The sequence below is a fragment of the Pistacia vera genome, unplaced genomic scaffold, assembly GCF_008641045.1.
Source record: "Pistacia vera cultivar Batoury unplaced genomic scaffold, PisVer_v2 Contig31, whole genome shotgun sequence".
Taxonomy (NCBI): domain Eukaryota; kingdom Viridiplantae; phylum Streptophyta; class Magnoliopsida; order Sapindales; family Anacardiaceae; genus Pistacia; species Pistacia vera.
This window is the reverse complement of record NW_022196124.1, coordinates 1515684-1741638: the sequence shown is the minus strand read 5'-3', so window position 1 is coordinate 1741638 and position 225955 is coordinate 1515684. Positions and strand designations below refer to the sequence as shown.

General features: G+C 36.7%; 11 protein-coding genes, 1 long non-coding RNA gene and 8 pseudogenes across 16 annotated transcripts in view; 13 read left to right on the top strand and 7 right to left on the bottom strand.

Moving 5' to 3' along the window:
* Positions 1-6211: 6211 nt before the first annotated feature.
* On the top strand, positions 6212-26469 carry LOC116136160 (annotated as a pseudogene).
* Positions 26470-27413: 944 nt separating this feature from the next.
* On the top strand, positions 27414-31179 carry LOC116136153 (annotated as a pseudogene).
* A 7444-nt stretch (positions 31180-38623) lies between these two features.
* Positions 38624-40517, top strand: LOC116136152 (annotated as a pseudogene).
* A 10197-nt stretch (positions 40518-50714) lies between these two features.
* On the bottom strand, positions 50715-51859 carry LOC116136174 (germin-like protein subfamily 1 member 16). Its single transcript, XM_031421873.1, has 2 exons — positions 51672-51859; positions 50715-51493 (listed from the first exon to the last, which is right to left on the bottom strand). Exons 1-2 carry the CDS (start codon positions 51787-51789, stop codon positions 50949-50951), a joined length of 663 nt encoding a protein of 220 aa, XP_031277733.1. The 5' UTR covers positions 51790-51859; the 3' UTR covers positions 50715-50948.
* A 3924-nt stretch (positions 51860-55783) lies between these two features.
* Positions 55784-56565, bottom strand: LOC116136149 (annotated as a pseudogene).
* An 8308-nt stretch (positions 56566-64873) lies between these two features.
* LOC116136148 lies at positions 64874-65556 on the bottom strand (annotated as a pseudogene).
* Positions 65557-75020: 9464 nt separating this feature from the next.
* Positions 75021-80018, top strand: LOC116136147. Its single transcript, XM_031421849.1, has 6 exons — positions 75021-76371; positions 76477-77609; positions 77723-78442; positions 78519-78740; positions 78957-79310; positions 79599-80018. Exons 1-6 carry the CDS (start codon positions 75021-75023, stop codon positions 80016-80018), a joined length of 4200 nt encoding a protein of 1399 aa, XP_031277709.1.
* Positions 80019-80792: 774 nt separating this feature from the next.
* On the top strand, positions 80793-81817 carry LOC116136146 (annotated as a pseudogene).
* Positions 81818-81952: 135 nt separating this feature from the next.
* On the top strand, positions 81953-82920 carry LOC116136216 (lysosomal beta glucosidase-like). Its single transcript, XM_031421932.1, has 2 exons — positions 81953-82225; positions 82526-82920. Exons 1-2 carry the CDS (start codon positions 82075-82077, stop codon positions 82771-82773), a joined length of 399 nt encoding a protein of 132 aa, XP_031277792.1. The 5' UTR covers positions 81953-82074; the 3' UTR covers positions 82774-82920.
* LOC116136145 (beta-glucosidase BoGH3B-like) lies at positions 82787-86086 on the top strand. Its single transcript, XM_031421848.1, has 8 exons — positions 82787-82797; positions 82929-83019; positions 83711-83856; positions 84155-84398; positions 84570-84674; positions 84757-84939; positions 85330-85519; positions 85608-86086. Exons 1-8 carry the CDS (start codon positions 82787-82789, stop codon positions 86084-86086), a joined length of 1449 nt encoding a protein of 482 aa, XP_031277708.1.
* Positions 86087-88860: 2774 nt separating this feature from the next.
* On the top strand, positions 88861-93140 carry LOC116136213 (beta-glucosidase BoGH3B-like). 5 transcript variants are annotated; one of them, XM_031421928.1, is made up of 10 exons: positions 88861-89132; positions 89259-89463; positions 89685-89775; positions 90467-90612; positions 90911-90966; positions 91051-91154; positions 91326-91430; positions 91513-91695; positions 92086-92287; positions 92365-93140. In XM_031421928.1, the coding sequence occupies exons 1-10, from the start codon at positions 88982-88984 to the stop codon at positions 92826-92828; spliced, it is 1707 nt and encodes a 568-aa protein (XP_031277788.1). In that variant the 5' UTR covers positions 88861-88981; the 3' UTR covers positions 92829-93140. The 5 variants fall into 5 exon arrangements, 4 of the variants coding, with proteins under 4 accessions (XP_031277788.1, XP_031277787.1, XP_031277786.1 ...); XR_004128997.1 differs by lacking the exon at positions 92365-93140 and adding an exon at positions 91869-91941 and having other exon boundaries at positions 90911-91154; positions 92086-92185; XM_031421927.1 differs by having other exon boundaries at positions 90911-91154; positions 92086-92275.
* A 7218-nt stretch (positions 93141-100358) lies between these two features.
* LOC116136144 lies at positions 100359-129282 on the top strand (annotated as a pseudogene).
* On the bottom strand, positions 110209-112210 carry LOC116136214 (transcription factor DIVARICATA-like). The gene is made up of 2 exons (XM_031421930.1): positions 111140-112210; positions 110209-110853 (listed from the first exon to the last, which is right to left on the bottom strand). Exons 1-2 carry the CDS (start codon positions 111574-111576, stop codon positions 110367-110369), a joined length of 924 nt encoding a protein of 307 aa, XP_031277790.1. The 5' UTR covers positions 111577-112210; the 3' UTR covers positions 110209-110366.
* Positions 129283-130807: 1525 nt separating the features above from the next.
* LOC116136215 lies at positions 130808-133294 on the top strand (annotated as a pseudogene).
* A 2604-nt stretch (positions 133295-135898) lies between these two features.
* Positions 135899-155124, top strand: LOC116136217 (beta-glucosidase BoGH3B-like). Its single transcript, XM_031421933.1, has 11 exons — positions 135899-136062; positions 136141-136348; positions 136489-136780; positions 137002-137092; positions 137771-137916; positions 138228-138471; positions 138727-138831; positions 138915-139097; positions 145423-145536; positions 149945-150038; positions 154349-155124. The coding sequence occupies exons 1-11, from the start codon at positions 135976-135978 to the stop codon at positions 154810-154812; spliced, it is 2028 nt and encodes a 675-aa protein (XP_031277793.1). The 5' UTR covers positions 135899-135975; the 3' UTR covers positions 154813-155124.
* A 19332-nt stretch (positions 155125-174456) lies between these two features.
* Positions 174457-176532, top strand: LOC116136219 (transcription termination factor MTEF18, mitochondrial-like). The gene has a single exon (XM_031421937.1). The coding sequence runs from the start codon at positions 174636-174638 to the stop codon at positions 176412-176414; it is 1779 nt and encodes a 592-aa protein (XP_031277797.1). The 5' UTR covers positions 174457-174635; the 3' UTR covers positions 176415-176532.
* A 1560-nt stretch (positions 176533-178092) lies between these two features.
* On the top strand, positions 178093-180510 carry LOC116136143 (transcription termination factor MTEF18, mitochondrial-like). Its single transcript, XM_031421846.1, has 3 exons — positions 178093-179122; positions 179210-179605; positions 180365-180510. The coding sequence occupies exons 1-3, from the start codon at positions 178093-178095 to the stop codon at positions 180508-180510; spliced, it is 1572 nt and encodes a 523-aa protein (XP_031277706.1).
* Positions 180511-187012: 6502 nt separating this feature from the next.
* On the bottom strand, positions 187013-188110 carry LOC116136142 (secreted RxLR effector protein 161-like). Its single transcript, XM_031421845.1, has 2 exons — positions 187997-188110; positions 187013-187624 (listed from the first exon to the last, which is right to left on the bottom strand). Exons 1-2 carry the CDS (start codon positions 188108-188110, stop codon positions 187013-187015), a joined length of 726 nt encoding a protein of 241 aa, XP_031277705.1.
* Positions 188111-200969: 12859 nt separating this feature from the next.
* Positions 200970-201798, bottom strand: LOC116136238. Its single transcript, XR_004129000.1, has 2 exons — positions 201666-201798; positions 200970-201003 (listed from the first exon to the last, which is right to left on the bottom strand). It is a non-coding gene; the product is annotated as an uncharacterized LOC116136238 (long non-coding RNA).
* Positions 201799-224199: 22401 nt separating this feature from the next.
* The window catches only part of LOC116136234, a 2219-nt gene continuing 463 nt past the window's right edge, over positions 224200-225955 (bottom strand). The window contains exons 2-7 of the mRNA XM_031421956.1: positions 225766-225955; positions 225471-225605; positions 225285-225362; positions 225102-225179; positions 224910-224987; positions 224200-224819 (exon numbers count right to left, since the gene is read on the bottom strand). The exon at positions 225766-225955 is cut by the window's right edge and continues 94 nt beyond it. Of these exons, the coding sequence (XP_031277816.1) occupies positions 224595-224819; positions 224910-224987; positions 225102-225179; positions 225285-225362; positions 225471-225605; positions 225766-225810 (639 nt within the window). The 5' untranslated portion in view covers positions 225811-225955 and the 3' untranslated portion in view covers positions 224200-224594. The remainder of the gene's footprint in view (positions 224820-224909; positions 224988-225101; positions 225180-225284; positions 225363-225470; positions 225606-225765) is intronic.

The window sequence follows — 225955 nt, the reverse complement described above, 5'->3', positions numbered from 1 at the left end:
TTGTTATGCCTGGGAAATCAAGGGCTGACGTGGGGGAGTCACGTGATGAAGTGTGACCTGCTCCGTTCAGAACGGTAAGCGCACGTCAGGTCTGCCAAACGCTATGGAGCTCCCACGTGTCCATTTCCCTGCAATAAATCGCGTGAAATCAGCTTAGGAAGTGGGCAATGGGACGTAAAGCCGGATTATGTCTTGACACTCACACCAACCCATGGATTTAATGATGATTACACGCCCTCATCTGGTTATAAAAAGGAGAAGACCTCTTCATTAAGGGGATTCGGCCATTTTTACACCTGAACTCTCTCTCTCTCTCTCTTGAAAATTTTGTATTTACTTTTCCTAATCATTTGTAAGTCAGTCCGCTGTTGCGACCTGACCCACCATACTAATACAAATCAGTGGACGTAGGACTTGCTACCTTAGCATTCGAACCACTTTAAAAAGTTCTCATTGCATTTATTTCACATTTTTCTATCCATAATCACGTGTGTCTCTTGACCAATCAACGTTACGCACGTGTCGATTACTTGGTGTTAGAATCACGCATCAACAATTCTCCTGAATCACATTCTTGCATTATGATTTCTGACTTAAAATGTTTCTAAAATCTTGAAGGGTAAGAGCTCATCAATTGGAGTTGCTAGGGTCAAGGCTGTGGCAATGCGGGCTAAAGTAAGTAGCTTTTTAATTTGTTATTATACATTTGTATATTTCCATGACATACATATATACATTCTCAAATCAATTATTATAAGGATGCAAAATTTGATAGAAGCTCAACATTCCAAATGCATTGATATCGATGAATGAGAAAATTGGGTACTTTGGGGATACTTGTTGCTACAATTTATACTAGTGATAAAGTTCCACTTTTTGTTTCCAGTACGGAGTCAGGCTATGAAATTAATGAACCTAGAGAGATCTTTACTATTTCCTGAAATAAATCAAAGTTTACTTAGTGTAGGACAAATGTTAGAGAGAAAATATGTCCTCCATTTTTAGAATCAATCTTGTAAAATACTAGATGGTGAAGGCTGTGAACTTATGAGGGTTAGAATGATGGGAAAAAGCTTTCCCATTGACTGGAAAAAATTGGAATTCAAAGCTCATAGTGCTAAGCTAGATGAATCTGAAATTTGGCATAAACGTTTTGGCCATTATCACTACCACGACCTCAAATAAATTCAGACCAAACAACTAGTCTAGAACATGCTTGAAATTGATGAAGTTAAATCCATATGCCATGCATGTCAACTTGGCAAGCTGAGCAGACCACCCTTTCCTGTAAACCAAGCTTGGAAAGCTGTAGAAAAACTCCAACTCATCCACACGGATGTATGTGGACCTATGCAAACATCTTCTTTGAATGGGAGTAAGTATTTTGTCTTGTTCATTGATGATAAGTCTAGAATGTGTTGGGTGTATTTCTTGAAGCAAAAAAATGAAGTGGCTGGAGTTTTTGGGAGGTTTAGGCTGCTGGTTGAAAACCAAACTAGTTTGAGTATCAAAATGGTGAGGAGTGACAATGGGAGTGAGTATACATCAAAAGAGTTAGAAACAATCTGTATAGAGGCAGGGATTAAGCACCAATATAGCAGTCCTTATACTCCACGGCAGAATGGAGTAAGAGAGAGGAAGAATAGGATCGTTGTAGAGTTGGCGAGATGCATGTTGGCTGAGAAGAAACTGCCGAAATGTTTTTGGGCAGAAGCTGTAAACACTTCAGTCTATTTGCTTAATAGACTTCCCACAAAAGCCTTGATCAACCAAACCCCTTCTAAAGCTTGGTATGGAATCAAACCAGTTGTGGACCATTTAAGGGTTTTTGGCAGCATTTGTTATGTCCTTGTTCCAGCAGTCAAGAGGAGGAAGCTGGATGACAAAGCAACTATAGGAATTCTTATTGGATATAGTAATCAATCTAAGGCATATAGAGTGCATAGTCTAGAAACCAAGAAGATCCATGTCACTAGAGATATTAAGGTTGATGAGAAAGGTGTTTGGAATTGGGAAGAGAACAAAGTTGATGAAGGAGAAAGTCCACGACTGATTGAAGCTATTGGTGATAAAGTTGTTGAAGAAGATGGAAGTGAAACTGAAGAAGAGCTCTTGGTTAGAGGTACCCGATCGTTGGCTGAGGTATATGAGAGGTGTAATATGGCTGCACTTGAACTAACAAGCTTCACTGAAGCAGCAAAATCTGAAGCTTGGAGAGTTGCTATGCAGGAGGATTTAGCAATGATAGAGAAAAATCAGACTTGGAAGCTTGTGGACAGACCAAATGATAGAAAAGTGATTCAAGTCAAGTGGATTTTCAAGAAGAAATTTAATCCTGATGGTTCAGTTCATAAGCACAAAGCAAGGTTGGTTGTCAAGGGATTTGCTCAACAATATGGAATTGATTTTCAAGATACATTTGCACCCATGGCTAGGCATGATACAATCAGGTTGTTACTTGTTTTGGCTGCACAATTAGAGTGGAAAATCTTCCAACTGGATGTCAAGTCTATGTTTTTGAATGGATCGCTCAATGAAAAGATTTATATTGAGCAACCGGAAGGGTACCAGGTTGAAGGCCAAGAGAATAAAGTATACCTTTTGAGGAAGACTTTGTGTGGCCTAAAACAGGCCCCTAGAGCCTAGTATAGCAGAATCAATGATTATTTGAGCAGCTTGGGTTATTTGAGCAGCTTGGGTTATTTGAGAAGTCCCAATGAGTACACATTATATGTGACAGAGGTGGAAGGTGAATTGATTATTGTTTCACTATATGTAGATGATCTTCTTATTACCAGAAGCAGTCCAAATTATCGAAAGCAGTCCAAGTAAGTTGAATGAGTTTAAGGAAGCCATGCATTATGAATTTGAAATGACAGACCTTGGGAAAATGTCTTACTTCCTCGGTATGGAAATTAATCAAGCTTCATGTGGGATATTTGTTAATCAAAGGAACTATGCTGTAGAGGTTCTTAAATGGTTTGGCATGGATAAATGCAAGTCAGTCAGTACACCGCTGGTTGCAACTCAAAAACTGAACAAAGAGGATAGGGTTGTGAAGGTAGATGAGAGTCTATACATAAGCTTAATAGGCTATTTGCTATATCTAACAGCAACCAGGCCTGATTTAATGTTTGCAACAAGTCTTCTCTCCAGGTTTATGAGTAATCTAAGTGAAAACCATTTCAGGGCAGCCAAGAGGGTGCTCAGGTATATTAAAGGTAATCCTAGACTTGATATGTGGTTCAAGAAGTCTGAAAATTTCTAGCTTGTGGGATATTCAGATAGTGACTGGGTTGGATCAATTGCTGATATGAAGAGTACTTCTGGCTATGTGTTTTTCTTGAATTCAGGTGTTGTGTGTTGGCTATCCAAAAAGCAGGAAACGATAGCTCAGTCTACAGTAGAAGCACAATACATTTATGTTGCTGCTGCCGTGAACCAAGCCATTTGGCTTAGGAAAATTTTGAATGATCTAAAGCAAACTCGGAGACAGCCTATTGTGATTTTTTGTGACAATCTGTCTACAATTGCTATGGCCAAAAACCCAGTTCATCATGGTCGTACCAAACATATAAAGATAAAATTCCATGCAGTAAGGGAAGCTGAACAAGATGGTGAAGTTGAGTTGATACACTGCCAGGGAGAAGAACAGGTCCCAGACATCATGACTAAGCCATTATCCAAAGGCAAGTTTGAATATCTTCAGTTTAGACTTGGTGTTTCAAGCAATGATATCAAGGAGGAGTGTTGAATGGTGATATCATGCTGGAAATGAAGAAGTTGGCAGAAAAATTTGAACTGCATGTTTTGCCGCCGTTTGGTCTCCCACTGTTCATGCAGAAGCAGTTTTTGGGTCACTGTTATGGATTGGTTCAGTGATGTGTTTAGGTGTATTAGATTTGGTTAAATGTAATTTTACTTATGCCTGTACGTGTATTAGTTGGTGTTTTGTTTTAAATTTGAAATTTTTAATTCCATTAGGTGAAACAGTGGCGGGTATTTTGTATAAGTTTATCCCTGTTTTTCAATAAAAAAACAGAGCATCATTTTCTAGTCTCGGTTCTCTTTCTTTCATCTGTTTCTCTTCTTTGTTTTCATGCAAAACCAACAGGTTACACAGGGACCGTGTGGACTGCAAGTGCACATATAATTACAGCCATAGTGGGATCTGGAGTGCTGTCACTGGCCTGGGGATAGTACAGCTGGGATGGATCACCGGCATTGCAACTGTTTTAATTTTCTCAGCCATATCATTATATACAGCGGGTCTCTTAGCAGATTGTTACAGGGCTCCACACTCTAGAAAGAGAAATTGCTCATATGGGGAGGCTGTCAAATGTTACTTAGGTAAGTTTACTGTTCATATATATCATACAATACAAAGTAAGCATTACATCCAATCACATCAAGGTAAAGTTATGTTGAATCTGATTTTGATTTTTCTGGATGGTTTATATTTATTAGGTGGAAACAAGTACAAGGTTTGTGAGTTGGTCCAGTTTATACCCCTTACTGGGATGCTAGTAGGCTATACCATCACAACATCAATAAGCATGGAGTAAGCGAATTATATTAAGCTACATTAATTAACTTTTTAATTAAGCTGGAGCTAATTATGTTCGGTTTGGTTGTTTTTCAACAAACTTTCAGGGCCATACGCAGATCGAATTGTTTCCACAAAGAAGGCCATGGAGCGCAATGCAAGTTTTCCAATAATCAATACATGATTGCAATTGGAATTGTTGAAATTCTTTTGTATCAAATCCCAAACTTTCATAAGCTATCATGGCTCTCCACCGTCGCTGCAATCATGTCTTTTTCGTATTCAGACATTGGAATGGGGCTGGCATTTGCAAAGATTGTCTCAGGTAAATGAGTTAATTGGTTGGGTGTTTTTCTTTCTACAAATTAACCATTAATTCCATGTTATTGGGTGGAGTATTCTATGGTTATGGATGAACATGAGCCCCAATGAGGGGCTCAAACGATTGTTATATATCAACAAATAGCAGTAGCATAATATTCCTTACCGTAAAAGGCTTGAGATTTGAGCAGGGCAAGCAGAAAAGACGACTCTCACAGGAGTGGAAATTGGGCTGGATTTAACTGCTGCAGAGAAAATTTGGAGGATGTGTAGAGCACTGGGGGACATGACATTTGCTTGCGCATATTCTCCTATTTTGATTGAAATCTAAGTAAGCGAACCTATGACCACCCATTATTTGATAATTTGAACTTAAGCACGTATGGTCTGAGTCTAAATTTAACTGCAAGTCTTACTTTTGTACTAAATCATTCTAATGTATGTCTTATGTTTTTCCCATAAATGTTTAGAACACATTGAGGTCATTACCTCCAGAAAACAAAGTTATAAAGAAGGCTAACGTAATAGCTACGTTTACAGCCACAACTTTGAACATGTTACGCGGCTGCCTTGGTTATGCCGCATTTGGGAACCATCAGCCGGGCAACATGTTGACTGGCTTATGAGCCTTTTTGTTTGATTGATTTAGTCAATTTCTTCATTGTGGTGCACCTAATGGGAGTATATCAGGTTTTCTCTTAATCCTGTGTCTCATAAAACGTAATACAACAGGAATTGCTCACATTTCTCCCAATTAAATATCCTTAATTTTTAGTTAATCTTTGGATAAATTGGTAGTGGCTCAACCAGTATTCAGCTCGGTCGAGTCAAGGGCTAGCATGATGCGGCCTAATTCAAAGTTCATCAGCCATGAATATCCTCTAAACATCAGCAAGAATAAGTTAATGTTTATTGTCAATTTCTTCAGGCTAAGTTGGAGAACGATATTTGTGGAAATGGTAACGATAATTTCCACGGCATTGCCGTTCTTCAATGACATAAATATAAAAAGACAGTCGGAAATTAATGGTTTCAGAAGAAAAAAGATGAAATCTTTTTAAAGTTCGACCAAGAGTGGGATCACATTGACTGTTCTCATTCTCATATATATAGTCAACATTCAACAACAAATAATGCCCTTCATTCCAAGTATAATATATGAAGTTTCGTGTTACTTGCTCTTCATTTGTCTTTGTCTTACACCTTACATCACCGTCCCGAATCCATTGACTTCCATTGACTAATCTTATAATCCCACTTTTATCAGTGGCAAAACTGCAATTATATTATTTTCTGGCGTCATTTTGATTTCCCAAACCTTACTTATAAGCCAGCACACTCTCCTCGCCTAATTAAATTCCAAATCGCAGCTGCGGTTAGTCCCGGCAAAAACTCAACCGGAGTAGCTAACCGAAATCATTTAAATGCCTAAATTACCCTCCCCATTTCTAGTACTGCTACATACTCACTTCACTCTCCTTCTAATCTCCATACCCTTCCAAGTAAATTCAATCCCAAACACAGAAGAACTAACCATCCTCCTCAACATTAAGCAAGAACTGGGAAATCCACCATTTCTCAGTTCCTGGAACGCCACGTCATCACCGTGTGACTGGCCCGAAATCACCTGCATAGAAAATTCGGTCACCGAAATTTCGCTCCAGAACAAAACCATCACCCAAAAAATCCCACCAACAATATGCAACCTGAAAAACTTAACCTTCCTTGACCTTTCCTTGAACGACATCCCCGGAGGGTTTCCAGATATCTTGAATTGCACCAGACTTGAAATCCTGGACCTCTCTCAGAATCTTTTCGTGGGTCCGTTACCCAACGATATCGACCGCCTTTCTGCTCTCCAATACATCAATTTTGGGGCTAACAACTTTTCTGGCGATATACCTCCTAGTATAGGCCGATTGTCGGAGTTGCAGAAGTTGTATCTTTATCAAAATGAGTTCGACGGCACGTTTCCGAAAGAAATCGGTAACTTATCTAATCTTGAAGTTCTGGGTTTGGCCTTTAATGAGAAGATGAAACCTGCAAGTATTCCAGTCGAATTTGGAAAGTTGAAGAAGCTGCAGACTCTGTGGATTAATGATGCAAACTTGATGGGCGAAATCCCGGATTCTCTCACCAATCTTACGAGTCTTGAAATTCTGTCTTTGGCAATAAACAATTTGATAGGTCCTATTCCTAGTGGATTGTTTTCGTTAAAGAACTTAAAAAACTTGTATCTCTTCCACAATAATCTATCTGGTGAGTTGCCAAACTCGTTTGAAGGTCGGAATTTGGTTGAGCTTGATCTTTCGGCGAATAATTTGACCGGTTCCATACCAGAACACTTAGGGAAGTTGCAGAATCTGCGACTGTTTAATCTCTTTACAAATCAATTTTCTGGAGAGTTGCCTTCAAGCATAGGCCTGATGCCTTCACTGACAGGTTTTCGTGTGTTTGAAAACAAGTTGAGTGGAGTCTTGCCAGCAGAAATAGGCCTCCATTCAAAGCTTGAAGCATTTGAGGTGTCATCTAATCAATTTAGTGGTCAACTACCTCAACATTTATGTGCTGCAGGTGTTTTGAGAGGAGTTGTTGCTTTCTCTAATAATCTCAGTGGAGAGGTGCCAAAATCGCTTGGAAATTGTAGCACTTTGCGCACCGTCCAACTTCACCACAACAAGTTCTCCGGTGAGATTCCTTCGGGCATTTGGACAGCTTTCAATCTGTCAAGCTTGGTACTGAGCAACAATTCTTTTTCGGGTGAGTTACCTAGAGAAGTGTCATGCAATTTGAAAAATTTGACAATCGGTCACAACAGATTTTCAGGTCAAATTCCTGCTGTAGTTGCTTTTTAGAAAAAATTGAATGTTTTTAAGGCAAGCAACAACCTCTTCTCAGGTGAAATTCCTGAATTGTAGAAAAGAGGAATATATGCGCTGTATAAGTTTATGTTCTAGTTAATTAGTTGTAAACATCTTGATTATTACTTATAATAATACTGCAACTTCTGCTTTTCCGAAGTTTAATTTCATCTCGTGTGAATTCCACATCTGTGTTGTTGTAGTTGTGGTTGTGATTGGGCATGAGGTGGTGTTTTCTTCTAATCTGCTCTCTAGTAATAGTACAAATTAGTAACACGGCCGAAACCCACCAACCATGTAATGTAATAATGTTTCACTATAACTTGATGAATTAATCCTTCCGTGCCCTTGTTGATATATATATATATAATGCTATATTTATAAAGAAATTTTAAAAAGATTTCCATACAAAGTGAGGTAACAAAAAATTAATAGAAGAGTGAAACAAAAAGTCAAATTTATTATAATTACTTTTCCATTCATTTTTTGCCACAACACTTTGTATGAGAATCTTTATAAGATTTCTTTACACTTTGTATGAGAATCTTTATAAGATTTCTTTATATATATAACATTGAAGATCAAGAATAAACGAATGCTATTTCTGAATCCAAAATTGCTTTTATGCCCAACATCCTTACAACAGCTGTACTGGAAGTCGTTTTATTTTATTCATTCAGAGAAGGCAGGAATCTAGCAAATTGTTCCTGCAGTAAGTAAAGTTTATCAAACTTTATGCAAGCTTAAAATCCAATTTGAAATCAACTAGAGGTCTTTTAGGAATATGCATATTAATTCAAAATAATGTATTGAAACAATCCCAAATACCATTTTTTATTTTTTTATTTTTTTTAATGGGCAACCAATCAGGAATCATACATACAACGCCAGTAATGGGGGCCAACTTCTGAATAAATAAAAAATAAAAAAAAAGACCAAATATTAGCCTACTTAAGGAAGAAGCACACGAATTTGATAGAACAAGTTTGGGAGCAACAAATAATGATAAGAGAGCGTTTGGTTGGGAGTTATCTACCATTACTAAGTTAATGTCATCTTATATTACTTAAATTATCACGTTTGGTTGTCAAGTAATATAAGATTTTGATAATCTTCCAAAACTAATAGTAATTATTGTTGGTTTTATAAGTGGTAATCTAATTATCTCTAGTTTCATAGGTATTTTAAGATTACTTTGTAATCTTAATTTGGTTACAATTTTTTCCTTTATTAATTAAATTTTTGGACAATAATGCCCTTATTTTGAAATTAATTTACATGAACTATCATTACAATTTTACACCTAATTAATTAAGTTTTTGAATAGTAATGCCCTTGTATTTAAAACAAATTACAGGCCACCCAAGACCACCACCACCCACCAACAATCACTGCCAGCCGATATGGAAGTATGTGTTTAACTGTTAAAGCAAGTGATATCATGCTAGAAGTATGTTAATACGATCTGCATGCCTACGCGATCTGAAGCTTGCGATCATGTGTGCAAGCTATGATGGATGCAAGTTGTAGATAAATAGGATCAGTAATGATCTGGAGAGCATGTGACCTAAAGTGCATGCAAATTGAAAGAAGCAACTACGAAGTAATGCAACCTGGAAGCAATGCAAGCTGGAATCCATGCGATCAAATGTGCATGCGATCTTATGCATTATATGACCTAAAAAAGGTCAATGTTCAGAGCCGATCTAAAAGGTGTCAGAGTTTGGTTAACTACCCGAAGTAGTTTAGCTGATTTTTAGGAATGTAAATTTGACATATTTTGTGTTAGTTAAGAATGTATGACTCTGCTATAATGGTTTTAGAAATATCTCTACAGATTAGGTTAGCATTTAACTCTTTACAAGAGTAAATGTAATGATGTATATGATCATGTAATCAACTTGTATATAAGCTTTGCTCAAGTTATGAAAAAGTAGAGACAAACAATTTCCAACAAAAACATTATCTGAAAAACTTGTCTCTGAGAAAAACTTGTGTTCTTTCCTTTGTATTCTCCAGCTTGTAAACCAACATTTGGTATTAGAGCCTTAGTCCTATTTACCGAGATTCATCTCTCTCATATATCCATCAACTCCTTTCCATGTGAAACGTCACAGTTAGTATAACACAAAACTGTTTTCATGGCTTCAAGTTCAGCTTCAATTTTACCTCTTGTTTTCAATGGAGAGCAATACCATATGTGGGCTGTTAAAATGAAAACATTCTTGCGAGGCCAAGGTCTTTGGCAATATGTGGAGGAAGAGAAGCAACCACCACAACTGAGACCAAATCCCACGTTAAACCAGATCAGACTCCATGAAGAAGAAGAAGCGAAAGCTCCAACAGGAAGGGGCGAACAAGTACAAAACACATCACTAATGTTTTGTATGTGCCCGAAATTAGTCAAAGTCTACTTAGTGTTGGACAAATGTTAGAGAGAAATTACTCTTTACATTTCAAAATAAGTCGTGTACAATAGTAGTCAGTGAGGGTTATGAGTTCATGAAAGTAAGAATGATGGGAAAAGGCTTCCTCGTTAAGTGGAGAAAACCTAAAGTTTAGGCTTGTTAGATTAGACGAGTCTGAACTATGGCACAAGAGATTTGACCATTTTCACTACAATGGCTTTAGGGAAATGAAGCACAAAAATCTGGTCCAATATATACCAAAGATCGAAGAAAGGAGGAGTCTATGTCATGCTTGCCAGCTCAGTAAGTCGAACAGACAACCTTTCCCAACAAACGCGACATGAAAAGCTATGAAAAAGCTCCAGCTCATTCACACCGATGTGTGTGATCCAATGCAGACTCCATCTATGAGTGAAAGCAAATATTTTTTGCTGTTCATAGATGATTTCTCAAGAATGTTTGGGTTTACTTCCTAAAACAAAAGAATGAAGTGGTTGATCTGTTTAAGAAGTTTAAGCTGTTAGTGGAGAACTAAACTGGTTTGAGTATCAAATTAGTTCATAATGACAATGGCATTGAATACACCTTAAATGAGTTCGAAGGCATATGCAAAGAAGCTGGAATCAAGCACCAGCTGAGTAGTCTTTACACTCCACAAAAAAAATAGAGTGAGTGAAAGAAAAAATAGGACGGTCATGGAGATGGCCAAATGCATGATTGCTGAGAAGAAGCTGTCGCAATCCTTTTGGGTAGACGCAGTCAATACAGGAGTCTATTTGCTCAATAGACTACCAACAAAGGCTTTAAGCGATCAAACTCCATTTGAAGTTTTGTATGAAGTTAAACCAAGTGTGGACGACCTCAAAGTCTTCGGAAGCATCTATTACTCTCATGTTCCAACGAGCAAAAAGATCAAGCTTGATGAAAAAGCTTAAGCTGGAATCTTTATTGGCTACACCAGCCAATCCAAGGCCTATAGAGTCTTCAATCCAAACACAAACAAGATTCTAATCATAATAGATGTCAAAGTCGATGAGATGTCTATTTGGAATTGGGAAGAAAAAATGATCGAAGAAGAAGCAAGGCCTCAACAAAGAGAGGTTGCTAACGACCAAAATGATGAAGAAGATTCAGATGCCGATGATGAATTTTTAGTTAGAGGGACCAAGCCTTTAGCTAAAGTATATAAGAGCTGCAATGTAGCAATAATGGAGCCTACAAGCTACTCTGAAGCTATAAAGTTAAAAGAATGGAGAGTTGCAATGAAGGGAGAGTTAAGCATGATCAAGAAGAATGAAACTTGGAAGTTAGTTAACAGACCATCAGATCGGAAGGTTATTCAAGTTAAATGGATCTTTAAGACTAAGCTAAATCATGATGGATCAGTCAACAAACATAAAGCACATGTAGCCAAGGGCTATGCTTAGCAATATGGAGTCGATTTCTCAGATACATTTGCTCCAGTTGCGAGACATGACACAATCAGACTTCTCCTCGCACTAGCAAATCAATTCAAGTGAAAGATATTTCAACTTGAAGTTAAATCAACTTTTCTAAATGGCTGGTTAGATGAAGAAATTTATGTAGAGCGACCAAAGGGCTTTACAGTTGAAGGGAGCGAGGATAAAGTGTTGCTCTTGAAGAAGTCTTTGTATGGTCTGAAACAATCTCCTAGAGCCTGGTATAGCCGAATTAGTGAATACTTATACAACCTCGGTTATACAAGAAACCCTAATGAACATACTCTCTATGTGAAGAAGTCAGATGACAATATGATTATAGTTTCCTTATATGTTGATGACTTGCTTGTAACTAGAAATAATCCTGATTGGATGGAGCAGTCTAAGGAAGCAATGCATAAGGAGTTCGAGATGACATTCTTCCTCGGGATGGAGATATACCAATCTCCAAATGGCACATTTGCTTGTCAAAAGAAATATGCAAATGAGATCCTGAAGAAATTCAACATGGAGAGTTGTAATCCAGTGAGCACTCCACTAGTACAAAATCAAAAGTTGTGTAAAGAAGATAGAGGTCACAAGATCGATGAAAGCAAATATAGAAGCTTGATAGGTTGCTTTCTGTATTTGACAGCAATGCAACCAAATATCATGTTTACGGCCAATCTACTCTCAAGAGTTATGACCGCGCCTAGTGAAGTTCATTTCAAGGTGGCAAAGAGAGTACTGAGATATATCAAAGGAAGTGCAAACCTCGGGATATAGTTTAGAAGGTTTGAAGAATTTGATCTAGTTGGATATACAGATAGCGACTGAGGCTAGATCAGTCGAAGATATGAAAAACACTATTGGTTATGTGTTTTTCTTAAACTCAAGAGCATCCAGTTGGTTGTCCAAGAAACAAGAAACAGTGGCGCAATCAACAACAAAAGCATAATATTGTTGTAGCTGCTGCAGTGAATCAAACGATCTGGCTAAGAATGATCTTAAAAGATATGAAGCTAGAATGATGTGAGCCTACTACAATCTTTTGTGACAATCAATCAACTGCTATAATAGCCAAGAATCATGTGTTTCACAGTTGAACAAAGCACATAAAAATCAAGTATCATGCTGTTCGAAAGCTGAACAGAACAAAGAGATTAAAATTGTTCATTGTTGATCTGAAGAGTAAGTCACTGATGTCCTGACAAAAACTCTAAGCAAATCCAAGTTTGAAGAATTAAGAATTAAATTTGGTGTTTCTAGCAAAGATATTAGGGAGGAGTGTTAAAATAAGTAATATCCTGCTGGAAGTATGTTCAATGTTCCAAAAATCAGACCGAGGCTTGACCCATTCAAGGGTCCGGTTTCTGGTTTGATCAGTTGGACCGTATCCTATAAAATTACATTTTAGACCCTAAATGTTTGAAATTCATCAAAAGCACCCCTAAATAGTTACGCATGACTCCCTTAAGGTTTGAAATCTATCCAAAATAGCCCTGTCACGCGAAGAGACTGGTGAGTGTTGGCAGCAGAAACGATTGACGGCCAATTAAAGTTTGGAATCATGCGGCTTTTGATGTATAGGTGCCGAAAAATCTTATGGTGGTGTTAGGGAGTTATACCCGTGCCAGAATTTTTCAGAATCAAGAAGGAAGGTTGACAGTGGCATGAATAGCTGACGACAATCGACAGCCAATCAAAGTTGGAATCATAGGGCTTTGATGTAGAGGTGCCGACGAATCTTATGGTGGTGTCAAGGAGTTCTAACGACATCAGAATTTGTTGGAATAAAAAAGGAAGGCTGACGGTTGTGTGAACCATAGGTGGCGAGCGACGAAAGGCTAGATGGTAGCCACTAAAAATGGATGGGTTTTGTTGTGGAGATGTCATTAAGTCTTATGGTGGTGTTATCTCCCTCGAACAATACTGGAATCCGGCAGGATTGACTCGCGATTGGACTGCGATTCGGCACTATTCCAACAGTCCAACCACAGCTCAATCCGGTTTGATTAATAATATCGGTTTTCAGGGAAAACCGAAAGGGAGATGACATCGATTCTCGGTCAGACCGAACAGTCTAGTCCAGTCCGATTTTTAGAACACTAAGTATGTTAATACTAAACGATCCTATGCTATTAAAGGTAAACATAATGGAAATAAGGTGAAAATTGGTGTAACATGAAGTAAGGTTCATATGGCATATAATTTAAACTTAGCTGGGTGAAAATTGTTACCTTTTATGCTTTACAACTTTTGTAACTTGAAAATGAGTTCAAGATCTTCAACAAATTTGATGAAAATCCTCAAAGTAAAGTCCACCCCAAGATGAGGAGAAGAGAATCGACCATGAGAGCTCAAGAGAGAGAATTTCAATTAAAATGAAAATTAGGTTAAATTTGGGAAATATCACTTATTTATATACAAGGACCATTTTGCAATAATTTGAAATTATTCTCAAGTCCTTGAATTAATATGAATCATATATTAACCCTTAATACAAATTCAATATTATTTTTAAGTCCTTGAAATAATTTCAATTTAATATTAACTTTTAATATTAATTCATTATTGATTCTAAGTCGTCCTTGAAACAATTTCAATTTAATATTAACTCCTTAATATTAAATCATTGATTTAAACAAATTTATAATCAAGGCATATAAAATAATCCCATTTAATATCTAACTCATTGTTGAATCCAACTCAATAATATATTTTACTCCATTATTGAATCTAATCCAATAATGACCAAATTATCTTATTACCTTTGGTAAGTGCTAGTTTTCCAGTAGTAATCATTTCTTACCAATACATAAATTTGGATACACACATTTACATCCGAACATCGTTAACCTTTAATGATATGTATTACTCTCTCTTCTCATACTTGTTTTAGGTCTGACCACTTAGGTTCACTATAACCTAGCCGTGGGTCCAATATTGCAATCCGATAGATTTCGTCACAACTCTTTATGATTGAAACTCCACTAATCATGATAGGCATTTAGCAATGCTCCATAAGCCCTAAGCGACAATGAAGTTAAACTCCAATGAACCTTTCTCCCGATCGTATGTTTAGTGTAGTAAAATCCCTGTCGTCTAATACTGATTAAGTATAGGTTCATGGTAAGTCAAAACTCTTAACTTAGTCTTTATTTGAATCGTCAATTAATACAATGGAACGTGTTATCATGAAATTCCTTTTCATATGACTGTTTAGTACTCTGGCTAGAGATTTCATTTTTCTAATGTTTATTCACATTCGTCTGGGAACTCGAGACCAAACTATTTCGAGTCAACGGATCCCATCTAGACCATCATTTTTTCTTGCAAATGAACAACATATGACCAAACTGGCTTCTCACACAAGACATGACTAGTCTCGTGCTTATACACCATATGAACCATATGCATCATATGTCGAATCTAACTGTGATGTCTCAGGTCTAAGGATTAGTAGTATACTAATATAACCCTATGATGTATCATTGACCACATTCTAAATGTCCATGTGATTCATTGTAATTGGTCATATTTGATAAACAATTCACCAACCATTTCTCCATGCTAATGCCCTAGTGATATAACTCTTATAATCACCCACACTAATATCATCACATGATATTCAATAGAGACATTTAGCATACTTACTATGCAATGTTATTGCCCAATTAACATTACCTACGTAGGGAATGCTTTGACGATTTGATCTTCTAAAGATTTGTATCATCTAGACATTTCACATGCATTACAAATAATATAAATAAAACAGTAAACAACATGTGGAATCAAAACTTTTTCTTCCATTCTTAAAAGAATATTTACAAGATTTATTGCCCTGAAACCGATAACATGACTGGTTTCAAGGGCATACGCTAACAAATACGAAATGCATGCCTACGCGATTTGAAGCTTGCGATCATGTGTGCAAGCTCAAATGGATGCTGAGTTGTAGATAGATGTGATCAACAATGATCTGGAGAGCATGCGACCTAAAGTGCATGCCAACTGAAAGAAGCGACCAAGAAGTAAGCGACTTAAGCAATGCTAGCTAAAATCCATGCGATTGAATGTGAATGCGATCTAATGCATTATACGACCTGAAAGAGGTCAGTGGTTTAGGAGGTGGTGTCAGATTGAATTTTTGACTCTGAATCAGACAGAATTTGGCTGGAAGAATCAACACCCTAACTATTATAGGGGTGTGTTTGATAGAATTCAAACTTATAGGGACTGATAGATTTATTAGAGGTATATTTATTAGATTTTAAACTTATTTATGTTTTAACCATTTTAATTGGTCAACCCAGGACCCGACCCCTTGGCAGGGTGACACCTCGGGTTGGGTTCCTAATCACTATTTTTAACATCTTAATTTATGTAAAGCCCAATATTTTGAGAGAAAAAGAAATTTGCTCTTTCAACTCTGATTAGGTTTCTCCCAATTTGGCTTAGTAAACGGATTTGGAAGGGGAGAACAGCATTTTCCCACCCAATGTTTGGCAAAACAGCCTTTTCCACTCATTAAGTTTCAAAATAACACTTTCTCACCCTTTATCAGATTCAATTAGTGTTTTATGTTAATATTTTACTAAAAAAATGAAAAATACCCTTAAATAGTTTATTATAAATTAAAATTTAATTAAGTTAAAGTGATTATTCATTAGTTCAAATATAAAAATACTTTCTTTCTTTTTCTCTTTGTTTATTTAATTAATTAGGAATATTGATTTTCTATGTTAATTAGTAAAAATGAAAAACATTGTATTATGAAAAATATTATAAATTTAGTAGATTATTGACTAATAATGATGAGATATTAATGACATTATAAATAAATATTAAGATTATTTAACTTTAAACAATTCTATAATATTACTCCTAAGTTTTTAGTTGGAGTTAACTATTTTTTCTTTTTTAACTTTTTAATATTTGACTTTTTGATTAGTTAATAAATAACAAAAAAATTATAAAGACAAATAAGTAAGGGTATTTTCATCTTTTTAGTCAAATATTAATAGAAAATATAACAAAACTTAACGAATGGTAGGAAAGTGTCATTTTGAAACTTGAAGGATGGAAAAGTCTCGTTTCACCAAACCTTAGGTGGGAAAATGTTGTTCTCCCGATTTGGAAGAGATAAGACCTTAATAAATGCTCACCGCTAAACATGCAAAAGTTATTCAATACATTCAGGAAATGATTGAAATGTGGCAAATGAGTGTCCTATTTTCCAATTGTATTAACGTACGTGTTGTAATGAACCGTAGGGCCTGCAATTCACACCTCAGCTTATGTAACCCGCAGGCAACATCTTTACATACATAATAAAAAGTCTGCCTGCACTGCATTCTCAATGGAGTACAAATATTAGTCCTAGAACGCACGGATAGTGCACATGCTCAGACTATACTCTCAACAAAACAATTTTTTCAAGAACTACTTTTGTTTCTCCTCCCTTTAGTAAAGCAAGCCAATTTTTTGTTTGTTATTCATCAACTTTGTGATTATTTCATATAACGACCACTGAATAGTACAATCTTTCCAAGTACACATTGCTTGTTCAAGTAAACATAGTTAATTATGATATGGGCAAGATAGTTCAACATATTGAAGAAGAGATATCTTGTGAATCTAGTATGGATATTAGCAAAGTGGCAGATAGGGAGATTGATGATGATGGAACGTATAAAAGAACTGGTATTCATCCTGTCTTAACTCCTATATACATATGCCTTCAACTTATGATTTTGTTTTTTCTTTTTGATGGATCAAGCGTCCGTGTATAATTTTATACTTTTCATGCATGTAACTTTTGTGTTTGACATAATCTGATTTCATATCTAAACAAAGCATTCATGTTCTTCAATGAGGATCCGATAATAACTATGTTAAACCCAAACCGGATCCGATAATAACTATGTTAAACCCAAACCAACTTGTGGCCAAGCGTTTCCTTGCATGGTAAAAGGAAGTCAAATATACGTAATAGGGTCCTATCATCTATTGGCAACGAGGCTTCTTGGCAGAGATTTGACCAGCAAAACCAGATGCATGCATTCTTATTGCTTAGGCTCCACATTTTCTTATTTATCCTCGCTGAAGTAATGGCTAAAGGACAATGATAATTAATCAAATCTGAATACTTTATAGTCCTTGAAAATGCAAGTCTGTAATTGCATTTAAGATCACTAATACAGCGGGGTAAATTTTATTCCCAGTCAAAGTAACTTTTACTTTTGAAGTTATATATAATTCTAATTTGGTGAGGTTACCCAGGGACCGTGTGGACTGCAAGTTCACATATAATTACAGCCATAGTAGGATCTGGAGTGCTGTCACTGGCCTGGGGGATAGCACAGCTGGGATGGATCACCGGCGTTGCAACTCTTTTAATTTTCTCAGCCATATCATTATACACAGCCGGTCTCTTAGCAGATTGTTACAGGGCTCCAGACTCTGGAAAGAGAAATTACTCATATGGGGAGGCTGTAAAATGTTACTTAGGTAAGTTTAGATATATCGTACAATACAAAGTAAGAATTACATCCAATCACATCAAGGTAAAGTTATATTGAATCTGATTTTGATTTTTCTGGATGGTTTATATTTATTAGGTGGAAACAAGTACAAGGTCTGTGAGTTGGTCCAGTTTATACTCCTGACTGGGATGCTAGTAGGCTATACCATCACAACATCAATAAGCATGGAGTAAGATAATCATATTAAGCTACATTAATTAACTTTTTAATTAAGCTGGAGCTAATTACTATGTTCAATTTAATTTTTTTCAACAAACTTTCAGGGCCATACGCAGATCGAATTGTTTCCACAAAGAAGGCCATGGAGCGCCATGCAAGTTATCCAATAATCAATACATGATTGCAATTGGAATTGTTGAAATTCTTTTGTCTCAAATCCCAAACTTTCATAAGCTATCATGGCTCTCCACCGTCGCTGCAATCATGTCTTTTTCGTATTCAGGCATTGGAATGGGGCTGGCATTTGTAAAGATTGTTTCAGGTAAATGAGTTAATTTGTTGGGTGTTTTTCTTTCTACCAATTAACTATTAATTTCTTGTTATTCGGTGGAGTGTTACTATGGTTATAGATGAACATAGGCCCCAATGATGGGCTCTAACGATTGTTATATATCAACAAACAGCAGTAGCATATATTCCTTACCATAAAAGTCTCTGAGATTTGAACAGGGCAAGCAGAAAAGACCACTCTCACAGGAGTGGAAATTGGGCTGGACTTAACTGCTGCAGAGAAAATTTGGAGGATGGTTAGAGCACTGGGGGACATGACATTTGCTTGCGCATATTCTCCTATCCTGATTGAAATCCAAGTAAGCGAACCTATGACCACCCACTATTTGATAAATTGTCAAGACTTAATTCCCATTAATCGGCTCTGCATCACTGGGGAAATAATTTGAACTTAAGCATGTATGGTGTGAGTCTAAATTTAACTGCAAGTCTTACTTTTGTAGTGAATCATTCTAATGTATGTCTTTATGTTTTTCCCATAAATGTTTAGAACACATTGAGGTCATCACCGCCAGAAAACAAAGTTATGAAGAAGGCTAACGTAATAGCTACGTTTACAGCCACAACTTTGAACATGGTATGCGGCTGCCTTGGCTACGCCGCATTAGGGAACCATGAGCCGGGGAACATGTTGACTGGCTTTGGATTTTACGAGCCTTTTTGGTTGATTGATTTAGCCAATTTCTTCATTGTCGTGCACCTCATGGGAGCATATCAGGTTTTCTCTTAATCCTCTTATGTCTCATAAAACGTAATACAACCGGAATTGCTCACATTTCTCCCAATTAAATGTCCTTAATTTTTAGTGAATCTTTGGATAAATAGGTAGTGGCTCAACCAGTATTCAGCTCGGTCGAGTCAAGGGCTAGCATGATGTGGCCTAATTCAAAGTTCATCGGCCACGAATACCCTCTAAACATCAGCAAGAATAAGTCAATGTTCAGCGTCAATCTCTTCAGGCTAAGTTGGAGAACGATATTTGTGGTAATGGCAACGGTAATTTCCATGGCATTGCCGTTCTTCAATGAAGTACTTGCACTTCTTGGAGCCATTGGTTACTGGCCCTTGACAGTTTATTTCCCTCTGGAGATGTACATTGTGAGAAAAAATGTTAAAAGAGGAAGTATCAAATGGTTGAGTCTCCAGCTTCTGAATTTGGTGTGCTTGCTGGCTGCCATGGCCGCAGCATGTGGCTCCATTCAAGGTTTGAACCAGGCTGTCCATACCTACAAGCCCTTCAAGTTCCATTAATTAAGATGTTCGTAACAGTGTAACTTAAGAGTTAAGACCTTATCTGTTAATTTGTGTTTTGATTTCAGATAAAAAAAAAAAAGAAGTGCCTGCATCTAGATTAAAAGACTTTTTTTTTTTTCCTGGACGTTAGGTGTGAAACCCAGTTTTCTTCTGATTGGTTCACCTGATGCTTAGCTTTATTGACTTGTATAATCATTAAATCATTGAAAACCATTCCATTCCACACACGTGAATTTGGAAAAATAAGCCTCCTCGTGAAACAACTTGTATACTTTTTCTTATAAATTTAGTTTAGTCATTTTCTATCTAGAAATTCTCATTTATTTATTTCAGTTAATAGGATTTTTCTTTATAAAAAAACTTAAAAATAGTACATATAATATGCAAGAACGCCAAATAAATAATTAAATATTAGTAAAAAACAAGGAAAAATAAACCTATTTCTAACATTTTATTCTTTAATTAATGTTACATTACATCATCTGGCCACCTACCATTTACATAGTCCACTAATTGCAAAATTAATTACCTTAGTTGGGTTAGCACTTAGCACACCATCCACAATTAGGATTTCATCTTCCACTGAGTTATGATGATGATTTAGTTGAACCAAGATTCAACCTATGTATAGATGGATAAGCTTCAAACATTTATTTTAATAATATTTTCTAAGTTTTTACAAACAATACGATTTTTTTTTTTTTTTAAGCGAGAATATAAAAATATTCCCACCTCTTTGATTGTTAGTATGAATAACCACTGATTTTTTTATTTGATTAATAATTCTAAGATCTCGTAGGTTTAGGTGATGTATATATAAGTTAACCCAGACATTCTGATAATTAAAAAAAAAAAAAAAACTCTCACATGTTTGAAAAACTAAATATTATATTGTGTATATATATCGGTATCAACTATCATATTGGAATCCTCGAACTTGGTGTGAGGTTGTAGCTTGACGAAATGGCAACAGCTAGAGTAAGCAATAATGAATAGAATATTAAGAATTAGTTGTCCTGTCTTACACTTGAAACAAAACACAGTCTCATTTCTTCTAGATTTTACATAGCATGATGCATTGCTAGATGTTGTCTACTTAAAAAAGTAATAATTTGAGTAACAACGGATACGTTTCATCCCCTTATTATTATTCCGAGGCTACGCTGTTTGTTTTATTCTATAGACTAATTTACTAGTCAATATGAGTCAAGTCTGTTAAAGTAGAAACAGACATGTTTGGGCTCCACGTTGATCCTCTCTAATTCTAAAGTGTAATGAAGAACAATATCTATAACGTTCAAACCCCTCTTCAAATACTGCAGTGGATCCTCCACCAACAATGGATTCATTCTTTTTGTATACACAGTATCTGGAAAAAAAGTTGAGTTTTTTGCGTTAGGCAGCATCTTTACATTCATTAAGGAAAAAGAATAATATACCAATTATGCTTATAATTAGTCTTTTTTATTAACCCCTGTTGAATAGTTTGTCTAATGATAAAAAAATAAAATAAGGTTTCATACGTTATTGAATTTGAATCACTCCAGATACTAATAAGTAATAATGGTAGTCATTAGAGTTCTTATCCTACTGACAATTTTAGGTTTCCAAAAAATTAGTTGAGGTAGAGATCTTATCCTGCCAACAATTCTAAGTTTCCAATAGATTAGTTAAGGTGTATGTAAACTAGTTCAGACACTCTCGATGATAAAAAAAAAGAAAAGAAAAATCTTCTTTATTAATTTTGTATAAAAAAAAAAAACCGAGTTAATCTTGTGCAAGGATATTGTCATTGGGAAAAAAATATCAAGAAAATTATAATCAAGCCCGGTGAAATAGGATAAGTGGGATTAGAGAAATGTAAGATAGGGTTAGCAGTGGTGTGATAGAGAAATGAATGGTTTCAAAAGAAAAGTCTTGACCAAGATTGGGATAACATACTATTCTCATATCTATAGTCAACATTCAACGACAAATATATGAAGGTTCGTGCTACTTGCCACCTTTTCATTTCATTTGTCTTTGTCTTAATCGTACACCATCCCAATTCCATTGACTTAACTAAATCCATTGACTTCCACTTATAAATGTTAATTGTTACAATTGAATGTTACCAAATTACCCCTCTCTCACTACTATGTTAATCCGTGTCCAACGGTTGCCAATCGTCAAGCCACCGCACTGAAGTCCTATCAATCCATCGTCAATCATCTATCACCTTAATGTATTGAGAGTGCGTTTAGGTTGTTGTAGTTTAGGAAATAAATTATCCTTTTTAATCATTTTAAAAATCTAATTTATCAAACATATCATTATAGATTTTAAAAATCACAGCAATTAAAAGATTTTATTTTCAGAATTGATTATTTCAAAATTGGAAAAAATTAACATCTCGTACGCAAGGATGTCAACCAAATTTAATCTTTTTTGGACGTATTTAATTGAGTGAACGACATATTCCCACCGAAATTTAACGAAATCTTAAGTTGATATCATTGATTGTATTTATTTTCACTCTAAAAATAACACTATAAGTTACTGTTGATTGTAGTCGGAAATGGTGAGTGAAGTCAACAAGTGAAGATATAAATTTTGCAGAGGAGATTGTGGGGAGTCCAACGGTGGTCTCAAAAGTGATTTTGGGCTTTGGAATTGACTGAAAAAAGCCAAAAACCGCTAGCTTAAATGCGATTAATGTGAACCACGTTTTGCTAAAATTATCCCATTTTCTACCAAAGAAAGCGTCAATGCACTTTAGCGTGCTAACGTACATCGCGCTACAGTGAACGGTTAAGAATTTGTTGAAATAAAAGAAACGATGGTATTTCAAGGTTGGAAATCTGGAATAAATACAATCATAGGTATTAACTTGAGATTTCACTAAAGATCGGGTGGGAACATGCCGTTTAACCTATTTAATCAACAACCATAAAGTTATAAGAAACAAAGGAAAAATTATTTTAATAGATTGTCAATATTTTGTTATTTTATCAGAGAGTAAGATAATAAAATAAACAAAAAGTTGTTTCTAACATTAGATTAGATCTATAAAATATGTAGAGAACCCTTTCATTACAAAAAGCAAAACACCTTGTAACTAGACAGTAAGAAACCGCGGCTTGATTTTGGATTTATTCTTAATTTCTCTCCAATATCGAGTGGGCAAGACCCCACCTGTCATGATACAGCTGATCTGTAATGGAACAATAACACCAAATTTGACTAATCTTACAATCGGAATTTCATCAGTGGCAAAACTGCAATTATATTCTTTTCTAGGGTCTTTTTGATTCCCAAAACCTTACTTATTAGCCCGCCCGCACACTCTCCTCGGCTAACTAAATTCAAATCGCAACAAAACTCCATCGGAGCAACTAACTGAAATCATTGAAATGCCTAAATTACCCTCCCCATTCTAGTACTGTTGCATACTCACTTCACTCTCCTTCTAATCTCCATACCCTTCCAAGTAAATTCTCAAATCCCAAACACAGAAGAACTAACCATCCTCCTCAACATTAAGCAAGAACTGGGAAATCCACCATCTCTCAGTTCCTGGAATGCCACGTCATCACCGTGTGACTGGCATGAAATCACCTGCAAGAAAAATTCGGTCACCGAAATTTCGCTCCAGAACAAATCCATCACCCAAAAAATCCCACCAACAATATGCAACCTGAAAACTTAACCTCCTTGACCTTTCCTTGAACAACATCCCCGGAGAGTTTCCAGATATCTTGAGCTGCACCAGACTTGAAACCTGGACCTCTCTCAGAATCTTTTCGTGGGTCTGTTACCAAACGATATCGACCGCCTTTCGCTCTCCAATACATCAATTTTGGGGCTAACAACTTTTCTGCGATATACCTCCGAGTATAGGCCGATTGTCGGAGTTGCAGAAGTTATATCTTTATCAAAATGAGTTCGACGGCACGTTTCCGAAAGAAATCGGTAACTTATCCAATCCGAAGTGCTGGGTTTGGCCCTTAATGAGAAGATGAAACCTGCAAGTATTCCAGTCGAATTTGGAAAGTAAAAGAAGTTGCAGACTCTGTGGATTGAGGAAGCAAACTTGATGGGCGAAATCCCGGATTCTCTCATCATTCTCACGAGTCTTGAAATTCTGTCTTTGGCTAAAAACAATTTGACAGGTCCTATTCCTAGTGGATTGTTTTCGTTAAAGAACTGACAAACTTCTATCTCTTCAACATAAACTATCTGGTAGTTGCCAAACTCGTTTGAAGTTCGGAATTTGGTTGAGCTTGATCTTTCGGCGCAATAATTTGACCGGTTCCATACCAGAAGACTTAGGGAAGTTACAGAGTTTGCAACTGTTTAATCTCTTTTCAAATCAATTTTCTGAAAGTTGCCTTCAAGCATAGGCCTGATGCCTTCACTGACAGGTTTTTCGTGTGTTTGAAAACAAGTTGAGTGGAGTCTTGCCACCAGAAATAGGCCTCCATTCAAAGCTTGAAGCATTTGAGGTGTCATCTAATCAATTCAGTGGTCAACTACCTCAACATTTATGTGTTGCAGGTGTTTTGACAGGATTTGTTGCTTTCTCTAATAATCTCAGTGGAGAGGTGCCAAAATCGCTCGGAAATTGTAGCTCTTTGCGCACCGTCCAACTTTACGACAACAAGTTCCGGTGAGATTCCTTCGGGCATTTGGACACTTTCAATCTGTCAAGCTTGATACTGAACAACAATGCTTTTTTGGGTGAGTTACCTAGCAAATTGGCATGGAATTTGACAAGGTTGGAAATCAGTGACAACAGATTTTCAGGTCAAATTCCTGCTGGAGTTGCTTCTTGGAAAAAATTAGACGTTTTTAAGGCAAGCACAACCTCTTCTCAGGTGAAATTCCGGTTGAGTTGACTAGTCTTTCTCGTCTCACACTCTACTACTTGATCGCAATCAACTTTCAAGTACACCTCCTTCCCGTATAATCTCGTGGCAGACCCTTACCACTTTGAATCTTTCCAGAAATGAATTTTCTGGTAAAATTCCTGCAGCATTTGGGTCTTTACCTGACCTCCTTTATTAGATCTATCAGGGAACCAATTCTCAGGTGAAATCCCACCTGAATTCGGTAGGTTGAGGCTTACCATTCCAACCTGTCCTCCAACAAACTTTCAGGAAAGATCCCACATGAGCTCAATAACCTTGCATATGAAACAGTTTCTTTAACAACTCCAATCTTTGCGTCGATACTCCATTCTAAATCTTCCAAGTTGTACACCAAACTCCGTGACTCCGGCAAATTTCGCCCAAACACCTAGCCTTGGTTTTACTCTTGCATTCCTTGTTCTCTTGGTTGCTATTCTATTGGGCTTGTTTGTCATTAGAGACTACCAAATAGAAGGCAAAAGCAAGATCTTGCAACATGGAAACTCACCTCATTCCATAGACTGGACTTCACAGAATCAAACATTTTGTCAAATTTGACAGAAAGTAATCTGACGGGTGGGGCTCAGGACAGGGTGTACCGATTGCCGTTAACCGTTCAGTGAATTTGTTGCTTGAAGAGATCTGGAACAACAGAAAACTGGATAAAAAGTTGGAAAAAGAATTTATTGCAGAAATTCAAATATTGGGCCCAATTCGGCATTCAAATAGTTAAGTTGTGGTGCTGTATTTCAAGTGAAACTCAAAGCTTCTTGTATATGAGTACATGGAAAACCAAAGCCTGGATAGATGGCTTCACGCAAGGAAGAGAAGACCGCGTCAACAGGACCAATTCGGTCCATCAGTTTGTTCTGGATTGGCCAACAAGACTTCAGATTGCCAATGGAGCTGCAAGGTCTATGCTATATGCACCACGACTGCTCTCCGCAGATCATTCACCAGATGTTAAGTCTAGCAATATCTTGTTAGACTCTGAATTCAAAGCAAAAATTGCAGATTTGGGACTGGCTAGATGTTGGCTAAGCAGGAGAGCCTCACCAATGTCTGCAGTTGCAGGCTCTTTCGGTTATTTTGCTCCAGGTAAGAAACATTTACAAACTGATAACTTTTGTTTTTTCAATAACACCAATGTAACACACCGCTTTAACCCAATTCTGTTATTTCATTGCAGAGTATGCTTACACAAAAAAAGTGAACGAAAAGATTGATATTTATAGCTTTGGAGTGGTACTGCTGGAGTTGGTGACAGGAAAAGAACCTAACATCGGGATGAGCATTCAAACCTTGCAGAATGGGCGGAGACACATGCAGAAGAGAACCTATCATGGATGTTTTTGACCCGGAGATAAAGGATCAGATTACCTGGAACAAATGACCACCGTATTTAAACTGGGACTTATTTGTACAAGCACCTTGCCAAACGATAGGCCTTCCATGAAGATGTTTCGGAGATTCTTCGACGGTGTAATCCTACCGAAGCTTATGGAGGGAGAATGACAGAAAGGGAGTTTGATGCTGCTTCCCTTCTTGGCACTGCTAACGATCTTCATAGTTATAGTAGTAAGAAGGTAACTGATGGGAAGAAAATGATAGTCTCGTATAAAATTGCATTAAGATTTTGAGTGTTGCTTTAGAATGAGTCCTTATACCACTTCAAGTTTGTACTCTGTAAATGGAATCCCTGTCCACTGGTTTAGTTCTGGTGTATATTTCTAGTTATGCATCTATAGATCTCAATTTTGGACTTCAGTCCTTCAGCACTTCTATATTTTTCGAATAGTTGAGTCGTGAAACTATTGACATAACAAGCTCACAACCCAAATAGCACAGATTTAAGCATGCAGAACCCTAAGAAATCACTTCCAACATCTTGACAACTCAAAATCTCAGCCAACGCTTCCTGATTCTGCAAACCACAATGTAAATACTACAAAATTTGAAACATACCCAAATAAGAATCAGCCAAAATAAATGAAAAAACAAATCTGGATCGCTCTTCCAGTGCAAATTCAACCACTTAACAAAACATATCACCCCAAAAAACCTTCACAAATCTTATAAAATAATCCCCTTATTCTCACCTAAACTTCAAAAGCTCCACATTTCACTCGAATGCGGAACTAAATCCACTGTAGGCTGTAGCACCGTGAAGCTCAAGCTTTACAGCGCTTATTACCTCTAAACTGAGTAAAGTTTATGTTTTATTAAGAATTGAGCTTGCTTGTTGACCAAGTGGCTTTAAATTTGCACGAATCTCGTGAAAAAAGAAAAAAAAAAAATTTGGAGAAGATCAATTTGTAAATTTAATTATAAAACCAACAAAATATTTACAACGACCATAATAAAGATGCATTTCTATTTTATTTTTTTATTGTTTGGGGGGAGGAGATATTGTCAAACATAAAAGTGTATTACAAGGAAGCAAGTGTACATTACATACACTACAAACAGTTAAAAGTGATTGTTGTAAATCTAAAACATACGACACAATCCGACCATATCCAACAGGCTCTTGTTTTATTCTAGATTCTCCTCTTAAAATAAGACCGTAAGTTATTATTGGATATAATCGAAAACGGTGTAGGTAAACAGAAAGATATAGGTTTTGTAGAAGAGTTTATGGGGATTCCAAGTAAATGGGGACTTGGAATCATCGAAAAAAACCAAAAACTGTGACTTAGATGTTGTTAATGTAAGCCACCTTCTGGTAAATGAGTCTATCTTCTATTAAAAATTTCGGTGTACATTGAAAAGTTAGGAATCTTTGAAATAAAAAGAAACGATGATACTTTAAGAGTGAAAATTTGGAATAAATGCAATCATAGGTATTAACTTGAGATTTCACTAAACATCGGGTAAAATATGTCGTTTAATCTATTAATCAACAATCATAGAGTTATAGAAAGAATGGAAAAATTATTTAATAGATTGTCATATTTTTTCTTTTATCAGAGAGTAAGATAATTAAAATAAACAAAAAGTTGTTTCTAACATTAGATTAGATCTGATAAAATATGTGAAGAACCCTTTTCATTACAAAAAGCAAAACACCTTTGTAACTAACAGTAGAAACCGGCGGCTTGATTTTGGATTTATTCTTAATTTCTCTCAAATATCGGTGGGCAAGACCCCCCTGTCATGATACAGCTGATCTGTAATGGAACATAACACCAAATTTGACTAATCTTACAATCGGAATTTCATCAGTGGCAAAACTGCAATTATTTCTTTTCTAGTCATTTTGATTCCCAAACCTTACTTATTAGCCCGCCCGCACACTCTCCTCGGCTAACTAAATTTCAAATCGCAACAAAACTCACTCGGAGCAACTAACTGAAATCATTGAAATGCCTAAATACCCTCCCCATTTCTAGTACTGTTGCATACTCACTTCACTCTCCTTCTAATCTCCATACCCTTCCAAGTAAATTCTCAAATCCCAAACACAGAAGAACTACCACCTCCTCAACATTAAGCAAGAACTGGAAATCCACCATCTCTCAGTTCCTGGAATGCCACGTCATCACCGTGTGACTGGCATGAAATCACCTGCAAAGAAAATTCGGTCACCGAATTTTCGCCCAGAACAAATCCATCACCCAAAAAATCCACCAACAATATGCAACCTGAAAAACTTAACCTCCCTTGACCTTCCTTGAACAACATCCCCGAGAGTTTCCAGATATCTTGAGCTGCACCAGACTTGAAATCCGGACCTCTCTCAGAATCTTTTCGTGGTCTGTTACAAACGATATCGACCGCCTTTCGGCTCTCCAATACATCAATTTTGGGCTAACACTTTTCTGGCGATATACCTCCGAGTATAGGCCGATTGTCGGAGTTGCAGAAGTTATACTTTATCAAAATGATTCGAGCACGTTTCCGAAAGAAATCGGTAACTTATCCATCTCGAAGGGCTGGGTTTGGCCCTTAATGAGAAGATGAAACCTGCAAGTATTCCAGTCGAATTTGGAAAGTTAAAGAATTTGAGACTCTGTGGATTGAAGCAAACTTGATGGGCGAAATCCCGATTCTCTCATCAGTCTCACGATTCTTGAAATTCTGTCTTTGGCTAAAAACAATTGACAGGTCCTTTCCTATGTGTTTTTTCGTTAACTGACAAACTTCTATCTCTTCACATAAAACTATCTGTGAGTTGCCAAACTCGTTTGAAGGTCGGAATTTGGTTGAGCTTGATCTTTCGGCGATAATTTGACCGGTTCCATACCAGAAGACTTAGGGAAGTTACAGAGTTTCAACTGTTTAATCTCTTTTCAAATCAATTTTCTGAAAGTTGCCTTCAAGCATAGGCCTGTGCCTCACTGACAGGTTTTCGGTGTTTGAAACAAGTTGAGTGGATTCTTGCCACCAGAAATACCTCCATTCAAAGCTTGAAGCATTTGAGGTGTCTCTAATCAATTCAGTGGTCAACTACCTCAACATTTATGTGTTGCAGGTGTTTTGACAGGAGTTGTTGCTTTCTCTAATAATCCAGTGGAGAGGTGCCAAAATCGCTCGGAAATTGTAGCTCTTTGCGCACCGTCCAACTTACGACAACAAGTTCTCCGGTGATTCCTTCGGGCTTGGACAACTTTCAATCTGTCAAGCTTGATACTGAACAACAATGCTTTTTTGGTGAGTTCCTAGCAAATTGGCATGGAATTTGACGGTTGGAAATCAGTGACAACAGATTTTCAGGTCAAATTCCTGCTGAGTTGCTTCTTGGAAAAAATTAGACGTTTTTAAGGCAAGCAACAACCTCTCTCAGGTGAATTCCGGTTGAGTTGACTAGTCTTTCTCGTCTCACTACTCTACTACTTGATCGCAATCAACTTTCAAGTACACCCCTTCCCGTATATCTCGTGGCAGACACTTACCACTTTGAATCTTTCCAGAAATGAATTTTCTGGTAAAATTCCTGCAGCATTTGGGTCTTTACCTGACCTCCTTTTTTTAGATCTATCAGGGACCAATTCTCAGGTGAAATCCCACCTGAATTCGGTAGGTTGAGGCTTACCATTCTCAACCTGTCCTCCAACAAACTTTCAGGAAAGATCCCACATGAGCTCAATAACCTTGCATATGAAGACAGTTTCTTTAACAACTCCAATCTTTGCGCGTCGATACTCCTATTCTAAATCTTCCAAGTGTACACCAAACTCCGTGACTCCGGCAAAATTTCGCCCAAACCCTAGCCTTGGTTTAACCTTGCATTCCTTGTTCCTTGGTTGCTATTCTATTGGGCTTGTTTGTCATTAGAGACTACCAAAATAGAAGGCAAAAGCAAGATCTTGCAACATGGAAACTCACCTCATTCCATAGACTGGACTTCACAGAATCACATTTTGTCAAATTTGACAGAAAGTAATCTGATCGGAAGTGGGGGCTCAGGACAGTGTACCGATTGCCGTTAACCGTTCAGGTGAATTTGTTGCTGTGAAGAGGATCTGGAACAACAGAAAACTGGATGAAAAGTTGGAAAAAATTTTTGCAGAAATTCAAATATTGGGCACAATTCGGCATTCAAATATAGTTGTTGTGGTGCTGTATTTCAAGTGAGAACTCAAAGCTTCTTGTATATGAGTACATGGAAACCAAGCCTGGATAGATGGCTTCACGCAAGGAAGAGAAGATCCGCGTCAACAGGGACCAATTCGGTCCATCATGTTGTTCTGGATTGCCAACAAACTTCAGATTGCCAATGGAGCTGCACAGTCTATGCTATATGCACCCGACTGCTCTCCGCAGATCATTCACCGATGATTAAGTCTAGCAATATCTTGTTAGACTCTGAATTCAAAGCAAAAATTGCAGATTTTGGCTGGCTAGAGTTGGCTAAGCAGGGAGAGCCTCACACAAGGTCTGCGTTGCAGGCTCTTTCGGTTTTTTTGCTCCAGGTAAGAAACATTACAAACTGATAACTTTTTGTTTTTCAATAACACCATAGTAACACCCGCTTTAACCCAATTCTGTTATTTCATTGCAGAGTATGCTTACACAAAAAAAGTGAACGAAAAGATTGATTTTATAGCTTTGGAGTGGTACTGCTGGAGTTGGTGACAGGAAAAGAACCTAACATCGGAGATGAGCATTCAAACCTTGCAGAATGGGCATGGAGACACTATGCAGAAGAGAAACCTATCATGGATGTTTTTTGACCCGGAGATAAAGGAATCTTTCCTGAACAAATGACCACCGTATTTAACTGGGACTTATTTGTACAAGCACCTTGCCAAACGATAGGCCTTCCATGAAAGATGTTTCGGAGATTCTTCGACGGTGTAATCCTACCGAAGCTTATGGAGGAGAAGGACAGAAAGAGGTTGATGCTGCTTCCTTCTTGGCACTGCTAACGATCTTCATAGTTATAAGCGTAGTAGAGTAACTGTGGGGAGAAAATGATAGTCTCGTATAAATTGCATTAAGATTTTGAGTGTTGCTTTAGAATGAGTCCTTATACCACTTCAAGTTTGTACTCTGTAAAATGGAATCCCTGTCCACTAGGTTTAGTTTCGGTGTATATTTTCTAGTTAATGCATCTATAGATCTCAATTTTGGACTTCAGTCCTTCGCACTTCTATATTTTTCGAATAGTTGAGTCGTGAAACTATTGACATAACAAGCTCACAACCCAAATAGCACAGATTTAAGCATGCAGAACCCTAGAAAATACTTCCACATCTTGACAACTCAAAATCTCAGCCAACGCTTCCTGATTCTGCAAACCAGCAATGTAAATACTCATAATCAAAATTTGAAACATACCCAAATAAGAATCAGCCAAAATAAATGAAAAAACAAATCTGGATCGCTCTTCCAGTGCAAATCAACCACTTTAACAAAACTATATCACCCAAAAAACCTTCACAAATCTTATAATAATCCCCCTTAGTCTCACCTAACTTCAAAAGACTCCACATTTCACTCGATGCGGAACTATCCAGCTGTAGGCTGTAGCACCGTGAAGCTCAAGCTTTACAGCGCTTATTACCTCTAAACTGAGTAAAGTTTATTTTATTAAGAATTGAGCTTGCTTGTTACCAAGTGGCTTAAATTTGCACGAATCTCGTGAAAAAGAAAAAAAAAAATTTGAGAAGATCAATTTTGTAAATTTAATTATTAAAACCAACAAAAATATTTAACAACGGACCATAATAAAAAGATGCATTTCTTATTTTATTTTTTTTATTGTTTGGGGGAGAGGAGATAATTGTCACAATAAAAAGTGTATTACAAGGAAGCAAGTGTACATTACATAACTACAAACAGTTAAAAGTGATTGTTGTAAAATCTAAAACATACAGGACACAAATCCAGACCATATCCAACAGGCTCTTGTTTTATTCTAGATTCTCACTCTTAAAATAAGACCGTAAGTTATTATTGGATATAATCGAAAACGGTGAGTGAGGTAAACAAGTAAAGATATAGGTTTTGTAGAAGAGTTTATGGGGAGTCCGAAGTAAATGGGGACTTTGGAATCAATCGAAAAAAACCAAAAACTGTTGACTTAGATGTTGTTAATGTAAGCCACCTTCTGGTAAAATGAGTCTATCTTCTATTAAAAAAAGTGTCGGTGTACAGTGAAAAGTTAGGAATCTGTTGAAATAAAAGAAACGATGATACTTTAAGAGTGAAAATTTGGAATAAATGCAATCATAGGTATTAACTTGAGATTTCACTAAACATCGGGTGAAAATATGTCGTTTAATCTATTTAATCAACAATCATAGAGTTATAAGAAAGAATGGAAAAATTATTTTAATAGATTGTCAATATTTTTTCTTTTATCAGAGAGTAAGATAATTAAAATAAACAAAAAGTTGTTTCTAACATTAGATTAGATCTGATAAAATATGTAAAGAATTAATGTACAATATAATTTTTAAATAAAAGAGAACCCTTTGTAACTAGATAGTAAGAAACCAGCTGCTTGATTTTGGATTTATTCCTAATTTCTCTCCAATATCGAGTGGGCAAGACCCACCTGTCATGGTGCTGGGATACAGCTGATCTGTAATGGAACATAACACCAATTTTGACTAATCTTACAATAGCACTTTCATCAGTGCCAAAACAGCAATTATATTCTTTTCTAGGGTCGTTTTGATTCCCAAAACGTTACTTATAAGCCCGCCCGCACACTCCCCTCGGCTAAGTAAATTTCAGATCGCAATTGCAGTTGGTCCTGGCAAAAACTCTATCGGAGTAACTAACTGAAATCATTTAAAATGCCTAAATTACCCTCCCCATTTCTAGTACTGCTACATACTTACTTCACTGTCCTTCTAATCTCCATACCCTTCCAAGTAAATTCTCAATTCCCAAACACAGAAGAACTAACCATCCTCCTCAACGTTAAGCAAGAACTGTGAAATCCACCATCTCTCAGTTCCTGGAACGCCACGTCATCACCGTGTGACTTGCCTGAAATCGAATAAAAAATTCGGTCACCGAAATTTCGCTCCAGAACAAATCCATCACCCAAAAAATCCCACCAACAATATGTGTTGATACGTGATTCTAACACCAATTAATCGATACGTACGTACGTTGATTAGTCAAGAGACACACGTGATTATGGATGGAAAAATATGAAATAAATGCAATGAGAGTTTTTTAAAGTGGTTCGGATACTAAGGTAGCAAGTCCTACGTCCACTGATTTGTATTGGTATAGTGGGTCAGGTCGCAACAGCGGACTGACTTATAAATGATTAGGAAAAGTAAATACAAAGTTTGCAAGAGAGAGAGAGTTCAAGTGTAAAATGGCCAAATCCCCTTAATGAAGGGATCTTCCTCTTTTTATAACAAGATGAATGCGTGTAATCATCATTAAATCCTTGGGTTGGTGTAAATGTCAAGACATAATCCGGTTTTACGTCCCATTGTCCACTTCCCAAGCTGATTTCACGCGATTTGGAGCAGAGAAATGGACACGTGGGAGCTCCATAGCGTTTGGCAGGCCTGACGTGCACTTACCGTTCTGACGAGAGCATGTCACACTTCATCACGTGACTTCCCACGTCAGCCCCTTGATTTCTCAGGCATAACAATATGCAACCTGAAAAACTTAACCTCCCTTGACCTTTCCTTGAACAACATCCCCGGAGAGTTTCCAGATATCTTGAACTGCACCAGACTTGAAATCCTGGACCTCTCTCAGAATCTTTTCGTGGGTCCATTACCAAACGATATCGACCACCTTTCGGCTCTCCAATACATCAATTTTTGGGCTAACAACTTTTCTGGCGATATACCTCCGAGTATAGGCCGACTGTCGGAGTTGCAGAGGTTGTATCTTTATCAAAATGAGTTTGACGGCACGTTTTCAAAAGAAATCAGTAACTTATCTAATCTCGAAGTGCTGGGTTTGGCCTTTAATGAGAAGATGAAACCTGCAAGTATTCCGGTCGAATTTGGAAAGTTAAAGAAGTTGCAGACTCTGTGGATTAATGAAGCAACCTTGATGGGCGAAATCCCGGATTCTCTTACCAATCTTACGAGTCTTCAAATTCTTTCTTTGTCAATAAACAATTTGACAGGTCCTATTCCTATTGGATTGTTTTCGTTAAAGAGCTTAACATACCTGTATCTCCGCCACAATAAACTATCTGGTGAGTTGCTAAACTCGTTTGAAGGTCGGAATTTGGTTGAGCTTGATCTTTCGGCGAATAATTTGATCGGTTCCATACCAGAAGAATTTTGGAAGTTACAGTATCTGCAACTGATTAATCTCCATTTAAATCAGTTTTCTGGAGAGTTGCCTTCAAGTATAGGGCTGATGCCTTCACTGAGATTTTCGTGCGTCCAAAAACAAGTTGAGTGGAGTCTTGCCACCAGAAATAGGCCTCCATTCAAAGCTTCAAGCATTTGACGTGTCATCTAATCAATTCAGTGGTCAACTACCTAAACATTTATGTGCTGCAGGTGTTTTAAAAGAGTTGTTGCTTGTTGCTTTCTCTAATAATCTCAGTGGAGAGCTGCCAAAATCGCTTGCAAATTGTAGCACTTTGCACACCCTCAAACTTCACGACAACAAGTTCTCCGGTGAGATTCCTTCGGGCATTTAGACCACTTTCATTCTGTCAAGATTGATACTGAACAACAATGCTTTTTCGGGTGAGTTACCTAGCAAATTGTCATGGAATTCGAGAAGATTGGATGTCATTGACAACAGATTTTCTGTTTAATTTCTTTTTTTTTTTTTTTTTTGTAAAATTTTTATTTTTTTTATGTTATTTATTTTCTTTTTTTTTGTGAAATTCCTGAATTGTAAGAAAGAGAAATATATGTGCTGTATAAGCTTAAGTTTATGTTCTAGTTAATTAGTTGTATAAATCTTGATTATTACTTGTAATAATAATGCAACTTCAGCTTTTCCGAAGTTTAATTTTATCTCGTGTGAATTCGACATCTATGTGTTGTCGTAGTTGTGGTTGTGATTGGGCATGAGGCTGTTTTTTCTTTAGTAACACTGCCGAAACACAAGTCCATGTAACAGTGGCGGATCCAAGATTTTTACCCGTGGGAGCTTTTACGGTTCCGCCATTATTTGCCAAACAATTAGTGAAAACTTTAAAAAATCATTAAACTTTAAGCAAAGAAAATAATACAATATCAAGAACCTGGGAGAAATAAATACAATAACACAATATTTTCCTACTTGAATAAATTTATAAGAAGCAAAATTTTGAGTAAATCTTGAACAAAATCTTCTTTTAATTTTTGGCTTTCAAATATTATAATATAAATTTTCATAACTTTGATTAGACCCAACCTAAGCTAAAGTCAATGAAAACTTAAATTAAGTTAACATTGCGTTGACTTTTAATATGAATTAATTAAAAAAAAAGATTTTTCTTGGTACAAACATAGATAGTAACTCAAATTTTTTTAATAATTTTGAACAGCTAAATAGTAACGTTTGAAATGTAGAAAAGTGATGGGTGAAGAGTGAAGAATAACGTTCTTTAAAATATAATTAAGGTTTTAATTTGGGAAAGTAGGTTCATTCTTAGACACAAAATACAAAGTAAACTCACAAGATCCATGTCTTTTTCCCTCAAATTAGAATAAAAAACCTCAAAAAAAAAAAAAAAATGATTCAACCCTAAAAAAAATTAAATTGAAATAAGCAATATATATACCTAAAACTAATAAAATAGAAAACTGAGTTAATTGTGGTACCTTAAATAGTGAAAGCTTTAATAATTTCAGATTTCAAAAGTTTTAAGAGCAAATATCATGAGAAAGAGAATGAGAGAATGAAAAAATAAAGAATTTTTGGGATAGAATCATAAAAAGCAGGTAGAGTCTTGGAGAAAAAGATTAGAGAGAGTTTTAAATTTTTAATATGATGTGGGTTTGAAATATATATATAAATAGCAAGTTTTTTTGTAAGCTTAAATATATGTATAATAGTTTTTATTTTTTAAAAATATGATGGTGGACTTAGTATATATATTAATAACAATTTATTGTGGGTTTATATATTATTAATTTTTTTTTTTTAAATCCAGGCCTACCCTCAAAGGAGTTGGATCCGCCCCGGATGTAATAATGTTTTTCTTTTTGTACACTTCAACTAATTCTTTAGAACCTTAAAACTATCGACTGGATAAGGGTTTTAATAACTATCCTTATTTGCACTTGAGAAGAGAGTCAAATTAAGTACCCCTTGAGTAATGTTTCACTATAACTTCATATATATGACAACATTGAGATCAAGAATAAACGAATGCTACTTCTGAATCCAGAATTGCTTTTGGGCCCAACATCCTCACAACAGCTGTACTGGAAGTCTTTCTATTTTATTTATTCAGAGAAGGCAGGAATCTAGCAATAAATTGTTCCTGCAGTAAGTAAGGTTTATTAAACTTTGTATAAGCTTACAATAAAATTTGAAACAAATTGAGATCTTTTAGGAATATGCCTATTAATTTAAAATAATATATTCAAACAATCCCAAATAGCAAATTTATTTTTTCTTATAGGCAACTGTTGCGTGTGATTTTACCAGAAAGCTCACAGATCTCACAAGTTCGCAGATGTTTTGGAGGTTTTTTTGGTCGTAAATAGGAGGAATCAGGGACAAGTAGTGGAAGTAAGACAGAGGTCTTGGAGAGCTTTGATGCTCCTCCGGTGCCATCGTTCGAGTACAAGTGAAATGAACAGCTAAGTTTTCTTGTTTCTATAACAATGCTTTTTAATCAGCATTTCATGGGCGTATTGTCATCATCCATGAACACAATGCGATTATTATTAATATTTAATTTTCTTTATTTGTATTGATTTTATGTTTGGAGCAGTCTTATGAGATGCATTTCACAAACGGATTTTAAGCTGAGCCACGGCTTGACCATTATGGCTGCTCTCGGTGTAACTCGATTCTTTTCATGTTATTTGCATACTGAAAGTAGCAGATGTAATGATCAGTGCTTAACAAACTATAATACTATACTCGACTTAATCTGATTATCAATCATACATATTAGGAAAATAAAAACAATAATACTAGCCTGACAAACATCTCTCACTAATTTCTCTTACAAACCGCACACGTTGTATTGCGAGTTGGTAGCTCCCACTAGAACAGTAGCAAAATGATTTCGACTACACCAAAAAAAGGTCATTCCTCCATAGGGAATGGTCGTTATAAAATAAAAACAAATGCTCTTTAGATGAGGAACGACCGTTCCTTGGATGAGGAATGGTCGTTCTTGATTGAGGAACGGCCATTATTCCAAATGGGCTCATGAAACCCCCATTCCATCTAATGGAACCCCCATTCCTTCTTATGGAATGGGAGTTCCATGTGGAACACCTGTTCCATAAGATGGAATACTCTTTTCATCTTATGGAATAGCCATTCCTTATGAGAACGGTCATTCTTGATGAATAGAACGACTATTCCTTATAAATGAATGACCGTTCCTCCTTAAGTAACGGCCGTTCATGTTTAGTCAAATTTCGTGATTTGACGTGTAAAACCAACTCAATACCAATTTGAGTGTTTGTGAGAGAAAGTAGTGAGAGACGTTTGTCAACGTAGTATCACTCAAATAAAAAATATAAAAAAAAAAACCGGTCTATTTGAATTTGTAACAAGTTTTAGAAGTTAAAAATGGGTAAAAGTTAACTCAGAAACATTGTTGTTCAAGGAATTCTGAATTTTCTCTTACATAACCTGAATTTTGGATTTGACAGTATTATCTTGTAACTGTATCAAAACGTTGATGGAACAAGTATGAGGGCAACCAATACCTATAAAAAATATCAAGTTCATAGTTTTTAACATCTTAATTTATGTAAAGCCCAATATTACGAGAGAAAAAGAAATTTACTTTTTCAACTTTGATTAGGTTTCTCCCAAATGGGCATAGCGAACGGATTTGGAGGAGAAGATAAGACCTTAATAAATGCTCACCACTAAACATGCAAAAGTGATTTAATACGTTCAGGAAATGATTGAAATGTGGCAAATGAGTGTCCTATTTTCGAATTGTAATGAATCATAGGGCCGGCAATTCACACCTCAGCTTATGTAACCTGCGGGCAACATCTTTACATGCGTGATAAAAAGTCTGCCTGGAGTGCACTGCATTCTCAATAGAGTATAAATATTGGTCCTAGGAAGCCAGGATAGTGCACATTCTCAGACTATTATGCTCTCAACAACACAATTTTTCAAGAGTTACTTTTGTTTCTCCTCCCTTCAGTAAAGCAAGCCAATTTTTTGTTTGTTGTTCATGAACTTTGTGATTATTTCATATAACGACCACTGAATAGTTCAATCTTTCCAAGTACACATTGCTTGTTCAAGTATACATGGTTAATTATGATATGGGCAAGATAGTTCAACAAATTCAAGAAGAGATATCTTGTGAATCTAGTATGGATATTAGCAAAGTGGCAGATAGGGAGATTGATGATGATGGAAGGTCTAAAAGAACTGGTATTCATCCTGTCTTAACTCCTGTACACATATGCCTTCAACTTATGATTTTGTTTTTCCTTTTTGATGGATCAAGCGTCCGTGTATAATTTTATACTTTCCATGCATGTAACTTCTGTGTTTGACATAATGTGATTTCATATCTAAACAAAGCATGTATGTTCTTCAATGAGGATCCGATAATAACTATGTTAAACCCAAACCAATTTGTGGCCAAGCGTTTCCTTGCATGGTAAAAGGAAGTCAAATATACGTAATAGGGTCCTATCATCTATTGGCAACGAGGCTTCTTGACAGAGATTTGACCAGCAAAACCAGATGCATGCATTCTTCATTGCTTAGGCTCCACATTTTCTAATTTATACCCTCGCTGAATTAATGTCTAAAGGACAATGATAATTAATCAAACTTGAATACTTTATAGTCCTTTTAAATGCAGGTCTGTAATTGCAATTAAGATCACTAATACAGTGGCGTAAACTTCATTCCCAGTTAAAATAACTTTTACTTTTGAAGCTATATATAATTCTAATTTGGTGAGGTTACACAGGGACTGTGTGGACTGCAAGTGCACATATAATTACAGCCATAGTTGGATCTGGAGTGCTGTCACTGGCCTGGGGGAGAGCACAGCTGGGATGGATCACCGGCGTTGCAACTCTTTTAATTTTCTCAGCCATATCATTATACACAGCCGGTCTCTTAGCGGATTGTTACAGGGCTCCACACTCTGGAATGAGAAAATTTGGAGGATGTTTAGAGCACTGGGGGACATGATATTTGCTTGCGCATATTCTCCTATCTTGATTGAAAGCCAAGTGAACCTATGACCACCCATTATTTGATAAATTGTCAAGACTTAATTCCCATTAATCGGCTCTGCATCACTGGGGAAATAATTTAAACTTAAGCATGTATGGTCTGAGTCTAAATTTGACCGCAAGTCTTACTTTTGTAGTGAATCATTCTAATAAATGTCTTTATGTTTTTCCCATAAATGTTTAGAACACATTGAGGTCATCACCGCCTGAAAACAAAGTTATGAAGAGGGCTAACGTAATAGCTACGTTTACAGCCACAACTTTGAACGTGGTATGCGGCTGCCTTGGCTACGCCGCATTAGGGAACCATGAGCCGGGTAACATGTTGACTGGCTTTGGATTTTACAAGCCTTTTTGGTTGACTGATTTAGCCAATTTCTTCATTGTCATGCACCTCATGGAAGCATATCAGGCTTTCTCTTAATCCTCTTATGTCTCATAAAACGTAATACAAACCGGAATTGCTCACATTTCTCCCAATTAAATATCCTTAATTTTTAGTGAATCTTTGGATAAATAGGTAGTGGCTCAACCAGTATTCAGCTCGGTCGAGTCAAGGGCTAGCATGATGTGGCCTAATTCAAAGTTCATCGGCCACGAATACCCTCTAAACATCAGCAAGACTAAGTCAATGTTTAGCGTCAATCTCTTCAGGGTAAGTTGGAGAACGATATTTGTGGTAATGGCAACGGTAATTTCCATGGCATTGCCGTTCTTCAATGAAGTACTTGCACTTCTTGGAGCCATTGGTTACTGGGCCTTGACAGTTTACTTCCCTGTGGAGATGTACATTGTGGGAAAAAATGTTAAACGAGGAAGTATCTAATGGTTTAGTCTCCAGCTTCTGAATTTGGTGTGCTTGCTGGCTGCCATGGCCGCAGCATGTGGCTCCATTCAAGGCTTGAACCAGGCTGTCAATACCTACAAGCCCTTTAAGTTCCATTAATTAAGTTGTTTGTAACAGTGTAACTTAAGACCTTATCTGTTAATTTGAGTTTTGATTTCAGATTACAAAAAAACAAAAAAGTGCATGCATCTAGATTAAAAGACTTTTGTTTTTTTTTTTCCCTTAACGTTAGGTGTGAAAGCCAGTTTTCTTCTGATTGGTTCACCTGATGCTTAGCTTTATTGCCTTGTATAATCATTTAATCGTTGAAAACCATTCCATTCCACAGACGTGAATTTGGAAAAATAAGCCTCCTCGTGAAACAACTTGTATATTTTTTCTTATAAATTTAATTTAGTCATTTTCTATCTAGAAGATTCTCATTTATTTATTTCAGTTAATAGGATTTTTTCTTTATAAAAAAACTTTAAAATAGTACATATAATATGCAAGAACGCCAAATAAATAATTAAAAAAAAAAAGGAAAAATAAACATTTTTCTAACATTTTATTCTTTAATTAATGTTATATTACGTCATCTGGCCACCTACCATTTACATAGTCTACTAATTGCAAAATTAATTACCTTAGTTGGGTTAGCACTTAGCACACCATCCACAATTAGGATTTCACCTTCCACTGAGTTATGATGATGATTTAGTTGAACCAAGATTCAATCTATGTATAGATGGATAAGCTTCAAACATTTATTTTAATAATATTTTCTAAGTTTTTCCAAACATTACGATTTTTTTTTTTTTAAAGTCTTACAAAGAGAGTATAAAAATATTCCCACGTCTTTTTTTGTTATTATGTTTAAAAAACTAAATATTATATTGTGTATATGTATTGGTATCAACTATCATATTGGAATCCTCAAACTTTGTGTGAGGTTGTAGCTTGACGAAATGGGAACAGATAGAGTAAGCAACAATGAATAGAATATTAAGAATTAGTTGTCCTGTCTTATACTTGAAAACAAAACAGAGCCTCATTCCTTCTAGATTTTACATAGCATGATGCATTGCTAGATGTTGTCTACTTAAAAAAGTAATAATTTGAGTAACTACATATAAGTTTCATCCCCCTGCCAAAATATTATTCCGAGGCTGCGCTGTTTGTTTTTTATTCTATAGACTAATTTACTAATCAATATGAGTCAAGTCTGTTAAAGTAGAAACAGACATGTTTGGGCTCCACGTTGATCCTCTCTAATTCTAGAGTGTAATGAAGAACAATATCTATAACGTTCAAACCCCTCTTCAAATATTGCAGTGGATCCTCCACTAACAATGGATTCATTCTTTTTCTATACACGGTATCTGGAAAAAAGTTGAGTTTGTTGCGTTAGGCAGCATCGATTAACGTTTGAAAATCGTTACATTCATTGAGGAAAAAGAATCATATACCAGTTATGCCTATAATTAATCTTTTTTATTGGTCACCTTGAATGGACCATTTATCTAATAATAAAAGTGCAAAACGAGATTTTATGTGTTCTTAGGTTTGAGTCCCTCTAGATATTAATAAGTAATAAAAGTAGTTATTTAAACTCTTTTTCTATTGATAATTTTGGATTTTCAAAAGATTAGTTGAGGTATGACTCTTATTTTGCTAGCAATTCTAAATTTTCAAAGGATTAATTAAGATGTATATAAACTAGTTCAGACATCTTCGATCATAAAAAAATAAAAAAAATAAAAAAAATCTTCGTCATTAATTTTGTATCGGAAAATACCCAATTGATCATGTGCAAGGATTTTGTCATTGAGAGAAAAATATCAAGAAAATTATAATCAAGCCCGGTGAAATAGTACAAGTGGGATTACAGAAATGTAAGGTGGGGTTAGCAGTCGTGTGATGGAGGGAATAACATGAATATAAAACGACAGTACAGGGAAATGAATGGTTTAAAAGAAAAGTTTGACCAAGATTGGGATCACATATCTATAGTCAACATTCAACAACAAATAATGAAATGCTGTTTTCATTCCAAGTAAAGTATAATATCTGAACGTTCGTGTTACTTGCCACCTCTCCAATTCATTTGTGTTTGTCTTAATCGTATACCATCCCAATTCCATTGACTTAACTAAATCCATTGACTTCCACTTATAAATGTGACAATTAAATCAAGGTGTTACAAAAACCCCCATATGTAGTCCAAGAACTACCAAATTACTAGGGGTGTTCAGTTTCGGGTACCCTATATTTTTTTGAAGGAATCGAAACTAGAACTGGAACCGACAGTTACTTAAAATTTAGAACCGAAACCAGAACGGACAGTTCTGGTTCTTAGGTACCCCGAACTAGAACCTGTAACAAAGGTTCCGGTTCCAGTTCTGTGTACCATATAAAATTCATGACCCCCAAAAGTTTTTAAAATGGAAAAAAGAAAAAAAACCCTTAAAAACTTACAAATACCCCCCACCTGGCACTTGTTAACAAAAATAAAATTACAAATTATAAATTCAAAATTCAAAATTACAAACTTCATTACTTTGTAAAGGTAGATTCTCAAAAGTCAAACCAACTTACTTTAAATGTTATGAAATATAAATATAAATGTATTAACATTACTTTTTCTATAAAAGTTTTTATTAACTCCCCTAATCTTTAATTTTATTTTATATTAGTCTCGGTTCCTGGTTTATGGTTCTGGTTCTGGTTCTGGTTCCTAACTATAGGAACTGGAATTGGAATTGCACAGTAACGGTTCCAAAAATTTGGAACCGAAACCTACTCGTTAACAGTCAGTTCTGGATAGGAACCGAAATCAAACTCTAAGTGCCTGCCGATTCCGGTTCCAACATATTCTTTTGAACACCCCAACAAATTACCCCTCTCTCACTACTATGTTAATCCGTGTCCGACGGTTGCCAATCGTCAAGCCACCGCACTGAAGTCCTATCAATCCATCTATCACCTTAATAAATTGGGAGTGCGTTTGGGTTGTTGTAGTTTAGGAAATAAATTATCCTTTTTAATCATTTTAAAAATCTAATTTATCAAACATATCATTATAGATTTTAAAATCACAGCAATTAAAAGATTTTATTTTCAGAAATGATTATTTCAAAATTGGAAAAAATTAACATCTCGTACGCAAGGACATCAACCAAATTTAATCTTTTTTGGACATATTTAATTGAGTGAATGGCATATTCCCACCCGAAGTTTAACGAAATCTTAAATTGATACCCTTGATTACATTTATTATTGATTCTCACTCTTAAAGTAACACCATAAGTTACTGTTAGATGTGGTCAGAAACGGTGAGTGAGGTCGACAAGTAAAGATATAGATTTTGTAGAGAAGGTTATAGAGAATCCAATGGTGGTCTCGAAAGTAATTTTGGACTTTGGAATTGACTGAAAAAAGCTAAAAACCAGCTTAGATGCTATTAATATAAACTACGTTTTGCTAAAATTAGCCCATCTTCTGCCAAAGAAAACGTCGATGCATTTTAACGTGCTAACGTACGTCGCGTTACAGTAAAAAATTAAGAATCTGTTGAAATAAAAGAAACGACGGTATTTTAAGGATGAAAATATGGAATAAATGCAATCATAAGTATTAATTTGAGAAATTATTTTAATAGATTGTCAAAAAAATTTCTTTTATCAGAGAATAAGATAATTAAAATAAACAAAAAGTTGTTTCTAACATTAGATTAGATCTGATAAAATATGTAGAGAACCCTTTTCATTACAAAAAGCAAAACACCTTTGTAACTAGACAGTAAGAAACCGGCGGCTTGATTTTGGATTTATTCTTAATTTCTCTCCAATATCGAGTGGGCAAGACCCACCTGTCATGATACAGCTGATCTGTAATGGAACATAACACCAAATTTGACTAATCTTACAATCGCAATTTCATCAGTGGCAAAACTGAAATTATATTATTTTCTAGGGTCATTTTGATTCCCAAAACCTTACTTATTAGCCCACCCGCACACTCTTCTCGGCTAACTAAATTTCAAATCGCAATTGCAGTTGGTCCAGGCAAAAACTCCATCGGAGCAACTAACTGAAATCATTTGAAATGCCTAAATTACCCTCCCCATTTCTAGTACTGCTGCACATTCACTTCACTCTCCTTCTAATCTCCATACCCTTCCAAGTAAATTCTCAAATCCCAAACACAAAAGAACTAACCATCCTCCTCAACATTAAGCAAGAACTGGGAAATCCACCATCTCTCAGTTCCTGGAACGCCACGTCATCACCGTGTGACTGNTACATCATTTTTCAAGAATCATGCAAATATCACTAGAAACTAAAAAATAAAAAATCAAGCAACCAACTTCAATTCATGGAGCGAAATTTCTCTCATTGCCATCCATCCAAAACTTTTCCTGAAGAGATTTCACCACATTTGCATCCAACTGGAAGGCCTTAGCCAGAAAATTAGGATTAATTGCAGGATCTGATCCAAACACTGCATTTGCAATGGTAATGACACCAGGGTTCTGGCTACTCAAAGTAGCAATGGCAACTGCATTTGTATTTCCGATATTGAATTGGAAGTGAATAAGACGAATAAGGAATACGAACACATCACCCTTTTTAAGAACTGATACGAATATAGAAGAGGTCACGGCATCACGTAGAAGAAGCACAAGAACCAGCAAACCAAATATTAAGTTGGCTGATTACGTTGCTTGATTCACGAGATTTGATCTCATTATCATTTATTATTTTACTGGCTATTATCAGACTTTTGTCTGCTACTTTTATTTGCTTGGTTGTTTGTCTTTTGTGATTAATGTTTTTCATTATTATGAGACATGCATGTTTCCGAGGTTGTACGTGGTTGCCTCTATGTAACCATGAGTTGTTTTGGAAGAAAAAGGAAAGAGTTTTGCAAACAGTTGTTTGGTCTTCTCAATACCGTGAATTGAGAGTGGGTTGGTTCTGCACCGTGAGCAGAGCACACAGGTGCTGATACATATCAATTGGTATCAGAACATCTACGATTCATTTCTTCCGCTGTCAATGGCTGATCCAGCAAAGACCAACAGGGTTCGTTTGGAGCAACTTGAAGAAGTTGTTTCTGACTTACGTCTCACTATGCAAGAGATGAGTGTAATGAATCAGTCCATTCTCCGGGAGTTGAATAAATCCAACACCCGTTCGTTGAGTTGCAACAATCATCGTCGTAAGGGGCTTCATCGTAAGTCTTCCAAAAGGTCACAATCGTCTTCTTCGAACTCTGAGGATTCCGAGCAAGATGATTCTGTTGGGGGTGAGAGTGAAATGTCTTTTTCCTCTCAAGCATCTGATATAGGTTCAGAGGAGGGTAACGCCAAGGAGAAAGAGAAGAACCAGACACTACGTGGCAGTTTTGTACAGATTATCGAGCTCTGAATGAGGCGACTATTAAAGATCGTTTTCCAATCCCAACCATTGAGGATATGTTGGATGAGTTGTTTGGTGCGGCTTATTTCTCCAAACTTGATTTACGAGCGGGTTATCACCAAATTCGTGTTCATCCTAACGATGTTCACAAAACGGCGTTCCCATTTCGAATATTTGGTAATGCCCTTCGGATTGTGCAATGCGCCTTTGACATTTCAAGCCATAATGAATTCCATTTTTAAGGTGCACTTACGTCACTTTATCTTAGTTTTTTCGATGATATCTTAATTTATAGTAAATCCTGGGCGGATCATCTTGCACATCTTCGGATTACATTGGATATATTGGTTGCACACTCTTTTTATATAAAGCCATCAAAGTGTATTTTTGGCCAAACTGAAGTCAAGTATCTCGGTCATATTATTACCACGAAGGGTGTGAAAGTCGATCAACGAAAAATTGAAGCTATGATTCATTGGCCACGACCCAAGACAGTGACTGCGTTGCGGGGCTTTCTTGGCCTTACCGGATACTATTGTAAGTTTGTGCGACATTATGGTCTTATTGCTCGGCCATTAACTCAGTTGTTAAAGAAGGGGTAGTTCACATGGAATGATGAAGCCAAAGATGCTTTTAATAATTTAAAAAATGCTATGACTTCTACGCCAGTTTTGGCACTTCCTAATTTTTTGGAAGACTTTATAATTGAAACAGATGCTTCTGGATTAGGTGTGGGCACGGTACTTTCTCAGAATGACAAACCGATTGCTTTCCTTAGCAAGGCAATAGGTCCTACAAAATTAGCGTGGTCTACGTATGAAAAAGAGATGTTGGCTATTTTGGAGGCAATTAAGTTGTGGAGGCCATATTTGTTAGGAAGAAAGTTTAAAATTTGCACTGATCAACGAAGTTTGCGTTATTGCTTGAGCAGCACTCCTGAGTAACAAAAATGGATTGCTAAACTTTTGGGATTTGATTACGAGATTATTTATAAACCAGGGAGAGAAAATAATGTGGCAGATGCACTATCTCGTAGTGGGTGGGATCCTGAACTACATGCCATCTCTGGTCCTATTTAGGAAGTTTGGCTTGAATTAAGGGCTGCTACCCAACGTGATTCAGTTTTGGGTCTTATTATGCAGCAACTGAAAGATGATCCATTATCTGTGGAGGGCCACAGATTGAAGGATGGTTGTACCATGCGTGCAGGGTGAATTATGGTGCCTGATTCTCTAGCTCTTAAGCAATCTCTTTTACATGAGTTTCATGACAGCCCAGTGGGTGGGCATGCTGGCCTTCTTCGTACCTATAAACGTTTGTCTCTTATTTTTAATTGGAGGGGTATGAAACGAGATGTCACATTACATGTCCAACAGCGCAATTCTTGTAAACGCAACAAATATGATACCCATTCCCCTGCTGGCCTACTTGAGCCATTGAGTCTTCCTTCGGGTGTATGGACTGACGTGTCTATGGATTTTATCGTTGGTCTCCCTAAGTCAGCCGGCAAAGATGCTATTTTTGTAGTTGTTGATCGCCTCACAAAGTATGCCCATTTCATTGCTCTTGCCCATCCTTACAACGTTAGGGATGTAGCCGATGCTTTTGTTAGAAATATCATCAAGCTTCACGGCATTTCTACATCCGTCGTTTGCGATTGTGATCGAATTTTCATGAGTCACTTTTGGCGAGAACTTTTCCGATTGCAAGGTACAACATTGTGCACCAGTTCGGCTTATCACCCTAAGACGGACGGCCAGACCGAAGTTGTCAATCGATGTTTAGAACAATATCTCTGTTGCTTTGTTCATGCAATGCCGAAACGTTGGGAAGCTTACCTTACGTGGGCTGAATTTTCATATAATACTTCTTTCCATAGCTCCATTCACATGACACCCTTTGAAGCGTTATATGGTCATCCACCACCCATTTTGAATTCATATGTTCCAGGTTCTACCGTTGTAGCTGAGGTTGACAGCACTTTACTTTCTAGAGATGGCATTCTTCGCCAACTCAAAGTTAACTTGGTCATTACTCGCAATCGGATGAAGCAACAGGCTGATAAAGGGCGACGTGAAAAAGTCTTTTCGGTGGGAGATTGGGTTTATTTAAAATTACAACCGTATCGCCAACACTCTGTTCTTAAACATCCGTATCAAAAGTTGGCCAGCAAGTTTTTCGGTCCTTATCAAATTATTGAACATGTTGGTAATGTTGCTTATCGACTTCAATTACCTAATGAGGCCAAAATCCATCCTGTCTTTCACGTTGCTCTCTTGAAGCGTCGACTAGGGGACCATGGGGTTGTGCAACCAACTTTACCTCCATATGCTGATGATGGTTTACCATTGTTACAACCAGCTGCTGTTTTGGGTGAATGATGGGTTCAAAGTGCGAGTGGCAGAGTAAGGGAGGTGTTAATTCGTTGGAGTACATTACCTGAAGAGGATGCTACGTGGGAGCCCATTTCTACTATTAAAGAGCAGTTTCCAAACTTCAACCTTGAGGACAAGGTTATTCTCACAGGGGGGGCAAATGATACGAATATAGAAGAGGTCACGGCATCACGTAGAAGAAGCACAAGAACCAGCAAACCGAATATTAAGTTGGCCGATTACGTTGCTTGATTCATGGGATTTGATTTCATTATCATTTATTGTTTTACTGGCTATTATCAGACTTTTGTCTGCTACTTTTATTTGCTTGGTTGTTTGTCCTTTGTGATTAATGTTTTTCATTATTATGGGACATGCATGTTTCCAATGTTGTACATGGTTGCCTATATGTAACCATGAGTTGTTTTGGAAGAAAAAGGAAAGAGTTTTGCAAACAGTTGTTTGGTCTTCTCAATACCGTGAATTGAGAGTGGGTTGGTTCTGCACCGTGAGCAGAGCACACAGGTGCTGATACATATCAAGAACTTTGCTAATAAGTGTGTTATTAGGATTGGAAGTGACGAAACCAACAAGAAGAGTACCCTCCAGGACGACAAGAATCTCAGTGAAACGAGGGTGATTATTGTGGGGTGCGTTTTGGCCATATGGGGCATAGTCAATTCGGACTGCTGATATGCCAAGAGTATTGGGTCCTGGAATTTGTTGTACGTTTACAGCAGTGACGTTTGAACCGACAGGATTATTTGTGTTTCCAGGCTTTCTAACTGAAAAAAGAAATCTTCTGCTTTGACAAGTTTTGGGTCCTTGCAGAACTTCCCATTCACAAACACTGCACCAAAGAATCAAATTATTAACGTGGCTTTTACAATGTAGACTAAAAAAATATAGCATAGTTTTAAAGAATCAACAGAAAATTCACTGTTCTTTGGGTCGTCGATGGCTACACAGAAGTCTTCAAGAGGACTAGGGTCAGAAGCGGAGGTAAATGAGGAAACAATAGCTACTAGGACAAAAGGAAATAGGAAACTTTTCATTGTGATTAATTAGGCTCTCTCTATTAATCTTCAAGTATTATTTTCTTGGTGAGGGATGAAAAATGCTGCAACACAAGGTACTGATTTATAGATGTAACTCATGGAAGCAGTCTTTAATCTCCCTGCCCTAAGCGGATGAAGATTTGCTTAAGTCGGTCAAAATTAATCTTTAAAAAATAAGGCCGGGCAAACTAATATTTGCTGTTCATATGTTTACATGGGCACGTCTTTGACATGGAAGAGGTCTTCTTTCATTTATCTAGCTTGGCCTGATAGTGTATTCTAATTCATTTAGAAATTTCGTTGACTTAAAGAAGAACATTAATTATCGGGGATATTAGTGAAAGGAATTTCACCCTGATTTTTGTTGGTGAAAAACTCTTAACCCTTCTTGTGTCTCATTACTAGATCTATAAAACAAAGTGTGCAATCGTTATACACAGCACTATAATTTTATCACTCTTTCCTTCAAAAATCTCTTCTTATTGAAGATTATTGACACAAATGAGATTAATGCCGAGATAATGGATAACGTTTAATTAATCAATAAATTATTGCACAAAAAGCTATGTATATACACATGTTGATTCGGAACTTAATACATGTGGATCAGGTATATGTTAGGTTTATAAAATAATATTAGCAGAGATATTGGGTCTTAGAGCAGCCTCTAATATTGTTTAATTAATTAAGTATATATGTAAATTGGTGATCATCTTTTGATTCTTTTATAGAAAACTAAACGGCACTCAGCGGCGTCGTACTATTCCCGAAAGACCCTACAAAATTTCTTCTGTCTTTTTATAAGACGTCGGTTAAGAGCAAAATTCTTGGGGTATATGTTACGAGATTAAATAGTTGACTAGTTAATTATTTGATTTTTAAATGGGGAAGAGTAGGATTACTATAGCTGGATATAATTTTATTCTAAATATACAATTAATAAGAATTTTGTGTATAACTGGTTCGACGCCGAAGACTAGGTGAAGCCAGTTGCTTGGATTATTATAAAAGAATAATATTAGACTTCAAAAATCTTTTTATAAAGATATATATACAAAATGATATGATATATTATGATCAGAAGAGTAAATTTATATACAAACTTTATAAGAGTAATAGTATTCATTATAAAACTCTATTACTTATTTAAAGAAAGGATTTCAATAAAATAAGGAAATTGAGCATATCTTCCCAAAATTCTCCACTATGAGCTTAAAATTTAAAAAAAAAAAAAAAAAAAAAACCTTTATAATTATGGTTATAAACTTTGCAAGCCTACTAAAATATTTAATTTAATTAAAGAAAATAATTTTTATTGCTACCGTGTTTAATTATTGTATACATCATTTTTAGGAAAGGTAATTGACAATTATATTGGCGTTATCATCTTAATAGATTCTAGAAATAACATTTAAATTTTTTTTATTATATTTGCACCACTAAGTCACTAGCAATGCACCTTGAGGATATTTAAGTTAGTACATATAGCAGATATTTGACAGAACCAGTACTTTTGCATTCGGAACAGAGAGAGGCAACAAAAACTAACTCCAAGTTTGCAACGTTATATCATTAACCAAAAACCAAATGCAGACCTAGGGACATATATATATATATATAAACTGTCTATTACATCCTTTGTCAGGGACTCAGGATTATGACAATTCAGATAGCCAAACATATTATTGAATTTATCTAATAATGGCCAAACTTCGACTGAAGATATTTCACCACATTCACGTCCAACTGGAAGGCCCTGGCAAGAAAATCTGGAATAATGGGAGGATCCGAACCAAATACTGCGTTTGCTATGGTGATAACACCAGGATTTTGGCTGCTTAAACCAGCAAAGGCAACGGCATTTATTCTCCCGATATTGAATTGGAAGTGGATGAGACCAATGGGGAAGACGAACACATCACCCATGTTTAGAACTTTGGTGAAAAGTTTATTGTCAGGATTAGATGTGACGAAACCAACAAGAAGAGTTCCTTCTAAGACTATTAGAATCTCAGTGGCACGAGGGTGAGTGTGAGGTGGATTTTGGCCAAATGGCGCATAGTCAATACGGACTGCTGATATGCCAAGAGTGTTGAGTCCCGGAATTTGTTCTACGTTGACAGTAGTGACATTTGAGCCAACTGGATTATTTGTGTTTCCGGGTATGTTAAGGCCTGTGAAGAAGAAATCCTCCGCTCTGGCCAGCTTGGGGTCCTTGCAAAACTTTCCATTCACAAACACTGCATAAAAGAATGAAATGTCGATCGCTAATTAGTCATAGAATCAACGCCATGCAAAAGTAAGAATACATGCATATACAGCTACATTAGTCTCTAATATTCTGAAATATGTGTCACCAATGTACATTCATTAAAATAAATAAATAAAAATGTTGACATAGACTAAGTATGTACATACCACCGTTTCTGTAGTCATCGATGGCTACACAGAAGTCCTGAAGAGGACTGGGGTCAAAGGCAGAGGCAAATGAAGAAGCCAATGCCAAGAGGACAAAAGCTGAAAGGAAAATTTTCATTGTGAATATAGCCAGGCTCTCTAATAGGCTTCAAACTTTATTGTTTGGTGACGAGGGATGAGAAATGCTGCAAGGCAAGCCACTCTATTTATAGTTGAAATCAGTTGATATTTATTTTCTACTCCAAGTAGATGATGAAGAGTGAAGACTAATTTTCAAATTCTAAGTCTTCATGTTAATGGTTACCTATGTATTTTTAATCAATTTCCACCATGATTGAGTCCTTAGCAACCAAATGCAATTGTCAATTAAGTAGAAATTCTTTTCCAATCAGCTTGCTTACATTAACAAATTTTTAATATATGGAAGTGGTTCTCCTTAATATCTCACTTAGGCTGCTAGCTACTTAGTGTATACCACGTATGAGTTTCTCTATATTATCTTAAGTTTAATTAAAAGTATCACCAACATGATCCTTCAGTGGAGATATATACATAATTAACAAGACACATGTACTAGCTCAGATAAATCTCTTTCCTGCTTAACTGCAAATCCTTGGCGGCTACAGCTCAAGTAGGATTTTTATATCCAATTTGTTGGATCCTACGTAATCCCTCTTAGATACGAACTTCAAACTATCCCATATGTTTTGTCAAGGAAATTTTTATCCTTAAAAGAGATTGTTAGTCGTCTTCATCATATATAATGCTGTGGGATATTTTTTTTTTCTATAGATCATTCTCTTCAATCATTTTATAAATATGTAACTAATTTTACTTTTTTAACTGCATTGTCATGTATATTTTCAATGTGATAATATATATTAGATTGCGTTTAAGAGGTGAAACTCTTTATAATTATGTCCCTATCTATTTAGATGTCATTTTTATTTTTTTTTTAATAAATTTTCTTATACCTTTAAGGTTCATAGAAAATGTCAAAAATAAATGAAAAAAAAGTACTCTTTTATTAATTTTTAAACATTTATTAGAAAGCATTGCTGAGTTAAAAAACACTTTTAAGTGATTTTATAAAAACATATTTAATTAAGAAAATAGGTGTTTTTGTTTTAAAGAAAAAGGGGTTTGATTGTTTCTTTAAAAAAGGAAAAGAAAAATTATTATAAAACTAGTTAAAAAAAAAAAACTCAAATCAACTTTGTAAGGAAATAGGATATGACAATATGTGATATTTATTACAGAGTAAACGACTTTTTTCCACCCAAGGTTTACCTTAATGATACTTTTCCAACCAAAATGTTTCAAAATATCACTTTTCCACCCAAAGTTTATATTTTGTTAATACTCAAGATATACTTTATTTTCTCAACTGACATTCGATGAATTACCAAAAGTCAAGGTAAGAGGAGTTTTGTAGAATAGATGCCGATGGATTGAATGGTGGTGACCAATTAAATATATGCCGTTGAAATCAGCCAGAAATTAACTAAGAACAAGAAACCCTAGTTTTGTGGTGGCTGACAATCAGTGAGAAATAAGGTACCAGAGTGAAAGAGTTTTGTAGAGAAGAGACCAGAGATTCAAATGCTGGTAACGGAGAGAATTTTTGCCGTCGAAATAGGCTTTGAGTAGTAACAGAATATAAACTTTGAGTGGGAAAATTATATTTTAAAACTTTTTAGGTGGGAAAGTGTCATTGAGGCAAAACTTGGGTGGGAAAAAGTCGTTTACTCTTCATTTTATTGACATCCTTCCACAATGAGCGCGCAATGTGTATTGCACATATTAATATGAAAGTGATTGCTTTCATTCTATCGCATAGTGCTTCTTATCCTGTAGTTTAATGCATGTTATATAACAATATACAACAATACAATAGTATTAATATTTGATTAAATCGAAAAATGGCCTGTTTTTCAAAGAAAAAATCCCTTGAAACTATTTGAGAAGCACACACAATACTAATATTTCTTCGAAATTTAACAATAAAAGCATTTTAATAGCGAACTAATGTTTTACACTATTCTAAGAAGACCAATAATATACACTCTTAATCTTGAATATGTTTGTATCTCTTCACATGAAATACTGAAATTATAGTATAGATCATGATCAATTTATAGATTGACTGTAATGAAAAACTAGTATGCATGTTATGACATTATTTTCAGGCAATGTTTTGTTTCCCCATATGTATCATAGCCTTGTTAGAAATTAGAGTGGGATTAAATTCTTCAATGAAGACTAATCTTTAATTGATGGTATTCAAATGATTTTAACATCAAACACATAAGGGGATTATCATGTTAGACATATAAGTCTTCTTAGAAAGAATCATCTCCTTTTAAGTTTTTTGCATAAATAAGAGATGTCAATAATTCCAATGTTTCAATTGTATTGTACGTTTAAGTCGTTATATACGCAAACTATTTTCATTGCAGTCCAGTTTCAAAATAGGTTCCAAAACAAGTTTCAAACAGATTCCAAAAATACGGTCTTTCCCAGGTTCAATTTCGGTTCCGATTCTCCACACATGAAAACCAAAATCGGAACCGTACAGTATTAGTTCCAACAAAATAGAATAGAAACCTATCCACACAATACTAGTTCTGTATAAATTTGGTTCTAATTCTGATTTACCCCTAAATTTCGGCTTTATCTGCTATCCGTGCTGACCCCAAAGGAGGTAGTCGAAACTCGAAAGAATAAAGAGTTGTTAAAGAATACTGACTGGTGAAAATAGCATCAAAATATTAGTGTTATCATTTGGTACAATATCTAAGCCGCCAATTTGGTCAAAAAGTTGACAATGGCCCAGACCAAGATAGTCATAAATTAATTATCATTTAAGAGTAAAAGACTTTTTCCCACCCAAGGCAAGGTTTGCCTTAATTATATTTCTCATTTAAAAAGTTTTAAAATCCACTTTCCCATCTAGAGTTATATTCCATTAATATCCAAAATACACTTTACTTTTTAGCCAATATTGACGAGTTACCAAGAGTTAGAATAAGAGGGGGTTTGTAGAGTGGAGGCTAGGGATCGAATGCTGGTGACCGATTGAACATTTGTCATCAGAATCAGTGAAAATCAGCTAGAACATGAAGCTCTAGTTTTGCGATAGTCGACAGTCGATGAAAAGTCAGTATCGAAGTGAGAAAGTTTTGTATAGCGAAGACCAGAGGTTAAATGGTGGTAGCATAGAGAATTTTAGCTACTAGAATCGGTTTTGGTAGTAATAAAATATTAATTTTGGGTGTGAAAAGTGGTATTTTGAAACTTTTTGAGTGGAAAAGTGCCATTAAGGTAAACCCTGGTGGGAAAGGTCGTTTACTCTATCATTCAATGTTGCTTGTTAAGTAATTAGTTATTGACATATGGAAATTCAATAAAGGGGTCCAAAAAGTCAACTTTTAAAACACTTATTGCTAAAATATTGAAACTGAATTTTCTGGCGTTAGGCTTTGTTAAAGATCAGAGAAAACAAAACCAAAACAAAGCAGAGAATGACAGAATTTGCAATACTTTCATAACCAACTCGTTGAATCCAGTAGCGCTTGTGTTCTGTTTTGAACGGACCTTGACGACTTTGCAATTCTTTCAACAAAACATGGCCTTCCGAATTAATGGACCAGTTAGTTAATCTAACTAACTTTTGAACATCAGTTTTCAAACTGGAAAATCGCATTCTTCTTTTTATAAGCTTCTCCAAACTGTAGATTTTCTGTCTTTCATCAACATTGTTAAAAGTGAACAACTTAATAAGTAATGATTCCAATTTCCTTAAACGATGTATAAAGTTATTTATGCATTAGTATTTAGACGTGAGCAAAAACGGGTGCAGTCACACTTGGGGGATTCATTATCAATCAAATTTATTTTCATGTCATAGAAAATGTAACTAATAGAGAAGAGAGAAGTGAAAAAATAGACACAAACTGCAATCAATATTAATTATATCAGTACAGAAGCATAGAAAGCAACTGGAGGTACAATAAATAATAAATGTAACCCCTTAATTACATCATTGTCACAACCACAACTCAATCAAATTCAAAGGCAAGCATATTACCATGCATTTGAAAAAATTTTCTCTAATTGTTTCTATCTAGAACTTTTTCGGAGATTTTCACCACATTTACGTCCAACTGGAATGCCTGGCTAGAAAATCTGGATTAATGGGAGGATTTGATCCAAATACTGCGTTGGCAATTGTAATGACACCAGGGTTCTGGCTGCTCAAACCAGCAAAGGCAACCGCATTTGTTTTTCCGATATGATTGGAAGTGAATGAGACCAATGGGGAACACGAATACATCTCCTTGTGAAGAACTTTGCTGATAAGTGTGTTGTTAGGATTGGAAGTGCGAAACCAACAAGAAGAGTTCCCTCAGAACAACAAGAATCTCAGTGCCGCGTGGGTGAGTGTGAGGTGGTTTTGGCCCTCAGGTGCATAGTCAATACGGACTGCTGAAATGCCAAGAGTGTTAAGTCTGGAATTTGATCTACATTCACAGTTGTGACATTTGAACCAACTGGATTGTTTGTGTCTCCAGGCTTTATAACTGAAAAGGAGAAATCCTCTGCTTTGCGAGCTTGGTCCTTGCAAAAATTCCCATTCACAAACACTGCATCAAACAATCAAATCAGTAAGAATATACTAATGCGTAGCTACACATAGCAGAAGAGTTAGCTAGATATATTGAATATACAGAAAGAGAAGTGAGAAATCCAGCGTTCTTTGGCTCATCAATGGCTACACAGAAGTCCTGAAGAGGACTGGGGTCAAAAGCGGAGGCAAATGAGGAAGCCAAGGCCAAGAGGACAAAAGCCTGAACGAAACTTTTCATTTTGATTATGCTCTCGCTCTATTCTTCAAGTACTAAATTGCTTAGCGAGGGATGAGAAATACTGCAAGGCTAGCTAAGTATTTATAGGTGAAATTTGTTGAACCAGTCTCGATTGTTTTCCCCTGCTTGAAGTGATGACAAAGAGTGGTTCCATTTCCAAGTCTTCATTGGCTATCGCTTTCTTTTTCTCTTTTTCTTAGTTTGACAGTTAGTTAAGTATAATTTTAATTTCTTGTTGATTACATCAACACTTGTTTACATAGAAATGGTCCTCTTTCATATTTTGGCAGCTATTATCTCATCTTAAATTTTCATTTGTGTTCAGGGTACCAATTTCTTTCATCAAAAACTGACGCTTCATTTTGTCTCTTAATTAGAGGATTATAATAAGCTCTTGTTAGATATAACAGTAGCTGGTTTCAGAAATTAATCCACTGAAATTGTCAAAAATAATTAATTAAAAAAAAAAAAAACTATTTCCAAAACCAAAAGTCTCTGTGAATGAGTTTTCAGAAAAGATATCATTTAATTACTTGACCTGTTACAGTTGATTTAACACGACGTACGTATTATTCTCTTGCTCAGATGCTTTAGCTCCAAGTTGCTTATATAAGAGTCTATAAATCTACTTTTTAAAGAACAAACAGAGGTTAACAATTGATGGATGAAAAAAACATGTTTGTTTGGTGATCAGATAATGATAATGAATTAGCAATGTTTGCGGAGTCAGAATAAAAATGTTCAAATGTGAATTCAGTAGATTTTGACTTGGTATGATTAAGAAGTGTAGAAATGGTAAAAGTCATTTGATGAAATGAGTTTATTAGGTAGGCTATTACTTGGTGGACAAAATTTGCTAATGAGAACACGCAATGAGACTTTTGATTTTGTTCTGGACTTGGTAAAGCCAGACGTTGCTTTGAAGAAACACTTTAGCCCCAAGGCATACAAATGCACACAAATTTCTACCGCAATTAAGTAGTAATTCAAAGCTATTGAAAACCAAATGCATAGATATTGATGAAAAGGTATATAGAAAGTCGTATTTTGTAGTATATAAGCCTCTATTTTTTATTTTCTTTAGGGATAATTACCGTATTGAGGGGTTGTAATGCAAATAATCACATCTTTAATCTTATTTATATAGACCAGTAAATTAACTAGTTAAAGACTAACATAGTAGGATGAGTGTTGTTAAGAAGAAGAGATATGAGGGTAGTACGGTCCATCGGTCATTCTGTAGTGTCATTTCATGCAATAGGCCTATCTTTATATCTTAAAAGTGTTAGTTAATTAGTTGTTTCTCTTAGGAACAGCTTTACCAGTGCTTGAGAATAGAAACAATGCCTCCCTTCTGTACTTGGGCTTTTCAGTAGGATTAAATAACTCGGGGTGGGCTGGGCTTGCCCACGTCAGGCCCAGAGTGCGTTTGAAAATGCGAGCCTAAACCAGGAAAAAGCCTGGGTTTTTACTTTTTAATACCCGGATCGGCGGCCCCCTACTTGGATTTGGTCAAAAATAGTTGAGATGGTTAGATAAAATTTAAGGGGTTATTAGTAATTTACTACATCACGCAGCTTTATCTTTTTAGATTCTTCTTTAATTTACTCTATATAAGGGTACACAAGTCACTGAAATAAACACAAAATAACTTTAGTTTATTGTTTACTTAATATCAAAAGTTAAATTTTCAAATTGCATAAGAAAGTATTTATTCCAATTTTCCCAACAAAATTATTTTCTTAAAATTGCACTTACACCTTTAATTTGCAAAAAATAAATAAATAAACAACATTAGGAATCTATATATGAATGCAAATCAAATTAACAAAGCCCTGAGCTATCCCGCAATAAAATATGTTGTTGCTGATACCTTTTCTCCTTCTTCCTATCCTAAGCTTGAAGAAGGGAGAGATAAGAAGGCACTATGAAGAATGTGGTCAGAAATTTATAAGAGATTCTGATCATAACATGGAAATGTTATCATCAGCAAGGGTATTGGATTACTTAGTATAAAGATTAAAAATCATCACAAATATCTCTTTTTTCTTTTCTATTTCAATTTCTAGATATATATAAAAGGAGATATATATAAAAAAAAAAAATAAAACATATTAACTAATACTGAACCACTGTTTTACCAATAAAATCATTGACTAAGAGAAAACAATTAATTTACATCCAACAACAAATATGGGCAATGAATTTCTTTGAAAACGATAACCACATTATACCCAGTAAATGATATCATTTACTGCAACATTATCATTAACTATAATCAAACACACAAATGGCACAGGGACATTTATGCAACCTTTTTATTACATCATTTTTCAAGAATCATGCAAATATCACTAGAAACTAAAAATAAAAATCAAGCAACCAACTTCAATTCAGGAGCGAAATTTCTCTCATTGCCACATCCAAAACTTTCCTGAGAGATTTCACCACATTGCATCCAACTGGAAGGCCTTGCCAGAAAATAGGATAATTGCAGGATCTGATCCAAACACTGCATTTGCAATGGTAAGACCCAGGGTTCTGGCTACTCAAAGTAGCAATGGCAACTGCATTTGTATTTCCGATATTGAATTGGAAGTGAATAAGACGCTAAGGATACGAACACATCACCCTTTTTAAGAACTGATAAGAATATAGAAGAGGTCACGGCATCACGTAGAAGAAGCACAAGAAACAGCAAACCAATATTAAGTTGGCGATTACGTTGCTTGATTCACGAGATTTGATCTCATTATCATTTATTATTTTACTGGCTATTATCAGACTTTTGTCTGCTACTTTTATTTGCTTGGTGTTTGTCTTTTGTGATTAATGTTTTTATTATGAGACATGCATGTTTCCGAGGTTGTAGTGTTGCCTCTATGTAACCATGTTGTTTTGGAAGAAAAAGGAAAGAGTTTTGCAAAAAGTGTTGGTCTTCTCAATACCGTGAATTGAGAGTGGGTTGGTTCTGACGTGAGCAGAGCACACAGGTGCTGATACATATCAATTGGTTCAGAACATCTACGATTCATTTCTTCCGTGTCAATGGCTGATCCAGCAAAGACAACAGGGTTCGTTTGGAGCAACTTGAAGAAGTTGTTTCTGACTAGTCTCACTATGCAAGAGATGAGTGTAATGAATCAGTCCATTTCCGGGAGTTGAATAAATCCAACACCCGTTCGTTGAGTTGCAACAATCATCGTCGTAAGGGGCTTCATCGTAAGTTTCCAAAAGGTCACAATCGTCTTCTTCGAACTCTGAGGATCGAGCAAGATGATTCTGTGGGGGTGGAGAGTGAAATGTCTTTTTCCTCTCAAGCATCTGATATAGGTTCAGAGGAGGGTAACGCCAAGGAGAAAGAGAAGAACCAGCACTACGTGGCAGTTTTGTACAGATTATCGAGCTCTGAATGAGGCGACTATTAAAGATCGTTTTCCAATCACAACATTGAGGATATGTTGGATGAGTGTGTTGGTGCGGCTTATTTCTCCAAACTTGATTTACGAGCGGGTTATCACCAATTCGTGTTCATCCTAACGATGTTCACAAAACGGGTTCCCATTTCGAATATTGGTAATGCCCTTCGGATTGTGCAATGCGCCTTTGACATTTCAAGCCATAAGAATTCCATTTTTAAGGTGCACTTACGTCACTTTATCTTAGTTTTTTCGATGATATCTAATTTATAGTAAATCCTGGGCGGATCATCTTGCACATCTTCGGATACATTGGATATATGGTGCACACTCTTTTTATATAAGCCATCAAAGTGTATTTTTGGCCAACTGAAGTCAAGTATCTCGGTCATATTATTACCACGAAGGGTGTGAAAGTCGATCAACGAAAATTGAAGCTATGTTCATTGGCCACGACCCAAGACAGTGACTGCGTTGCGGGGCTTTCTTGGCCTTACCGGATACTATTGTAAGTTTGTGCGACATTATGGTCTTATGCTCGGCCATTAACTCAGTTGTTAAAGAAGGGGTAGTTCACATGGAAGATGAAGCCAAAGATGCTTTTAATAATTTAAAAAATGCTATGACTTCTACGCCAGTTTGGCACTTCCTAATTTTTTGGAAAGCTTTATAATTGAAACAGATGCTTCTGGATATGTGTGGGCACGGTACTTTCTCAGAATGACAAACCGATTGCTTCCTTAGCAAGGCAATAGGTCCTACAAAATTAGGTGGTCTACGTATGAAAAAGAGATGTTGGCTATTTTGGAGGCAATTAAGTTTGGAGGCCATATTTGTTAGGAAGAAATTTAAAATTTGCACTGATCAACGAAGTTTGCGTTATGCTTGAGAGCACTCCTGAGTAACAAAAATGGATTGCAAACTTTTGGGATTTGATTAGAGATTATTTATAAACCAGGAGAGAAATAATGTGGCAGATGCACTATCTCGTAGTGGGTGGGATCCTGAACTACTGCCATCTGGTCCTATTTAGGAAGTTGGCTTGAATTAAGGGCTGCATACCAACGTGATTCAGTTTTGGGTCTTATTATGCAGCAACTGAAAGATGATCCATTATCTGTGGAGGGCCACAGATTGAAGGATGGTTGTACCATGCGTGCAGGGTGAATTATGGTGCTGATTCTCTAGCTCTTAAGCAATCTCTTTTACATGAGTTTCATGCAGCCCAGTGGTGGGCATGCTGGCCTTCTTCGTACCTATAAACGTTTGTCTCTTATTTTAATTGGAGGGGTATGAAACGAGATGTCACATTACATGTCCAACAGCGCAATTCTTGTAAACGCAACAAATATGATACCCATTCCCTGCGTGCCTACTTGAGCCATTGAGTCTTCCTTCGGGTGTATGGACTGACGTGTCTATGGATTTTATCGGTGGTCTCCCTAAGTCAGCCGGCAAAGATGCTATTTTTGTAGTTGTTGATCGCCTCACAAAGTAGCCCATTCATTGCTCTTGCCCATCCTTACAACGTTAGGGATGTAGCCGATGCTTTTGTTAGAAATATCATCAAGCTTCACGGCATTTCTACACCGCGTTTGCGTGTGATCGAATTTTCATGAGTCACTTTTGGCGAGAACTTTTCCGATTGCAAGGTACAACATTGTGCACCAGTTCGGCTTATCACCCTAAGACGGAGGCCAGACCGAAGTTGTCAATCGATGTTTAGAAACATATCTCTGTTGCTTTGTTCATGCAATGCCGAAACGTTGGGAAGCTTACCTTACTGGGCTGAATTTTCATATAATACTTCTTTCCATAGCTCCATTCACATGACACCCTTTGAAGCGTTATATGGTCATCCACCACCCATTTTGAATTCATAGTTCCAGGTTCTACCGTTGTAGCTGAGGTTGACAGCACTTTACTTTCTAGAGATGGCATCTTCGCCAACTCAAAGTTAACTTGGTCATTACTCGCAATCGGATGAAGCAACAGGCTGATAAAGGGCGACGTGGAAAAGTCTTTTCGGTGGGAGATTGGGTTTATTTAAAATTACAACCGTATCGCCAACACTCTGTTCTTAAACATCCGTATCAAAAGTTGGCAGCAAGTTTTTCGGTCCTTATCAAATTATTGAACATGTTGGTAATGTTGCTTATCGACTTCAATTACCTAATGAGGCCAAAATCCATCCTGTCTTTCACGTTGCTCTCTTGAAGCGTCGACTAGGGGACCATGGGGTTGTGCAACCAACTTTACCTCCATATGTGATGATGGTTTACCATTGTTACAACCAGCTGCTGTTTTGGGTGAATGATGGGTTCAAAGTGCGAGTGGCAGAGTAAGGGAGGTGTTAATTCGTGGAGTACATTACCTGAAGAGGATGCTAGTGGGAGCCCATTTCTACTATTAAAGAGCAGTTTCCAAACTTCAACCTTGGGACAAGGTTATTCTCACAGGGGGGGCAAATGATACGAATATAGAAGAGGTCACGGCATCACGTAGAAGAAGCACAAGAACCAGCAAACCGAATTAAGTGGCCGATTTCGTTGCTTGATTCAGGGATTTGATTTCATTATCATTTATTGTTTTACTGGCTATTATCAGACTTTTGTCTGCTACTTTTATTTGCTTGGTTTTTTGTCCTTTGTGATTAATGTTTTTCATTATTATGGGACATGCATGTTTCCAATGTTGTACATGGTTGCCTATATGTAACCATGAGTTGTTTTGGAAGAAAAAGGAAAGAGTTTTGCAAACAGTTGTTTGGTTTCTCAATACCGTGAATTGAGAGTGGGTTGGTTCTGCACCGTGAGCAGAGCACACAGGTGCTGATACATATCAAGAACTTTGCTAATAAGTGTGTATTAGGATTGGAGAGTGACGAAACCAACAAGAAGAGTACCTCCAGGACGACAAGAATCTCAGTGAAACGAGGGTGATTATTTGGGGTGCGTTTTGGCCATATGGGGCATAGTCAATTCGGACTGCTGATATGCCAAGAGTATTGGGTCCTGGAATTTGTGTACGTTTACAGCAGTGACGTTGAACCGACAGGATTATTGTGTTTCCAGGCTTCTAACTGAAAAAAGAAATCTTCTGCTTTGACAAGTTTTGGGTCCTTGCAGAACTTCCCATTCACAACACTGCACCAAAGAATCAAATTATAACGTGGCTTTTACAATGTAGACTAAAAAAATATAGCATAGTTTTAAGAATCAACAGAAAATTCACTGTTCTGGGTCGTCGATGGCTACACAGAAGTTTCAAGAGGACTAGGGTCAGAAGCGGAGGTAAATGAGAAACAATAGTACTAGGACAAAAGGAAATAGGAAACTTTCATTGTGATTAATTAGGTCTCTTCTATAATCTTCAAGTATTATTTCTTGGTGAGGGATGAAAATGCTGCAACACAAGGTACTGATTTATAGATGTAACTCATGGAAGCAGTCTTTAATCTCCCTGCCCTAAGCGGATGAAGATTTGCTTAAGTCGGTCAAAATTAATCTTTAAAAAATAAGGCCGGGCAAACAATATTTGCTGTTCATATGTTTACATGGGCACGTCTTGACATGGAAGAGGTCTTCTTTCATTTATCTAGCTTGGCCTGATAGTGTATTCTAATTCATTTAGAATCTTTGACTTAAAGAAGGACATTAATTATCGAGAATATTAGTGAAAGGAATTTCACCCTGATTTGTTGGTGAGAAACTCTTAACCCTTCTTGGTGTTCATTACTAGATCTATAAAAAAAGTGTGCAATCGTTATACACAGCACTATAATTTATCACTCTTCCTTCAAAAATCTCTCTTATTGAGATTATTGACAAAATGAGAATAATGCCGAGATAATGGATAAACGTTTAATTAATCAATAAATTATTGACAAAAAGCTAGTATATACACATGTTGATTCGGAACTAATACATGTGGATCAGGATATGTTAGGTTTATAAAAAATTAGCAGAGATATTGGGTCGAGCAGCCTCTAATATTGTTTATTAATTAAGTATATATGTAAATTGGTGATCATCTTTTGATTCTTTTATAGAAAACTAAACGGCCATCAGCGGCGTCGTACTATTCCCGAAAGACCCTAAAAATTCTTCTGTCGTTTTATAAGAACGTGGTTAAGAGCAAAATTCTTGGGGTATATGTTACGAGATTAATAGTGATAGTTAATTATTGATTTTAAATGGGGAAGAGTAGGATTACTATAGGGATATAATTTTATTCTAAATATACGATGAATAAGAATTTTTGAATAACTGGTATGTCGAAGACTTGGTGAAGCCAGTTGCTTGGATTATTATAAAAGAATATTATTAGACTTCAAAAATTTGTATAAAAGTATATATACAAAATGATATGATATATTTGATCAGAAGAGTAAATTGTATACAAATTTATAAGAGTAGTAGTATTCATTATAAAACGATGTTACTATTAAAGAAAGGATTTCAATAAAATAAGGAAACTGAGCAATCTTACCAAAATTCTCCACATGAGCTTAAAATTAAAAAAAAAAAAAAAAATTATAATTATGGTTATAAACTTTGCAAGCCTACAAAATATTTAATTTAATTAAAGAATATAATTTTTATTCCTACGTGTTTAATTATTGTATACATATTTTAGGAAGGTAATTGACAATATATGGCGTTATCATCTTAATGAGTTCAGAAATAACATTTAAATTTTTTTATTATATTTGCACCACTAAGTCACTAGCAATGCACCTTGAGGATATTTAAGTTAGTACATATAGCAGATATTTGACGGAACCTGTACTTTTGCATTCGGAACAGAGAGAGGATAGAAAGAGAGGAACAAAAACTAACTCCAAGTTTGCAACGTATATCATTAACCAAAAACCAAATGCAGACTAGGGACATATATATAGATAACCTGTTTATTACATCCTTGTACATATTATTGAATTTATATAAATGGCCAAACTTCGACTGAGATATTTCACCACATTCACGTCCAACGGAAGGCCCGGCAGAAAAATCTGGAATAGGGAGGATCCGAACCAAATACTGCGTTTGCTATGGTGATAACACCAGGATTTTGGCTGCTTAAACCAGCAAAGGCAACGGCATTTATTCTCCCGATATTGAATTGGAAGTGGATGAGACCAATGGGGAAGACGAACACATCACCCATGTTAGAACTTTGGTGAAAGTTTATTGTCAGGATTAGATGTGACGAAACCAACAAGAGAGTTCCTTCTAAGACTATTAGAATCTCAGTGGCACGAGGGTGAGTGTGAGGTGGATTTTGGCCAAATGGCGCAAGTCAATAACGGACTGCTGATATGCCAGAGTGTTGAGTCCCGGAATTGTTTCTACGTTGACAGTAGTGACATTGAGCCAACTGGATATTTGTGTTTCGGGCATGTTAAGGCCGTGAAGAAGAAATCCTCCGCTCTGGCCAGCTTGGGGTCCTTGCAAAACTTTCCATTCACAAACACTGCATAAAAGAATGAAATGTCGACGCTAATTAGTCATAGAAACAACGCCATGCAAAGTAAGAATACATGCATATACAGCTACATTAGTCTCTAATATTCTGAAATGTGTCACCAATGTACATTCATTAAAGTAATCATACTATAAATCTTTAATATAATATTATAATTAATTTGTTTATAATAAAATGTTATAATTAATTAAGTAATCATTTAATTATAATGTAATGTTACAATTAATCACGTAATCATACTATAAATTTATTATGTAATGTTGTAATTAATTAAATTTCTAATCATTTAATTAAGTATTATGCTAATGTAGTAATGTTTATGTAGTAAATTAGTAATTACTAATTTTTATAATATAATATCATAATAAATTAAGTAATCATTTAATTATGTAATGTTATAATTAATTATGTAATCATACTATAATGTAATGTTATAGACTTATAGTGAATTAAGTAATAATACTATAAATTTTTAATGTAATATTATAAGAGCAATGCTAGTTTTACAAAAACACATACAAATGGGGCATACAAAGACAATTCTCACCCTTGATTTTCATGATTTCTCTCTTTCTCTTTTTCCGTTTTTTCTTTGTTTTTTTCTTCTGGATGATGTCACTTTATAGCCCTCTTTGTATAGGTTTTTGTAAAGATAGCATTTTTTATATTATAATTAATTAAATTTTTAATTAATCAATTAAGTTTGTACTAATGTTTATAATGAAATGTTATAATTGATTAAGTAATTATATTATAAATCTATAATTTAATGCTATAATTAATTAAATTTTTAATTATTTAATTAAGTAATATCCTAAATGTTATAACTTATAACTCAATTAATTAAGGTAACGTTTGGTTCAGTGAATGTTATATTATTAAGGAATGTTGTATTACTGGAAAGATAGATTACTAGGGAATCTTTAGAGAAATGTGTTTGGTCGGTTTGAATAAATTAATGGATATGTTATAATAATATGTTTGGTTGGGAGGATAAATGAGTGGGTATGTTTTGTGGATTACTAAATTGCACTCATTTTAAAATAATAATATAATATTATTTTTATTTTTATTTTATTCTATTATTTTTTAAATTATTTCTTTTAACCCCCCTATATTTGAAATTTTACCAAAACACTCCAACCATACACAACTTTAATTTGTAGCAAAGTCACCCTCACTCACCCCAAACCACCGCCGGCAGCCGCCACCACCACTGGAAGCTGCTGTAATGGCACACGACCAGCCAGATCTAGCTGGTCGTACGCCGATTAGGCCTAATCCGGCCAGATCTGGCCGTGAATATGGTCGTTTCACGGCTAGATCTGGCTGTTGATATGACCATTTCACGGCCAAAGATGTGGCCGTGAAACGGCCATAGATCTGGCTGTGAAAATGCCAGATCTTTGGCCTTGAAACGGTCTTTTCACGGCCAGATCTATGGCATTTCACAGCCACATCTTTGGCCGTGAAACGGCTAGATCTGGTCATTTCCGACCATGGATCACAAATCCATGGTTGGAAATGTCCTTATCGGCACGCGACCAGCAAGATCCTACCGTCTTGTGCCGATATGGTGACTTTCGCCGATGGCCAACGGTGGTGGCTAGCGGCCGGCGGTGGTCTTGGATGATTGGGGGTATTTTGTTAACTTTTAAACTTTTTTGTGACGGGGGTGTTTTAGCTAAGTTCTCAAATGTAGGGGGTCTGGCTTAATTGTTATTTGGTAGACATGTGAAGGCAAATGTGTCCAGAATGATAAAATATTAAGGGCAAAATAGGGTAAAAATTATGATTACCCTGGTAATCTAACATTAACACCCCCTGGGAAGGTAATCTAATTACCCCCAATATTACTAATAGTAACCACTATTTGTAATAAAATATTACTGTAATATTATATTATTTGACAACCAAACGAGGGAAACTTGAAAATTAAACAAAGATTACAGGATTTATCCTATTTCACCCCAAACCAAACGCACCCTAAGTATTAATCAATTAATGTAATACTATAATTAATTATACTATAAATCAATTAAGTAATGTTATAAAATTATAATTAATTAAGTAATCATTTAACTATAATGTAATGTTATAATTGATTAAGTATGATATTTAACTAGTAATTAAATTTATTAATGTTTATCTATTTATCATATATAATTAATTAATTGCTAATTTACTATAGATATACTTAAAACTTGATAATTGAAGTAAATAAATAAAATTATTATTATTCAATCAAATATATTATTTTATTCAAAAATAATTCTTTTAATAACATTAAAACACTTTTAATTGGATCATAATTCCAATTATTCACTTAATTGATCAAAACTTTAATATTAATGTATTATAATATATTAAAGCTTTTAATATGGTGTAATTTATATGTAATAAGTATAATTGTATTCGTATATTTATTTAATTAGGTTATTCTAAAAATTTAAATTTAACTTTTTCTATTTTAAATTTTTTTATATGTAAAATAATAGAAACTCCACCATTATTTACATTTCACAAATATTTCATTATAGTCCAGGTTCCAAAATAGATTCTAAACAGGTTTCAAAACAGGTTCCAAAACAGGATCTAAAGCAGGTTCCAAATAGGTTCCAAAACAGGTTCCAAAACATGTTTCAAACAGATTCCAAAACAGGTTCTAAACCGAATACCCCCTACAGGTTCCAAACAGGGTACCCTTTTTACAGGTTTCGGCTCCGGTTCCGATTCCTCCACATGCAAGAACCGGAACCGGAACCAGAACCGCACAGTAGCGGTTCCAAAAAATTGGAACCGGAACCTACCCGCACAGTGCAGGTTCTGGTTCTGGTTTCGGTTCTTATCCCCGGTTCCGGTTCTACCCGCTACCCGTGCTCACCCCTACCTTTTTAGACCTTTTTCCCCAGGTTCACAAGAAGAGTCGTGCTGAGGAGTGATTCCTGTTGAGGTTAGGTCCACACGTCATTGACTCATCATGTGTGTAAAAATGTCATGTTTGTTCCCGCTACAGAATTATGTTTTATCCCTATGTTTATCTTCTGTGTTGATTATAAAAGATATGAAGATTTGATACCATCCATTTTTGGATTTTTTGAACGTACGCGTTAGCTTTCAGATTTTCAAATGTATGTATGTGTTTATGCTTTCAAATATATATATATATATATATCTTATGTGTTTATGCTTTCAAAACGAATCTAAGCGAACGTTTTTATGAAAAGCGTATTTAGAGTATAGGTTTTTAGATTCCCACACGACACGTCTCGGCCGTCCGAGTCTCATAGATGCGCTCGGAGCTTATGGGGTAGGGAGGGTCGAGGCGGCTCGAGCACCCACCCATACTCGCAAGCCCGAGCTTGAGCCCAAGTATTCAAGCTCGAACAAGCTCAGCTCAAAATCGACATTGTTCATCACGAACCGAGCTCGAGTGTCCAGATACTCAGCTCAGCTCGGCTCGTATACACCCTTATTCTCAATAAAATTTTTAAAATTAACAAAAACAACCCCACCCACCCAAGCCACTATCACCTGCCCGTAGCCACCGCTGCTACCACTATTGGCCATCAACACCATAACAACGCAGAACCGACTAGATATGACCGGTCGTGGCTCGATCTATCCGTTTCTAGCCAAATCCACCATGGATCGGGTCGAAAACGGCTAGATCTATGGCCAAATTTGGCCGTTGATGATAGTCAAACGAGATATGGCCATCAACAACAACTAGATCTGGCCATATCTGTGGCCATCAATCTAGTCGTTTCTAGCCAGAACGGCATACGATCGGCCAGATCCGGCTAGTTGTGCGCCATTCTAGTAGATTCTGGCCACCTTTGACGATGGTGGCCGACTATCAGCAATATGTGGGTGGGTGGGGATGTTTTTTTTAATTTATAAACATTTATTGTAGGGGGTGTTTATTAAATTAACAAATCTAGGGGGTTAAAATGATTTAAATATTCTCAGAAAATGCTATTAAGAAGTGTTCCAAAAACTTCTCAGAATCTCATCATATTTTCCTAAAACGCTAAATAACATAGAATGCTATTTTAAATAACTAACCAAAAAATTGACTATTTTTAAATTAAAAAATTGTAACATTATCAAAATGATCACTTATTTAATCAAAACTTCAAGAAGAAAGAACCATAAGAAAGCCCATCTTCATGCATATAAGAACATTAAGAATATTAAAGAAGAAAGAAAAGAAAGGATTAAAGAAAAGAAAAGAACATGAACTTTAAGTTCTAAAAGCATATAAGAGAAGAGGAGGTTGTTACGATGGGGAACCCGCGAGTGACAAGAAAAATTTTCCCCATGCACGCGTCTTAAGTGAGCAGCCTAAGAATAAAAAAGAAGAATTGGTAGAGTCTGTAAAAGTGTATGTGGATGAGGGTTGACCCAAGAAAGAAGATACATCACACGGTCAGGTTCTGAATCCATGCCTCAACCGAGTCCGATTGGCAAAAGAATAAGAAAGAAAGAAAGAATAAGAAAAGAAAAGAATAGAAAGATAGAAGAAAGAAGAGAAATAGAGAAATAAAGAAAAAAAGAAAATAAAGAAAAACATAATAAGAATAGAAAAACAGAAAAGAAAATGTACCTTCTTGCATTTGTGCAATTGCATCATACTTTGATGACACTATGACTACTATTTGAGTAGAAGAAATTAGAAAGAAAGAAAGAACGGAGAGTTTAGAATAGAGAAAGAATGATAAAAGAACATAAAAGTGTAATGTAAGGAAAGAAACTCAGAAATTGAGCAACGGAGAGAGAAGAATACATAGTGGGTTTACTTACTGAGAAATTAGTGCTTACTCTATTAATTTCTTTGTTTTTGCAGGGAATAGGTGAGAAGCGGTGGATGGACGTCGAGAAGCGATGGGAAATGGCACCACGTCCACTATTTTTGAGTTATGTATATGATACTTTGTATTGTAAAGAATTTAATATAAAAGTAAAGAAAATTTTCCCTTTTATCTTTCACTTATATGTTTATGTGTTTTTATACATATTTAGTGAACTTATACATATTTCCTAAAGTATACTAGTTAGAAGAGTTACTACAATTAAATAACATAGAATAGTATTCTAAATAAAAACAAAACGAGGCCTAGTCAACTAACACGTGAAAAAGGACTGCAAAAAAAACATGTTAAGTAGCTTGAAAGAAGAAAACAGAACGCGTGAAAAAGGAAGGCTGCAAAAAAAAATTTCAAATGTGTCATAAGCTGTCAAAAGAGAAGCGTGAAAAAGGGGAAGGCTGCAAAAAATAAATTCAAACGGTCAAACTGTCAGAAAGTTAGGAATAGAATTGTGAAGATCGTATTATCTAAATATTGAACCAAACACTATTCGGAAAGTCTAACTCAAAATATGGATGAAAATACTCATCCAAACGCAGCCAATAATTACCTTTATCAATTAGGAATGAGAAGCGAGTTGAGCAGTTCGCGAGCTACTATAGCTCAGTTCGTGAAAAGCTCAAACTCGACTCGAAGTCAATCGAGCTCGAGCTCGAGTGACTCGTTTAAAGGGTTGAGCTGAGTCCAATCAAGGCGAAACTCGACTCGATAGGCTTGCGAGCCTCATTGCGCTCGAAGGGCCAAATTGTAAGTTTTATAACTTTTTTAATTTTCAAGTTTTAAAAATGACAATGGCCCCCTTCTCACAATAAACTCGAAGCTCAAGTACCACCCATACTTGCAAGCTCGAGCTCGAGCTCAAGTATTCAAGCTAGAATGAGCTTGGCTTGAACTCAACATTGTTCATCATGAACTGAGCTCAACTGTTCAGATACTTAAATCGGCTTGACTCGTATATACCCCCATTCTTAATAAAAGTTCTAAAATTAACAAAAACACTCCCACCCACCCAAACCACTATCACCCGCCAGGAGCCACCGCCATTACCACTGTCGGCCATCGACACTATAACGACCCACTTCCTACTGGATATGAATGGTTGTGGCCCGATCTGTCCGTTTCTAGCCAAATCCACCATGGCTTAGGCCGAAAATGACTAGATCCATGGCCAAATTTGACCGTTGACAATAGCCAAATGAGATATGACCATCAACGATAACCAGATTTAGCCATATCTATGGCCGTCGATCTAGTCGTTTCCAGCCAGAACGGCACACGACCGACCAGATCCAACCAGTCATGCATCATTCTAGTAGATTCCGGCAACCTTTGACGATGGTGGCCGACTACCGGCAATATGTGGGTGGGTGAGGATGTTTTTGTTAATTTATAAACTTTTATTGTAGGGGGTGTTTAGTTAAATTAACAAACCTAAGGGGTTAAAATGATCTAAATATTTTTAGAAAATGCTATTAAAAAGTGTATCAAAAACTTCTCAGAATCCTATCATATTTTCCTAAAATGCTAATGTAACACCCACATTGAGGTAAGTTATTTATGCTTTTATGCCTTTAATTCCTTGAGTTTTGCTTGTTTTAAGGTGAAAGACTGAAAATTGGAAAACTGCAGACTTCGCCACGGCAACAAACTCTCTGCCCAAATCATGTTCTAGAATTTGCAGACTTCGCCGCAACAAAAAAGAAATTTCGCCGCGGCGACGTATGCTCTGGAATGCTTCGCCGAGGCAAAGAAAAAGTTTTGCCAGGGCAAAGAGCTGGCTGAAATCTTTGAGAAAATTCTAGAGAAAACTTCCCTAAAGGCAAAATGGCCATTCTAGCCCTAATTAGTTGTAAATGTGGGGAGTGAAAAGTAAGAAAATTTTATGGAGAATGCAATGAAGGTGAGGGCATTTTTGTAATTGATTAAAGGGCAAAGATGAAATTTTCTAGAAAGTGTAAGTGCAAAATGGGAAAGTATGCATATTAATATGAGATATTAAGGGTTCAAGAATACAAACCCTATCATTCTCTACACCTCACACGCCACCTTCACTCTCAAATCCTCTCAATTCCTTCATCAAATTTCCAAGGTAATTTAGAGGACTTTTGGTTGGATTTTGGTAGAGATTCAATCTTAAGCATCCAAAGGTAAGAATTCTTGCAAATAGATGTGAGATTAATTTTTAAAGTGTTAAATTCTTACTGTTTATATGCTTAAGGTTTTAGAGAAAGAGGAAGTCTACCAAAGAGAGAGAGATTCTAGTGGAATTACTCAAGTTCAAGGTAAGTAAATCCAACCCTAGCCCTTGATTGAGCAATAAAAGTGTACAGATTTTCTTATATGAATTTATATGCTTGAGATTGGTTGATGGAATTGTTAATGGAATTGATGATGATTCATGATTAGAATTCCACCATGAGGAGTGATGGTTGTGTTTATGGTGATTGATGGAAGTTGGATGAGTTTAAGAAAGAATTTGAGAAGAATTATGAAGTGTGTTTTCTTGACTAGGTTTGGAGTTGTTTCTAGGGAGCTTTGCTCCAAAATCTTGGTGGTTAGAGATTGTTATGGTAGTATAATCACCCTAGTGCCTTATTTGTGTAGATAAAGTGTTTGATGAAATTTCATAGAGAAGTACATGTATGAGTTTATTGATTTATTATCTTGATATGAGTTGGTAGATAGTAGAGAAAGTAGAGAATGACATGTTTATATGCCATATTGCATCATTGCATTTAAACATTTGAATTAAGAAAGAACCATAAGAAAAGCCCATCTTCATGCATATAAGAACATTAAGAATATTAAAGAAGAAAGAAAAGAAAGTTATTAAAGAAAAGAAAAGAACATGAACTTTAAGTTCTAAAAGCATATAAGAGAAGAGGAGGTTGTTACGATGGGGAACCCGCGAGTGACAAGAAAAATTTTCCCGCATGCACGCCGTCTTAAGTGAGCAGCCTAAGAATAAAAAAGAAGAATTGGTAGAGTCTGTAAAAGTGTATGTGGATGAGGGCTGTACCCAAGAAAGAAGAATACATTCACACGGTCAAGGTTCTGAATCCATGCCTCAACCGAGTCCGATTGGCAAAAGAATAAGAAAGAAAGAAAGAATAAGAAAAGAAAAGAATAGAAAGATAGAAAGAAAGAAGAGAAATAGAGAAAATAAAGAAAAACAGAAAAATAAAGAAAAACATAATAAGAATAGAAAAACAGAAAAGAAAATGTACACTTCTTGCATTTGTGCACTTGCATCATACTTATGCATGACACTATGACTACTATCTTGAGTAGAAAGAAATTAGAAAGAAAGAAAGAACGGAGAGTTTAGAATAGAGAAAGAATGATAAAAGAACATAAAAGTGTAATGTAAGGAAAGAAACTCAGAAATTGAGCAACGGAGAGAGAAGAATACATAGTGGGTTTACTTACTGAGAAATTAGTGCTTACTCTATTAATTTCTTTGTTTTTGCAGGGAATAGGTGAGAAGCGGTCGGATGGACGTCGAGAAGCGATGGGAAATGGCACCACTGTCCACTATTTTTGAGTTTATGTATATGATACTTTTGTATTGTAAAGAATTTAATATATAAAGTAAAGAAAATTTTCCCTTTTATCTTTCACTTATATGTTTATGTGTTTTTATAACATATTTAGTGAACTTATATCATATTTCCTAAAGTATACTAGTTAGAAAGAGTTACTACAATTAAATAACATAGAATAGTATTCTAAATAAATAACCAAACAGAGCCTAGTCAACTAATTGACTATTTTTAAATTAAAAAATTGTAACATTATCAAAATAATCACTTATTTAGTCAAAACTTCAAACGGAACTTTCAACTCTTTAACCAAAAAAATGAAAGCCATTCATTCAAAATATTACCTTTGAACTATTACATTTAATTAACAGAAACATCATTGGGGTGGTAGCTTTTTTGTTTTTTGTTTTTTTTTTTTTTGTTTTTTTTTTTCTTTTGTGATTGAGTGTCTGAACTAGCTTGTGCGCAGCTTAACTAATCCTAAAGTTAACGATCAAGTAAACCCTCTAATAGCCACCCCTATTAGTAAGCGAAGGGAATCAAACTCAAGATCTTTTCAGTAATACACTCAAGAGTCTGTATCGTCCCACCCGGCCACTTAGGGGTTATAGCTTTAATTTTCAAAATTGAAGGGGAAAAAGTTTTTTGTGCCAAACCTCAAGGGTAGCACGTAAAAAACACTAATAATAATAATAATTAATAAAATAAAGACGAAATAAATTTGTTTAATTACTCAGATTAATTCATCAAAATTATAATTATTGAGAACAACAAGGCCAAAGGGACACAAATACATCATGCTCTTTTAAATGCAATGACAACCGCCATTTCCTCACATAACTGTTTTCTATTTTATCCTTTCAATCCCAAGAATCAGGGAAGATAACAGGATACTAAGAACTCCTGAATTAGAGGATCTAACATGAGCTATCAGCCAAACAAATTAAAATTTTCTAAAAAAGAAAACTCATTCTCACAAGCTAAGAATTTTTTAGTTTGTTTTGTTTTTCTGTTTCTTAGCAAATCACTCACCTCTCCCATCACCCCCATTCTCTGGTTTTTCACATTTGATTTCATTTTACAGATAGTTTACAGCTTATAATCCCATATTAGTTAATGTTTATGTGTTGTTCATGGTAGATTTTTCCAAGAAATAAAGAAGATGGGTATTGATGCAAAGACTGTCCAAGATTTTGTAAGGGGGGTTGTTAAATTTTCCATGGATGCTTGCTGTAAATGTGTAGAAAAACACCCTTTTGTTTTTGGTGTTGTGTTAGGTTTCTTCCTTCTGTATTTTTTAATTCCTTCTGTTTTCTACTTTCTGTTATTCACTTCTCCAGTTGTTTTCTGCATTGTTGTTTCCATCAAAATTTATTCCGCAACCCAAAATTGCAAACTCCAACAGATTAGTGTCAAAAGGGTTGATGAGAAATCATTTGTTGAATCCAAGTCTCCTCTGGCTGATCATCACGTTGTCCGTAGAAGTGGCGACAAGACGGTTATACAAAGTCGAAGAAGAAATTTCAAAGACAAGAACAATGAATGGGATGCAGAAGGTGGTAAGAAGGAGCAAAAGAGCCGGAGAACTCCTATTGATGCTTCAGTTGCTGAAAACCAGAAACTAGTCATGGAGGAGAGGGAAATTTCCAACCAAAATGCAGCTACTGCTGAAAATATTCAAGCACCAGAAGACTTGTTCAATGAAACTAGCTTGAATGAGGAGAAATTAAAAGAGACAAATGAGGAGAAAGAAAGTAGTAGTTTGGATCGCGGAGAAAGTCCATCCGGAAATGCAATTGCCGGTGGAGATGCTCAAGCACTTGAACAACACCAACCAACCTTGTATTCTCAACCTTCAATGGTTGATCTAATACACGATGAACTGGTTGACCAGTCTGAAAATATTGGTGGTGGCGAGTTGGAGGTGGAAAGTTCGTCTGATGATGCAGAAGATGAAGAAGAAGCACAACAGGAGAGGAATAAGGCTGTGGAATGGACGGAAGATGATCAACAGAACCTTATGGATCTTGGAGATTCAGAGCTGGAAAGAAACAAAAGGCTAGAAAGTCTTATTGCTAGAAGAAGAGCAAGGAAATTATTCAGGATGGCAGTTGAGAAAAGAGTTATAGACCCAGGCTGTGGTTCTCAAGGACAAATTGCTCCGATTTCTATATTGAGAAGTACCCTTCTGAATTGTCCTAGTAATGAATCTCTTGAAGGCCCTCATACACCAGGTTCGGCGCCTTCTGTTATGCTGCCATCAAGAAATCCGTTTGACATTCCCTATGATCCATTAGAAGAGAAACCAAATCTTATGTCAGACAGTTTCCAGCAAGAATTCTCAGCAGCTCACCGGAAGGATATGTTCTTTCCCAAACACGAGGGCTTGTGTTGGGGACCTTCTTTCTCATTAGAATCCCAGCAGGATCAAAACAATTCCAAGTCCTGTTCATATGCTGATGGGAAGAAGCATGAAGAGAGACTGAGATTCTCTAGATTCAGAACCTTTTCAGGTAAGACAAATTCCTTTTAATCTTCATCATTTACATTTGTACTAATAATAAAATGAAATGGATTATGACTTGTACTGAATCTTATATTTTGTTTTTCTTTTGCAGATATGAGTGCTCATGACCAGCTAATTGATAACTATTTGTGCCAAGGTCAAGCCTTGTTCCGGATGTTAAGTGCAACTGATCTTGTGGAAGTAGGAAGCCAGGCTTCCAAACAATCAAAAAAGGCAGAGGAACTCAAAGCTGGAGACAAAGAACCTGGCACTGGCATGGCAGGAATCCAAGAAGAGACAGATTTTCAGGACGTGGAGTCGAGATCAACTTATAGAAGTGAAGTTCATGGGGACACAAATTCAGCAAGAGATCACAGTAGTGAACTAGTTCATGAGGACACAGATTCAGCAAGAGATCACAGTAGTGAACAATGTTCACCGGCATCTGATGACGCCAGTGAATTGAGTTTCCATGGAAACCTTCCTACACATACAGAAATTTTAGAGGCAAGACCAGGTAAATTTCCTCAAAAGCTCAGTGACCGTGTCCAAAACTCTCTCACCTTTTCAGTTCCTGAAAACATAGCTTATAATGGAACTGCATATGATTCTAGTCCATCACCAGTTTACAAGCCAAAACTGGAGAACCGTTTCTTTTTTCGCGATAAGATGCCTTGTCCTAGCCCTGTCTATTCCATAGCTTCTGACTTGCAGGTGGAGGTCTCAGAACTTGGTTCCCCTCCACTGCCACCTGATGGAGCCATGTCACCTGCTGATATAGAATCCTTATATGATGGGGACGTCGAAAGGGAGATGATATTTGGCAGCGAAGAAATGTTTGGAGCCTCATCTCATCTATCAGGAATAGATGAATATGAATCAAGATCAAGAGAAGTTAATGAGGTCAGAGAGGATGATATCGTACAAGTAGGATTTTCTGCTATCAAGCAAAATCTCCAGGATCAGACTTCATCATTCACAAGTCCAGAACATGTTACTGATCAAGATATGAGTAGCACAAGTACATTGTCATCTTCAAGAAATATAATGCCCGAAAAAGATGAAGCTCATTCAAAGAACCCAAATAATAAAATCTCCGAAAATGCCAAACAAATAGGGGAAGAAGTACATAGGGTCCCTAAACTTTCAGATGCATTGCCACCTAAAATTCCACAAAAACCTCTGCACCCAATGAAAGAGTCAGTGCTTCACCAACCTTGTGGAGTTTATTCTGAGAAGCCACAGGTCAGTAAAAAAATATACTTAAATTGCTATTTTCTGTTATTTTCTCTTTTAAGATGAAGAATAGTAAGAAATTATGGCTTGGACTCACATTTCAAATTTTGGATAACAAATAGGAATTATCTAATCCCCCTCAAAAGTCAGCAACAGAAGGGAATGCTGTCTTTAATGCTGGTGATCAAGTAGTCCATCCAAAGAATGACGACATAGTAACCAAGAACATGGCTTTGACAGACCTGTCACAACCAGCTGAGAAAATTACTTCGGAATCTAGCAAGCACATTGAGAACAATTCTACTGACAAGCCCGCTGAGCAAAAAACTGTCTCAGAGCCTCAAGAAGAGACGAAAGAAAATAAAAGCACAACGTTTATCGGAAGAGATCCTGGAGAGCCAAATGAACCTGAAGACGTAGGGGAAATGTCGAAGATAACTGAGGCGAGAGACACTTTGCTATCAGTTCAAGACAGTAAAGATGAGCAAAGCATCACTGAAGGAGTTTCTGGGGTAAATCAGAGTTATGATAACCCCATTGTGCATCCCCGGCAGCCAATGGCATTTATTTCTGAGCAAATTTCTGCTCGCTCAAGTTCATGCTCATCTCCAAGGTCTGTATTACCAGGAAATATCCCAAAAGATCAAATACCCTCGTCACATGTGGATCGTCAGGTAAACGCCAATGTCCAGCAAACCATTGTGGATGGCATAGTCAGAAATAATTCAGGGGACGAAGTAGAACCTGAAAGCTTACCACTGACTGCTCCTCAGGATTCACAGCATTGGGTAGTGAATCCATTAAAATACCCATCAACTAGTAGCAGTTCCGGATTATCTGAGGTCAGTATACTGTAGTAACTGTTTTTCCTGATTACATAAGATAGTTGGATTTAGAGATGCACCTCGTATTGTACAGGAACCATCTGTTGAAGTTGTTGAAGGTAAATCAGAACCAGTGATCAATCCTGTGGCTGCTACTGTAAAATTAGAAGATGCTCATGAAACCGATCCAGGACCTGTCGATCATATTGAAGGAAAATCCCAAACTGTGCCTGACTGTAAAGCAGGCATTAGCTCACTAGAACCAGAAGAGAAAATTGAAAATTCAGATTTCCCTGGAACTATAGTGAAAGAAGAGGTGGGAACCATTCAGTATATTGTGAATTAGTTCTACTTGATTAGTTTTCAAATTTCAAGTACCATCGTCCTGTCTTCTTTTGATTGTTCATTCTTTGAGTTATTTCCTATTTAGATTCCATGTTATTTGGCATATCTTCGAGCATGCAAAAATCAATTTATCACAAAGATATAAAGAAATTAAACTAATGCATGCACCTCTTGTGACATTGAATAGGAAACCCCAAATTGTTCAGAAAAATCCACCAAAGAAGCCAACAACATCAGTGATCCAGCAGTCAATAAGAAAGAAGATAAGGAGGAGTTAAAATCTGTGGAAGGCAGTAAAAATGAACCCCAACTTCCTAGGGGGAAGCTGACAGAAAATGAAGTTACTGTTGGTCCATCAAACTCAATTGAAGGAAATGAGAATTATAGCGCCAGCAAGGCCAGAGAGGATATTATGCGCTTTACAGAACAAGTTACTTCTGAAGACAACTTAGAAGCAGTTAACCCAATTGAATCCAAAAATATCATGGAATATGAAGTTTCCAAACCCACAATAACAGCTGCTGAAACTGCATCGCAAGAGGTAATATGAAGTTATCATTATATTTTATATAATCTTTGTTCGCTAAGAAGACAATCTAAGCGAAGAAAACTTTAAATGTGAAAACTGTCACTGAGAGCACATAAGTGCAAGTCTTGGATTTCCTTGCTTCTCCTTTTCTCCAAGGAAATGAAAGGAAACATTTTCTTATAAGTACATGCTTTTGCTTCTTCTCTCTTGCTTTAAAAACGAATCTGTTATTGCATTTTTTTAATTTCATTTTCTGAAACTGAAAGATTACTAATGTTGGGATTCTGTGTCACTGGATAGGCACCATCTCACCCTGTTCAGCAGAATATCATGCACACATTGATTGAAATGAGCGACAAGATAACCTTGATTGATCCAGTGAATTTTGCGGACCAACCAGAGCCAATTAAGGCTATAGCTGAAGGTGATACAATGTACAATATGAAAGAAACAGAAACAGGTGCCAATGACAACATGAGCAACAATAATGAGGAGAATTTTGCAGACCAACCAAAGACAAGCAATGCTACAACTCAATTTGATATCTTGCAGAATGCCAATGAAACTTTAGGCAACGAGACTGGCAGCATGAATAGCTTGATTGATCAAGAACAAATTGCAGAACAACCAAGTCCAGTTAAGTCTCCAACAGAAGTTGATGTGATGCACAATATGAGCGAAACACTTCACACTGAAATGAGTAACAAGGAAAAAGCTTGATTGATCAAGAGCATGTTTTAGACCAACCAACCCCCGCTAAGGCTACAGCTGAGGTTGGCATCATAGAAAATGTGAGTGAAACAGTAGTCACCGAAATTATCAACAATAAAAGCTTGATTAATCAAGGGAATGTAGCAGACCAACCAATGTCAATGCCAATAGAATCTGATGTCAAGGCTCCAAACAAAGAAACAGATACAGCAAAATGAGGGGGAACATTGGATTGGCAGTTGAAGAGAAGGTCATATTTAGTTTACAGCATCCAGAATTGAAAGTTCTGTTAGGCATTGTACTGTAGAAGAGGTTTTTTCTTGTTTCCTTTCCTTTCAATTCAATTAACAGTATAGCAAAACTGGGGATTCCTCAGTTTTAGTTTCTTAATTGTTACCATTAGTTCTGTTAGGCATCAATGTGACCTACTTTTGAGTCACCCGTCTTTACAACTTGTGACTACTAAGTAATTTATTTCTCGTTAGAATGTAATGTTTCAAAGTGGAAACAGTTTTTGTTTTTTCTGCTCCCTATTTTAGGTGTTAATGAACTATAGTATGAGTCCTAAAACAAGTGGGGTTTGGCTTCAAATCAGAGGGATATTGAATTATTGCAGCCTTTGGTGGTCTTCTGTTTGGCTATGATATTGGCATTTTAGCTAGTTTCATATCCACATTTTTAACATTCAAAATGTTTTTTTTTTTTTCTTTTAACGTGTACCTTTAGAATACATACTCATGGCTTTATTTTGTTGATACTGATGTTGTAGAAGGAGTAACATTAATGGACCCTGATGTTTACATTAAGAAGCACCGAGCAAAAGAGAACAACTACTGCAAATATAAAAACCAATATCTCCAGCTCTCATCTTCACTCTACCTTGCGGCCATTGTGGCTAGCTTTGTTGCCTCCTTTGTTTGCAGGAAACTTGGCCGAAGGCCAACCGTTCAATTGGCTTCTGTGTTCTTTGGTTTGGGAACCATTTTGAATCCACGTTTTACGTGATATCAAATTTAAAAGTCTCATATTTGAATCCACGTTTTACGTGATATCAAATTTAAAAGTCTCATATTTGAATCCACGTTTTACGTGATAGCATCTATTAGACTCAAATATGAACCCGTATCGAGAACTTTGTTCAGTAATCAGTCGTTTTGTTTAGCAGTACTAACTTGATTTTGATCCTTGTTTCTTGTAGTATGCAATGGGGGTAATTCTTGCAATATATTCTAGATGCCGTCGAATTATGCTAAAATTATGGTGATCTTGGTGTGTGTATTTGTGGCTGGTTTTGCATGGTCATGGGTCCTTTTGGGTGGTTAATTGCATGTGAAATCTACCCACTATAGACTCGAAATGCGGGTTACTTTTTTGGTGCTAGCACAAACATGTTTTGCACCTTCATTATAGCTCAAGCTTTTGTCACAGTGCTGTGCCATATGCGATAGGGCATTTTCTTTTTCTTTGTTGTATGGCTTGTCACATCGGGAACTTTTGCTACCATCATGTTGCCTGAAACAAAGGGTACCCCCGTTGATGAAATAGTTGAGAAAGCATTGAAGAAGCACTGGTTTTGGAAGAGATATTTTAAAGATGACAGGAGGTGCAAGCAAGAGCAAGAAGAAGTTCAAGATAAAGCTGAAGATAAACCAGAGGAAAAGAGAGTTGAATAGGCTTACATTTATAGTTTGTTTTTCTGTTTTTGGTAGCTGTTTTTATCATTTGAACATCAATAAAAAGTTTCTATTTGTCAGGATAATTTAGGCAACAATTTAGATTCTGTAGAAGGAGAATGATATGTCAGGAAGTGTTCATGTTAATTCATTAGTTAACTGACTGTGACTCCCATTGCTTCACTTTTTTTTTTATATATTATTGTTAAAAATAATATATTATAAAAAGAGATGAAGATAGATGGTTATCAGATAAAGCACATTCTCGATTCTTTCAACCGAGAAGACTATTTTTAGTCAAAGATATGGCTCTCTCCGGCTTTCTATACAGCTGAAACTTGTTTTGTGATTTAGTTGGTTCATTTGATCAGATCAGCTACTAACTGGAGGCCATGGACTGCATATACAAGAACCCAGATGCCCACATAGAGGATCGTATCAAAGACCTTCTCTCTCGCATGACCTTGAAAGAGAAAATTGGTCAAATGACTCAGATTGAGCGTGAAGTTTCCACTCCCTCAGCCCTAAGAGACTTCTTCATCGGTACGCTTCTGTCTCTTTCGCTTATCAATTTATAGCAACACGCTTTAAAGATACTGATATCTTAGTTTTAAAATCCGGACATAAATTGTGGTTAGTAATTTGTTAAAGACAAAATTTCTCTTTATCAAACTCCTTGAAACATAAGTTTAAAGAAGCAAACAGAAGGGGTTTTTGCTGAACTGGTCCTGTTAGAAGTTATATAAGAATTCGTACTATTTTCTCTTTTAACAAAGTCTTTCATTTAAGTTCGGATTTACAAAAATACACATGTTTTGAGGCATTGTATGGAATATTTTGCAGGGAGTATACAGAGTGCACCAGGAAGTGGACCATTTGAGAATGCATTGTCGTCTGATTGGGCGGATATGGTTGATGGATTCCAGAAGTCAGCACTTGAATCCAGGCTTGGGATTCCGCTCATTTATGGGATTGATGCAGTTCATGGTAACAATAGCATCCATGGTGCTACCAAATTTCCTCACAATATTGGCCTTGGAGCTACAAGGTTAGTTTCAATCACTGGACCCAAATATTTGAATTGCGGATAAGACTCCACCTATAATGGTTCAAGTGTTAGCAAAAGGTTAAAGCAGCAAGTGCACTAAGACTTGATGAAATATATCCCTATTTTGTTTCTTCGAGTTTTTGGTAAGGTTGTCACTGTTGCTGCTCCTTGATTCGGATGAATTGCAATCTGTGACAGAGATGGAGACTTGGCGCGAAGGATTGGAGCTGCAACAGCTCTTGAAGTTAGGGCAACTGGCATTCATTATACTTTTGCTCCCTGTATAGCGGTAAGTCCAAATGTTACTGGTCGCACTTCTTTATACATAATTATGTTGTCTTCAACTTGTTAGTTGAATTGATTTTTCATCACTAGTAATGAGCTTTACATGTTATATAGCGAGCTAGACTGGGAGAACATCCTTCATATATATGTTAGACAAACATTGACTACCTTAATTTCCAACCTTTTTGTTCTTGGACTTATTCTTGTTCCACCTTTCACCAAAACTATTAGACATTTGATTGATGAAGTCATTTATCTTCATTGCACAAGATCAAATTCTTTTTTTATTCTCTTTTCTCTCGTATGTTCCAGATTATCTGCTGGATAAATTTGTAGTTTGAGGTGCACATGCAATGTAATATGAAATGTTACCTATCAAAACTACAATGAAAATTTATTAAATAATAACTTGAGAGAAATGTAACTGATGGTTTCATTTATATGTGTGGACATGTTATCAACTATCATGTAGAATCTGGTCAGAACTGATATTCCTTTCAGATGTGAGATTTATAATTGTAATTATAGATGTCCTTAAAGAGATCTGAATCATGAATTCCAGCAATTGAAAAACTATCATAACTTGAGATAATCCATTTGCTTGTAGTATATCTTATTCTCTTTATTCTTTCTTAAGAATCATTCTTTTGGCATGATTCGATTTTTTCCTGAGCAAGCTTATTTGGCTCTGTCAGGTATGCAAAGATCCCAGATGGGGAAGATGTTATGAGAGTTATGGTGAAGACACAGACATCGTTAGAAAGATGACTCCCATTGTCTCAGGATTACAGGGAGAGCCACCAAAAGGACACCCCAATGGCTACCCTTTCATGGCTGGAAGGTAGAGAGAAATCGCCATCTAATAACTTTCTTTTCCACATCTTCTGTAATCATACAAATATGTTTTAAGTGAGCCTCGTGATCAATGAATTCTATCTTTTTCATCATTATTCAATTTCGGATTTAATATACACTGATCAGGAAAAGGATTTAGAAGTTCCTTTTACATTTCTGTTTCTTGAATAAACATACTACATCTCTTAGCTTCTGCAGTCACTCTTAATTCTGTTCTACCCCATAATTTAATGTGCCTTGTCCATTTGAAAATGTGCTCATTAATTTACTTGATGTGATTCCAGAAACAATATTATTGCATGTGCTAAGCATTTTGTTGGAGATGGAGGTACTGTGAGAGGTAAAAATGAAGGAGATACAATTTTGCCTTATGATGATTTGGAGAAAGTTCATATGGCACCTTATCTGGACTGTATTTCACAAGGAGTTTGCACTGTCATGGCATCATATTCTAGTTGGAATGGAAGCAAACTTCACGGTGACCATTTTCTCCTGACACAAGTTTTGAAAAATAAGCTAGGATTTAAGGTAGACAAGTCAACCCTGATTGTATTTATTTATTAATCTATCTTGGAAATTCCACAGATCTTCTGTCAGAGTGTGATGCTACATCCAATTATATTAGAATATGATGCAGCAGATCATTATTCATTCAAATTCTTGGAGTGTTAATATCTTGATCTGGTCTTCTGCTTGCAGGGTTTTCTGATTTCAGATTGGGAAGGTATTGATGAACTTACCATACCTTATGGATCAAACTATCGCCAATGTATTTCCACTGCTGTTAATGCTGGAATTGACATGGTAGAGTCTAACTCCAAAAAGTCTAATTGTAGGTAGTTCTTTTTTTTCATGCCACCATTTTCCTGACTCAGAAAATATGCAGGTCATGGTTCCTCATAGATTCAAACAATTTGTGGACGATTTGACATTTCTGGTGGAATCAGGAGAGGTACCAATGTCCAGGATTGATGATGCTGTTGAGCGAATACTGAGAGTGAAGTTTCTTGCTGGTGTATTTGAGTATCCCTTTTGTGATAGATCTTTGCTCGATATTGTTGGTTGCAAGGTAACTTTAAAGAATTCAGCACATATTTTAGTTACCCGATTGCATGTTGCTGGTTTTTTTTGTTACTAGAAGAAACAATTTCTCTCAGATCTCAGTCTCACCAGGCTAAATTATTTCAACCTTGTTAATACTCCTGTTGTTTCCTCAAAAAGTCCAATTACTTATGCTTTCACCAAATTGTGAATCCGTGATTCCCCAGCAAATGTTTCTGCTGAATCATGGCAACCTTCCAGATGAAATAAGCAGGTTTTAGAGAATAAAGAAACAGAAGAGTTGCCTTCTTCTTTTTCTTTTTCATTGTTTCTGTTCCAATGTTATGATATCATGAAGTGTATATATTAACAAAAACTGAGTCTGAGAATTGATATCAAGTCCAATGTTTTTCTGCAGCTGCATAGAGAACTAGCTCGCGAAGCAGTTCGCAAGTCTTTGGTTCTTTTAAAGAATGGAAAGAATCCGAAGAAACCTTTTCTTCCATTAGACAGAAATGCTAAAAGAATTCTTGTCACTGGAACACATGCTAAAGATCTTGGCTATCAATGTGGAGGATGGACAAAAACTAAGTATGGACTTAGCGGTGGTATTACAATTGGTAGGCAGTTTTATGGCTAATTTCCTCCCGTAAATTACATGATACAAGCTTTACTTACAAGTTATTTCATTTTCAGGCACAAGCATTTTGGAAGCAATCAAAGAAGCAGTCAGAGACAAAACAGAAGTGATTTACGAGCAATATCCTTCTCCCCATACCTTAGAAAGACAAGATTTTTCTTTCGCCATTGTAGCTTTTGGTGAAGAACCATACGCAGAAAATGGTGGTGATAATGCTGAACTTGTAATCCCCGTCAAAGGAAGTGAAGTAATAAACTCAGTCGCGGAAAGAATCCCGGCGTTGGCAATTCTGATATCTGGAAGACCCTTGACTGTGGAGCCACAGTTGTTGGAAAAATTAGATGCTTTTGTTGCTGCTTGGCTTCCTGGAAGTGAAGGAAGCGGAATTGCAGATGTTATCTTCGGAGATTATGATTTCACGGGCCAACTCCCAGTTACATGGTTTAGAGGAGTTGAACAGCTACCAATGAATGCTTCAGATAATGCTTATGATCCATTGTTTCCTCTCGATTTTGGGTTGACATACAAATACTAGGTTTATAATCCAATCTCACAACTCCTGACGTGATAGTTTTTCATTAGTCAGTTCGTAAAATGGGTTCCGTCTGCTTGTATGGGTTTCGTCTACCCATTTGAGTGTTAATCCATAACGAGTTGTTATGTCGGGGGTTGTGAAAGGTGATAATTTGTCATTAATCAGCTAGCGAAATAGATCCTGTTTACTTGTATAGGTCTTGTCTACTTATTTGTGAGTTAATCAATGACGAGTTGCCATATTAGGAATTGTGAGAGAAAGTTGTGAATCTAGTCAATAATACGTAGATTGACTGTTAACCGTTTGTTCAAACATGATTTCCACGAATTACATTGACCCCCCTGGGGTTTGGGTCTATTTCAAGATCCTATCATTTCAAATACTGGTATTTACCCCCACTAAGAAAACTGATGTTAATGAAAATCAAACACTAGAGGGGCAAAATAGACTTTTCAGGATTGGTCAATAGTTTAATAATTAATATTACATTTTGTATTTACAATATCTTACTATTCAATTAAAGAATTAAGGTCATGTTTGCTTGGGTTGGTTCATAGTAGTGGCATAAAAAATAGGAATCTTATTTCTACTTTTCCTTCCAAATTTGAGGGGAATGGCATCCATTACCCGTAATGGGCGTAAAAAATGTCCAATTTACCCTTTTTTTTTAATTTGTAATTTCTCATTTACCATTAAATCAATATATTTTAAATTTAAATTATTTTATTAAAATAATTATTATTATATCAGTAATACTACACTACAAACACTTCTCATTAATTTTCTCTCACAAACGTAATATGTCAACTCATAATGGATTCCGTCTGCTCAACAATGGGTCTCATCTAGCCAAATACGAGTTGTCACGTCAACGTTTGTGAGAGAAAGTTGTAAAATTTGTTTGTCAACCTATCTTTATTCTTATTATATTTCATTGATTATCCCTTATTATCAGAACCGATACTATTGTCGTTACCAGTGCAATTGTCGATAGTGTTGTTGTCCTCGATTGACAAATTTACGCCACGTTATCGACGTCACCTATGACACTTGATGAATCAAAGATCGCTAATATGTCCAACTAGGCATATCCCAACCTCCAATAATCGTCATAATGACGTCACGTGCAGTGATCGTCGATCACAACCTTCGTGTGACATCTTTGTGACAATTATCGGAGGGTGGGATCTGCCCAATTGGTGACACCAACAATGTGGCAGAAATTAGTTGGTCGGCGAGTTTCACCGATGTTGACCAGTTGATATATTTTTTTGGAAAGATTTTGAAATTTTATATTATAACCTAATTACAAGCAAATAATGTAATAATATTCTATTCATTCCATTAAGCCTCCCGTGGCACCCTCTTTATTGGCCTCTGTTTTTATTGACCACCTCTGTTAATAATCAAGTAAATCGAACTTAAAACTTCTTAAATTATACATCTAAAAGTCCTAATTGATAATTCAGTCATCCCGTGATGGTTCATTCATAATATTTTCATTCCATTGATTCTTAATCCATAAACCTAACATGGCCCGTTGTTAATAAATTATATTAAGAGTGGGGTTTGAAAATTGCAACAACAGAACTTGAGTTTTACTCATAACACAGAAAAATCAAAGTTGTCGCAGCCGCGTCAACCATAACATACAATCTAAAACCTGTATAAACGTATAAAGAATCAGGATTCAATCTTTTACCTGTTGTCTGTGTTGGAGTTGTCGACTACTTCATTATTAATGGGTAACGGAGACGAACTTGGGGGTTCCGTTGGCGTTTTTGGGCTTTTCCATGTATAACTGCTATAGGATTTCTTTTAAGTTACTAATTCTTCTTTGGGTTGGGCTTAGGAATAAGAATCCTTGTAAAACTAGGTTTAATCTCTTAAACCTAGTATATAAACATACTTTTCTCTTGTTATGGGTATGAGAGCAATTCATTCATTGTAAACGAGAGAGGTGAGACATATTGCAATAATATTGACTCAGCTGGATATAACCTATATTGGATGAACCAGGATAAATCACACGTATTATTTTCTTTGTTGACTGTTTGTTTTATTTTACTATTATATTTTGTTTGTGTTGTTGTCTCTATTTCATTCTGTCTGCATATTTAAATCCAGACCAGAGATTGGGTTTATAGAAAAGCAAAAACATTAGCAGAACAGAGCTCATTTCATGACAACTGAAACTAGAAGTTTGAAATTATCAACTGTACATGGCAATAAAGAGAAAAAATATATATTTGAGAAAAGAGAATTCAAGCATTAGAATAGAAGCAGAATGTAAATGAAGAGACAAAACAGAGCTCTAGGAAATTATGCAGAGTTAACTTCCATGAAAATGCAAGGCCGGGCTGACGGCTAGTTTTTTGAAGCCAACAGTAACATTTATATGGCGGTCCTTCAACGGTAAAGAAACTGAGTTCCTTACGAGGGTTCGTGGAAGTTCATGAGGAATGATGTGGTGCTTCATTGCCATGGCATCACTAATTATTTGGAAAATTATTCAAGAGAGAAACAGTCAAATGACTCGAGTCAAATATGGACTTAGCATTTGAAAGTTAGTCTTTTTCTGCTTGGAATATTCATTTTTTTTAGTTATAAAAATATCGACGATTTGTCAACTTATCTTCTCTGAATGTTGGTTCTGACTTCCAAGTCTGATGGCCATGACTCATGACCACCAAAGCTTTTACAACCCTCGGTTTGACTTAACAGAATTACTGATGTCCATCTGCGCCGTTATTACCATTTTAACTACCAAACTCTTCCGCTATTTATCTTCTGTTCCCACAATCCATAGAATTAGTGATATCTTCATTTCTTCATCAGCCATCTGGTCTTTACTATTGTAGTGAAGAAGAAGCGAAGATCACCAAGAGGCCAGCCATGGACTGTATTTACAAGAACCCAAATGCCCAAATAGAGGATCGTATCAAAGACCTTCTCTCTCGCATGACCTTGAAAGAAAAAATTGGTCAAATGACTCAGATTGAGCGTGGAGTCGCCACTCCCGAGGCCCTTAAAGACCTCTCCATCGGTAAGGACACTTCTCTTATACATTTATGTATATGTTCTAGTGTTGGTTTGTTCTTTGAGGCATTTATTCATGCATTTGGTTCACTTCTTTTTTTTTTTTTTTTTTGGGGGGGGGGGGGTTTTGTAGGGAGTATACTCAGCGCCGGAGGGAGTGGACCCTTTGAGAATGCGTTGTCGTCTGATTGGGCGGATATGGTTGACAGGTACCAAAAGTCAGCACTTGAGTCCAGGCTTGGGATTCCGCTCATTTATGGGATTGATGCTGTTCATGGTAACAATAGCATCTACGGTGCCACTATATTTCCTCACAATATTGGCCTTGGAGCCACAAGGTTAGTTTCATTTTTATAAGGGAAAATCAAGTAACCATTGGACCCAAGTATTTGAATTGATGGATAAGACTCCACCTATAATGGTTCAACTGTTAGCAAAGGTTAAAGCAGCAAGTGCATTAAGACTTGATGAAATATATCCCTCTTTTGTTTCTTCAAGTTTTTGGTAAGGTTGTCACAGTTGCTGCTCCTTGATTCTGATGAATTGCAATCTGTGACAGAGATGGAGATTTGGCGCGAAGGATTGGAGCTGCAACAGCTCTTGAAGTTAGGGCAAGTGGCATTCATTATACTTTTGCTCCCTGTATAGCTGTAAGTGGAAATGTTACTGGTCGCTCTTCTTCATACATTAATTATGTTGTCTTCAACTTGTTAGTTGAATTGATTTTTCATCACGAGTAATGAGCTTTACATGTTATATAGTGAGCTAGACTGGAAGAAGATCCTTCATATTTGTTAAGACAAACATTGAGTACCTTAATTTCCAACCTTTTTGTTCTCGGACTTATTCTTGTTCCACCTTTTACCAAAACTATTAGACATTTGATTGATGAAGTTATTTATCTTCATTGCACAAGGTCAAATTCTTTTTTTATTCTCTTTTCTCTCGCATGTTCCAGATTATTTGCTGGATTAATTTGTTGGTTGATGTGCACGTGCAATGTAATATGAGATCTTACCTATCAAAACTACAAGGAAAAATTATCAAATAATAACTTGAGAGAAATGTAACTGATGCTTTCATTTATATGTATGGACATGTTATCAACTATCTTGTAGAATCTGGTACGAACTGGTATTCCTTTCAGATGTGAGATTTATAATTGTAATTATAGATGTCCTTAAAGAGATCTGAATCATGAATTCCAGCAATTGAAAAACTATCATAACTTGAGATAATCCATTTGCTTGTAGTATATCTTATTCTCTTTATTCTTTCTTAAGAATCATTCTTTTGGCGTGATTCGATTTTTTCCTGAGCAAGCTTATTTGGCTCTGTCAGGTATGCAAAGATCCCAGATGGGGAAGATGTTATGAGAGTTATGGTGAAGACACAGACATCGTTAGAAAGATGACTCCCATTGTCTCAGGATTACAGGGAGAGCCACCAAAAGGACACCCCAATGGCTACCCTTTCATGGCTGGAAGGTAGAGAGAAATCGCCATCTAATAACTTTCTTTTCCACATCTTTTGTAATCATACAAATATGTTTTAAGTGAGCCTCGTGATCAATGAATTCTATCTTTTTCATCATTATTCAATTTCGGATTTAATATACACTGATCAGGAAAAGGATTTAGAAGTTCCTTTTACATTTCTGTTTCTTGAATAAACATACTACATCTCTTAGCTTCTGCAGTCACTCTTAATTCTGTTCTACCCCATAATTTAATGTGCCTTGTCCATTTGAAAATGTGCTCATTAATTTACTTGATGTGATTCCAGAAACAATATTATTGCATGTGCTAAGCATTTTGTTGGAGATGGAGGTACTGTGAGAGGTAAAAATGAAGGAGATACAATTTTGCCTTATGATGATTTGGAGAAAGTTCATATGGCACCTTATCTGGACTGTATTTCACTAGGAGTTTGCACTGTCATGGCATCATATTCTAGTTGGAATGGAAGCAAACTTCACGGTGACCATTTTCTCCTGACACAAGTTTTGAAAAATAAGCTAGGATTTAAGGTAGACAAGTCAACCCTGATTGTATTTATTTATTAATCTATCTTGGAAATTCCACAGATCTTCTGTCAGAGTGTGATGCTACATCCAATTATATTAGAATATGATGCAGCAGATCATTATTCATTCAAATTCTTGGAGTGTTAATATCTTGATCTGGTCTTCTGCTTGCAGGGTTTTCTGATTTCAGATTGGGAAGGTATTGATGAACTTACCATACCTTATGGACCAAACTATCGCCAATGTATTTCCACTGCTGTTAATGCTGGAATTGACATGGTAGAGTCTAACTCCAAAAAGTCTAATTGTAGGTAGTTCTTTTTTTTCATGCCACCATTTTCCTGACTCAGAAAATATGCAGGTCATGGTTCCTCATAGATTCAAACAATTTGTGGACGATTTGACATTTCTGGTGGAATCAGGAGAGGTACCAATGTCCAGGATTGATGATGCTGTTGAGCGAATACTGAGAGTGAAGTTTCTTGCTGGTGTATTTGAGTATCCCTTTTGTGATAGATCTTTGCTCGATATTGTTGGTTGCAAGGTAACTTTAAAGAATTCAGCACATATTTTAGTTACCCCATTGCATGTTGCTGGTTTTTTTTGTTACTAGAAGAAACAATTTCTCTCAGATCTCAGTCTCACCAGGCTAAATTATTTCAACCTTGTTAATACTCCTGTTGTTTCCTCAAAAAGTCCAATTACTTATGCTTTCACCAAATTGTGAATCCGTGAATCCCCAGCAAATGTTTCTGCTGAATCATGGCAACCTTCCAGATGAAATAAGCAGGTTTTAGAGAATAAAGAAACAGAAGAGTTGCCTTCTTCTTTTTCTTTTTCATTGTTTCTGTTCCAATGTTATGATATCATGAAGTGTATATATTAACAAAAACTGAGTCTGAGAATTGATATCAAGTCCAATGTTTTTCTGCAGCTGCATAGAGAACTAGCTCGCGAAGCAGTTCGCAAGTCTTTGGTTCTTCTAAAGAATGGAAAGAATCCGAAGAAACCTTTTCTTCCATTAGACAGAAATTCTAGAAGAATTCTTGTCACTGGAACACATGCTAATGATCTTGGCTGTCAATGTGGAGGATGGACAAAAACTAAGTATGGACTTAGCGGCGGTATTACAGTTGGTAGGCAGTTTTATGGCTATTTTCCTTCCCATAAATTACATGATACAACCATTACTTACAAGTTATTTCATTTTCAGGCACAAGCATTTTGGAAGCAATCAAAGAAGCAGTCGGAGACAAAACAGAAGTGATTTACGAGCAATATCCTTCTCCCCATACCTTAGAAAGACAAGATTTTTCTTTCGCCATTGTAGCTTTTGGTGAAGAACCATATGCAGAAAATGGTGGTGATAACGCGGAACTTGTAATCCCCGTCAAAGGAAGTGAAGTAATAAACTCAGTCGCGGAAAGAATCCCGACGTTGGCAATTCTGATATCTGGAAGACCCTTAACTGTGGAGCCACAGTTGTTGGAAAAATTAGAAGTTTTTGTTGCTGCTTGGCTTCCTGGAAGTGAAGGAAGGGGAATTGCAGATGTTATCTTCGGAGATTATGATTTCACGGGCCAACTCCCAGTTACATGGTTTAGAGGAGTTGAACAGCTACCAATGAATGCTTATGATCCATTGTTTCCTCTCGATTTTGGGTTGACATACAAATAAGTAGATGAGTAATGTTAGGTCCATAGTTTAATCTCACAACTTTCGACGTGACAGTTTGTCATTAGTTAGCTTATAAAACGGGTTTTGTTTGCTTGTATGGGTTTCGTCTACCCATTTGCGAGCTAACCAATAACGAGTTATCATATCAGGGGTTGTAAGAGGTGACAGTTTGTCATTTGTCAGCTAGCGAAATGGGTCCCGTTTACCCATTTGCGAGTTAACCAATGACGAGTTGTTATGTCAGGAGTTGTGATAATACGTAGATTGATTGTTATCTGTTTGTTCAAACACGATTTCCATGAATTACATTGAACCCCCTGGGGTTTGGGTCTATTACAAGATCCTATCATTTCAAATACTGGTATCTGACCCCAATAAGAAAACTGATGTTAATGAAAATCAAACACTAGAGGGGCAAAATAGACTTTTCAGGATGGGTCAATAGTTTAATAATTAATATTACATTTTATATTTACAATATCTTACTATTCAATTAAAGAATTAAGGTCATGTTTGCTTGGGTTGGTTCATAGTAGTGGCATAAAAAATAGGAATCTTATTTCCACTTTGGCAGATCGACTTACACTGTTACACATACCTAAGGTTTGCCTAAAAGATAAGTTGGTACCTAAAAGGTTTTGAAACAACAAATAGGTACCTTCCGTCATGTTCTGTTAGTGATTTTCGTTTGATAATAGTAAAAAGACTAAAATGCCTTTCAAAGTTTAATATTTTAGCTTTTTATAAATTTAAAAATTTCTAAAAAGCCTCCTAGGTTTGCTAATTTGACTAAATACTCCAATATATAAAATTTTTATAAAATAACAAAAACACTCCTGTCACCCGCAGTGTCAGATTCTTGCCACCACCGTCGGAATCTGGCCAGAAAATTTTGTTACGACACAAACCCACGTAACACAAACCCATCGGATCTGTGTCGTAACGCGTCGATCTGGCCTTTTTCGGCCTCGACGGTCAGATCTGGCCGGAAAATGCCAGATCGTCGTGTTACAACACAGATCCGACTGGTCTGTGTTGTAACACAATTTTTCGGCCAGATTCTTGCCTCGACGCCAGATCTGGCTGTAGATCTGACTTTTTCTGGCCAGATCAGCCACGGATCTTGCCGGAAAATGCCAGATCTACGCATTATGACACAGATCCGATGGGTCTGTGTCGTAATGCAATTTTCCGGCCAGATTCCGACGATGGTGGCCGGAATCTGGCACTGTGGGTGGCGGGGGTGTTTTTGTTATTTTATAAAATTTTTATATATTGGGGTATTTAGCAAATTAGCAAACCTAGGGGGTTTTTTAGAAATTTTTAAATTTATAAAAAACTAAAATATTAAATTTTCAAGGGCATTTTAGTCTTTTCAGTATTATCAAACGAAAATCACTAACAGAACATGACAGAAGGTACCTATTTGTCGTTTCAAAACCTTTTGGGTATCAACCTGTCATTTCGTCAAACCTTGGGTATGCGTAAGTTGTTCGGCCTTCCACTTTTCCTTCCAAATTTGAGGGGAATGACATCCATTACCGGTAATGGGCGTTAAAAAAATGTCCAATTTACCCTTTTTTTTAATTTGTAATTTCTCATTTACCCTTAAATCAATATATTTTAAATTTAAATTATTTTATTAAAATAATTATTATTATATCTGTAATACTACACTCACAAACCTTTCTCATTAACCTTCTCTCACAAACGTAATAGGTTAACTCACAATGGGTTCCACCTGCCTAACAATGAGTTTCGTCTGATCAATGCAAGTTTGTCCATGTCAGCGTTTATGAGAGAAAATTATGAATTTGTTTGTCAACCTATCTTTATTCTTATTATATTTCATTGTTTATCCTTTATTATCAAACCGATACTATTGTCGCTACCGATGCCATTCGACAGCGTGTTGTCCTCGTCGACAATTTATCCACGCTATCGACGTCACCTATGCCACGTGATGAATCAATATCGTTATATGTCCACTAGGCATATCCCAACCTCCTATAATCGTCATAATGATGTTCACATGCGGTGGTCGTCGATCACAACCTTTCGTGTGACTCTTTGTGACAATTACAGAGGGTGGGATCTGCCCATTGGTGACACCAACAACGTGGCAGAAATTAGTTGGTCGTCCAACATTGACCAGTTGTATATTTTTTTAAATTTTTTCAAATTTTTTTGGAAAGATTTTGAAATTTTGTAATTTTAGAATTTGAAATTTTACATTTAAATAAAAAATACCTAATCACAAGCAAATAATGCAATAATATCTATTCATTCCATAAGCTCCCATAGCCCCCCTCTTTATTTGTCTCTGTCTTTATTGGCCATCTCTGTTAATAAAAGTAATCGAACTCAAGAATTCTTGATTTATACATTTAAAGTCTAATTGATAATCCGTCTTCCGTGGTGTTCATTCTAATATTTTCATTCCATTTGATTCTAATCCATAAACCTAAGCCCGTTGTTAGTAATTATATTAAGATGGGGTTTGCAAATGCAACAACAGACTTGAGTTTCACTCAAACACAGAAAAATCAAGTTGCAGCAGCACCGTCCATCTTTTACCGTCCTTCATATTAAATCCGACCAGAGAATGGGTTTATAGAAAAGCAAACATTAGCCGAACAGAGCTCATTTCATGACAACTGAACTAAAGTTTGAAATTATCACTGTTCATGGCAATAAAAGAGAAAATATATATATATATATATTATATATATATCTGAGAAAAGAGATTCAAGCATAGAATAGAAGGAGATCTAAATGAAGAACAAAACAGAGCTCTAGGAAATTATGCAGAGTTAACTTCCATGAAAATGCAAGCCGGCTGACGGCTAGTTTTTGAAGCCAACGTAAACATTATATGGCGCTCCTTCAACGGTAAGAAACTGAGTTCCTTACGAGGGTTCGGAAGCGCATGAAGATGATGTGGTGCTCCATTGCCATGGCATCACTAATTATTTGGAAATTATTCAAAGAGAAACAGTCAAATGACTCAGTCACTTAGGGACTTTGCATTTGAAATTAGTTTTTTAATGCTTGGAATATTCATTTTTTTAGTATAGAATATCGACGATTTGTCAACTTATCTTCTCTGAAAGTTGGTTCTGACTTCCAAGTCTGATGTGTTAGACCTTTTTACAATAGGTCCTACACTTCTCATATAATTACATTTTGGTCCCTATTGATGTGGGCATACGGTTGTGTCTCTTGAGCAGTTGTCTTTGATGGAAAGACAACTACATATAAGAAAGAGACTTTACAGGTCCCATTGATGCAGTTTTAAATTTTTTTTTGATTCCCAAAACCATCACCCAAAATTGCAGTCGTGGAAGATCCTGTAATTCATAAAGGAGCAATAAGATCAAAAACCATTGCTATGGCTGGAGGTTTGTCTTTACTTCCGCATATATTCCATGGAGATTTTAAACTGAAATGGATTGTGTTCAATGAATATTGGAATTGTATGTGTTTTACATTTGGTATCAGAGCTTTATATGAATCTCTACCTAGCATGAAGTTGTTTGTTGCAAATCTGAAAAATTGCATAAATTAGGCTTTTTCCATTAAAACCCGTACTGTAAATCAGCTAACTTTATTATAAATAGAATTTGTTTTCGATTTTGATGTCATTGGAATCCTTGTGAAAAAGCTTTCAACGGTAATTATTTGTCAAAACAGAGTTCTGGATGCAAAGTTAGTCAGTTTAAAGTTTTTGTTGGTAGTTATGTTTGGGGTGTTTTCAGAAGCCATTATGGCATCGATTTAGGACGAATTGTCATTTGGGATGTCACTGATATATGTTATAAGTCCACATTTGAGTTTCCCTCGAAAACGCCGGAAAAATGGCCGGAAACGGGCTGTTGAAAATCTGGGTAAAAGTTGCAGAAAACCGGTCAAGAAGAACCGACCCAATAGGAAAACGGTCAAACTGACCCGTTCACATTCAAAAGTCAAACCGGGTCAAACAACCCAGTCAACTCAGCCCCAACCCGTCAGTCAACCCCACCGGTCAACAGTCCAGACGGTCATGAACCGTTCAACGAGTCAACCGGTCAACGGACCGGTCCAATGGGGCGAACCGGTCAACCGCCCTGGTCAAACGGGTCAACCCACCCTGTCAAGACCCTCGGCTTGCAGGCCTTGCACTTGCGTCAGGCGCTGAGGGTTTAGGTTGGGCACGTGTATGCCGTGAAGGGGCCGTGGAGGCGCGTGAGGCTCGTGAGAGATGTGCTGCCTTCTGGCGGCGCGTGGGCGCTCCTCTGGTCACGGTGGCGCGTGGAAGTCGTGACAGCTTTATGATGGTTTTTATGTTATATATTACTTGTTATGCATAAATATGTATTTCTTGTATGATTTGTGTTACATTATACAATTCATGTTATAAGTTATTTGATGTTTTCTGAATCTATCTATTTTTTGATTATTTAGATAGCCGCAGCATCTAATTATGATAATGTATGCATGTAAGAATAAGTTGTGATCATATTAAGTTAAAAACATCGTTTGTAGTTAATCATATTAGTATAATCATTTACCCACAGGGAATGTTATATTTTATGATTAATTAGGGATGAAATAGAACTTATTCTATTTCTTAATTAGCCCACAGGTATTATGAAATATTAATAATTCTAGTTTCATCATTAAAGGATAATGAATCATAATATGTAATGTCTTTACCCACAGGGAGATTTTATGATATGTCGATTCATTTAGATTTATTATTTGTTTTACTTTGTAACTTATAATTTTTTATTGATGGTTTGTGTCCTCATAATTTATTTATTAAGCATGTCTATTGAATTACCTACAGTTGATCAAACTTTGATGTGGTTGAGGATAAGGTTCCTATTTAATGGTGATAACTACAAATCCTGAGAGAGGCTGTCCTTCTTCATATAAGGTGCATAGATCTTGACTTAGCTCTTCGTAAGGAAGAACCACCAACACCTACAAACTAGCTCTAAGCGGAGATTGCTTGTAGAACGTGGGAGCATCCAACCGTTTAAGCATGATGTTTATCAAATCTCACATTACGAGTAGTATCCGTGGGTCGATACCGGAGTGTGAAATGTCAAGGATCTTATGGAGGCAATTCATGCACCTTTTGAAACATCAGACAAGGCATTAGGAAGCATCCTAAGAGTAGATTGACATCCATGAAGTTGACTGTATTAAAGGAGTCCGTGAGCATCTTATGAAAATGAGGGACATAGCTGCTCAGTTGAATCCCTTCAGATGGTGATTAATGATGAACTTCCTGGTGCATTATGTCCCGAACTCTCTCTGTCTCATTTATTCCTTTCAAGATATCTATAACACGAAGGATAAATGGTCAATCAATGAGCTTTGCATGTGTGTTCAGGAGGAGGAGAGACTGAGCTTCAGGAAGTGAATGAAACTGCACATCTGTGTACAGGAAATGTCAAGTACGCTTCAATAAGAATAAGAAGTGGAAGGAAAAGGCAAGCTGCATGAGTTATGAGCAAAGGTATAAGGACAATATCAAGTGTTTCTTTTGTAAAAAGCGGACACATGAGAAGGATTGCCTAAGGAAGGCCTGGCTTGATAAGAAAGGTACCTCTCTCTTCTTGGGTGTTATGAATCTAATTGATTTGTGTTTTCACATATGATGTGGATTGATTCTGGTTCACAATCCATGTTCTATACCATACAGGGTTTTCTGGATCAAAGGAAGCCATTAGGAAGAATGCAGCATCTATTCAGGAAACGGATGCCTTCACGTGTTGAAGCTGTTGGAACTTATAGACTTATTTTAAGTACTAATTATGTTTTGGATTTGGAACGAACCTTTTATATTCCTAGTTTTTCTAGGAATTTAATTCAGTTTCTAAACTTGTACCATGTGGATACTCTTTCAACTTTTATGTTAGTTCTTTTAATTTAATTAAAATTCATCTATTGTTGGAAATGGTACTTTGGTTATGGTTTTTTAAAATTCATTTAAGTGATACTGTTCTTCAGTCTATGACTTCACATGCTAACACTGGTATGAAAATACTATTATGTATAAAAACTCTTCCTTTTGTGGCATAGGAGTTAGGACACTCTTCATGATAGGATTAAAAGGTTGGTAATGCTGGAGTTCTTGAAACTCTGACTTTACGATTTGAATACTTTGTAGACTGCATTAGGAAAGCAGACTAACAAATCCAAGAAGGGTGCCAAGAAGAGTTCTGAACTTTTAGAAACTCAACACACAGATATTTGTTGCCCTGACATGAGCTCTAGTGGTCAGAAATTTTTCATCACTTTATTATGATTACTCACGATATATGTTCTCTATATGCTTTATACCAAGGAAAGCGTTGGATGCTTCAAAATATAAAGCAGAAGTAGAGAAACAATGTTGGAAACAAATTAAGATCGTGAATCTGATAGAGGTGGTGAATATTATGGTAGATACACTGGTATAGGACAAGCACTTGGTCCATTTGCTAAATTTCTTCAAGAGCAGGTATTATGGCTCAGTACACCTTGCCTGGCACACATCTCATAATGGTGTAGCAGAACGGAGAAATAGACATTAATGGATATGGTACGGAGTATGCTAAGTAACTCCAAACTTCCTATTCTTTGTGGTTGAGCTCTAAAAACTGCAGCGTATATATTAAACCGAGTTCCACAAGGCGGTTCCCAAAAACGCCATCGAATTATGGAAAGGTTGGAAACCAAGTTTAAGTCATTTACGCATCTTGGGGCTGCCCAGTTGGGGTTAGAGTTTATAATCCACAAGAACGGAAGTTAGTCCTAGGACTATTAGTGCATATTTTATTAGATATGCAGAAAATCCAAAGGATATAGTTTATTGTCTAACCATTCCAGTAGAATTGTGAATCAAGAATGCCAAATTTCTTGAATGATTGGGGTCAGTGGGAGTGATCAAATCAGAGACTCAGTCTCTAAGAAAATTGATGTTTCAGACAATGCTCCTCATCAAGTAAAAATTGGTTGTTCATCCCAAACTTGAATAATGAGGAACACTCAATCAAAATCCACATTCTTGTGATTGTTTTAGAAGATCATTTGAATAACCTCCAATAAAATGGAACAACCAGTTGTGCAACAGTCTCAAGAGACTGCTGATACAACTTGGGATCTACTAGAACAAGAAATCAGCAATTCCTACTGATTATGAAGTGTATATGCAAGAGTCTGACTGTGACATGTATTGAGGATGATCCAACACGTTTCACAAGCTATAACAGCAGTAAATCTGAATTGTGGTATAATGCCCTGATTGACGAGATGAATTCTATGGCGGATAATCAGTTTGGGACCTTGTTGACTGCTACTGGAAAGAACCATTGGTTGTAATGGTTATTTAAAACCAAAAGGATTCATTAGGCAACATTGAGAGTACAAGCTAGACTTGTTGCCAAGGGTTCACAGCAAAGGAAGGAATAGATTACAAGAAACATTTTTCCAGTTTCTAAAAAGGATTCCTTTCGATCATATGGCATTAGTTGCCCATTTCAATTTAGATGTACATCAATGAATGTTAAACAGCTTTTTCAATGGAGTTTGGAGGAAGGGTTATATGAACAGCCTGATGGGTTCATTCAAGTGATGGTGAGGCATTGTTTGCAAGCTTAAGAAGTCCATTTTGGACTTAAACAAGCCTCTCGACAATGGTATGTAAGATTTCACACTGTTATCTCTCATTTGGTTTTGTAGAGAGATGTCATGGATCAGTGTATAACCACAAGGTCAGTGGGAGTAAAATCATCTTCTTGTGTTAATATATAATGTATTCTCCTTGCAACCAATGATTTGGGTTTTGCTACATGAGGTGAAACAATTTCTCTCTCAACATTTTAGTATGAGGATATGGGTGAGGCATCTATGTCATTGGCATTAAGATTCTAGGGATATTCGTCGACATGTTTTGGACTATCCAGGAAGCCTATATTATAAATTCTTGAGAATTTAGGATGAAAGATTGTTCCCCCAGTGTTGCACCCCTTGTGAGGGTGAAGGTTCATCTGAACCACTTTCCTACACTTGAGATTGAAAGAACAAAGAAAACTATTCCTTAGCTTCAGTCTGTTGGAAGCTAATGTATGCTCAAGTCTGTACTAGACCTGACATCGCTTTTGCAGTTGGCTTTAGGAAGATTATCAAAGTAATCCGGTTGGATCATTGGAGAGCTGCAAAGAAGGTCATGAGGTACCTTCAAGGAACCTAAGGTTTCATGCTTACTTAAACGTTCCGACATTTTAAGACGTCGTCGATTTCAGACTCAGACTTCGCTGGATGCGTGATTCTCGAAAATCAACATCCGGATAGTTTTATGCTCGCCGGAGGTGCTATATCTTGGAGAAGTGCCAAACAATCTTTAGTTGCCACTTCTACCATGGACGCTGGTTGTTTCCTGTTTTGAGGCAACTACACCAGGGTATTTGGTTGAGAAGTTTCATTTCTGGGCTGGAGTTGTTGAGTCTATCTCTAGCCAATAAAGTTATATTGTGACAATTCAGCTGCTGTATTCTTTGCTAAGAATAATAAGAGTGGAAGTCGAAGTACACCTGGACATTAAGTACTTAGCAAAAGGGAGCACTTAAAGCCAAGAAGTGCTCATTGACACAGTACATACTGAGCAGATGATTGCTGACTCCTCTACGAAAGGCATGCCACCAAAGACTTCAAGGATCTGTTGTTCATGGGACTATGTCCCGCTTTGTCACTTATGAGAGGTATACTTTCATTGTCTGAAACTTTGTAATTTAGTTGTTTTCTCTTTTCAGTTTGTAACATTTGGTTGGACAAACAAACATTCTAGAGGACTAGAATAAACATTTGAGGTTTGTTCATAGAGTGATATTCCACATTTAAGCGTTTATTTAGAAAGAGTAAAATGCATTGTAATACATATCAGTATACTTGTTTAAAAGGACTTACCGCTATGATTCATGTAATTTCCTCCTTCTAATGTGAACATACCGTATATACATCTCTTGTGTTTTGGATTATATTATACAAGTTTGGACCAAGTGGGAGAAGGTTAGACTTTTTACAATATGGTCATACACTTCTCATATAATTACATTTTGGTCCCTGTTGATGTGGTCATACGGTTGTGTCTCTTGAGCAGTTTGTCTTGATGGAAAGACAACTGCATATAGAAAGAGAACTTTACAGGTCCCCATTGATACAGTTTTAATTTTTATTTGATTCCCAAAACCATCACCCAAAATTGCAGTCAGTGGAAGATCCTGTAATTCATAAAGGAGCAAGAAGATCAAAGAACAATTGCTATGTTTAGGTTGTTCATTTACTTCTGCATATTCCATGGAGATTTAAACTGAAATTGATTGTGTTATCAATTAATTATTGGAATATGTATGTGTTTTCACATGATGGCCATGACTCATACCACCAAAGCTTCTAAACCCTCGGTTTTGACTTAACATGTACCCACAACTGCGCCACTATTACCATTTTACTACCAAACTCTTCCGCTATTTATCTTCTGTTCCCACAATCCATAGAATTATGATATCTTCATTTTTCATCAGCCATTGTCTTTACTATTGTAGTGAAGAAGAAGCGAAGATCACAAGAGGCCAGCCATGACTGTATTTACAAGAACCAAATGCCCATAGAGGATCGTATCAAAGACCTTCTCTCTCGCATGACTGAAAGAAAAAATTGGTCAAATGACTCAGATTAGCGTGGGTCGCCACTCCCGAGGCCCTTAAAGACCTCTCCATCGGTAAGGACACTTCTCTCTAATTACAATTTATGTTAGTTCTAGTGTTGTTTGTTCTTTGAGGCATTTATTCATGCATTTGGTTCACTTTTTTTTTTTTTTTTTTTTTTTTGGGTTTTGAGGGAGTATACTCAGCGCGGAGGGAGTGGACCCTTGAGAATGCGTTGTCGTCTGATTGGGCGATATGGTTGACGGGTACCAAAAGTCAGCACTTGAGTCCAGGCTTGGGATTCCGCTCATTTAGGGATTGATGCTGTTCATGGTAATAGCATCTACGGTGCCACTATTTTCCTCACAATATTGCCTTGGCCACAAGGTTAGTTTTCATTTTATAAGGGAAAATCAAGTAACACTGGACCAAGTATTTGAATTGATGGTAAGACTCCACCTATAATGGTTCAATGTTAGCAAGGTTAAAGCAGCAAGTGCATTAAGACTTGATGAAATTATCCCTCTTTTGTTTCTTCAAGTTTTTGGTAAGGTTGTCACAGTTGCTGCTCCTTGATTCTGATGAATTGCAATCTGTACAGAGATGGAGATTTGGCGCGAAGGATTGGAGCTGCAACAGCTCTTGAAGTTAGGGCAAGTGGCATTCATTATACTTTTGCTCCCTGTATAGCTGTAAGTCGAAATGTTACTGGTCGCTCTTCTTATACATTAATTAGTGTCTTCAACTTGTTAGTTGAATTGATTTTTCATCACAGTAATGAGCTTTACTGTTATATAGCGAGCTAGACTGGAAGAAATCCTTCATATTTGTTAAACAAACATTGACTACCTTAATTTCCAACCTTTTTTGTTCTCGGACTTATTCTTGTTCCACCTTTTACCAAAACTATTAGCATTTGATTGATGAAGTTATTTATCTTCATTGCACAAGACAATTCTTTTTTTATTCTCTTTTCTCTCGATGTTCCAGATTATTTGCTGGATTAATTTGTGTTTGATGTGCACATGCAATGTAATATGAGATCTTACCTATCAAACTACAAGGAAAAATTATTAAATAATAACTTGAGAGAAATGTAACTGATGCTTTCATTTATATGTGTGAACATGTTATCAACTATCTTGTAATCTGGTAAACTGTATTCCTTTCAGATGTGAGATTTATAATGGTAATTTCAGATGTCCTTAAAGAATCTAATCATGAATTCCAGCAATTGAAAACTACCATAACTTGAGATAATCCATTTGCTTGTATATGTTATTCTCTTTATTCTTTCTTAAGAATCATTCTTTGCTTGAATCGATTTTTCCTAAGCAAGCTTATTTGGCTCGTCAGGTATGCAAAATCCCGGATGGGAAGATGTTATGAGAGTTATGGTGAGACACAGACATCTTAGAAAGATGACTCCCATTGTCTCAGGATTACAGGGAGAGCCACCAAAAGGACACCCCAATGGCTACCCTTTCATGGCTGGAAGGTAGAGAGAATGACCATCTAATAACTTTCTTTTCCACATCTTTTACAATCATACAAATATGTTTTAAGTGAGCCTCGTGATCAATGAATTCTATCTTTTCATCATTACTCAATTTCGGATTTTATACACTGATCAGGAAAAGGATTTAGAAGTTCCTTTTCATTTCTGTTTCTTGAATAAACATACTATTATATCTCTTAGCTTCTGCAGTCACTCTTAATTCTGTTCTACCCCATAATTTAATGCCTTGTCCATTTGAAAATGTCCTCATTAATTTACTTGATGATTCCAGAAACATATTATTGCATGTGCTAGCATTTTGTTGAGATGAGGGTACTAAGAGAGGTAAAATGAAGGAGATACAATTTTGCCTTATGATTGTTGGAGAAAGTTCATATGGCAGCTTTTCTGACTGTTTCTCAAGAGTTTGCACTGTCATGGCTCATTTCAGTTGGAATGGCCGCAAACTGCATCTGACCATTTTTTCCTGACAGAAGTTTTGAAAAATAAGCTAGGTTTTAAGGTAGACAACCCTGATTGTATATGTTTGTCAATACTCCTGTTAATTCCTAAAGCTTTTCCTGTAAATACTATATTATAATTGCACATCCAGTTAAAAATACTATTTATGATAGAATTTCTGAATTAGAAAGTAACAGTTGTTTTTATATGTATATTCACTTTGTTCTTCTTTACTAAATTTTCTTTTTTCTTGAGTGTATCAATGCTAAATTGCAGTAAAGCTTGATACAGTAATATTTGTTTTCAGGGTATTTTAATTTCCGATTGAAGGTCTTGACAGACTTTGGAAACCTCATGGATCAACTATCGCTACTGCATTTCTCTGCTATTAATGCTGGAATTGACATGGTAGAGTCTTATTCCTTTAAGTCCAATTAGAGGTTGTTTTCCTTGATTCACGCCATAGGTTTCCTGACTGGACAATATGCAGGTTATGGTTCCTCTTAGATCGAACAATTTGTGGACGATTTGACATTTCTGGTGAATCTGAGAGGTACCAATTTCTCGGATTGATGATGCTGTTGAACGAATACTGAGAGTGAAGTTTGTTGCTGGTCTTTTTGAGTATCCTTCTCTGACGTCTTGCTTGATACAGTTGGTTGCAAGGTAAATTTCTGGAGCCAGTTCTTCATTTGCATTAGACACCTGTGTCTTCTCATCACTAGAAAGCCCAATTTCTGCCATGTCTACCAACTTACAGATAAATTTTCATGCTTTTCTTCTATACTGACATTGCCTCAGTCCAACGCCTAACTATCACCAAATCGTGCACTCATATTATGATTCCCTTCCTGGATCTATGAAAGCCCTATCTACAAAGGAAAGGGGGAAAATTCAGAGCCATTTTGTCCAAACAAAAGGACCACATTTAAAAATAAAGAAATAGAATGGTTGCATTCTCTTTTTTATTTTCTTTTGTTTATTTTTCTGATTTTAAGGTTTACTTATGGGGAGACAACTGAATGCCTTTTAATTATGAATGAAGTTACCTGTAACTGAGAGATGATATCATGTCTTTTATATTTTTTTGCAGCTTCACAAGAACTGGCTCGTGAAGCAGTTCGAAAGTCCTTAGTTCTTCTAAAGAATGGAAAGAACCTGAGAAACCTTTTCTTCCATTAGACAGAAATGCTAAAGAATTTTTGTCACTGGATCACATGCTGATGATCTTGGGTATCATGTGGAGGATGGACAAAAACTTGGTTGGACTTAGTGCAGAATTACAATTGTATGCAGCTGTATTCTCCTGCCCCCACTTCTCTCATCATTTCTCTTTATTTTCTTCTTGTTAGTCTGCTTATTAGTAAAGAGATTACACTGCTGGAGTCTAGACTCTTTCCATGAGGTATAGACATTCATATCACCTCACACCAGATGCATCCCTACACATATTCTCATGTTTATGCACTTTTACCATGTCGTTAAGAAGTAGTTATATTTAATTTTATTGCTATGTATTTGTGTTTAATTGCTTCCAATTTTGTGCAATACTATTCTTTTCAAGTTAAATAGAAATGATTTCTGTCCATGCCTGAGAAGCACACCACCACCCCTCCCCTCCAATTCACACGCAGCAGGCAGGAAGAAAGTAAAAAAGAAGACTAACATATCTGATTCCTGTTCAGCTTATTTCCAATTATAATGCCTCAGTTTGACTCCTAGTAAACCTTGTCACAATGACGTATGGGCAAAAAAAATCTACCTCCTTTGTAATGCAGGCATTGTACTAACAAAATAATCACATTTCAGGTGCAACCATTTTGGATGCAATCAAAGAAGCAGTGGGAGAAGAAACAGAAGTGATCTATGAAAAATATCCATCACCAGACACTTTAGCGGAACAAAATTTTTCATTTCCTTGTAGCTGTTGGTGAAAACCATATGCGGAACCACGGTGACACTTGGAGCTTCTAATCCCCTTCAATGGAAGTGATGTTATCACTCAGTCGCTGAAAAATTCCCACGATGCTATTCTGATAACGGAAGACCTGTGGTTGTAGGCCACAGTTATTGGAAAAAGTAGATGCTTTGGTCCTGCTTGGTTGCCCGAAGTGAGGGAGGAGGAATTGCAGATGTTGTCTTTGGGGATTATGATTTCACTGGCCGACTCCCACAGACATGGTTAGAAAGGTTGAACAGCTGCCAATGAATGCTGCAGATAATGCATATGACCCTTTATTTCCTCTCGGTTTTGGTTGGCATGCAATAAGGAGAAACCCTTGGCCTAAATAATCTTTGAACCAAGCTGGTCTAAGGTTGAGGTTCTTACTGTGGAATTAGCTAGTTTCAGATTCATAAAATTCTATCACAATCCTACTGTTTCCTTGTCATAATTGTATCAAAATGTCATGAACCTGTCTTTTTCATCGAAGGCGATATAGTTTGTTGGCAAGAGGTTCAATTAGTAATACCAGCTGTGTGTGAAACATGCTGAGGTGAGCATGTCAGATCAATACGCAAATACTGAACTATTTCGATTCCGTGTCGAAAGCAGGAGATAGTAAGATAGAATGTCAGATCAGAATCCAGATGGTGACAGACATTATATCACATTCTCATGGTATGTTAAAATTTTTCTCTTCTCCTAAGATGCCTCAAACTATGTTGTTGTAATCTGATATGTTCCTCTTGAATAATTAAATCTCAACTCCTTATGCATGATTACTTTGTTTAATGTTATTGAGATAAAAATACTGCTGCTTTCCCTCCCTTCATATAATGCCTCCCAAATGTACACAAGACCCACAAGATAATTATTTTTTCAGATCTGGCGGGCCAGTGAAGCAGCAAAGAGAATAAACACACAACCAATGATCTGACTATACTAGTGTAGATAGAGGGTAGTTCAAATCACGGTCAAGACAAACTTTGTTCGTTTGTGATTTTATGAAATCATTGAATTGGAATTGAAACTTTTATGTTTGCTTTTTAAAATATGTAGCTCAGATTAGAGGTTCAGTTGTATACATCAGTTGATAAGTGTGATTTACACTAAGCAATCCTGGAGAAGAATCAGAATATTTTTTGTGAGAGTAAGATAGATATAACCAAGTAGGAAGTTTTGATATTATGAATGTGGTGTAATGTAACACTAGTTAAGAGATTGTGAACACAGAAATAAGAATAAAGTAAACAAGTGCCTTTTTTTCTTTCCTAGCAACTTGCTGTAAAGGCTAGTGCTTCTGTAAAGGAAGGGTGGGATAATTTTGTCATTTATGCTTGAGGAGACATTATATTAAGATTTCTGTGTGTCTACTGTTCTTTGCTCATTGGGTTAGGTAGAATATAGTTTTATTTTTTGGCAACTGTACTTCTCATGACACTAGAAAGGTTTAGTCGATGATCAGATTCGTGGTTTTTCCCATAAGGTTGCAGGATTAGAGCTTGTCACACCGCTACATGACAAATGGTCGTTATTTTCTATTTCCCAAAATGCTACAAGGGTTAGACCGTTTCCGAAAAGGTTAGTCGGATGACGAGATCTATAGTTTACTTCCATAAGATTCGGGATTAAAAGATGCAAGTAAGTAGTAAGCTAAATAGTATAAGAAAAAAAGGCAAAGCAAAGTAAGATGGGGTTTATCTTTAGGGTTTGTCGTTTTGTTTTGAGTGTCAACCTAAAGTTGAAAATTCATTGAGAGTTAAATTAAAATCAAAGATTTAAGTAGAAAGAAGAGAAAGTTGTTTGTTTTTTGTGGAGGAGCTAAAATAAATACAATAAAAATTATTAAAGTTAGAATTTTGTGTCAATGCCCATCTTAATTGAACCAAGGAACTTACTTACTTCTAACATAAACAAGCCAATTTAAATGGATTTTAGAGAAGGAAAATTGTAAATTCATGGAGCTAGAAATGGGTTTTGTGAAAACGATTGGATTGGATGCATAGAATCATTAATCTCACTAAATAGATTGGATTACTTGAAGGGTGATTAACACTTTGACTAATTAAGGGTAATTAATAACTCTTTGACTATGATTAGAGTGAGTAATGAATGAAAAAGTAAAACGGTAACATTACCGTAACAATAGTAAGATAACCCATATAAACCACCCCTAAATGCCCAGATAAGGTAATAGAGACTGAGATTTTGAATTTGATTCTCTTTGGTTGTTAATAGAGGTAGCCAGTAAATGGTTTATCCAGTCATTAACTTTATGACCTTGAAAGATTAGTCAAGATACACGTAAACTATTTCAAACACTCCTAATCACAAAAAAAAAAATAATAATAAAAAATAAAAAAAAAGACAACCCATGTAATGAATTGTATTGTAGTTGGAAAATGCATGTGGGGGAGGGAATGGATGGAGAAATAGTAGCTACTTTTGTCATTATAATAACATAATTTCAAAGCCGCAATCAACAAAGAAAGAAGAAGATTCTCTTTGTTCAAGTGTAAGAGAGAAGAGAAAGAGAGAGAGAGAGAGAGAGAGAGAGAGAGAGAGAGTCTTGTAATTGTATGTATGCGTGTGTTTTTGGATTTTGGTTGAACATTCATTGAATATTATGAAAATAGTACTTCCCCATCATTGGTACTTTGTCTTAATAGATTATGAATAATTCAATACACCCCCACTTATACTTAATTAGTACCACTATTAACACCCTTGATCCTTCAACTCTGCCTAAAGCTATAGATATATTGTCTCCACGAACCTTACTTAAATCTAAACTTACAGTTAGTACCGTACAATTAGAATACAGGTTCTGTACTAGTGGTCTTAGATTAGTCTTCATTCTCATGCCACAAGAGATGACCATCAAATTAATTATATAAAACAAGCTACTTTGTACTATATTTTGTGCTTAAATAATTGATAATATGCAGCCCCAAGAGGGATCTTCTTCTTCTTCTTTCCTAGGAGGCTCTTTTGAGAAAGGTCTTATAATGAAGTAGTGAATGATGTAATTCAAGTTTGGTGGAATGTGGAGCCACCAGCCTCTCAACTTAGCTTCGAAGCTCAAGCACAATCAATCACGCTGCCCTTTTTTTTTTTTAAAATAGGATTCATTTTCACAGTGTTTTAAAGGTTTTAGAATCACATAGGATGCTGCTCACTGAACAGTTTACTAAATTTTTGAGGGATTTGACCAAATTCAAAAGGAAGATCAAGTAATGTAAAAGATAAAATACAAAGATGCCCATGTAATAGGAAAGCAGAAATAGTGTCATTTCACTGTTAATATCACTACATAATTCATAGAAATAGCGTCAGATAGGCATTTTGCCTTTAAAACACATTCCGAGCTTTCCATTTATAATTGAAGATGCTTATCTTGGTGATGCCCTTTTATTTTCATTCTCCAAATGCTCTTGAAATTCCATAGCCATGCATTACTTCTCTTTCTGCATTCTAATCTTATCTCAGAGGCATCAAACAATGGGACAAAACCTGTGCAGCTGCAGCCAAATCTTGTGCTTCAAACTCTTCTCACTTTCTAGTTCCTACAATCTTTGAAGACAATAATATCCACCATGCCTATTTGGAGATGCATTTTCTCTGCCTACTTAACCACATAAATGAGAGTAACTAATCATGAGAGAAAATCTCAAGACCTCCAACTCAACTACAGAATCTTAAATGCAAAGACTAAACTTCCAAGGGTTTGAGAATCTTCTTTCGGTTTCACATTTCAGAACTTGTAATTTGCAAGCAAAGCACAATCCTGTCCCCTCCAAGTTCTAATAATACCATGACTAAACTCAAATTCTTCATAAAATATATTTACATAAAAACAAGGAAAAAGCACAAATACAAGTACACAACTATACTAATGAGCTGTTGAAAGAAAACACGGCTGCTGGTCGAGCCACTGATACTTCAAAGAAAAAAGCATCTTATCCATGAGGGTATTGCATCTGAAAAGCCAGATTTTGAAGTCCAAAGTAAGGCTCATTCACTGCACCTCTTTGCAGATTCTGTCCTGGCATTTTTAGACCATATGAGTTCATCCCATAAGGGGATGTCATTAACATATTTCCTTGTGTTGAACTAAAGGACATGATTGATCCATTATTTGGATGATGCCATTGAAATTGTGTTCTGGACAAGCCACCAGAACCAGGTTGCTCAGAAAGCCCTGTGGACTGATCTGGTGAAGGAGGGCTTTGATTGTCCGGAGAAGGAGTTCTCACATCGTTCAGATTTACAGTTGTTATGTCATGAATGCTAGCTCTCCTCTTATCTTTACCACCAGAGAGCTGCCTGATGAAGTACTTTTGAGCATGACTAGCCACTTGAGTTGGCGTTCTACTGGTAACAAAATTACGCGAGATGTTTCTCCAGTCTCCTTTGCCATGCTTTTTCAATCCCAACAGAAACAGCCTGCAGAAAATCATTGAATATCTATCTCAAAAAAAAAAAAAAACCATTTAAAATCAAATTCAACATGGCAATCTAAAAAATTAGCCTAGACAACCCAGAAAATAACCAAACGATTAAACCTGCAAACATATTAGACTATCACTCTCAAGACTAGTTTTTAAATACAAAATCAATACAAAGTTTAACAGATATCACATAACATATAGGCTACAAATTCAAAGATTCAGTATAATTTTGCACAACAATTTCTTCATATCAATATCAAACATTCAACGAAAAAGCTTACTTATGTTCCTCTTCTGTCCACGGAACTCCTTTCTTCCTTTCTTGCTCAGCAGGGCGAACTGACGAGGACCTCTTTCCACCAATTCCACATGATTGCTTGAACCCATCATAGCTATTATGATTGTTAACCCACTCTAATGTGAATGGAGAGGAATTAGTATTATTATATCCTGGAATTGGAATCAGCCCTGCTTCTATATTGCTCACATCAGCCTCCAATTCTTTATACTGCTTAATTACATCTACAACTGTCTTCCCAGGGATCATCGCCGCGACTTTGTGCCATCGATCAGGAGTATCCTTATCATATATTGCTAAAGCATTCTCAAAAATTTTGTTCTCTTGGGCTGTCCATTTTGTGGTCTTGCTATCTTCAAGAACCCAATTGTTGGTTGAAAGATATGGTGAAGGGGAGATTACTTCTGGTTCCCACTTCATCACAGCAAAGTTGATGGCAAAAACACAAAACTAATGCAACATGTTAATGAATTAGAAGTGATATGATAGGTTTTTGATTGTTTTACAGTGATTTGTGATTCAAAATTTGAAGCTTTTGGGTTGAGAGATGAAACAGAGGAAAGGCAGAGCAAGAGGCAGAGAAGCTATGAGAGGAAAATGTAGAGTAGAGAAGTGGAGGTGGAGGTATCACAATGAAAAATATCAGTGTTAAATCATGAAGCATTTGCAAGGAATCAGAATAGCTTTTTTCATTTATAGGGGCATACTCCACAAGGAATCTTGAAAAGACACAACTTTCAAATAAATAAAAATAAACTCTCAGAAAAAAAAAAAAAAATTTATTTTTAAACACAAAATTATTAACTCTAAATTGCCCTTGATACAGAACCCTAATACCTCTCTACTAAGATCTGAAACAGTGAACTCCTTTTCTCCAAACAAAATAAAAAAAAAAAAAAACCAGAAACAATCTCTTAAAAATAAATGGAAACTCCAACAACTAAAGTTAACATAACAACCCATTAATCTAAGTAGCTTATAAAGCTGAGAAGCAGAGAAAGCAACTGAAATATAAGTGGGAAACAAACACTAAAGCTGAAATGGAGAAAAACCCAGTTAGAGATCTCGAATTCAGTGACAAAAGCTGGAAAAGATCTCTTCTTTCTTCTTCTTTCTTGAGGTTTGAGCAACAAAGAAAGAAAAGAAAGAAGGGGAAAAAAAAAAAAAAAGTAAGTATCTTTACAACAAGGCTACTGAAAATACTAAAATCTTGAAACAAAAAATATGTTAAAACTGAAAGATGAAACGAAGATGGTGGTGGGTTGTGATTGGAGGTTATGGCGATTGTGGATACTGCAATTTATGAAAGTTGTTCTCTTTATTATAATAACACAGTCTATTTTCAACATTAAAATAATAATGTTAAAAAAGCCATTTATTATATTTTTTTATTTTTTTTTTTTTTTTTTGGCTTTTTAATTTCTGAGTTGTGAAAGAAGCTCAAGGCGTTGGCACTCATCATGAAATGATACAAGCTCCACTGTAAGGCACTAGTCAATCACATGTTCCTCACCGTCCGATCACCTTCATCAACAAATATAATAACCAAGAGATGATCACAACTTTCCATTTTGGTTCAATTTTAGTACACTTGAATTCATTTCAGAAGCCCTATATACTAACACATTTATAACTAATCGAAATCTTTTTTTTTTCTTTTTTTTCTAACCAAGTGTTCGGTCAACTCACCATCACAACAATGGCCCATTTGAATTTGGGATGCTTAAGAAGAATCGAACCTAAGTCTTGTATATATCTGCATATTTCTCAATTCATTCTAGAATTTGAGACAATCGGTTTTAATTGTAAAATCATTTCTTACAATATATGTTCGTGATCATCATTTACTTTAATGGTTTAATTTATCTCTATTTCAAAAATTTACATTCATATTAAGAGATTAATTGTATAGATATGTTTGAATCTTTTCATATCGTTTAAAAAAAAAAAAAAACACACATTTTTAAAATATAAAACATATTAAGAATATTTTATTCAAATATTTCTTTTATATATTTTTACTTTTTTTTTTTTTTTTGGCTTGTGTCATTATTACGGTCAGTTTCGATCGGTAGCCGCCAAAGCAACGGTCCTGATCAACTTTCAATTGCGACAGCAACTTGATGCGGTGGGCCCCACACACGGTTACAACACTCTCATTGCGCAGTCTCCCACATAATTGTACGGTTACAATCTCAAGGAGTTTGGGTCAGTCAAAAGTAACTCCATTACAAAACGTGTCACACGTTGATTGGTCAGCACGAGTTAGATGACACCAACCAATCACGAAGAAGCCAAGATATTTCCGCCCCCAATATGTAAGGTCCACGTATGAACAAAAAACTCTCGTCGTGCTACCGGTCTCACTAGATTATATGCAACTCCTTGGCCAGCCAACCACCGCCTCTCACATCTCCAATCGCTTTTACACAATGTTGATTAGTGGAGTTGAGTAGGAGAATAATACCATCTCATGCTCCTCTTCAGTGCGTGTACTGCACATGCTATATATCATGAGAGCAATAAGACATTACCAAAGAATCAAAAATTATTACTTTCTGTCTATTTTATAATATATAGTTTAAATAATTTTACTAAAAATAAAATTATGTAATTTAAATAGCAATGTAAAATGTTATTTATTAAGCTCTAAACTATAGGTTATTTTAGATTAACGTTTATAGTAAAAAAAAATAAGAAAAAGTCAAAAGATATAATTATGCCACAAGTAGGTTAATAGTGGACACCTAACTATCAAATTGGGTATAAAAATTTATTAATAGTAATTAAAGATAAATTACTCATTTATGATATCCTACCTAAATGATTGTCACACCATTTTATTTTATTTCAATGTACACTTGTTGAATTATATATACTTCTAAATAGAAAAATATTATATGTTTAAATTCTTAGAAAAATACTTCTAATATCAAAAAATTTTGCATCATCTTTATATATATATATATATATATTTTTTTTTTTTTTTTAATAACTGAGGTATCCGGGATCAGACACAATTGTCAGTCAAACCCGCCTAATCTTTAAGGTCACGGAACACCCTCAAGCCCAATAGAATAAAGTAATTACGTAATTGTGGTAGGCGTCTCTCTTATAACTCAAATATATTATCTACAGATATATTTAATCCTAACGGGTAAAAGGTTTATCATCCGATCACAAGAGGAGAGATTTTGTTAGGAATATTAATAAGAATGATTATTTCATATATTTAGAAGTTGATTTTTTTTTTTTTTTTTCTGTTTCAAGAACATATTTAAAAATTGTTTTTGAAAGTATTTTAACCAATTTTCTTAATTAGAAATAAATAATAATATATGTATTTTTTGGTTAAGAGTTTAGAGCATGAAAGGGTATATTTGGGAAATTAAATTTTGCATTGATTACTGGCAGTCCTAGTATAGAGTACAGCCAAAGTTGGGTTGATGTGGGCTTAAACCTAGGGCCAGTACTAACAGCTAACTTAATTGAACATAGATTATATTCTTTATTATTTGTCATGGTTTATAATTTGGTATGTACTTTTATTAAGTCATTAAATCATTAAAATGAAACAAGTATTGTAATTATAAAATCATTGGGGAAGTCATTATTGGCATTTAGTGGCCGGGCCTCACTGCCTACTACTGATATGACTTCCCTCTGTTTTCTAATTTACTTCTTTGGAAAAACTAGTAGATATATTATCAATGTAGTCCCTAAAAGTTTAAGTTTTACATCAGGCTTGCTTATTCATTAATCTTGACACTTTGAACCCTTTAAATTAGGGGTATTCGGTGCAATTTTTAAGGAACTGGAACTAGAACCGACGGTTCCTTAAAATTTTAAAATGGCAAAAAAACCCTTAAAAACTTACAAATACCCCTCACCTGGAACTTGTTAACAAAAATAAAATTACAAATTATAAATTCAAAATTACAAACTCCATAAACTTTGTAAAGATAGATTCTCAAAAATCAAACCAACTTACTTTAAATGTTATGAAATATAAATATAAATGTATTCACATTACTTTTTCTACAAAAGTTTTTATTAACTCCCAACTCTTTAATTTTATTTTATATTAGTCTCGGTTCCCGATTCCGGTTTCTAACTATAAGAACCAGAACCGCATAGTAACGGTTCCAAAAATTTGGAACCGAAACCAAACCCTAGGTACCCACCGATTCCGATTCCAATCGGTTCTTTTGAACACCCCTACGTTAAATGATCCAACTTCTTAAATTTATCTTTTATACTGCAACTCCGTCATTCGTGAACATTTCTATTTGACCTCCCAAGATCAACTTTAGTCTAGCCCTTATAACCATATATAGGGATGGTATATTTTAACTTAAAATTCATGATTTAAATTGGAATAGAAATTTATGGCCATTAATTTATTATAATCTAACAGATATGAGATAGAAGTTGAAGGCGGTTATTTTCATTGTTCAGGCCAACTCTCAACTAATCCTCAAAAAAAGTTATCTCACAATAACTCATTTGCGTCAAGCAAAGAATCAAACCTAAAATAGTGGATTGGACCATTTGCAATCCCTTTATCGCTGGACTAGCCATGGCTGGGTCACCTCGTTAACTTTTATATTTGAAGAATAAAATTTATTTATTTATTTAAAAGAAGAAATTAATGAGTCAAATATTGTTGTAAATGCCCACTAACAAAATGAGTTCTAGACTTTTAACTCTAATAAAGCCAATACATGGAAAAGGGAAAAATAATGGATAATGATAGAGATGGATGCTAAAATCCCTGCCTTACAAAAAAACTTTAAATTAAAATCCTATATATATTTTCTTTAAATGGACCCAACAAACCCAAAGTTTTAAAAATGAGAAACATACTTAGAATAGGTGAAAAATCATTTCAGAAAATTGGTGGTTTGTAAAATCCAAAACCAAATCCAGGCTTGCATTTGCATAATAATAATATCGAATTGAGAAAGTGGAATTTGTGCGTCACATGTGGCATGTTCTTTTGTTGACTAGAAAAGTCACAATCATCTTTAATTGGTGCACATCGAATCTCGCAATAACCCAAACCTCTATTCAAGAGGGACCACGTGTCCCTTAATCAATGACCTGATCTGTCGAAATCTCGCAACTGCCCCTTTATAACTTCCCATATTTAATTATTAAGCTGTCACTTTCTAATTTCACCCTCTCTCTCTCTTTTGCTTCAAATACCAGTTATTCTTGGTTTTTACTACCGTTCTTTAGTAATATTATTCGTTCGCGAATTATATTCCTAGATCGTATTATTTGTGAATTATTTTTATATCTGAATTTTATAAATATATTTTTTATCGTTTGCCATATCATATTTATAAAATTCTCATACCCTTTTTTTTACCGAACCCATATATTTGAAATACTATATAAATTTTAACAAAATGACCCATGAAAAATACTAAAATTAGGATTGATATTGCTATATTTTTCAAAATGTATTATTGATAATGTGTCGTATTAAACTCATACATACTTGTACCGTATTTTTTAAAACGTATAATTGATAAGGCAATAAATAGAATAAATGAGTTCAATTACACTTGCCATCAACTAATTATATGCCTTAAAGCCTTAATTTAAGGTTTCATAAAAATCTACAAACCCTAGCATAATCCCTAAAGTCATGGGAGGTCATTCCTTACCTTTTTAAAGAATTCCTCCAACAAATCCTTTGCTTTTGTTTTCTTTTACACCTTAATCCTACATATATAACATTATATCTCAACATCTACTTCAAATCTTCAAATCACATCAAATCTAGGGTTTTTAATCCTTACCTTAAACCCTTAAACTTAAGTATCCAGGGCTCTTATCTTGTTCTCCTTGAAAAATTATGCAAAACTCCTTTAAACCTTAGAGAAAGAAAGCTTGTTTTATGAAAGATTTGAGAGAAAATGAAAAAAAAATGCTCTCTCCTTTGGCTTGAACGAATTTCATCTCATTTATAGGAAAATATTTCATTTATTTTCCAAAATTATACTATTGACCCAATTATTTTAATTATATAACTCATAAGTCCTTAATTCTTCATATAAGGGTATTTTGATCATTTCGCACTAAACATAATTATTACTTAATTAATATCATTAAATGTAATTAAGCATACTCATCTTTGACTTTTTCAATACTTATCCGTAAGAAAAATAACTATTTTACCCCTAATGTCTTTCTATAGATAATTGATTCATACCGTTCTAAATAAATCGACTATTTTACCCTGAGTATTATACCTTCATTTATAGGCTATGATCATTTCAACGATAAAGACATTAATTTTGGACGTGCAACAACATTTAACTCGATTTTTACCCATAATTAAATATTTTATTTATCTTTAAAATTTTGCATATAATATAAGATACTTTAATAGCAAGCAAAGCAACGGGGTTAGAAGCCTTTTAGTGTATCACATCTGATGTGATGATTAAACCGATAATATTAGGATTAAGAGTAATAAAATAACACAAGAGTCTTAAGGAAAGTACATAATTGTACTTAATGTCTTAATTTATACAATTAATCATATAATATAACTTTTAAGTACATAATTGAAGGATGAAAAATGCATCCCACGTGCCATCCCATCCGTGTCGGGGAAAATACGATTTCGAGTAAACTTGGTACATTATTTGTTTTTTTTCCAGTAAAAGAATATTTGAAAATTTATTTAATTTTATAATAAAGTTGGTGCTTTTGTCACATAGTCTTCAATTTTTATATATTTTTTATTTGAAATAATATTTATATCTTAAAATAGAAAATGTTTGTTCAGATTCATAAAATTCTATCCACATCCTACTGTTTCCTTGTCATATTGTATCAAAAATTTCATGAACTGTCTTTTTCATCGAAGCGATTATAGTTTGTTGAGCAAGAGGTTCATTAGTAATTACCCTCTGTGTGTGAAAACTATGCTGAGGTGAGCATGATCAGATCAATACGCAAATACTGACTATTTCGATTCCGTGTCGAAAGCAGGAGATAGTAGATAGAATGTCAGATCAGAATCCCATGGTGACAATTATTATCATCATTCATCATGGTATGTTAAAATTTTTCTCTTCTCCTAAGATGCCTCAAACTATGTTGTTGTAATCTGATATGTCCTCTTGAATAATTAATCTCACTCCTTCTGCATGATTACTTTTGTTATGTTATTGAGTATAAAATACTGCTGCTTTCCCTCCCTTCATATATTGCCTCCAAATGTACCACAGAACCCACAAGATAATTATTTTTTCAGATCTTGGCGGGCCAGTGAAGCAGCAAAGAGAATAAAACACACAACCAATAGTCATGACTATACTAGTGTAGATAGAGGGTAGTTCTAAATCACGGTCAAGACGAACTATTGTTCGTTTGTGATTTATTGAAATCATTGAATTCGGAATAGAAACTTTTATGTTTGCTTTTTAAAATATGTAGCTGCAGATTAGAGGTTCAGTTGTATACATCAGTTGATAAGTGTGATTTACACTAAAGCAATCCTGGAGAAGAATCAGAATATTTGTTTTGTGAGAGTGAAGATATATAACCGAAGTAGGAAGTTGTGATATTATGAATGGGGTTGTAATGTAACAACTAGTTAGAGATTGTTGAACAACAGAATAGAAATATAACAAGGTGCCTTTTTTTTCTTTCCATGCACCTTGCTGGTAAAGGCTAGTGCTTCGTAAAAGGAATGGTGGGATAATTTTGTCTTTATCTTGTAGGAGAACTTATATTAAGATTTCTGTGTGTCTACTGTTCTTTGCCATTGGGTTAGGTAGAATATAGTTTTATTTGTTTGGCAACTGTCCTTCATGACACTAGAAAGGTTTAGCGGAAGATCAGATTCGTGTTTTTTCCCATAGGTTCAGGATTAGAGCTGTCACACCGCTACATGACAAATGGTCGTTATTTTCTATTTCCCAAAATGCTACAAGGGTTAGACGTTTCCGAAAAGGTTAGTCGGATGATGAGATCTATAGTTTACTTCCATAAGATTCGGGATTAAAAGATGCAAGTAAGTAGTAAGCATAATAGTATAAGAAAAAGGCAAAGCAAAGAGATGGGGTTTATCTTTAGGGTTTGTCGTTTTGTTTTGAGTGTCAACCTAAGTTGAAAATTCATTGAGAGTTAAATAAATCAAAGATTTAAGTAGAAAGAAAGAAAGTTGTTGTTTTTGTGGAGGAGCAAAATAATACAATAAAATTATAAGTTAGAATTTGTGTCAATGCCCATCTTATTGAACCAAGGAACTTACTTCTTCTAACATAAACAACCAATTTAAATGGTTTAGAGAAGGAAAATTGTAAATTCATGGAGCTAGAAATGGATTTTGTGAAACGATGGATTAGATGCATAGAATATTAATCTCCTAAATAGATTGATTACTTGAAGGGTGATTAACACTTTGACTAATTAAGGGTAATTAAAACTCTTTGACTATGATTAGAGTGAGTAATGAATGAAAAGTAAAACGTAAATCGTAACATGTAAACCCATAAAACCCTAAATGCCAATAGGTAATAGGACTGAGATTTTGATTTGATTCTCTTTGGTTTGTAATAAGGTAGCAGTAAAAGTTTATCCAGTCATTAACTTTAGACCGAAGAATTAGTCAAGATACACTAACTATTTCAAACACTCCTATCACAAAAAAAAAAAAAAAAAAAAAAAAAAAAAAAATGAATTGTATTGTAGTTGGAAAATGCATGTGGGGGAGGGAATGGATGGAGAAATAGTAGCTACTTTGTCATTATAATAACATAATTTCAAAGCCGCAATCAACAAAGAAAGAAAGATTCTCTTTTCAAGTGTAAGAGAGAGAGAGAGAGAGAGAGAGAGAGAGAGTCGTTATTGTATGTATGCGTGTGTTTTTGGTTTGGTTGAACATTCATTGAATATTATGAAAATAGTACTTCCCCATCATTGGTACTTTGTCTTAATAGATTATGAATATTCATACACCCCCACTGAATTAGTACTCTATTAACACCCTTGATCCTTTTAATTACTAACTTAATCAACTCTGCCTAAAGCTATAGATATATTGTCTCCATGACTACTTAAATCTAAACTACAGTTAGTACCGTACCATTAGAATACAGGTTCTGTACAGTGAGTAGTGGTCTTAGATTAGTCTTCATTCTCATGCCACAGAGATGACCATCAAATTAATAATAAAACAGCTACTTTGTACTATATTTTGTGCTTAAATTACGATAATATGCACCCCCAAGAGGGATCTTCTTCTCCTTCTTTCCTAGAGGCCTTTTGAGAAAGGTCTTATAATGAGTAGTGAATATGTAATTCAAGTTTGGTGGAATTTGGAGCCACCAGCCTCTCAACTTAGCTTCGAAGCTCAAGCACAATCAATCACGCTGCCCTTTTTTTTTTTAAAATAGGATTCTTTTCACAGTGTTTTAAAGTTTTAGAATCACATAGGATGCTGCTCACGAACAGTTTACTAATTTTTGAGGGATTTGACCAAATTCAAAAGGAGATTAAGTAATGTAAAAGATAAAATACAAAGATGCCCTGTAATAGGAAAGCAGAAATAGTGTCATTTCACTGTAATACCACTACATATTCATAGAAATAGCGTCAGATAGGCATTTTGCCTTTAAACCACCTTCCGAGCTTTCCATTTATAATGAAGATGCTTATCTTGGTGATGCCCTTTTTTTTCATCTCCAAATGCTCTTAAAATTCCATAGCCATGCATTACTTCTCTTTCTGCATTCTAATCTTTCTCAGAGGCATCAACAATGGGACAAAACTGTGCACTGCAGCCAATCTGTGCTTCAAACTCTTCTCACTTTCAGTTCCTACAATCTTTGAAGACAATAATATCCACCATGCCTATTGGAGATGCATGTCTCTGCCTACTTAACCACATAAAGAGAGTAACTAATCAAGAGAGAAATCTCAAGACCTCCAACTCAACTACAGAATCTTAAATGCAAAGACTAAACTTCCAAGGGTTTGAGAATCTTCTTTCGGTTTCACATTTCAGAACTTGTAATTTGCAAGCAAAAAACAATCCTGTCCCCTCCAAGTTCTAATAATACCATGACTAAACTCAAATTCTTCATAAATATATTTACATAAAAACAAGGAAAAAGCACAAATACAAGTACACACTATACTAATGAGCTGTTGAAGAAACACGGCTGCTGGTCGAGCCACTGATACTTCAAGAAAAGAGCATCTTATCCATGAGGTTTGCATCTGAAAAGCCAGATTTTGAAGTCCAAAGTAAGGCTCATTCACTGCACCTCTTTGCAGATTCTGTCCTGGCATTTTTAGCCCATATGATTTCATCCCATAAGGGGATGTCTTAACATATTTCCTTGTGTTGAACTAAAGGACATGATTGATCCATTTTTTGATGATGCCATTGAAATTGTGTTCTGGACAAGCCACCAGAACCAGTTTGCTCAGAAAGCCCTTGGACTGATCTGGTGAAGGAGGATTGTCCGGAGAAGGAGTTCTCACATCGTCAGATTTACAGTTGTTATGTCATGAATGCTAGCTCTCCTCTTACTTAACCACCAGAGAGCTGCCTGATAGTACTTTTGAGCATGACTAGCCACTTGAGTTGGCGTTCTACTGGTACACATTACGCGAGATGTTTCTCCAGTTCCTTTGCCATGCTTTTTCAATCCCAACAGAAACAGCCTGCAGAAAATCATTGAATATCTATCTCAAAAATAACCAAACGAATAAACCTGCAAACATATTAGACTATCACTCTCAAGACTATTTTTAAATACAAATCAATACAAAGTTACAGATATCACATAATATGGCTACAATTCAAAATTCACTATAATTTGACAAAAATATTCTTCATATCAATATCAAACATTCAACGAAAGCTTACTTATGTTCCTCTTCTTCCACGGAACTCCTTTCTTCCTTTCTTGCTCACAGGGCGAACTGACGAGGACCTCTTTCCACCAATTCCATGATTGCTTGAACCCATCATAGCTATTATGATTGTTAACCCACTCCAATGTGAATGGAGAGGAATTAGTATTATTATCCTGAATTGGAATCAGCCCTGCTTCTATATTGCTCACATCAGCCTCCAATTCTTTATACTGCTTAATACATCTACAACTGTCTTCCCAGGGATCATCGCCGCGACTTGTGCCATCGATCAGGAGTATCCTTATCATATATTGCTAAAGCTTCTCAAAATTTTGTTCTCTTGGCTGTCCATTTTGTGGTCTTGCTATCTTCAAGAACCCAATCTGGTTGAAAGATATGGTGAAGGGAGTTACCTGGTTCCCACTCATCACAGCAAAGTTGATGCAAAAAACAATACACAATGTTAATGAATTAGAATGATGATGATAAGTTTTGTGATTGTTTTACAGTGATTTGTGATTCAAATTTGAAGCTTTTGGGTTTGAGAGATGAAACGAGAGGAAAGGCAGACAAAAGAGGAGTCGAAGGAAAGAAGCATATGAAAGGAGAAAAAATTAGAAAAAGTTAAGATGGCGGGAGTCACATGAAATATAACATACTGGTTCTTAAAGAATCAATGAAGCATTGCAAAGGAATCGATAAGTTTTACTATAGGAGGCTACTCCAAAAAAAAAACAAAAAAAACAAAAACAAAAAAAAAAGTGATTAAAGACACACAATTTGAAAATAAAACATTCAACATAATCAAAAAATAAAAAAACAATTCCATTTTAAAAAAACAAAAATACTTATTTGAAAACACCTTAGCCTTTAAATTACCTACTAGCACCTACTACTAGATCTGAAACGTGAACTCCTTTTCTCCCAACAAAATAAAAAAAAAAAAAACCAGAAACAATCTCTTAATGAAATGGAAACCTCCAACAACTAAAGTTAACATACAACCCATTAATCTAAGTAGCTATAAGCTGAGAAGCAGAGAAGCAACTGAAATATAAGTGGGAAACAAACACTAAAAGCTGAAATGGAAAAAACCCAGTTAGGAAGACTCTGAATTCATGACAAAAGCTGGAAAAGATCCTTTTTCTTCCTTTTCCTTGAGGTTTGAGCAACAAAGAAAAGAAAAGAAAAAGCGGGGGAAAAAAAAAAAAGTAAGTATAGTAACAACAAGGACTAAACTGAAAATACTAAACTTGAAACAAAAAATATGTTAAAACTGAAAGAATGAAACGAAGAAGATGGTGGTGGTTGTGATTGGAGGTTATGGCGATTGTGGATACTGCAATTTATGAAAAGTTGTTCTCTTTATAATAACACAGTCTATTTTTCAACATTAAAATAATAATGTTAAGAAAAAGCCATTATTATTATTATTTTTATTTTTTTTATTTTTGGCTTTTTTCAATTTCTGAGTTGTGAAAGAAGCCAAGGCGTTGGCAGCTCATCATGAAATGATACAAGCTCCACTGTAATGCACTAGTCAATCACATGTTCCTCCACCGTCCGATCACCTTCATCAACAAATTAAATAAAGCCAAAAGATGATCACAACTTTCCATTTGGGTTCAATTTTAGTAGCACTTGAATTCAATTTCAGAAGCCCTAATATACTAACACATTTATAACTAATCGTACAATCTTTTTTTTTTCTTTTTTTTTCTAATCAAGGTGTTCGGTCAACTCACCATCACAATGGCCCATTTGAATTTGGGATGCTTAGATGAAGAATCGAACCTAAGGTCTGTGATATATCTCTGCATTATTCTCAATTCATTCTAAGAATTTGAGACAATCGTTAATTGTACAAACATTTCTTACAATATATGTTCGGTGATCATCATTTACTTTAATGGTTTAATTTATCTCTATTTCAAAATTTCATTCATATAAAGAGATTAATTTTAGATATGTTTGAATCTTTTCATATCGTTTAAAAAAAAAAAAAAAAAACACACATTTTTAAAATAAAACATATTAGAATATTTATTCAATATTTCTTTTATATATTTTTACTTTTTTTTTTTTTTTTTGCTTGTGTCATTATTACGGTCAGTTTCGATCGGTAGCCGCCAAAGCAACGGTCCTGATCAACTTTCAATTGCGACAGCAACTTGATGCGGTGGCCCCCACACGGTTACAACTCTCATTGCGCAGTCTCCCACATAATTGTACGGTTACAATCTCAAGGAGTTTGGGTCAGTCAAAAGTACTCCATTACAAAACTGTCACACGTTGATTGGCCACACGAGTTAGATGACACCAACCATCACGAAGAAGCCAAATATTTCCGCCCCAATAGGGTCCACCGTATGAACAAAAAACTCGTCGTGCTACCGGTCTCACTAGATTATCAACTCCTTGGCCAGCCAACCACCGCCTCTCACATCTCCAATCGCTTTTACACAATGTTGATTAGTGGAGTTGAGTAGAGAATAATACCATCTCATGCTCCTCTTCAGTGCGTTACTGCACATGCTATATCTATGAGAGCAATAAGCACTTACCAAAGAATCAAAAATTATTACTTTTCTGTCTTTATAATATATAGTTTAAATAATTTTGCTAAAAATAAAATTATGTAATTTATAGCAATGTAAATGTTATTTATTAAGCTCCAAACTATAGGTTATTTTAGATTAACGTTTATAGTAAAAAAAATAAGAAAAAGTCAAAAGATAAATATGCCACAAGTAGGTTAATAGTGGACACCTAACTATCAATTGGGTATAAAAATTTATTAATAGTAATTAAAGATAAATTACTCATTTATGATATCCTACCTAAATGATTGTCACACCATTTTATTTATTTCAATGTACACTGTTGAATTATATATACTTCTAAATAGAAAAATATTATATGTTTAATTCTTAGAAAAATACTTCTAATATCAAAAAATTTTGCATCATCTTTATATATATATATAATATTATTTTTTTTTTTTTTTTTAATAACTGAGGTATCCGGGATCAACACAATTGTCAGTCAAACCCGCCTAATCTTTAAGGTCACGGAACACCCTCACCCAATAGAATAAAGTAATTACGTAATTGTGGTAGGCGCTCTCTTATAACTCAATATATTATCTACAGATATTTTCCTAACGGGTAAAAGGTTATCATCCGATCACAAGGGAGAGATTTTGTTAGGAATATTAATAAGAATGATTATTTCATATATTTAGAAGTTGATTTTTTTTTTTTTTTTCTGTTTCAAGAACATATTTAAAAATTGTTTTTGAAGTATTTTAACCAACTTTCTTAATTAAATAAATAATAATATATGTATTTTTTGGTTAAGAGTGTAGAGCGTGAAAGGGTATATTTGGGAAATTAAATTTGCATTGATTCTGGAGTCCTAGTATAGAGTACAGCCAAGTTGGGTTGATGTGGGCTTAAACCTGGGCCAGTATCAGCTAGCTTAACTGAACATAAATATATTTCTTATTATTTGTCATGGTTTTATAATTGGTATGTACTTTTATTAAGTCATAAAATCATTAAAATGAAACAAGTACTGTAATTATAAAATCATTGGGGAAGTCATATTGGCATTTGTGGCCGGGCCGCACGCCTAACTACTGATTGACTGTCCTCTGTTTTCTCATTTACTTCCTTGGAAAAACTAGTAGATATATTACAATGTAGTCCCTAAAAGTTTAAGTTTTACATCAGGCTTGCTTATCATTAATCTTGACACTTTGAACCCTTAAATTAGGGGTATTCTTGCATTTTTAAGGAACTGGAACATAGAACCGACGTTCCTTAAATTTTAAAATGGCAAAAACCCTAAAAACTTACAAATACCCCTCACCTGGAACTTGTTAACAAAAATAAAATTACAATTATAAATTCAAAATTACAAACTCCATAAACTTTGTAAAGATAGATTCTCAAAAATCAAACCAACTTACTTTAAATGTTATGAAATAAAATATAATGTATCACATTACTTTTTCTACAAAAGTTTTTATAACTCCAACTCTTTAATTTTATTTATATTAGTCTCGGTTCCCATTCCGGTTTCTAACTATAAGAACCAGAACCGCATAGTAACGGTTTCCAAAATTTGGAACCGCCAAACCAAACCCTAGGTACCCACCGATTCCGATTCCAATCGGTTCTTTTGAACCCCCTACTTAATGATCCAACTTCTTAAATTTATCTTTTATACTGCAACTCCGTCATTCGTGAACATTTCTATTGACCTCCCAAGATCAACCGTTATCTTTTCTGGACTGTATTTCTCAAGGAGTTTGCACTGTCATGGCATCATATTCTAGTTGGAATGGCCGCAAACTTCATGCTGACCATTTTCTCCTGACAGAAGTTTTGAAAAATAAGCTAGGTTTTAAGGTAGACAACCCTGATTGTATATGTTTGTCAATACATCCTGTTAATGCCTAAAGCTTTTCCTGTCAAAATACTATATTATAATTGCACATCCAGGTTAAAAATACTATTTATGATGAGAATTTCTGAATTAGAAAGTAACAGTTGATTTTTATATGTATATTCACTTTGTTCTTTCTTTACTAAATTTTCTTTCTTTTCTTTGAGTGTATCAATGCTAAATTGCAGTAAAGCTTGATACAGTAATATTTGTTTTCAGGGTATTTTAATTTCCGATTGGGAAGGTCTTGACAGACTTTGGAAACCTCATGGATCAAACTATCGCTACTGCATTTCGTCTGCTATTAATGCTGGAATTGACATGGTAGAGTCTTATTCCTTTAAGTCCAATTAGAGGTTGTTTTCCTTCATTCACGCTATAGGTTTCCTGACTGAGACAATATGCAGGTTATGGTTCCTCTTAGATTCGAACAATTTGTGGACGATTTGACATTTCTGGTGGAATCTGACGAGGTACCAATTTCTCGGATTGATGATGCTGTTGAACGAATACTGAGAGTGAAGTTTGTTGCTGGTCTTTTTGAGTATCCCTTCTCTGACAAGTCTTTGCTTGATACAGTTGGTTGCAAGGTAAATTTCTGGAGTCCAGTTCTTCATTTGCATTAGACATCCTGTGACTTTCTCATCACTAGAAAGCCCAATTTCTGTCATGTCATACCAACTTACAGATAAATTATTTCATGCTTTTCTTCTTATACTGACATTGCCTCAGATGTCCAACTGCCTAACTATCACCAAATCGTGCATCCATATTATGATTCCCTTCCTGGATCGTATGAAAGCCTTTATCACAAAAGGGAAAAGGGGGGAAAATTGCAGAGCCATTTTGTCCAAACAAAAGGACAACATTTTAAAGAATATAAGAAATAGAATGGTTGCATTCTTCTTTTTTATTTTCTTTTGTTTATTTTTCTGATTTTAAGGTTTACTTATGGTGGAGACAACTGAATGCCTTTTAATTATGAATGAAGGTTGCCGAATGAAGGTTGCCTGTAACTGAGAGATGATATCATGTCTTTTATGATTTTTTTGCAGCTTCACAGAGAACTGGCTCGTGAAGCAGTTCGAAAGTCCTTAGTTCTTCTAAAGAATGGAAAGAATCCTGAGAAACCTTTTCTTCCATTAGACAGAAATGCTAAAAGAATTTTTGTCACTGGATCACATGCTGATGATCTTGGGTATCAATGTGGAGGATGGACAAAAACTTGGTATGGACTTAGTGGCAGAATTACAATTGGTATGCAGCTGTATTCTCCTGCCCCCACTTCTCTCTATCATTTCTCTTTATTTTCTTCTTGTTAGTCTGCTTATTAGTAAAAGAGATTGACATCTGCTGGAGTCTAGACTCTTTCCATGAGGTATAGACATTCATAATCACCTCACACCGATGCATGCGCCTACACATATTCTCATGTTTATGCACATTTTACCATGTATGATTATATTTAATTTTATTGCTATGTATTTTGAGTTTAATTGCTTCCAATTTTGTGACAATACTTCTTTTCAAGTTAAATAGACATGATTTCTGTCCCATGTCTGAGAAGCACACCACTCACCCCTCCCCCTCCAATTCACACGCAGCGGGCAGTGAAGAAAGTAAAAAAGAAGACCAACATATCTGATTCCTGTTTCAGCTTATGTTCCAATTTATAATGCCTCAGTTTGATCTCCTAGTAAACCTTGTCACAATGACGTATGGACAAAAAAAATCTACCTCCTCGTGTAACGCAGGCATTGTACTAACAAAATAATCACATTTCAGGTGCAACCATTTTGGATGCAATCAAAGAAGCAGTGGGAGACGAAACAGAAGTGATCTATGAAAAATATCCATCACCAGACACTTTAGCTGAACAAAATTTTTCATTTGCCATTGTAGCTGTTGGTGAAGAACCATATGCGGAAACCACCGGTGACAACTTGGAGCTTCTAATCCCCTTCAATGGAAGTGATGTTATCAGCTCAGTCGCTGAAAAAATTCCCACATTGGCTATTCTGATAACTGGAAGACCTGTGGTTGTAGAGCCACAGGTATTGGAAAAAGTAGATGCTTTGGTCGCTGCTTGGTTGCCCGGAAGTGAGGGAGGAGGAATTGCAGATGTTGTCTTTGGGGATTATGATTTCACGGGCCGACTCCCACAGACATGGTTTAGAAATGTTGAACAGCTGCCAATGAATGCTGCAGATAATGCATATGACCCTTTATTTCCTCTCGGTTTTGGGTTGGCATGCAATAAGGAGAAATCCTTGGACTAAATAATCTTATGAACCAAGCTGGTCTAAGGTTTGAGGTTCTTACTGTGGAATTAGTTAGTTCAGATTCATAAAATTCTATCACAATCCTACTGTTTCCTTGTCATAATTGTATCAAAAATGTTCATGAACCTGTCTTTTTCATCGAAGGCGATTATAGTTTGTTGAGCAAGAGGTTCAACTTAGTAATTACCAGCTGTGTGTGAAAACTATGCTGAGGTGAGCATGATCAGATCAATACGCAAATACTGAACTATTTCGATTCCGTTTCGAAAGCAGGAGATAGTAAGATAGAATGTCAGATCAGAATCCCAGATGGTGACATATATTATTATCATCATTCATCATGGTATGTTAAAATTTTTCTCTTCTCCTAAGATGCCTCAAACTATGTTGTTGTAATCTGATATGTTCCTCTTGAATAATTAAATCTCAACTCCTTCATGCATGATTACTTTTTTTATTGTTATTGAGATATAAAATACTGCTGCTTTCCCTCCCTTCATATAGTTGCCTCCCAAATGTAGCACAAGAACCCACAAGATAATTATTTTTTCAGATCTTGGCGGGCCAGTGAAGCAGCAAAGAGAATAAAACACACAACCAATAGTCATGACTATACTAGTGTAGATAGAGGGTAGTTCTAAATCACGGTCAAGATGAACTATTGTTCGTTTGTGATTTATTGAAATCATTGAATTCGGAATATGAAACTTTTATGTTTGCTTTTTTAAAATATGTAGCTGCAGATTAGAGGTTCAGTTGTATACATCAGTTGATAAGTGTGATTTACACTAAAGCAATCCTGGAGAAGAATCAGAATATTTGTTTTGTGAGGAGTGAAGATAGATATAACCGAAAGTATGAAGTTGTGATATTATGAATGTGGTTGTAATGTAACAACTAGTTAAGAATTGTTGAACAACAGAAATAAGAATAAATTAAACAAGGTGTGCCTTTTTTTCTTTCCTATGCAACTTGCTAGGTAAAGGCTAGTGCATCTGTGAAAGGGATGGTGGGATAATTTTGTCATTTATGCTTGTAGGAGAACTTTATATTAAGATTTCTGTGTGTCTACTGTTCTTTGCTCATTGGGTTGGGTAGAATATAGTTTTATGTGTTGGCAACTGTACTTCTCATGACACTAGGAAGGTTTAGTCGGATGATTAGATTCGTTGTTTATTCCCATAAGGTTCAGGATTAGAGTTTGTCACACCGCTACATGACAAATGGTCGTTATTTTCTATTTCCCAAAATGCTACAAGGGTTAGACCGTTTCCGAAAAGGTTAGTCGGATGATGAGATCTATAGTTTACTTCCATAAGATTCGGGATTAACGAAATAGTGGGAAGCCCCACTATCCACCAACACCAACACCACCACACTCTCATCCCTAATCTGCCCTTTTAACTCCGAAGTTTTTCCCGAAGAGATACCCACGATGGAGTTCATCGAAAGAGATAAAGATTTACCTTCACAGTTGGGGTCATTGTCAGTTTCTGTCTCAATTTCTGGTGGATTTGCATCTTCGTCATCCAGGAGGAGTAGCGCTTGCAGAGATCTGTTCTTACACATGTGGTTTGGCCCAAATTTTTCGTCACAGCGATAGCACAGCCCGTGCTCTCGTTTGAACTGTATTTTGACCTTGGAGAGTCGTCGGAAGTTGTCGTTCCGGTTGCTGGATCCCACAAACTCAGTTGACTTCTCCCTTTGCTTAGGCCACTTGTTGGAGTTTGACGAAAACGAAAGGGGATCTGGGGGCTTTGCGCTGGTATTCCACCAGTTTGAACGTGAGGCATCAGGGTTTGGTTTGACCCGTGAATAAGGTTCCCTTCTACCCATTTGATTTTTAAATGATTTGGGCCTATACTTTTCTAACACCCAATTCCTTTCTTCAACCCTGTGGGCCTGGTCCATCAGCCCAAACAAAGAAGTTGGTTGAGTTAATCGTATTTCAGCTTTAATTTCCTCCTTCAACCCATTTGCAAAAATCCCCTTGAACAGATCTTCACCCAAATCTTTCAATGGTGCAGCATTGGCTTCAAACTATTCTCGGTACTCTGTGACTGTCCCATCTTGCTTCAAGGCTACTAAGGCCTTATAGGTAGATCCTTTAAATGATGGCCTAAATCGGTCAATCAGTGCTGTTTTGAATGCATCCCACGACTAAAATGGTGCTCTGGATTCAACCCATTGATACCAGCTCAGAGCTCTCCCCTCCATGCAAACTGCTGCTGCATTGACCATCTCTGTCTCCTGATAACGATTGATGGTGAAGTAACGATCTGCTCTGAAGGACCATCCATATGGATCTTCGCCATTAAAGATTGGCAACTCCAGCTTGCGTGTGTTCTTTTTCTCCTCTTTCCCAACTTCCCCATTGTCTCCTCGATCTGGTTCCTTTTCTCCACCGATGTTCTGGTTCTCTGCTCATGAAGAGGATTTCTCTCTTTCTCGGTCTCTTCTTCCAACTCTTTCTTCTCTCATGCGCATTAATTCCCTCATTTCTGTCAAATATTCCTTAACACTACCCATGTCAATCTTCAAGGTACTGATGTCTTCCTTTACTGTATTCATCTCTTTCTCCAAGTTATCCATCCTATTCTCCATTTTGGATTTTACCATTCCCCACTCTAGCTTTGAAACTAATGATATGTTCACCTGCAATCAAACCCAATCCACAACCAATCCGCAACAAAAAGAATGCAAGAAACACAATCTGTATAACCTCAGCTATATTTGTATTAATCAGATAGCAGAAAACAAATGGAATCAGAAGATAATGGAATGGAATGAGTCGGTAACCATAAATCCTAGCATTTCGAGGAGCCAGGAACCTCCACTATTTTACCACCAAAATTATGCTAATCTGCTACTTAGACTCATCATGTTTTTATACTAACCCTTTCCACAATTGCCCTTACTCACACAATTCTTATTCTCATAACAGACTCCTACTCACCGTACAGCTGTGAATTGTGGACCCTACACCGTAACCACCTCATTAATGTCTATTACGCCCCTTAAGGGTGTACACCTTATGCACCGTAGGTTTATCACTTATGCTTTCACCAAATTGTGAATCCATGAATCCCCAACAAATGTTTCTGCTGAATCATGGCAACCTTCCAGATGAAATAAGCAGGTTTTAGAGAATAAAGAAACAAAAGAGTTGCCTTCTTCTTTTTCTTTTTCGTTGTTTCTGTTCCAATGTTATGATATCATGAAGTGTATATATTAACAAAAACTGAGTCTGAGAATTGATATCAAGTCCAATGTTTTTCTACAGCTGCATAGAGAACTAGCTCGCAAAGCAGGTCGCAAGTCTTTGGTTCTTCTAAAGAATGGAAAGAATCCGAAGAAACCTTTTCTTCCATTAGACAGAAATTCTAAAAGAATTCTTGTCACTGGAACACATGCTAATGATCTTGGCTATCAATGTGGAGGATGGACAAAAACTAAGTGTGGACTTAGCGGCGGTATTACAGTTGGTCAGCAGTTTTATGGTTATTTCCTCCCGTAAATTACATGACACAAGCATTACTTACAAGTTATTTCATTTTCAGGCACAAGCATTTTGGAAGCAATCAAAGAGGCAGTCGGAGACAAAACAGAAGTGATTTACGAGCAATATCCTTCTCCCCATACCTTAGAAAGACGATTTTTCTTTCACCATTGTAGCTTTTGGTGAAGAACCATATGCAGAAAATGGTGGTGATAACGCAGAACTTGTAATCCCCATCAAAGGAAGTGAAGTAACAAACTCAGTCGCGGAAAGAATCCCGACGTTGGCAATTCTGATATCTGGAAGACCCTTAACTGTGGAGCCACAGTTGTTGGAAAAATTAGATGCTTTTGTTGCTGCCTAGCTTCCTGGAAGTGAAGGAAGGGGAATTGCAGATGTTATCTTTGGAGATTATGATTTCACAGGCCAACTCCCAGTTACATGGTTTAGAGGAGTTGAACAGCTACCAATGAATGCTTCAGATAATGCTTATGATCCATTGTTTTCTCTCGATTTTGGGTTGACATACAAATAAGTAGATGAGTAATGCTAGGTCCATAGTCCAATCTCACAACCTTCTCTTACAACTCTCGACGTGAGAGTTTGTCATTAGTCAGTTCGTAAAATGGGTTCCGTCTGCTTGTATGGGTTCCGTCTACTCATTTGCGAGCTAACCAATGACTTGTTGTCATGTCAGGGGTTGTGAGAGGTGGTAGTTTGTCATTAGTCAACTCACGAAATGGGTCCCGCTTGCTTGCATGGGTCCCGTCTATCTATTTGCGAGTTAACCAACGACGAGTTGTTATATGAGGTTGTGAATCTAGCATTATTGATAATATGTAAATTGATTGTTAATTGTTTGTTTAAACGAGATTTCCACGAATTACATGTACCCCCCCAGGGTTTGGGTCTATAGCAAGATCCTATCATTTCAAATATTGTTATTTACCCCCCATAAGAAAACTGATGTTAATGAAAATCAACCACTAGAGGGGCAAAATAGACTTTTCAAGATTGGTCAATAGTTTAATAATTAATATTACATTTCGTTGTTACAATATCTTACTATTCAATTAAAGAATTAAGGTCATGTTTGCTTAGGTTGGTTCATAGTAGTGGCATAAAAAATAGGAATCTTATTTCTTAAAAAAGTGTGTAGTAGTTTTCCTTCCAAATTTGAGGGGAATGACATCCATTACTGGTAATGGGCGTATAAAATGTCCAATTTACCCTTTTCTTTAATTTGTAATTTATCATTTACCATTAAATCAATATATTTTAAATTTAAATTATTTTATTAAAATAATCATTATTATATCAATAATATTATACTCATAAACTCTTTTCATTAACTTTCTCTCACAAACACTATGTGTTAGCTAAGGGTGTTCAAAAAAATGTAAAAACCGAACCAAACCGGAAAACCAGTTAACCGAAAAAATGGTTCAGCTACGGTTTGAAAAAATTTTAAAATCGAATTTCCGGTTTGGGAAAAAATAAAAATAGTTAACCCGATCGAAACCGGTTTTACAAATATATATATATATATATATATATATATATATATATATTTTATATTATAGATATTATTATATACTAAAAATAAAAATTATATATTAAATAAAAAATAATATTATTATATATTATATATTAAATAAAATAATAATAATATTTTTAATGTATTATTAGTAGTGGTCAATGGATATATATGAATGTTTAATTTTTATTTGGATATGTATTATTTATATTTACAATTTAATTTAGGAAAAAATAAAAAAAATAAGTTTTATAAATAAAAAGGGAAAACCAGTTCAAAACCAATTTTTCCTCCAAACCGGTTCGGTTTCAGTTCGAGAATTTTTCCGAACCGAAAAACTGGTTCGGTTCAAAAAAGCGGTTAACCGTTTTTTAACACCTCTAGTGTTAGCTCACAATGGGTTCCGTCTGCCCAACAATGAGTTTGGTCTAGCCAAATATAAGTTGTCACATCAGCGTTTGTGAAAGAAAGTTGTGAAAAGTGTTTATCAACCTATCTTTATTCTTATTATATTTCATTGATTATCCCTTATTATCAGAACCAGTACTATTGTCACTACCAGTGCCATTGTCGACAACGTTGTTGTCCTCGATCAACAAATTTATGCAACGCTATTGACGTCACCTATGACACGTGATGAATCAGAGATCGCTAATATGTCCAACTAAGCATATCCCAACCTCCAATAATTGTCCATAATGACTAGAGTTGGGCATTTGGGACCAGGCCCAAAAGCCCAGTTCTAAAACCCGGTCCTAAGACCGGCCCTTGAGAGGACCGGACCTAGGAGGCCTGGTCCCATAAGGAGGAGGGTCGGGGCCCTCCACTGGGCCCTCCTCCAAGGTCCCAGCCCAGGCCCAAAAAATTTTATATTTTTTCAATGTAGTCCCCTACCAAATTACATAAAACCCCATGTTAATTTTAAAATAAATATAAATTACAAGGGTTAAAATGATATTTTATAAAATTTATTAAAAAAAAATCTTCAAGGTCTAAAAAATTTATAAAATTTATAAATTTTACCCCTAAAAAATACTAAAAACCCCCTATAAAATTTCGGTTTGCCCCCAAAAATATAAAAAAATTGAAGGAGGAAAATAAAATTATCCAAGGACCGGTCTTGGGCCCATGGGACTAGTCCTGACCAGGCCTAAGGCCTAGTCTGGGTCCTGATTTTTCTCATAGGCCTGGGACCATGAGTGACTGGTCCCATTTGGGACCAGTCCTAAGAGACCAGTCCCAAACGGGCCCTTGGCCACTCTCTTTATTGGCCATCTCTTTTAATAATCGAGTAAATCAAATTCAAGATTTTTTGAATTATATATCTAAAAATTCTAGTTGATAATCCAGTCATCCCGTGATGTTCATTCATAATTTTTCGTTCCATTGATTCCTAATCCATAAACCTAACATGGCCCGTTGCTAATAAACCATATTAAGAGTGGGGTTTGCAAATTTGAACAACAGAGCTATAAGTTCCACTCATAACACAGACAAATCGAAGTTGTAGCAGCACCGTCAACCATAACGTACAATCTAAAACCTGTATAACTTATAAAGTATCAGGATTCAATCTTTTACCTGTTGTCTGCATATTTAAATCCAGACCAGAGAATGGGTTTATAGAAAAGCAAAAACATTAGCCGAACAGAGCTCATTTCATGACAACTGAAACTGAAGTTTGAAATTATCAACTGTACATGGCATTAAAAAGAAAAAAAATATATATTAGAAAAGAGAATTCAAGCTTTAGAAGAGAAGCAGAATCTAAATGAAGAGACAAAACAGAGCTCTAGGAAATTATGCAGAGTTAACTTCCATGAAAATGCAAGGCCGGCTGACGGCTAGTTTTTTGAAGCCAACAGTGACATTTATATGGCGCTCCATCAACGGTAAAGAAACTGAGTTCCTTACGAGGGTTCGTGGAAGCGCATGAGGAATGATGTGGTGCTCCATTGCCATGGCATCACTAATTATTTGGAAAATTATTCAAGAGAGAAACAGTCAAATGACTCGAGTAGTCGAGTCATATATGGACTTAGCATTTGAACGTTAGTTTTTTTCTGCTTAGAAATTATTCATTTTTTTAAGTTATAAAACTATCGACGATTTGTCAACTTATCTTCTCTGAATGTTGCTTCTGACTTCCAAGTCTGATGGCCATGACTCAGGACCACCAAAGCTTCTACATCCCTCGGTTTTGCCTAACACTGGACCCACACAACTGCGCCATTATTACCATTTTAACTACCAAACTCTTCCGCTATTTATCTTTGTTCCCACAATCCATAGAATTAGTGATATCTTCATTTCTTCATCAGCCATCTGGTCTTTACTATTGTAGTGAAGAAGAAGCGAAGATCAGCAAGAGGCCAGCCATGGACTGTATTTACAAGAACCCAAATGCCCATATAGAGGATCGTATCAAAGACCTTCTCTCTCGCATGACCTTGAAAGAAAAAATTGGTCAAATGACTCAGATTGAGCGTGGAGTCGCCACTTCCGAGGCCCTTAAAGACCTCTCCATCGGTAAGGACACTTCTCTCTCTTAGAGGAAATCTTACACATTATGTATATGTTCTAGTGTTGGTTTGTTCTTTGAGGCATTTATTCGTGCATTTGGTTCACTTTTTTTTTTGGGGGGGGGGGGGGGGGGTTTGGTTGTGTAGGGAGTATACTCAGCGGCGGAGGGAGTGGACTTGGACCCTTTGAGAATGCGTTGTCGTCTGATTGGGCGGATATGGTTGACGGGAGTATACTCAGCGGCGGAGGGAGTGGACTTGGACCCTTTGAGAATGCGTTGTCGTCTGATTGGGCGGATATGGTTGACGGGTACCAAAAGTCAGCACTTGAGTCCAGGCTTGGGATTCCGCTCATTTATGGGATTGATGCTGTTCATGGTAACAATAGCATCTACGGTGCCACTATATTTCCTCACAATATAGGCCTTGGAGCCACAAGGTTAGTTTCGTTTTTATAAGGGAAAATCAAGTAATCACTGGACCCAAGTATTTGAATTGATGGATAAGACTCCACGTATAATGGTTCAAGTGTTAGCAAAGGTTAAAGCAGCAAGTGCATTAAGACTTGATGAAATATATCCCTATTTTGTTTCTTCAAGTTTTTGGTAAGGTTGTCACAGTTGCTGCTTCTTGATTCTGATGAATTGCAATCTGTGACAGAGATGGAGATTTGGCGCGAAGGATTGGAGCTGCAACAGCTCTTGAAGTTAGGGCAACTGGCATTCATTATACTTTTGCTCCCTGTATAGCTGTAAGTCCAAATGTTACTGGTCACTCTTCTTTATACAATAATTATGTTGTCTTCAACTTGTTAGTTGAATTGATTTTTCATCACTAGTAATGAGCTTTACATGTTATATAGCGAGCTAGACTGGAAGAACATCCTTCATATTTGTTAAGACAAACATTGACTACCTTAATTTCCAACCTTTTTGTTCTCGGACTTATTCTCGTTCCACCTTTTACCAAGACTATTAGACATTTGATTGATGAAGTTATTTATCTTCATTGCACAAGGTCAAATTCATTTTTTATTCTCTTTTCTCTCGCATGTTCCAGATTATTTGCAGGATTAATTTGTTGTTTGATATGCACATGCAATGTAATATGAGATCTTACCTATCAAAACTAGCAAGGAAAAATTATTAAATAATAACTTGAGAGAAATGTAACTGATGCTTTCATTTATATGTGTGGACATGTTATCAGAATCTGGTAAGAAGTGGTATTCCTTTCAGACGTGAGATTTATAATGGTAATTTCAGATGTCCTTAAAGAGATCTGAATCATGAATTCCAGCAATTGAAAAACTACCATAACTTGAGATAATCCATTTGCTTGTATATGTTATTCTCTTTATTCTTTCTTAAGAATCATTCTTTTGCCTTGAATCGATTTTTTCCTAAGCAAGCTTATTTGGCCGTGTCAGGTATGCAAAGATCCCAGATGGGGAAGATGTTATGAGAGTTATGGTGAAGACACAGACATCATTAGAATGATGACTCCCATTGTCTCAGGATTACAGGGAGAGCCACCAAAAGGACACCCCAATGGCTACCCTTTCATGGCTGGAAGGTAGAGAGAAATGACCATCTAATAACTTTCTTTTCCACATCTTTTACAATCATACAAATATGTTTTAAGTGAGCCTCGTGATCAATGAATTCTATCTTTTTCATCATTACTCAATTTCGGATTTAATATACACGGATCAGGAAAAGGATTTAGAAGTTCCATTTACATTTCTGTTTCTTGAATAAACATACTACATTTTCATATTACACCTCTTAGCTTCTGCAGTCACTCTTAATTCTGTTCTACCCCATAATTTAATGTCCCTTGTCCATTTGAAAATGTGCTCATTAATTTACTTGATGTGACTCCAGAAACAATATTATTGCATGTGCCAAGCATTTTGTTGGAGATGGAGGTACTAAGAGAGGTAAAAATGAAGGAGATACAATTTTGCCTTATGATGATTTGGAGAAAGTTCATATGGCAGCTTTTCTGGACTGTATTTCACAAGGAGTTTGCACTGTCATGGCATCATATTCTAGTTGGAATGGCCGCAAACTGCATGCTGACCATTTTCTCCTGACAGAAGTTTTGAAAAATAAGCTAGGTTTTAAGGTAGACAACCCTGATTGTATATGTTTGTCAATACATGCTGTTAATGCCTAAAGCTTTTCCTGTCAAAATACTATATTATAATTGCACATCCAGGTTAAAAATACTATTTATGATGAGAATTTCTGAATTAGAAAGTAACAGTTGATTTTTATATGTATATTCACTTTGTTCTTTCTTTACTAAATTTTCTTTCTTTCTTTGAGTGTATCAATGCTAAATTGCAGTAAAGCTTGATACAGTAATATTTGTTTTCAGGGTTTTTTAATTTCCGATTCGGAAGGTCTTGACAGACTTTGGAAACCTCATGGATCAAACTATCGCTACTGCATTTCATCTGCTATTAATGCTGGAATTGACATGGTAGAGTCTTATTCCTTTAAGTCCAATTAGAGGTTGTTTTCCTTGATTCACGCCATAGGTTTCCTGACTGAGACAATATGCAGGTTATGGTTCCTCTTAGATTCGAACAATTTGTGGACGATTTGACATTTCTGGTGGAATCTGACGAGGTACCAATTTCTCGGATTGATGATGCTGTTGAACGAATACTGAGAGTGAAGTTTGTTGCTGGTCTTTTTGAGTATCCCTTCTCTGACAAGTCTTTGCTTGATACAGTTGGTTGCAAGGTAAATTTCTGGAGTCCAGTTCTTCATTTGCATTAGACATCCTGTGACTTTCTCATCACTAGAAAGCCCAATTATCGTAGGGTCTGTTGGTTATTATTTTTATCGTATTAAAAATGATTTTCCCAATAGTGTTTGGCTTATTATTCAGAGAATAGCACTTTGAAAATTCGCATCCGACAGTGTTTGACCGTTACAGTTTGCAGCTTTTATTCCTCTCTCATTTGTATTTAATTTTCTCAGTTTTTCTTCACTAAACCGTTACAGTTTGCAGCTTTTATTCTCTCTCATTGTATTTATTTTCTAGTTTTTTCTTCACTGCATTTGTGTTTCAGTTTCTCAGTTTCTTCACATCGTGAACCACCCCACACCACCAAATCGTTCGCACATTCACCGTGAACCCCCACCATCGTGAACCCACACCCACAAGATCATCGACACATCACCGTCAACCACCCACCACCGTCACCACCCCACACCACCAGATCTGTCGCACATTCACCATCAACACCCACCACCGTGAGCCACCCCACCCACCGATCTGTCGCACATTCATTGTCACCACCCACCACCAGATTTGTGCTGTATCATTTTAGATTGATGCAGTTAGATTTGTTTATGGTAAGCTTTGTGCTCCATGTTGTGTTCATTCAATCTGTGGAATGATTGTTTAAATTATTTGTGGTTTTACAGGAGTAGAGTTCAACAAATTACTGGCACAACAAACAATCTGAAACGACGTTCTGGTAGTGTATTACCGCCACCATTTGATGTTATTGCATTTTTGTTTCTGCTTCTGCAGCAAAGCCATTGTAAAAATATATTAATAAATCATTTAAAAAAATATTATTAATCACATATTCAACACACTATCAAGGTCAAAATACTCTATCCAAACACATATTCACAAATATTCTCGTAATCATAACCCTATCTAACTATCCAATACTATCTCTCAACCTATCCAAAATAACCAAACATACCCTTATTTTCCATTCCTCTCGTAGCCACCCTCTTTATTGGTCTCCATCTTTATTGGCCGTCCTCGTTATAATAAAGTAAATCGAACTCACTATATTATTATTTATATTATAAAGTCCTAATTGATATCCTGTCTTCCGTGGGGTTCATTCTTATTATTTTTCATTCCATTGATTTTATAATCCTAAACCTCACATGGCCCGTTGTTAATAAATTATATTAAGAGTGGGTTTTGCAAATTGCAACAACAGAACTTGGTTTTACTCATAACACAGAAAAATCAAAGTTTAGCAGCACCCGTCAAACCAAGCTACATACAATCTGAACTTGTATAACTTATAAAGAATCAGGATTCAATCTTTATTTGTTGTCTGCATATTTAAATCCAGCCAGAGAATCGTTTATAGAAAAGCAAAATATTAGCCGAACAGAGCTCATTTCATGAGCAACTGAACTAGAAGTTTGAAATTATCACTGTACATGGCAAAGAGACAAAACAGAGCTCTAGGAAATTATGCAGAGTTAAACTTCCATGAAAATGCAAGGCCGGCTGACGGCTAGTTTTTTGAAGCCACAGTAACATTTATATGGGCTCCTTCAACGGCAAAGAAACTGAGTTCCTTACGAGGGTTCGTGAAGCGCATGAAGATGTGTTGGTGGCTCCATTGCCAGCTCATGAATTATTTGGAAAATTATTCAAAAGAGAAACAGTCAAATGACTCGAGTCAAATATGGACTTAGCATTTGAAAGTTAGTTTTTTAATGCTTTGAATATTCATTTTTTTTAGTTATAGAAATATCGACGATTTGTCAACTTATCTTCTCTGAAAGTTGGTTCTGACTTCCAAGTCTGATGGCCATGACTCATAACCACCAAAGCTTCTACCTCCCTCGGTTTTACTTAACACTGGACCCACAACTGCGCCCATTATTACCATTTTAAACTACCAAACTCTTCCGCTATTTATCTTCTGTTCCCACAATCCATAGAATTAGTGATATCTTCATTTCTATCAGCCATCTGGTCTTTACTATTGTAGTGAAGAAGAAGCGAAGATTAGCAAGGGCCAGCCATGGACTGTATTTACAAGAACCCAAATGCCCATATAGAGGATCGTATCAAAGCCTTCTCTCTCGCATGACCTTGAAAGAAAAAATTGGTCAAATGACTCAGATTGAGCGTGGAGGTCGCCACTTCCGAGCCCTAAAGACCTCCCTCCGGTAAGGACACTCCTCTCTCTTGGAGGAAATCTTACACATTATGATATGTTCTAGTGTTGGTTTGTTCTTTGAGGCATTTATTCATGCATTTGGTTCACTTTTTTTTTTCTTTTTTTTTTTTTGGGTTTTGCAGGGAGATACTCGCGCCGGAGGAGTGGACCCTTTGAGAATGCGTTATCGTCTGATTGGGCGGATATGGTTGACGGGTACCAAAAGTCAGCACTGAGTCCAGGCTTGGGATTCCGCTCATTTATGGGATTGATGCTGTTCATGGTAACAATAGCATCTACGGTGCCACTATCTTTCCTCACAATATTGGCCTGGAGCCACAAGGTTAGTTTCATTTTTATAAGGGAAATCAAGTAATCACTGGACCAAGTATTTGAATTGATGGATAAGACTCCACCTATAATGGTTCAACTGTTAGCAAAGGTTAAAGCGGCAAGTGCATTAAGACTTGATGAAATATATCCCTCTTTGTTTCTTCCAAGTTTTTGGTAAGGTTGTCACAGTTGCTGCTCTTGATTCTGATGAATTGCAATCTGTGACAGAGATGGAGATTGGCGCGAAGGATTGGAGCTGCAACAGCTCTTGAAGTTAGGGCAAGTGGCATTCATTATACTTTTGCTCCCTGTATAGCTGTAAGTCGAAATGTTACTGGTCGCTTCTTATCATTAATTACGCTGTCTTCAACTTGTTAGTTGAATTGATTTTTCATCACTAGTAATGAGCTTTACATGTATTATAGCGAGCTAGACTGGAAGAACACTTGATATTTGTTAAGACAAACATTGACTACCTTAATTTCCAACCTTTTTTGTTCTCGGACTTATTCTTGTTCCACCTTTTACCAAAACTATTAGACATTTGATTGATGAGTTCATTTATCTTCATTGCACAAGATCAATTCTTTTTTATTTCTCTTTCTCTTGTATGTTCCCGATTATTTGCTGGATTAATTTGTAGTTTGAGTGCACATTCAATGTAATATGAGATCTTACCTATCAAACTACAAGGAAAAATTAAAATAATAACTTAAGAAATGTAACTGATGCTTTCATTTATGTGTGGACATGTATCAACTATCTTGTAGAATCTGGTACAAACTGGTATTCCTTTCAGATGTGAGATTTATAATGGTAATTTCAGATGTCCTAAAGAGATCTGAATCATGAATTCCAGCAATTGAAAACTACCATAACTGAGATATCCATTGCTTGTATATGTTATTCTCTTTATTCTTTCTTAAGAATCATTCTTTTGGCTTGAATCGATTTTTCCTAAGCAAGCTTATTGGCTCTGTCAGGTATGCAAAGATCCCAGATGGGGAAGATGTTATGAGAGTTATGGTGAAGACACAGACTCGTTAGAAAGATGACTCCCATTGTCTCAGGATTACAGGGAGCCCCAAAAGGACACCCCAATGCTACCCTTTCATGGCTGGAAGGTAGAGAGAAATGACCATCTAATAACTTCTTTTCCACATCTTTTACAATCATAAAATATGTTTTAAGTGACCTGTGATCAAAATGTTTTAAGTGAGCCTCGTGATCAATGAATTCTATCTTTTTTCATCATTACTAAATTTCGGATTAATATACACTGATCAGGAAAAGGATTTAGAGTTCCTTTTACATTTCTGTTTCTTGAATAAACATACTACATTTTCATATTACACTCTTAGCTTCTGCAGTCCACTCTAATTCTGTTCTACCCCATTTTAATGTCCCTTGTCCATTTGAAAATGTGCTCATTAATTTACTTGAGTGATTCCAGAAACATATTATTGCATGTGCTAAGCATTTTGTTGGAGATGGAGGTACTAAGAGAGGTAAAAAGAAGGAGATACAATTTTGCCTTATGATGATATTGAGAAAGTTCATATGGCAGCTTTCTGGACTGATTTCTCAGGTAGTTTGCACTGTATCTGGCATCATATTCTAGTTGGAATGGCCGCAAACTTCATGCTGACCATTTTCTCCTGACAGAAGTTTTGAAAATAAGCTAGGTTTAAGGTAGACAACCCTGATTGTATATGTTTGTCAATACATCCTGTTAATGCCTAAAGCTTTTCCTGTCAAAATACTATATTATAATTGCACATCAGTTAAAAATACTATTTATGATGAGAATTTCTGAATTAGAAATGACAGATGATTTTTATATGTATATTCACTTTGTTCTCTTTACTAAATTTTCTTTCTTTTCTTTGAGTGTATCAATGCTAATTGCAGTAAAGCTTGATACAGTAATGTTTGTTTCAGGGTATTTTAATTTCCGAGTGGAAGGTCTTGACAGACTTTGGAAACCTCATGGATCAAACTATCGCTACTGCATTTCGTCTGCTATTATGCTGGACATGACTGGCGTAGAGTGCTTATTTCCTAAGTCAATTTTTTTTTTTTATTAGTTTAGAGAGATTTTTTTAAGTTTTTTTTTTTTTTTTTTTTTATTGATTATTTTTGTTTTTTTTTATTTAGAGGGGTCGGGGGGGAGTTGTTTATTTTAGAGTTTTTTTTTGTTGTTTTAGTATGTTTTTTTTTTAGAGGTTTAATTTTTTTTTAGAGGCCCCGGTTCTAGAGTTTTTTTAACGAGACAGTTAGAGAGCGTCGAGAGAGATTGGCGGGGGTCGGTCGCCCCCCTGGTAGGTTAGGATGTGGACTTTTTTATTTTTTAGTTTTTTTTTTTTTTTAGTTTAGAGCAGTATTTAGATTAGTTAGTTAGTTTTTTTTTTTTTTAGTTTTTTTTGTTTTTAGAGGTGCCGGGGAGTCGCCGTTGCTTTTGAGTCGGATGTTAATTTCGTGTTTAGTTTCATTAGAGAGCGGATTTTTAGAGAGTTTTAGTTCGAAGATGTTTTTTCGAGAGAACGAGCTCGGTTGTCCCGGGTACTCAGTGTTAGGGTTGTTTTTAGAGATTTAAGGTTTAGTTTTTTTTTATTTTTTTTTTTTTTTTATTTATTTTTTTAGCGTTTTTTAAGTTAACTAAGTTTTAGTATATTAGAGGTTTAGTTGTTAGATTTAGTTTTAGTTTTAAGTTTTAGTTTTTTTTTTTTTAGACAGAGATGAATGGGACATTGGGGTTCTAGTAGTAGAGTTTAGAATTTTTTTTAGTTTTTTTTAGAGTTTTTAAGAGTAGTGTATAGAGGAGAGGTTTTTCGGTTGTTTTATTTTTTAGAGATTTAGTTGTTTTTTTTTTTAAAGTTTTTTTTTTAGCGTGTGTTTGGCTTTTTTTAGAGTTTAGTAGGTAGTTTTTTTTTGTGTAGTCTTAGGTTGTGGTAGAGAAGAGTTAGTTAGTATTTTTATTATTTATTTTTTATGTTTTTAGTTTTTTTAGAGAATGAGAGTCTTTTTAGTTAGAGAGACGGGTACCGTAGGGTTTTAGAAGAGAGTTTAGAGTTTTTTGTTAGAAGAGGGTGTCCCGTTCCTGTTTGTTGGGTACATTTTCTATGGGATTGGTGTTTTCCATTCACGCTATAGGTTTCCTGACTGAGACAATATGCAGGTTATGGTTCCTCTTAGATTCGAACAATTTGTGGACGATTTGACATTTCTGGTGGAATCTGACGATGGTACCAATTTCTCGGATTGATGATGCTGTTGAACGAATACTGAGAGTGAAGTTTGTTGCTGGTCTTTTTGAGTATCCCTTCTCTGACAAGTCTTTGCTTGATACAGTTGGTTGCAAGGTAAATTTCTGGAGTCCAGTTCTTCTTTGCATTGACATCCTGTGACTTTCTCATCACTAGAAAGCCCAATTTCTGTCATGTCTTGCCAACTTACAGATAAATTATTTCATGCTTGACATTGCCTCAGAAGTCCAACTGCCTAACTATCACCAAATCGTGCATCCATATTATGATTCCCTTCCTGGATCGTATGAAAGCCCTATACAAGAAGGAAAAAGGGGGGAAAATTGCAGAGCCATTTGTCCAAACAAAAGGACACATTTAAAGAATATAAGAAATAGAATGTTTGCATTCTTTTTTTTATTTTCTTTGTTTATTTTCTGATTTAAGGTTTACTTATGGTGGAGACAACTGAATGCCTTTTAATTATGAATGAAGGTTCCGAATGAAGGTTGCCTGTAACTGAGAGATGATATCATGTCTTTTATGATTTTTTTGCAGCTTCACAGAGAACTGGCTCGTGAAGCAGTTCGAAAGTCCTTAGTTCTTCTAAAGAATGGAAAGAATCCTGAGAAACCTTTTCTTCCATTAGACAGAAATGCTAAAAGAATTTTTGTCACTGGATCACATGCTGATGATCTTGGGTATCAATGTGGAGGATGGACAAAAACTTGGTATGGACTTAGTGGCAGAATTACATTGGTATGCAGCTGTATTCTCCTGCCCCACTTCTCTTATCATTTCTCTTTATTTCTTCTTGTTAGTCTGCTTATTAGTAAAAGAGATTGACATCTGCTGGAGTCTAGATCTTTCCATGAGGTATAGACATTCATAATCACTCACACCGATGCATGCGCCTACACATATTCTCATGTTTATGCACATTTTACCTGTATGATTATATTTAATTTTATGCTATGTATTTTGAGTTTAATTGCTTCCAATTTTGTGACAATACTTCTTTTCAAGTTAAATGACATGATTTCTGTCCCATGTCTGAGAAGCACCAACCCACCCTCCCCTCCAATTCACACGCAGCGGGCAGTGAAGAAAGTAAAAAAGAAGACCAACATATCTGATTCCTGTTTCAGCTTATGTTCCAATTTATAATGCCTCAGTTTGATCTCCTAGTAAACCTTGTCACAATGACGTATGGACAAAAAAAAATCTACCTCCTCGTGTAACGCAGGCATTGTACTAACAAAATAATCACATTTCAGGTGCAACCATTTTGGATGCAATCACAGAAGCAGTGGGAGACGAAAACAGAAGTGATCTATGAAAAATATCCATCACCAGACACTTTAGCAGAACAAAATTTTTCATTTGCCATTGTAGCTGTGGTGAAAACCATATGCGGAAACCACCGGTGACAATTGGAGCTTCTAATCCCCTTCAATGGAAGTGATGTTATCAGCTCAGTCGCTGAAAAAATTCCCACATTGGCTATTCTGATAACTGGAAGACCTGTGGTTGTAGAGCAACAGGTATTGGAAAAAAGTAGATGCTTGGGTCGCGCTTGGTTGCCCGGAAGTGAGGGAGGAGGAATTGCAGATGTTGTCTTTGGGGGTTATGATTTCACGGGCCGCCACTCACAGACATGGTTAGAAATGTTGAACAGCTGCCAATGAATGCTGCAGATAATGCATATGACCCTTTTTCCTCTCGGTTTTGGGTTGGCATGCAATAAGGAGAAAACCTTGGACTAAAGAAATTTATGAACACAAGTGGTCTAAGGTTTGAGGTTTACTGTGGAATTAGCTAGTTCAGATTCATAAAATTCTATCACAATCCTACTGTTTCCTTGTCATAATTGTATCAAAAATGTTCATGAACCTGTCTTTTTCGCCGAAGGCGATTATAGTTGTTGAGCAAGAGGTTCAACTTAGTAATTCACCTGTGTGTGAAAACTATGCTGGGGGTGAGCATGATCAGATCAATACGCAAATACTGAAACTATTTCGATTCCGTTTCGAAAGCAGGAGATAGTAAGATAGAATGTCAGATCAGAATCCCAGATGGTGACAGATATTATATCTCATCATCATGGTATGTTAAAATTTTTTCTTTCTAAGATGCCTCAAACTATGTGTTGTAATCTGATATGTTCCTCTTGAATAATAAATCTCAACTCCTTCATGCATGATTACTTATTTAATGTTATGAGATATAAAATACTGCTGCTTTCCCTCCCTTCATTAGTTGCCTCCCAAATGTAGCACAAGAACCCACAAGATAATTATTTTTTCAGATCTTGGCGGGCCAGTGAAGCAGCAAAGAGAATAAAACACACAAACCAATAGTCATGACTATACTAGTGTAGATAGAGGGTAGTTCTAAATCACGGTCAAGATGAACTATTGTTCGTTTGTGATTTATTGAAATCATTGAATTGGGATATGAAACTTTTATGTTTGCTTTTTTAAAATATGTAGCTGCAGATTAGAGGTTCAGTTGTATACATCAGTTGATAAGTGTGATTTACACTAAAGCAATCCTGGAGAAGAATCAGAATATTTGTTTTGTGAGGAGTGAAGATAGATATAACCGAAAGTATGAAGTTGTGATATTATGAATGTGGTTGTAATGTAACAACTAGTTAAGAATTGTGAACAACAGAAATAAGAATAAATTAAACAAGGTGTGCCTTTTTTTCTTTCCTATGCAACTTGGCAGGTAAAGGCTAGTGCATCTGTGAAAGGGATGGTGGGATAATTTGTCATTTATGCTTGTGGGAGAACTTTATATTAAGATTTCTGTGTGTCTACTGTTCTTTGCTCATTGGGTTGGGTAGAAATAGTTTTATGTGTTGGCAACTGTACTTTTCATGACACTAGGAGGTTTAGTCGGATGATTAGATTCGTTGTTTATTCCCATAAGGTTCAGGATTAGAGTTTGTCACACCGCTACATGACAAATGGTCGTTATTTTCTATTTCCCAAAATGCTACAAGGGTTAGACCGTTTCGAAAAGGTTAGTCGGATGATGAGATCTATAGTTACTCCATAAGATTCGGGATTAACGAAATAGTGGGAAGCCCCCACTATCCACCAACACCAACACCACCACACTCTCATCCCTAATCTGCCCTTTAACTCCGAAGTTTTTCCCGAAGAGATACCACGATGGAGTTCATCGAAAGAGATAAAGATTACCTTCACAGTTGGGGTCATTGTCAGTTTCTGTCTCAATTTCTGGTGGATTTGCATCCGTCATCCAGGAGGAGTAGCGCTTGCAGAGATCTTCTACACATGTGGTTTGGCCCAAATTTTTCGTCACAGCGATAGCACAGCCGTGCTCTCGTTTGAACTGTATTTTGACCTTGGAGGCAGTCGGAAGTTGTCGTTCCGGTTGCTGGATCCCACAAACTCAGTTGATTCTCCCTTGCTTAGGCCACTGTTGAGTTTGACGAAAACGAAAGGGGATCGGGGGCTTTGCGCTGGTATTCCACAGTTTGAACGTGAGGCATCAGGGTTTGGTTTGACCGTGAATAAGGTTCCCTTTACCCATTGATTTTAAATGATTTGGGCCTATACTTTTCTAACACCCAATTCCTTCTTCAACCCTGTGGGCCTGGTCCATCAGCCCAAACAAAGAAGTGGTTGAGTTAATCGTATTTCAGCTTTAATTTCCTCCTTCAACCATTTGCAAAAATCCTTGAACAGATCTTCACCCAAATCTTTCAATGGTGCAGCATTGGCTTCAAACTATCTCGGTACTCTGTGACTGTCCCATCTTGCTTCAAGGCTACTAAGGCCTTATAGGTAGATCCTTTAAATGATGGCCTAAATCGGTCAATCAGTGCTGTTTTGAATGCATCACGACTAAAATGGTGCTCTGGATTCAACCCATTGATACCAGCTCAGAGCTCTCCCCTCCATGCAAAATGCTGCTGCATTGACCATCTCTGTCTCTGATAACGTGATGGTGAAGTAACGATCTGCTCTGAAGGACCATCCATATGGATCTTCGCATTAAAGATTGGCAATCCAGCTTGCGTGTGTTCTTTTTTCCTCTTTCCCAACTTCCCCATTGTCTCCCGATTGGTTCCTTTTCTCCCCGATGTTCTGGTTCTTGCTCATGAAGAGGATTTCTCTCTTTCTCGTTCTCTCCAACTCTTCTTCTCTCATGCGCATTAATTCCCTCATTTCTGTCAAATATTCCTTAACACTACCCATGTCAATCTTCAAGGTACTGATGTCTTCCTTTACTGTATTCATCTCTTTCTCCAAGTTATCACATCCTATTCTCCATTTGGATTTTACCATTCCCCACTCTAGCTTTGAAACTAATGATATGTTCACCTGCAATCAAACCCAATCCAAACCAATCCGCAACAAAAAGAATGCGAAAACCAATCTGTATAACCTCAGCTATATTGTATTAATCAGATAGCAGAAAACAAATGGAATCAGAAGATAATGGAAGGAATGAGTCGGTAACCAAAATCCTAGCATTTCGAGGAGCCAGGAACCTCCACTATTTACCACCAAAAATTATGCTAATCTGCTACTTAGAATCATCTGTTTTTATACTAACCCTTTCCACAATTGCCCTTACTCACACAATTCTTATTCTCATAACAGACTCTATCCACGTACAGCGTGAATTGTGGACCCTACACCGTAAACCCTCTAATGTCTATACGCCCCTTAGGGTGTACCCTTATGCACCGTAGGTTTATCACTTATGCTTTCACCAAATTGTGAATCCATGAATCCCCAACAAATGTTTCTGCTGAATCATGGCAACCTTCCAGATGAAATAAGCAGGTTTTAGAGAATAAAGAAACAAAAGAGTTGCCTTCTTCTTTTTCTTTTTCGTTGTTTCTGTTCCAATGTTATGATATCATGAAGTGTATATATAACAAAAACTGAGTCTGAGAATTGATATCAAGTCCAATGTTTTTCTACAGCTGCATAGAGAAATAGCTCGCAAAGCAGGTCGCAAGTCTTTGGTTCTTCTAAAGAATGGAAAGAATCCGAGAAGAAACCTTTTCTCCATTAGACAGAAATTCTAAAAGATTCTTGTCACTGGAACACATGCTAATGATCTTGGCTATCAATGTGGAGGATGGACAAAAACTAAGTGTGGACTTAGCGGCGGTATTACAGTTGGTCAGCAGTTTTATGGTTATTTCCTCCCGTAAATACATGACACAAGCATTACTACAAGTTATTTCATTTGGCACAAGCATTTTGGAAGCAATCAAAGAGGCAGTCGGAGACAAAACAGAAGTGATTACGAGCAATATCCTTCTCCCCTACCTTAGAAAGACGATTTTTTTCACCATTGTAGCTTTTGTGAAGAACCATATGCAGAAAAGAAATGGGTGATAACGCAGAACTTGTAATCCCCATCAAAGGAAGTGAAGTAACAAACTCAGTCGGCGGAAAGAATCCGACGTTGGCAATTCTGATATCTGGAAGACCCTTAACTGTGGAGCCAAGTGTTGGAAAATTAGATGCTTTTGTTGCTGCCTAGCTTCCTGGAAGTGAAGGAAGGGGAATTGCAGATGTTATCTTTGGAGATTATGATTTCACAGGCCAAATCCCAGTTACATGGTTTAGAGGAGTTGAACAGCTACCAATGAATGCTTCAGATAATGCTATGATCCATTGTTTTCTTCGATTTGGGGTGACATACAAATAAGTAGATGAGTAATGCTAGGTCCATAGTCCAATCTCACAACCTTCTCTTACAACTCTCGACGTGAGAGTTTGTCATTAGTCAGTTCGTAAAATGGGTTCCGTCTGCTTGTATGGGTTCCGTCTATCATTTGCGACTAACCAATGACTTGTGTAGTCAGGGGTTGGAGAGGTGGTGTTTGTCATTAGTCAACTCACGAAATGGGTCCCGCTTGCTTGCATGGGTCCCGTCTATCTATTTGCGAGTTAACCAACGACGAGTTGTTAATGAGGTTGTGAATCTAGCAATATGATAATATGTAAATTGATTGTTAATGTTTGTTTAAACGAGATTTCCACGAATTACATGTACCCCCAGGGTTTGGGTCTATAGCAAGAACCTATCATTTCAAATATTGTATTTACCCCCATAAGAAAATGATGTTAATGAAAATCAACCACTAGAGGGGCAAAATAGGCTTTTCAAGATGGTCATAGTTTAATAATTAATTTAACATTTCGTTGTTACAATATCTTACTATTCAATTAAGAATTAAGGTCATGTTTGTTAGGTTGGTTCATAGTAGTGGCATAAAAAATAGGAATCATTTCTTAAAAAAGTGGGTAGTGTTTTCCTTCCAAATTTGAGGGGAATGACATCCATACTGGTAATGGGCGTATAAAATGTCCAATTTACCTTTCTTTTAATTTGTAATTTATCATTTACATTAAATCAATATATATTTAATTTAAATATTTTATTAAAATAATCATTATTATATCAATAATATATACTCATAAACTCTTTTCATAACTTCTCTCACAAACACATGTGGTAGCTAGGGTGTTCAAAAAATGTAAAAACCGAACCAAACCGGGAAAACCAGTTAACCGAAAAAAAGGTTCAGCTACGGTTTGAAAAAATTTTAAAATCGAATTTCCGGTTTGGGGAAAAATAAAAAGTTAACCGATCGAAAACGGTTTTTACAAATATAATATATTTATATATTATATTATATATATATATATATATATATATATATATATAATATATTATATATATATAAAAATAAAAATATATATTAAAATAAAAAATAATATTATTATATTTATATATTAATAAATAATAATAATATTTTTAATGTATTATTGTAGTGGTCAATGGATATATGAATGTTAATTTTTATTGGATATGTATTATTTATATTTACAATTAATTTAGGAAAAAATAAAAATAAGTTTAAAAAAAAAGGGAAAACCAGTTCAAAACCAATTTTCCTCCAAAACGGTTGGTTTAGTTCGAGAATTTTTCCGAACCGAAAAACTGGTTCGGTTCAAAAAAGCGGTTAAACCGTTTTTAAACACTCTAGTGTTAGTCACACTGGGTTCCGTCTGCCCAACAATGAGTTTGGTCTAGCCAAATATAAGTGTTCACATCAGCGTTTGTGAAAGAAAGTTGTGAAAAGGTGTTATAACCTATCTTTTTTCTTATATTTTGTTATCCCTTATTTCAGAACCAGTACTATGTCACTACCAGTGCCATTGTCGAACACGTTGTTGCCTCGATCAACAAATTTATGCAACGCTATTGACGTCACCTATGACACGTGATGAACAGAGATCGTAATATGTCCAAATAAGCATATCCCCACCTCCAATAATTGTCCATAATGACTAGAGGTGGGCATTTGGGACCAGGCCCAAAAGCCCAGTTCTAAAACCGGTCCTAAGACGGCCTTGAGAGGACCGACCTGGGGCCTCCGGTATAAGGAGGAGGGTCGGGGCCCTCCACTGGGGCCTCCTCCAGGTCCCAGCCAGGCCCAAAAAATTTTATATTTTTTCAATGTAGTCCCCACAAATTACATAAAACCCATGTTAATTTTAAAATAAATATAAATTCAAGGGTTAAAATGATATTTATAAAATTTATAAAAAAAAATCTTCAAGGTCTAAAAAATTTATAAATTTAAAATTTTACCCCTAAAAATACTAAAAACCCCTATAAAATTTCGGTTTGCCCCCAAAAATATAAAAAAAAAAAAATGAAGGAGGAAAATAAAATTATCCAAGGACCGGTTTGGGCCCATGGGACTAGTCCTGACCAGGCCTAAGGCCTAGTCTGGGTCGATTTTTCTCATAGGCCTGGGACCATGAGTGATGGTCCCATTTGGGACCAGTCCTAAGAGACAGTCCCAAACGGGCCCTTGGCCACTCTCTTTATTGGCCATCTTTTATAATCGAGTAAATCAAATTCAAGATTTTTTGAATTATATATCTAAAAATTCTAGTGAATAATCAGTCATCCCGTGATGTTCATCATAATTTTTGTTCCATTGTTCCTAATCCATAAACCTAACAGGCCCGTTGCTAAAAAACCATATTAAGAGTGGGGTTTGCAAATTTGAACAACCGAGCTATAAGTTCCACTCATAACACAGACAAATCGAAGTTGTAGCAGCACCGTCAACCATAAAGTACAATCTAAAACCTGTATAACTTATAAAGTATCAGGATTCAATCTTTTACCTGTTGTCTGCATATTTAAATCCAGACCAGAGAATGGGTTTATAGAAAAGCAAAAACATGCCGAACAGAGCTCATTTCATGACAACTGAAAATGAAGTTTGAAATTATCAACTGTACATGGCATTAAAAAGAAAAAAAATATATATTAGAAAAGAGAATTCAAGCTTTAGAAGAGAAGCAGAATCTAAATGAAGAGACAAACAGAGCTCTAGGAAATTATGCAGAGTTAACTTCCATGAAAATGCAAGGCCGGCTGACGGCTAGTTTTTTGAAGCCAACAGTGACATTTATATGGCGTCCATCAACGGTAAAGAAACTGAGTTCCTTACGAGGGTTCGTGGAAGCGCATGAGGAATGATGTGGTGCTCCATTGCCATGGCATCACTAATTATTTGGAAAATTATCAGAGAGAAACAGTCAAATGATCGAGTAGTCGAGTCATATATGGACTTAGCATTTGAACGTTAGTTTTTTTTGCTTAGAAATTATTCATTTTTTTAAGTTATAAAACTATCGACGATTTGTCAACTTTCTTCTCTGAATGTTGCTTCTGAATTCCAAGTTGATGGCCATGACTCAGGACCACCAAAGCTTCTAAATCCCTCGGTTTTGCCTAACACTGGACCCACACAACTGCGCCGTTCTTACCATTTTGAGTACCAAACTCTTCCGCTATTTATCTTTGTTCCCACAATCCATAGAATTACTGATATCTTCATTTCTTCAACAGCCATCTGGTCTTTACTATTGTAGTGAAGAAGAAGCGAAGATCAGCAAGAGGCCAGCCATGGACTGTATTACAAGAACCCAAATGCCCATATAGAGGATCGTATCAAAGACCCTCTCTCTCGCATGACCTTGAAAGAAAAATTGGTCAAATGACTCAGATTGAGCGTGGAGTCGCCACTCCCGAGGCCCTTAAAGACCTCCATCGGTAAGGACACTTCTCTCTCTTAGAGGAAATCTTACACATTATGTATATGTTCTAGTGTTGGTTTGTTCTTTGAGGCATTTTATCGTGCATTTGGTTCACTTTTTTTTTTGGGGGGGGGGGGGTGGGGTTGGTTTTGTGTGTAGGGAGTACTCAGCGGCGGAGGGAGTGGACTTGGACCCTTTGAGAATGCGTTGTGTCTGATTGGGCGGATAGGTGACGGGAGTATACTCAGCGGCGGAGGAGTGGACTTGGACCCTTTGAATGCGTGTTGTGTGATTGGGCGGATATGGACGGGTACCAAAAGTCAGCACTTGAGTCAAGGCAGTTATTTCATTTTCAGGCACAAGCATTTTGGAAGCAATCAAAGAAGCAGTCGGAGACAAAACAGAAGTGATTTACGAGCAATATCCTTCTCCCCATACCTTAGAAAGACAAGATTTTTCTTTCGCCATTGTAGCTTTTGGTGAAGAACCATATGCAGAAAATGGTGGTGATAACGCGGAACTTGTAATCCCCGTCAAAGGAAGTGAAGTAATAAACTCAGTCGCGGAAAGAATCCCGACGTTGGCAATTCTGATATCTGGAAGACCCTTAACTGTGGAGCCACAGTTGTTGGAAAAATTAGAAGTTTTTGTTGCTGCTTGGCTTCCTGGAAGTGAAGGAAGGGGAATTGCAGATGTTATCTTCGGAGATTATGATTTCACGGGCCAACTCCCAGTTACATGGTTTAGAGGAGTTGAACAGCTACCAATGAATGCTTATGATCCATTGTTTCCTCTCGATTTTGGGTTGACATACAAATAAGTAGATGAGTAATGTTAGGTCCATAGTTTAATCTCACAACTTTCGACGTGACAGTTTGTCATTAGTTAGCTTATAAAACGGGTTTTGTTTGCTTGTATGGGTTTCGTCTACCCATTTGCGAGCTAACCAATAACGAGTTATCATATCAGGGGTTGTAAGAGGTGACAGTTTGTCATTTGTCAGCTAGCGAAATGGGTCCCGTTTACCCATTTGCGAGTTAACCAATGACGAGTTGTTATGTCAGGAGTTGTGATAATACGTAGATTGATTGTTATCTGTTTGTTCAAACACGATTTCCATGAATTACATTGAACCCCCTGGGGTTTGGGTCTATTACAAGATCCTATCATTTCAAATACTGGTATCTGACCCCAATAAGAAAACTGATGTTAATGAAAATCAAACACTAGAGGGGCAAAATAGACTTTTCAGGATGGGTCAATAGTTTAATAATTAATATTACATTTTATATTTACAATATCTTACTATTCAATTAAAGAATTAAGGTCATGTTTGCTTGGGTTGGTTCATAGTAGTGGCATAAAAAATAGGAATCTTATTTCCACTTTTCCTTCCAAATTTGAGGGGAATGACATCCATTACCGGTAATGGGCGTTAATAAAATGTCCAATTTACCCTTTTTTTTAATTTGTAATTTCTCATTTACCCTTAAATCAATATATTTTAAATTTAAATTATTTTATTAAAATAATTATTATTATATCTGTAATACTACACTCACAAACCTTTCTCATTAACCTTCTCTCACAAACGTAATAGGTTAACTCACAATGGGTTCCACCTGCCTAACAATGAGTTTCGTCTGATCAAATGCAAGTTGTCATGTCAGCGTTTATGAGAGAAAATTATGAAATTTGTTTGTCAACCTATCTTTATTCTTATTATATTTCATTGTTTATCCTTTATTATCATAACCGATACTATTGTCGCTACCGATGCCATTGTCGACAGCGTTGTTGTCCTCGATCGACAAATTTATGCCACGCTATCGACGTCACCTATGACACGTGATGAATCAAATATCGTTAATATGTCCAACTAGGCATATCCCAACCTCCTATAATCGTCATAATGATGTCACATGCGGTGGTCGTCGATCACAACCTTCGTGTGACATCTTTGTGACAATTATCAGAGGGTGGGATCTGCCCAGTTGGTGACACCAACAACGTGGCAGAAATTAGTTGGTCGTCCAACATTGACCAGTTGATATATTTTTTTAAATTTTTCAAATTTTTTTGGAAAGATTTTGAAATTTTGTAAATTTTAGAATTTGAAATTTTACATTTAAATAAAAAATAACCTAATCACAAGCAAATAATGCAATAATATTCTATTCATTCCATTAAGCCTCCCATAGCCACCCTCTTTATTGGTCTCTGTCTTTATTGGCCATCTCTGTTAATAATAAAGTAAATCGAACTCAAGAATTCTTGATTTATACATTTAAAAGTCCTAATTGATAATCCAGTCTTCCTGTGGTGGTTCATTCATAATATTTTCATTCCATTGATTCTTAATCCATAAACCTAACATGGCCCGTTGTTAGTAAATTATATTAAGAGTGGGGTTTGCAAAATGCAACAACAGAACTTGAGTTTCACTCATAACACAGAAAAATCAAAGTTGCAGCAGCACCGTTCAATCTTTTACCTGTCGTCTGCATATTTAAATCCAGACCAGAGAATGGGTTTATAGAAAAGCAAAAACATTAGCCGAACAGAGCTCATTTCATGACAACTGAAACTAGAAGTTTGAAATTATCAACTGTTCATGGCAATAAAAAGAGAAAATATATATATATATATATATATATATATATATGAGAAAAGAGAATTCAAGCATTAGAATAGAAGGAGAATCTAAATGAAGAGACAAAACAGAGCTCTAGGAAATTATGCAGAGTTAACTTCCATGAAAATGCAAGGCCGGCTGACGGCTAGTTTTTTGAAGCCAACAGTAACATTTATATGGCGCTCCTTCAACGGTAAAGAAACTGAGTTCCTTACGAGGGTTCGTGGAAGCGCATGAAGAATGATGTGGTGCTCCATTGCCATGGCATCACTAATTATTTGGAAAATTATTCAAAAGAGAAACAGTCAAATGACTCGAGTCACATATGGACTTAGCATTTGAAAGTTAGTTTTTTAATGCTTGGAATATTCATTTTTTTTAGTTATAGAAATATCGACGATTTGTCAACTTATCTTCTCTGAAAGTTGGTTCTGACTTCCAAGTCTGATGTGTTAGACTTTTTACAATATGGTCCTACACTTCTCATATAATTACATTTTGGTCCCTATTGATGTGGTCATACGGTTGTGTCTCTTGAGCAGTTGTCTTTGATGGAAAGACAACTACATATAAGAAAGAGAACTTTACAGGTCCCCATTGATGCAGTTTTAATTTTTATTTTGATTCCCAAAACCATCACCCAAAATTGCAGTCAGTGGAAGATCCTGTAATTCATAAAGGAGCAAGAAGATCAAAGAACAATTGCTATGGCTGGAGGTTTGTCATTTACTTCCGCATATATTCCATGGAGCTTTTAAACTGAAATTGATTGTGTTATCAATGAATATTGGAATATGTATGTGTTTTAACAGAACTGTCAAAGGTGGTTGTCAAAGATGGTGGCTGTCAAAGATGGTGGCTGAACCACCATTGCACTTCTAGTAAATAGGAGTGTAGGAACTCAATAGAGAGTTAAGTTACCACTTTTAGAATTTTCTCCTTCCTTTTGTTGTAGCAAAAGTTATTTCTCCTATTTCAAGAGTGAATTTTATTTGTTTTTCTCCTTGTATTTAGAGAGAAGTTATTGTAACTCATATTTTATTATAGTAGAGATCCTTCTTTACTTGCCCGTGGATTTTCTCTCAATTTGTTTGAGAGTTTTTCACATAAATTTTATGTCTCAATTTTTATTTGTTATGTGATATTGCTTCAACCCGATTGTTTGATTTTTCTAACAGATCCATCCCACTGGATACTGAAGGTGTCCTTGGGGTGTTCATAACTACTATCTTATCTCTTGGATTTTGCATGCAGTTCAGGTATGGTTTTGGGCAAGTGGGAAACAGTTTAATGTAAATTAGAAGCTGGCGTTTTGGATTAATACTTAATTAGTTGTTTTTGTTTCAAAATTTATCGAACATACAGATATATGTAATTTGTCCGTTGTCCATACTGCCTCCTTGTTAAAGATAATGGAAGTACCTATTGTATTTGTAAAGCCTTGGTTATGAAGCCTACCTGAGCCTTACAAGATGAAACAAAATATATTATATAAAGAGATAAGATGATGTACATATCTATGTATGCATTGTTTTTTCTCTCTTTATTTATAACAAAAAGACTTGTGGTTTCATAGAAATTAAGCCACATATTCAAGAAGGGAAGTGTTTTAGTGTCAAGACTATTGTGACTATGAGATCATGCCAAATTCACAATTCAGGAATTTCTGATATTTGGGTGGCCACAAGCATCATCCAATAGTAGTTTCCGAATTTCTTCCGGAGGATTATCCCACAACTGAAGTCCCTGATATTTCAAGCCGAGATTAGCCAACGCATCTGCGACTTTATTTCCTTCGCGAAGAATATGAGAACATTTAATTTTCATAAACTCCATCTGTTGGAGAAATATATTCCAACGATTTTTGAGCTGAGAGGGAGCATCAATATGTTTCTTCTGAATACCATTAACCACATCCTTAGAGTCACTTTCTATCCAGAGATGTGACCAACGTTCAGTTTCTGCAATATCAGCAGCTTGAAACACTGCCATTAACTCGGCATAATAGGAAGTTTGAATGCCTAAACTAAGGGAAAAAGCTCCGAGAAATGTACCAAAAGGTGATCTATACACTCCCCCGCAAGCAGATAAACCAGGATTCCCTTTTGATGCTCCGTCTGTGTTCACCTTCACAAAAGGTGAACAAGCAGGTTCCCATGAAACAAGTATATTTTTTTCTGAATTTCCAGGTGCAAAAACATAATTGGGGTTCTGTGGAAAAAGAGAAACAGGAAATGTAATCAATCTTTCAGTTAAAAAACTAACAGAGAAATCAGAAGGAGTAATACAAACACAAAAATATCCTTTTGAAACTTACTACACCCGCCAGATAGCATTGTGAGATTTGCGAGTAGACATGGGTTCCTATATCATAGTGGATATTGTCAATCCATCCACAGTTTTGATCAATTTCTGTAAGCCCATCCCTGAAGTAATTACTCCTTCCCTATAATACATATAAGAAAAGGAAGTTTCTCAATAAAATTTAAATATTTATATTCTAAGTGAGAATCATGAAAATATAAAAGTAATTTCTGATGATAATATAAATTGTTATAAGGTGAATTAATGAGCAGGTTGCTATAAAACAGGGCATTTTTTTTTTTTTTTTTTTTTTTTTGAATTTCTAGGTGTAGCAATATAATAGGGAATCTGGGGGAAAAAAAGAAAGGAAATTATTATCAATCTTTGATCCCCAGATATTCTCAAAATTAACACAAATATTCTCTCAAATCCTTCTAAATACTCAAACTCTTACATCGCTATCAACTTAAAGGAGGGACGGCCCAAGGCTTAGAGTAGTTTATTTCTAAACATACCCCCTCTTCTTGACTAAGCACACTTTTTATTGCAAACTTTCTTATTAAAATATAATGGGAGAATATCGTAGACTACCCTTACATTTACAAATTTATCATTCAAATAACAATTGTTACACCTTTTATAAAACATGCCCTCAAATTGAAAAATGTATCAATGATACCATTTTGCCTTGTATAAATAAGTTTAAAACCTCCATCACTAATACCCCTTTGCCTAACTTCGTTATACTGCTATTAGGTTTACAAAACACGTTCCTATAAGAAGTCATCATTTTACCCTTAAGACCAAAGTTACTATTATATCCATCTAACACTAATACAACATAATGGAGTTAGGGCAAAAAGGCTATGTTCTAAAACCCTGACCGGACCGGCCGGTAGGACCGAGAGTTGGCCACCTGTCTGATCTGAGTTATAATAAAAACCGATAGCAGCATTTGGCCCAGTTTGGGCCGGATTTGGATTGAGTGAACAATAGTTAACGTTAGTCCAACCGACCTGGTCACAAAACCGGCTCACTTTAAAAAAAAATCCCCAAATTGTTTTATCTTCCTCTCTTCGTGATTCTTTAATATTGTAATCTTTGTTTTGTTTTTTTCGCTTTATCTTCAAATTTTTTCAGGTTGTCTTGCTCTTCAGGGTGCTCTTCTTTTTTGGTTTCCAGGTGAATAATGAATCTTTTGTTTCAAACTTTAAGGAGAAGTTGTAGAAATTGAATAAATAGAATGGTGTTTGTTTGGAAATCAACGAAAATGGAGCATGGAAAGTGCTTAGGTGGTGTCTGGAGGGTTACAAAAAGCAGNACGAAATTGTCATTTGGGATGTCACTGATATATGTTATAAGTCCACATTTGAGTTTCCCATCGAAAACGCCGGAAAAAATGGCCGGAAACGGGCTGTTGAAAATCTGGAAAATCTGGGTAAAAGTTGCAGAAAATCGGGTCAAGAAGAACCGACCCAATAGGAAAACGGGTCAAAGTCAAAAGTCAAACCGGGTCAAACAACCCAGTCAACTCAGCCCAAACCCGTCAGTCAACCCGACCCGGTCAACAGTCCAGACCGGTCAATGAACCGGTCAACGGGTCAAACCGGTCAACGGACCGGTTTAATGGGCGAACCGGGTCAACCGACCCAGTCAAACGGGTCAACCCGACCCTGGTCAAGACCCGGCGCGTGAAGGCGCGTGCAAGACTTGCGCTTGCGTCAGGCGCGTGAGGGTTTAGGGTTGGGCACGTGTAAGCGCGTGCAGACGCGTGAAGGGACCGTGGAGGCGCGTGGGGGCACGTGAGAGAGTGTGCTGCCTTCTGGCGGCGCGTGGGGGCGCGTCCTTTGGTCACGGTGGCGCGTGGAAGTCGGTGACAGCTTGTATGATGGTTTTTTTTATGTTATATATTACTTTTTTATGCATAAATAATGTATTATTCTTGCATTGATTTGTGTTATATTATACAAATTCATGTTATAAATTATTTGATGTTTTATGATCGTATATATTTTTGATTAATTTAGAGTAGCCGCAGCATCTAAATATAATAATTAGCATAAGAAATATTAGTTGTGATCATATTAAGGTTAATAACATCGGTTGTAGTTAATATATTAGTATAATCATTTACCCAGAATGTTATTTTTTATGATTATTAGGGATGAAATAAAAAATATTCTTTTTCTTAATTAGCCCACAGGTATTATGAAATATTAATAATTTAGTTTCATCATTAAAGGATAATGAATCATACTATGTAATGTCTTTACCCTAGGGAGATTTTATGATATGTCGATTCATTTATGATTTATTATTGTTTTACATTGTAAACTTATAATTGTATGATGGTTGTGCCTCATAATTTATTTAGTAAGCATGTCTATTGAATTATCTACAGTTGATCAAACTTTGATGATGGTTGAGGATAAGGTTCCTAATTTAATGGTGATACTATAAATCTGGAGAGAGGCTGTCCTCCTTCATTTAGGGTGCATAGATCTTGACTTGCTCTTCGTAAGGAAGAGCCACCAACACCTCAGATACTAGCTCTCAAGCTGAGATTGCTTTGTATGAACGGTGGGAGCGATCTAACCGTTTAGCATGATGTTCATCAAATCTCACATTACGAGTAGTATCGTGGGTCGATATCGGAGTGTGAAAATGTCAAGGATCTTATGGAGGCAATTCATGCACCAGTTTGAAAAATCAGACAAGGCATTAGGAAGCATCCTAATAAGTAGATTGACATCCATGAAGTTGACTGGTATTAAAGGCGTCCGTGAGCATATTAGAAAATGAGGACATAGCTGCTCAGTTGAAACCCTTCAGATGGTGATTAATGATGATTTCCTGGTGCATTATGTCCTGAACTCTCTCTCGTCTCATTACTCCTTTAAGATACTTATAACACACAGAAGGATAAATGGTCAATCAATGAGCTTTTGACCATGTGTGTCGAGAGGAGGAGAGAGACTGCTTCAGGAAGTGAATGAAACTGCACATCTAGTGACAGGAAAGTCAAGTACACTTCAAATAGAATAAGAAGTGGAAGGGAAAAGGCAGCTGCACGAAATTGTGAGCAAAGGTAATAAGGACAATATCAAGTGTTTCTTCTGAAAAAGACGGGACACATGAAGAAAGATTGTCCTAAGAGAAAAGCTGGCTTGATAAGAAAGGTAACCTCTTATCTTTGTGTGTTATGAATCTAATATGATTTGTGTTTCACATAATGATTGGTGGATTGATCTGGTTCTACATCCATGTTCTAATCCATACGGGTTTTTGGATCAAAGGAAGCCATTGGGAAGTGGAATGCAGCATCTATTCAGGAAATAGGATGCCTTCACGTGTTGAAGCTGTTGGAACTTTTAGACTTATTTTAAGTACTAATTATGTTTTGGATTGGAACGAACCTTTTATATTCTAGTTTTTCTAGGAATTTAATTTCAGTTTCTAAACTTGTACCATGTGGATCTTCTTCAACTTTATGGTAGTTCTTTTAATTTAATAGAACTCATCTATTGTTGGAAATGGGACTTTGATTGATGGTTTGTTTAAAATTCATTTAAGTGATACTGTTCCTTATGTCTTATGACTACATGCTAACGCTGGTATGAAACGTAATATTATGTATGAAAACTCTTCTTTTTTGTGGCATAGGAGATAGGACACTCTCCATTGATAGGATAAAAGGTTGGTAAATGTGGAGTTCTTGAAACTCTTGACTTTACTGACTTTGATACTTGTGTAGACTGCATTAAAGGAGAGTAGACTAACAAATCCAAGAAGGGTGCCATGAAGAGTTCTGAACTTTTAGAAATCATACACACAAGATATATGCCCTGACTGAGCTCTAATGGTCAGAAATATTTCATCACCTTTATTGATGATTACTCCAGACATATGTATCTCTATAGCTTTATCACAAGGATGAAGATTGGATGCTTTCAAATATATAAAGCAGAAGTAGAGAAACAATGTGGAAAACAAAATAAGACGGGAGATCCGATAGAGGTGTGAATATATGGTAGATACATTGGTATAGGACAAGCACTGGTCCATTTGCTAAATTTCTTCAAGAGCAAGGTATTGTGGCTCAGTACACCTTGCTGGCACACCATCAGAATGGTGTAGCAGAACGGAGAAATAGAACATTATGGATATGGTACGGAGTATGCTAAGTAACTCCAAACTTCCTCCTTCTTGTGGATTGAAGCTCTCAAAACTGCAGCGTATATATTAAACCGAGTTCCAACTAAGGCGTTCCAAAATGCCATTCGAATTATGGAAGGTTGGAAACCAAGTTTAAGTCATTACGCATTGGGGTTGCCCAGTTGAGGTTAGAGTTTATAATCCACAAGAACGGAAGTTAGATCCTAGGACTATTAGTGCATATTTTATTGATATGCAGAAAAATCCAAGGGATATAAGTTTTATTGTTCTAACATCCAGTAGATTGTTGATCAAGAAATGCCAAATTTCTTGAAAAGATTGGTCAGTGGGAGTGATCAAATCAGAGACTCAGTCTCTGAGAAATTGTATTTCAGACAATGCTCCATCAAGTAAAAGATTGGTTGTTCATCCAAACAGGGTGAATAATGAGGAACCCACTCAATCAAAATCCACATCTGATGCGATTGTTTAGAAGATCATTTTGAACAACCTCCAATACAAGGGAACAACAGTGTGCAACAGTCTCAAGAGACTGCTGATACACATTAAGGAGATCTATAGAACAAAGAATCAGCAATTCTATCTAATTATGAAGTGTATATGACAGAGTCTGACTATGAATAGGTTTTGAGGATGATCCAGACACGTTTTTACAAGCTTGAAACAGTAGTAAATCTGAGTTGGTTAATGCCATGATTGACGAGTGAATTCTATGGCGGATAATACAGTTTGGGACCTTGTTGACTGCCTACTAGAAAGAAACTATTGGGTGTAAATGGTATTTAAAACCAAAAAGGATTCATTAGGCAACATTGAGAGATACAAGGCTAGACTTGTTGCCAAGGGTTCACGCAAAGGAAGGAATAGTATACAAAGAAACATTTCTCCAGTTCTAAAAAGGATTCTTTGTCTATTAATGGCATAGTTGCCCATTTCAATTAGATTTACATCAAATGGATGTTAAAACAGTTTTCTCAATGGAGATTTGGAGGAAGAGGTTTATATAAAACAACCTGATGGGTTCATTTCAAGTGATGGTGAGCATTTTGTTGCAAGCTTAAGAAGTCCATTTATGGACTTAAACAAGCCTCCCGACAATGGTATTTAAGATTTCACATGTTATTCTTTCATTTGGTTTGTAGAGAATGTCATGGATCATGTACCACAAGGTGCAGTGGGAGTAAAATCATCTTTTTGTTTATATGTAGATGATATTCTCCTTGCAACCAATGATTTGGGTTTGCTACTGAGGTGAAACAATTTCTCTTCAACATTTTATGAAGGATATGGGTGAGGCATCTTATGTCATTGGCATTAAGATTCATAGGGATAGGTCTCGACAGTGTTTGGGACTATCTAGGAAGCCTATATTAATAAAATTCTTGAGAGATTTAGGATGAAAGATTGTTCACCCAGTGTTGCACCCATTGTTGAGGTGACAGGTTCAATCTGAACCAATGTCTACACTTGAGATTGAAAAGGAACAAATGAAAACTATTCCTTATGCTTCAGCTGTTGGAAGCCTAATGTATGCTCAAGTCTGTACTAGACCTGACATCGCTTTTGCAGTTGGCTGTTAGGAAGATATCAAAGTAATCCAGTTTGGGCATTGGAGAGCTGCAAAGAAGGTCATGAGGTATCTTCAAGGGACTAAAGGTTTCATGTTACTTATAAACGTTCCGAATTTTGAAGTCGTCGGATATTCAGACTCAGACTTCGCTGGATGCATTGATTTCGAAAATCAACATCCGGATATGTTTTTATGCTCGCCGGAGTGTTATCTTGGAGAAGTGCCAAACAATCTTTAGTTGCCACTTTACCATGGAAGCTGAGTTTGGTGTTTGAGGCAAACTACACAGGGTATTTGGTTGAGAAGTTTCATTTCTGGGCTTGGAGTTGTTGAGTCTATCTCTAGGCCAATAAAGTATATGACATTCAGCTGCTGTATTCTTTGCTAAGAAATATAAGAGTGGAAGTCGAAGTAAACACACGCATTAAGTACTTAGCAATAAGGGAGAGTTAAAGCAAGAGTGCTATTTAACACATACATACTGGAATGATTGCTGATCCTCTAACGAAAGGCATGCCACCAAAGACGTTCAAGGATAGTTGTTCAAATGGGTATGTCCGCCTTAGGAAGATATCAAAGTAATCCAGGTTTGGATCATGGAGAGCTGCAGAAGGTCATGAGGTATCTTCAAGGACTAAAGGTTTCATGCTTATTATAAACATTCCGACATTTTAGAAGTCGTCGGATATTCAGACTCAGACTTCGCTGGAGCGTTGATTCTCGAAAATCAACATCCGGATATGTTTTTATGCTCGCCGGAGGTGCATAATCTTGGGGAAGTGCCAAACATCTTTAGTTGCCACTTTTCCATGGAAGTGAGTTTGTTTCCTGTTTTGAGGCAACTACACGGGTATTTGGTTGAGAAGTTTATTTCTGGGCTTGGAGTTGTTGAGTCTATCTCTAGGCCAATAAAGTTATATTGTGACATTCAGCTGCTGTATTCTTTGCTAAGAATAATAAGAGTGGAGTCGAAGAAACACATCGACTAAGTACTTAGCAATAAGGGAGCACGTTAAAGCAAAGAAGTGCTCATTTAAACATACATACTGAGCAGATGATTGGATCCTCTAACGAAAGGATGCACCAAAGACTTCAAGGATCATGTTGTTCAAATGGGACTATGTCCGCTTTATCACTTGAGAGGAGGATATTCATTGTCTGAAACTTTGTAATTTAGTTTGTTTCTCTTTTAAGTTGTTTACATTTTGGTTGAGACAAACAAACATTCTAGAGGACCTAGAGCAAACATTTGAGGTTTGTCATAAAGTGATATTCCACATTTAAGTGTTATTTAGAAAGAGAAAATTGCATTGTAATACATAGAAGGTAATACTGTTTAAAAGGGACTTACCGCTATGATTCATGTAATTTCCTCTCTAATTGAACATACCGCAATACATCCTTGTGTTCTGGACTATATTATACAAGTTGGACCAATGGGAGAAGTTAGACTTTTTACAATTGGTCCTACATTCATATAATTACATTTTGGTCCCTGTTGATGTGGTCATACGGTTGTGTCCTTGAGCAGTTGTCTTTGATGGAAAGACAACTGCATATAAGAAAGAGAAGTTTACAGGTCCCATTGATGCAGTTTTAATTTTTGATTCCAAAAACCAACCCAAAATGCAGTCAGTGGAAGATCCTGTAATCATAAAGGAGCAAGAAGATCTAAGAAGTAATTGCTATGGCTGGAGGTTTGTCATTTATTTCCGCATATATTCCATGGAGCTTTTAAACTGAAATTGATTGTGTTATCAATGAATATTGGAATATGTATGTGTTTAACAGAACTGTCAAAGGTGGTTGTCAAAGATGGTGGCTGTCAAAGATGGTGGCTGAACCACCAGCATTCTAGTAATAGGAGTGTAGGAACTCAATAGAGAGTTAAGTTACCACTTTTAGAATTTTCTCCTTCCTTTTGTTGTAGCAAAAGTTATCTCTATTTCAAGAGTGAATTTTATTGTTTTCTCCTGTATTTAGAGAGAAGTTATTTGATAATTTTATTTTATAGTAGAGATCCTTCTTTACTTGCCCGTGGATTTTCTTCAATTTGTTTGAGAGTTTTTCACATAAATTTATGTCTCAATTTTATTTGTTTGTGATTTGCTCAACCCGATTGTTTGATTTTTCTAACAGATCCATCCCACTGGATACTGAAGGTGTCCTTGGGGTGTTCATAACTACTATCTTATTCTTGGATTTTGCATGCAGTTCAGGTATGGTTTTGGGCAAGTGGGAAACAGTTTAATGTAAATTAGAAGCTGGCGTTTTGGATTAATACTTAATTAGTTGTTTTTGTTTCAAAATTTATCGAACATACAGATATATGTAATTTGTCCGTGTCCATACTGCCTCCTTGTTAAAGATAATGGAAGTACCTATTGTATTTGTAAAGCCTGGTTTGAAGCCTACCTGAGCTTACAAGATGAAACAAATATATATATAAAGAGATAATGATGTACATATCTATGTATGCATTGTTTTTTCTCTCTTTTTTATAACAAAAAGACTTGTGGTTTCATAGAAAAGTCCAATATTCAAGAAGGGAAGTGTTTTAGTGTCAAGACTATTGTGACTATGAGATCAGCAAAACACAATTCAGGAATTTTTGATATTTGGGTGGCCACAAGCATCACCAATAGTAGTTTCCGAATTTCTTCCGGAGGATTACCACACCTGAAGTCCCTGATATTTCAAGCCGAGATTAGCAACGCATCTGCGACTTTATTTCCTTCGCGAAGAATATGAGAACATTTAATTTCATAAACTCCATCTGTTGGAGAAATATATTCCAACGATTTTTGAGCTGAGAGGGGCATCAATAGTTTCTCTGAATACCATATAACCACATCCTTAGAGTCATTTCTATCCAGAGATGTGACCAACGTTCAGTTCTGCAATATCAGCAGCTTGAAACACTGCCTTAACTCGGCATAATAGGAAGTTGAATGCTCAAACTAAGGGAAAAAGCTCGGAAATGTACCAAAGGTGATCTATACACCTCCCGCAAGCAGATAAACCAGGATTCCCTTTTGTGCTCCGTCTGTGTTCACCTTCACAAAAGGTGAACAAGCAGGTTCCCATGAAAAAGTATATTTTTTTCTGAATTTCCAGGTGACAACAATAATTGGGGTTCTGTGGAAAAAAGAGAAACAGGAAATGTAATCAATCTTCAGTTAAAAAACTAACAGAGAATCAGAAGGAGTAAAACAAACACAAAATATCTTTTGAAACTACATACACCCGCCAGATAGCATGTGAGATTTGCGAGTAGACATGGGTTCCTATCATAGTGGATATTGTCAATCCATCCCAGTTTTGATCAATTTCTGTAAGCCCATCCCTGAAGTAATTACTCCTTCCCTATAATACATATAAGAAAAGGAAGTTTCTCAATAAAATTAAATATTTATATTCTAAGTGAGAATCATGAAAATAATATAAAGTAATTCTGAGATAATATAAATTGTTATAAGGTGAATTAATGGCAGGTTGCTATAAAACAGGGCATTTTTTTTTTTTTTTTTTTTTTTTGAATTTCTAGGTGTAGCAATATAATAGGGAATCTGGGGGAAAAAAAAGAAAGGAAATTATTATCAATTTGCCCCAGATACTCAAAATTAACACAAATATTCTCTCAAATCCTTCTAAATACTCAAACTCTTACATCGCTATCAACTTAGGAGGGACGGCCCAAGGTAGAGTAGTTTATTTCTAAACATACCTCTTCTTGACTAAGCACACTTTTTATGCAACAACTTCTTATTAAATATAATGGGAGAATACTGTAGACTACCTTACATTTACAAATTTATCATTCAAATAACAATGTGTACACCCTTTTATAAAACATGCCCTCAAATTGAAAAATGTATCAATGTACCATTTTGCTTGTATAAATAAGTTTAAAACCTCCATCACTAATACTTTGGCTAACTTCGTTATACTGTATTAGGTTACAAAACACGTTCCTATAAGAAGTCACATTTTACCCTTAAGACCAAAGTACTATTATATCCATCTAAACTAATACAACATAATGGAGTTAGGCAAAAAGGCTATGTTTAAACCCTGACCGGACCGGCCGGTAGGACCGAGAGTTGGCACCTGTCTGATGAGTATAATAAAACCGATAGCAGCATTTGGCCCAGTTTGGGCCGGATTTGGATTGAGTGAACAATAGTTAACGTTAGTCCAACCGACCTGGTCCACAAAACCGGCTCACTTTAAAAAAAAATCCCCAAATTGTTTTATACTTTCTCTTCTCGTGATTCTTTAATTGTAATCTTTGTTTTGTTTTTTTCGCTTTATCTTCAAATTTTTTCAGGTTGTTGCTCTTCAGGGTGCTCTCTTTTTTGGTTTCCAGGTGAATAATGAATTTTGTTTCAAACTTTAAGGAGAAGTTGTAGAAATTGAATAAATAGAATGGTGTTTGTTTGGAAATCAAAGAAAATGGAGCATGGAAAGTGCTTAGGTGGTGTTTGGAGGGTTACAAAAAGCAGGTGGGCATAGAAAACGACTGGAAAAAGGTTTGGGGTGGATTGTAGTTGTTGCAGCTAGGGTTTCCTGGAGTTTTGATCAACAAGGGTTGTCGTTTGAGAGCCATTTCACTAATCCCTGCTATCATTAGATCTCGCCTATGTTAACTTTATCCCATACCAGGATATTGTCTGTAATTTTTTTACCACCACCCTTGCTGGATACGGCCCTCAACATCCACAATCAGGACAATTAACCTCCCCCCCCCCTCCTCCTCCACCCCTTCCCCTTCCCCCCACCTGGCTAATTCGGTTTTTGACCGTGCCATCAACGATAGGATAACCCCAACCACACTTAACCCACGGGCGGACGGGCGGAAAAACGGGGGCCACTTCGGCCCGTTGTAGAACACATTTGTAAAACAGCGTACTAACAACCTCCATTTGCAACTAATTTGCACCGGCGTTGTCCCATAATAGTTTATTATTCATCCTCCAAACCTATATATTTTTTTCCGACTCCTGACTTTTTTGGTAAAACCTTAGTTTTTTTTTTCTTCTTTTTTTTTGGTAAGTAGTATAATTAAAGAGAGAAAGCTATAGAGAGACCCATAATATAAAAAAACCGGCTATCCTACCTCAAGACAAGCCTTAGGATAAGAACAAAAACACAAGCCTAATAGACTAAGAACCTAATCTTCTTTTGTTTGTCTATCTTAAGCACGCGAAAGATAGGAGACAAGGGAAGAGGAGCAAGCAAAGGAACGCAAAGACAAAGACATCCCACAGGACATGCCCTGAGATAGGATTAAAAAGAAAACCTAAACAAGACTAAGAACCTAATCTCCTTTTGTTTGTCTATCTTAAAGCACACGAAGGATAGGAGACAAGGGGAGAGGAGCAAGCAAAGGATCACAAAGACAAAGACATCCTACCACAGGACATGCCCTAGGATAGGATTAAAAAAAAAAAAAAAAACTAAGAACAGCTATATACAACTTCATTCCTACCTCAGGACAAGCCTTGTATTAGGAAAACCCATGTTCCTCACATATTGGTTTTGAAGATAGTCATAAATAATCCCCAAATCTTCACAAGTCTTCTATTGGCCATGGAAGATTTCATTTTGTTGAGGTCCATTGCCCTATCTTTCACCATGTTCCAAATGTGGTTGTGAATTGTCCAAGCATCCATAAAATCCCCCTTAAAAAATCTATTGTTCCACTCCCTCCAAATGAAATAGACCGTAGCACCCAAGCATAATTTACCTATGGCATACTTGAGTTTGTTTCTCTTTCAATTCATGGACAAGAAATTAACATAGTCATGCCAAGGCACCTCCCTATAACCAAGAGAAGAGACCGCAAGAACACGACTCCAAATGGACTTTGTGAAAGCACATGCGAAGAAAAGATGATCCAAGGATTCTTGGGCTGATTTACAAAAACAACAACATGCATTCTGAGTAATATCATACCCCATGTTCCCTTAGCCATTAAGGTTAAACAATTAGAAACTTAAAAACAAAACAAAAATAGATAGATAGATACACATCAAATAAAAAATCCCCTGTATTTATTTACAGAATTTGAAAATAAAAAAATCCAACGGATTGTATAAATCCCATTAAAAATAGAACTGATAAATATATTTTTATTTTTAATAATTCGCTCTTAGGAAATAACAAGCATTCAGCAATTCTCTTTTAATGAATCCTAAAAAGAGTTGACTGGCAAATCAAACCAAACCAGTATTCAGCTATCAGTACTGGTACAGAAGAGTTGGTATCCTTTAACAATAACTTAAGGATACCATAATCGAATGGTTACTGACTTCCGATCATCCGAAGACATTACTAGGAGATTGCAAAATGAAAATTTTGAGGAAGAGATTAGATTAATTGATCATTCACTTACCTGTGCCGAGGTTGTTTGATTAGAACGTTGACTTGTTATCGATGACCTTGACTTATAATATCTTGGCTCTGCATCAATGGAGTTACCGGAAAAGCTGGTTATTTGAGGGTCCATATTGAAATGGCTTGGATGAAAGTTTGAGAGCCAGTATTCTTGATATTACTGAACTTAAATTATGATATAGAAATCATTTTAGTTTTCTTTTTTCTTTTTTCTTCCGTGATTAAAGTGACATATAACAAGTTTATGTGATCTTGTATATTTTTTTACTATGAATTGTTTGAATTTAGGTGAAAGCGTATTGTTGAAGGACATTCATACGTGATCACAAGTATTAAATATTAGCAAGACTTAATCAAAGTTGTTTCAAAAATTGGAATTTTAATTTTAAATTTGAAACAAATTATTTAAGTCATTAATCATTGACGCATTTAAGCTTTCCAAGTCAATGATCTATACCTGCTCTAATTTTTTAACTTATCGTCACAATTATTTCTGTTTACTCATAGAAATATACTTTTTTTTTTCTCTTTCTCTTCGTCACTTTCTTCTTTCTTCTATCACTTACCCGCTCTCTTTTGTAACTTTCTTCTCAGTTCTCTCCTGTTCTTTTTCTTCTTCCTTCCTCTATTCTTCGTCTCTGATTTCTTCACTTCATCTTCTTCCTTCTTTTTTCCTTCCCCTCCCTCTTATTTTACTTGACGGCCAAGAAGGCCCTGGCTGCCGCAATCTGGCCGAACAAGGTCCAAATCGAACTAGCCAAATCAAATCTGGAGATTCTATGCCATTTGGGGACACCAAGATGCAATAAAGCCTTTGTTTTTTGTTTCTTCGGCGAACCCATTTGGTAATTCTCCTGCAACATCAGGTTTAGGAAATTTTGGTGGCTTGACAACTCATAAGAATGGATGGTTACAATTCTTTAGAGCTGTTGAAGTAGTGAATCATATGAAAATAAAACATCATAGCACAATTTAAGAAAAAAAGGGAGAAATCAACAAGAAAAATAAGAATAAGTTCAATCAAACCTTCGCCTCATTCAACTAAAATTCTGAAATTGATTTTAAACTAAATGAAGATTGCAGTTTGCACACGAGTTTGTGATTCGATCGACGTTTGCATAGTTGAGAGAATGAGGATGGCAGTTTGTAGGTGGAATTGGTGTGTAATTCTGTCGGTTGGATGGAAGAACAAGTGAAATTGGAAATTTGGATTTAGGGACCGTAAAATTGGAAACCGGATATTGTTGGATCCGTTTGTTTTATTATTTTGGATAGGATTTTGAAAATAATATTGGATAGTTGAATAGGAGAGTATTACGAGGTAAAATTTAAAATTTATAAAAAAAACCCCATAGGTTTGTAAATTTAACTAAACATCCTAATATATTAAATGACAAAAACACTCCCACCACCTGCAGTACTAGATTCCGACCACCATTTTTTTTTTTTTTTTTAAGTTGTATAATAAATGTGCATGCACCTCATATTAAGGCAAATATTTGGAATGGTTTGTAAAATTTTCCCTATATAAATAAAAGATGTAAAAGAATAAATTAGCAATAGGAGGGAATTGAAGTCTTCAATCATGTCCAACCATGAGATATGTTTAAGTCATACGCTCTGATGTTGTAGATCCATTCTGCCAAACAATTTTCCTCCCATGGGAAATAAACCCGTCTGATCATCGTGCTTGTTCAAACCACGCTCATTGATGTAGCACATCCGTTCTGCTAAAGAGTTGTTCCAACAAGAAAGAAAAAAAAACCAACGGATTAACGCTATATGCTCGTTCTACTAAAGATTTTTCCTATCTAGAATAACCAAGGAGAACTTAAGAGTTTGAGCAAAACAATTGCAATAGTTGGAGAATATATAGGGCACCAGCTTCTAAATTCATCAAATGAGATGTTACCACCTGATTTAAGCTACTTAGAAAATGCCCATTGAAATTTTGTTTATTGCAACATCATAAGGAAAAAAACTATGAAGATAAAATCATCTTTCCTTCTACGAAACGAAAAGTCTAAAACAATGTCTCAATCACATACCTAATATTTTGTAGCTATTTTCAATCCTTACACATTTCATATTTATATATTTCAGAGTGATGATTGTTGTTTAATAGATAAATCTAATATATAGAGAGTGGTTGGAAGTCGGTTTCCATTTATATTTATAATAAATAAATTAAGATATACTTTCACTTAATCCTCAAAGGGTTAGCCAAATAGTCAAATATATTGTTGTTCTTATTGGTAGAGGTTTCATTGTTTAAGTCCACTCATAATTTATTTCTAGCCGTCGTTTGGTCGTCGACGATGGCTAAGATATGGTCGTCATCAACGGCTAGATCTTTAGTCGTAGATCTGGCATGAAAATGCCAGATAGAAGCACAACTGGTCAGATCACTGTCCGACTGTGGTAATCGATTGTCGACAATGGTTGGGTGGGTGAGAGTGTTTTTGTTAATTTATAAACTATTATTGTGGGGGTGTTTAGTCAAATTAACAAATATAGGGGGTTAAAAAAACTAAATATTTTCAGAAAATATTTTCCAAAAATTGTACCAAACACATGTTCAAAATTCTATCATATTTGATTAAATCATATTCAGAATAAAATATTATTATAAAAACTTAAACAAACAGAGCCTATATATTTTATTTTCTTCTTTACCTTTTTCTCTTTTAAAATAATAATTTTCGTTTCTAATCAAATTTTTTAGCACAAAACTACAAAAAAAAATCAACAACTAATATATTTGAGACAAACTCTTTGAAATGAACAAAATAAGTGATAGTTTGACGGAGTTTTATTGGTGTGGAGGTGATTAATTTCGTGTTTTTTATTCCCTTTTTTTTTGTGTTTTTGAATTTTTTTTTTTCAAGCATTTTCAATATTTAAAAAAAAAAAAGGGACATACAAAAGTTGTTTATGAAAAAGTCTTCACATACATGGTAAAATCTTGAAAATTATTAATTTGACTTACATGGTAAAATCAATGCCTTTAAAATTATTTTTTAAATGGTGAATTTTTTTAACTTCCTTCAAGCTTTTTCTTTGAAGATAAGAAAATACAATAAAGTAATTTTCTTTCCCAATATTCTTTTCAAATTCAAAACCCCTCTGAAGAATGACTAAATATTGCTAACCACTCTTTTGTTAAATTAATATTGAAGCCTGGCGTATAAAAGTAAATTCCCCAAACCTAGTGTGGAAAAATGTTATTCAGCCTTATTTATGTATTCAAAGTTCAAAACTTCATCAGGGGATTTAATTGATATTTTTAAACACCTTTGGGGCGTGAAAATATTTATCACACTGTCCCAAATTACCAAACGCCCATCTTTGAGCTTCATCATCCAAAACGGCAAAACCATGGTGACTAAACCCTACACCCACGAAGGGCACTGAATCTTCCTGCGAAAGCTTCAGTCTTTCTTCTCAGTTAACGCTAAACCCAACAAATAAAACTCCAAGGTCAGATACTGCATATTTATTTTCATCCAGCTTAATTTCTCCTTTTGTTGCTTTTTATGTATATTTGATCACAGTGGTTATGACCCATTTGCAGAAACTTGGAAGAACATCTATTCTCAGATGGGTTTCTTTAAATTTAGTTGAAAAATTCATTTCCGTATCAAAGACACCATTTTGGCCATCTGGGTCTGTTTACATTGCTCAAAACTCTAGACTTTATGGAACAAAAAGAGGGGTTGAGAATGCGAATATTGAAAATAAAGTTAGAATTTCACCAGCTAGTAGTGATTCTAAATATTTTAGTGAACTATATTCTGCTGCTTGGAAGGCAGCTCAAGCTGCATTGTTGGAGTATTTGCACTTGACTAGAAATTTACAGTTCTTGGATGCTGAGAATATGAGCAAAAACTCGCCTTATTTTGTCGAAAGGTTATTAAAATGGGTGGAGGAGGAGTTGGATTTGAAGGAGATTATTTCTCGGTTTTTGCGTTATCATCCTATTAACGAATTTGAGCCTTTCTTTGAGAGTATAGGATTGAAACCTAGTGAGTATAGTCCTTTTCTTCCTCGCAATTTGATGTTCTTGAGTGACGATGATTTGTTGCTAGAGAACTATTATGTTTTGTGTAATTATGGTGTTGAGAGAAAAAATATAGGGAAGATCTATAAGGAGGCAAGGGACATTTTTCAATATGATTTTGGAGTTCTGTCATCGAAGCTTCAAGCTTATGAGAAACTGGGGCTTAGTCAGAGTATTATTGGTAAAGTTATCGTCTATAGTCCTTATATCTTGATTGGGGATGTAAATATGGAGTTTGTTAAGGTGTTAGAGACATTGAAGAGTATAGGGGTTAAATTCAGTTTGATTGAGGAGCACTCGATGGACCAGAATTCTTATAATTGGAGTAATATGCTTAGGCTTTTAAGCTTATTTAGCGAGATGGGATTGTGTGAGAAGCAGTTAGGTAAATTAATCCGGCGGCATCCAGGACTGCTCTTGGAGGGTTCAGGGGATGGAGCACTTGCTCTGATAGGACTTTTATTAAAATTTGGGTCTACTCTGGATGAAGTTCGTTTGACTTTACTGCAGTCCCCACAAATTCCAGTGGGAAGATTTTTTACAAATTTGAAGAAATGCTTTATGTTCTTTTTCGAGATTGACATGGAGATGGATGAGATTGGTAAGATTTTCCGATCTCATTCCATGTTGCTGGGTACATGTACTTTAAAGAGAACTAGTAGTATTTTTCAGATGTTGAATGCTGGGAAGAAGCGACTTTGTGAATACGTCCAGGAGAATCCCAACAATCTGAAAATTCTAGTTAGGGGTTCAAAAATTGAAAAATTACCGAGGTCAAAAGAGAGAGCAAGATCTCTAATGGTGAAGGCTAAGTTGTTGGAGGACGTGGGATTAATACAGAATCCAAATGAAACAGAAAGAGTAGTCAAGCATTTTCGAGGGACAGGAGAGGAGCTTCAGGAGAGATTTGATTGTATTGTGAATGCTGGCTTAGATAGAGAGGATGTTTCTGAAATGATTAGAGTGTCCCCTCAAATTATTAACCAGAAAAGGAAGGACATTGAAGCAAAAATCGATTTTCTTGTGCATGATTTAGGTTATCCCATATCATCTTTATTGCCATTCCCATCATATCTAAACTATACAATGCAGAAGATCAAGCTTAGGTTATCGATGTATAGTTGGCTTACGGAACAAGGAAAGGCAGAACCTATGTTGGCCTTAAGAACTCTTATGGAATGCTCGGATAACACCTTCATTAAGCGATATGTAAATCAGCATCCGGAAGGCCCTCAAGTTTGGCCGGATTTGAAGAATGAAATTTATTCTGAGCAGTAGAAGTCTGTTCTTGTAGTTTGTAATGTATCATTAAAAGTTTGTATTTTAGTAGTTTAAACAAATTCCTTGAAGAGACACGATAAAATACATAATATATCCATTGTCACACTAAAGAACAGTTGGGGAGACGAGTGTGAATTTTTTGAAACAGTGGGGTAATTGAAAGGACAGTTTGGGGGTGTATCTGTAAGAAAACAAAAATTAGTAAATTAGAAGTATGAATGGAAGAGTGAATTTAAACTCAAGCTCATTAAACTCATTAGCAAAACCCTGAACGATGTTGGATAACATTCAATATTCATAGACTCATCTGTTGGAGAAATCTATTCCAATGATGTTTGAGCTGCGCGGGAGCACCAATATGTTTCTTCTAATACCATTAACCACATCCCTAGAGTCACTTTCTATCCAGAGACTTGATCAACCTTCAGTTACTACAATGTCAGTTAGGGGTGTTCGGTTCTAGGTACCCTGCACTTTTTAAAGAAACCAGAATCGGAATCGACGGTTCCTTAAAATTTGGAACCAGAATCGAAACCGACGGTTCCAGTTCCTAGGTACCCAGAACCAGAACCTGTAACAATGGTTCTTGTTCCGGTTTTGGTTCTGGGTACCCTGTAAAATCACAAGGACACCCCAAAAGTTTTTAAAATGGCAAAAAAAGCTTAAAACTTACAAATGCCCCCCCACCTGGCACTTATTAACAAAAATAAAATTACAAGTTGTAAATTCAAAATTACAAACTCCATTGCTTTGTAAAGGTAGATTCTCAAAAGTCAAACCAACTTACTTTAAATGTTATGAAATATAAATATAAATGTATTCACATTACTTTTTTTACAAAAGTTTTTATTAACCCCCATATTCTTTAATTTTATTTTATATTAGTCTCGGTTCCTGGTTCTTGATTCCGGTTCCAAAAATTTGGAACCGGAACATACCCATTGACGATTGGTTCTGGGTAGGAACCAAAACCAAACCCAGGGTACCCGTCGGTTCCGATTCCAATCGATTCTTTTGAACACCCCTAAATTGTCAGCAGCTTGAAACACGACAATTAACTCGGCCATAGGGGATTTAATTGATATATTTACAAACCCTCGGAGCGTGACTATTTTTTCATACTGTTCTAAATTACTAAACGCCCATCTTTAAGCTTCATCATCCAAAACCCTTGCGACTAAACTCTCATGAAGGGCACTGAAGCTCGCACTGAATCTTCCTGCGAAAGCTTCAGTCTTTCTTTCAGTTAAAGCTAAATCCAACAAAAAAAAATATATAAAACTCTAAGGCGAGATACTGCATATTCATTTTCATCCAGCTTAATTTCTCCTTTTGTTGCTTTTTATGTATATTTGATCACAGTGGTTATGACCCATCTGTAGAAACTTAGAACATCTATTCTCAAAGGGTTTCTTTAGTTGAAAACTTCATTTCCATATCAAAGACACCATTTCGGCCATCTGGGTCTGTTTACATTACTCAAAACTCTAGACTTCATGGAAGAAAAAGAGGGGTTTAGAATGCAAATATTGAAAATAAAGTTAGAATTTCACCGGCTAGTAGTGATTCTAATTATGTTAGTAAACTATCTTCTGCTGCTTGGAAGGCAGCTCAAGTTGCATTGTTGGAGTATTTGCACTTGACTGGGAATTTACAGTTTTTGGATGCTGAGAATATGAGCAAAATCTCACCTTATTTTGTCGAATGGCTATTAAAATGGGTGGAGGAGGAGTTGGATTTGAAGGTGATTATTTCTCGGTTTTTGCGGTATCATCCTATTAACGAATTTGGGCCTTTCTTTGAGAGTATAGGATTGAAACCTAGTGAGTATAGTCCTTTTCTTCCTCGCAATTTGATGTTCTTGAGTGACGATAATTTGTTGCTAGAGAACTATTATGTTTTGTGTAATTATGTTGTTGAGAGAAAAAATATAGGGAAGATCTATAAGGAGGCAAGGAACATTTTTCGATATGATTTTGGAGTTTTGTCATTGAAGCTTCAAGCTTATGAGAAACTGGGGATTGGTCAGAGTATTATTGGTAAAGTCGTCGTCTATAGTCCTTATATCTTGATTGGGGATGTAAATATGGAGTTTGTTAAGGTGTTAGAGACATTGAAGAGTATAGGGGTTAAAATCAGTTTGATTGAGGAGCACTCGATGGACCAGAATTCTTATAATTGGAGTAAAATGCTTAGGCTTTTAAGCTTATTTAGCGAGATGGGATTGTGTGAGGAGCAGTTAAGTAAATTAATCCAGCGACATCCAGGACTGCTCTTGGAGGTTTCAGGGGATGGAGCACTTACTCTGATAGGACTTTTATTAAAATTTGGGTCTACTCTGGATGAAGTTCGTTTGACTTTACTGCAGTCCCCACAAATTCCAGTGGGAAGATTTTTTACAAATTTGAAGGAATGCTTTATGTTCTTTTATGAGATTGACATGGAGATGGATGAGATTGGTAAGATTTTCCGATCTCATTCCATGTTGCTGCGTACATGTACTTTAAAGAAAACTAGTAGCATTTTTCACTTGTTGAATGTTGGGAAGAAGCGACTTTGTGAATGCATCCAGGGGAATCCCAACAATCTGAAAAATGTAGTTAGGGGTTCAAAAGTTGAACGATTACCAAGGTCACGAGACAGAGAAAGATCGATAATGGTGAAGACTAAGTTCTTGGAGGACGTGGGATTAATACAGAATCCATGTGCAACGGAAAGAATAGTCAAGGCTTTTCGAGGCAGAGGATAGGAGTTTCAGGAGAGATTTTATTGAATTCTGAATGTTGGCTTAGATAGAAAAGATGTTTCTGAAATGATTAGAGTGTCCCCTGAAATTCTTAACCAGAAAAAGAATGTCATTGAAGCAAAAATCGATTTTCTTGTGCATGATTTGGGTTATCCCATATCATCTTTATTGCCATTCCCATCATATCTAAACTATTCAATGCAGAGGATCAAGCTTAGTTTATCGACGTATAATTGGCTTACAGAACAACGAAAGGTGGAACCTATGTTTGCCTTTAGTACTCTCATTACATCCTCGGATAACACATTCATGAAGCATTTTGTAAATCAGCATCTGGAAGGCCCTCGAGTTTGGCAGGTGAAGAAACAAATTTATTCTGAGCAGAGTAGAAGTCTGTTCTTGTGGTTTGTACTTCCTTGGGTTCTGCCATTCAATGATCCAAGTAATTGCTGACAAGATTCATGATTTTGTTGCTCTTCAAGCTGAGAGATTCATCAAACTGTTATTTGTCCTTGCACAAATGCTGAAGCTGATTTTCTGTAAGTAGCCTAAGTGAAACTGTGAGAAACTGATCAGTACTTTGAATCATTACCAAGGATTTAAGAACATCTCATCAACCTAATAGCAGTATTCGTTCTTGTACATCCTCTTAACTGTTATTTAAGATAGGTATTACAGGGTTCAATAGATGACCACATTTCTTCTCTCTCTCTCGTCATTATGACTCCCTAAATTTGTTTCCACGTTTCACAAACAGTTCGATTAACTTGTCTCATCGCCTCTTATGAAACTTTCTGATTTGATTTGGTTATTTGATTCAAAACTAACAGTTCATTCCCATGAAGAATAGATATGATTTTGCTTAAGGGCCATTGTCCCTAGACATTTTTGCTTGATACTAGCAACAATTTCTAGGTAGTAAATGAGAGATTACCAAAACCCTGAACGATGTTGGAGAACATTCAATATTCATAGAATCTGTATGCTGGAGAAATCTATTCCAACGATGTTTGAGTTTGTGCGGGAGCATCAATATGTTTCTTCTTAATACCATTAACCAGATCCGTAGAGACACTTTCTATCTGGAGATTTGACCAACCTTCAGTTTCTGCAATATCAGCTTCTTGAAACACTGACATTTGTGTTCACCTTCACCCAAGGTGAATGAACAGGTTGCCATAAAACAATCTGAAAAATGTAGTTAGGGGTTCAAAAGTTGAACGATTACCGAGGTCAAGAGACAGAGAAAGATCTCTAATGGTGAAGGCTAAGTTCTTGGAGGATGTGGGATTGATACAGAATCCATGTGCAACGGAAAGAACAGTCAAGGCTTTTCGAGGCAGATGAGAGGAGTTTTAGGAGAGATTTGATTGTATTGTGAATGCTGGGTAAGATAGAAAGGATGTTTCAGAAATGATTAGTGTCCCTTGAAATTCTTAGCCAGAAAAAGAATGTCATTGAAGCGAAAATCGATTTTCTTGTGCATGATTTGGGTCATCCCATATCATCTTTATTGTCATACCCATCATTTCTAAACTATTCAATGCAGAGGATCAACCTTAGGCTATCGATGTATAATTGGCTCACAGAACAAGGAAAGGCGGTACCTATGTTTGCCTTGAGTACTCTCATTACATGCTCAGATAACACATTCATGAAGCGTTTTGTAAATCAACATCTGTAAGGCCCTCGACCTTGGCAGGATTTGAAGAAACAAATTTATTCTGAGTAGTAGAAGTCTGTTCTTTTCGTTTGTACTTCCTTGGGTTCTGCCATTCAATGATCCATGTAATTACTGACAAGATTCATGATTTTGTTGCTCTTCAAGCTGAGAGATTCGTTAAACTGTTATTTGTCCTTGCACAAATGCTAAAGCTGATTTTCTGTAAGTAGCCTAAGGGTAACTGTGAGAAACTGATCAGTACTTTGAATTATTACTAAGGATTTAAGAAACATCTCATCAATCTAGCAGCAGTTGCTTGTACATTCTCTTAACTGTTATTTAAAATAGGAATTACAGAGTTCAATAGATGACCACATTTCTTCTCTTTCTCTCATCATTATGACGCCCTAAATTTGCTTCCACGGCTCACAAACAAGTCGATTAACTTGTCTCATCGCCTCTTATGAAACTTTCCGATTTGATTTTGTTATCTGATTTGAACTAACAATTCATTCCTGATGGGAAACTGGTATTAGCTTCTATAGAGGAGCAAGACGCTTCGTTTGCGCTTGTTTAGTTCGTTGCTTGTTTTTAGCCTTTCTTCTTGACCTTACTATTATTACTGAATATATTACTATAAAAAAAGGAGCCTTCACTAGTCATAATGGGTTGGGCCCTTGTATCTGCATATGAAGGAAGCGTCACGTAGTATCTTTAGTTCGTGACATGAACTCTTCATTTCGTGAGTTCTCGAGCTGCTATGCTTTAGCCTATCAACAAGGCAAAGCTGACTAATCGACTCTGGTCCTATTCAATCAAATCAATTCAAGGCGAAGGCAGGGCTTTTCGATGGGAATCATAACCTATTTCAGATGTACCCTTGCTCCTAGGATTTGACTTTCCTTCTAAGGATGGAGAGAAGGCGTAGCTAGTCTTTCTCTGAGTCCTGTGAACGACTGCTTTTGGCTTTTGGGTGGGGGAATTTCATTAGTGACTTCACCATGATCGGGATGTTGCGTGAGTCATGATTGAAAGAGTTAGGAGTTAGGTTTTGGTTTAAGGAAGGAAGAGTTGATCCACTACTTGTAAGTGAAACCACTAATTGAAAGCATTAGCCGTCCTGCAGAAATCCTTGCTTGGAACCAGCTTTCCCAATCAATCAATTCTAGAAGATGCCTAGACATTGATCGAGCTTACAAGCAAGGAACGAAGTTCTCAGTCCAAGTTGTTGCTTGGTTCCTTGTCTTCATTCTTGGAATGAGAAATGCAGCTGGTTGGATCTCAACCTCCCGTAACTAAGATAGAAAGGGAACTTGCTTTCCTGTGTCGAATGGAAAGGAACTCTCACTCTGAATGGAATGCCAACAAATAGCCGAATTGGCTTGGCTATGTTCTTTTTACCGGTAAGTGGTTTGAGGAAACCAAGCAGGCAATGAACTTGCCAGGCAATAAAATAGAAAAGGATCCTCCCCTGAGGGGTAAGAAGCAAGGCAGGAGCGGTATAAGAGAAAAAAGGCAGTGCTACTTTTGCTGTTATAGAATCTGGTTTTAGCTTAGCTGTAATCCTTCCCGTTCTAGTTCGACTAGCTTTCCTTTCACATGGTTCAGTCTTGGTGTGAACAAAAGGCGTAAGCGCATTTCTCTCGTTCCGGCTTAGCCTACCATACCATGGGAAGGGACGAGCTGTGGCAGTAGGAATTGATTTGGTAATTATGTTAAGACAAGGGAGGGTCTGTTTGTAGACGAGTGATAGCAGTCCATTCTCCATACCATCCCAAAGTAAGCGTAGGCAACCGCTTTCCCAAAAAGATAGAAGTGCAAATAGCTTCTGCCCAAAAATCAAAATCAAAATAAAGAGGTATAGAGGATGCAATCATTAACGTACAGCCCATCTCAGAAATATGGCGATGTTTACGTTCAACCAAACCATTCTGCTGTGGTGTCTTTAGACAAGAAAAACGATGGTGAATCCCTTTTTCATCACAAAGACTGCGAAAACTAGAGTTATCAGATTTCTGACCACCATCACTCTGAAAGATCTTGAGTGTCATACCAAATGGATTTTCCAAAAAAGCCATAAACCGAGTGAAACAAGAAAAGACTGAATTTTTATGTGGCATAAATCCATGAATATCGGGTACAATCATCCNCGTGAAGAATTGCCATTTTATGAGCTTCTGAACTTCCTCTTCCGGGGAAACCCATGGATCTTTGTGTTATGCTACTTCCCGTCTCGGATTTAAAGGGTCTAGCTACGTCCCTTTGAGGCCAAGTGGTTACCCAACCCCACATCCCCTAAAAGTGTTCTCCCCGCTGTTTCTGGAGCGACCTGTGCTTAATACACAGGTTTTCATAACAAGGTTTGCTTCAATCTAGGATTTTTCATTAAATAAAGGTCCTTACCTCAGCGGTGTCGAAGTTGTTGGGTACGTCACGGAAGTCACTCCTAAGGCTGATCCATCCACTTCTGCTGCTGCTAGTGTAATTTATTCTAAGGCCCTTCGAGTTTATTCACTCTCTGGTAATCCCTTACGAGTCTAAAGACTATTCGGTCACCGGAAAGTAGTTGCACTTTCCGGCTTTCTATCCTTCTCGATAGGGCTGATGAGGCCTGCTATAAAAGGGATAGATAGGCATTACCCCTAATCGGGTACTCTTATGGGGGTATACATGCCATCTGGATACGACCCAAGAATCCACCCTTACTTCCTAGTCTCTTTGTCTGAGCACAAGTGACTCTCTTAATGTTAGTACTTGTTAAGTTAAGATGTACATAGTCTTAAGGGTACGGTGATTACGCAGCAATATATTTTCCCCACTAGATCTCTGAGGGACAACTCCTTCACTTTGAAAGCTACGCCCTCCTGATAGCCTTGGCCTTGGGCAGTTCTCTCCGCCTATTCCTCCTTATTGGTTGAGAACGGAAAAGCCTAACTTGTCTAGCCGGAAAATGCCTCCTTTTTCTTACCTCCAATAGATAAGTTCTAATCTGCAAGGGTGTTATTCTGGGAGTGTTGCATGCCCAATAGAAATCTTTATTAGACTATACCCATTACATAATAATACAAACTTTAATGCCCGAAACTCCAACTGAAGAAATCCACCTCCGGCAAAGACTTCCACTATGAGCTCGATTGTTCCCATAATGCGACTTAGGGCCCGTAGGAATCTTCAGTCTTATACTTCTTACACCGGGACAAATGAAACTACTATATCCGGAAAACTTCAACTGCCACTGAAACCGTTATCGCCCCAGATGCGCCTGGCAGAATAGATTCTATTGTTGAAATTGCCCTAACGGCACTAGCCCAGATAGAAGTTTTGATCTTCAGCTGTTTTGGTACGAGCCAGGGGAATGCACCACGCCTTAGTGCACGGTACTCTTATTTAAGATATTACCATTGGCAGGTACTCTTAGTCTCCTATTTCTTACTATTATAATAACAACTTTTTCGTATTGAATCTACCACTGAATTCAACTATGAAAGCTTCAACCTTTTTTCTTTCTTTTTCTTATGCCCTGAAAGACCTTCCCACTCAGATGGCATGGAGAGTTAGTTGAAGCATCGCTACCAAAAGGATCCTTTCTGGTCCCAAGGATAATCACCATTGCTAATGCCTTCCTATCTTAGAATACCTTCCTCCTGCCAGAGAGCGAGTGCCTGGCTGCCAGTTTCCTTAACCAAGTGTGAGCAAGTCTAGAAGTCTCCTTCTTTTCAAACCAGAAAGCATTAAAGGGATAGGGAATAGGTCCATATAGTAAGTAGGTACAAGCATTCCTCTTTTGAGCCTAGGTGGACGGGAAAGCACTCCTCTCAATCCAGCTAGCAATGGATATGGATCTTCTGCAAGCTATTTACTTTTCTCTCCGGGCTGTACCATCAGAAAGTAGGAAGATTGTAGTGAAAACAAATGAGTTCTAAATTGGATAGCTGGGTGGCGGTCTAGGCCGGTTCCGTTCTATCCACTAAGCAAGCTAGTTCAAGAAAGTAATTGGATCATATGCGCAAGCCCGCTTGAAAACAAAACACAAGTATTGAAAATATAGCTCGAAAGCTCGTGAAAGAGCAGGAGTCTTTTAAGCATTTCAAGTAGTAGCATCTCAAGCCAGCATAAAAAGTTTTTCCATCAGGTCAGGGCTTTAGGTAAGCTAGCTAGTCAGTGAGCCAGAGAGGGTAGGAGTCTTCTTCAGCCTTCTTGGGTCGTATCCATATGGCAACCCAATGGGTTTCAAGGGTTAAAGTGACGGGTCAACCCGACGGGTTGGCAGTCCTTTCTCAAAAAGGACAAAACAGCAACTCGCGAGTTGCCAGGTTGCCATATGGCAACCCGGCCCGCCAGGGGGTTGCATGCGGGTTGGGTTCAACCCGTTGGCAGTCCGAGTTGAACCCTCTTTAATGCGGGCTGGGTTAGGGTCAACCCGTCTAACCCGACCCATTTGTTCCACCGTTACCCCACTATCGATCATCCACTTTCGTCTGTCTACTTCCTTGGCAAGGGGACTAAAACTTACAACATTTATGTCTTCTACATCCTGGTTATTTTTAATAATTAATATGTTTATGATAGAAACCTACTCCAACAATTCAAACAATTGGGATGAGCAATGGATGTATCATAGGTTTGGATAAAACTCTACTTAAAAAACCGTGCCAAGGAGGATGTCTAAGCCTTTTTTTCCTTCCAAAACATTTCACCACGCTTCCACAACCCTCTTGGGTGTTGCACTCTAACAACTCAAACAATTGGGGCGGCAATGAGTCATTCATGGGCTTGGATAAAACTCTTTTTTTAAAACCACTTTGTTAAAGGAGAGTGCTCAAGCCTTTATAACCGACATGCCTACTATTTTCTCTTCCAATATGAGATCCTAACAGTTTCATATTCTAAATCCTGATTAAAAGCTCAAATTTTGGGGTTATCATGTTGTCTACTACAAGTATTGGGATTTTGATTTTCTACCGCAGAAATGAGAAGAAGTTGCTTATTGTTATTAAATCAATCTGAAGACTAAAGGAAACCTCCATCATGGAAAATTATAATGAGCTTCTTCCACTCCAAATCAAACCACCGTGCTGCATGCAGTGAGGTTTATTTATGTATATAGATGGGCTCTTGGAACAAAGGCTAGAAAGTTAAAACTCAAAACTATAATGTCCTGTTCCTGACAAAAGCTAGTTAAATTTATGTCAGCCATATACCTGATATGAGCAACATCATTCAATGAAGAACCACTACCTTTTGCTAATAATTGAGGAATATGAATAAAATACACTGGAAATAAACATTGCCAAATTACAGTGATGGTGGATTTTGTTTATGTTTTAATGGGGTGTCCCCACTCCTCGGGAAAACGAAACAAACCTTTTCCCTTGCTATTACTGCCTTCTTAATGGTTATATTTGAACTGCAAAAATATTTCCAGACATTGGATCCTCATCTTAGATTTACAAGGGAAAAATTCAAGTTTGTGATTAATCATTAACTAAAAACAAAAAAGGAGAGAGAGAAGGAAATATGATTTTGTTCTTAACAATTTCCTCAATGGAATTTTAATACCTGGACATATGAACAACATTCCCATTAAACAATACTTGAAGTTTCCAAAACTAAGCCATACTTAGATATAAATATAATTGACAAGCTGAATTTTTTCAAAGTGTTTGAAACAAGATCCAAAAGTATGTGACCATTATTGTCGACAATTACAAAACTCATAATAATTAGAATATAGCAAAGCAGTCTACAGTGTTCATAACTGTTAATTTGGGGGCAAGTAACGTGAAAAAGAGAGAATTATTATTGATGAAAAGAAAGTCTGTTACATTTCGTTTATATACAAGAAATAAGCTTATAACTGTCAACTAACCACCTTTTAATGACTTCAACTAATTACAACTCATTATAACTAATTTCTAACTATCCAAGCATCCTCCTATATACCAACTTGAATCTTAACACTCCCCCTCAAGTTGGCATCTTATGAATATTTTTCAAGCATAACTTGGACAGAAGCTTCTCATGCTGTAATCTTCCTAATCCTTTCGTCATCACATCTGCAAGTTGTTCTCTAGTTGGTATGTATTTTGTGATGATCAAACCACTTTGAATCTTCTCTCTTATAAAATGACAATCTATCTCTATATGTTTTGTTCTCTCATGAAACACAGGGTTTACTGCAATTTGTCATGCTGACTTATTATCACAGTAGAGCAACACTGGAATATTGGCTTCATCATCAAGCTCTTTAAGTAAACCAGTTAACCAAACTATTTCTGCAACAGTTCCAGCCATGCTTCTATATTCTGCTTCTGCAGATGATCTTGCTATAGTATTTTGCTTCTTTGATTTCCAAGACAGAAGAGAATCTCCCATCTTAATGCAGTATCCTGATACCGATTTTCTACTAACGGCACAAGAGGCCCAATCTGAGTCACAAAATGCTGTTAAATCTTTTGTACTTTTTGCGGACATAATCAACCCAAGAGCTGGTTCCTTTTTCATATATCTTATGACTCTCAATGCTGCTTCTAGATGTGATTGTTTAGGAGTCTGCATGTGTTGACTTAAATTCTGGATAGCAAATGAAATATCTGGCCTGGTCATGGTTAGATATAATAACCTTCCCACCATCCTCCTGAACATGCTAGGATCTGTCAGCAGTTCATCCTTTTCATCAGGTGGAAATCTTTGATCAAACTCATATGAATTCAGTTTTGAATGTTGTTCTAGAGGAGTGTCAACAGGTTTTGCAGCAGACAATCCAGCCTTCGAAATTAATTCCAGTGCATATTTTCTCTAGTTCAAAACAATTCCTTCAGAGGACCTAGCAACTTCAATTCCAAGAAAGTATTTAAGGTGACCAAGGTCTTTGATTTTGAAGTTATCCTGCAGTATAAACTTCAATTGGTCTATCATCTTAGTGCAGCTCCCTGTTATCAAAATGTCATCAACATAGACAAGCATAATGACTATGTTGCTTCCTTCTCTTTTGGTGAACAATGAGTAATCATACTTACTCTGCAAGTAGCCATTTTTTATCAAAGCTTCAGTAAGTTTGTGATTCCATTGCCTACTTGCTTGCTTCAATCCATACAAGGATTTGAGCAATCTACAGATTGTGTGATTTTCCCCCTAAGTGCCAAATCCTTGAGGTAAAGACATGTAAACCTCTTCATGGAGATCCCCTTGCAAGAAGGCATTAAACACATCAAGTTGGAAGAGTGGCCAAGCATGAATGGAAGCCAGGGCAAGAACTGATCTAACTATGACCATCTTTGCCATCGGGGAGAATGTTTCTGTGTAATCTATGCCAGCTTATTGGTTGTAGCCCTTGGCCACAAGCCTGGCTTTGTATCGTTCTAAAGTACCATCAGAATTATATTTCACTTTGTAAACCCATTTGCAGCCTATAGGCTGTTTACCTGTTGGGAGAGGAACAAACTGCCAATTTTTGTTGGCTTCTAAATCATTGATCTCAGTTTGTATTGCATCAATCCAATTAGGATCCTATGAAGCTTCGGCAAACGAGACAGGCTCTTTGATCCGAGAGATGGATGAAAGAAAACACCTGTAATATGGAGAAAGATGATTATAAGAGACAACATCTGAAATGGAATAATGAGCTGAAGGGGTGATACAATCTTGCAACTAGATTAGATGTTTGTGTGATCTGGTAGAACTTCTGATGTTTAAAGGAACATCAGAAGTAGGTACTAGAGCTGAGGATGGTGTTGGTGTCGAGGCATCAATAGGAACAGCATTGGAAGTATCAGCAGCAGGACCTGGACTGAAGGTATAATCTGGTGATGGTGGATCAGGAGTGTCATAATTAATAGGAGCAATGAAAGTGTCATCATAAAATGTGCTATTGAAAGGATCACTGAGGAATAATGGAACATGAGAATGTTGCTGGAACTGGAAGGGAAAAATGTCCTCAAGAAATCTGACATCACGGTTGACAAAAAAGCTAAAATCCTGCAAGTTGAGTAACTTGTATCCCTTTTGGGTTGAAGAATAACCTATAAAAACTGATGGGATGGACTTGAAACCGAATTTAACTCTGGAGCTCAGATTAGATGCATATGCCAAGCATCCAAATACCTTGAAGTGATCAATAGAAGGAGGAGAACCAAAAAGTATTTGATGAGGTGAACTGCCCTGGAGTACATCAGTAGGAAGCCGGTTGATGATGTAACAAGTTGTGAGTATGCATTCTCCCCAGTATTTAATTGGAATGGAGGCCTAAAATCTCAAGGCTTTAACAACATTAAGTAAGTGTCGATGCTTCCTTTCTACTACCCTATTCTGCTAGGGAGTATATACATAAGTTTTCTGGTGAATAATTCCAAGTGAAGTGAATAATGCCGAGCATTGAGAGTTTAGAAACTCCAAACCATTATTTGTTCGAATGGTCTTGACAGAGGCTGAGGATTGATTCTTGATAAGAGTAAGAAAACTCTTAATATGAACTATAACTTTATACTTATTTTTCATGAGAAAAACCCAAGTAACTCGAGAATGATCATCAACCACCGTAAGAAAAAATATGTGATGATTATGTGTAGGAGTATGATATGGTCCCCATACATCCATATGCAACAATGAAAAGATGCAGGAGCTCTTGTAGTGCTAATAGGAAAAAGCTTTCTTATATGCTTGACAAGAGGACAAACATCATAATGGGATTCAGCATCATCAGAATTAAAATTTCTTATTCCAAAAAAAATATCTCAGTTTTGCATATGGCACATGACCAAGACGTTTATGCTGAAGCTGGCTTACAGAAACTGAGCATGAAACAGGTAAGGTTTTATTCAAAGTAGAAATGTTAGCCTTGGATGCATGAGAAGGCATGAAAAAGTAGAGACCCTCTAATTCTTTACCAATCCTCAGTATTTTGCCATTGGAGAGGCCCTAAAATATGTAGAAATCAGGATAGAAACTGACAAAACAAGATAAGTCTTTGGTGAGCTTTGATATAGAAATCAAATTAAACTTGAAATCTGGCACAAATAAGACATTAGTCAGTTTTTGATATGGACCAATGTTACAGGATCCAATATGTGTTACGGTTGAATGATGTCTATTGGGTAGCCTAACTATGGAAGGAGAAGATGTCCCCATCAATTTGTTCAAAGTGTCTAAAGAAGCTGTCATATGGTGACTAGCACCTGTGTCTAATATCTAGCAAACTCCATGATCAACGGATGAAAAATAAGAGTGAATACCTACCATGTTGACATGTGCATCATAGGGAGGTAATGTGGGTTCGTTCTAGAGCAATTTCAGTATTTCTGCATACTGTTCTTTAGAGAAGATTAGAGAAGTTGCTGCTTGAGTGTTGTTTTGAGGGGCTGTGGAACTATTGTGATCAGAGGATTCAGTAGAGGTAACGTTATTTGCTAAAGATTGAGTAGGATTCTTTCTTCTAGTGAACTTAAAATCAGCAGGATAGCCAGTGATTCTATAGCAATTATCCTTTTTGTGTCCCTTCACATGACAATGTTCACAGGTTATATTCCAATTCTTTTTAGGTTTGACTGATTGTTGGTTTGATGAATAATAGAATACTGTCGGTTCAGATGATGATTCTACAGCAACAACATTGGTTAAATTTCTTTGGCTCTCTTCAGTGACGAGCATGGAGTAGGCTTGGTTGATAGATGGTAGAGGTTGCATCATGAGGATTTGGCTTCTAGCATGCAAGTAAGTTTCATTTAATCCCATCAAGAATTGGAGTAACTTTTGATTCTGCATGTGATCTACGTAAACTTTTGACATAGAACACTCACATGAAGGAAGCTGGACAATAGATGAGTATTCGTCCCATAACATTCTTAGTTTGGAGAAATATGTAGAGATGGACGAAGTTCCTTGTACTAAGGTGACAATTTCTCTATGCAACTGGAAAACTCTAGATCCATTCACTTTATCAAACCTTTCTTTGAAATCTTTCCATACCAAATGTGCACTAGACGCATAAACGACGCCACTTAAAAGTTCTTTAGTAACTGAATTCATGATCCAAGAGAGAACTATAGCATTACATCTATCCCATTGATTGTGCAAACTAACTAGAAAGCTATCCTTTGTACAAGTTCCATCAATAAAACCAATCTTATTTTTGGCTAACAATGAAATTCTCATAGATCTACTCCATAACGAGTAATTATCAACACCAATCAATTGAAAAGAAACAAGAATGGTACTTGGAGTATCAAAAGGATGCAGATAAAGTTGATGATTGAAATCGATTAATGAACTTGATTGATCATTTCCATTATTCGTAGAAGACTGTATTTCTCCATCTGCACTAACAGTTGCCATTTTTGAAGAATGAAGATGATAGCTTCTTGATCAGATGAAACGAGATCAGAGAAGAAATTTCTAACAAACGAAATCCAGAGGAGAAGAAGCTGATGAAGCTGATGAGACAGATCCAGAGGAGAAGAAGCTGACGAAGCTGATGAAACAGATGAACAGTGTAGAAGAAACTGATAAATAGTTTGAAAAATTATTGATGAATAGAGTGAAGTTCTTTGTGAATTTCTAGAATCCTCAAGCCCTAGAATTGTGGCTCTGATACCATGTTAATTTGGGGGCAAGTAACGTGAAAAAGAGAGAATTATTATTGATGAAAAGAAAGTTTGTTACATTTCGTTTATATACAAAGAAATAAGCTTATAACTGTCAACTAACCACTTTTTAACGACTTCAACTAATTATAGCTCCTTATAACTAATTTCTAACTATCCAAGCATCCTCTTATATACCAACTTGAATCTTAACAATAACCATAATACATAATCCCCCTTCGCTATTTAATTTTCCAATGCTATTGGAGGAAAGTCCTCAAGATAGCTCTTTAACCATTGCTTCAATGTCTGACTGAGTCAGTCATCTACTTCGTAAGGATATTGATTCTGGACTTTCCTTTGTGAATCACGACATCTTCAAGCACTTAATGTTCATACAATGTACATGACTAACAAAATATATAAAAAACTAACGCACCATTCCTTAATTAAAGCACAACATACATAAAGAAGCAAAAGTTCCTTAAAATAAGGATCACCATACATTTTAACCAAAAAACTTCAACTAATACAACTACTCTACTGACTTGAAAGACAGTAAGAGATACAAACAACCTCAATCTTCTAACACGCAAGGATATTGATTACGGACATTCCTTTGCGAATTCACAACATCTTCAAGCCCACCAGTGAATTCGTAGCTCCCTAGATTACAGTCATTACTAATGCCATTTGAGTATGAGGAATTGGATCCGTGGTACTGATTAATTGGCGACTGTAGTGTAGAGACCGAGCTACGATTCAGCCAATTATAGCCACTGATTGCATCAAATTTGTCTTGTGGTTGAGGATTTTGTTGAAGGTTGATACTTGGCTGGAAATGCAGCAGTTCAAATGATGTTTCAAATATGTTTTTGGCGGTAAAATTGAAAGGCAATCTGCCAGGGGTCCATTTGTAACACTGTAAAGTTATACTTATTTTTGTAATGCTTGATATGTGTCCCAGATTATATGGGATGTGTTCCATAGTTGTTGTTTAGTTGGTATTAAGTCAGTAGATTCAGATTAAATCAAGTTATTTTATGTCTGCATGGTTGGTGTAATAGTGTAAAATCTGCTTTATTAGTTGAAGTGTAACCTCATTTTGAACTCAAGAAAATTCAGGCACTTTTCTTCATTCGGATTATGCTCTCATTCTTTTCTTAGTTATCTCCAGCTCATAAACACTAACATGGTATCAGAGCTGAGTTGATTCCAACAAAAACTAAACACTTTCTCCTCCAAACATCTCATCCAGCCCACTCGGAAACTGCCTTGCATCAGACATGTTTCTTCTTGAGCAAATGACTACCCCAACAGCTTCTCTTCTACCTCCTGTGTTCAATGGTGAAAAATACCATATTTGGTTAGTTAAAATGAAGGCTTACCTGAGGGGCCAAGGACTCTGGCAGTATGTAGAGGAAGAGAGACAACCCCCTCAGTTGGGACCAAATCCTACCCTTAATCAAATCCGAATGCATGAAGAGGAAGCATCAAGAGCTCCAAGAGCCCTGTCCCACATCCACTCAGCAGTCACAGACCTTGTTTTTACAAGGATTATGGCATGCGAAACTGCTAAGGAATCATGGGACAAGTTGAGAGAAGAGTTCATGGGAAGTGACATTACAAGGAACATGCAGGTTTTGAATTTGAGAAGGGAGTTCGAAACTTTAAGGATGCAAGAGGCTGAGAAGGTTAAAGAATATGTTGATAGGTTAATGAACATTGTCAACAAAATCAGACTACTTGGAGTGCAGATGCCAGACAGTAGGATTGTGGAAAAGGTGATGGTGAGCCTGCCGGAAAGGTTTGAAGCTAAGATCTCATCCTTGGAGGACTCAAAGGACTTGACTCAGATCACAATGACTGAGTTGGTCTATGCTCTGCAGGCACAAGAGCAAAGAAGGCTCCTAAGGCTTGAAGATGCAAATGAAGGAGCAATGCTGGCAACCTACAAGGGCAAACCTATGCAAGGAAATTATAGAAAGCCTGCTGGAGAAAAGAGAGGAAAAGAAAGGTCCAACAACCAATGGAACAAAGCTGGTGGGATGCGAAATTTTCTAGCTTGTTCTCACTGCAAAAAGAAGGGACATGTAGAGTATAAATGCTGGTTCAGACCTGGTATATAGTGTAGGGCTTGCAAATAGTTTGGGCATATTGAAAAAGTATGCAGAAACAAGGGAGAGCAGCCCCAACAGCAAGCTCAAACAGCTGATGAACAACAGCCTGTGCAGGAGACAGAGCAGTTGTTTGTTGCCTCATCCAACCTGGTCCAAACCTGTGATGATACATGGCTTATTGACAGTGGGTGCACACATCACATGACACATGATTTGAGCTGCTTTGTAAACATGGATCACTCTCATTGGTCAATGATTAAAGTTGGGAATGAAGAATGTGTGGAAGCAAGAGGCAAAGGAGATGTAGCAATCCAAACTCCAAAAGGTACAAAACTAATCTCAAATGTACTTTATGCACCCAATATAAGTCAAAGTCTTTTGAGTGTGGGACAAATGCTGGAAAGGAACTATGCACTGCATTTTAAAAATCAATCCTGCATTATTCAAGATAGTGAGGGTAATGAGATTTTGAGAGTGAAAATGGTAGGGAAAAGCTTCCCAATAATGTGGAAAGTTGCTCCAAACACAGCATGCAATGTTAGAGAGGATGAAACTGAAATGTGGCACAAAAGATTAGGCCATGTACACTATAGAAACTTGACTGAAATGCAGACAAAAAACTTAGTCCAGAATCTGCCTATTGTTGAGCAGCCAAGAGGTGTGTACAAAGTGTGTCAACTAGGCAAAATGAGTAGGAAACCATTCCCAGTGAACCAAGCTTGGAGAGCCTCTGAAAAACTTCAGCTTGTTCACTCGGATGTATGTGGACCTATGCAAACCTTATCACTTAATGGGAGCAAATACTTTGTATTGTTCATAGATGATTGGTCTAGGATGGGGTGGATTTACTTCCTAAAACAGAAAAGTGAGGTGGCTGGAACATTCAGAAAATTCAAACTTGAAGTAGAGAATTTGACTGAAAAATCAATCAAAATCTTGAGAAGTGATAATGGCTCTGAATACACCTCTCAAGAGTTTGAAAAAATCTGCACTGAAGCTGGAATAAGGCATGAATACAGTAGCCCATACACCCCACAACAGAATGGAGTTTGTGAAAGGAAAAACAGGACAATCATGGAAATGGCAAGGTGCTTAATGGCTGAGAAAAATCTTCCCAAACCATTTTGGGCAGAAGCAGCAAACACAAGTGTCTACCTACTTAATAGGATTCCCACCAAAGCCTTAAAAAACCAAACACCTTTTGAAGCTTGGACTGGAATCAAACCAACAGTGGATGAACTGAAAATTTTTGGAAGCCTTTGCTATGTCCTAGTGCCACCTGCTAAGAGGACTAAACTGGAGGATAAGGCTGTGATAGGAATTTTCATTGGCTACAACAGCCAATCCAAGGCTTACAGACTCTATATTCTTGACTCAAGAAAGGTTGTGGTGTCCAGGGATGTTAAGGTTGATGAAAGAGGAGTCTGGAACTGGGAAAAGGGTAGAGCTGATGCAGATGTTCAACCTCAACTGAGTGAGGTTCAACTTGAACAAACTGATGAAGACTCAAGGAAGGAATCAGAAGAAGAAGTTGCTGTCAAGGGAACCAGAACACTTGCTGATGTGTATGACAGGTGCAACGTAGCTCAAATGGAACCTACAAGCTATTTAGAGGCTACACAATCAGAATCCTGGAGAAGTGCCATGAAGAAGGAGTTGGCCATGATTGAAAAAAACCAAACTTAGAAGCTGGTGGATAGACCAGAAAACAAAAAAGTTATCCAAGTGAAGTGGATTTTCAGAAAAAACTGAATCCAGATGGGTCAATTCTGAAGCATAAGGCCAGACTTGTAGTTAAGGGATTTGCTCAGCAATATGGAGTGGATTTCCTAGAGACATTTGCTGCCTGTTGCACGAACATGACACCATTAGGCTGCTGCTTGTAGTGGCTGCCCAATTCTCCTGGAAAGTTCACCAATTGGATGTAAAATCTACCTTCTTGAATGGCTGGTTGAATGAGGAGATCTACATCAAACACCTAAAGGATATGTGATCTAAGGACAAAGAGGAAGGTGTATAGGTTGAGGAAGGCCTTGTATGGCCTAAAACAGGCTCTAAAGGCCTGTACAGCAGATTAATGACTACCTGCTGAATCTGGATTTTGTTAGGAGTCCAAATGAATACACCCTTTACATTAGAACGTGAAATAACTTGATGATTTTTCTTATAGTAGATGATCTTCTAGTTATTGGAAGCAACAAACTCAAGTGGATGAATTCGAAATCCATGCAAGAGTTTTGAAATGACTGATTTGGGTGGAATGTCTTATTTCCTTGGAAGGGAGATTGATCAACATGTGGATGGATCTTGTGAATCAAAGAAGATATGCAAGTGGTGTTAAAGAAATCTGCAGAAACTGCAAACCAGTAAATCTACCTTTAGTTCCAAATTTAAAGCTGTCAGAATATGATGGTGAGAAAGTTGATGAAGTAGGTTAGGAGTTTAATAGGTGTTTGCTGTATTTAACAACAACTAGGCCAGATTTAATGTATGCAACCAGTCTACTGTCCAGATTCATAGTATCCACTGAACTAACTTCAAAACAGCAAAAAGGGTATTGAGGTTATGTAAGAGGAAGCACTGACTATGGGTATGGTTCAAGAGATCAGGACTTTGGTTTGATTGGTTATTCAGACAGTGATTGGGCTGGTTCAACAGATGATATGAAGAGCACTTTAGGTTTTGCATTCTTCCTGAATCATGGTTCTATCTGCTGGCTTTCTAGGAAACAGGAAACGTGGCTCAATCCACAGCTGAAGCAGTACATATCAGCTGCTGTAGCTGTGAATCAAGCCATTTGGTTAAGGAAAATTCTTGATGACTTGAAGCTGAAACAGAACAAGCTACTGCTATCATGTGTGACAACCATCTGCAGTAGCTATGGCCAAGAATCCTGTGCAGCATGGACGAATAAAACATATAAAATTAATTTCCATGTCGTGAGAGAAGCTGAGCAAAATGGTGAAGTAAATCTCATGCATTGCAAGAGTGAACATCAAGTGGCTGACATCATGACCAAGGCTGTCTCCAAAGCCAAGTTTGAAGAATTCAGATTCAGACTTGTGTTTCCAGCCAACCATCAAGAGGAGTGTTGAAGATTGATACTTGGCTGGAAATTAGCAGTTCAACTGATGTTTCAAATATGTTTTTGGCGGTAAACTGAAAGTCAATCTGCCGGGTTCCATTTGTAACACTGCAGTTATACTTATTTTGTAATGCTTGATATGTGTCCCATATTATATGGGATGTGTTCCATAGTTGTTGCTTAGTTGGTATAATTAGTAGATTCAGATTAAATCAAGTTATTTTATGTCTGCATGGTTGTGTAAAGTGTAAAATCTGCTTTATTAGTTGAAGTGTAAACTCATTTTGAACTCAAAACAAATTCAGGCACTTTTCTTCATTCGATTATGCTCTCTTCTTTCTTAGTTATCTCCAGCTCATAAACACTAACAGATTTATCTGAAGCAAGAATCATGACAAAAACAATAATGTTATTTAAATATGGTTTTCATGCACCATATCCATATGTATAACTTGATATGAAAACTATGTAAGTTATTTTTCCTCACCGTTGAGTAAATACTCTCATGAATGATCCAATTCGTCACTTGATAGTAGTTGAGGTCCTACCGAATAAGGATCATAGATAACAAGAATTAGTAGTCTGAACATGTTTTTCATGCCCATAGGTATAATTGAGATTGAGTAGTTTTCCTTACCACTGAAGAAGTTTCTGGAAAAATTAGTGAATCAGAAGACAAATTGTTACTTGATAATGTTGAAAAATGGCTTTTAGCAAAATCCCATGGGTAGAAGTGATAATGAAAAGGTTTAGGGACTTATATGTAATAGGCCAAAATGAGTTAGTTTGTCCCACATTGAAAAGGAATGAAAAGTGGGAAACTTTTGGAGCCTATATATACGGACCTAAATCAATGTTATTTGTATCCCAAGATGTAATTCCATTATACTTTTTTTGTTTAGGGTTCTTTCTTTAAGGACCCTTTAGTTTGTAATTTTTGTTGTATCTCCCCTTTGTTTTGGGTATTTGCTGTATTGCCCAAAAGTTTGTAATGTTTTGGAGATAGTGGAGTTTTCTTTTGCAGCGCCCGAGCGTAGGTTTCAATACCGAACCTCGTTAATTCCTGGTATTCTTTATTTTTGCATTTATTTTGGCTATTTATATGCTTTACTACTTGTTATTATTATATTCAATAGCTAGCGTTGAGTTTATTTCCGTTGCATAACAAGTGGTATCAGAGCCTAGGTTTAGGACAGTGAGTAGTTATTTGTATGGTTATATGCATGTCAGGAAAATTTTGTCAAAAGACGATAAGTCTAAGGAGACTGGTTTTAAGTGGCCTTTGTGACCCCTCCATTGTTTCCTGGGAATTTTCCTGGTGCATATTTAATCATTTTAGCACTTACTACTACCTAGGGCTTATTGTTGATTTGTTGGTTAGCTATTGAATATAATAATTTGTGAGCTTGGTTATTGGGAACTTTGTTTACCAAGCTAATTGAGTAAGGCATAATGCATCTTGTCCGAGGATCATCTCCGAGGCATCACCGTCTGCGGCACCATCATCCGCACCATAAAGATGATAACGGTTTCAAATGCAAAAATTGATGTTGAAAATTGATGGCCAAAATAATTTTGGCTTGTGCAGAGTGAGGTAATGGATAGCTTGTATCAGCGGGATCTAATATCGTTCTGGAGAGGAACAGAACATGTCTATGAGAAAGACTGGGTGAGGTTGAATGTAAAAGCGTGTGGATGATTCGCTCATGTCTTTGTAGAGAGCATAAATATCCATTCATGAAAGAGACTTCTGCCAATAGTTATGGAAGGCGCTGGAAAACACATACATGAATGAGAGAAGAGGAAGATCTCGTTCGAAGGGAAACTCAGTTGGATCAATGTGCCTTTTGTCGTGAGAATGGCATTGGAAGAAAGATTGTCCGAAGTTGAAAAAGAAAGAGGGCAAAATTGCTTCTGATGCATGCGTTGTTGAGCGTGAAGAGGATGAGTCAGATTTCTGTCTAGTTAGCCTACCATCCACCTCTGGATCAAATGAGTGGATTATGGATTCAGGTAGTACCTATCATATGTGTCCTCACCAGACTGGTTCTTTAATTTTGAAGAACGATGGAGTTGTTTATAGGGGCAATGATGATGCTTGTAAAACAACTGGATAGGTTCAATTCGGTTGAAGATTCATGATGGCTTGACTAGAACTCTGACAGATGCCGGTATGTACCGAAGTTGAAAAAGAATCTCATCTCTTTGGGAGCCTTGGAATCTAAAGGCTTCACAGTGAATATGCAGATGGAATTCTAAAAGTTTCTTCAGGGCGCTCTTGTGGTAATGAAAGGCACAAGGAGAAACAACTTGTATTACTATAATGGTAGTACAGTTATTGGAACGACAGCTGCAGTCGTACAGAGGATGCAGATTTAGAAATGCTGAAGCTGTGGCATATGTGTGTGGAGCATACTCGGCAGCAGGTGGAGTTTGAAACAACAGTTGAATCAGATAGTGTCCACGAGACAGAAAGTGATTCTGAGGTGACTAATGTGGATACTATAGATGAAAAGGAGATTTTACCCCAAGAATCTCCTCAGCAACAGGAATTGATTACATACAATAGGCCAAGATGAGAAATTCGCAAGCCTGCTCGTTTCGCTAATATGGTGGCTTATGCACTTCCAATCGTAGGTGATGATATTCCTACTACTTATAAAGAAGTAGTTAGGAGTTCAAATTGTGAATCATGGAAACCGGCCATGAATGATGAAATGTGATCCCTACATTAGAAGACGATTGGGTGCAAATGGGTGTATGTAAAGAAGAAGGGATTTCCTAATAGAGAAGATGTTCGACACAAGGTTAGGTTGGTAGTAAAGGGATATGCTCAAATGGAAGGATTTGATTACAGTGAAGTGTTTTCTCCTGTGGTAAAATATTCTTCCATTCTAATTTTGCTAACCTTGGTGGCACAGTTTGATTTTGAACTAGTTCAATTGTATGTGAAAATCGCGTTTTCACATGATAGTTTGGAAGAGGAAATCTACAAGACTTAGCCAGATGATTGTAGGGTTTCTGGAAAGAAAAATTGGGTTTGCAGATTGAAGAAATCGCTATATAGTTTGAAGCAGTCACCAAGACAGTGGTATAAGCGATTTGATCAATGTATGATAGGTCATGGGTACACAAGGCCTGATATTTCACTAGCAGTTAGTATGGTGAGCAGGCATAAGCATGATCCTGGTAAAGGACATTTGCAAGTTGTGAAATGGTTTCTACAGTATATTTTATGTACTATAGATATTGGTTTAGTTTTATGTGTAGGATTATATTGAAAATGGGAAAATGATTTTCCAGAAGATTGGCACAGAAGATAATCCTACAGACATGTTGACTTCAGTAGTGACAAGGGTCAAGTTCATTTATTGTTTGAACTTAATCAACATCCTGCGAGCTTGACTGTGTCTTTTGGTACTTTTGAAGGTGTTGCAAAATTTGATAGAAGAATACAAAACTTTGAAGATTTGCTAATTCACCAAGGTGGAGATTTGTTGAAAAATGGCTTTTAGCAAAATCACATGGGGTAGAAGTGATAATGGAGAAAGGTTTAGGGACTTATATGTAATAGGCAAAAATGAGTTAGTTTGTCCCACATTGAAAAGGAATGAAAAGTGGGAAACTTTTGGAGCCTATATATACGGACCTAAATCAATGTTATTTGTATCCCAAGATTTAATTCCATTATACTTTTTTTGTTTAGGGTTCTTTCTTTAAGGACCCTTTAGTTTGTAAGTTTTGTTGTATCTCCCCTTTGTTTTGGGTATTTGCTGTATTGCCCAAAAGTTTGTAATGTTTTGGAGATAGTGGAGTTTTCTTTTGCAGCGCCCGAGGACGTAGGTTTCAATACCGAACCTCGTTAATTCCTGGTATTCTTTATTTTTGCATTTAATTTTGGCTATTTATTTATGCTTTACTACTTGTTATTATTATATTCAATAGCTAGCGTTAGAGTTTATGTTTCCGTTGCATGACAGATAATGGTGGAAATTCTACCTGAAGAAAAGTATCATAGACAAAGTATTAGTTGTGTGAATATGTTTTTCAAAGACTACAGCTGATACCGAAGACTACGCATAAGGCATGCTTTTTCTCACGTTTAAAAATGAATTTTCTGTAATATGCTTTCTAGAATCAGAAATCAAATGCTGACTCATTGTTTGCTGAGATTCAACCTGAACCAATAACCATAAATAAAGAAGTATTAATTCTGGATATGTTTCCGACTTGATATTGAAACATGACCACAAGACATGTTTTATCTCACCTCTGAAAAAGAATTTTCTGTAACACGATTTTCATAATGTGAAGACAGACTATGACTCGGTTGACCATCATCGGGTGTTGAAACACTAGACTTGTTTTTTCTATGTAACAGACAACAAAATTCTTCTACAAAAACAAAAAATTAAATAAAGGTAAAATTAAAATAAATAAAATGTAATGTGTAATTGCCTAGAATCCTGTAGTACCAATTATTTCCCAGACATAGCAAATTTTGATCAGAACTGCCTCTATACTACCTACCAGACTTTAAAGAGAAACAAAAACAACAGACTCTTTCATAAAATAATTCATAAGGAAAATATATTCTCCTTGTCACATTAGTAATGGTTCTGCACAGCGATTTTGAACTTAGAAGAAAGGTCTCAATTTCTTACATAATTTCCATGGATATCACTAATAATAAAAAATCAAGTACATAACTAAGATACATACGAGTTCCTATACAATCTCATAAAACAGATTACAAAATTAAATTTGTAGATTATAATTAAATCTAATTGAAGTGCCTAATCAAACGAAATCAAGCTTCTAGCATATTTACCAATCACTTCAATCTTCTACCAGTAAGTCAAACACAACCCAGAAGCTAAATTTATGCAGCTTGTCACTAATATCACAGAGCATATTTAAACAAAAGTTAACAGAAGATTTACTATAGATAAATTCAACACCAAATCAGAAAAGAGGACAACCCATCAAGCCAAATGTTTCCAAATTCAAAACAAAGAAGAAGGAACAAGCAATAAGAATCGAACAAAATAATACACCTCATAATAAGGGCTGTCCTCGATATAGAACTCATTCATAACCCAATCAGTCTTGATCTCCTTAGAAGTACTACCATGTCTGCAGAAAACCAATGTCCTTTTCTTACCGATCACCCTTCCTTTATCCTTCATGTCACAGCCTCGACCGGTTATTTTCCAGTTCCCTCACCCTGTTGCTCGATGGGCACGTTTACTGTTGGCATACTTATAATGCGGTTCACAGAAAAAGTACCACACCTGGTCATCGGACTTGGTTTTTGAAAGCGTTGCATGACAATTCAATTCTAGTCAGAATCGAAGAAATTAAAGAGAGAATTAAAGTTAAAAGTTGAAAGAATAAAACTCACTTACCTGGCAAGTCATAAGGATCAAACTGGTAGATATCAACCTCGTTAATCTCAGGAACAAAGAGATCAGGGTGAACCCTCTTCTATGTGAGATTATGAATCGGGTCGTGCCACCCGAATCAAATGAGGCAGTGCCACCGCCAAAAACACCTGCAGGTCATATGAAAGTTCAGAAAAGGGCGATAGCCCGTGCCGCGCGCATTGCAACGCATCAAAAAAAGGGAAAAAATGTGGCTAACAGCGGGCTTAGAGGCTCCGAGGGACCAATGAACACCAATCACACCCCGGGTAGAATACCCGTGGCGCGCAGACTCGATGACATGTCGCTGCCTGAGCTGTCCAGTGCCACGTCATGCGAGCACTCCCATAATAGTGCAAGGCAGGGAGATTCCCATTATTGCCGAACTGACGACTTCGATCGTCGTCACGCGGGAAGTTCCCACCATTTGCAGGTCAGTTCGCACCACCTCGGAGTTCGAGAAGGTTCCCCGAATCATTCAACGCCATCGCACGACTCTAGCCAGCCCGTATCAAGAGCGGTCAGAACTGTTGGTCGAAGTGAGGAGGAATCCGACCTTTGATCTTTCCTCAACCGTGAGGGTCTCACCTGCATTGGGGAAAGCAATCCTTAGATGGCCCCGCTGCCTCGGATTGAGGAACTACAGCGAGCCTTGGATCAGTTAAAGGCTCAGCAAAATGAGCAAGGACAGGTTGCAGAGGCGTCTCCCTTTACTCTGGCTGTGTTAGCCGCCCCTCTCCCATCCAGATTCAGAATGCTCGATATGCGAGCATTCGATGGAAATACCGATCTGCAGGATCACCTATACGAATTCAATGACCTGATGGAACTTCACCAAGTTTCTGACTTGGCAAAATGTCATTGCTTGGCAGTAACTCTAACTTCACATGGCAAGCGATGGTTCTGGTCGCTCTCGGCGAGATCAATCGGCTCGTGGAATCAGATGAGCTTGACATTCCTGAGAAATTTCCAAGCGAATAGAAAATTCTCAATACCTTTAAGCTACATTAGCAACATAAGGCAAGAGAGGGATGAATCCTTCTAATCTTACATCGACAGATTCCAGAGGAAGCTTCATAAAGTAGCTCACACTCCTAAAGAGTCCGTTAAGACTCTCATCATCATGGGAGTTCGTCCACAGACAGATCTGTGGAAAGAGCTGCAATCAGAGGATGATGTTTCCCTCACTCGCTTCTACAGCCTTACGGAGAAATACCTTTGTATTGAGAACTCCATGGCGGTGCTCCACTGCCACAACCCTGGCACTTCAGTCAATACACCGGGTTAGGGGGAAAATAGGAGGACTGACCATAAAAGGGCTAATGACGATCAGCGGAAAGGAAATAAACCACAGTTTGAGCCCAAGAAGTCTTATGCTCTAGTTCCTCATCGCGATTGCAACAGGAGTCAATATACTCCTTTGAATGCATCTGTCTCGGCCATTCTTGACAAGTCAGAAGAGGCCGGTCTGCTAGGAGAACCTGAGCCCATGAAAAATTCCCCTTCAGCCAGAAACAGTAAAAAGTGTTGTCATTATCATCGGGACAATAGGCATCACACTGATGAGTGTCGAGCTCTCAAGCAGGCAATCAAAGACCTTATCAAGCAGGGGCATTTCAAAGAGTATGTTGATGGCTCTGCTTCCGTAAGGGAGAAAAATCGAGAGGAACTGGGTAAGAAGCATTGTGATCGCAAAGGTATCTACAGCATGGGGATAATCTTTGGGGGACCACACCTCTGAGGGAATTTGCAAGGTGCCCAAGAAAGATATTCTCGCGCAGCCCATCACGACCTTATCCATGTGATAAACATGACGCAACGACCATCAAAGGTTCGCAGAGAGGAGGAAATCACCTTCTCCGAAAAATACGCAGTTCGATTGCATCATCCCCATGACGATGCTCTCTTCATCATGCCCCAAATAGGGCACTGCGACGTCCATATAATGTTGGTGGATAATGGAAGCATTGTGAACATCCTATTCTAGCGAGCTTTCGAATGAATGAAATTGGATGAGGCCGACCTACAACCCAACTCTATCCCCCTGGTTTTACAGGGGATCACCTAATCCCCAAGGGAACGATCTTGCTTCCAGTCACGCTGGGTGACTTTGACGAGGTGACCAAGATCACTGAATTCTTGGTAGTGGACTGCCCCTCCGCTTTCAATGGCATCCTAGGGCGACCTCTACTAAGAAACTCTAAGGCAGTCACTTCGATCTACCATCTCAAGATGAAGTTCCCCACCCCGACGGGGATAGGGGAAGTAAGCGGATCTCAGCACGCATCTCGCGACTGCTATGTAAGGGCAGTGCAGATGGCATGCAAGGCAAAATGCATCCTGCGTGACATTCCCGAACAGGCAATGGTGATCATTCAGATCAAATCACAGCCTGGCCCAGCCAAAGATAATATGGATCCTCGTATCCAGGAATGCCCTTCCAGTGGGCCAGTTGAGGATTTATCTGAAATGTCAGTCGACTAGAATGAGTCGAGCTGAGTGTTGAGGATTGGAAGCAATCTCAACCCTTAGCTCGCTACTGACCTGTAACGCCCACACGGAGGTATGTAATTTAATTTATGTTTTTATAGCCCTTAGTTGATTTTTGTTAAAGTTATTTTAAGAGAATATGAAGAAAATGCCTTAAAACTTGCATTAAGGGTAAAATGGTCTTTTCACTCAAAATTAGTTGAAAAAGTGGGGAGCGAAAAGAGAGAGAATTTCATGTAAAATGCAATAAAAATAAGGGCATTATGGTAATTGACTAAGGGATATAGATGGAATTTCTAAGAAAGTGTAAGGGGAAAATGGGAAAATATGTTTATAAAATAAGATATTAAGGGTTTGTAACCTTTATTTCTCTTCTTTCCACTGCTACGTTCCTTCTCCATTTGCCCTTAAGCACCTGCTGAACTATTTTCTGACACCACTCATCAGTTACTTGCTTTTCTTTAATTTTTTCCAATAAGGTAGACTGAACCTCTAACTTGGCAATCCTTCCGGGTATGACCTCAATCTGCTCTTTACACAACTCTTATATTATCTCTTTCTGTCTTATGAGTCAGGACAAATAAGTTTTCCTGCTCAAAGCATCAGCTACCACATTAGCTTTCCCCGGTTGATACTTAATCTGACACTCATAATCTTTAACCAGCTCTAACCATCTTCTCTATCTCATATTCAACTCCTTCTGAGTAAAAAAATACTTTAAACTCTTATGGTCGATGTAGATATTACTCTTGGTACCATAAAGGTAATGCCTCCAAATCTCCAAGGCAAAGACTACTGCTACCAATTCTAAATCATGTGTAAGGTATCTTGTTTCGTACTCTTTCAATTGACGAGAAGCATAAGCTATAACCCTACCTAACTGCATCAATACGACACCAAGTCCCTACAGTGAGGCATCTGTATAAATGTCATAATCTATAACTTCCTGTGGTAACACTAACACGGGAGCTGTCGTTTATCTCTTCTTCAACTCTTGAAAACTCTCTTCACAGGCAACTAACCATATAAAAGGAGCTCTCTGTTTAGTAAGAGCTATCAACGGCTTAGCCAGTTGGGCAAACCCTGCCAAAAACTGGTGATAGTAACCTGCTAGTCCCAAGAAACTCCTTAATTCTTTTACTGTCTTCGGCCTTTGCCATTCTAGATTGCCTTTACTTTACTAGGATCCACTGAAATCCCCTCGCTAGAAACAATATGGCCCAGAAATATCACTTGATCAAGCTAGAACTCACATTTCGAAAACTTGGCATACAACTTCTTTTCTCTCAATCGCTACAACACAAACCTTAAGTGTTCCTTATGCTCTTCTCTCGACTTCGAATAAATTAGGATGTCATCAATAAATACCACTATAAACTGATCCAGACAATCATGGAGCACCCAATTCATTAAGTCCATAAAGACTGTTGGGGCATTAGTTAATCCAAAAGGCATCACAATAAATTCATAATGCCCATATCTTGTCCAGAAGGCAGTCTTAGCTATATCTTGTTTTGCCACTTTTACCTGATGATAACCCGACCTCAAATCAATCTTGGAAAATACTGCTGCATCCTTTAACTGATCAAAAAGGTCATCTATCCGAGGTAACGGGTATTTATTCTTCACTGTCACTTTATTCAACTCTCTGTAATCAATACACATCTATAATGACCCATCTTTCTTCTTTACAAGAAAGATTGGAGCTCTCCAGGGAGAATAACTTGGTCGGATAAAACCTTTATCTAGGAGCTCTTGGAGTTACTTCTTCAATTCCTGAAGCTCGGCTGGGGCCATTCGGTAAGGGGCTTTAGATATCGGTGCTGTTCCTGGTGCCAGTTCAATACTAAACTCAACTTCTCTTCCCAGAGGCAAACCCGGTAAGTCTTCTAGAAATACATACGGAAATTCTCTAACTATTGCATACTGTACAATTCTGGTTGTGGGACATCTCTACTCTATACCACATGGGATATATACCCAAAACACCCTTCTCTTAGCATCTTTCTAGCCTTCATGCTACTAATCAATTTACTCAACTGATGGCCCTCTCTGAAACTAAACTTATCTCCACTATCGAGATTAAATGTCGCTTTCTTCTTCTAACAGTCAATTTCTACTCCATACCTCCCTAGGAAATCCATACCCAAAATCACATCAAAGTCAGGCATATCAAACACTATTAAATCAACTACTAACTCCTGACCATGGATCACCACAGACTCTCCTGATAACATCTCATGGGTCACAACACTAACCCCATCAGGTAACTCTATCTTAATGGGTTGACTCACTCTAGTAGGTTTTAAACCTAATCTTTCTATCATCCCATAAGATATAAATGAATGAGTGGCTCCAGAATCAATTAAAGCATAAAGAGGAACTGCATGAAATAATAACTAACCAGTAACAATTGATGGATTGGCCTCTGCTTCAACTTGTGCCACGGTAAACACCCTGGCATTAGTGCCTCTGGAATTCTGTGCTACAGATGGAATAGGAGCTTTATAATCTTTCATCAGATGCCTTGGCTGCCGGCATCGATAACACACATTACGGCCCAACTCTCTCAGACACTCTCCTGGATGAGTCTTCCCACATTTAGGACATGGGGGAAACTCCACTGTTCTCGTCTGTTTATTTTGCCAATCTTTTCTATTCTTCTTTGGTTGAAACTTCTTCTTATTCTTCACTTCTCTATTTCTTGCACTCTCAAATCTTTCTCTCTGCTGAGCGGGAGATGGTTCACTTGGTCCCGCTGGGGTGAGCTTGTTTACAAAAATTTCTGCCCTTAAAGCCCGCTCTAAAGCTTCACTATAGGTTTGAGGGGGCTCAGCTCCTGTCATTACATCCTAAGCTATCTCTGGCTTCAACCCATGGACAAACTTATCTCTTCTCAATTCTGGGGTACTGACTATTCCGGCTGCAAACCTGGCAAGGGAATTAAACCTCACATAATACTCTTTCACTGTACTCGACCCTTGCTTTAAATTAATAAACTCTTGTATCTTCTCATGTACCCAATCCACTGTTTGGTACTCGACATCAAACAATCTTCTAAACTCGCCCCAAGTCATCACCGAAACATCATGAGTGTCTTCCATCAATTCCCACCAAATTCGGGCATCAACCCGAAACAAGAAACTTGCATACCGGATCTTCTCCCTATCCATCATAGGAAACAGTGCCGTCGTACACTCAACGGACCTAAACCATTCTTCTGCCACTAAAGGGTCTGTTGTACCTTTAAATTATGATGGCTGATGTTGACTTGGAAGCCTATAAATCTGTTTAATCCGATTCTGTACTGTCTAAGGTATCAACCTTTCTCTTTCCCCTCTAATAGGCGGTATTTGAATGGGGGTTTCAATTTTTTTTGGTTCAACTCTCCCCTGTCTTTCCACTAAGACTTGCTGTACAATCCCTTGGACTCTAGCTCATCAAGGGTAGGGGAAGGAGGTTCTAGTGGGTTAGAAAGTTCCCCCGTACTCACTGCTTTCTTACTACTTGCTCAGGTTCTACGTCTCATTTACAAAACAACCACATTTAATCAACTCATGCAATACTTTAAGTAAGGAAAGAAAATTTAACTTACAACGGTCTGCTTCGGAACGTCATGGCGGTGAGAGTGGCACATTGTCAAATCCCAAAATCTTTGCTCTGATACCAAAAATGTAATGACTTTTTTCTACTAGTATACTTTAGAATATATACAATAAAATCATACATACTTAGCATATGAAAATAGTTGGGCCCAACTTTTTCATTACTTATAAAATATAATTCTTTACATGTACTAAAATAACAAGTACAAAAACTTAGTAACAGTGGACAGTAATTCCAATTCTCTCGCTCGACGACTCCCTTCCGACCGCTGCTCACCAATTTCCTGCAAAAACATGGAAAAACAGCGGGGTGAGCATAAAAATGCTTAGTAAGTAAATCCCTTAACTCTTCTCCTTCTTTGATTCTTTCCTTACTTAATTCTTTTCTTCTTTCTTTCATTCTTAGTTCTTTCTCTTTTCTTTCTCCGTTCCTAATTCTTACTGTTCTTTCTTTCTTCCTAACTCTCACTGTTCTTTCCTTCTCTCTGTTCTTTCTTTCTATTCTTTCTAACTATGGTGGAATACATGGTAATATGCATGAATGAAATGCATGTGCAATAATGCATAAAAATGCATTTTCTTTCTTCTTTCTTCTTTCTATTTCTTTTTTTTTTTTTTTTCTTTCTTTCTATTCTTTTCCTTTCTTCTTGTTTGTCTTGCTCAAGCTTCTCTTTTCTTTCTTGTTTTTCTTTTCTTTTCTTTGCTTGTTCAAGCTTTCTCATTCTTTCTTATTCTTTCTTTTCTTTTCTTGTTCTTTATTCTTGCTTATTCTTTCTTCTCTTATTCTTATTCTTTCTTTTCTTATTCTTTGCCGATCGGTCTTAGTTGATGCATGGATTTGGAACCTTGACCGTGTGAGTGAGTACAGTCCTCATCTACATGCACTCTTGCGGACCTTACAAATTCTTTCTTTCTTCTTAGGCCACTCAATTAAGGTGGCGTGCATGTAGGAATTCTTCTTGGTACAACCCTCATCCACATACACTCTTACAAGTTGTACAATTCTTCTTCTTCTTATGCCACTCAATTAAGGTGGCGTGTATGTGGGAATTTCTTCTTAGCACTCACGGTTCCCCATCGCACAACCTATTCTTTTCTCTTCTTTTATGCTTTTCTTTCTTTAATTCTTTAGTGCTTATTCTTTCTTTCTCTTTATTCTTAAAGTGTTTTATTCTTAAAATTCTTTATTCTTTCTTAAGTTATTACATAAATACAAATATATGCGTATGGATGGCTCATGCTTAGAATTCTTACTTAAATGCACTCATAAAATGCAAATATGCAATGTTGCATAAAATTAAAGTTTTTACTCATACTCATACTTCTCTTAGGCATTTCATGTAATAACTACTTCCTACTCAAATACTCATAAAAATATACATAATAAAATACATGTATAATAACATAAGTAGTTGGGCCCAATTTTTTTTTTTTTTTTTAATTAAACATATACATTCTTTATACAAAATTAGTATCATAAACAAAAACTATCAAAAACTATGTAGATAGTGTAGCCATTCCTCCTCGCGTGCCGACGTCCATCCGACCGTGTCCTCACCTAAATTCTACAAAACATAGAAAGACAACGGGGTGAGCACAAATAATGCTCAGTAAGTAAACCCTTTACAAACGGGTGATGCGTTTCGGTAATAAAGGAAAGTTAGCACTGAGATTCATTTGTCCATTTGAGGTGTTACAACGAGTAAGAAAAGTGGCCTACAGATTAGCATTACCACCCAGTATGGACAAAGTTCATAATGTATTTCATGTCTCGATGCTTCGGAAGTATGTAAGTGATCCCTCCCATATTCTGAGCATAGAGGATGTAGACTTAGAAGAGAATCTTGTGCATGAGGAGCATCCAGTGCAGATTTTGGACAAAAGATTAAAGAGCTCCAGAACAAGAGTATCCCTTTAGTGAAAGTACTCTGGAGAAATCATAAAGTTGAAGAAGCTACATGGGAGACAGAGCAAGACATGCAGAATCGTTACCCGAAGTTGTTTGTTTGAATTTCGAGGATGAAATTCTTTTAAGGAGGGGAGAATTGTAACGCCCACACGGAGGTATGTAATTTAATTTATGTTTTTATAGCCCTTAGTTGATTTTTGTTATAGTTATTTTTAGAGAATATGAAGAAAATGCCTTAAAACTTGCATTAAGGGTAAAATGGTCTTTTCACTCAAAATTAGTTGAAAAAGTGGGGAGTGAAAAGAGAGAGAATTTCATGTAAAATGCAATAAAAATGAGGGCATTATGGTAATTGACTAAGGGACATAAATGGAATTTTCAAGAAAGTGTAAGGGCAAAATGGGAAAGTATGTTTATAAAATAAGATATTAAGGGTTTGTAACCCTTATTTCTCTTCTTTCCACTGCCACTTTCCTTCTCCATTTTCTCTCAAATTTTCACTCAATTTTTCCAAGGATTTTGAGGGCTTTTGAGTGGAATTTAATAAGGTTTTGTTCCTAGGCAACAAGGGGTAAGAATTCTTGCTTTATATATATGATTTATTTGTGTAGAAGTTGAATTCTTATTAAGTTTATGCTTAGGGTTAAGAGAAGGTTTGAATCCAACAAGAGTAGAGAGCTTTAGTGGAGACTACTCAAGTATAAGGTAAGTAAATTCCACTCAAACTCCAACTCAAGTTAAGGTTTAAGAAATCAATTGAGTAGAGATTTCTTTAAGCATGTATATGTTATGATTGTTGAGAAATTGAAATGAGATTGATGATTATTTATGCTTGTTGTTGGATATACTAAGAAAAGAAAGAGAAAGAACTAAGAATGCAAGAAAGAAGAAAAGAATTAAGTAAGGAAAGAATCAAAGAAGGAGAAGAGTTAAGGGATTTACTTACTGAGCATTTTTATGCTCACCCCGTTGTTTTTCCATGTTTTTGCAGGAAATTGGTGAGCAACGGTCAGAACGGAGTCGTCGAGCTGAGAGAATTGGTATTACTGTCCACCGTTACTAAGTTTTTGTACTTGTTATTTTAGTATATGTAAAGAATTATATTTTATAAGTAAAGAAAAATTTGGGCCCAACTATTTTCATATGCTAAGTATTTTTTTTTTTATTGTATATATTCTAAAGTATACTAGTAGAAAGAAGTCATTACATGACTTGACCAGCTTCCTCAGAGAAAATATTGATGTGTTCACATGGGCTCATACCAATATTTTCGAGATCAGCCTGAACATCATCTACCGTGCCTTGAATATCGATAGTGAAGCCAGACCAGTCCGCTAGAAAAGAAGAGCGATGGATCCGAAACGATATGCTACCTTAAAAGATGAGGTAGATAATCTCCTTCGTAATGGATCCATCCAGGAAGCGCTCTACCTGAGCTGGGTTGCCAACCCAGTTCTAGTAAAAAAGTCTAATGGCAAATGGAGGACCTGCGTTGACTTCACTAACCTCAACAAAGCCTGCCCAAAAGACAGTTTTCCTCTACCAAGGATCGACTAGCTCATTAATGCCACCTCCGGGTATGAGCTACTGAGTTTTATGGACGCATACTCGGGATACAATCAAATTCTGATATACGTGTGGGACGAAGAGCATACCTCCTTTGTTACAGATCGGGGGCTGTATTGCTATAGGGTTATGTCCTTCGGCCTGAAAAATGCTGGAGCAACTTACCAGTGGTTGGTTAACCGAATGTTTTCCAAGCAGATCGGGAAGTCGATGGAAGTCTATGTTGATGACATGCTAGTCAAGTTGTATGTCACTTTAGATCACATAACGCATCTCGTTGAGATGTTTGACATCCTCTGGGAGTACAAAATGAAGCTCAACCCCCTCAAATGCTCATTCGAAGTATCCTCAGGAACATTTCTAAGGTACATGGTTAACCATAGGGGAATAGAGATCAACCCCGAGAAAATCCAAGCTCTCCTTGACATGAAAAGCCCGACCAACCGAAAATAGGTTCAGAGTCTCAATTGGCGAATAGCGGCACTCAGTCGCTTCATATTGAGGGCAACAGATCACTGCTTGCCATTCTTCAACATACTCAGGGCCAATAAGAAGTTTGAGTGGACTCCCGAGTGCGAACAAGCATTTCAGAGCAGTAAAGAGCATCTCAGAAAACCACCTCTTCTGTCTAAGCCTCTCCTCCAGGAAATTCTCCTCTTGTATCTGTCTGTCTCTCAGTACGCGGTCAGTGCAGCTTTAGTTCGGGAAGAGAACAAGGTTCAATGGCCAGTTTATTACGCGAGCAAGCATCTGTTGGATGCCAAGATGTGGTATCCGAAAATGGAGTGATTGGCTTATGCCCTGCTGATCGCTTCCAGAAAGTTGCGACCTTACTTGCACGCCCACACAATCCATGTAATGACCAGTTACCCGCTCAAGCAAGTCCTCCAGAAGTCAGAGGCATTGGGTAAATTGCTCAAGTGGGCCAGGGAACTAAGTCAGTTCGATCTGTAGTATAGACCAAAAGTAACCATCAAAGGGCAGACTGTTGCCGATTTCATCTCAGAATTCTCATAGCATCTGATGAAGGAATCTGAGCAACAGGCCAGCAAAGCCATCAAGGAAATTGTTCAGAACCTATCGACCTGGAGCCTCTATGTCGATGAGTTATCGAATAGGAAAAGGGTCGAGGCAAGTCTTCTCCTCCTAAGTCCCGAAAGGGACTCGCATTCATGGCATTCTCTGTTTCGGGTTCAAAGCGACCAACAATGAGGCTGAGTATGAGGCTCTGCTCGTTGATTGCGGTTGGCAAGAGAAATGGGGGAATATCAGGCCAAGGACGAAAACATGATTGGCTATTTGAAGAAAGCTAAGGCCGCACTCGAATCGTTTAAGCACTTCACGATCACGCAGATTCTTAGGGACATCAATTCTATCACGGATGCCTTAGCAAAGATAGCCTCATCACTAGACTCGGACACGCTAGAGAGTATTCCTGTTCAATTCATAGAGGCCCCCAGTATCAGTTCGCCTGAACAGGCCATGAATGTAACTGAGTCAGTCTCCTGGATGACCCTTATCATTAAATATCTCTGAGATGGGATCCTACCCAACGACAAGGTCGAGGCAAGAAACCTACGAACAAGAGCTGCTCGTTACACACTTATAGGAGATCAGCTGTACAAGCAAAAGTTTAACACCCCTCTTCTTCGATGTGTAACCGATGAAGAAGCAGACTATATCATGAGGGAGATACATGAAGGAATCTGCGGTAATCACACGGCCGCACGATCCCTCACCAATAAGGTTGTTTGTCAAGGGTATTACTGGCCTTTGATTCAAGAAGACACCTACAACTTTGTTAAAACGTGTGACAAGTGACAGCAGTTCATGAAACATACCGCAAGCTCCTTCCTACTAGCTGATAACCATGTCCAGCCCTTAGCCATTCTCCATGTGGGGAATCGATCTCATCAGACCCATGCCAGTTGGTAAAGGGGGAATCAAGTATGTGGTGGTCACGATAGACTACTTCACCAAGTGGGTCGAAACAGAGCCATTGGCCGCGATCACCACCAAAAAGCTCAAGGACTTCGTCTTCAAAAACATTGTGTGTCGCTATGGGATTCCTCATACCCTTATCTTTGATGACGGGAAATAGTTTGATAACGAGGAGTTCAAGCAGTTTTGCGACGAGCTGGGTATCCATAAGAAATTTGCCTTAGTCGCAAGACCGCAAACAAATGGTCAAGTTGAAGCTGTCAACAAAACCATCAAGCACACTCTGAAGGCCAAACTTGGCATAGCCAAGGGAAATTGGGCCGACGACCTTCCTGAAGTTCTGTGGGCATACATGACAACTCTGAGAACCTCCACCTCAGAAACTCCTTTTTCGCTAGCATATGGCTGCGAAGCAATGATCCCCGTGGAGGTAGGGATCGGTTCACTTCGAAGAGACCTGTACAACGAGACAGACAATGAGGCACTTATGCTTGCAAATCTTGATTTAGTTGAAGAACATCGCAGCAAGGCTCAGCTAAGAATAGCAGCCTATTAGCAACGCGCGAAAAGGTTCTTCGACTCTAAGGTCAGAAGAAGAGACTTCCAGGTCAGGGACCTCATTTTGAAGGAAGTCTTTCTCGGTACTAGAGAATCAAGTGCGGGAGTTTTGGGACCGAACTAGGAGGGCCCATACCGCATCGCCAAAGTGATAAGACCGGGGACTTACCATCTCAAAAGGCTGAATGGTTCCGAAGTACCGTGAGCTTGGAATGTTGAACATCTCCGACCATATTATCAATAATTCCGAACTCAATTTTTCCTTGTAAAGATTTTACTTTTCCTAACCCTTATAAATAAGACAAGTTCCTTTGTAACCATTTTTTCATGTGTATAATTCTGTTCGCATAAGGCTTGTATCAATTTTATTGTAAACAATGCGATCTCATGTGTAACGTATATAGGGTACGAAAATTGTAAGTATTCATAATAGATTAAGAAAGCTATGTCTTTATTAATAAAAAAGGGAAAGTACATACGCAAGGAGGAAAAAGACTACAAAAGCGAATCACTAGACCTCGTCCCCAGGTCCCGGAGGGCCGACCTCAACATCCTCAAGCTGGTCGCCTATCACGTGCTCGGGTGCAGGCTCCTCGGGGACATACTTTGGATACTCCTCTTCTGGGACAGGTCCCCAAGCTGCTTCCTCATCTTCAGCCTGCTCGGTACTCATCGGGGAGGTCGGACAGATCGATCATTGGGTTCTTCGACCAAAGGGCAAAAATGGACTGAATTGTCCATTCTGCAGCCCTGTTCTCCAACTCCAACTCCTGCTGTTGCATCTCCATAGTTTACGAGGTGACGCGACCTTGAATAAATTGGAGCTCGGCTTCAAGTGCCCCCCATTGCTTTTCGGTGGTCTCCCACAGCTCAGTTTTTTCTCGCTTTGCTCGTGAGGCCCGCTCGGAGTTCGTTTGCAGCTCCTGATCTTTCTCGCTAGCCTCCCTGGTGAGTCTGGCCACTGTCATCTGGAGCTCCTTCACCTCCTCTCCATACTTCTCCAGCTCGGCCTTCTGAAAGTCCACCGTACGAAGAGCAGCATTCCTTTCGAACAAGTACCGGTTCACCTGAACGGAGGATGAATCTCTTTCTGCTCGTGTGACCTCTAATTCTCGCGTAAGCTGCACATTCTCTTTCCTTAGCTCGACCAGTCCCTCAGTAGCCCCCAACTGGATTTTCTATAGGGACAGGTGCATAGAGAGCAGGGCCTGCGTAACAAAGAGAATAAAGAGTCAGTTTCCTTTCTGCTAAAAAAGCAAATATAAGTCCTCGTCGAGGACAACTCGTTTACCTGGCTCTAGTGTTGGAAGGACGTGGACATCAGGTCCATGGGGTTGGAGGCCAGGAACCGTTCGAACTCCTCCACAAGCCCGCACTCCAACAGAGTGAAAACCACCAGATGCAGATGGTTAGGAAGTTGGCCCATCGAGTCTAGCATGAGCATGCCCGTGCCTGCAGCAGGTAGAGTCTCTTCCTCTAGCTCCTTGCTCAACCTCCTCCCTGGACCTGTGACCTCCATTGCCTCGTCTGCGGACCCTCAGGAGCAATGGAGATGCCGGTCGTGCCCTTGGATGGCCCTCCCGAGTGGAACGCTTGGTAAGGTTGCGACCTCTCGGACTAGATGCCCAAACCCTTAGTCTCAGACTCCGACTCTTTGGCCCAAAGTTGCTTTTGCTTCTTAGACATCTGAGCCATTTTCTTTTGCTTTGAGTGACTAGACGAAGGCTAGGGAGCACCTGACGGTGTCCCTCCGACGGGGGGACCGCTGGGAGCCGCTTCAGCGGGTCCGGTGACACCCAACCGAGGGAAGGAAAATTGCCTTGTTCACGACGATCTGGGGTCGCTGCATGCGAACATCGTTAGCAAAATAGTTCATTGCATGAAGAATCAAAAGACAAGCGAAGGTTAAGAAGCTTACTCGGTGTGCTCTCTAGGGTCGCTTCAGAGTTGAAGAAACCGCACTTTCGTAAATTTGCAGTTGTCACAAGCAGTCTTGCATCGCGACTCTCTTCAGGCAGAAGCCGAAGGTAGCGATCCTGTTTGGATCCTCGAAAAGCGATAACCTGGTCGTCTTGTTAACTGCGAAGAAACAAAGAGCTCATTAGCGAAGATCAAAAAGGAAATTCGCGACCTCAAAAGAAAGGAGAACCTACTCGGCTCCTGAAAGTGGCAAATGCCATCATATCAAAAGAAAAAGAACTTTGTCTCGTACGCCCCTACATTGCTGGGGTAACTATGTATCCCCGCTTCTATGGTAGGTTGCTTCGAGAGGTAGAAAGAGTCCTTATCCTTACTTTTCTTCAAAATGTACGAGCAACCGAGCTCTAGCGCGATTAGCTCGCCCAATCCATTTTCGCTGCATACGATATACATAGCCACGACTATCATATACCCACTTGACGTGAGCTGTAGCGGTGCAATCCCGAAGTGATCGAAGACTAACCTGACAAAAGGGTGGAAAGGGATCAGCCCCTTACTCTTAAAGATGTTCTCGGAGATCGCAGCCATCCCTTTTGGCAGGTTCCGAGCTGTGTATGACCTATGATGGAAGACCTCCACGCTGAAAGCGTATTGGTCTACCACCTTCTGGATCTCCTCGGCTGTAATCATCGATAGAATCTCTTGAGAGGGGCTCGCACGAGCATCATACACCGGCGAGCTGGTTCCCTCATCTGTTCTGGTCGTTGGAAAGTCCATTCTTCTACGGTCTGAAAAGAAAAGCGACATGCAGGGAATCACCCAGTCCTCATACACTGTTTCGTACAATGACGTGGAGGAAAAAGTAAAAGCTTTCTCCCTTAAACCCTAGAAAAACCTTAAAAGAATGTTTTAAAGCCACCATCAATGGCTCAAACCCAAGGAGAAGATTTCATCTCCGATCAACTACCGGCAGACTGTCATCGCATGGAAACTATCAAAAGCAAGAAAAAAAATAATAAAAGTGGCAGGGGGACCATCCTTACCTCTTGAAGTGAGAAGATTAATCCTCCTGCTCTGAATGTCAAGCGCGTACCAGTCTGAAAGGCAAAGAACCAAGGCTCACGAAAGTTTCTCGTTCTCTCTAAGGAAGTGAGTATTGTGACATTACCTGAAGTGAACCTGAGGTTTTATAGTGAAGGAAGTGGCACTTTGGTTTCCTGAAGTCAAACAACGTTTGGGCAGAAAACGCATCTCACCGTTGATCACAACTACCTGTTGTAGATCAGCGAAGAAGAGTGACCGTCACGCTTCGAGAAACCAAATCGTCGTTCTTTTCCATTGAAACACTCAAGCAACAGCACGTTTCCCTCCTCCACATTAAATGTGCCCACATCCGCATTTAATTCCCTGATAGGGAATGTCGTTTCAGCATGGCTCGCATTTAATGCGCATGGCTAGCACTTATTGTGCACAGGACACGTCTATTAAGCAAAAGGTATTTCATTAAATGTATCAGCTATGAAAGTGCAACGGATAACATCTGAAGAGGTTGTTATATAGAACACTCTTCGATCTTGTCTCATGTCAGTCGCGAGGTGACTTAACCCTTTAAACCTTGATGTATATCAGCTGCGAGGCGATGTGACCCTTCAAATCTTGATGTATATCAACTGCGAAGCGACGTGATCCCTTGCCTTCGTAAAAAGTTCTGCTAAGTGCAATAAGGTCGTGAACCTCGGATAAAGACCAGAGGCATCATCATGGCACTGAATATGGTCTAAGGACAGGTCGCTGACCCTTAGAGTAAGTCATTTCAAGTCGCTTGCATGGAAATGTTTCCTCGACCTCTTTGCAACCAAGTCAGATCGACCAGTATCTCTTCAAACACATCAAATCAAGGCATAATATGTAGTTTCCAAGGTTCGATCCTCGAACCTTAAAAACTAGGGGACTTTTGTTTTGCCTGAAAAAGTAAGGCCGACACAGAGCCCTGTCAACGTAAGCGGTCAGAGCTTAGGCAAGTCCTGCAGCCACGTCGCACGCTGATGCAAGCGGCATGCTCCTGCCAGTGTAGTGGGTGTGCGCCAGACTGGTGAAAGGCTGCAGACGATCCATGTGTGCAATCCCTGCACACGTCGAGTAAATCACTCAAGTAGGTGAACAACAGGCCGCAAGGAAGGATTTGCACGATAATCTAACCCACTCACAGATTTAGTAATCGTTACCTTAACTCATCCCACTATAAAAAGAGGGTTCCTCTCCCGTTTGTGGGATTAGCTAAATTCTCCCTAGAATAGCATATTTACTTTCTCTCTTTCTCTCTTGTAATCTCTTGTAAGTCAGCTCGCTGAACGCGACCTGATCTCATTTATTAATACAATACCAGTATTACGTGGGTCTTCTGAGTCAGCTTAGCATTTCCCATGTGCGTTTAGTTGGTGTCAAAATCATGCATCAACAAAAGTTAAAAGTTGAAAGAATAAAACTCACTTACCTGGCAAGTCATAAGGATCAAACTGGTAGATATCAACCTCGTTAATCTTGGGAACAAAGAGATCAAGGTGAACCCTTTTCTCTGTGAGAAGAGTGATGATTTTGACACGAAATAAGTGGTACATCAATCCCACAAGAGAACCCATTTCTGATTCAGCACAAAATAATGAAGCAGCAGTAGTGTTAACTAACAAAGAGTGTGAGAGAAAGTGAGCAAGAGTTAGCTATTTCTGCAATTGATGGGAAGAATTTTCTCTGGCAGAAGCTCAACTCTACTCGGGCATGCCAACACTCCTTATATATACAAATAAGTGGAACTGCTAAGTGATTGTGAGTGTACTATGCAAAACCGCATGAGAATTTCCAAAAGATGGACGTCAAATAGAAACGTCATCACAAATTTATTTATTTTTAGCGCGGAAGAAAATATTTGAGAGAATAAGAATTTAAAGATGAGCAAACCACATATTCCCACCCGAGGTTGAGTGAAATCGCAAGTTGATATCTTGTTTGCATTTATTTTAGATTTTCACTTTTAGGGTATGTTTGATTCAAGAAATGTTAGCTTATTAGTAATATTATATTAATGAAAAATTAGATTACCTTAAAGATTACTGGGAATCTTTAGGAAAATATGTTTGGCTAATTGGAATCAATTGATGGGTATGTTATATTAATATGTTTGATTGAGAGGAATAAATTGATGTGTATGTTATTTAAATTACTAAATTGCTTTTTAAATATTAATATAATATTATTTTTATTATTAATTTTTGAATAATTTTTTTTAACCGCCAACATTTTAGATTTAGCTAAAACACCACAACTTATGTAAAATTTTAATTTATAACAAAATCACCCCTACCCACCCGAAGCCACTATCCGCCACCAGCCACCACCGCCAGCCATCGCCTTTGGCTGCCAGTAGTCACTGTAAGTTGCTGATATGGCCGTTTACGGCCATATTGATGACAATATCTGAGTAGATCTTGCCGGAAATGGCCAAATCTATTTTAGCCATTTCCAACCAGATCTACTCCGATATGGCCATTTCTGGCCATCAATATGACAAAAAAGGGGCATATCGGAGCCTCCCGGCAATTCTCGACAACTTCCAACGACGGCTGACAGTGGTTGGCTGGTTGACAGTGGTTGGCTAGCTGTCGACGGTGGTGGTAGGGTGGCAGTGGTGGTCTGCAATTTGTTTTAAATATAAGGGCATTATTGTCCAAAAACTTAATTAAACAAGGATAATGAAAATTGATTTTAAAACAAGGACATTATTGTCCAAATTTTTTTATTAATAAGGGATAAAATTGGAACAAAAATAAGATAACCAAATAATCTTATAATACCTAAAAAAATGGAGTTAATCATATTATCTTCAAGGGGCATTTGGATCATATAATGTTTTATTATAGGGGGATATTAGATTAACAGAATAAAATATCACCTTAAAGATTACTGGGAATGTTTAGAAAATGTATTTGGTTGGTTTGAATAAATTGGTGAATAATATGTTTGGTTGGGAGGATAAATGAGTGAGTATGTTATATAGATTACTAAATTGCCTTTTTTTTTTTTTAAATATTAATATAATAGTATTTTTCTATTATTATTTTTTGAATAATTTCTTTTAACTCACTACTTTTCAGATTTAGCAAAAACACCCTAGTAACCAAAAACATTTTAAACTTAACAAAAACACCTTACCCACCCCAAGCTACTATCGGCAACTAGCCACCACCGTCGGCGACTGCCAACAGTGCCATGGATCTGGCTGTGACACCGATAGTGCCATAGATCTAGCCGTTTCACTATCAAAGATGTGGCTATAAAATGACCACAGATTTGGCTGTGAAATGGCCAGGTCTTTGGTTGTGAAACGCCGGTCGTTTCATGGCCAAATTTGGCCATTTTCGTGGTCAGAAAAGGCCTCACTAGCGCACGGTCGGTCGTAAGCCATTATGACGACTTTGGGCAGCCTCTGACGGCTGTCGACGGTGACTGGCGATGGTGGCTTGTTCTAGGTGCAGTGACATTTCTGTAAATAATGATAATAACAAGGGCAATGTCGTTCGAAAAATTTAAAAAGTGAGGACAAAAGGATCTGAATAAGTGAATTGGGTGTTTTGTAAATCTTAACAAATATAAGGCTAATTTAGACCAAATACTTAATTGTTTAGGGGCAATATGGGACACAAAATTGGATTACCTTACCACCCCAAACCCCCCACCCCCCGGCGAAAGGTAATAATATTCCTGGCAACTTACCCCCAAAATGCCACCATTTGTCATAAAAGATTCCGGGAATAATTTTTTACAAACCAACCAAACATCGTCATCTGCTCAATTTAGAAAATATTACCACAGTTATCTAATATTACCCCCATCTAAACGGGCCCTCAATATTACCAACAGTAACTACTATTAGTATTGGAAGATTACCAAAATCTTATATTATTTAACAACCAAACGTGATAATAAAGTAATATAAGATGACATTACCTTAGTAATCTCATATAACCTCCAACCAAACGCTCCCTTAAAGTAACGTCGTTTCTTTTATTTTAACATATTTTCAACTTTTTATTGTAGTGCAACGCACATTAGCACGCTAAAATACACCGACGCTTTCCTTGGCAGAAGATGGGTTCATTTTAGCAAAAATGGCTCACGTTAGTAGTGTCCAAACTGCTAGTTTTTGGCTTTTGTCGACTGATTTCGAAGACCAAAATCATTTCTAAAACCACCATTGTACTCCTCACAACCTCCTCTACAACTCACTTAGTGTTTTCGATCACCTCCAATACTAAATAATGATATTAGTTTAAGGGTAAAAATTTAGAATAAATACAAACAGAGATATCAATTTAGGATTTCATTAAACCTCGGGTGAGAATATATCATTTACTCTTTAAAGATTATTTGATGAATGTATATAAAGCATCATAATCGTTAAAGATTAATAAAGTGTTAAGGATAAGAACTAAATGGGAGAAAGTGACACGAAGGCTATCCTTCTTTTGCAAGTCGTATAAGAAAGGACCCCGCCATCTCTCTATTTCCACTCTAGAATCTTCCTCACCTACCTCTAGAATCTTCTTCTCATTTTGTCATCTTTCCTTCATTCTTTGCCTCATCTTCCATTTTCCTGCGACATGCTCCTCGGGAATTCTTTCATTTTATTATTTCCATTCTTCATATATGAATATCAGAATATGATTTCAATATTCCTTCATTGGAATAAAACTGTTCTTGGTAAGGTGTATTGTTGGATCAATAACTAAATACAATTATTAATTCCAAAGCTCTAATAAGACCTTCCAAAGTTGTTAGCAACATCTCTAACATAAATTATTTTTAGGTGATCGAGCAGTTCGGTAGAGATTCTTAAATGTATTATTCAAGAGATTCCAAAGTTGTTCCTCTTCGAATGCTAATAGAGATAACTACTATAATTTTTATCCAATCAATAGTTTCAAAGTCTCGAGAGAATAATTAAAGTATGCATAAACTGATATGAACACCTACGTCATTAAAAAAAAAATCATTGACATAAGCGTATTTAATATGATTTTTGGGCCAATTAAGGCCCAACTTCTTGTAAATCTGGCAGCCCAAACTGCTGTATTGACCGAAACCCAGGTTGATTTCTTCCACCCGGGCACATTTCCAGTAACACAATCACATGCATAATAAACCATCATAAACCTTTAATATATTTTCTTAATCACTAATTCAAAAACCAATACCAAATCACTATTTCAATACTATCCTACTGTTCAGGCTCCAAAGGATTGTTAATGCAAAGCAAAAAAATATTTCAATGGCTTTTGTGATTGAATCTGATTTTCAAAGATATTGAAATCAAATTTGTGTTTGTTGTAGAGCAACCAAAGATTGCAAGGGAGGTGCTTATTGAACAATTTCTTAAAAAGTGAAACATTTCCTAAGTTGGCATTCTATTTATCAAATACACAGTTGAAGGATTTTGGTTTATATTGCCGTTTGCAGGGTCTTCTGTTGATATATAGAAAATGTTTTTGGAAGATGATAGGGAGAATCTAACGCAACGATCTCATGAGTAATGACGAACTCACACCATTCTCGGGTGGAGTTGCATAAAGTAGATTTCACGATGAACTCAGTCAGCACATTCTTGAATATGCTGGTGATTTAACTATTATTCTCAAAATCAAAGAGGTCGTAGTACACACGATAACATGACTATGAACATTGTTACAATTAATGTCCATGAATCTCCATTGGCCTAATGCTTCTCAACAGTCATTGGAGAATATTCATGTGCTTTCTAGCAAGGTATTCTCCTGTAGACTAAACGTTGTAAATTTGTGACATCTCATGCTCATGATTGAGAGGATATCTGTCTGGATCCATTGGCAACTGACTGCCATGCAAAGGAAGAGTTGCAGATTATAGCCAATTGTAGCCATTGATTGGATCAAATTTTGATAATGGCAGAGGTTCCACCTGAGGAATCACACGTGAAGAAGCATTAAGCATAAGTTCAAAATATGTTTCTAAAGCACTACATAGATAAGTTTACACAATTTCACAGTAAATGCTTCTCCTCACCATATCTCTAGTAGTTAGGCTCTGCTTGAAGTTATAACATACAACATTCGTAGTAGTTGAGGTTCTACCTGTAACCGAGCCTAGAAAAAATCAGGCCAATGAAATATGAAAAGCCCTGTATACACCCAAAACAAAAAAAAGGTGGTTTATTACCCAACATTACCTGGTATTTCTAACAACATAATATATTGGAATTTGAATCGAGATTACCATATGTATCTACTTCCCTAGTAAATCGAGGGCTTTACACTTGCAGATATATATGTTATTGATTGATTTGGACAGATAAATCAAGGTCAATTGTCTTCTTCTCCAGAAGACTTACGAATTCATCATCATTCGAAGGCAATGGAAATCCCTCAAGATTGCTCATTTCTGGTTCAGTACAATCTACAGACGATTTCTGATTTAATACAAAATAAAGCAACAGAAAATACTAGAAACACAGTAAGAAATAGGTTTGAGGGGATTTGAAGGAAAGAATTTGTTCTGCAAAGGGAAAAAGCATCACTTTTTGATACACATAACACGTGTGCAAGTGAAAGGGTTATTCTGTGTCCTTTTGTGATGGATGAAATGGTTGACAAGGTAATTAACATTGTTATTTAATAAAAGAAAAATCGTGAAAAGTAAAAGCTAATTAAAAGAGTAAAGTGACTCCCACTGTCATTCCCACTTCCTTCTGTCTACTTCCATGGCAAGAAATCTAAAATTTCAAACCATTTTTTAATGTATCCGGCTCCCCTTCTCAGAGAAGTAGTTTCTGCTTTTTTTAGTTTTGCTCTGTTTTTACTGGTCTTCTCCTTTGTATGTTTGTTTTCCAAGTTGATACTGATCTTAAAACTGATGTATTTAATGTTTCAAACTGGAACTGAGAGCTCAAGTTATAAGATTATCATGTTTTTACATTAAGAAGATCATAAACTTTTCTCGGCAAGGTGTATATGTTGACCATTAACTATGAGATTATCATTCGGGTTTAAGGTTCCATCCCAATCTCAATAAAATTCTCACTTGGAGCTCTTACCAGATTGCAGAGTAAAACCTGGAACAAAATAATAACAATCTTGACAGAAGCTATATGAGAAGATAAAAACAATTGAAGCTCTAAGAGCAACATTCATTGGAGAAAATAGATGGAAATTCTATGACAAATTCCATAATGGATATTTTGTACATGGACAGATGAATAGCGTTCCCGTTAAACAAGCTCCCAAGTATCCAGAATTTGGCCATAATATTACATAGAAATACAAACTGACAGAGTTAAAAAGGTCACAAAAGATGCAACCATTATTCTCAACAAGTACATATCTCGAAATACAGTGAAACATTCTTACAATGATAATAAACCACAGTAATACTATTCCCCTACGGAATTTCAATGTGGTTTACAGTCCACATGCTACTGAAGTGTAGCCGATGGTTTCAATGTCTTCGCGAGCAGGAGGAATGTGTCCAATTACTTCTTCACAAGGCTTATTAATTCTTGAGGTCCCATAGTGAAATCACATCTCCAAGCTCACCATCGAACTGAAAATCCTGCACATTACAATCATCACTAAAACCTGGTGAGTATGGGGAGGAACTGAACCCCTGGTAGTGGTCTGGGTTAATTGGCAACTGCGGTGAAGGGATAGGGCTGTCATTCAACCAATCACAGCTATTGGTTGCATCAGATTCAGCTAGTAGTTGAGGATCTACCTGCTGTAAGAATCATAGATAGACGAACATTAGTGGTGTGAAAATGTTTTTCATGTCCCATATCCATATGTATAAGAATAAAGTTGTCCTTACCATCAGGCAAGTAATTTCTGGAATATGATACATCTGGTCGGGAACAAAATCGCCACAGAATAGTAGTTGAGGTTCTACCTGCAATAAGAATCAAAGACGAACAATCAAAATTTATGTGAATATATATATGTTTTTTCTTGAACATGTCCATCTATATAAAGTGAGACTGAAAACTCCAATATTTTTCCTCACCGCTGAGGTTGTACTTTCTGGAAACAAACTTCCTGGATCAGTAACCAAATTGGTAGTCTGTAGTAGTTGAGGTTCCACCTGAAACAAGAATCATGGAGAAACAAGAACCAGTATTAGTTGTATGAATATATATTTCACATAACAATTGAGAACTAACCATAAGCCAGGCAAGCTTTTTCTTACTTCTGAAAAAGAATTTTCTGTAATATTCTTTCCAGAATCAGAAATCAAATTGTGACTGTATGATGTCTGAGATTCAACCTGGACCCAGAACCATAGATAAGTAAGTATTTAAGTCTTGATATGCTTCTCCCGAGGTATGAATAACTTTGATATTGAAAAATGGCCATGAGACATGCTCTATCTTACCTCTGTGTAAGGGTCTTCTGTATTATGGCTTATAGAAACAGAAGACAAACTGTCACCTGGTTGACCATCATCAGAAGTTGATACGGTAGAGTTGTTATTTGATTTTTTTTCTATGAAGCAGACAACAAAATCCTTCTACAAAAAACAAAGAAAAAAAGATCAAAGGTTAAAACATATATAAAATGAGATGTGTAAAATTAATGCAGCCTTTCATTAATTTCAATTACACAGAACATATAGCTTAAACAATGAACAGGCAAGTTAAAAAAAACAAAAATAGAACAAAGAAGTACACCTTATAACGAGGGTTGTCCTCATCCTTAACATAGAACTCGTGCATAACCCAGTCAGTCTTGTCTTCCTTAGAAGTACCACCACCAACACCAAGTCTATAAAAAACCAAATTCTTTTCACTGCCGATGACTCGGCCACTTTTATTCTTGACATCACAACCTCTCCCAGTTATTTTCCAGTATCCCCCATCG

Coding starts and splice junctions, on each gene's coding strand:
- LOC116136174 (XM_031421873.1), bottom strand. CDS start 51,789: ATGAAAATTTTCCTTTCAGCTTTTGTCCTCTTGGCATTGGCTTCTTCA. Junction 51,494..51,671: donor CGATGACTACAGAAACGGTG/GTATGTACATAC, acceptor TCTTTTATGCAG/TGTTTGTGAATGGAAAGTTT.
- LOC116136147 (XM_031421849.1), top strand. CDS start 75,021: ATGGGTATTGATGCAAAGACTGTCCAAGATTTTGTAAGGGGGGTTGTT. Junction 77,610..77,722: donor TTTATTCTGAGAAGCCACAG/GTCAGTAAAAAA, acceptor GATAACAAATAG/GAATTATCTAATCCCCCTCA. Junction 78,741..78,956: donor GAACTATAGTGAAAGAAGAG/GTGGGAACCATT, acceptor GACATTGAATAG/GAAACCCCAAATTGTTCAGA.
- LOC116136216 (XM_031421932.1), top strand. CDS start 82,075: ATGGACTGCATATACAAGAACCCAGATGCCCACATAGAGGATCGTATC. Junction 82,226..82,525: donor CCTAAGAGACTTCTTCATCG/GTACGCTTCTGT, acceptor AATATTTTGCAG/GGAGTATACAGAGTGCACCA.
- LOC116136145 (XM_031421848.1), top strand. Junction 83,020..83,710: donor CTTTTGCTCCCTGTATAGCG/GTAAGTCCAAAT, acceptor TGGCTCTGTCAG/GTATGCAAAGATCCCAGATG. Junction 85,520..85,607: donor TAAGTATGGACTTAGCGGTG/GTATTACAATTG, acceptor TTTCATTTTCAG/GCACAAGCATTTTGGAAGCA.
- LOC116136213 (XM_031421926.1), top strand. CDS start 88,982: ATGGACTGTATTTACAAGAACCCAAATGCCCAAATAGAGGATCGTATC. Junction 90,613..90,910: donor TACCCTTTCATGGCTGGAAG/GTAGAGAGAAAT, acceptor ATGTGATTCCAG/AAACAATATTATTGCATGTG. Junction 91,431..91,512: donor TTAATGCTGGAATTGACATG/GTAGAGTCTAAC, acceptor GAAAATATGCAG/GTCATGGTTCCTCATAGATT.
- LOC116136214 (XM_031421930.1), bottom strand. CDS start 111,576: ATGAAGTGGGAACCAGAAGTAATCTCCCCTTCACCATATCTTTCAACC. Junction 110,854..111,139: donor TGGACAGAAGAGGAACATAA/GTAAGCTTTTTC, acceptor GATTTTCTGCAG/GCTGTTTCTGTTGGGATTGA.
- LOC116136217 (XM_031421933.1), top strand. CDS start 135,976: ATGGCCATGACTCAGGACCACCAAAGCTTCTACATCCCTCGGTTTTGC. Junction 136,063..136,140: donor ACTGCGCCATTATTACCATT/TTAACTACCAAA, acceptor TTTCTTCATCAG/CCATCTGGTCTTTACTATTG. Junction 137,917..138,227: donor TACCCTTTCATGGCTGGAAG/GTAGAGAGAAAT, acceptor ATGTGACTCCAG/AAACAATATTATTGCATGTG.
- LOC116136219 (XM_031421937.1), top strand. CDS start 174,636: ATGACCCATTTGCAGAAACTTGGAAGAACATCTATTCTCAGATGGGTT.
- LOC116136143 (XM_031421846.1), top strand. CDS start 178,093: ATGAGCAAAATCTCACCTTATTTTGTCGAATGGCTATTAAAATGGGTG. Junction 179,123..179,209: donor GGGATTAATACAGAATCCAT/GTGCAACGGAAA, acceptor ATGTTGGCTTAG/ATAGAAAAGATGTTTCTGAA. Junction 179,606..180,364: donor TCTGCCATTCAATGATCCAA/GTAATTGCTGAC, acceptor TGAAAAATGTAG/TTAGGGGTTCAAAAGTTGAA.
- LOC116136142 (XM_031421845.1), bottom strand. CDS start 188,110: ATGGCAAAGATGGTCATAGTTAGATCAGTTCTTGCCCTGGCTTCCATT. Junction 187,625..187,996: donor AAGGGGATCTCCATGAAGAG/GTTTACATGTCT, acceptor GTTTTGAACTAG/AGAAAATATGCACTGGAATT.